Below are 288,358 nucleotides of genomic sequence, written 5' to 3' on the forward strand. Positions count from 1 at the left end.
GCACGGAGTTATGTAAGTGCTGTGAAGAAAGATCAGAGCAGGGAAGAAAAATAAGGTTGAGAAATCGCTGCAGAAGTGAAAATCAAATAGACCTACATGAAGTTTAGTGATAAAGGAGCAAGCCTATTATTAGAGAGCGGAGAATTATAGTAGCCTTGGATGGTAGGAAACTCAGTAGAAGAATTTTTTTATTGTTGTAAGAGGATTTTTTGGTTTCCTGAGACAGAGTTTCTCTGTAGCTTTGGAGGCTATCCTGGCACTCACTCTGTAGACCAGGCTGGCCTCGAACTCACAGAGATCCTCCTGCCTCTACCTCCCGAGTGCTGGGATTAAACCACCAACGCCCCACAAAGCTTTCTCCTCCTATACGTCTTTTGTTTTCTTTTTCGAGACAGGGTCTCTCTGTATTTGCTTTGGAGGTTGTCCTGGAACTTGCTCTGTAGACCAGGCTGGCCTCAAACTCACAGAGATGTAAGAGGATTTTTTTTTAATTATTATTGTTTTGTTTTGTTTTTTCGAGGCAAGGTCTCACTATGTAGACCCAGCTGATCTCTAACTCTTAGAGATCCACCTGTCTATGTCCCCTGTGTACTAGGATTAAAGGCGTCTCATCTGGTATTATTTGTGATTGTTTATGTGTTCATGTGTATGTCTATGTTTGAGGTGGTCAACCCCCCCCATAAGCTCATAGCACTATTAGGAGATATGGCTTTGTTGGAGTGATTAGAGAAAGGGTGTCACTATGGAGGTGGGCTTTGAGGTTTCCTATGCTCAGGATACCCCCCACTACCTGTCAACTTCCTGTTGCCTTCAGATCAAGGTGTAGCCAGCACCAAGTCTGCCTGTACACTACCATGTTCCCTGCCTTGAAGATAATGGACTGAATCTCTGAACTATAAGACACCACCTTAATTAAATCTTTTCCTTTTTAAGAGTTAAAGTGGTCATGGTGTCCCTTCACAGCAATAGAGACCCAAACAAAGATAGAGAGGTGTCAGATCCCCAGGAGCAAGAGTTACAAACAGTTGTGAGTAATCTGATGTGGGTGCTGGGGATCGAACTCTGGTTCTCTGCAATAACAGTAGGTGCTCTATAACCATAAGGAATCTTGTCACCATGCCTAGCCTAGTCCAGCAAGCTTTGGTTTAGCTTTGTTCGGTTGGTTAGTTAGATAGTTAATTGCTGGTTTTGTTTATTTGTGGTTTGTTTGGAAATAGAGCCTCTTGTAGCTCAGACTGACCTCAAATTTATTTTGTAGCTAGCCTATTTCTGTATGTTGACTGTGATGGCAATTGTACACATATAACAAAGTTTCAAGAAATCATAAATGAGCACAGGGAAAACTGTTGAGGGCAGAATTTTTGTGGGTAACAAGAATGACAGTTTTCTGGATTTGTTTATGTTTTGCTTTGGTTTGGTTTGGGTTTTTGTTTTCCTTGTTGTTTGGAGGCAGTTGCTCTATATAGTATTTAATGCACTATGTAGCCCAGGATAGCCCACAACTTACAGAAGTACTACCTTAGCTCCCCAAATTCTGGGATTATAAGCATGAGACACCATGTCCAGCTTAAGTCCTTGGTTTAAGTTTAAGTTTTGTTATTGTTTGTTGTTTGAGACAGTTTCTCTTATAGCCCTGGTTGGCCTCAAAGTTACTAGATAGCCAAAATGACCTTGAACCTCAATCTCACATCTTCCCAAATGCAGGGATTGCAGGTGTCTGCCACACATCCTGCTAATGTGGTGCTAGGGACAGGGCATCCTGGACTATATAAAATGGAGAAAGTGAGCTGAGCACAAGAAAGCATGCCTTCACCGGGTGTTGGTGGCATATGCCTTTAATCCCAGCACTTGGGAGGCAGAGGCAAGCAGATCTCTGTGAGTTCGAGGCCAGCCTGGTCTCCAGAGCAAGTGCTAGGATAGGCTCCAAAGCCACACAGAAACCCTGTCTCGAAAACCAAAAAAAAAAAAAAAAAAAAAAAACCACACAACAGCAGCAACAAAACAAGCACAGTCCTTTCATCCCAGCTATTGGTAGGCTGAAACAAAAGGGTCACAAGTTCAAGGCATGCCAGTGCTACCAAGTGACTTTAAGCCAATCCAGTCAATTCTGTTGAGACACTATTTCAAAATATAAAGGACAAAGACAGATAGGGACGGAAACTTAGTAGTAGAGCACTTGTGTAGCCTGACCAAGTCTCTAGGTTCAGACACCAGTACAACAAAATACTCTTAATTTTTCTTTTTCTTTTCCTTTCTTTCTTTTTTTTTTTTGTTTTTTGTTTTTTTTGTTTTGTTTTGTTTTGTTTTCAGGACAGCGTTTCTCTGTGTAACAGCCCTGGTTGTGCTGGAACTCACTCTGTAGACCAGGTTGACCTTGAACTCAGAAATCCACCTGCCTCTGCCTCCTGAATGCTGGGATTAAAGGTGAGCAACACTGTCGCCACTACCAGCAGCAGAAGCAGCCAGCTACTCTAATTTTCCTTTACAAACAAGGTTTCGTCTTGAAAACTTTTTCTGTGGTGTATGTAAATCAACATCCTGGCCAAATCTAAGCAGAGGTCTTAGAGGAGAACGGCCCAGACTGCTCAACCGATTCTGAGTCTCATCGCCCTTTGCCAGTGGCAGAATAAGGAAAGTTAGTTGAAATAAGGTAGTAATCCAAGGGACAAAAATGGTTTGTAAACAGTACTGACAGAAGAGCTGGATACAAGTAGTTTCAGAATATGTATTTACACCAAGCCCATGTCTTTGTGATAGTTAAGATGTAGAACACGGGCCAGGAAATGATGATACATGACTTTATTCCCAAAACCGGGGAGGCAGAGGAAGACAATTTTCCGAGTTCAAGGTGAGCCGTGTCTACAAAGTTAATTTCAGGACTGCCAGAGCTACACAGAAAAACCCTGTCTTGAAAAAACCAAAGCAAACAAGATGTAGAACATGAGCAAAAGAAGGAACCAATGAGGACTTCCTGGATTTTTTGGTTTTGGTTGTTTGTTTGTTTTTTTCCATTTCCATTTTTTATAAAGGGGATTTGCAGGATTGTAGTTGGTTGTTTTGTTGTTGTTTGTTTGTTTAATCTTTGGGTGCCCACCAACCAACTCCCAAATAAATACACAGAGATATATTCTTACTTATGAATGACCAAGCCTTAACTTGTCTTGTTTCTAGCCAGCTTTTTAAACTTAAATTGTCTTGATTCTCTTTAACTTTGTTTTGCCTCTGGGCTTTTAAAGTTTCTTTATTCTCTATATATTTCTTTCCTTTTTACTACATGCCTAGCCCCTGGCATTCTCCTCTCCTCCTTTTCTTGCTCCTTGGTCCTCTTCCTCCTCTCCCCAGCCTAGATTCATTCTGTCTGCCTGGCAGCCCTGTCTTTCCCTCTCCTGCCTAGCTGTCGATTGTTCCGCTCTTTATTAGACCAATGCGGTGTTTTAGGCAGGCAAAGTAACACAGTTTACAGAGTTAAGCATAAAAGAATGCAACACAGGGCTGGAGAGATGGCACAGAGGTTATGAGCACTGGCTGCTCTTCCAGAGGTCCTGAGTTCAATTCCCAGCAACCACATGGTGGCTCACAACCACCCGTTATGAGATCTGGTGCCCTCTTCTGGTGTGCAGATATACATGGAAGCAGAATGTTGTATACATAATAAATAAATAAATCTTTTTTTTAAAAAAAAGAATGGAACACATCTTTGTAACATTAAACAAATATTCCACAGCATAAACGAATGTAACACATCTTAAACTAGTATTCCATAACACATGTATAATCCCAGTACCTTAAGCAGGACAACCAAGAGTTCAAGGTCATCCTCACTATCCTAAAATAGTGAGTTCAAGGCCAGTCTGGGATCCATAAGACACTGTCTCAAAAAAATAAAACAAAACAAAAAAACAAAATAAAACCACCTTTTTATTGATTGGAATGGACTTGTGCTTTTCCAATTCTTTTGTAAAAAAAGATCAACTGGACATTTGCTAAAACTCAGGTCCCATTCTGTTGGGTTTATTTAGTTATGTATTGGGGTTGTTTGATACAGGGTTTCTCTGTGGCTTTGGAGGCTGTCCTGGAACTAGCTCTTGTAGACCAGGTGGTCTCGAACTCACGAGATCCACCTGCCTCTGCCTCCCTAGTGCTGGGATTAAAGGCATGCCCCACCACACCCAGCTGGTTAGTAGACACTTTAAGGCAGCTTCAGACCTGGGTTCTCATTTTGTTTACTTGCGGGTGATGGAACAATGAAATGGCTGTTACTTTATATTTTGGGTTTCTTTCTTCTTCTTCTTTTTTTTTTTTAAGATTTATTTATTTGAGAATCAGCTTCCGGTTCCGTTGGGCTCGCTCCTCTTCTAAGCTATGTGTCTCAAGCTTCTCAAGCGGACATCCCGCAACTGTCAACCATGGACCAGGTAATGCAGTTTGTTGAGCCCAGTCGGCAGTTTGTCAAGGACTCAATTCGGCTGGTAAAAAGATGCACCAAACCCGATAGAAAAGAATTCCAGAAGATTGCCATGACCACAGCCATAGGATTTGCTATCATGGGATTCATTGGCTTCTTTGTGAAACTCATCCATATCCCTATTAATAACATTATTGTGGGTGGCTGAGTTCTTTATCTTTGTGGGAACTAGTGAACAAATGAGGGTGTGAGAAGCTCATGAAGTAAAAAGTTGCCTGCATACTTTGTGGTTTTTTTTCCTTTCCTCCTCCCTAAGAGTTTTCTATTCTAAATTAAAATAATTTCAAAATAAACATTTTTTTCCATGAAAAAAAAAAAGATTTATTTATTTAATATACAGTATTCTGCTTGCAGGCCAGAAGAGGGCACCAGATCTCATAAGGGATGGTTGTGAGCCTCCATGTGGGTGCTGGGAATTGATCTCAAGGCCTCTGGAAGAGCAGTCAGTGCTCTTAAACTCTAAGCCATCTCTCCAACACCAGGTTGGGTTTTTTGTTGTTGTTGTTTTGTTTTGTTTTGTTTTTTCAAGACAGGGTTTCTCTGTAGCTTTCGAGCCTGTCCTGGAACTCACTCTGTAGACCAGGCTGGCCTCAAACTCACAGAGATCCACTTACCTCTGCCTCCTGAGTGCTGGGATTAAAGGTGTGTTCCCCCACAGTTCGGCTTTTATTTAAAAAAAAAAAAAAAAAAAAAAAAAAAAAAAACTTTAAATACATTTGGAGTGGAGGTGTTAGACCCCCGAAAACTCAAGTATCCGGGGTCTCAGGCCAGGTTCGCGGTCACCCCAATCACCAGGCGGATTCGAGAGCTTGCTGCAAACTGCACGAGGCTTTATTGTAATTTAACGAACTAACCCCATGTTAGCTCGGGTCTTTCACCCACCCGCCATGGCAGACGGCTAGAAAAAGACGGCTCCTTGGGTCTCCCAAAAGATCTTATAGGGCAGCGTAAGGGGAGTGTCTAGGGGTACGCACAGGCTTATGATTGGTGTGCCTCCAGGCTTGGAGGGCTTGCCCTGTGTTGATTGGTCAACTGGTTGTTATGGCTCATAGGCCCTCCCAGGGTGGTTGCTATGCTCTCTACGTCATTGCTGTGCGCTTGTCCGTAAAGCACACCCAGAGCCATAAAGCATAGCGTCACCAGCTAACTTCTGATTGGTTCCTTGTCACGAGACAGGCACCTGACTTTCTAGTGACTAACTTCTGATGGGTTCCTTGTCACGAGACAGGCATCTGACCTCTACGTGACCAAGGCAGGTTTATGGCAAGCATGTGTTCGGCTGTAATGGCTGCCAAAAGGAAGCTGGTTCCTTCATTCCCCCATTTTCTTTTTTGTAAATTCCAATCATGGAATTGCTGTCTCTCTAGCATCCCCATCAGGGAGTGATAGATACTGGCATCCCCATGCAAGGGAGTTCCCTTTGACTTAGCATTTTAACCAGGGAAAATGGACGGCGAAATTCTTTTCCAAACTGCTTCCTGCTGACTTTGGGACGAAGTTAGGGACCCCAGAAGGTTGAAATGCTAGTCAAAAGCAAAAAGGAATTTAGGCAATGGGGAATCCATCAGGGGCTTCTGGTTAGCAGACACTGTTGCAGAGACAGGGGGTGTCCATATCAGCTGAACTGGTTCACATCCATAGCAAGTCTAGGGCTCGCAGTCTATTTAGAACAGCCTGTAGTCAGCAACTGATACTCAGATGTCAGCCAGAAGCAGAAACCTGTTTAAGACATGTTTAAACTAGGAACAGAGGTTAAAACTTATTTTCTGAAGCCCACAGTGTAGAAAAAGCAGATATTTGGATATCTGTTTAAACAGCAGGAACATATTTAGCAAAAACTACAGATTTGGGCTATAAGCATGTACATTTTTCTTCTGTCCAGAGAGCCAGGTATGGATTGGACAGAGGTGCCTTTGGCCTGATGAAAAGCCCTTTAAGTTTGTACTTAGATGACAACCAAAATAAATTTAAAAATCTTGAGCTTGTGCCTGAACAGTAGTTACTATTTTATCAGCTAACATACTGACTAGTCTATAGTGGATCTGACTGCCTGATGCTGTCAAGCTGACAACCAGTAATATTTCAGAGATCTGAGAAGGGTATACTTTATCCGAATCTACTGAAAAGTGACAGAAGCCAGTCTATATACAGTTAGCCACACCCAAGTTTCTCCATTACCGCTGGAGGCAGGTGTCTCAAAGACCAGCAATCTTCGCCAGGCCTATACTGTGAGAGGTTTTTTTCTCCCTGTGGAAGAGGGACATGGAAAAGACTGACCTTGTTTTGTCTAGGCAAAGGGGTGCAATCAATTTTCCAGTGTCCAGCAGCTTTGTCCACAGTCTCGGCTAGGTTCTGGCAGGCGGCAGGTTTCACATCTGAGCATCTCGCTCACTGGTCCAGGTGCAGGAACTGGGTTGCCTCATAATCTTTGGAGACTTTGGGTCACTGTCCAGATCTGGCAGTCTGTCTGACATTATAAACTTTAAAGATAACAATTTAAATGCCATATTTTGAAGATCTCTGAAGCATTAGAGGTCTGTTTGTCTGTTTTAGTTACTTGCCTTAAGCACACATTAAGCACATAGGTGGCTAGGTAAAGTCTTATTTCTGTAATACAGCTGAACTTAAAACTGTATAGAGCTACCTTATATTTCTTAAACAGTAGCTTAACTTTTTTTCTTTTGAGGCAGGGTTTTTCTGTGACTTTGGAGCCTGTCCTGGAATTCGATCTGCCGGACCAGGCAGGCCTTGAACTCATAAAGATCCATCTGCCTCTTACTCCCGAGTGGTGGGATTAAAGGCGTGTGCCATCTACATCCTGAGCTTAAAGGTATGTGCTACCAACACCCTAAACATAACTTCTGAAAACACAAACTGTAACAGATTAGCATCTTTTATAAAACAAGAACTTTACATTGTCAGGCTTTGCTTAGAAATAATTCTAAATTGAAGCTCTTTAAGTACAAACATTAATAAAAACAAACATTTGAAAACTGGTTTTAAAAAGAAATTTAAATTCCCTTAAGGTCTTTCTGTAATGTATAGAAGCATTAACATTTTAAATCTTAATTGAAAAACTTGTTTCTAAGATGGTACCTCTAATTTCCATGCGGTCATCTTTAGTCAAGATGGCGGTTTAAGTATTCTTTTTTAACTTTAGCAAAATGGCGACTAGTCAAGTCATGTGACCAGTTGGCCATGTGCTGGCTAAACCAGGAAACAGAACATTTTAAAACAAATATATATAAATTACTTGAGAAATAAACAGGACTTTTTAAAACAGAATTAGCTTAATATGGTTAAAATTTTAACTTATATTACCATTTTTAAAATTTACTGTTTGTAGACATGAGAAACCATAGCACAGTTTACAATTTTTTTTTTTACTTGTAACAACCTTTTCTCTGACCTTTAATAACTTTCCTCTGACCTTTTACAACTTATTTTAACCCTTTATAACTTTCTGTAACAATCTTTTTCTCTGACCTCCAACAACTTGCTTTAACCCTCTATAACTTTTATCATTTGTTTTAACTCTCTATAATCTTTTATTTTATTTCTCTGACTTTCTTAGACATTCTTAGACAATTTTTTTTCTTTATTATTTAAGTCTTTTACATTTTTTTTATTTTTTAGTTAACATAAAAATTTTGTCAAAGTCCCTTTTATAGTTCTTAATAACTTTAAGGCCATTTAGATGTCCGGATCAGGCCAGATAAGTTCATACGCTCTAGCTCCATGTGGCTCAAGGCAGAGAGACCTGGGGTAGGGGTGCTGCTGGTAACCCCAGACCCTAGGCCAATACAGGGGTGGGAAAAAGACTCCTGCGGCCCCCCTGCATACCATGTGTGTAGAGCACAAAGAATGCCGGGCAGCTAGGCAAATGGCAGGGACCCATGGGACCGGCAAGTGGGGATAGGGAAAGACTCACCTACATGGGCCAGGCTCAGCTGTAAGGGCTGCAGCAGTGGTTCGAGTTCAGAAAAGCAGCCTCGGGGGACTCCAACATAACACATTCTAACCCGTGACACATGGCAGAACTCCTTTCCCGTGCCATGTGCTTAGGGCAACAAGAAAAGACCCCTGACCCATGCATGCCACGTGCATGGGCAATGTGGGACAGAAAGAGATGCTTAAGAAACACATAACACAAATGACAGCACATTAGACAGCACAAACATTAGACAGGACAAACCGCGGCAAAGAAATGGTGCCCCAAACCAAAATTACAACCAAACCTTGGACTTTCATCCAGGGTGGAACCAAGGTTCTCGCAAGTCTGCTTACCCTATGGTTCAATTACAAATTCTGCGCAGATCAAATACAAATTACAAATTCTGCGCAGATCAAATCAAGCAACCCTCGGACTTTCATCCAGGGCAGGACTTCAGGGTCTTCCCCAGAAGTCCGAATTACAAATACAAATTCTGCGCAGATCAAATACAAATCATGGCACCAAACAAAACAGCAAGAGACAAAACAAGAAACATAGAACATTGAACATATACAAGTTTCGAGCTCGAATCATCTTACCTCCAAGATCGAATCCACTCAGGTGAAGGGTGGTCGCAAATCCCGGACGAGCCCCCAAAATGTTAGACCCCCGAAAACTCAAGTATCCGGGGTCTCAGGCCAGGTTCGCGGTCACCCCAATCACCAGGCGGATTCGAGAGCTTGCTGCAAACTGCACGAGGCTTTATTGTAATTTAACGAACTAACCCCATGTTAGCTCGGGTCTTTCACCCACCCGCCATGGCAGACAGCTAGAAAAAGACGGCTCCTTGGGTCTCCCAAAAGATCTTATAGGGCAGCGTAAGGGGAGTGTCTAGGGGTACGCACAGGCTTATGATTGGTGTGCCTCCAGGCTTGGAGGGCTTGCCCTGTGTTGATTGGTCAACTGGTTGTTATGGCTCATAGGCCCTCCCAGGGTGGTTGCTATGCTCTCTACGTCATTGCTGTGCGCTTGTCCGTAAAGCACACCCAGAGCCATAAAGCATAGCGTCACCAGCTAACTTCTGATTGGTTCCTTGTCACGAGACAGGCACCTGACTTTCTAGTGACTAACTTCTGATGGGTTCCTTGTCACGAGACAGGCATCTGACCTCTACGTGACCAAGGCAGGTTTATGGCAAGCATGTGTTCGGCTGTAATGACTGCCAAAAGGGAAGCTGGTTCCTTCAGAGGGACATGTGCCTTGACAAATATATCGAGACCAGAGGGCAATATGAAGGAACCCCCTGTGACCTTTCCACCTTGTGGGTTCTAGGGTCAAACTGGGGTCATAAGGCTTGGCGACAAGAGCCTTTACCTACTGAGATATCTCACTGACTTGTTTTGTTTTCAGCCAGGTTCTTTTGAAGTGAGAATTTAAGTAAGCTTTGCTAGGAGTTGGGAGGCAGACGTTAAGGAAAGGGACATAAGAACAGGAAGTTCTCCTGTCTTCCTGGTAGCATGCTAATTATATGACTCTCCCCTCCCCTTCCTTCCTAGCCCTGCACAACCCCCAATGGCTTCTCCAGGTAAATGTTCTATGACCCAAGTCAGAAAGTGCTAAGAATTTAAAACTAAAAGAAAGGTTTTTGGCTGTAGTATTAGTGAGGGTTCTCTAAAGTGATAGAATTAACATATATAGAACATATATAGAATGTACTCGGATGATTTATTAGAGTGGCTAGTACAACAATGGCTGTCTCCTGACAGAAAGGCCAGGAATTTGGTAGTTGTTCAGTCCAAGAGGCTGGATGTCTTAGCTGGTCTTCAGTCTCTATTGGAATCTGAAGAAGTAGATTCTCAAACCAGTGAAGGAATGCCTCAGTAGCAGGATAAATGAACTAGCCAGTGAGAGCTGGCAGGCAAAAAGCAAAAACTTCCTTCTTCCGTGTCCTTGCGCATGGGCTGCCACCAGAAGGTGCTGGTATCATCAATTATCACGGTATGACACGTTATATTTAAGTGGGTCTTCCAAATGATCTAATCAAGACAATCCCTCAAAGGCATGCCCAGATGCTTTGCTTTGAGTTGATTCTGGATGTAGTCAAGCTGACAACAAAGATTCCCATCACGAGCATGTTAACCTATGCCCTGTCCAAACCCTAGCAGGGATTTCAGACTATCCTGAAACATCCAGCTTAGAGTTCACTGTCTCCTCTGGCAGCACTCACTGCCCTTCAGCCTTTCCTACATAATTTCTTGTTGTTGGTGTGTGTGCGTGTGCTTTTATGTTACTCAGAATCAAACCCAGGGCCTTATGAATGCTAGGTAAGCGCTCTCTACTGAGCTATGTCCTCAGCATATATATACATACATATACATATACATATACATATACATATACATATATATGTATATGTATATATACATATATATACATCAAGCTTGATATATATATATCAAGCTTCCTTTTTCCCTGTTCTTTATATAGGCTGCCAACAGAAAGTGTGGCCAAGATTAAATGCAGATCTTCCCACTTCAAACAGTTAAGAAAAAACCCCTCACAGGTACAGGTGTATCCAGCTACTTGGGCTTCAGTTAAATCTAGATGTAGTTGAACTGACAACAAAGAAAAGCCAACACATTTGTAGCACGAATTCTCTTTGGTCATAATAATAAAAACTCAGAGTCAGCTATTGGAGGTGAAAGATAAAAGATCAGAGAAGCAAAGTGGCCAGCCACTAGAGAGTTCTTACCTCTGCCAATGCTCAGACCAAAGGATCAATCCTCTCCTCAGACTGCCTCCTCAGACTGAACTCCTGTCTCCTCCTGCCATATATTCCTCTCTCTGCCCAGCCATATGTCTTCCTGTCTCCACCTCCTTAATGTCACTCCAAGTGCTGGGATCACCTTTGTGTGAGCTCTGTTTCTCTTTTAGACTGGATCAATTTCATGTAGCCCAGGGTGGCCTTGAACTAACAGAGATCCATCTGCCTCTGTCTCCCTAGTGCTGGGATTAAAGGTGTGTGCCAACACTGCCTGGCCTCTAAGGCTAACTAGTGTGGCTAGTTTTGCACTCTGATCTTTAGGCAAACTTTATTTGTTAGATCATAAACAAAATATCACCACACAGACTAACCAAAAATTTTTGTTTGTTTATTTTTTCAAGACAGGGTTTCTCTGTGTAGCCCTGACTATCCTGGAATTCATTTAGTAGATGGGGGAGGGGACTTGGGTGGAATTTCCACCATAATATCCCAGACTCTTTGGGTATATGGATGCCAGGGGCTGGTGTAAAACTTCCACCTTAACAGCCTCCATATGGTAGAAGGAAAGAGCTAACTCCAAAGAGTTGCCCTCTGACCGCTACATAGGTGCCTTCAGCTCCCCAATAAAGAACCATAAAAAATAAAATAAAATAGAAATAGAAAAAGAGTAGCCAAGCATAGTAGCTTATGCATGTGATCACAGCAACTTGGGAGATATCCTGGTAGGGTATCAGGAGTTCAAGGCTATCTTCCATTATGAAGCAAGTTCTAGACCTACCTAGGGTACAAGAGACACTGTTTGCCAAAATAAAAAAATTCAAAAGCTCAAATGAAACAACACAAAAAATGAGCCATTGAGGGCTATTGTTTTTGTTCGCTTGTTTTTTACTCATTAACAGAGAAAAGAACAAAAGACATGGCCCCATTAATTCATGCTCACAGTGGTACACAGGAAGAGCTGTGATTTAGATTTTAACCAACATCTGGACGGTGGATTGGACAGAAAGGATGGGAGAAATGTCTGATAGGAGACTATAGGCATCATCAATAACCAAAGAGTGGCAGGTCAGTGAAGGGACCAGCTCCCCGTTTTGGCAGCCATGACAGGCTAACACGTGCTTGCCTGACCTTGCTGGGCCTGCACTGGTCACTAGGAAGTCAGATGCCCTCCTTGTGGCAAGGAACCAATCAGAAGTTAGCTAGGGGGCTGTGCTTTACGGCTCTGGGTGTGCTTTATGTACAAGTGCACTACAGTGACATGCAGAGCATAGCAACCGCCCTGGGAGGGCCTATGGGCCATAACAACCAGTTGACCAACCAACACAGGGCAGTTCATCCAAGCCTGAAAGCACACCAATCCTGAGACTGTTTCATAGCCATGGACACTCCCCTTACGCTGCCCTATAAGATCCCTGTCTCGTGGTTTCTCAGGGTCTTTCTCTAACCATTATCTGCAGTGGGTGGATGAAAGGCCCGAGCTAATGGGGTTAGCTCGTTAAACAACTGCAATAAAAGATTCCATTTGTTCCCGAATGAATGGGGTCCTTGCTGCAGCTCGTATCCCTGAGTCAATAAAGAAACCTTTATCCTTGCATTCGGTGAGTCGTCTCCTTGGCGGTGGGTTCTTTTGGGGTTCCGAAATCTGGGCACAATATCAGATCTTGTGCGTTAATACAGTCAAGGAACATGTTTTTGATGGATTCCTGGGATACACTGACAAGGTTTGCACCTAATTAGAACAGCAAGTCTTAGATGGGCAATTAAGACAATAACAGTGCTTAAGAGCATGGCTGTGTTTCTAAAACATGCGGATGTGGCTTATGGCTCTGTTACTTTTTTAGAAACTTTTCTTTTTTCTTTTTTTTTCTTTCTTTCTTTCTTTTTTTTTTTTTTTTTTTTTTTGGTTTTTCAAGATAGGGTTTCTCTGTATTGCTTTGCAGCCTGTCCTGGCACTCACTCTGTAGAACAGGCTGGCCTCAAACTCACAGAGATCCACCTGACTCTGCCTCTCGAGTGCTGGGATTAAAGGCATGTGCCACCAATGCCCAGCTGTTATTCAATATTTTTAAAAATTAATTTCTATAGTTGCTAAATGAAGATGATAGTCGCATCATAAGATTGTTGTGAGAATTATATAAAGCAATCCAATGAAAATTTAGCAGACTATCTGATACACTATACTAAATGTCAGCCTTGGAAACTGACAATGTGACAGTAATGGAGAGAGGAAAGCAGAGTGGGCCAGCTAGAGGACCATGGTTTGTTGTAATGTTACCAGTGGAGGACTGAAATAGAAAGTGTTCAGCAACGGGGCTGGAGAAATAGCTCAGTGGGCTAGAGCATTTGCTGCCCAAGCATAAGGAACTGAGTTCAAATCCCCAAACACACATTAAAAACAACAATAGAAACTAGGCATGGTTGAGCACATGTCTGTAGTACTAAAGCTGTGGAAGGCAGAGACAGAAGAGTCAATAAGGCTTGTCGGCCACCTACCTAGCTCCAGGTTCAGTGAGAAAATGTCTCAGGTTATAAAGCAGAGAGGTATACATCAGGACACTCAGTTTTCTGCTCCGCCCACTACAGGTGTGTGTGCGCACATGTATGCACAGTTTTTAGCAATTAAAGGGAGTTTAGGAGAGATGCCAGGCTTGAGGACAAATATTTTGGAATTGTCTACCTAAGGTGGTCTATAGGACCTTAAAAGTATTTTAAAAGGGATGATAACCAGGTATTCCAGCACTCAAGAAGCAGAAGGAGGCCAAGCAGTATACCCTTAATCTCAGCCTCTATGAGGCCAGCCTGGTACCATAGTGAGCTCCAGGACATCCAGGGCTACAGAGAGAAACCCTATCTCAGAAAGCAAAAAACAGAAGAGGAGAAAGAGGAAGCAGAAGGAAGATTGCTATGCGGTCAAGGTTGTCAGGTTCCAAAGAAACCCAGGACAAGGCTCACTCAATCCTGTAGCTCCTCCCAGCGCTTCTCACCCTATCCCCTACCCTAAACCTCTCCAGCCCAGGGGAGGCTATCTGATAGAATGCTATCTGCTTCCCTTCCCCCACCTTCTGCTCTCTTTATAAGTCAGCCATTTTGGCCACCTGCTCTATTGGCTCGTGGCTCTGTCCACCCTTGGATCTCTTAACTTTTGATCTGTTTGCCTCCTCCTCTCTTCCTCTTTTAATCTCTCTCTCTCTCTCCTCTCATGGCCTGATCTATTCTGCTAGCCATGGTCAGTCTGGATCCTTCCAGATGCTTTTGGCTGAACTCCTCCTCATATCTACAATAAAATCCTTCTTCTCAACCCTAAGACCCCTGGAAGCTCAGGCCTCCAGGATCTCAGCCCAGGACCTCCGTCACCCCAATCACCATGCAGAGGCGGAAACTTGATGCAAACAGCATGAGGCTTTATGATAGTTGTTTAACGAGCTAACCCACCATGGCGGATGGCTAGGAAAGACAGCTCGAACCATCTGCATAGAGACCTTATAGGGCAGTGTAAGGGGAGTGTCTAGGGGTACGCACAGGCTCAGGATTGGTGTGGCTCCAGGCTTGGAGGGTTTGGCCTGTGTTGATTGGTCAACTGGTTGTTACGGCCCATAGGCCCTCCCAGGGTGGTTGCTATGTTCTGCACGTCATTGCTGTGCACTTGTTCGTAAAGCACACCCAGAGCTGTAAAGCGTAGCACAACCAGTTAACTTCTGATTGGTTCCTTGCCACAAGGCAGGCATCTGACTTCCTAGTGACTAAGACAAGGTCAGACAAATACATGTTCGGCTGTTATGGCTGTCGAAACGGGGAGCTGATCTCTTCACAACCATACCTTAGAATGGTGGTGTCCTCATTTTTCATTCATAGGTCAGGCTGGGCAATGAATCAGGATTAGTATACTAATTGCCATTCATTTGATTTTGGGTTTTGTTGTGAGGGAAGTGTTATTTCTGTATTTTGAGGCAGGATCTTGCTTTGTATGATAGCCCAAGCTAAGCTCAACTCACGGGGGGGGGGGGGGGGGGGGGGGGGGGGGGGGGGGGGGGGGGGGGGGGGGGGGGGGGGGGGGGGGGGGGGGGGGGGGGGGGGGGGGGGGGGGTGATCCTCCTGCTTCAGCCTTCATAGTGTTGGAATTACTGGCTTGGGCTACCATACCTGGCATAGTCTGCATTTATTAAAGTTGTACTATGCCAAACACAAAGTGTTTTGATTTTTAGTTTGTTTTTGAGACAAAGTCTCATAACCCAAGCTTGCTTTGAGCTCTTAACTGAGCTGCTGAGGCTATCCTTGAAGCCCTGATCTTCCCTATCTCCTAGATGCTGGGGTTACCTGCATGCTCCATGATGCCTATAGAGTTCACTTGTACTAACTAATCCCACACCCACATGACCTCCTTTTTTTGTTTTGTTTTGTTTTTGAGACATGTTTTCTCTAGCTTTGGAGGCTGTCCTGGAACTCGCTTGGTAGATCAGCCTGGCCTCGAACTCAGAGAGATCCACCTGCCTCTGCCTCTGCCTCTGAAGTGCTGGGATTAAAAGCATGTGCCACCACAACCTGGCCCACATGACCTTATTGAGCTGAGGTGTAGCTCATTAGCAGTACACTCTATGAGCATGTGGGATGCCTTGGGTCCCATCACCAGTGCTGCAAAAACAGGAACAATAACAACAAAAATTGATATTCTTTCTTTTCAGGCAAGGAAACCTAAAGCCTCATGTGGCTCATGAGGGGAGGATTACTGGGTCACATGCAGATACCTTGGAAGGAGTAGGACCAGAGTTTCAAGCCAATCTCCATACAGCCAGTTCCTGGCCCTTAACCACATGTGTATTACTTCATAATTACACAAGGCTTCATTCCTGGGTCTCACTTCTGGAGGAGGTCACTACAGTGTGCAAATAAATCATAATGGGATGACAAGAAGATGACATAATTGTTTTTAAATGGAATTTGAGGCAAACGAGACAGCTAGCTGTAATACTGTACTGAGAATGGAATTGATCTAGGGCACAGAAGTCTGGTTGTTAATGATTTAAAGAATCAGAGTAACTAATACATTATGCCTGTGCATGTGAAACAGAAAGGTATTCTGGGAGGCAGGGCAAAGACATTTATAATACTAATTGAGAATGAGCCCCTGGGGAACTTTCACTGCCAATAATCAAGGATGAAGTATGAACCCGCCTACCTTTGACTCCAGGGGCAAACTACTAATCAAACAGCAGGATCTTCTCCTGAAGGTGATTGCCTGAGCTTCCTCTGCTTTTGCTTCCTCAGCACTCCCTACCCCATCCCCAGTCTTTCCTGAAAGAGAGAGGCAGATGGCTTTTGGGGAATTTAGAAAGATGTGAAAGACTGGGACTGTTTATCATACAGCCTACTGCAACAATCATAGGAAGTAGGGACTCCCTTTCTTATTTATTTATTTATTTATTTATTTATTTGTTTGTTTGTTTGTTTTTCAAGATGCTATTTCTCTGTGTAGCTCTACTGTTTTGGAACTCACTCTGCAGACCAGGTTGGCCTGGAGCTCAGAGATCTGCCTGCTTCTGCCTCCCAAACGCTGGGATTAAAGGCATGTGCCACCACTGCCCATCTTGTGGGCACTACTCTCAATCCTGTCTTACAGACAGAGAAACTAAGAAATATGAAGGTTTAATAACTGCCTTGACCTCAAGGGACTGGTTGTGAGTTCATTTCTCTCTTTCTCCAGAAAGTAAGTTCATGCGTACATGGGTGCATGTATGGGTGTGAGAGAGACATTAGACGTGGGTGATTGAGGCAGGTTCTTAAGTATTCCTGGCTGGCCTTGAATTCATTATGTAGCTCAGGCTGGTCTTGAACTTTGATCCTCCTGCCTCAGTTTCCCCAGTACTGGGATTACAGGTATGCATCAATACACAAGTTTATTTCCACTTTCTTGCTTTTCTTTTTCTTTCTTTCTTTCTTTCTTTCTTTCTTTCTTTCTTTCTTCCTTTTTTCAAGACAGGGTTTCTCTGTATTAGTTTGTAGACTGTCCTGGAACTGATTCTGTTGACCAGGCTGGCCTCTAACTCACAGACATCCACCTGCTTCTGACTCCTGAATCCTGGGACTAAAGGCATCCAGCACCAACGCCAGGCTTATTTCTACTTTCTAAGCTTAGATTCAATAAAACCTTTAGCAAAACCATGAACTTTTGGTTTGTAATAGTATCTATACTTGCCCTGGATTTCAGGCTAATTCTCTCTGGGGAAAAGGATTCTAAGGCTCAACACTCAGGGCAGTGACTTGGTATTAATTTCCTTCTTGCTTTCATGTGGTTTAAGTCTCTTGGACGCCTGCTGGAGTCTCTGAAAAGTTTTGTCTTCCCCAAGGGAAATTCTAGACTGGTTTAGCTCTTCTTCCTCTTAGCTTCTGTAGTTTAGAGTCTCCATAGCATATAACCTATTATTTCTAGAAAACCACATCCCTATAGTACCTCTTGTATTTGTTATATTAGGCGAGGTTATATAGCAACAAAAAAAAAAAAAAAGAAATCCCAAGTGTCCATGACTAAGCCAAACTGTCTCACCATCTCAAGTTGACTTCAGGGCCAGCACCTTTCTCCCTGGGAGCCTGACTATTCCAATATGTGGCTATGCTATCTTAAGATAAAACCTAAGCACACTATTGCAGGGTGGAGAGAACAAGTCACATGGTAGTTCTGTTTGATTTGTCCTTGAGGTGACAGTCATCAAAAGGCATGAAAGCAGGTTGTATTACCCCTCCAGGTGTCAGGTCCTGTAGCCATTCCTAGAGTTAGATAAATACTCTGGGAAATTGACCTCATGACCTCTTGTAGAAATGGGTAAAGCTTACTGTCTTAGTTAGGTTTCCATTACTGTGAAGAGATACCATGACCACAGCAACTCTTATAAATGAAAACATTTAATTGGGGTGGCTCAATTACAGTTCAGAGGTTCAGTCTATTATCATCATGGTGGCACATGGTGTTCAGGCAGACATGGTGCTGGAGAAGTAGCTGAGAATCCTACATCTTGCAGGCAACAGGAAGTGTCTGAGACACCGGGCAGTATCTTGAGCATATATGAGACCTCAAAGCCCACTTCCACAGTGACACACTTCCTTCAACAAGGCCATACCTACTCCAAAGAGGTCACACCTCCTAGTAGTGCCACTGCCTTTGGGGGTCATTTCTTTCAAATCACCACACTCATGTGCATTCTGATCTGAAGGAACTGTAATATGTCTTTTATTGTTTTGCATTACTGGAAAAACCTGGGGCCTGTACATGCTAGGTGAGCACTCTACCACTGGCTATATCCTTAGCCCCTGGTGTTTTGTTTTTGTTTATTTTGTTTTGCTTTGTTGAGATAGGGTCTCATGTAGCCCAGGTTGTCCTCAAATTCAATGTGTATCTGAAGCTGGTCTCCTGATCCACCTGCCTCCATTTTCTAGGCATAGGATTATAGACACATAAAACCAGGGCTGGTCTTTATTACTTTTTGTTTGTTTGTTTTTGGGTTATTTGTTTTTGTAGTTTTGATTATTGTGATAGGATCTTTCTATATAGCTTTGCTATGTGGCCTAGGCTAGAATTTTAAGCAAGTACCCCTCCCACACATACACACAAACACACACACACACACACACACACACACACACACACACACACTCAATATCTACCTCAGGCTAGCCTGGAACTTGCTATGTAGAATAGGCTAGCCTGTAGTCAGACTTTCTTTGAACCACCAGCTCCCAAATAATGATGTGGAGACTTCTTATTAATTAAGAAAGCTTGGCCTTAGCTTAGACTTGTTCCCAACTAGCTCTTATATCTTAAATTAACTGTTTATATCAATTTACATTCTGCCACGTGGCTCATTACCTCTCCTCAGTACTCTATGTCCAACTTCCTCTGTGTCTAGCTGATGAAATCCCAGAGCCTGATTCTAACCCAGAGTTCCTATCTCTGCCCAGAAGTCCCACCTATTTTCTTCCTGTCTAGCTATATTGGCTGTTCAGTTCTCTATTAAACCAACCAGAAGGTGCCTAGGCAGGTGAGGTAACACAGTAACACATCTTCAGTGTGATCTTTTGCCTCTACTTCCAAAGCACTAGGATTATAAGCATGTATAACCATGGCTACTTTTAGATTAGTTATTATTATATATATATTATATATATATATATATATATTATATTTAGTAAAACAAGATTTCCTTCTGAGCATGTGTGTGCCTAAGAAGAGGACACAGAAAGCTGATAGCAAGAATTTACTTGTAGATATTGCTCTTTTCTTTAATAATTGCCTGGGGTCCATCTTAGTTAGGGTTTTCTATTGCTGTGAAAAGACACCATGACCATGGCAACTCTTATAAAGAAAACATTTAATTGAGGGGGCTCACAGTTTCAGAGGTTCAGTCCATTATCATCATGATGAGGAGCATGGCGGGCATACAGGCAGATGTGGTGATGGAGCTGAGAGTGCTACATTTTGAAGGCAACAGGAAGTAGACTGACTGTCACACTGAGGGAAGCTTGAGCAAAAGAGAACTCAAAGTCCACCCCCACAGTGACACACTTCTTCCAACAGAGCCACCCCTCCTAATAGTGCCACTCCCTTATGGGGACCATTGTAGTTGGACTTTTCTTTCCTGCCTGCTGGTTCCCAAATAACCAACATGGAGACTTAATATTAATTATAGATGTTTGGCTGATAGCTCAGGCTTGTCATGTCATTAGCTGACATTAACATTTTAAATTAACTCATATTTCTTTATTTCTAAAAGATTTGTTTGTTTATTATATATACAGTGTTCAGTCTACATGTATACTTACATGCCAGAAGAGGGCATCAGATCCCATGGCTGTGAGCCACCATGTGGTTGTTGGGAGTTAAACTTAGGTCCTCTGCAAGAATAGCCAGTGGTCTTAAACTCTAAACCATCTCTCCAGCCCCTAACCCATATTTCTTATTTCCCCTCTGCCACCAGGTGATAGCTTCTTTTAACACAGTATGTTCATCTAGCTTCTCTCTGCATCTCTGGAGACTCCTGAGACTCCTCTCTTCTTCTTCCCATCATCCTCTTAGTCTGGCTCTCCTCCCCAATCTCTTTCTGCCCAGCTACCAGCCAATTAGCTTTTTTTATTAACAACAAAAGCAACACATTTTCACAATATACAGAAGGATTATTCCACAGCAGGCCATTTTCTTCCAAACAACCATAGGGTCAATATATTAAAGGTTAGGTATACAAAGAGAAGTGGTAGGGAGATGCATGGGTCAGTGTGAAATGCTGCATAAGAGATTTGGGGTCTCTAATGGTAGGAAATAGTCACTGGGAATAAAGGGCCCATGGAAATAGAATATTAAAGTTAGGAAAGTAGGCCAGGTGACACGCCTTCCTGGCACTTGAAAGGAAGAGGCAGGCTGATCTCTGAGTTCCAGGCCAGCCTGGTCTACAAAATGAGTTCCCAGACAGTCAGAGCTACACAGAGAAACCCTGTCTCAAAAAAAAAAACAGACATAAATAAATAAAATATATAAATTAAATAAAATTAGGGAAAGTAGCAAAAGGGAAAGTGGTTAGCTTGAAGAACAAAATTTAAAATCCTTAGAATTCTAGATTTAGGAAATAAGACTTTTGTGGGGGGGGCTTTTCAAGATTTTTAGTATATCCAAATGAGGAGATCCATTTTATTTCAGCTTCTCCACTGCTAAATGAGGGGGAAGGGTCTGATTTAGTGTCTCTGCCTCCTTCTTGTCTGTGACCACCAGGGAAGAAATAAATGTATCTGTTGTAGTAAGCTTTGGACATCCCATCAAGCTTGTTTTTATTTTCTTTCTTAAAATTTATTTATTTTTATGTATATGGATGTTTTGCTTGCTTTGTATGACAGCACCATGTACATGTAGTGCCCACAGTGGAGGGAGCAGGGCATTGGATCCTCTAAGACTGGAGTTACAGATGTTTGTGAGCCACCCTGTGGGTGCTGGGAATTGAATGTAGGTCCTTTGGAAGAACAGTCAGTGCTATTAACCACTGAGCAATCCTCCCAGCCCCCATCCTTCTTTTTCTTGATCTTGATAGATTTGACATTATTTGGCCTGTCTGTGAGCAGAAAGTCCTTCAATGTTCTCAGGAACATTAATAGAGTACTCAAGGCTTGTGGATGTCACCTGGTGGAAACTCAACACTTTTTTTTTTTTTAAGATTTATTTATTTATTATGTATACAGTGTATGCCAGAAGAGGGCACCAGATCTCATTACAGATGGTGTGAGCCACCATGTGGTTGCTGGGAATTGAACTCAGGACCTCTGGAAGAATAGTCAGTGCTCTTAACCCCTGAGCCGTCTCTCCAGCCCCGAAACTCAAGACTTTTGTGTGTTTTGAGATGAGTCTTATTTTGTTGTCTTGACCGGTCTGGTACTCACTATGTAGCCCAGGCTGGCCTTGAATTCATAGAGATCTGCCTGCTTCTGCCTTCTGAGTGCTGGGATCAAAAGCGTGTGCCACCATGCCTAGAACCCAAAGCCTTAAAAAAAAAAAAATAGGATCTCTTTATGTAGTTCTGGCTGGCCTGGGACTCACTATATAGACCATGGTGGTCTGAAGCTCTGGGTGATCCTCCTGCCTCTGCCTCTCAAATTCAGGGATTATAGGCATGAGCTGCAGCTTCAATCACTCACATGACAAAAGTATAATCCTGTGCCGCCAAGGCAAGCTTGTTTTTTCCTTATACATAAAAATTCTTGTTGCATTAGAATGGATGTCTACAGGGATAAATCCTCCTTGTTCAGATCCGTAGTATTATGTTCAACAGGATATTGTTTGCTTTTGACTTAGAAACTTGAAAGCTGTGTGTGTGTGTGTGTGTCTGTGTGTGTGTGTGTGTGTGTGTGTGTGTACTCAGTCATCAAGCATGCCTGATAAGCACTTTTTTTTTTTTGAGTCAAAGTCTCAATATAGTCTTGACAGTCTGGAACTTGCTATGTAGAGCAGGCTGGCCTTAAACTCAGAGAGATCGATCTGCCTCTGCCTCCCAATTGCTGGAATTAAATGCATCTGCCACAGTGCCTGCCACTATGTCCGTTGTGGTGAACACTTTACCCTATGAGCCACGTGGCTTGGCTTTTGACTTGGGAACTTGAAGCAGTAGAAGCAGAATGGGGCACTGAGCTGAGAGTCATTGGTTCAGGACACTGGTTTCTACATGGCCATAAGCTACAGCTGGCCCCTCCATTGTGAAATGATGGGTTTGTGTGCCACTCAGCAGGCTAACAGACCTCCTAAGGCTGACTTGTCTCACTTAGCAAGGAGTGACCATCCTGCTGGGAAGGAGCTTCTGGTCTTCTGGGAGGATGGAAGCAGCAGACTCTCTGCTGTCCCTTGTTAAACTGGAAATGATAAATGAGTATTTGTTCCCTGCTTCTGATGTGCGGGGCTGGTGGTTGGCAAATGGATACTACGCTTAGGTTTTCATTTGGCCCTGTTGTCCCTACTAAAAATAAGCCACTGGTGTCAGACAAGCTGAGTCATTTTCATACATGACTATGTGGAGGAAAAGTGACAAAGGTCACCAAGGCCCTGTGTATTATTTCCCTTCTGAGCAGACACCACCCCTGTTCCAACCAGCCCCTCTTTTTTTCTGTTGTTTTCTTTTTCCTTCAGATAAGCTGTATACCTTAAATAGAAAATGTTTTCAGCAGCAAGGTATTGTGATTCAGGTTGCTCATATCCTGTTTCTGCTTATGGATTGACCTTGTCTTAGATGCCATTTACTTACTTAACTTTACTCTTCAGATGGATAGAAGTGGATACTAACCTTTGTGACTGCAATTTACAGTCTGTAGAGTGATTTCCTATTCAGTCATCCCCCTGGTGATGTGGCAACCCGAGGACAGGTTCTAGCTAGCTCACTAGTGTTCTGTATCCCCACCCCCAACACCCCCAAACAGGCTCTTTACTCTGTAGCTCTGAGCCAAGGCTGTTCTGGAACTCACGGTGTAGCATAGGCTGGCCTCTCACTTAGAATAATCTTCCACTTTGGCCTCTGGAGTGTTGCAGTTACAGGTGTGAGCAACTATGCCTGCCAAATGTTAAATTCTTAACAAGAATGGATCTGCAAGCTCATCCCTCATGATATCTGCTTAGAGGTATATAGCTCAGTGGCACTTACCTGCCACTGAGGACATGTTTGTCCCAGGCACTGAGTTGGCTCTGTAGCACTGCCAACAACAGCAACAAGCCTGGGGCACTCTGAAAAATACTCTGACAATCTTCATGAGCCCGACATTCCATAATCAAACTGCCTCTCCAAACATGCTGTGGTTCGTATGGAGTGATGAGTCACTTGGCTTTGCATATAGCCATTCCAGCAGACCCGAGTCCTGGGAGCTCTCTTTCTCTTTCAGTGACTTTCTCTTCTCCCCTAAGTGGGAACACAAGTGTGTGAAACAAGAAAAACAAAACAAAACAAAACAAAAAAAAACCGGGGTCAGATAGAAATAACTGTGGCGCTCCATAAGGCTGGCTATACAACTGGACTGATAATTCCAACCTTCCCCTGATTATAACTATTATGCTTAGGAAGAAACTCCTCCCTTCCTTCCCTCAACTCCCTGCCCTGCCCCCAACTACTTGCCATACTGTCACCACTAATTTTGCAAGTGTAAGGAATCTCTTGGAATGGAATTTCCTTCCCTTTAGGAATCAAAAGTAAACACTCCAAAGTCCACTACGAGCTGTTTTTCCTTGATAATTCTTGGTCTTTGTGATAATCTCAGTCCTTGGGGGTTAGACTCAAGATCTGGGAATAAGAGACTTATTATTGCCTACATAATTAGGAACTGACTACCAGGCTCCTGTTAGTACTACTAAAAGCAGTCAAGAATTTTACTTATCTCTCTCTCTCTCTCTCTCTCTCTCTCTCTCTCTCTCTCTCTCTCTCTCTCTGCCTGTCTGTCTGTCTGTCTGTCTGTCTATCTATCTCTGTGTGTGTGTGTGTGTGTTTATGTTGTGTATGATGTACATTGACTATGTGTGACCTTAGACATATTTGTACCACTGTAAACAAGAAGTCAAGGGACAAGTTTCTAAAGTCAATCATATACTGTGGTTACCAAGAGTCAAACTCAGGTCATTAGGCTTGTTTGGCAAGAAGTTTTTTGTGCCAAGTGTCTTAATAGCCCATTTTATTTTTATTTTAAATTTTTTAAATTTTTTGTTTGTTTTGAGACAGGGTCTCTGAAAGGTTCAGGCTTTGATGCTGATCGGCTCTACTTCTTTAAGAGACAGACCCTGCCCCCTGACAACAGCCAGGGCACGCACAAGAAAACGTACTACGTCATTACCCCCGGAAAACTCAGGTATCCGGGGTCCCAGGCAACGACTGCGGTCACCCCAATCAACAGGCTTCAAGAGCTTGATGAAAACTGCATGAGGCTAACCCCATGTTAGCTCGGGTCTTTCACCCACCCACCATGGCGGATGGCTAGCAAAAGACGGCTCCTAGGGCCTCCCAAGAGATCTTGTAGTGTGTCTAGGGGTACGCACAGGCTCACTATTGGTGTGCCTCCAGGCTTGGAGGGTTTGCCCTGTGTCGATTGGTCAATTGTTTGTTATGGCCCATAGGCCCTGCCAGGGTGGTTGCTATGCTTTGTGCGTCATTGCTGTGCGCTTGTCCATAAAGCACACCCAGGGTCGTAAAGCATAGCACCACCAGCTAGCTTCTGATTGGTTCCTTGTCACGAGGCAGGCATCTGACTTTCTAGTGTCTAGGACAAGGTCATAGAAGCACGTGTTCGGCTGTTATGGCTGCCAAAAGGGAAGCTGGTCCCTTCACCACGTCACCCGACACGCGTGAGGACTCTGGGCACGCGTGGAACCTCAGTGCGCATGCACAGTCTTTCCTTTAACAGCTCCAACTTTCCTGCTTCACTCTCTCTCTCTGCTTCCTCTCTTTATGCAGTTCTCTCTCTGCTCACTCCTTCTCTGCTCTTCTCTCCTACCACCTATGCGCTCTCTCTGCCTCTCCATGGCGACCAGCCATGGCGGTCAGCCATTACCCCTGTTCCTCTTCTCTCTTAGTCTCCCTACTCTGCCGGGCAATATAATAAACTAGTTAACATGTCTCATCTTGCAGCTTTCTCTTTTCCTCCTTTTGAATAAAAACATAACAGTCTTACTATGTAGTCCTGGCAGGCATGGCACTAAATATGTAGTCTGTCAAGTCTCAAAGAAACTGGGGATAAGTCTCAGTACCTGTGGCTCCTCCCAGCACTTTTCACCCCTCTCCATACCCTAGACCTCTTCCACTCAAGGAATGAACTTCATTTTCTTTCCCCAGCTTTTCTGATTTCTATATAACCCAGCCATTTTTGGTTTTGCACTCCCTTTTGGTCTCCTGGCTTGCTCTTGGCCTCTTGACCAATGGCTCCCTTCTTGGTCCACTTGCCCCCTCCCTCTTCTCTTCTTTTGTCACTCTCAGCCCTCTCCTCACATTGCCTGGTTCAATCTGGACCCTTCTAGATGTGTGAAACAATTAATAAAAACCCAGAGACAGATACTGGGGTTCAAGCTGGAGATCAGAGGAACAAAGCAGCCAACCACTAGCTCTTACCTCTACCTCAGGCTGAAAGGGCTATCCTGTTCCAGTTTGGTGGAGAATAATTCTCTGAGACTGACTCTGCTTGTTCCTTATATACCTTTCCTTGCCTGGCCATATCACTCCTATCTCCACCTCCCTAGTTCTGGGACTAAAGGTGTGTGATCCCAAGTGTTGAGATCACCTTTGAGTGAGCAGATTCTCTTTTAGACTGGATCAATTTCGTGAAGCTCAGTGTGGTCTTTAACAGAGATCCATCTCCTTGCCTCCTAAATCCTGGGATTAAAGCTGTGTACCACCACTGCCTGGCCTGTATGGCTTGTGGCTAGCTTTGCATTTTGATCCTCAGTGGCTTTATTAATCATAAACAATATACCACCACATAGATGTCTCTGTTTTCTCCCTCATATCTACAATAAAAACCTTCTCCTCAACCATATGTAGGAGCAATCAAGTCTTCATTTTTCATTCATCGTCCAGTCTGGCCTTGAATTCACAGAGATTCCCCCTGGCTCTGCCTCTTGAGCACTGAAACATAGGTGTGTACTACAACAACTAGCTTGTTTATCAATTTACCTATTTATAGAGAAAGTGAAAGGGTGAAGTCTATTGTTTACAGATGTTAAGTGGACGCAGGTAACGCAACACCCTGTTACAGTCCAATGGTTCCTCATCTACCCCAGCCTGCATAGTTCACATCCAGAAGGTATCAACAAATGGTGATGGATATCTTTCAGGTCTGGTGTTCTGTCATGGCAATGAAAAAAGGTTCTGTCACCTTGACCAGCTCCACCATCGCAGGGACAAAAATTACAGTCTGGAGTACTTGGCATCCAAGCACACTTATTTTCATCATGTATGGAGTAGTGGGGAGGGGGTGTCTTGATGTTCTCCTGATCCTCCTCCTCAGCATTTTCCAAATCATCTAGTCTTTCATCTTCCCATAGTAAAAGTTACATCATCAAATATTGTTCTTCTCTGACATAAACACAGACCAATTAAAACCACTCCATTCATTCATTCATTCATTCATTCATTCATTCAATTTTTGGTTCAGCCTCATGTAGCCTAAGCTGGCCTGGCACTCACTATGTAGCTGAGGCTAGCCTTGAACTTCTTTTTTTTAAAAAATAATTTTATTTATTTATTTTATGTTCATTGGTATTTTGCTTCCATGTACGTCTGTGTGAGGGTGTCAGAAGCGCTGGAACTAAAGTTACAGGCAGGTGTGAGCTGCCATGTGGGTGCTGGGAATTGAGCTCTGGTCTTCTAGAAGAGCAGACAGTGCTCTCAACCACCACACCATCTCTCCAGCCCCAGCCTTGAACTTCTGATCCTCCTGCTTCCAATTCTCAAGGGCTGAGAATGCTCATCTGTACCACTGCACCTGGCCAAAACCATATTTTTTTTCAAGATAGGGCTTCTCTGTATAAGACCTTTGGTTGTCCTAGAACTTGCTTGTAGATCAGGCTGGCCTTGAGCTCACAGAGATATGCGTGTCTTTGCTGAGATTAAAGGTGTGCATCACTGCCGCCCAGCCATAATTTTAACTTTAAAATTATACTTATTGTGTGTGTGAGTGGGAAAGTGCCACAGTGTGTGTGCAGAGGTGAAAAGACAACTTGTGAGAGTAGCCTCTCTGCTTCCATGTGGGTGCTGGGAATCGAATACACAGCATCAAGCTTGGCAACAATGTCTTTATTCACTGAGCTGTCCTGTCTTGCTGGCCCCAGAATCAGAATCAGAATCAGAATGGAAGGAAAACTTCAGTCTCTTTCTTTCTTTCTTTCTTTCTTTCTTTCTTTCTTTCTTTCTTTCTTTCTTTCTTTCTATCTTTCTTTCTTCCCCTCCCTCTCTCCCTCCCTCCCTCCTTTCTTTCTTTCATTCTTTCTTTCTGTCTTTTCGAGAAGTCTGAAAATGTAGTTATGAAGGCCTGAGGATATAAAGGCTTAAATGGTGATAAAATGAGTTGAGACATTAAAAAGAATAAAAAATGTTCCTGATTTCTCTATTTCCCATGCTACTGTTCATAGTAAAGTTCAACAATACCACTATATGATTATAACTACAAGGTCAAGATTACGATGCTTTTCATTGTCAAAAAAAAAATCTGTCTGTTTTTAAAATGGTAATACTTTCAGCCAAGTTGCTTCTAACATGAATATGCTTCTAACATGTCTAATACTTATGTTTCCACAAACTCTAAGGATTCTTGTAAGTTCCAGGGAGCCGAATCAGATCCAAACAGGTCAGGTTCACTCCAGGTAATATTCAACCTTTCCCCGGTCCCAAATTCCCTTCACTCATCTTGGGACCCCTTGGGAACCCCTCCCTCATCTTACAATCTTCCCCTCAAGTGACAGGACCTAAGAAAAATTTTTTTTTCTAAACTCAACCTTGTCTTCTGCTCTGTCAACATCTTGCCAGGTCTAAGAGGCGCCAGGGAGTTCCATACAGCCTGGACTACAATGAAACAACCAGCTTCCCCAGGACGTGGCAGCACCCCAACCTTCTCGGGTCCCCCAAAGATGGTCAACGCCCCCCACGTCAGCAGGAAGCAGTCTTAAGAATTCGACGCCCTTATTCCTTAACCTGCCATGTCTAAACACCCCACCTTTTTTAAATAATAAGTAGAGGTGGGAATGAAAGGTTCAGGCATTATGCTGGCCTGCCCGTTACCTGGTGGAATCCACTCAGGCAATACCCTGGTCAGCCCAAGGTTCCATGGGAAAGAAGTCTGCACGCAGGTGCAGAGGACCCCTTTAAAAGATAGGCCCCTGCCCCTTTACGCTCTCTCTCTCTCTCACTCTCCTCTCTCTCTCCCTCTCTCTCTCTCCCTCTCTCTCCCTCTCTCCCTCTCTCCCCCCCTGTCTCCCCGTCTCTCTCTCTCTGTGTGTGCTCTCCCGTCTCTGTTTCCCCTCTCTGTCTCTCTATGGCGACCGGCCATGGTGGTCAGCCATTACCCTGTTCCTCTTCTTAGTCTCCCCATTCTACCGGGCCTTATAATAAACTTATAGTCAATATGTCTGTCTCAGCAATTCCTCTTTTCTTCTTTTTAAACAAAACAATAACAGGGTTTCTCTATATTGTTTTGGAGCCTGTCCTGGAATTCGTCCAGTAGACCAGGCTGGCCTCGAACTCACAGAGATCTGCCTGCCTCTGCCTCCTAAGTGCTGGGATTCAAGTGCTGACACGTCCTGTAGCAGGAAAGAATAAAAGAATAAAAGACCCAGCGACTGATATTGGGGTTCAAGCTTCAAGCTGAAGGTCAGAAAAGCGAAGCAGCCAGCCACTAATTTTTACCTCAACCTCAAGCTGGAAGGGCTGATCCACAAGCTCTCCTTAGAGTGGCTGGAGACTGAATGCTGAAGACCCCGCTTTTGTCTTTTATACCCCTCTAGTGCTGGGATTAAAGACGAGTAATCTGTTACTCTTTTAGACTGATTCAAACTTGTGTATCGCTGGATGGCCTTGAACTCAGAGAGATCCATCTACCTCTTAATCCTGAGTCCTAGGATTAAAAGTGTATACCACTACCTCCTAGCTTCTGGCTACAGGATTAAAGGTGTGTGTACCTGGCTTCTATGGCTTGTGGTTGACTTTGTTTTCTGAATCCTCAGGCAAGCTTTAACAAATCAGAAGTAATATATCACCTGAACATCCAGCTGAAAACTTAAGTCTTTAACAAATCCCAATATTTAGGGCTGGAGTGATGGCTCAGCAGTTAAGAGCACTGACTATTCTTCCATAGGACATGGGTTCAATTCCCAGCACCCACATGGCAGCTCACAACTGTCTATAACTCCAGGGTTACACAGACATACATACACGCAGGCAAAATACCATTGTACATAAAATAATATTTTAAAACCCAATATTCTACAAATGAAGAGATTAAGGCTCAATAGTCTTTACTGTGGTGACTACCCCATCTAAGTTGTTCATAATGACAGTCCATATGAAACTAAAAGGTTCTCAACTTCAAAACCATTTTCTTTCAACTCTCTTACAACAGGTTATGTGGTTCCATTTGTGGATCGACCTGTCCCTGAATCCATTGTATTATTTCATTTATTTTACTACAGGCAATTGAACCTATGGTATGGTATATGCTAAGTAAGCAACATTGAACTACCTTTCCAGTTCTCTCCTCTACTTATCTATCCATCCATCCATTCATCCACCTACCTATCTCTTGTGTGTGTTTGTGTGTTTTGACACGAGGCTTTACTTTGTACCCCAAGCCTACCTGGTGCTCACTAAATACTAAATAACTTAAGTTGACTTCTAATTCACAATTCTTCTGTCTCAGCTTCCCAGTGCTGATATTACAGATGTGAGACACCACACTTGGCTTCATTTATTAGCTTTATTGAGATATAGTTCATATACCATACAACCTAAGTACAGCATGGAATGCCTTTTAGTATATCAACAGAGTTGTGCATCACTTCAATTTTAGAAAATTCCTATTACCCACAAAAATTCCACACCCATTATTGATCATTTCCATTTATCTTTATCACACCCCATGCACCCAGAATTAGGGAACCACTTACTGTGTCTCTAGATTCCACAACTAAGGACATTTCATATGAGTGGGACCATATATTTCATTTAGTATATGTTTTTAAGATCCATCCATGTGGCAGTATGTACTTTATTATTCCATTACACAATTCGTTATACTTTATCAATTTATTAGTTAATATTTTTGGATTATGTGTATGAGTGTTTTGCTGCATATATGTATATCCATTATGACTGTGCCTGGTGCCTGAAGAGGTCAGAAGGCACTAGATCCCCTGGAACTGATTGTAGGGACGGTTGTGAGCCACCATATGGGCACTGAGAACTGAATCTGGGACCTTGGAAGAATGACCAGTGCTCTTAACTGTTGAGCAATCTCTGTAGCCTCCATTCATAAGTTTTTACAAAAATATTTGTGTGTGTGCCGAATTTATGTACACCACTTCTTTGTAAGTGCCCACAGAGGCCAGAAGGAGTAAGGTCCTTTGGAGCTGGAGTTACAGGTGGTTGTGAGCTGCTGGAAACCTAACTGTAGTTCTCTGCAAGTGCAGTAGCTGGACCATCTCTCCCATCCCTTATTTTAATTTTAAGATTTATTTTAATTACTTAGGGGAGGGGGCAGATGTGGACATCACAGAAGAGCTTTTAGTAGTTCATTCTCTCCTACAATGTGGGTCTGGTGAACAAACTCAGGTTGTCAGTCTTGGTGGCATGGAGCTTACTCAAGACCTATTTTACTTTTTCAATTATGTGTGTATGTGTTTGTGGGAGTCTGTGCATGTGTGAATGCAGTGCCCCTTGGAGTTCAGAAGTGGTTATTGGATTCCCTGGAGCTGGAGTGACAGATGGTTGTGAGTTTCATGAATCCAGGTTCTCTGCAAGAGCAGTACTTGCTTGTTTTTTGCCCATCCATCAGTGCATGTATTAACCACTGAGGAATCTCCCCAGCCCATCCTTATATTAATTAAAAAATTATCTTTTTTGTTGTTGTTGTTTTGTTTTTTGAGACAGGGTTTCTCTTTGTAGCTACCTGCCATTTCACTGAGCCCTAAATTTTATTTTTTGAAGCAAGGTTTTTCTCTGTTGCTTAGAGCTTATTATTTTTCTTTCTTAAACTATTAACCTGAGTTGGATGTCTGGGATTTACATGGTCGAAGGAAAGAACTTACTCTGACTTCCATTTTTGTATCCATGGTACCCCCTCCCCAAATGTAAAAATAAAAAAAAACAACAACAGTGGCATATGCCTTTAGTCCCCAACACTTGGGAGGAAGAGGCAGGCAGATTTCTGTGAATTCAAGGCCAGTCTGGTCTACAAACCAAGTTCCAGGACAGTCGGAGCTATATAGAGAAACTGTCTCAAATAAACAAAAAACAACCAGCCAAACAAAAAAGACATTTTCCTCTAAATGTTCTTAAGTATACAATATTGTAGACAGTAAAGTCTTATTCTAAGTCTTCCAGATCTTCTGACTGGAAATAGAGGTACCTCTGAAGACTGAGTGGTGGCACTCATGAAGGCGTAGGGAGGGAAGAGAGAATATTCACAGCAAGACTTCCTACAGTTTCAAGGTGAGATTACAAAGTGATAGGCCTGCAGTGGGGTGGTGGTACAGGCCTTTAATCACAGCACTCAGGAGGCAGGGGCAGGTGGATTTGGGGTGTGAGTTGGAGGCCAGCCTGGTCTACAGAGCCAGTTCCATGAGTCAGGGCTACATGGAGAAACCCTGTCTCAAAAACAAAACAAAACAAACAAACAAAAAAAAAAAAAGAAAAAAGAAGAAGGAAAAGAAAAAGTGATAGGTGGCCTGGAGAGAAGGCTCATGGGTTAAAAACATTGGCTGGTCTTTTAGAAGAGCTGGGGTTAGGGTTAGTTCACAACCAGCTAAAACTCCAGTTCAGCTGATGTGACATCTCTTCTGGCACTGCACGCTTGTAGTATCCAGACATGCACACAGGCAAAACATTCACATGAAAGAATAAAGTTAAAAAAAAAAAAAGAAGCAATAGGCTATTTTGGACTCACACTCAACAAGCTGGGCAGCATTGCTATAACCCAGATATACCCATGAGTTAAGGATGAGAAAGGGAGACAGAAAACTAAGGGTAGTGTTGAGGAACAGACACAAAGTTAGTCCTGGTAAGTTTTCATCTTTCTTTTTGCGTTTGTAGATTGGCACTGGCTCAAACCTCCATAGTGTTTTTGATGGTTTCCAGGAAGATCAAAAAAGTAGGAGACTGGGGACAATCTGGATTCTCTAAACACTAAATTGAGGATATTTAGGACCCCAGGAAGTGGCCGATTTTCTCCCCAATAGCTTGTCTATTTAAGTCCCCCTTATTTTTAGATGAATCGGAGTGGGTGTACTCCTGAGTCACCTATGGCAAAGAGAAGGGGCTTTTAGGAGCGTCTTCCGGCCAAACTTGAGGATGGGAGATGAGAATACAAGGAAGTGATCTTTGACTCAGCCTGCCCAGGGCTTGGGTGTTGTGGCATTCCCCACAAGTGACGCACTCCCAAGCGGGGTGACCTCATGTATCACGGGACTTATTCCCACCACTGACTCCACCCCATATCCTCCTCAGCTTCTCATCCTCTCACTTACCAGATCAGCCTCCCTTTCAAGATCAGAGAGGGGGTGGGGTGGCTGCAGCCTAGAAATGCCTTTCGTGGGCGGGGAGCGGAGACAACCAGGGTTTGGAAAAATGCGAGAAGTGGCACTCACTTTCCCTTCTCCAGATGCTTTGCACTTCTGGTTAAGGCTATCCCTACTCTTCTCTAACCCCAAACAGTAGATCTTACTCGAGGCAGCCTTATCCTTTAGACAGTCCTTCTCTTAGTTACGGTTGTACCCCTCTTTCTCTTTTTGCCGTATTTCTGAGTCCGGAATTCTCAGTAGGAAGGCAGTGGTTGGAGTCTCGGCTCTCTTTCCTGCTCTAGCTGCGTGACCTTGACTAACCCACAACTTCCCCGGGCCTAGTTTCTTTGTCTGTGAGACGGGCCAAACGTCTGGCGCACCACGAAGGCGCTGTGTAAGCTGTGGAAAGGTGAAGACGCTAGCTGTCTCGTCGGGAAAGAGTTGTCACCCTCCAGAGCCCCTCCCTTTCCTCAGGGAGCGCTCAGCAAACCCAGCCTCCCTCCGGCTGTCACTTCCTCCACCTCCCGCCGCGCGCGGCGCTGGCTGTTGGCGTCACAGCCGTCGCACCGCCGCCGCAAGGCCCCGCCCCCGGCCGCGCCTGGCCTCCCGCGGGGGCCCGCCCACGGGGGCGACGCGGCGCCGGCTCCGCCCCACGGGTGACGCGTAGCGCGCGCGGCCGGGCCGCCCCGGCAGTTGGTGCAGCGGCGGTTGGGGTGAGTGCGCTTACCCCACCCTCCCCTCCTCGGCCCGGGCCCCGGCCCCCATCCCGTGGGGCCCAGCCCCGCCCAGTCTCCGCCGTGCCCGTCCCGTGCGGGCCCGTGCCGCCCCTCAGCCGGCGACGCCGGGCCGCCCGCCGCCCGCCGCGCCCCATGGAGCTGGAGGACGGTGTGGTGTACCAGGAGGAGCCCGGCGGCTCCGGGGCCGTGATGTCAGAGCGGGTGTCCGGCCTGGCCGGCTCCATCTACCGCGAGTTCGAGCGGCTCATCGGGCGCTACGACGAGGAGGTGGTCAAGGAGCTGATGCCACTGGTGGTGGCCGTGCTGGAGAACCTGGACTCGGTGTTCGCGCAGGACCAGGAGCACCAGGTGGAGCTGGAGCTGCTGCGGGACGACAACGAGCAGCTCATCACCCAGTACGAGCGGGAGAAGGCGCTGCGCAAGCACGCCGAGGAGGTGAGAGCCAACGGCGGCGGGGGCGGGGGGTCGCGGCCCGGCTGGGGACGCTGGGCGCGCCGGGGTGGCCTCCTGAAGGGCAGGCCTGTGGCCAGGGCCCCGGGAGGTGCTCCACAGCCTTGGGGACTCCGGGACCCGGACCGGCACTAGAAGCCTAGGCAGTCCAGCGAGTGTCCCGGAGAGGGGTGAAGTGGGAGGGAAGATCCCGGGAGGAAGCGACACCCTGGCATGAGGGCACCTGGGGCTGCCCGAGGGCGGAGACTTGAGGGTGTCTGGTTGCTTCTTGTTTAGGGAAGTTTCCGACCACCGTAGGATAGTCGGTGCCTGTTCAAACTTTTAGCATTGGGGAGGGGGGCAGTACTGTCCTGCCTGTGAGTTCCGCTGGCTTCGGTACCTTTCCAGGGGGCTGCTGCTGCTTTGGGAAGTTAGAGATCTCCCTCTTTCGGTCAGTTTCTTCTTGACATTTAAATCCTCTTGAGAAGGAAGTCTTATTTTTATGCCTCATTGTACCTGGCTTAACACTTTGTCAGCCACTTAGATGTCGAATAGCAGTGCCCTGTAAATACATAAACGACACTCATTTGCTTTATTAATGTTCCTCACCAAGGCATTCCCTTCGTATCAGGTGGTAACCTTGGACAGTTCCCTTACAGACTCCTCTATTTATAAAGACGACTGGGGGGCGGGGTTGAGTAGGTGTGGGTGAGTGTTGCAACACTTTTCCTGTCTGCCTTTTGCTTTGCATACTGCAGTTTCCAAGTCCACTTGGCTGGCTCTTAGCTCGAACACCTGAGCAGTGACCTTTGTACTCTCACCTGAATGTGTGAGCCTTTTGGAACACTGGACTGTAAATGATCCTCTGGCTTTTTGAGCCAGTTAAGAATTTTAGTCTTCAGGCTGAGTGCCTTGGCATTGTTTCTGAGGAACTTTTCTTTGGCAGTCAAAATGCCCTCCTTGTTTTTGCTTCCAAGACATCTAGTACACCTAGCTAAATACATGGTGATTGAAGGAAACTAATTATCAAAGGAACCACGTGTTGTTTTTCAAAAATTCATCACACCATTGGAGGATGTGAGATTTGCTTGGCAGCTCATTTCCTAACATTAAATAGGCATCACCATTTAAAAGTTTTTGTTGTATGCACCTCTCCATTCAGGTAAATGATTTTTTCTTTTTAAAATCCAGATTAGAGTGGTGCTCTCTACTCGAGATTTTGCAGTCCACCTGTCTCAAAGGAATGACACTGAATTTTCCAAACAAAATTGACTTTATTTCAAGAGTGTATCCAATATACATGAAGGGAAAGGTTGAAAAAAAGTTTGAGACCACAATTTCTATTAGTTTCTTGGTACTGTTTATAAAACAGATCAAGGCCTTTGACATGGGTTGGCACTTGTTGGTGCTGATACAGGTCTTTGCCGTGGTGTGGATGCAATTGGAAGAGAGAAGGACCACATGTACACAGAGGTCAGGAGTAGGTCCACTGTGGCCTATCACTTCTGGTAAAAAAGAAATGCTCCCACCAGCTTTAAATTCCTGTCAATCATGTAAACAGGGATGAAATGACAGCGCCACACATTCCGAGAAAACCATCTGTCACAGGCTGCAGAATCAGAAAATAAAAGTATTAGGATCCTTTCTGTATTTATTTCTTAAGTAAATGAACTTAAAAATAGGCTATTCACGGAGTTTCTTTAAAGTTTGTACTTTTTTAGTTACATCTTTCAAATTTCCATAATGAAAGCTTTGGGTATACTCCTGACCTGAGAATTGAGAACACTGATGATGTGCTAGATGAAACACTTCCCAGACCACAAACATAAAACTACTTCATCATCAGCACTCATGTAAGATGATAAGCTGTTTTGCCTGTACCTAGAAGTACGCTCTTCCAGGCCAGTGTGCAGAGTGGATTCTGTTTAGTTCTGTCCCTGAATGCTCAGTGCCTTTAACCCAGAGATTAAGAGCATGCTCTTATGGCAGAAGTGCTCCAGGGAGGGTATTTACAGCCGAAGTAATTTGAAAGCATGGTAATTGTCCATCTCTAGAGTGTACAGTAAATTCTGGGCACCTTTGTGGAAATTTAGGGATGTATGGAAATGATGAGGCTGTTAAGGAGTCTATGAGGTGCTGTAATATCTTGCTTGCAGAAATTGCCAGGAAGGAGGGTAAAAATGTAATTTCTATTATAATGGTTGTACTTACTTTAGAATATGCTTCATTTTTCTTGCTTTTATTTGAATTGTGTATGTGTGGTTAGTTTGCTGCTTTAGTGACTCCTTTTAGAGTTGTCTTAGGAATTGGAATATAGCTCAGTGATATGTGTCTGCTATTCGACTTGGGTTCAATTCCCAGCACTACAAAAAGTTACCACCAGCACCAAATAACAGCAAACAAAATACATAAAGGCAGGGTTTACATATATTTGGCCAGTTTCAAATGCTAACAAGTCCTTTCACCTGCCATTCTCCCCTTTGGGTTCCCTGCCATACATCTTTCTTTCCTTCTTTTAGTCCCGACTCAGCAGATGCTTTTGCTCATACTGTTCCCTTGCCATATGGCAAGGTATACCCCTCAGAACTTGACCTGGCTAGCTTCTTCCTCCCTTTTTCCTTTTCTCCCTCCCTTTTCTTTTTCTCTTCCTTCCCTATCCTCTTCCTTCTTCCTTTTGTCCTGGCCTGTGCTTTCTTTCTATAGAAACTTGCTGTATACCCACATTAGCCTTGAACTTGAAATCCTCTCGCCTTAGCCTTCCAAGTCTTGAGATTATAGGCTTGCACTACCATTCCTAGCTAGTTTCTGTCAACTATATGCTCAGTTTAAATTTAATTTTTCATGAGACTTTCTTGTCTGTTATGTACTGAAATACTGTATATCCTTGTGAGTCCCTTTCTTTCTCTTTCTTTCTTTCTTCCTTCCTTCCTTCCTTTCTTTCTTTCTTTCTTTCTTTCTTTCTTTCTTTTTCTTTCTTTCGCTATCTATTTATTTTTAGAGACTGGTCTATTTCCAAGGCTGGTCTAGAACTTACTGGCCTCAGATTCCTGACAACAATTGTGTCTTAGATTTCTGGGTTCTGAGATTGTAGGTGTGTGTTACCATGACTGGTTCATTTTTGAAATTCATACTATTAATTAATTAGAGCATGCTTGAAGATGGGTGGATGTTTGCTAAGGCTCATATAGAGAGGTGAGAGAACTTGAAAGAGGTCAGTTCTTTCAATCTACCGTATTGGTCTTGGGGATCAAACTCAGGTTATAAGGGACTGAAGAGATGGTTCAGCAGTTAAGGGCTGGTACTGCGCTTGTAGAGTACCCTAGTTCTGTTCCCAGAACCCATATCAGGCAGCTCTGACAGGGGGATCTAAGGCCTAAGGGCTCTGTGGACACCTATACATACATGCACATACCCACAAGCAAACATACTTGCACATAATAAAACATAGAAATAATTCTTAGGAGTTGGTAAGATGGTTCAGTGGTCAAGAGCTTATACTGTTCTTCCAGAGGACCTGAGTTCAGTTCCTAGTATCCATATAGGCAGCTGACAATTGCCTATAATTCCAGCTTCAGGATATCCATGCCTTCTACCTCCTTAAACACTACTTATGTGGACAAACCTAAACTCAGACAACACATATACACATAATGATTAAAAATTTTAGCCAGGCTTGGTGGCTCATGCCTTTAATCCTAGCACTTGGGAGGCAGAGGCAGGTGGATCTCTGTGAGTTCAAGGTCAGCCTGGTCTACAGAGTGAGTTCCAGGATAGGCTCCAAAGCTACACAGAGAAACCCTGTCTCGCAAAACAAAACAGGTCTGGAGAGATAGTTCAGTGGTTAAGAGCACTGGCTGCTTTTCTGGAGGACCCCAGTTCTATTCCCAGCACCCACATGGCAGCTAACAACAATGTTCTAGTCCCAAGGATCTGACACCTTTTTCTGGCCTCTGCAGGCACCTCATGTACATATATGCAGAAAAAAACACCATTTTACATAGAATAAAAACTCCCAAAATTATTTTAATTAAACAAATAAATACATCTAAAAAAATCCCCCAAATACTCTTAGGCCATCAGGCTTGGAGACAAGTGCCTTTACCAGCTAAGTTATCTTACCAGCCCAAGCCTGGTCTTTCCTTATTTGCTTTTTCTTTTCTCTGGAGGCAGAGAAAGACAGAGATCTCTAGAGGCCATCTTGGTCTACATATTTAGTTCTAGGGCAGTCAGAGCTACATAGTAATACCCTATCTCAAAAAACAAAACAAAAATCTTTTAAAAATGTTTTAATTTTTTTGTTTGTTTTGTTTTTGTTTTTCCAGACAGGGTCTCATTATGTAGCTCTGGCTGACCTGGAACTCAATATGTAGTCCAGGCTGGCTTCAAACTCACAGAGATCCACCTCCTTTGCCTCCCAAGTGCTGGGATTAAAGGCATGTGTCACCATCATCTGGCTATGTTTTTTTTTTTAATTATTTACTTATTTTATGTACATTTATGTTTTGCCTGCATGTATGTCTGTGTGAAGGTGTTGGGTTCCCTGAAACTGGAGTTACAGCTGGTATGAGCTGCCATGTGGGTGCTGGAAATTGAACCCAGGTCCTCTGGAAGAGCAGCCACTGCTCTTAACCACTGAGCCAACTCTCCAGCCCAATATTTTTAATTTTTAAACATGTATGTGTTTGGTTTCTATGTTTATTAGGGGGTGTGTTCACATGTGTGTGCATGTACAGAGGCCAGAGGTCGATGCTAGATGTCATCCTTAGTTGTTCTCACCTTATTTATTTATTTATTTATTTATAGATAGAGTTTCAGTAAACCTGAATGCCTGTTTCTTTCCTTGTTTCTGTGATAAACCACCCTGAGAAAAGCAACCTAGGGGGACTGGAGAGATGGCTCAGCAGGTAAGAACACTTGTTGTTCTTACATGGGACCCAGGTTTGATTTCCATCACCTACATGGTGACTCACAACTATCTGTAACTCCGGTTCCAGGGGATTTTATGCCCTCTTCTGACCTCCATGAGCACCAGGTACACACATATGGTGTACATACATACATGCAGACAAAATATTCATACACATAAAATACATCTTTAAAAGAAAAAACAACCTAAGGGAGAAAGGGCTTGTTTTAGTTCACAGTTCAAAGTAAAGTATCGTGACATGGAAGTCTAGGCAGCAGGAGCCTGCAGCAGGCTGATTCCATTGAACCTACAGTCAGAAACAGATGGATGAATGCATGCTTGTCAGTTTCAACTTGCTCTATTTTATGTAGTCCAGGAGTCTTGCTCCCAGTAAAGTGCATCTTCCCTTATCAATTAACAATTTAGTTAAAATAATCCTCCTCAGGTATGCCCGGAGGCCCTTTTCTTAGGTATTCTAAATTCTGTGAGTGAGAGATTCCCAGCACCCACATGGCAGTTCACAATAGCCTGTAACTCCAGTTCTGGAAGACATGACAATCCCTTATGACATCATCAGGCTCATGCATGCATGTGGTACACATGCCACCATTTCTCGATTGGGTTTTCTTTTTTTTTTTTTTGATTGTAAAGATTGATTTAATTATTTGTGTGTGTCAGCATGTAAGCATGCACATGGGGAGGCTAGAACAAGGTCTTGGGTGTCCTTGGTCACTTTCTGCCTAGTCTTATAAGATAGAATTTCTCTCTGAACCTGACAACCTTTTTTTTTTCAGCTAGCCTAGAGGCCAGCAAGCCCCAGTGATCTGTCTTGAATTCCTCATCTGGAATTACAGGCTGGGTATGACACCCTGCTTGTTATGTGGGTGCTGGGATTTGAACTTGGCTCCTCATGATTGTGTAGCAAACACTTTTAACTTCTGAGTCATCTTTATAGTCACCCCTTTAAAAACTTGTTTTCTTTGTGTGGCAGAGAGGGTACATGATCCACAGAGTTCACATGGAAATCTTTTTTTTTTTTTTTTTTTTTGGTTTTTCGAGACAGGGTTTCTCTGAGGCTGTCCTGGAACTAGCTCTTGTAGACCAGGCTGGTCTCGAACTCAGAGAGATCTGCCTGCCTCTTAAAGGTGTGCACCACCACTGCCCAGCCCACGTGGAATTCAGAGGATAGCTTTGGGGACTTGGCTCTACCCAATGGTTTCTGAGCTTCTGGGGATCAAACTAGGGTCATTATGCTTGGCAGCAAGCTTTTTTTGTTTTTTAGAGACGGAGTTTCTCCTGGAACTTGCTTTGTAGACCAGGCTGTCCTCGAACTCACTGAGATCTGCCTGACTCTACCTCCCAAGTGCTTTGGATCGATGGTGTGTGTAACGATAAATAAATAAATAAATAAATAAATAAATAAATAAATAAATAAATCTTTCCGCCAAACTGTCCCACCGCCACGTGGACGCCCAAAATAACACACAGAGACTTATATTAGGTACAATGCTGCTGGCCAATGATTAGGATTTTTTACTTGCTAGCTCAGTCTTAATTATCAACCATAACTACTAATCTATATATTTTATAAGAACTTATCTTATCGGACACCAGCAGCAGGCTTCTTCTCTTGCCAGGATCACATGGCGGCTCCACAGAGAAGAAAGGAGGAGGAAGAGGGCGATTTCCTGCTTGACCCTACTTATATTTTGAGTCTGCCTGCTGTCACTTCCTGCCTGGATCACAAGACTTATCTTTACATTTCCCAGAATCCTTCTTGACTCCTAGTTCTGCCTAACTTGCTTCCCTGTTGGCCAACAGTACTTTATTTATCAACCAATAAGACAAACATATATACAGAAGGACCTCCCCCATCAGGTGTGCACCACTACTACTCTATGCAGCAAGCCTTTTTTTTTTTAAACCCATTTCACTGACCTTACTTTTTTAGGACCTTATATATCCCAGAATAACTTTGGGGGCAAAGTTATTCATTGGATTGGACAGAGCTGGTCAGCTCTGTCTCTCCAGCTAGCTCCCAAATCATCACTCAGAGACATTATTAATTATAAATGCTCGACTGATAATGTAGGCTTATTTATAACTAGCTCTTACAACTTAACCCATTTATATTAATCTACGTTTTACCACATGGCATTATCTCTCTTTCATCTTGCACCTCCTTTTCTTCTCCGTGTTTAGCTGACGACCTCTCTGACTCTACCCTGCTTCTTCCCAGCATTCTCTCACCCGAAAATCCTGCCTAGCCATTGATCAATCAGCTTTTTATTAACAGTGAGGGTGACACATATTTATAGTATACAAAGATTGTTCCACAGCATTCCTCCCTTTTTGTCAAATTAAAAAGGAAGGCTTTAACTTTAACTCAGTAAAATTATATACAAAAAACCCCCCAGTTAATCAAGTAAGAATTATAGTTACAATATCCAATCCATTTGTATTTGGCAAGATTAAAGAAAATTTTATCTTTGTGAATTTAAAGTTTTATACCTAATTTACTTTTTATCATAAGTAAGGAAAACTATGACTATCTAGTCTTCAACTTCACCAAATAAGGGTGAATTGTTACCTAATGATAGGGGCATCTGGCTGCTGGACAGTCACTCAAAGTTCTTTTGTAACACTGGGGACATCTATCTTTGGCCTATAGGCTTATTATATTTGACAGACTTTTCTGAAAAGCAGGGGATTTTGAAGGATGTCACGTCTTGTCTTGGCAAAGTTTGGAAGTCACTTTTTTGTGTATCTTTCTGGTCCAGTTTGGACAGTATACTGTCAGCATTTTGAAGCAAGGGTAGTTTTTTGTCCCAATGGCTAGCTTTTGCCATAAAGTAAACTCCATATGGAGGTTCTTCAATGCCCATCATCATTTCTGAAGTAAACTGGTGTTGCTAGGAGCAAGTGTGTCTCACTGTCAAGAAAAGTCTTATGTTATTAAAACATTTTAAATGACATATTCTGTAGGTCTTTGCAGTGTTTAAGATCACATATATAAAACATATCTTTCTACCACCTAGAAAATATAACTAACATGACCATAAATTTGATAGTTATGGGTGACTATTAACCTGTATTTCTTTATTAACCCAAATAGCTTTCAAAGATTAAAACTTCACATTGCATAATTAAATGAGATGCATAGGTATCAACTGTATAGGTACAATATCTTAAACAAGAGTAGAGACAAGGCTGTGGTGGTGGTGCACACCTTTCATCTCTGGAGGCAGAGGCAGAGGCAGAAGCAGAGGCAGGTGGATCCCTGTGAGTTCAAGACCTGCCTGGTCTACCAAGTGAGTTCCAGGACAGGCATCAAAGCTACACAGAGAAACCCTATCTTGAAAAAACAAACTAAAAAAACAAAGAGTAGAAACATACATGTAGTATAAAAAATAACTTTAAATTTGTATCAATAACCCCAAATCCATACCAATCAAAATATTTTGAGATTAGTAGTTTTTTGGACTAAAGTAGTTTCAATAATCTACCCTTTTTCCTATCATTCCTATATCATAGCCTCCTTTTTCCTTTAGAAAGAGATCTTTGAATTTAAATCTTTTATTTAGCCCCCCCCTTTTGACTAGTGCTAACCACCCCCCCTTAGATCATAATAAACATCCATAACCCATCTTTTGGGAATGTGAGCATCATTCTCTAGACTACTTCCTGTCGTTTGTGGACATTAGCATCTTTGGGGAACCCTAAGAAAATTCAGGATAATGGTTAAAACTTGACTGTAGTAGTTTGTGAGGCTGGACCATCTCAATCAGCAGCCTTGAAGCTGTTCTGGATGCAGAACTCCGAAGAAACTGCAACAGAAGCATTTTGAGATACTGGATCACCTGGGCCATTTGTTTTTATTGGTGTCTGGTCCCCTTGCTCTGAAAATACATAAACTTTTAAAGATAAGATACATATTTGTATTAGTACAAGTATAGACGGTTGTACACAGTTAGCCAAAGATGATTTTTTTGTTTTATTTGAGTTGGTAAAATATTCCTACATCTTTTGTAGTTTTTCTAGGTTTATTTCTTTATGTCTGTAGCCAGGATTTTCAAGAGGATGTTCTCTGATCAAACCTGATGCGTATCAACCTGAAATGAATCCACAACCTCTCATTTCCTGTGGAAATAAAAGCATAATCTCTTCTCCAAAGTAACATATCTTTTGACTTCCTAGGATTGAAAGCAAGTTGTCAGGCTTAGTGGCTGAGTTATCTTGCAGTCCCAATTTTACCTATCAATTGATTGATTTTATTTGTTGTTCTGGGATGCAATTCTGGATTGCCTTTTAGGAATACCCAACTATGGGTTATGGTGGGTTATATCCTCCCACAGCCAAGTGTTTTGCCCTTCTCTTAGCACCTCATCTATTATATCAGACCAAACTATTGCTTTAATTCTTCTACCAAACTGGGTATTCAGTGGGCACTTATTAAGCATTTGTTAGTTAAATGGATAAACATCTAAAGGTCAAGTTGCTATGCCTAAGCATTTAAAGTTCTCTTTGTGCATTCAAATTTTTGTTCCTTACTGTTGGTGCCAAGTTATGCTAAAACTTCCAAAAAGTTCTTCCGTAAGTCTTTTGGATTTTTTGTAGTCAGAAAAACTATGACTCTGGAGTATAGTTTTTTCAGATACTGTACTTATATTATACTATGCATAGGAGTAGTTTACAAATATTTGTTTTAAAATTTGCAATATTGGGGGCTGGAGAGTTGCTTCAGAGGTTAAGAGCAATTACTGTTCTTCCAGAGGATCCAAGTTCAATTCCTACCACCTACAACCATCTGCAACTTCAGTTCCAGGGGATCGGATACCCTCTTCTGGCCTCAGACATCAGGCATGGGTGCAGTGCACTTACATACATGCAGGCAAAGCACTCATACATAAAATAAAAATAAATCTTTTTAAAAAGAATTCAGTATTGGGTTAGGTATTGTGGTTCACCCCTATCATCCCACCCACTGGGAAGTTGAGGCAGGAGGATGAGGAGCTCAAGGCTAAACTTATCTATACAACCTAGGATTAGGGCTGCCTGGGCTGTTTTGTTTTAAATCAAGAATAAAATGATGTGGCTTTGTTTTGGAGATAAGGTTTCCTGCCATAGTCTTGGATGGGCTTCAACTCCTTGGTACTCCTGCCTAAGGCTCATACTGAGGTTCCAATTCTTAGCTTCAGAAATGCTGGAATTATAGGTATGTACTACCATTCCAGCCCCTTGTTTTTTTAATTTTTTTGGGGGGGGTGTTTCGAGATATGGTTTCTCTATGTAACAGCTCTGGCTGTCATGGAACTCACTCTGTAGACCATGTTGGCCTTGAACCTTGAACCAGAGAGCCTCCTGCCTCTGCCTCCTGAGTGCTGGTATTAAAGGCATGTGCCACTACCACCTGGCAGTGTTTTTTAATTCTTTAATGTATAGTTTTATATTAGAATAGGAATTCAAGGAGTTCAGTCAGTTTACTTAGTTTTAACCATCACTGGCCTAATGGTTGGGCAGAAATTGTATGTTTGTATGTATGTATGCATGTTGGGCAGAAATTGTATGTATGTTTATATATATAAAATGTGTATATACAATTTTTTTCTTTTTGAGATTGTCTCACTGTGTAAACCTTGCTGACCTGGAACTTGATAAATGGACTATGCTGGCCTAGACTCAAAGAGATTAATCAGCATGTCTCTGCCTTCTAATTGCTATTGCTTGTACCACAGCATTTAATTGTGTTGATATTTGAACAGTTAGAATACATGTTCAAACTATGCACTAAATATTAGTTCATTGAATAGATTTTCTTTATTTAATTTTTTTATTTATTTTATATGTATGAGTATTTTGCTTGAGCATATGTAAGTGCATCACAGGTGTGCCTGGTACTCTAGGAGGTCAGAAGAGGGCATTGGGTTTCCTGGGACTAGAGTAACAGTTGTGAATCACCATCTGGGTGCTGGGAATTGAATTTGGGTTCTCTACCAGAGCAACCAAGCATTTTTTTTTTTTTCCCCTTAAGGCAGGGCTTTTTGTAGTCTTGGCTGTCCTGAAACTCATTTTGTAGACCAGACTGGCCTCTAACTCAGAGATCCACCTTGTCTGCCTCCTTCTGGGATTAAATGTGTGCACCTGGCTGCAACCAAGTACTCTTAACTGCTGAGCCCTCTCTTCAGCACTGAAGACATATTTAGATAGGATAAAGTGTTACCATTATGGGTTTATCATTTCAAAATATTACTACCCTTTTTCTGTGGGTTTTATTTTGCTATTTATTGATTATTACATTTTAATTGTGTGTTCACACAGTGCGCATACCCACAGGTGCAAAACTTTGTTGAGACAAGAGGACAGCTTGGGGGAGTCAGTTCTCTTTCCACCATGTGCGTTCCAAAGACAGAGTTCAAGTTGTCAGAATAGTGGAAAGCTCCGCTACCCACTGAGCCATCACACTGGCCTTCTCCTTTTATCTCAACACAGCCAAATCAAGTGTGTCTACTAAGTATCACTTCTCTTTCACTTGCTGGTCTGGCTGATGCTAGCAGTATGGTGCGCAGGGCACAAGAAGACACCTTGCCTTGATGGCAATGCCTTTCCCCACTGAGCCATGTCACTGGCCCCATCCCCTTTTGTTTGTTTTTGAGATTTCATTTTTATTTTAGTGTTTCGAGTATTTGCCTGCACGTTTACCTGTGCACCACAAGCATGCAGTGCCTGTGGAGGCTTGAAGAAGGCATCAGATATCCTGGGAATGGAGTTACAGACAGTTGTGAGCTGCCATGTGAATGCTGGGAATTGAATCTTGAGTCCTCAGGAAAAGCAGCCAGTACCTTAACCATCTGTCAATGCACCCCCCCCTTTTTTTTTTAAAGAATTTATTTATTTATTTATTTATTTATTTATTTATTTATTTATTTATTATGTATACAACATTCTGCTTCCATGTATATCTGCACACCAGAAGAGGGCACCAGATCTCATAACGGATGGTTGTGAGCCACCATGTGGTTGCTGGGAATTAAACTCAGGACCTCTGGAAGAGCAGTCAGTGCTCGTAACCTCTGAGCCATCTCTCCAGCTCACCACCTCCCTTTTTAAACAAGCAAAACAGTCTTTATGTAGTTCAAGTTGTCTTGTAATATGCTATGTAGACCAGACTAGACTTGAACTTGTGGTGATCGTCTGCTTCCTAAGTCTTGGGATTACTAGCATGTACTACCATGCCTGACTCCAATTTCTCTCATAATAAAAGATATTTTCTTTAAAAATTTTTTTGTTTGTTTTTGTTTTTTGAGACAGGGTTTCTCTGTAGCCTTGGCTGTCCTGGGACTTGCTGTGTAGACCAGGCTGGCCTTGAACTCAGAGATCCTTCTGCCTTTACCTCCTGAGTGCTGAGACTAAAGGTGTTCACCACCAAGCCCAGTCTGACTTTGTGTCAGAAGTGTAGGGACTGCAGAGATGGTTCAGTGGTTAAGAACACTGGCTGCTCTTCCCGAGGACTGGGGTTTATTCCCAGCATCCACATAGTGGCCCACAACCTCTATAACTCCAGTTCCAAGGGAATTTGACACTGTTTAGCATCAGACACACACGGTGTACAAACATACATATGTGCACAACATACACACACACAAAATAATATAAAAAATTTAACAATGAAGTTTATTAGAGCTCCTATTTCCCTCCATCTTTGGCAGCATTCGGCACTATCAGACTTGGTTTCTGTCACTATATTAAGCTACTTCTTGCTTTGATTTGCTTTTTCCCAAGTCTCTAGTTTAGTTCAATATGCTTTCTCACATTGCTGATAAATTTGATTTTTTTGTGAATTTCCTACTCAGTTTTATATGCTCAGTTGGTAGCAACCAATATCTGAATGTACATGGCTAGGTTTGAATTACAGAGTTTTTGGTGAGGGGAGTTGAGACAAGGTCTCTCTATATAAGCTATGCTTTTTTCGGAGTTGGCGATATAGACCAGGCTGATCTTGAACAGAGATCCACCTGCTTCTAAATGCTGAGACTAAAGGTACAGGCCTCTATTCCTGACTTTCTTTTTCTTTTTCTTCTTTTTTTTTTGTGACCACATAATCAAGGTTTATTTTATTTACCTTTACATTCTTTTATTTACTCTGTCTCTTTGTGTGTGTGTGTGTGTGCGCGCGCGCGCGCGCGCGTGCGCGCGCGCACTCTCGTCTTTGTGAACAACCAAATTATGCTTTTTTGATGGCCTTTATAATAGTCCATTAAGATGATCATTCAGGTGAAAGGGATTGGAAAGTCTGGTTTAAAAGATTGATTGTAAAAGTGTTTATGAGACCACAGCAAAGTCTGAATAGTAACCAAATATTTCCTGTTAGTTTGTTGAGGATTGGGTAATGGTGCTAGTCTAACTTCCTTTCCTTCAGCACATGACAGCTAGGCTTTCTTATAAAGGTGTATTTCTTGTTACCAACTGGTTACCCTAAGATATAGTTCTTAAGAAAGAAAAAGTGTTTGGTTCTTCTTTATACTTTAGATCCTTGAGAGCTCCTTCTTATTCTTGTTTTCTCTTCCCCTCCCTCTTTTAAAAATAGCTGTTCTGGTTCTGTGGGAGCAGTGACTTTTCTCTCTCTTTGACTGTATTAATTATAGTTTTCATTGGTCCCTGCATTGTCTGTTTTCCTAAGAATTCCCTTCCCACTCCTCCTAATAGTTTTGGTCCCTCTTGTTTTCAGGTTGTAGTTTCAAGTATCTGATAATCTTTGATTATCTATCTTCCCTCCCTCCCTCCCTCCCTCCCTCCCTCCCTCCCTCCCTCCCTCCCCTCCCCTCCCCCTCTCTCTTTCTTTCTTTCTTTCTTTCTTTCTTTCTTTCTTTCTTTCTTTCTTTCTTTCTTTTCTTTCTTTCTCTCTCCCTCTCTCTCTTTCTTTCTTTCTTTCTTTCTTTCTTTCTTTCTTTCTTTCTTTCTTTCTTTCTTTCTCAAGACCTCATCATGTAGCCTCAGCTGTCCTAGGACTCACTATGTAGACCAGGTTGTCCTTGAACTCAGAGATCTACTTGCCTCTGCCTCCAGAGTGCTGGGATTTTTTTGTTTGTTTTTCAAGACAGGGTTTCTCTGTGTAGCCCTGGCTATCCTGGAACTCTATCTGTAGACCATGGTGGCCTCGAACTCACAGAGATTGCTTACCTCTGCCTCCAGAAACTGGAATTATGTGCCACCACCAACTGGCTAGAGTGCTGGGATTAAACACACCTGGCTAATTTCAACAGTTTTTTTGTTTTGATTTGGATTAGGGTTTCTCTATGTGCCCTGGTTGTCCTAGAAGTCTAGCTGTAGATTAGGCTGGTCTGGAACTCAGAGATCCGACTGCCTTTATCTCCCAAATGCTGGAGTTAAAGGCATGCTCCATCACCTGGTAATTTCAACAATTTAACATCAAAATAATACTGCTTCATGTGGGCCTCTTCTCACTATATTTTATATCTCCACTATAATTTTTTTGATACAAGGTCTCATTATGTAACTCATGTTGGCCTTCAATTCCCTAGTGTTGGGTTTATATATGAGCCTATGAGGGCCATTTTCATTCAGACCACAACAACCACCATACCTGGATCCATATAGTTCATCAGTTTCTATGTTTTCCCAGTTGTCTTATAATTGTGATTGTATGTAGTTTTGTGTTTCAGTTCAAATCCAAAGACAGTGATCCATATAATTACACCTTTTTTTTTTTTAAGTTTCTTTAATGTGTAGTAGTTGTCTCCCCTTTTTACGTGTGTGTGTGTGTGTGGGGGGGTCAGAGGTTGGTGTCCCAGTGTCTTCCTCTTCATTCTCCACCTTTGTTTGTTTGTTGATAGCACCAGAGCTTAGGGCTTAATTTTTTTTTGTTTCATGTGCATTGGTGTTTTGCCTGTATATATGTCTGTATGAGGGTGTCTGGGTCCCTTGGAACTGGAGTTACAGACAGTGTGGGTGCTGGGAATTGAACCCATATCCTCTGGAAGAACAGCCAGTGCTCTTAACTGCTGAGCCAACTCTACAGCCCGAAGCAAAAACATTCTTTACAATTCTCCTGTATGAAAACAGACATACAAAACAAACAAACAAAAACCCAAACTAGGCACTATCTGTAGGGGGAAAGGCTTTATATATCATTTGAAGTCATAAAAATTCTGATGTGTCTTTCGAGGAGTCTCTCACTGAATCTGAAGCTCACTGGTTTGTCTAAACTGTCTGACCAGTGAGTGAGCTCTGAGTATCTGCTTGTCTTGTGAACACTGCGTTTGGTGTTCTTGTGAGTTCTGGGCATCTAAACTCAGGTCCTCAGGCTTATGCAAGGAGTACTTTGGCCCACTACCTCCCCAGACCCAACATTACCTTTTCAGTTTTCTGAGATGGGGTTTAATATCCTGAGATTGCTGGTGTGGAACCAACTAAAAATGGATAATGATTATATAATAGAAATAAATTCTTCCCCCTACCCTACAGAATAAGTAAGGATGTTTTTCTTAGAGGATGTCTGGCAGCAAGTAAGCCTGTTATTTGGTGGTGCTTGTTTTTAGACAATTGCTATAGTCAAAGTACTATTTAAAGGGCTCTCCAACCTTTGTTGGCCTCCTGTATCTTACTCCAGAGAACAGCAATCTCTGAGGATTTTTTCTTTTTAAACTTTGGGAGTTTGCCTTTTCAAAGAATTCATTTGTTTTTCTATAGAACAGCAGGCAAAACAGACTCTATAAGCCATCTGGACACGGAGGCATTTTGCTTCATCACAAAGCTGATTTTTAGATCCTGACATAAGTTGGTATTGTCCACTACTTTTTTTTTTTTTTTTTTTTTTTAAAGTCTAGTTGCTCCCAGGAGACTTCTGTCTGAAGTTACATCAATATTGTTTCTGGCCTGGTAGCTGTCAAGATGGAAAAGATTGTCAGAGAAGATGTATTTATTTTACATATTGAAAATCCCCATCCACAGGCTTTAATTGTCTGCCTGCCTTGCTTAAAAGAGTGTGTGAGAGAGGCCGAGGCAGAGAGGAATAGGTAGAGGATTTGTGCTATAGTATATTGGAGGTGTTCAACAAACTGTGTTGTCCTGGCGTAGATAGCCAGAATTCCCAGCGGTAAAGTCAGTTAGTAACTAGAAAAACTGTTTCCTTCTTACCATGACTTTATCAATTCTCTAACTTCACCATGATTGCTCTGATGCTAGTAGTTAATGTGTATTTCAGGGTGACCAATTTTATAAAATCATGCCATTGGAAAGATGATAAGTCGTACTAAATCAGTTATGAACATCCTAAAACATAAGCATCTATTTAGAGTTGTTTCTTCTTTAAAATGTCTCTTGCTGCCAGGCCTGGTGGCATAAAACAACAACAACAGCAACAAAAACCTGAATTAGGATGATGCTTCTAAAATCCTATTTATTTTGCACAAAATGCTTTTATATACAAATTTTAAGAACCACAGGGCTAGTGAGCTAGATGGCTTATCACTTGCTGCAATAAGCCTTACAACTTGAATTTGATCTCTGTAATCTAGGAAAAGGTAGAGGAAAGAATTGATTCCACAAAGTTCTCTGGCCTCTGCATTCTATAGCATGTGAGCTGACTCTTCAGTGTATAGCATGCACACACACACGCACACATAGGTACACACCAATAATTATAACATCACATGCACATACACGCACATGTCTACACACCAATAATTATAATAATGATAACAACAACAATAATAGTATTTTTTTAAGCAGGTGGTATTTTTCCTAATAATTGGCCAGTGTCACAGAAAGGACTTTGAGCAGTCTGGGTCATCTCTCCTTAGGGAAATGGAGTCAATTAGCATGAAATTAGCATGAAACAGGGAGAGAAATTTTCTCACAGGAAGACATTGTGTGTAAACAGAAAATTGTTTGTTTGTTTTTCTGTAGTGATTTGAAAAGCTTGGGTTGGGTGTGGTAGCTTGTGTTTAAAGTCCTGGCACTTGCAAGGCTGAAGCAATAGAACTGCCCCAAGTTTGAGGCCAGTAGTTCTATATCACCAAAGGCTACATAGTAAGATCTTGCCTTAAACAAACAAACAAACAAACAAACTACAAAATAAGAAAAGAAAAAAGTTTAAGAATAAATAAAGTCAGTAAAGGATTTAAAAATGACACTTTATACTGTGTGGTGGTGGTGCACACCTTTAATCCCATCACTCAGGAGGCAGAGGCAGGTGGATCTCTGAGTTTGAGGCCAGCCTGGTCTCCACAGCCAGTTCCAGGACAGCCAAGGCTACACAGTAAAATCCTGTATCAAAACAAAACAAAACAAAAAAGCATTTTAAAACTAATTAATGTTTTATTGTTGTGCTAGTTATAGTAACAAGATTTGGAACCAGTCAATAGATGAAAAGATGAAGAAAATGTGTGTGTGTGTGTGTGTGTGTGTGTGTGTGTGTGTGTGTGTGTGTGTGCACATATATATATGTAGTTTTATTCAGCCATAAAGAAAAATGAAATTATGTCATTTGCAGGAAATTGTATGAAACTAAAGATCATGTTAAGTGAAATAAGCCAGAGTGATAGAAACAAGCATCTCAAGTTTTCTCTCATTTGTGAAGTCTGGATTTGAATGTGAATGTGCATGTATGTAGCTGATCTATGAGATGAAAATATAAGGGGGACTGTGAGGGAAAAGGAAGAGATTTAGAGGGAGAGGGGATGGGGAAACCAGGGAAGGCAATGGGAGGAAGAAACGTACTTCGTTGTCTCTCCAGCAGAGTGTGGACTTGGTGGTGTAAGCACTCACATGGCCTGAGAGCAGAAGGGGTACTCAAAGGAAGGAGCTAGTGGGGGAGGAGGGTGTATTTAGTGAAACTTAATTTTTCTCTTTTCAGTTTTGTGGTTCTTTGGGTTTTTGTTTTGTTTTTGGTTGATCCTGTTGAAAGTGCTCTACCATTGAGCTATATTCCTCAGCTAGTAAATCATAAGGTTTCTCTTTGTAATTTAGAACATTATGTGTAAATTTCAGTTTCTACTCTACAACTTTTGTTATTGATTTGTTTAACAAACACTTTAGAACCTGCTGTATGCTGTTACTACCTTTCCCATCAGCATTATATCAGTATATGCAACAGTGTCTTTATTGAACCTACATTGTGGTAAGGGTGGGCACATAAGGTAAATTACTAAAATATTTCAAATGGGGCTTGGGAATACTTGCTTTGAAGAAGAGTAAGGAGGGGAGATAGGAAGATGAGGAAGGTCTCACTAAGAAGGTGATATCTGAACAAAGGCATGAAAGTGAGCAAGCCATTGGTTATCTGGGAAGAATTCCAAGTAGTGGGAAATAAGTGCAGAGGCTTACTTCCTAAGCTTCGGAATAGTATGATCACTCACAGGAGCTTGATATCAAACAAGTAGGAGGATGGTGGGAAAAGGTTGTGTGGGTTCCAAGAGGCCCATTGTAAGGGTTCTGGTAGATAATTTAAACTATCGGGTCTTGAGTAGAAGAGAGAATCTGACTTTCTTTGAAAGGACCCTCCACACTATTCTGCATTGTAGAGGATCGGGGTGAAAGTGAAGAGACCATTCAGGGGGTGCATGTTAGAGCAATAATTCATATAGTAGAGTATGGTGGCACAGATCAGGCTTGTAATGGAGATAATGAAAAGGGGTCCGATATGAGATAGATTTGCTGATAGATCTGATAAGAGCTATTAAGCAAAGAGAAGTGTCAAAGCTGATTCTAAAGTTTTAGGCATGAATATAGTCACTTAATGAACCAGAGACCAAGAGAGGATCAGGTAGGTTTCAACAGGTGTTTATTAGAATCTAAATGATGTTGCCCAGTAAATAGGTTGTAGACATATGATAGAAATTTAGAAGCTGTCAGCATACAGTTATCATTTAAAGCAATGAAAATAGATGAGCTCTGGTTGGAGAGATGGCTCAGCTTGAGAGCACACTGGCTGCTCTTCCAGAGATTCTGAGTTCAGTTCCCAGCAACCCCATGGTGGTGCATGACCATCCATGATGAGATCTGGTGCCCTATTCTGGCCTGCAGGCAACACGCAGGCAGAGCATGACACACTCATGGATGGATGGATGGATGGATGGATGGATGGATGGATGGATGGGTAGATAGGTAGATAGATAGGTAGATATATAGTAGGTGAACTCACCAAAGAAAACAGTAAACCAGGAGGGGCAGGGAGATGGCTAACTAGTAAAGAGCTTGCTGCACAAGTATAAGGAGCTTGAATCTCAGAAGCCCACATAAAACCCATATAGATAGTGCAGGTTGGTAATACTAATGCTCCTATAGTGAGATGTGTTCACACACAAGAGAATTCCTCCAGGCTTATGGGCCTGCTAGCCTGTCACCAAACAGTAGTGAACAACAACAACAAAAAACATTGTCCTGAACCAATGCCTGAAACTGTCCTCTGACTTCCATAGGTGCACCTGCCTACACACACACACACACACACACACACACACACACACACACACACACACACACACACACCACACACCCCTACAGGGTGAACCAGTAGGAAGTCAGTTGCCTGCTTAGGAGGGAGACTGAGGCAGGAGGATTGTGAGCTTTAGGCCAACGTAGCAACATAGTAAGGTCAAAAAATGATTTATAGAGCTATTAAGATAGCTCAATGAACAAAGGCATTGTTTCTCAACAATGCAAGCTGGAGACCTGCTTCCATCCCTAAAACCTATCTAAAGTGGAAGGAGAGAACAGACTCCACAATATTGTTCTCCAACATGCATGCAGTGACACAAGTGCATGAACTTATATGAGTAAGTTTTCAAAATTATAACAAAGGTGGGTGGGTGGTGGTGGCGCACGCCTTTAATCTCAACACTCAGGAGGCAGAGGCAGAAGGATCTATGTGAGTTCAAGGCCAGCCTGGTCTACAAAGTGAATTGCAGAACAGACTCCAAAAGCTACAAAGAAACCCTGTCTGAAATAATGTATGTATGTATGTATGTATGTATGTATGTATGTATGTATATGTCAAAGAAACAAAAATGGGACAGAAAAATGTGTTCAAGGATGGAGCATTTCAGTGTGAAGGAATTGAGAAGTAACCAGTAAAGAGTACCAAGAAAGAGCAACCAGAATATAGAAGGCAAACAAGGAAAGCCAAACAGAAAGAAGAAACCAGTTGTCACCTGCTGCTGATGTAACAGTTAAGATAGAGACTGAGATTTAATGATTTCATTTAACCAATCTTTTCTTAAATTATATTTGGTTGGTAGTATTTTTTCTAGTAGGGGTTCTTTTTTTAATTTAAACCTACATCATTAGATAAGCCCACAAAATTACTTATTGCTGATCTCATTTAATTGATTAACTAATTTTGCATGCTGGAAATAGAACTCCTACCTCCTATATGTTAGGCAAGCACAATACCATTGAGCTACACTCCAACCCCAATGTCTCTTGTTAAATAATCACTTAGCAAATATGAATTATTGTTATTCTTTTTTATCTTCTGTACATACTATGGATTAAAGATTTGTTTTCAAACAATGAATATGCAAGAATACTAAAAGATTTAGTTGTAGTGGGATATATGAATTTCCATTGGGATGTCTATTATATGAAATGATAATACTTTACTAAATAAATTGTTGTGTTCCCAATGTCATGATTTTGAGATCTCTTAGATACTACTACTTTATACACACACACACACACACACACACACACACACACACACACACACACACACACACACGTATAATTTTTAAAAAAATTGTTGTGTGATGGCTTACATGCACAGGTCAAAGGAAAAATTTCAGGAGTTGGTTTTCTCCTTCTACCATGTGGGTCCCAGGAATCAAATTTAAGTCATCAGGCTTGGTGATAGATGCCTTTATTGAGCCATATTGCCAGCTCTTGTTTGTTGTTGTTTTTGTGTTGGGATTTGTGCATGCATGGATGTCTGTGTACCACATGTGCACCCATTGCCTTTGGAGGACAGAATTGAGTATCAGATCTCTTGCAACTGAAGTTACCGAAGGGTGTGAGCTGCCATGTGGGTGGTAGAACTAAAGAACTGTGGTTCTCTGAAGAACAGCCAGTGCTGTTAACCTTGAACCATCTCTCTAGGTCTTGAAAAATACAAAATAGACTTCAATTCAATACTGAAAATGTATATTGTTCTTCTTTATTAGAAATTCATTGAATTTGAAGACTCTCAAGAACAGGAAAAAAAGGATTTACAGACCCGAGTGGAATCTCTAGAATCTCAAACAAGACAGCTTGAACTTAAAGCAAAAAACTATGCTGACCAGAGTAAGTAAAATGCTTTTCTCCTCATAAGTACTCATTAGAGAGTGGACTCCCATACGGTGAGTGACTCACCCTGACATTTGACAAGGGCTCCAAATATGTGCTTGGAATTGTCAGAATCAAGTGTGAGATCTGGGTGCTGGGATTAATTCATTTTTGTTTCCATTTCACATGGCACCAATATATGTAGAAAAGGCTGAGTCAGAGATACCTGCTAGACTTACTTCTTCTTCAGTTGTGCTGACTGCCTGTTTGTAGGTAGCATTCTGCTGTCTGTTATGCAGATACCATATGTGGAGCAGTTTTGCTGATGTTGATGAAGTACACATAGTTCCATTGTTTCTTTGCTTTGAAATTGAAATAATTTAAAAAGTCAAAAACAGCATGAAATTGCACTAGAAATTAATCTGAGGGATTGAAGAGATGGCTCAGCAATTAAGAGCACTTGCTGCTCTTGCCAGAGTTGGGATCCCAGCATGCACATGGTAGTTTTACAACCATTTCTAATTCCAATTCCAAAGGATCTGATGCCCTCTTCTGACCTACAAGGATACCAAGCCTGCACAGGGTACACATATATGCATGCAAACAGGCAAACTCTCATACACAAAAAAATAAATCTACAAAAATTTTAAGTGTTTTTTAAAAAAACGAGACAGTGGCAGTGGCGCACACCTTTAGTCCCAGAGCTTGGGGTAAGAAACAGGCGGGTCTCTGTGAGGTTGAGGTCAGCCTGATCTACCGAGCCACCCTGTTTCAAAAACAAACAAACAAAAAGAATCTGAAAAATGTCTGTTACCCTAAATTACTTTTACTTATGCAACAAAAAGGAATAAAAGAGCCGGGCGTTGGTGGTGCACGCCTTTAATTCCAGCACTTGGGAGGCAGAGGCAGGTGGGATCTCTGTGACTTCGAGGCCAGCCTGGTCTACAGAGTTAGTTCCAGGGCATCCAGGAACTATACAGAGAAATCCTGTCTTGAAAAACAAACAAACAAAACCCAAAAAATAAAAAAAGAATTGCTTGTCTAAAATCCTTTTAAACATCAAATGATCTGTCTCTGTTGTAAGAAATTAGAGCAAAAGTTGTTTTATACTTAAAATTGCTCTAAACTAAAAATCATTATTTTTATGTGTGTATATGAGTTCCTTGATATATGTATATGCACCACCGTCATGCCTGGTACCTGAGGGATGGTGTCAGATTAACTGCCAACCTGGGTCCTCTGCAAGGACAGCAAATGTTCTTAACTTCTGAACTGTCTTTCCAGCCTCTGAAATCAAAAGTTTTATTTGATGATTTGTCTCACACTGAGAGGTGATACTGTGGCTTTTTCACAAAAAAAAAAGAGGTGTTCATGTGGTATGTTTCCCTCTTCCTCCCCTTTAGGTACATTAGCCTTTTTATCACTAAAAACAACAACAACAACAACAAAAAACTTTTCTCCTCCCTAATGAAGATGAACAAAGTATACTTTGTCTTTTGTTTTTTTTTGAGACAGGGTTTCTCTGTGTAATGGCCTTGGCTGTCCTGGAACTTGCTTTATAGACCATGCTGGCCTCAAGATCCATCTGCCAGTCTCTACCTTAAACATACGTCCTAAATGTTCAATATAGGAGAATGTTTTGAGTATCTCAGACTTTGATCTTTAATTTGTCCTAGGTTTGTTTTCTAGCTTGGTGAATCACACTAGGCATTTTGGAATTAACATGTACTATGGAGTCCATTCTCATTTCTTTCTTCAGAAGCACTCATTATCATGTTTGCATTTTAATTCCAAGATTTTTAAGAATTAAGTGTTTTAATAAAATTACACTTTATAGAAGGAAGGAAGAATTTCTTTACAAATATTAAAAATAGGTTTGAGCTTAATCTGGATCAAAAATTTGTTTTGTTTCTTGCTTTGAGACACAGTCTCACTATTGTAGCCTTAGCTGGTCTGAACTATTCAACTATTGGGATCTATTCTCTCCTTCCATCCCCTCTCAAGTGCTGTGATTACAGGTGTATGCCATTGCCACCATACTCAACATTTGAACATTAGCTTCACTTCCTGAATGCTGGAACTATAGGTGTGTACCACTAACTACTGCTGATTTTTTGTTAGTTAGTTTGTTTGTTTGTTTGTATCTGTGCCTATTGCTGCCACCCCTGGGTTATATAACAAAAAAAGCTGATGAAGCCAGGAGAGCAAGCTAGTAAGCAGCATTTTTCCATGACTTCTGCTTGGAGGTTCTGCCCCCCAACTTCCCTTCATGATGACTTGTAATTTGGCTGAGTAATTCAAATAAATCACTTCTTTCACAAGTTGCTTTTGTCATGGTGTTTTATCATAGCAATAAAAAGCAAACTTGTACCAGAATTATGAGGTAGTGCTGTGACAGACTTGACTGTTGTTTTGGGGAGGATCCTGAAGGAGTTTGGAACATTGGGCTAGAAAACCATTGAGTGTTCAAGCTTAAAGACTTATGGGAATTTGGAAAATATGAATGCTTAGAGCAATGCAGGCAGTAGAGACTTTGTGATATTTTAGGGAAAGTTTGAGAGTACCACAAATTTTCTATTAAGAGCTGCTTGTGTGATATATTTGAATTGAGAATCTGTGGTTTTGCTGGGTGGTGGTGGCACATGTGTTTAATCCCAGCACTCGGGAGGCAGAGACAGGTGGATCTCTGTGAGTTTGAGGCCAGCTAGGTCCAGGACAGCCAGGACTACACAGAGAAACCCTGTCTTGAAAAACAAACAAAGAATCTGATTTCTGATTAGCTGGGGCTGAAGAGTCAGCAGTGACTAACAAGAGACTAGCCCACTGAACAACACCTTTGCTTCACAGGCATAATTGAAATTGTCTGCAGCAATAGAAACTGCTGTGACTAACGAGAAATCAGCATCATTGAGGAGAAGTCTTCTGGGAAGTAGTTCCTTATAATGAGCACACAGAAGCTTCGATCCATAGGGGCAAGGCTGCATGTGAAGTTGACAGCTGAACTAGTTCATGTGTAAGAGTCTCCCACATAGTACTGATTTTGAAGGCATAAAGGGATGGATCATGGGGAGAAGCTGAGGCTTGACCCCTGTGTGGTATTGTTGGAGTCTCTGAAGAAAGGCCACAAGAAGCCCTTGATGAAGGGACAGCCTCAGTTACAGTGAAAACCTCAGGATTGAAGGAGGTAATAGAGAGAGACTGAGGCTTGGCACTATGTGGCAGGGCTGGAGTCTCTGAAAGTAGTCCAGGAGAGGCCACTGGTGAAGGTGTGCAGCTGTAGTAGAGACACCAGCATATTGTAGATGCCAGGACAATGGACTGCCACTAAAGGACAATGGCAGGTGTAGGACGGAGCCAGCTTGAGCCTTCCAGACAACAAGCTGTGTACTGAGGATAGCAAAGCCAGAGTCGTGATCTTCCCGAACCTTTGGAGCCAGGAAGATTGTGAGTGAATCCCAGATGCCAGTCATGGAGTTACAGATTTTAATTTATACTGCTGAATCTTGATTTTGCTTTTATTTGATTGTGATTGTTGCCTGGTTCTTCCCTCTTGGAATAGGAAACATGTAACTTATTTTTGATTTTACAGGGGTCCACAGTTGAGAGGCTTTGAACTTAAGAGACATTGTATATTTTAGTCTGAACTTTTAAAGACTGGGACTTTGAAAGTTATACTATGTTTTATATTTGTGATATTAGTATGAGATCATAGTGATAAAAAAGGAAAAGTTATGATTTAATAGTGATATATGTGGCAAGTTGACTATGGGTCAAATGTGCTGGCCAGCTTCTAGAGTCATCTGGGAAGAGGAAACCTCAAGTGAGAAAAACACCACCATCAAACTGGCCTGTAGGCCAGTCTATAGGGCATTTTGTTGATTAATGATTGGTATGGGCAGTGCCACCCCTGGGCAGGTTGTTCTGGGTTGTATAAGAAAGAAGGCTGAGTGAATCTGGAGAGCAAGTCAGTAATCAGCATTCCTCCATGGTCTCTGCTTCAGTTCCTGATTCATGGTCCTACCCAGACTTCCCTTTGTAATAGACTGTGATTGAGATGACTAAACCAAATAAACCTTTCCAATTTGCTTTTGGTCATGGTGTTTATCGAAGCAATAAAAAGCAATCTGTCTGTCCTCCATTCCCTTTGATCTTTTTGTTCTTTTGGCACAGGGTCTTATGTATAGTCCAGGTTGACTGACTAGGAATAGGCTGAAACCAAGGGAGGACACTGAACTCTTCATTCTCCTGCTTCTCCTTCTGGAGGGCTGGAGTCACAGCCCTGTTTGCCACCACCTCAGTTTATGTGGTTCTGGGGCCTGTTGCATGATAGACTAGTGTTGTACCAACAGAGCTATTTCCAGCTCCCAGTTGTGACCCCCCTCCCCCTCACACTCCCCCATACCCGACGGAGTTTCTCTGTGTAACAGCCCTGGCAGACCTGGAACTTCTTTTAAGACCAGGCTGGCCTCAAACTCAGAGATCCTCCTGCCCTGGCTTCCTGAGTGCTGGTAGGTGTGCACTACCATGCCTGGCCAGTTTTTCCTTTTCAAAAATATTTTGAGTCTTTTTTTTTTGTGGGGGAGCTTTATTAACTTTATCTCCCCCAAATTCCTCATACTACTTTTCAAAGCACCTCTTTTTTTTTTTCTCCCTAGACAGGGTTTCTCTGTGTAACTTTTGGAGGCTCTCCTGGAACTCCAGGTTGGCCTCCAATTCAGAGATCCGCCTGCTTTCCAAGTGCTGGGATTAAAGACGTGCATCACCACCTGTTTTTTTTTTATTTCATTTTTTTTTGTTTTTGTTACACATGCCTCTGTGTTACACACACCCACTACCTTGGGTGTCATCCTTAGAAATTCTATCCTTTTCCTTTGCGGCAGGGTTATTGATTTGGAGCTCACCAATTAGACTAAACTGACTGGCCAGAGAGTCCCAAGGATCTGCCTGTCTTTGCCCCACCCAGTGCTGGAATTATAAGTATATCTTCATGCCCACCATTTTCACCTGAGTTCTGTGAGTTGAACTCGGGTATTCAAGTTTGCAAGGCAAACATTTTACAAATTGAGCTGTCTCCCCAGCTTTTACTTAGCTCCTTAAATAAAAAAAAAAAAGAATATTTGTGTGTGTCAGTGCCTGTGAGTGATATGTATATTTGTTGCACGTGTGGACATGAGGAAGACAATTTTGTGGAGTCAGTTCTCTTTCCACTAGAGTGCTGGATATCAGACTCAGGTTGTCAGGTGTGTGTGACAAGTACTTTACCAGCTGAGTCATTTTACTGACTCGGCACCTTAATTGAAAAACATTATTTTACTTAAAGTGTGTGTGTGTGTGTGTGTGTGTGTGTGTGTGTGTGTGTGTGTGTGTGTTTATGCCCATGTGCCATGGCATGCATGTGGAAGTCAGTGATAACTTTTGGGATTTGGTGCTGTCCTTCTATCATGTGGGCCCCAGGAACCGAACTCAAGTCATCAGTCTTGGCAGTGCATATCTTTATCGCTGAGCTATCTCTCTAGCTCCAAGCCCCTTATTTTAAAAGATGGGATGGCAAGAAGTAATTATCACTATCATTGGTGCCTTATACTCTTGGGAATCCAGGCCTGGGAGTAAGAGCTTTTTAAAAGATGAAAATAGATTGCTGTAGACTGTCATACTATTTTATTTATTTACACAGGTCTTGAGATATAGGTAATGCTGACATCAAACTCTCCATCCTCCAGCCTCAGTCTCCTGAATGCTGATATTAGAGGTGTGCAGTACCACATTGGCTTCAATTTCTAAGTTTTTGTCTGTACAGTGAAAAGTCTCTAATTATAAATTTCTGAGTGTGTCAGTTCTGCTTGATGTGTTCCAAGGCATGTATTCTTTTAAAGTAGTCATTAGAAGTTCAGGTTCTGCTCTGAAGGGCATTTCCTATTTTAGAAGGGGAAATTTTGGTTACAGTTCTTTTTTCAACATGAAAACAAGAAATAAGTAAAGAAACAGGAACTGAATTAAACAGTATTCACAGGTTTTTTTTTTTTTAAATCACGGTTATTTGGCTAGAAGGGGTGTGTGTGTGCCACAGTGCATATGTGGTGGTAATCAGAGGCACACTTGTGAAATTGGTTCTCCCCATCTATCTTGTGGGTCCTAGTAATTGAAATGGGGACCATCAGCTTGGCAGCAGTTGTCTCTATTAGTTGAGCCATGTCAACAGCCCCTCTTTACATCTTTTGATAGTGTGGATTTTATCAGATAGTGATATGACTGAACTACATTAAGAAGCTGAGTTTATTAAAAATTTTGTCCCAATTTTGTGGTAATGTTTGAGTTTGGAGATTTCTGGTTGTTCCCAAACTTCGAACTAACTTGAAATAGCTTTGATTTATCCAACATAAGCATTTTTTTAAAAAGATTTTATTTATTTATTTTGTATACAACATTCTGTTTCCATGTCTATCTGCACACCAGAAGAGGGCACCAGATCTCATAACAGATGGTTGTGAGCCACCATGTGGTTGCTGGGAATTGAACTCAGGACCTCTGGAAGAACAGTCAGTGCTCTTAACCTCTGAGCCATCTCTCCAGCCCCCAACATAAGCATTTTTCAAAATGCTTTTCCAAGAGTAACAGTGATACTCCTGCTAATTAACATTTCATGATTCTTCAAGAAGAATCTGAAAATATATATGGTATGTAAGAGATATGGAAATTGGAGAAGTCCAATTTGGAATTTTACAGCTAATCAACTTTGCCATTCATAGTGTGATAGTAATTTTTTTTAAAGTCAGAAAATACCTTCTACACTCATTGTTTCTGTCTTGACTATTCTAATCTTATAAGCTACATATTGAATGAGTCAAGTAAATACAGACATTTAAGCACAGTCAAGTATGAACTACAAACTACAGTATGTCTAGCATTCCATGGTGGTTATGGTCTGGTTGTGGTACAGAAGAATGAGGCTCTTGGGTTCAAAGAAATCATGCTGTTGAGGAGGTGGGGAAAGAAGTTTAGAGTTATGACCTTCTAGTTATTCTATTTGTTTTTACAACACTCAGCTTTGTACCTTAAGTATTTTTCATTGCATGGTTTTTATTTATTATATATCTACACATTATATACTTATGTATACATATACTTATCTTAATTTTAATCTGTTTTTGAACAAACAGCACACCTGGTGGTTAGAGGTCAACTTTGTTAAATGGGTTCTTTCTCCTTGTGCCTTTACATGAGTTCTGAGGATCTTAACTTAGGTTGCTCGGCTAACAAAGCAAATGTCTTTACCCCTGATATATTTTGGCAGCCCTAATCAAATTTTAAAGTGGTCTTTCTTTGTTTCTTTCTTTCTTTTTCTTTCTTTCTTTCTTTCTTTCTTTCTTTCTTTCTTTCTTTCTTCCTTTTCCTTTTCCTTTTCCTTTTCCTTTTCCTTTTTTTGAGGGGGAGTGAGGCAGGATTTCTCAGTGTTACAACAGCTCTGGCTATCCTGGAACTGCTTTGTAGACCAGGCTAACCTTGAACTCACAGAGATCCACCTGCCTCTCTCTCCCCAGTGCTGGGATCAAAGGCGAGTGCCACCAGTTTAAAAGTTTCTTTTTTAATTACATTTATTTAGCATGTGTGTGTTCATGTGCACATACATATGTGCCACATCATACTTGTGGAGGTCACAGAAAACTTGGAAGAGTTACTTGTTAACTTCTTCCTTTCACCTTGTGGGCCCCAGGGACTGAACTCAAGTTATCAGGCTGGTGAAGCAAGTGCCTTTACTCACCAAGCCATCTTACTTGGCCTCCTAGTCAGTTTTTTTAAATGTCTCAATACTTTGAACTCCTAGAAGATATGCCATCTTGGGCTCTGTGAAACCCTGTTTTAAGTAAGAAAAGGAAGGAAGGAAGGAAAGAAGGAAGGAAGGAAGAAGAGAGGAAGGGAAGGAAGGAAGGAAGGAAGGAAGGAAGGAAGGAAGGAAGGAAGGAAGGAAATACAAAAATCAAGGTAAAAGGTAAATGTGAGCCAGGTAGGAATTGTAATTCACTGGTTGGGGATCTGTCCACTGGTTGGACAGATCTTTTTTTTCCTCCCTTAATAAAATGAAGCATATTGTAGTAAATACTGTTTCACTCTATAGGTTTCCCCTCTTGTCATAATTTTCTTAGAATATTAATATATTAAATATATTAAATATATTAAATGAAGCTGGTCCAGGAATATGAGCATTTGTAGTACTTCATAGTAGTGGTATGCTGTTATAGATTCTGATTTGGGACCTTAGTTAACAACATATTGGCACTCAGGCTGCTTGCTCTGGGACTGACTGCCCGCCTCAGCTCCTGAGTTTAGATCACTTTCTCTAAGATAGTGTTAATTGCTGTTTGTGATGACGATGTAGATGGTAATGATTTTTTTTTAAGATTTTATTTATTTATTTATTATGTATACAACATTCTGCTCCCATGTATATCTGCACACCAGGAGTGGGCACCAGATCTCATAACGGATAGTTGTGAGCCACCATGTGGTTGCTGGGAATTGAACGCAGGACCTCTGGAAGAGCAGTCATTAGAGGGTGGCCTTGAACTAATAGAGATCTGTCTTTATCTCCTGAATCCTGAGATTAAAGGTGTGTGCCACCACCTCCTGACCTCTATAGCTTGTGGCTAACTTTGTTTTCTGAATCCTCAAGCAAGCTTTAATAAGTCATAAATAATATATCACCACAATATTCATTTGCCTTTTCAATTTGATGAAGATCCCAGTCTAGTAAGATGCTTCAAGCCTTCAACTTTGTTATTGGAAGGAAAATAATTATTTCTTTGTCATAACCATAGCCACTCTATTAGTTGGAGACTCTGTAAAAGTACTATGGTCGTTAACACACTGTGTGTTTTAAAAGAATACATGGCTCCAAGCAGACCTTCCAAGCAATATCTGTTAATGAGGTAATTGATAGTTGAGAATTTTCACACTTCAGAAGTTTCTAGGTCTGTTTTCATGCCTGTGTTAATATTGGAGGGAGCTAAATCTTCAGGCTGATGAAATCTTTGTCAGTTCCTTTTCTGTGCTTTGCAGTAAATTTTAATATTCTAAATAGACGGCAGGGACACTGCTGGGTAGTAGAATGCCTGCTTAATGTAAGACCCTAGCTAGCTTAAATTTCCAGCACTTCAGGAAAAAGAAATCTGAAAATGCTGAATAATACTGCAATAAGTCATCTTACCTATTCTAGTTTCATCTTGTCAATAGAAGAATCTCTTCTACATAATTTTTAGAGTGATAAAGTTAGATAACTGATGATTTGTGGTTTTGTTGAAAGAAAGCATGTGCTTTTTAAAAAGGTAACTTTAGAAGTTTCAGATTTATGTTTCCTAAGTAAAAAAAAAAAAAAAAAAAGAACTTGGAATTACTTGTGCAGAAGATTCTATTTGTTTATTATGTTTACAGTCTTCTGCCTGCATGTCAGCAGAGGGCACCAGATCTCACTCAAGGTGGCTGTGAGCCACCATGTGGTTGCTGGGAATTGAACTCAGGACCTCTGGAAGAACAGTCAGTGTTCTTTACCGCTGAGCCATCTCTCCAGACCGCAGAAGATTGTTTTTAACTCATTTTAATTTGAGTCTAGTTTTTTTTTTTTTTTTTTTTTGGTTTTTTCGAGACAGGATTTCTCTGTGTACTTTGGAGCCTATCCTGGCACTTGCTCTGGAGACCAGGCTGGCCTCAAACTCACAGAGATCTGCCTGCCTCTGCCTCCCAAGTGCTGGGATTAAAGGCGAGCGCCACCAACACCCGGCTGAGTCTAGTTCTTTTAGATTTGGAAATCTGTATTTCCTAAACTTTATTTGAGGGCTTTTTTTTTTTTTAAATGGCTGTATACAAAAGGCTAAGCAGAAAATGAAGACAATAGAATTTATGCAAATGGTAGTTGTCATGACTTCTGCATTATGGTAACGCTGTCTTCTGCTCTGGCTCGTGTTTAATTTGGGCTCTTCCACTTTTATAGCCAGTATTTTCCATTAAGAACATTAAAGATGTGATTTATAACTAATACATAGGACTAACAGTATTAAGCATTTATTTATGGATAAAGATGAAAGAATTTCTGCTTATTTAACTTAGAGAACAGGAAAATGGATTAATTGATTTATTTTTCCTCTAACATATAAAGGGATGAATGGCTAAGGCATGTACCAAGCTGTCTTTCTATAATTTCAGAAGATTAAATTTAAGGAAGTCATTTTGTTGGTTTTGGTACATTATGAGGAAGTATTCTGTGATCATGTGGACAATAACACAGGTATATGTGCTGAGGTAAAGCATGGCCCCTCTTTATTTAGAGACTAGGTTGGAGAGAAGCCAGATTTCTGTTGTGGAATGGGAGACATCTTGAAGGCAGTGACATAGATTGTTAGATGAGATGTCCTTAACATTGAAGGTTTCTGAAGTTACCACATTTCTGTTTTAAGAATCATTGATTCATGAAAATTTAAAAATATAGTTGAACATTTTGTTTTTGATTAATGACAAGTAACATCTTTCTGAAAATCTTTTGACAGAGGTGGTGAAGGCCTTGGTCAAGGACAGGTTTCTATCACTGTTTTGATGTGTTGTCTGAGATTGTTTGCTCTTGGTTCTTGTTTACTTTTTGGGCTTTTGATGCTGGTCTAGTAACAATTGGACTATCTGCCTTCGTGAACAGTAAGAACTAATGATTCCTATTGAGAAGGCAAATAATAGTCGGATGTGGCATTCTAGCGGGTCTGTTTCTCTTTCTTCCCCCCATAGGCCTATCAGCAGTCTGATGGGGCAGAAGACAACAGAGATGGAAGGTGTTCCAAACTTGGCAAAGGCCACCAATCTGAGGAGGTAAGCTCTGATTCTGAGCCGGCAGAGCAGGTGGCTCTTCCTGCCTTAATCATATGCTCATGCTCTTTGGAAAGCCGGATAGAGAGAGCATTCAAAATGAGCTGAAGTATCTCCATCCGCTTTTATTAGAGGGGAAGTTTTAGATTATTTTTTTAATGTTCTATTTCTTGTTCTTCCCCCTTTCCCTTTTAGACCCCATGATTTTATTTTGTTTTTCTTCCCAGAAAATTAGTAGTTAAAAACTGTCAGAATGCTTATCATAAATAGATTCTTGCTTATTTCCATAGAATGCTAGGTTGTACATAACTAGTCTTGATGAGTGTAATAATCGTAAGAGTTTAAGGTTTTTCCTGAGCTCTTTTTAAATTCTGGATTCAGTCACTAACAAGAAATGATCTCTTATTATATCTAAGATGTAATGCAGCATAGGTGTTGGCTAATTTTATGGTACTTGAGGCTGTGGGGGATGTGTACAGCTCTTGCCCTGGTGGGGTTTTCCTTCCTACTTTCCTTTTTCTTCTTCCCCTCTTTTCCCTTCCCTTTGCTTGTTCCTTAGTGGCACTCAGGGCTCTCAAGATGGCTTTCCCTGTATTAAAAGGTATTTTCGGAAGTGGCTATACCATTTACTGTTACTCAGGCCTTGAGTAATCTGTTTACTGGATATGTTGTTGTATGGAGTTATTGTGTGTTCAGAAAAGAGTGAGTGCTTCTGAAGTTGTATTATTAATCTTGGTACATTGTATTATCTGAGCATATGTATATGGTATATAATTAATGTATTTATATGGTTTGTAGTATATGTGCCTAAAAAGATAGCATTGGTATTTATATCATAGTACAGGTAAAGAAAACACAAAACACAGAGAATCATCTACCATTTCTGTCTAGATACTTTTTTGTAGGCATTAGGAAGGAGAAAAGAACTGCCAGAGGTTATCCCAGTAACAAAGACATAACTACTCTTCAAGCATGGCTGTATGATCTAGAATAGCTTTTATGAGGACTTTATGTTTAAAAACTAAAGCACATTTTAAACTTAACTTTGGTGCTGTAGCATGCAAGCTATGAAAATTATATAGCTACAGAAGGTATAATAATGTTTCAGTCTGATGGACTGCATTATCACAGAAGTCCTATGAAGTTTTATCACCTTGTGACTCACCAAGTTTGTGTGAGTACACTGCATGTTTGCACAGTGATGAAACTGGATAGTGAGGCATTTCTGAGAGTGTATCTCTATTGTTAAGATACATGCTATATAATGACTTGTTATTTCTTGTTCGTATACAATTTTAAAAGTTAAATGCTTCTGATAACATCTTACAAGTTGGAAGACTAGAGCAGAAATGGAGGATTGGATATGGACAGTTTATAATGGGTTAGGCACAGGGACGGAACACATAACTAAGAGTAGGGGTATGCAATAGGAAACTACTTTGGTTTATAAAGGGGGCCTTTGCCTCAGCCTAGCAGCTTTTGTTAGGTGGTGATTTTGGTCAAATGTTGAGCCTAGGGAGTGAATATATTTCAAGTTTAGCAATTATCTGTGTATTCTTCCTACTGTGGGTTACTTGGTGAAGAGAAGACAATTTTTTTCATTTGTTTTTTTGAGGCAGAATCAAACTTAACCCAGGGAGGCCTTGAACTGGATATGTAACTGAGGATAGCCTTGAACCTCCTGATTCTCCTACCTTTGTCTCCCAAGTACCATCATGTCCAACCTAGTTGAAAGTGTGTTAAAATACATTTTTAATTAAGAAAATGAACTTTTGAGCTTAACTGACCCTTGACTATTATGAAAATAACTGATAAAAATAAACTATATAGGGGCTGGAGAGATGGCTCAGTGGTTAAGAGTACTGCCTGCTCTTCCAAAGGTCCTGAGTTCAATTCCCAGCAACCACATGGTGGCTCACAACCATCTGTAATGAAATCTGGTGTCCTTCTCTGACATACATGCAGGCAGAACACTGTGCACATAATAAATAAATAAATAAATAAATAAATAAATCTTTAAAAAATAAACTGTATATTAGCAATCTGTATAATGGATATAATTCAGCCGCAAAGAAAGCAATTTGAAAATATGATATATACTGTATGGTCTTGACTACATGATATTCTGGAAAAGAAAAACCTATAAAGAGCCTGGTGGTGGCAGCGCCTTTAATCCTAGCACTTTGAGGCCAGCCTTGTCTACAGAGCAAGTTCCAGGACAGCCAGGACTGTTACGCAGAGAAACCCTATCTCAAAAAACCAAAAAACAAACAAACAAACAAACTATGAAGATAACACAAAGATCAGAGACAGTGTGCCACTCTTACCTAGGGATGATGATAGTGGGAAAGTTGTGTTGGGGCTCAATTTTATATCTGTTTTATAAAAAGTCCACTGAAACACTGGATGCAGTAGTACACTCCTATAATTTGGTCCTCAAGATACTAAGGAGAATTACTATGAATTTTGAGGCCAGCCTGGGCTATACTGTGGGTAAGACCCTGCCTCAAAAACAAAGAAACAAAAGACAACATAAAAAACAACAACAACAACAACAACAACAAAAAACCAACTAACACACATGCTGACATCCAGGCCAGCCAAGACTACAACATAGTAAGATCCTGTCTCCAAACAAAGAAAACTTAACACATAAGGGACAAGTGGTCTGTGTTCTGTAACTCCTATTTATTTATCTTGTGTGTGTTTGTCTATCTAATCTATTCATTCCATCCATCCATCCATCCATCCATCCATCCACCTACCTACCCTGTGGTCATTTGTCTCTTTGCTATGGAGACCAGACTGATTTCAAACTGTTTTGCTTCACTTTTCTTTTGTTTTTGTTTTTTAATGTGTGCTGATGTTTTGCCTACATGTATGTCTTTTTGAGACGGTCAGGTCCCCTAGTATGGAAGTTACACACAGTTCATGTTACACCCTTCATGTGGGTGCTGGGAGTTGAACCTGGATCCTCTGGAAGAGCAGTTAGTGAGTGCTCTTAACCACTGAGCTATCTCTAGCCCCTGCCTCACTTTTCTAAGAGTTGGGGTTACAGGTATCAAACCTAGCTTCATATGTTGTTTTAGGTAAAAATAAGAAAATGGTGCCATGTGGAAATAAATGAAGCAGAAAATAATTCTAATGGCTAGAAAGCTGTGAATGGGGGCTGGAGGAATTATGGGTAGAGATAATCTGAAATGTTTAAGAAAAACAAAACAATTGATCTTTAAGGAATAATTGTGGATAAACTTAAGTCAATCCTAATGATGATCAATATTAATTCATATAAATATTGGAAACATACAGAAATTAGTCCTATATTGGGGTTGTAATGTCTAGTTCCCAACACTCTTACAAAAATGGTACATTTCAGTAAAGCATGCCAGCCAAAGTTGATTAGTGAGCTAATATAAAATCAGTCAGGACCTGTTTCTGTAAGCTATAGGCTCTGTAACTTGGCTAAGTCTTAGGAAATATTATGCATATCTAAGCAATCCTAAGGTATATTTAATCATAGTTGTGTTTTAGTTTATTAAAGCTACTAAAATAAAAAACAAGTGTAAATATTATTTGTCACAATCTGGAAGCTGGGGGGGGGGTGGTCAAGATCAAGCTATAACAGGTTGCTTTTTTATTTTTTTCTTCCCTGAAGCCCTTCTCCTTGGCTTGCAGGTAGTCTTGTTTTTTTCTACATGCCCACATGACCATTGCTGTGTGTATATATAGAAAGAGCTCTAGTGTCTCTGTCTTAGAAGGTACTAGTCCTGCCTGTTAATTATGCTCCTGAAGATTATTGCCAAACACAGATGCATTAGTTAGGACCTCCATCTGTGTTTTGGAGATGAAGGTACAATTTAGTTCTTAACAAGACATCAGTGTTCCCCATAGGGTTTGGTAATGAAGGGTGGTATGACTTGACACATTAGATCCTGAAAAGTCTTGTGGACTGTTGTAAGAGTGTTTCCTCATTGAAGATTTTTGTTGTTGGATTTATTTATTTATTTATTTATTTATTTATTTATTTATTTATTTTGGTTTTGGTTGTTTATTTGTTTATTTTTGTTTTGTTTTGTGACAGGGTTTCTCTGTTTAATAGCCCTGGCTGTCCTGGAACTCACTCTGTAGCCCAGGCTGGCCTTGAACTAACAGAGGTCGGCCTGTCTCTGCCTCCCGAGTGCTGGGATTATAAAGGCATGTGCCACCACTACCTGGCTCATTGAAGAATTTTAAGCATGGTGTTCTACCCAAACTACTATTTTGAGAATATAGAACAAAAGCTGAGTAGAGACACTAATCAGGAGATAATTGTAATAGTACAAGTGTTTGATGGTATGCTAGACTAATGGCAGAGATGGAAAAAAATAGTCAGATTCTAGATTTTTGTTGGTTTTGAGACAGGATCTTACCATGTAATTCTTACTGCCCTGGAACTCACTATGTAGACCAGGCTGGCCTTTAACACACAAAGGTCCTCCCACTTCTGCCTCCCAAGTGCTGAGATTAAAGCCACCACCACCACACCTGGTTTAGATTTATTTTGAAGATGAGATACATTGAATTTACTGATAGATGATGTGCTAAGTCTTTTCACTGCTGTAACAAAATACCTTGCATGAATAACTTGAGGGAGGGAAGCTATATTTTGGCTCATGGTGTCAGATTTCAATGCTTTGGGTGGGAAGGATATGACAGGAAGCAGAGATGGAGGGAAGGAGTGGGGACTAGGTGCAACCTTCAAAGTCATGGTGGCCCAATAACCTGCCTCCTCACACTAGGCCCCCTCTTACCATCTCCACCATCTCCCAAAATAGAACCACCAGCTTGGGACCAAGTGCTCAACTTACGAGCTTGTGGGAGATGTTTCAGGTTGACGTAATAGTTGGAATTGTGGTGTGGAAGAAGGGAGGGAGGGAAGAAAGGAAGTAAAGAGCAGGTGTGGGCATGGGAGGTGGCTGCAGGACTTTTGTCTGACTAGGATTATAGGAAAGAGCTGCTTTGGGAGACAGTTGTTTTGGTTTTGTAGACATCTTGCTGTTCGTGTTGTTATTTAGCCATTGATTGATTGAGAGGGTCTTACTCTGTAGCCTTGGCTAGCCTGGAACTCCACTGCATAAACCAGTCTGGCCTCAAATGGAGATCCACCTCCCTCTGCCTCCCAAATACTGGAATTAAAGGTGTGTAACATCATGCCTGGTTATAGATTTTATTTTATTTTATTTTATCTAATTTATTTACTTATTTTGTTTTTTCAAGTCAGGGTTTGTCTGTGTAGCCCTGGCTGTCCTAGAACTATCTCCATAGACCAGGCTGGTCTTAAACTAAAGAATCTGCCTGCCTCTGCCTCCTGAATGTCAGGATCAAAGGAGTGCTCCACCATCACTCAGCTTGGCCTAGTTTTGTGTTTATTTTTTATGATACATTTCCAGCACCTGTCTATTTTCTGGTAGGCACAATCATGTATTGGTATGTCCTTTTAAGAAACACCTTTAATTACTGTTTTTTTTTTTTTGGGGGGGGAAAATATATTCATGCTAGCACTATTCTCTGTCCTTTGCAAATATTAACTCACTCTCTTTTGTTTTTTGTTTTTTGTTTTTCGAGACAGGATTTCTCTGTGGCTTTGGAGGCTGTCCTGGAACTAGCTCTTGTAGACCAGGCTGGTCTCGAACTCACAGAGATCCGCCTACCTCTGCCTCCTGAGTGCTGGGATTAAAGGCGTGCGCCACCAACGCCCGGCTAACTCACTTAATTTTAATATGAACTGTTATTACTAAACAAGGAAATAAGACCAGAAAGATTAATTTACTGAGTCATGTGACAGTAATGTAGCAAAACATTATATTCTATCATATGAATTTCATTTCATAACTTCCTAATGATGACATTGGGTAACTCCAGTTTAGTATTGTTAAACATTTTTATAGGCTATCCACTTTTATGCCTTTGGGCATTGTTGCAAGTGTATCAGGGTAAAAAAGAATATAATTCTCCACTTTGGTGCATGCTTGCATTCTCATGTAAATTCTGCAGTTGGAACAGCACAAATTGTTGTAGTGGTTCCAGATAACTGTTTAAATCTTCTGCTATATGCATAACATATAGCAATTGTTAGAGGACGTACTAAATGAATATTCAAGCTAAAGGGAGTTCCTAGGCAAATAGATGCACATTATGTTTGAACTGGAGTAGGATGGTTAATAGACAACTAAATCCACCCCAAAGGTAACTACTGTAATTTCTTTAACACTTTATGTGGAATTTTTGTATTTTTTAATTTCTGCTTCTTTTTCTTGCTATCGTATTTGTGGCATTTGTCTTTAATGAGTTTGAAAATAATTTATTCATTTTTATATAGTATTCCTGGATGTGAATATTTTCTCCTCTTGGCTATGGGTTGACAGGTGGGTTCTTTTCAGCTTTGGATGATTGAACACCATTTTTAATGCCCCTGGGTGTGTGGTAGTAAGCTTTTCATTACTGTAGCAAAAATACCTCATGAAAAGAATTCAGTGGAGGAAAGATCTGTGTTATCTCATTATTTCAGAAGTTTAAGTCCATTTTGACTGGCTTCATTGCTTTGGCTGGATCAGGGAGAGGGTTTTGTAGGTTCTATTGATGAGGTTCAGTTAGTCACTTCTCTAAAGAGCCTACAACACACGGTCCTCTAAGGTACATTTCATATCCAAATTAAAATGATGGATACAACTATGTATTTCTTAGCAATGAAGTATTTTGTCATAGGGTTGGAAAACACTCCACCTTATTAATTCTTGCCAAACTGTTTACAAATTGATTTTTTTTTTCCATGACAGGGTTTCACTAACAGGGCTGGTGAGGTGACTTAGTTGGTAACTTACCAAGTCTGAGTTGAGTTTAATACCACAAAACCCACATATTGGAAAGAGAGAACTGGTTGCAACTGGTTATCCTCTGACCTCCACACACTATTGTGGCATGCATACCACCCCTCTCACCACATGCAGAAGATAAGTAAATGTAATAAAAAATATAAAAGAAAATATATATTGACACAGAGGTGTAATTAAAAATTACTATGTGTCTAGTAGTCTTGGGATTTCCTTAACTTTTAAATAAGCTTAGTTAATAAGTAATAGGCAATGTTTTTTTCTAAAGATTTATTTATTTATTATGTATACAGCCTTTTGCCTGCATGTATTCCTGAACACCAGAAGAGGGCACCAGATCTCATCATAGTTTAAACCATCATGTGGTTGCTGGGAATTGAACTCAGGACTCTGGAAGAGCAGCCAGTACTCTTAACCTCTAAGCCATCTCTCCAGCCCCAGTAATAGGCAATGTTTAACACATTTTTTAAAAATGAATTACTTACTATGTATACAACATTCTGCCTGCATGTCAGAAGAGGGCACCAGCTCTCATTACAGATGGTTGTGAGCCACCATGTGGTTACTGGGAATTGAACTCAGGACCTCTGGAAGAGCAGTCAGTGCTCTTAACCTCTGAGCCATCTCTCCAGCCCCGTTTAAGACCTTTTTAAAGATTTATTTATTTATTTATTTATTTATTTATTTATTTTGTGTGTGTGTGTGTGTGTGTGTGTGTGTGTGTGTGTGTGTGTGTGTGTGTGTGTGTGTGTACATGTGTGTGAGCTCCTGAGTTCATCCCATGCAAGTTCCTATGAAGGCCATCACCACATCAGATCCCCTGGAGCTGGACTTAGTGCCAGGTGTGGGTGCTGGGCCCTTTCCAAGAGCAGCAGTGCTTTTCACTGCTGAGTGGTTTCCATAGAACAGATAAATGCCCTTATACTTTTTGTTCCTATTAATCCTTCAAAAATATTTACTTTGAAATTGTTACTAAATAGCCACAATTTGGGTCTTGTTTTGGCTTTTTGTTTTAAATGAGCAGTACCACAAGTCTGGTTTTAGCATTCATTGTGTTGTCCTAATGCATCTATATTATTAGTGGCTTATTATTGCTTTGGGCCACAGCATAGAATGAACAGGAGATGCTCATCACCTGCCTGGTGTAAGACAGTGCATTCCACAAGACTGTGGAATGTGGTGAAATTTAGTGAGCCAGGGACATGCAGGCTCAATTATGAAAAAATTACAAGAAGAGTTGGAGTTCTTCTAAATAATGACACATTTCTAAGACATTCCAACAAATTCTGGCAGGCAAGTGTATACAAACCTACAACTGGGAAGCACATTACTGTTTTATTTGGTGCTTCACATGTAAACACACAGCTTATAAAAATTATGTGTGCTTTTGCAGTGGCATTCACAGTTGTGCCTGCAGCACAAGCTGTGAGTACCAGAGCCTCTTGTGTTTGTAACTCATTGTTGACTCTTACACAAGAGAATGTTTCCAAATAATCATGGCTTTCCAGCAGACTTAACTGAGCCTTGACAGTGCCAGTAGCACTGTGACTGTTCTGCTGCCCTTAGCCATGGTGGGCTTCTTCAACTGCCCCAGTCTGCCTCTGCCTCATAACTCAGGGTTACTGTAGCAGCAGTGTATCTGGAGCTTGCTCATTAATGTCAGCCCAGTGTTGCTCATTTCTTCATGGGCTTCCTGGAACCCCTCTGTTCTTGATCACTCCTATTTGCTACCAGTCTCCTTTAAAATCCTGCCCTGATATTTTGTGTCTCAGAATCTAAACCTTTTCCTTTTTGTTTTGATATTTAAAGCATCTTGTGAGCCTGCTCCACATCAATGCACTTCACAAAATCCACCAGCAGAGGGAGCTAAATAAAAGAAGATGAGTCCCTGAAATCAAGAAGACTAAAAGCAGAGAATACTTAAACTGAGGTGTTGTCATCCTGCTAGTACTGCAAAAAGAGCTTGATACTCGAAAATGGTTGAAATCAACCATCTGGGATCTGACACAGGTTGAGACTTGTGCGATATTTGTTTTTTAATTCTCTAGCATATAAAAAGCTGTAGAAGGATGATCTGATAGACATGTATGTGCTAGAGAACCAATCTGTTATTTTACTCTTCTCTGAAGATTGTGTTTGAGGTTGATGAAATGAGGTCACTTTGTGCTTCACATGGAGTACCGGGCTGTAAAGTTGCTAAGACTTACGGATAACACACAACATTTTAAAGACAGACTTTTAAAAGTAAATTTCTGCACATGTTTTGATTAAGTATATGTATCTTTATTGCAGTTAGCAGACTTGAAGAAAGAGAAGCAGAGCTGAAGAAGGAATATAACGCACTGCATCAGAGACACACTGAGGTGGGTATTGGGTGTTCTTACTGTCCTAATATTGGAGCACAGAAATGGACTTCATATGTCTAAAGTTTCCTTTGAAAATTAGAATAATTCATAGGCATCATTTCCAGAAAATATTAGATGTCATGTGGCATTTACCAAAGTTGACTTTTATTCTTTTAAATCCAAAATTAAATTTTCATGTAGGAAATTTATATTTAGTTATTTAAGAGAGTTCCTTGGTTGGCCAGCAAAATCTTTGTGCATATGGTAAAAAGTTTACATGATGCTGAGAAAATTGATTTGCTACTAGTTTGAAAAAATGCTGCATTGGTAAAATATTGGTATATATTTCTACATTTATATTATCTAGTTGTAAAGGATTTATATCACAGTTATAACACATTGAAATGTGTTTAAAGGAATTCTAATTTTCAGCATTTTAGTTTTTTTGAGATTTGTTTATATATTAAATTTTAGATTTTTGTTTTTTATTTTATGTATGAGTGTTCTTCCTGTTTGTCTGTGCACCATGTAAGTGCAGTGCCTTCAAAGGCCAGAAGAGAGCATCAGATCCTCTGGAACTGAATTACAGATGGTTGTTAGTTGCCATGTGGATGCTGGTAACTGAACCTAGGTCACCTGGAAAAATAGCCAGGGGTTGTAACTGCTGAGCCATCTCTCCAGCCTCCTTTAGTTTTTTTTTGTTTGGTTTGGTTTTTGTTTTTGAGACAGGATTTCTCTATGTAACCCAGGCTATCCTGTAACTCACTTCTGTAGACCAGGCTGGCCTCAAACTCAGAGATTCACCTGCCTCTGCCTCCCAAGTGTATTATTTGTTTTTAAGAGTTTGTCATGTATTTAATACATTGTATTTATTTTGTCAGAGTGATGTTTCTGTGTATTTCAGTCTGGGATTCATGTACTAAATGAATTTTACAGCGGTTTCCTGTCGTGTGTCCTCCCCTCCCCCACCCCCTTCTTTGTATGTCTTTCTGTAACCCTGGTTTACCTGGAATACACTATGTAAACCAGGCTGGCCTAGAACTCACAGAATTGTACCTTCCCCTGCCTCCAATGCTGGGATTAAAGATGTGTACCACCAATCCTGTCCATTTTCCCTTTACTAATCCTGTTTTATGTTTTCTGATTCTAGTTTTTTTGTTTTTTGTTTTTCTTTTTTTTTTTTCAGGTTAAATCTCTTTCATTTAGAATAACGTCCAGATATGTGTAGTGGTACCTGATGTAAACATTCAGATTTGGTAACAACTTTCATAGTATATTTTTAGTTCCTTTTTTAAATTTTTTATTTTTTTATTATTTTATTTATTTATTTTTGTATATTTGAATTACAAACAAGATTGAATTACATGACGATCCCAGTTCCCTTCCCCCTCTACCACACCCCCAACTAAAATCCTACCTGTCATATGTCCTTTCTTCTAATCTACACCTGACTCAAAATTTCTGCTTCCTCATGACCTCTGCATCCTTCCTTTTCTTTCCTTCTCACTCTCGTAGCTTCCTTCCCCCTCTTCCCATGTTTGTTTGGTTTGTTTTTAATCCTGAGTGCTGGGATTAAAGTTGTGTGCCACCACCACCTGACTTGATTCTAGTTTTTACCTACCCATTTATTTCACTGATAGTGATTGAGCCCAGGGCCTTGCTGATGCTAAGCAACATTATTGAGATATTCCCACAGCCCTGTTTGTCGTCTTCAGTTTCTGTTTTTTCTTCCATTGCTTGTGTAACCTATCCTGCTCATGGTAGGGACCAATGTTGCTGCTTTTAAGCACTATAAAATTGCATTACACTCAATTTCACTTGCTTTTGAATTCTTTCCCACTTGTGGGATTGGGGATAAGTATTACTACCTGGAATGCAAAATGTCACAGAATTGATATCCATTAGTAGAAGGAAAAGATTGACCACAAAAGATCATAGAGCCCTGGGAACAGTTTTTAAAAGTATATTAACAATGCCCTGTCTTTTGGGGCTGAAGGAGGTGACTTGTCATTAAAAGCACTGCTGCTCTTCCAGAGGACCCAGGTTCAATTCCCAGCACCCACATGGCAGCTCACAACTTTCTGTAACTCCTGTTTCAGGGGATCTAGTGATATCACACAGACATACCTTCAGGGAAAACACCAATGTCCATAAAATAAAAATAAATTAATTAAAAAACCATTCTTTAAAAATACCCATGCTAGCTGGGCGTGGTGGCTCACACCTTTAATTCCAGCACTTGGGAGGCAGAAGCAGTTGGATCCTGAGTTAGAGGGCAGCCAGGGCTACACAGAGAAACTCTGTCTTGAAAAACCAGGACAACAAAACAAAAATGTGTTTTAATAAAATACCATTTACTAGAAAGTAGGGTATTTTTAAAAACTTAGTTTGTTAAAAAGCCTATAGTTGATGCTTTTACACTATTCATTTCAGTTATGGAGTAATGTCCTGTATGTGGTATTTACTTGTATTACTTATCAATGATAATAATTTAAAATATATTTGGAGAGGTATGTTTAACTGTCATAAGTAATTAATAGTAATGAATGATGTTTTTAAAAAAGGTAGTTCAGACTGGCCTCAAATTTGCTATTTAGTTAAGGATGGACCTTTAAACTACTCATTATTCTGCATCCATTTCCAAGTGCTAGCATTTCAGATATATGCTACCACACCTAACTTGTTGTATAGATCACCTAGGCTGAATGTTGCACTTGCTTTTCTGAGCCTGTATGTGTCATAGAATCGCATTGGTTTTAAGATAATAGCTTTGGGGATTGCATGTAGAAAAATGGCAGGTGACCAAAATTAAAAGAATCCATGCTCTGGAAAACTTCACCATTGCTTTGCTTTTTGGTTTTGTTAGTACTTTGTTAGAGTCCACCTTTGCTGTGAAGATGTCTCAGTGAAGGACAGTTGCTGCCTATCTCAAACAACAATTTTTCAGACAATAAGGTTGCAATTCTTCTTGATGACTCCAGCTGTTACAGAATTTACCTCTAGCTTTGCAAATTAGTTTGCATACTGAGAAAATTGGTAGTTTATCTGAGTTGGAAAAGGGCTAACTAACACTGGGAGACCCAATTGTACCTTGTCTAAAAAATGCCCTGTGCCACTCTTGAATTTCTTTTCTGTCTAAAGTACTGGCCTTCCCCCTTCCTTCACCACTCTCCCACTTTTAAAATCATAACCATATTGTGAATCATTATTAAAATTTTATGTGCAATGTAGTTTTTTTCTTCTGTTTGTTTGTGAGATATAGCATGTTTTAAATATACAGAAATGTTTTAGGGCGTGGGATTTTCTTGTGGGTGTGAGGGAGAAAGGACAATGAGCTCATTGCTTGCCTGGAGAGTTAACTAAAAGGGCAGATGCAACATGGGTCCTGCAGTGTTTAACCTCTTAAGTAGCTGCATCAAACAGATTTTAGCCCTGGCTTTAAAGCTAATGACAAAACAGTTAATTGTTAACTAGATATATGCAAGTTATTTTATCTTATACCCGGGAGTTATCTGTAAAATTGTGATGTTAGAGAATTAAATTAAAAATAGTTAAATTAAAATGGTTGGCATTCGCTATGATGGCTGTTGTTTTGTTGTTCCCCTGTCCTGGTAAGGGCTACTTTAGTTTGGTCTGTATTTTCACACTGGACCATTTCGAATGCCAGGATATCATCCCTTGAATCAATCATTTGATGCAACATTTTCTAAATCTAAGTATTTAAATACTTGAGATAATAGAGAATCAATCTAGAATAAGCTATTTGGATGTAAAATTGATTCTAGCTTTATATTTTGCTTATTATATATTATTGAATAAATTAATTACTATAAAAGCAATCTGGAGGAAGTTTCTGTTCTTTACATTCTCCCATTTGAACAGATTACCTCTATATGATTACTGTCCAGGTGTAAGAACTCAACCAAGGCTTTCTAAAACCTTTTTGACAATTTTATTTATGTATATTAGTCCCAACATTCATTTTGCTATATTAGTCTCAGTTTAATTTTTTTCTTGAAGTTTCTTCTTGATACAAGAAGAAAGCAGTTCTTTGATTTGCTGATACAACAAAAAATTTATGAAAAATTCTTCTTAAAATAATATGGAAGAGCCTTTAATCCTAGCACTCGGGAGGCAGAGGCAGGATCTCTTGTGTGTTCTAGGACAGCCTGGTCTACAGAGTGAGTTCCAGGACAGCCAGGGATACACAGAGAAACCCTGTCTCAAACACCCCCCTCAAAAAAAAAAAAAAAAAAAAAAAAAAGCATGGAAGAGAAAAGTATACATTTAAAATAAAACGTGTAAGTAGCCTTGTGATTCTGTATTCATATTTCTTTACTGTTAACATTTCTCATTTAGACTAGCCTTTTAAGTTTTTTTTTTAATTTTTTAATTTTTTTTATTTTTTGGTTTTTTCGAGACAGAGTTTCTCTGTATAGCTTTGGAGCCTATCCTGGCACTTGCCCTGGAGACCAGGCAGGCCTGTAACTCACAGAGATCCACCTGCCTCTGCCTCCCGAGTGCTGGGATTAAAGGCGTGTGCCACCAATGCCTGGCTGCCTTTTAAGTTTTATTTTATATTTTGTGTGTGTGTGTGTGTGTGTGTGTGTGTGTGTGTGTGTGTGTGTATGTATGTGTGTGTTAGTGTTATTTGTGGAAGAGGACTGGGTATCAAACTCACATCCATATTCAACTTTTTTATCATATGGCTCCTTATCTGACTCAGAATCAAAGTATTCTGGATTTTTATTTCTATTAATTTGTTATTATTATCATAGATGATTGTATTAAAAACTCATGTTAGTAAATTAGCACAGGAGAAAATACTTTAGAATTTTCTCAACTATCATTTTTTGTAATGCAAAGGAAGATGTTAGCTACTTTTACTGACTTTAGCATCTTCAATGTGAGCATTTGCATTTCCCTTTGCCATTACAATTATTTCATTCCTAGTACTCCTTTACATGAAATTGAGTAATCTTGTCAATAAGAAAGTTGTACCAAAATGTTTGTTTTGTTATGATTCTGTGTTTTATTTTGGGTGATAGCCTAAAATTTTGTATCTTTTTTTCTTTCTTAATATAGATGATCCATAATTATATGGAACACTTAGAAAGAACCAAACTTCATCAGCTCTCAGGGAGTGATCAACTAGAAGCTACAGCTCATAGTAGAATTAGGTAAGCTTTGTTACACATTTTTGCCTGAGAAAATGTGAAATCAATAATCTATCTTTTGTTCCTGTTTTCCTGTCTTTTAATCTGGAAACAATAGTTAGTCTGCTTCCAAAAAAATGTCTACTGTGGTTGGTATGCAAAGGCAAAGAATAGCATGCAAAAATAGACATAACCGTTAAAAAGGTATGAGCCTTATAAATTATAAGCAACATATTGTAGGATTTTAATTTTTTTTTGATACTTGGTGGGAAATCAGAGTAGGTTTGAAATTTTCCAGTTTGTACCCACAAAATTTTTCATTTCTCCCATATAATTGGTCCTTTTTGTTGCAGGAGAGGCATGCTTGAAAGGATTAGCCAGCCATCTGTTTGATGTAGGAGTGTGAATAAATTATGTAGATCTCTAGGTATTGTAGCCAATGAGCTAAGCCAAGACTCTTAGTGGAGAGGAACGTAGTTAATAGGCCGGCTGTCCTCTGGGTTGCTGCATAAAAGCTAGGAACAGACGCTCTGTGGTTATGAGGTGGGGAGAGCGGAATGACGTCATCACTTGGGAGCCGCTGCAGGATGGAGTGGAAAGCTGCTGCTGATGGCATTGTTTTTGTGGCAGCGGCTGAATGACAGATCCTCACTACAAAGATACCGCTTTGGCCCCCGTGTAGGCCTCCTGGTTCGGACGTTTCACCATGCCAGCACAGCGCCATGAATCCTGGATGCATGCTGCTGTTTGTGTTTGGCTTTGTTGGCGGGGCGGTGGTCATTAACTCTGCTGTATTAGTATCCCTCTCTGTTTTGCTGCTTGTGCACTTTTCTATTTCTACCGGTGTGCCAGCGCTGACGCAGAACCTACCACGGATACTCAGGTACTCCAGTCTCTCTGGGAAGCTCCTGCTTCGCCAGTGGGTTTTTTTTTTTTTTTTTCCTTTTTTTTTAATAGCGCCATGGGTCTGCTTTGTAACCATTTCGGTTGCAGGTTCAGACAATGGAAAAAAGGCCTCAAGCTAGGATGTCTATTATTTTATAGGTTCCTAAATGGAACTCTGCTTTGTGTTTGGAAATTATAGACCAAAGAAAGGGATTTTCTGTTGCACTTGTACACAAATACAAGGTCAGTGTGGTCTGAATGTTGAAGAGTAGAGGAAGAGCAAGAGCAGAGTGCCAGGGCCAAGTTTGTATAGCTCTGGATTTAGCTTCTGAGTACTGAGGGACAGATTGCTTTTATTGTGGGTGTTGCAAAAAATGGTTGGCCACAGAATATAGGCTTATTTTGTTTGAGTTGCCCTTTGCCTGAGGAAAGGTTTGTTATGAGTTTTATAATTTTTAGTAACAGCTGATGGAAACTAATATTTTTCTGCTACCATTGAATATGTTTTAAACTAAAAACAAATCTAAATTTTTAAGACAAAAATAGAATGCCTTTGCCTCTCCCTCATTATTTGGACATCAAAGTTGTGAGAGCAAGAGCTTTACAAAGCCTATTCACTATTGTTTGGTCAGATGTCGCCCTTTCTTTTCTTTGTACTCCTGGGCGACAAATGCCCATGCCTGCTTGTGGGGGTGGTCAGCAGCCTGTGTAGCTTTGCTCCTGTTCACTGTGCTTGCAGCTTGAGCGAACCACCTGCCACATCTTAAATGTTGATGGTTTTGCTTTCTTGTTTGCTAACTCATAAGCTCAAAGTATCTGATTTGTTGAGGTTTCTATTGTGTACATGATTTTAAGTTCATAGAATTTAGCTCCTTACTGTTTAAGCGATTCCAGAAACACTTAAATCCTAATTCCGATTTAGGCAGGAAGAATGGAAGTAGTTCCCTTACCCTGTGGTTCTTTTTATTCATAGGCCAGCTTACATTTGGTTTTCAGAAATTAGATCTCTCATAAGGTCTAAAAGTACTTGGTCATTTATTTTCTTTCCTTTTTATTTGTTTTGAGACAGATCATGTAGCCTTAGCTGGCCTTGAACCCTACAGGAACAGTGTCCCCTCAAGTGCTGGGATTGTGTTTCCTGCTGGGCTCTTTCTTGGTGTATAAAAGTGAGGAACAATCTGACTGTTCTGTATATATTAGTACTCGAAAGAGTTGTGTTCAAGTCTGTGTATACTTAGGAAGTAAGGAAATTAAAACTCAAAAATATGTGACTAATTAATATTAAGGGACTGTCTTAGGCTTAAGTTCTGTTGGAGAAGGCATTGCTATGAAGTGGCTAAACTTGGAGCTGCACTGTCCCATGTATGCAGCCCTTGGGCTTTTAGAAATTTGTTTCATCTCTTAGTTTCCTCCTCTTAAAGTATTTACCTCGGTGATTTGATTTAAAAAAAATCAAGTGAGCTGTTATTTTTCACTTCATTACAGCTACAAGATGCATGGTCCATTATATAAGTAAATCAACTTCACAGTCATTTGTGTATCTCACATTTTTAATAGAACTGGTTTTTAATCTCAGTCCTGCCATTACTATTACATAAAGTCTTGGATCATCATTTTTCCTATTCTGAAATTTGAGAAAGCAGTGCCTATTTCCTGGTTGGTTAGATCAAGTATTGTAAATCAATTATCTGGCTCAGTACCTGCCACGTAGTGAGTTGTTCAATGCATGTAATCTTTTGTCTTGTCCTTTTTCTGTAAGGTAGATCTTACTATTCAATTGCTTTTGTTGTGAATATAGCCAAGAGGCTATTTGAAATAAATATTTTTAAAATCAGATCTACATATAAGCTGATATTTAAGTAACCAACTTAAAAATCAGTATATGGAACTAAAGCTATTAGCTAAATAACATATCAAAGATTCTGATACTTGACAGCTTTACTTCCGTTAGGGAGTAAAATAGCTGACAGTGATTGCAGGTGTTTCGGTTTAGGGATTTAAATCTGCCATTTGGTATTTTTCTACAAGCGCTCCCTTCTTTGGTTAGCTCTTGACTTTTACTGAAGGGTTTAATCCATACAGTACCACACATGCACACCAACAAACTTCAAGACTAGTGTTTGCCTTGAAAGAGTTGTGTTTTGAGAGTAGTATACTATCAAACCTATGTAACTACATGTCTTTTCCCATCAGTTATCTAATTGATCAATACAGAGAGGAGCATATGGTGATAACACTTTTCTGAGCCAGAGCAGAGAAACCCATGGCATCTTTGACACATTTGACAGATAGCTGAAAGTCCCCTTCCTAGAGATCTATTTCTCTGAAAAACTGATAAAAGCAAAAGAGAGATTTGGGAATTTTACTTGTATTTTAGATTATATAGGTGGAATATGAAAGTAAAACTTGGGTTCAAAGAAGATTCTTTCCTTCAACAGCTTTAAAATGTGTTCAGTATTCCATATGTGTGAAAAGGAATCCCTATGGGAAGATGATTCTAATTAATGACTGGCCAGTATTTTGAATTTTGTTAGAATCCATGTGATGGATTCTCAAGAAATCTGTGCTATCTTCTAGCTTTATATTAGACACACTCTGATTCAATCAATTCAATTCTTACTTCAGGCATGAAGGTTCATTAGAAAATAAAATCAGCCAGGCAGTGGTGGTGCATGCCTTTAGTTCCAGCACTCGGGAGGCAGAGGCAGGTGGATCTCTGTGAGTTTGAGGCCAGCCTGGTCTACAGAGCGAGTTCCAGGACAGGTTCCAAAGCTACACAGAGAACCCATGTCTCAAACTAACCTAACCCTGCCACTACCTCACAAGTGTTGGGACTGCAGGTATGCACCACCACTCCAGTGAAGAAAGTGTTGTAATTTAAGAAAAGTGGCACTGGAGAGAAAGATGCCATGTGACAGGGTTCAAGCAGAGGTTTTTTTTTTTTTTTTTTGGAGAAAAGGGATCATAAAGACGGGAAAGGAAAGTGGGGAGACTGGCCTCTAGAGACAGGAGCATCAGGAGAGAGGAGAGAAGAAAGGGGGGAGAAGAGAGAGGAAAAAGGCGGGAGGGAAGAGGGAGGGGGAGAGGCAGTAGGGAGAGGGGAGGGGAGAGGTGGGGAGAGGGGAGGTGGGGGGAGAGAGGGACAGAGGGACAGAGGGACAGAGGGACAGAGAGACAGAGAGAGAGAGAGAGAGAGGAGAGAGAGAGAGAGAGAGAGAGAGGGGTGGGCAGGGCCCTTTTAAAAGGGAACATAGTGAATATGCACAGGTGGTACTCTTAGTGGCTGCAGCTGAGTATGTACCCTGTCAGAACCCCAAGGACAGGCCAGTACAGATGCCTGAATACTGACAGAAAGACTTTTAGAAAAGAGCTGCTCTTTTTTCCAGGCAGTGGTTTTCTTCTCTGTACTCTGCCTTAAAGGAACTACTATAGCATGGTTTGTAGAAAACTAGAACTTTCACAAAAAAAAAAAAAAAAAAAAAAAAACTTTTGAATTTTTACTATTGATTAGTATCCCTGTTTCAAAGAGTATATTCATTTTCCTCTAGGCGGGAAAACCCTAATCCAAAACACCCAGCAACTGTAGCTTGAGGAAACAGGGAGAGTAGGAACAGGGATTGGAGAGTTGCCTTTGCTTGCATCCCATGACTACTAACCTACACAATTAAAACTCAGCAGCTCTTCACCATGATCACCAGACCAGATCATCACCTTCCTGGCAGAGGCAGGTGTTCTGATATGTGCCTGTAATCCCGACACAGAGGCTGAGGCAGGAGCATCTCCAGTACTGGGTTAAAGTAAACTAACTACTGAAACTTTGTCTCAAAGCAACCCCAAACCAGTCAACCAAAAAACATTGTCCAATTTCTCGACACTTTTCTTAATTTCTGGGGCTAATGTAAACTTTTTAGGCTGTCCTTTCTCATTAGTATATATTTATTTAGGAGTGCATACAGTATTATTTAGGAGAGTTGATTGCAAACTAATGAGACTAAGCTTTCTATGACCCAGGTAGAGACCTGGACTTTGTGATCCTCCTGCCTCATCTCCAAGTAGCTGGGATTACAGGTCTGTTCATAGCCTAGGCTTCCAATTTACAGTCATGACAAAAAATTAAAATGAATATTTAATTTCTTTCCCTCTTGAAATAGAAAAGAACGTCCTATATCATTAGGAATTTTCCCACTACCTGCTGGAGATGGATTGCTTACACCTGAGACTCAGAAAGGAGGCGAGACTCCAGGATCAGAGCAGTGGAAATTTCAGGAATTAAGTCAACCACATTCTCATACCAGCCTGAAGGTGAGCTTTATTTTATCAGTTTACATTTTATAAGCTTTCTTATCCAAATAGAAGTAGCAAGAAACCAAAGTATATTAAAATATAATAGTTTAGGGCTAGCCATATAGCTTACTGGATGAAAGTGCTTGCCCCTAGCCCTGACAGTCTGAGTTCAATCTTCAGGATTCACATGATGGAAGGAGAGAGCCAACTTCTGATTATTCTCTGGCCTCTACACAACCACCATGGTTCATGTTCACACCTTATCCCATCCCACACAGACATATACATAAAGTCTAAGTTTAGAAAATGTAATAGTTTATATACATTTTCATTTGAAAGTTATCTTTAAAAGAACAAAACTTGAGATGAGCTCTTCCCAAGGGATGTATGTTTTTGCTAGTTAATTTTAAGTTATATAGGAAAACAAAACCAAATACTGTTTATTAACTAAATCTTTATTTTAGTTAGGGTTACTATTGCTGTGTTGAAATACCATGACCAAAGCAGCTTGGGGAGGAAAGGGTTTATTTGGTTTATGGATCACAGTTCATTTTCAAAGAAAGTCTGGGCAGGAACCCGGAGTCAGGAGCTGATGCAGAGACCATGGAAGAGTGCTGCTTACTGGCTTACTCCTCATGGCTTGCTCAGCCTGCTTTCTTATAGAACCCAGGACCACCAGCCCATTGGTGGCACCACTCATAATGGGCTGGGCCCTCCAGCATCAATCACTAATTAAGAAAATGCCCTACAGGCTTGCTTACAGCCCAATTTTAATAGAGGCATTTACTCATTTAGGCTCCCTCCTTTCTGATGACTCTAACTTGTGTCAGATTGACATAAAACTAGCCAACACTATCGTGGTTAGTATACCATGACAAGAATTTCTTTATTTTTTTCTTTTTCTTTTTCTTTTTTTTTTTTTGGTTTTTCAAGACAGGGTTTCTCTGTGTAGCTTTGGAGCCTATCCTGGCACTTGCTCTGGAGACCAGGCTGGCCTCGAACTCACAGAGATCTGCCTGCCTCTGCCTTCCGAGTGCTGGGATTAAAGATGTGTGCCACCAATGCCCGGCTAAGAATTTCTTAATACAAATCTAGAATTTAGGGTGCAGTGACTTGTGGGCCTAATTAGGATTTTGTTTGTGTTTGGTTTTTACATTTTTGTTTTTGTGGTGCTGGGGATGGAACTTAAGGGTCTGTTGGTGTTTGTTACTTCTTTTGAGACTCTATACCCAGATATTCTAACTATTTTTGGTATTTTTTTCCCAACTTTTTTTATTTGAATTAGAAACAGGATTGTTTTACATGACAACCCCAGTTCCCTTCTCCCACCTGTCCTCCCCTCCCCCCCCTCCCCCAACTAAAACCTTATCTGTCACATATCTTTTCTGCTCCCCCTGGATGGTGAGGCCTTCCACAGGGTGTCATCAGAGTCTATCGTATCCTTTGGGATAGGGCCTAGGCCCATCCCCATGTGTCTTGGCTCAGGGAGTATTCCTCTATATGGAATGGGCTCCCAAAGTCCACAACTATGCTAGGGATAAATACTGGGCTTCTACAGGAGGTCCCATAGATTTCTGAGGTTTCCTCACAGAAACCCATGTTCCTGGGGTCTGGATCAGTCCCATGCTGGTATTCCAGCTATCAGACTGGGGAGCAGGAGTTCCCAGATGTTCAGGTCAACTGTTTCTGTGGGTTTCACCAGCCTGGTCTGGACCTCTGTGCTCTTCACTGGTCCTTCTCTGCATCTGGGTTCCAGTTCGGTGATTAGTTATGGGTGTCTGCTTCTACTTCCACCAGCTGCTGGATGAAGGATATAAGTCAGTCATCAATCCCATAATCAGGGAGGGCATTTAAGGTAGCCTCTCCTCCGTTGCTGAGATAGTTAGCTGGTGTCATCTTTGTAGATCTCCAGACAGTTTTCTAGTGCCTGATTTCTCTGTAAACCAAAAATGTCTCCCTCTATTATGATATCTCCATTTCTTGTTATCCTGTATTCTTCCCCTGACTCATACTTTCTGCTTCCCTCATGTCCTTGGCATCCCTCTTCTTCTCCCCTTCTCATTCTCCTAGCTCCCTCCCTATTTTTGGTATTATTGTTAGTGGTGGGGCACCCTCATGTCAAGCAAGGAACATTTGTGGAAGTCAGAGGACAACTTTTGAGAATTTTTCTTTCTTCTACCATAGGTTCTAGGAATAGAATTCAAGTAGTTAAGCTTGTGCTGCAAGCACTTCTGCCTACTGAGCCATCTCACCAGTCATCAACTGTGGGTTGTGAGCATGATAAGCAAGCCCTCTTTTACTAATATACATTCCTTTTTCTTTTGAAAGTTATCTCACTAAATTGCTCAGGTAAGCTTTAAATTCATGCAGCTGATCTTGAACTTGTGATGATCTTCTTGCCTTAGCCTCAGAGTAGCTGAGATTTTAAGTGTATACCATCAGGCTTGGTTTGTTTCTCTTTAATCCCAGCATTCAGGAGGCAGAGGCAGGCAGATTTCTTAAGTTCAAGGCCAGTCTGGTCTACAGAGAGTGTTCCAGGACAGCAGGACTACACAGAGGAAATCCTGTCTTTAAAAAAACTATATACATGTTTTGTGTGTGTGTGTGTGTGTGTGTGTGTGTGTGTGTGTGTGTGTGTGTTTTCATGCACTGGATGTACTTACTGGTGTGCACCACTCACTGTTCCCAACTTTTTACATGGTTGTTGCAACTCCCATTCATTTCTCCTGAGAACTTTGATAAAGACCTAGCTATGTTTAGGGAGGTCATGCTTTGACTTCATTGTAAAAAGAGAAATTGAGGTCACAATTATTTAGTCTTTAATTTTGCTAGAACAACTTTTTTTGAAGTAAGATGAATATATGAGAATGTTCTGTGAGAAAAATTGCATGATGAGTTTTAAACAGTGTAACAGGAGGCAATAGAAAATTGTTGGAGGAATACTACAAAGGAGATTTGCCAATGATGCTAAAGTTATGAGCTTATTTGATTTGTTGAAAATTTCCTAGTGTGAGAGATCTGTCAACAGTGAACAAGAATTATGAGGGTTTCTGAGAGTGATGTACCTAAAAACTGTTCAAGCCTATTTTTTACATATTTCCTAATACGTTTTAGTGGAGATAGACAAGTCAGTAAATGATAGAATTTCAAGTATTGTTATGTGCCATTAAGAAAGCAAAAGTAAAACTAGATGTGGTGTTTGCTTTAATCCCAGCACTTTGGAGGCAGAGGCAGAGGCAGAGGCAGAGGCAGAGGCAGACAGATCTCTGTAAGCTTAAGGCTAGGCTGATCATAGAGACTCTAAGACCAGCAGGCCTATCCAGTAAGAACCTTGACTTTAAAAGAAAAAGAAAAAGTAGCCAGCATTGTGGTTCATGAATTTGATCCCAACACTCAGGAGGTAGAGGCAGGTGGACCTCTGAATTTGAGGCTGCTAGAATACCTAGTAAATTCTAGGACAGTCAGGACTTGACTCATAGAGAGACCTGTCTCAAAAAACCAAACAACAACAGCAAAAACAAAGCAAAACAAAACAAAACAAAAAACACTCGAAACAAACAAAAAGCAAAAATAAGGGTCAGCAAGATAGGTCATCAAATAAAGGCACCTTCCACCAAGCCTGACATTGTATGAGATACCTGAGATCCATATAATGCAAGGAGAGAATGGAATCCTCCTGCCAGTTGTCTCTTGACTGCTATGTGTGTACACATGCACACACACACACACACACACACACACACACACACACACACACACACGCAGATTTAATAGAAAAGACAAAGAAAGCAAAGAAGAGATGTTGAGCATGATGCATGCAAAATACATACAAGTATGAAAATGTTACAGATCTTTAATATTATTAATATGCGATAATCATAATAACAAGGAGGAAGCAAGGTAAACCAGAAAATAATTTGTAGTGAAAGATGCTTACTTTTGGATAACTAGAGGTGGGCAAGTAAGAGGAACTATGGTACAGAAATAGTTGTATGAGGAAGATATGATAACAATTCCAAGGCTCTATATTGGAACCACACTAGGGAATGTTCAAGGAGCAATTTCTCTTCATCTTGTTCCTCTCATATCTTTGTAGTTGAACCTTTTCATTTGGACCATCATCTGCCCAGTAATGACATGGGCCTTATTATTAATTATAAAAGCTCAGTCATAGCTTAGGCTTGTTACTAACTAGCTTTTACAATTTAAATTAACCCATTTCTAGTAATCCACATATTGCCATGTGACTCATGGCTTTACCTGTCCTCCAGCATGTCTTGCTCCCTCTGCGTCTCCTGGCGACTCCTCCGAATCTACCCTTCTTCCCAGCATTCTCTCTGCCCTTAAAATCCTGCCTAGCTATCAGCCAGTCAGCTTTTTATTACAATGACAGCAACACATTTTCACAGAGTACAGAAGAATTATTTCGCAGCATATCTTCTTATAGCACCAACATAACTGGCCCCAAATAGCCTTCTTTGCTAACCTAGTACAAAGTTCTCAGTCCTCATCTTGCCTTTTTTCAGCATTTCCCAGTTTGAGTGCATTCAGGTTCTTGAAAGGTTTCCTTCATGCAGGATGGCCTCACCTCCTACTTGCTCTTCTCTGTTGGTTTCACTTCCTTTTAGTCCTCCAAACAGTAGAGAGCCAATACTGCGCTTCTCCTAATAGTTGGTTCAGGTTCCGTATCTATACATTTTGACTGAACATTGCTGCTCACAAGTTTATCTCCAGCCATGATTCCTTTCCTGAACTCTAGGTTTCTGCATCCAGTTGCATTTCTTCCAGATTTTTCCACATTCATGTTTTACCTTGCTTTAGTTACTACCACAAGCATACCCTTTCAAGACCTGTTCCAAGTACTACAGTTTTTAGGAAGCCTTACTCCTGACTCTGTCTCTCCCTCATCCCCTTACCCTCAAGGGCTGGTCTTGAGTTCTCAGGCATTCTATTTCAGAACCACTTACACTGTTGCAGACACTGAATTGATAAATCAAAAATTTGAGACTGGTACAAGGAGGAAAATAGGAGTTTTATATTTTACCATTAACTGAAATCTCTTACTGTAGTGAATTGGTAAAAATAAACCAAACAGGCAAAGCTGTTGCGGGGGGGGGGGGGGGGTCGCTCGCACACGCATGCACGCCCATGCGTGTGTTAGAAGTGTTAAGTTTTCCAGGCGGTGGTGGTGCACACCTTTAATCCCAGCACTGGGGAGGCAGAGGCCGATAGATCTCTGAATTCCTGCACAGGCTCCAAAACTACAGAAAAACCCTGTCTCGAAAAAATAAAACAGAAGAAGTGCTTAGCATAGGAATGAGTGAAAATGTTCAAGTGAGGATTTTTTTTCCTACCCTCCCCCCAAGTGGTTCTGGGGTATCATGAGAACCTACGGTAAGCCTTTTCATCTAACTGAATAACATTTGAAGAAATGAAGAATTTGCAAAAAAAGACAGTCCCTCAGATGGTAATCATAATTTCAGCACTATAGTATAGCACTGCTTTCTCTTGCCTCCCTTTCTCTGCACAGGTCAGGCCTACAGTAACAAGAGAGGACAGACCAAGCAGATCTTCCAGAGTCAGAGCTCCAGCAGAGCAGCCTGACTTGCATTGTCAATTCCTGAAACAATAGCAAAGGCAGATCCAAGTAGAGATGGCAGGCATCAGGTGTCTGAGCCTTACTTAGCCAGTAAGGAGAACATGAAGAAGGGTCAAATTTGGAAATTTATGGGTTGATGGGTGTAGGTTCAAGTAGTTTGAGGTGCAGAGATAATAATAGGAGTACTTGTGACTCATAAAAGGAAAATTGCCTGTTCAGGAAAGGTAGAGTGATAGGAGGAGAAGAAAAAAGGATGGAGGTGGGGATGGCAGGGTAGAAGGAAAAGCAAATCGGAGAGACTAGTTTTTTGGGTGCCTAGAAGAATCCAGTAGGAGAACTGACCACAAAAGAGTAGAGAAAAATGGATACATCAGAATCCTAGCAGATGGGCAGGGGAAGGGAATCAGTCACATTGGCGACAGCAATCCCAGTCTTCTGAATGGGATGCCTTCGTCTTTGCTAGGTTTTGTTGTTAATAAGCAATGCTATAGTGAGTAACCAGGCAAGGTCTAAAAAAAGAGCGTGAATAAGATAATATATTTGCTTCTAACTGCCCCTCCAATATGTGTGTATGCATTCCCAAGACATGTTCCCTTGAATAGTATTCTGGAATATTGATTGTTAGCAGGATACAACTTTTTAAGAACTGGAAAAAAAAAAAACAATTTTAAGTAATTGGAAGGACTGGACCTCCTTAGGAAATTTTTGATGAGTCCTTTTACAGAATTATGGTGTGAAATACTTCTATAGAAGCACTGTGGGAGGCTGATGCTGGCAGGAGCTGGTATGTAAAGGCCGAGGTCAGTGTGTGCTGGGTTCTTCAGGGGATGTGCTTAGCATACAGAGCAGGAAACTAAACAGAGCCAGCATTCTTGCTGAGAGTGTTCCTGTCCTCTGTGTGTGGTAAAGTTCAGGGATTGTTCCTGTTGCCTTGGTCCTCACAAGTTTGAATCTCAATAGTAGCTGTACCATAGTCCTGCTGCTTTATTCCTCCTCCTAAGGAAATGTATTATCTTAAATTTCAACAAAGTTTTTTTAAAATTTTTGAGATAATTTTATAGCAGAAGTTAAAAACAAAAATGGAGTTTTAGCAGAAAATAGATTATGCATTATAATTCCATACTCTTCTTGCTTGTGACAAAATATAAGGAATTTGTCCTATAGTTACAGTTTTGTCTGTATATTTTCTCCCATACAGGTATCCCCATTTGATAGCTTCAGGAAAAAAAAACCCATATCTCATGATGGTGTGAAATCATAAAAGGATAGACTTGGTCTTATCACTCATTTAAACTTTTGTTTGGGGAAAAGAAGATAGAATTATTTCTTTGTGGACATTTTTTTCTTTTCTTTTCTTTTCTTTTCTTTTCTTTTCTTTCCTTTCCTTTCCTTTCCTTTTCTTTTCTTTTCTTTTCTTTTTTTTGAGACAGGTCTTACTCTAGTCCAGTCTGGTCTAGAACTCACTGTGTCCAAGCTGGCCCTGAATTTAAAGTTTTCCCCCATCTCAGCTTCCCAAGTGTCAGGATTGTGGGCATACGGTACCAGGCCTGGCTTTTGTTACACATTTATTATATTGTATGTTACCAAGATGCTTATATAAGTTGAGAATTAAAATTAATAAAAACCTAAATAAACAACACTATTTGAAAGTGGTAGTGTTTTATATGTGTCTTCTATGCCATAGACACATATGTACTTATTCAATACTCATTGATATTTAAATGTTCAAACAAGCTTTCAGAATAAGAAAAAAAAATGAGGGCCTTGCCTCAGCCTCCTGAGTAGCTGCAATTTCAAGTTTGTGCCGCCATGCCCAGGCGTAGCATATTGATAGCACATACTTAAAGTTCTTAAATTTTTTTTATATGTTTGAATGCTTTGCCTACTTGTATGTATACCTTCCTACTTGTATGTACATACAAGTAGGTGGTACCTGTAGAAGTCAGAAGAGGAAGTTGGATCCCACAAATCTAGAGTTACCCACTATTTTGAGTTGCCATGTGGGTGTTGGGAACCAAACCCTGGTCATCTGGAAGAGCAACCAGGGCTATTAATCTCTTCAGCCGGTCATAACACTATTTCTTGATAGTATTTATTTGTTTATCTTTAGACAGGGGTTTCACTGTGTTGCTCTGGCCAGTCTGAGATTTACTATGTAAATCTTGAACTCAGATCTGCTCACTTTTTGCCTTCTTAGTGCAGAGATTAAAGGTGTGTGCCACTATACCTAACTGTCTTTATACTTAATGTTGAGAGACCACCTCCTATTTTTTAACCCTTTTTTAAATGGGTATGTGAGATGTGTATGCTTGTGTGTGTGAGAGTGCAAGAGTGTGTGTGCTTCAGCATGAGAGTCTCTGTTGTATCTTTGTTCACTGCTGGTCTTGAAGCTCCCCGGTACTCTGCTTCTGCTAGGAGCACTGGCCGGGATTAGACACTGCTACCTCGCCTGGCTTTCTTTCCATGGGTTCTTGGATTCACGTTCAGATCTTCACTCTAGCTTGTCAAGCACTTTATCTACTGAGCTGTATTCCAATCCCTGTTACCTTTTTTCCCTTTGAATATGCTCCACATTTCCCTTATCCCTCTATTGTTGAACACCTCTGTTGGCTCCACAGCTATTGTGCAGAGTGCTGCAATAGACATTGCTGTGCACATGTCTCTGTGGGGTGTCATCTTGGAGTGTTTAAGTGAATACCCCTGAGTGGTATAGTAGGGTTATATGGTGGAAGATTTTTAGTTTTTTTTCTTTTTTTTTTTTTTTTTTTTTTTTTTTTGGTTTTTCGAGACAGGGTTTCTCTGTGTAGCTTTGGAGCCTATCCTGGCACTCGCTCTGGAGACCAGCCTGGCCTCGAACTCACAGAGATCTGCCTGCCTAAAGGTTTGTGCCACCAACGTGGGCCAGATTTTTAGTTTTTTGAGGAGTCTCTATACTCATTTCCACAGTGGCTAGGCTACTTTGCATTCCTACCAGTAGGAAGTTTCCCTTTTGTTCACATTCTCCCCAGCATTTGTTATTTGTTTTCTTAATGATTGCCATTCGAACTGGAGTAAGATGGAATCTCATGAGTTTTTGTTGTTCTATTTCTAAGTTAATTTTTTTTTTCTTTTTAATTTGAGGCAGAATGTTACCATGTGCTCCTGACTGGCCTGGAATTTAGTGGGTAGATCAGAATGGTCCTCTGCCTCCAACTAGGACTAGGGGCCTGCACCACCATGCATGGCCTCAGTGAGTTTTATTTTTCATTTCTCTGATAGCTAATTTGCTAATTTCCTACAAAGGTTAATTTTTTAATATAACTTTCCCAACTTTTATAATGTTCAGTATGGATATACATGTTATTTTATATAATCATTCAGTTTCTAATGTAAAAAAATTAGATGTAGGGGCTAACAATTATGGATAAATAATATAAATAATGTAAATAAGAGTTAAATCTTCTCTACCAGCTTTTTTTTTTTTTTTTTTTTTTTTTTTTTTTTTTTTTTTTTTTTTTTTTTAGGCCTGTCCCATGTAGCCCAGACTGGTCTCAAACTCCCTGTGGAGCATAGATTGCCCTTGAACTCTTGATCCTTCTGTATCTACCTTCTAAATGTTAGGGTTATAGAAGTGTATCCCATACCTAAGAATTAAATCAGGTGGGAGGGGGAATTTGAGAAATTTCCAAACCAAGAATATTTTAAATTTAAGGTTGCTCTAGGTTGAAGACAGTCCCTGTTTGCTTGCTTGCTCATCTATTTATTTATTTAGTCTGAGAGGGAAAATTATAGCTAGAAATAAATTTTAAAATGCCATTCTTTGATTCTTGGTGTTATTTAATTCTTATTTGTTTGTTTGTTTGTTTGTTTGTTTGTTGTTGTTGTTATTTTTGTTTGAGACAGGGTTTCTCTGTGTAGCTTTGGAGCCTGTCCTGAAACTCTGTACGCCAGGCTAGCCTGGAATTCACAGAGATCTGCCTGTCTTTGCCTCCTGAGTGCTGGGAGTAACGGCATGTACCACCACTACCCTGCTCCTCGGTGTTATTTAACAGTTTCAGTAATGAGGAGAAGAGAAAGGGCATAGTAAACATTTTCAAGTGTGTCACATTAGAATAGTTGCTATGTTGGATCTTCATGGTGACTGGCATAGGTGTCAGGAAGATTTTCCTGCTGTTAAAGAAATAGTAAAGAAACTGTCACCAGTGACTCATTAAAAAGTGTAAGGTAAAAGCAATGAGATGGCTCAGCAAGTAAAGTTACTATGCAAGCCTGATAACTCTCAGTTCAGTCCCCAGAACCCATGTAATACACCTGCAATCCTACAATGGAGATAGGAGATAACTGTTCAGAAGCTTGGGGTCTAGTTAGGCCAGAGTATACAGGGAAACATTAGAAATACCAGAGACCCTGCCTCAAAAAGGTGAGAGGAAAGAACTAAAAAGTTATCCTCAGACTTCTATACATGTGTGCTCTTACACCACACACACAACAACAACAACAACAACAAGAATAGTAAAGAAAATATGGGTTAAGATATGAAACTAGAGTCTTAGTGGTAGTGGTTCAGAACCAAAGAAACACTAAACTTTCTCTTTTGTAATTTTTTTTTTCAAGACAGGATTTCTCTGTGTAGCCCTGGCTATTCTGGAACTCGCTGTGTAGACCAGGCTGTCCTTGGACTCAGAGATCTGCCTTCCTCTGCCTCCCAGTGCTGGAATTAAGGGTGAGCGCCACCACCATTGCCTGACTATATAATTTTTGTTTCTTGAGATAAGTTCTTAGTGTCTTTTATATTTAAAAAAAAATGTGTGTGCATGTAGGAGTCAGAGGACAACTTTCAGGAGTTGGTTCTGTCCTTCTGCCATGTGGTTCTAAGGATTGAACTCAGGTTGTCAGACTTAGCAGCAAGTACTTTTTCTTGGTAAACCGTCCCACCACTGTGTTCCAAGGCTGGCCCAGAAGTGGCCATGAAGCCCAAGTTAGCATTCAGCCTTCAGTCTTCTGCCTTAGCTTTCCAGAGCTGGGACTGCAGGCAAGTGTTGTTGTATCTGACTTTCAAAACCCTCATTTTAAACACAGAAGGTAATAGTTGGTTATAGCCTAAGAAATAGTATAAACCAAAAATACAGATTTGTTAACACCTAGTAAATACATGTATTTTTTTCTTTTATAATCTTTCCCTCTACCCAGGTCAGCAATAGTCCTGAACCTCTGAAGGCTGTAGAACAGGAGGTGAGAATGGTGATTCAGAACATTTTGCAGAAAGTAAACAGAAGAGATTAACTATTGGTTACTTTCTCAAACTGCTATCCTCCAGATATCACATGCTCAGTTTGGAAGACTATTGATGTTACTCTCTGAAATACAGAAGAAAATAATTTACAGTGGTTGCCAGGGCTTTTCTGTGACTATAATTTGCTCCTCCTTCAGAGTAAACATTTTGAAATGTAAAAAATGTAAGTGCATTCTGTGAAAAATTCAGTCTGCTTCCATTTATCCAACTCTGGGTAAGAAACTTTGAACACCATTATTTAGGGCAGGGGTATACATAGCTTGTATAGCCTTGGGAACAGCCCAGGTGCCATTTTTACCAAGGGCTACTTCCCCAGCTTAATCATTTTCTTGAGCTCTACTCAGGGCCCCATTCAACTTTGTTCCCAGAACAACTATAAAACAGTGTGCTATGTGTCCATGGTCTAGAGCACAGCTAACCCAGGTCCGTGGAGGCCCCCCAGTGAATCAGGTCTTCCTCTTGCAGAAATATCCTCAAGGTTATAGCATTCCTGCCTTTCCTTTAATTACCTGTGTCTGAAGTTTTGAATGTTCATGTTCCTTTGAGTCACAGACTTTTGTAGGAGTCTCATTGCACAGAACTTTTTTTTTTTTTTAATGCATATATACTCTCAGAGCCTTTTGTGCTGTAGAGTTGCGAACTAAAAGAGTATATCAGTTGTTTTCAAGGATAAGTTTTATTTGGTAAGAAAATAACATCAGCATAAAATTACAAGAAGATTTCATATGGACTAGTTCCTTGTTTACTTTCATCCATTTTGAAAGCTTTAAATCTGAAAAGCAGGCAGGCTGGGGAGATAGTGTGTGGGTATTTGTAATGACAGTGCTGGGAAGTAATAGGCGGACAGATCCATCCCTTGGGCTCTCTCACTGACCAGCTAGTCTAGTTTATTTGATGTGTGCCAGACCAGTGAGCCAAGCTGTCATCCTCACACATACACAAACACATGCTGCACACATACTTATACAGAGAATAAAAGGCTGGTAAAAGCTGTTTCCCCTCCCTCCGTCCCTCCCTTCTTCCCTCTCTCCTCCTCCTCCTCCTGTTTGTTTGTTCTTGTTTTTTGAGACAGGGTCTCTCTATGTAGCCCTGGCTATCCTAGAACTTGCTGTGTAGACCAGGCTGGATTGTCATTGCCGGTGCTGGGATTAAAGGTGTACACTACTATTCCCAGTTTAAGATTTATTTATTTATTTATTTATTTATTTATTTATTTATTTATTTATTTGGTTTTTCGAGACAGGGTTTCTCTGAGGACCAGACTGGCCTCGAACTCACACAGATCCATCTGCCTCTGCCTCCCAAGTGCTGGGATTAAGTCGTGCACCACCAACACCCGGCAAGATTTATTTATTTTTATTTTATATGATTTTGCCTATATGTATATCTGTTTAGTACATGTTGTGCCCATGGAGGCCATGGTACGTGTATTGGATCCCCTGGAACTAGAATTAGAGATAGCTATTGGCTGCCATGTGTGCTGGGAAGAATAGCTACTACTCTTAACTACTAGTCCATCTCTCTAGTTTCTAGACTTATTAGCATGATAAGAAAAACATCCAGTAGGAAATGTTACAGATATCAGATTGCTTTTTACCCCATTCTCCAAATGAAAACAAAAGTATTGACACAATTTTTTTTAACTTCATAATAAAAACAACATAACATTTACTTTTTTTTGGTTTTTTGTTTTGTTTTGGTTTGGTTTTGGGTTTTTTGGGTTTTTTGTTTGTTGGTTTGTTTTTTGTTTTTTTAAGACAGTTTCTCTGTATTGTTTTAGAGCCTGTCCTGGAACTAGCTCTGTAGACCAGGCTGGCCTCGAACTCACAGAGATCTGCCTGCCTCTGCCTCCGAAGTGCTGGGATTAAAGGCGTGCGCCGCCAATGCCCAGCAACATTTACTTTATATATGTGTGTATTTATTTATTTTGGGGATAAAGTCTCATTGTGTAGCCTTTGCTGGTCTGGAACTTGCTATGTAGATCAAGTTGGCCTCAAAATCAAGGATATCTGCCTGCTTTGTTTTTTGTTTTGTTTTGTTTTTCCTTTTTTTTTTCTTTTTGATTTTCAAGACAGGTTTCTCTGTTAGCCTTACTGTTCTTGGCTGTTCTGGAACTTGATCTTAGACCAGACTGGCCTTGAATTCACAGAGATCAATCTGCCTCTGCCTCCTGAGTGCTGGGGTTAAAGATGTGTGCCACTCCTGCCCGGCTTTTGTTTTGTTTTGTTTTGTTTTGTTGTTGTTTTTTGTTTGTTTTAAGGCAAGATTTCTTTATAGCTCAAACTGATCTTAAGATCATTATCCTTCTGCTCTAGCTTTCTAGTACTGGGATTAGAAGTATAAGACACCATCCCAACTCCCATATTTAAGTTTGTGATTTTGTGTGTATTGTTAAGTATGTTCATATTAATATAAAACAACTCAGAACTTTGTCTTGCCAATCTAAAACTCTAGGCTTGGACAAGGTAGTTTCTACCTGTAATCCCAGTACTCTGTGAAGCAGAGGCAGAGTCAGGAGGCTCTCCATTGCATCAAACCATTGTATTATTGGCTTCTTGTCAAAGTGCTTTTTTGCTTTTCTTAGGAACTTTGTCATCACTGTCTGGAAGGCCAAGGAAAATGGCCTCCTTTGAAAATGTTCCCCCTCAGATTTAAAGCAAAGGTCTCCTCGGTGCTCATAATGTATCCCTGAGATCCAGCTGACAGAAGTAGAGCCCACACAGTGAGCTATTTTAGAGTGTAAGATATTTTTATGTGGCGAAAGTATGCAGTGGAAGTTACAGCTAGCTCTCAGGTTATTGGGTAGCCCAGGGCAACTCTGACGTGTTCCATGTTCTTCTTCGGAGGGTTTAACTCACCACTCTCCTGGATCCTGAAAAGTCTTGCTTATTTCTCAGGTTTGGCTCTTATCTGTTTTTTTGATTTTATGCTTTCAGGTGCACAAATGTATTCAGGAGCTGGATTTTTGCCAAACTGTTTATATTGTGAATTTTTTAATTACTAGATAGAAATATCTTAAGGTAAAAATAACCAGACATTGGGAGTCAAGGAATTGTAGCTAGAATGATAAGAGGGAAAAAAACAAATAGCCACTGTTTTTAACCTTGATTTCGGTGTTGCTGGGAATTGATTTGAAAACATTATGCACCTTAGATAATCACTCTACCACCAAACTACACCCCAGCTCTACAACACAGGGGTCTCCCTCTCCTTTCCCCTATTCTCTCTGTCTACCCTCTCTTAAAGGTATGTGGCTCAGGCTAGTCTTGAACTTAAAACAATCCTTTTACCTCTGTCTCCTGGATGCCATGATTATAGGCATGAGTCACTATGCTTGGATGCTACAACACAGGTTTTTGTTTTTTGTTTCTCTGTGTAACAGCCCTGACTGTCATGCAATTCCCTTTGTAGACCAGGCTGGCCTTAAACTCACAGAGATCCACCTGCCTCTGCCTCCCAAGTGCTGATATTAAAGGCATTCACCACCACTACCCAGCCTTACGATGCAGTTTTCACGTGCAACATAGTGCACAGTATTTTGTTGTATAGATTTACTAAAAATAGATGAATTTCTCTTATTTTGGTGCTCTCAAACAATGTGTGTGGTGCTAGGGATTAAACCTAGGGTCCCATGTGTTAGGTAAGCACTGGTATACACACCCCACAATTTCAATCTTTTATTTTCAAATTGTCTATCTATAAAAATCTCATGTTTGTCTTTTAAAAAAAAACTTTTTTCTTTTTAAAAAGATCAGTTGTATAGCCAGGCAGTTGTAGCACATGCCTTTAATTCCAGAACTAAGGAGGCAGAGGCAAGTGGATCTCTGAGTTCGAGGCCAGCTGGTCTACAAGGTGAGTTCCAGGATAGCTAGAACTATTACACAGAGAAGCCCTGTCTCAGAAAAAAAGGAAGGAAGGAAGGAAGGAAGGAAGGAAGGAAGGAAGGAAGGAAGGAAGGAAGGAAGAGCAACAACAAAAAACCCAGTTATTTCTAGATAGTCTAGTATCACTGATGCTTTCTTTGTTTTTTGATTTTTGTTTTTTTAAATACAACTTTGGGCAAATTTATTTCTTAATGTATATTTGAGGTATTTTAGAATAAATTAATTGCTTTAAAATTTTCTTCTTAATTGGTTTTATTTATAGGATGAACTTTCTGATATTAGTCAAGGTGGATCTAAAGCTACTACTCCAGCTTCAACAGCAAATTCAGATGTGTCAGCAATTCCTCCTGATACTCCCTCAAAGGAAGATAATGAAGGACTTGTAAAAGGCACAGATACACCAAATAAACCAGAGATAAGCAAACACATAGAAGTACAGGTTGGCCAAGAGACTAGGAATGTATCTACAGGTAAGTGACTCTAAGTTCTTAATAGCAAAATACTCAGTCAGCTTTCATAATACAAGTATGAGAAAATACATCTTAGAGGTATTACCTGCTCTAAATATATAAAATAAATAATTTCTTATGTTCAGTTGTAAATAAGTTTAAAAGAAGTAATGCTTACACCAAGTTTTGGAGAGAAAAATGTTAGTGCTAAGAAGAGAGCTTAAAAATAGTAAGGTGGGCTGGAGAGATGGCTCAGAGGTTAAGAGCACTGGCTGCTCTTCCAGAGGTCCTGAGTTCAATTCCCAGCAACCACATGGTGACTCACAACCATTTGTAATGAGATCTGGTGCCCTCTTCCGGCCTGCAGGCATACATGCAGGCAGAACATTGTATGCATAATAAATAAAATCTTTAAAAAAATAGTAAGGTACCATTTCCTGTCCTCTACCTTAATATGATAGTCTATTGTGTTTCATCCCCTTAAATAGGTTTGTTTGCTTATGATAGAGTCTCACTATGTTGTAGCTTTGAACTAAGTGTTCCTCATGCCTTAGCTTCTGAATATCTGGGACTACAGGCATGTGTAAATCATGCCAATACCACCACCCCATTTATTTATTGTTTGTTTGTCTGTTTTGCTTTTTTGAGATAGTATAATGTAGCCTAGGCTGGCCTCAAGCTCACTGTATGGCCAGGCGTGACCTTCATTCAGCTCCTGAACTTCCTGTCTCTACTTCCCTTGTGCTGAGATTACAGTCATGAACCACTATCTTGGGCAGTTGGCATCCCCCTCAAATAAGAATGGTATCAGTCCCTATGATATGTTGTACTGTGTGTCTCAGAACTACAGATGAAAACACTAGTTTTGGTTATTACTAGCTCTGCAGATATACTGTTAACTCAGTATATTGTCTAACCTCATGATTCCTAGAGTACAGTTTTCAAAAATGGCCATTCACTAGTTATATTTAAAACCATAAAGGCAAGAGAATATATGCATTTATTTCATTATATTCTACCTTTAGACTCTGTTGAAAATGAAGAGAAATCAGAAGTTCAAGCAATCATTGAATCCACTCCTGAATTGGATATGGACAAAGACCTCAGTGGATATAAAGGTTCAAGGTACTAAAATGTCACATTCCATGATTGTCTTTCTTTCTTCTTTCTTTTTTTTTTTTTTTTTTCATTTTGATTAGCATTCTGTTTTTTTGCTTGTTTGGTTATTTGTTTGTTTGGTTTTGTTTTATTTTGGTTTGATTCTTTTGAGACACAGTTTCTCTTCGTAGCTTTGGAGCCTGTCCTGGAATTCACTCTGTAGACCAGTCTGGACTCGAACTCACAGAGATCTGCCTGCCTCTGCCTCCCAAGTGCTGGTATTAAATAAAGGCAAGTGCCACCACTGCCCAGCCTGATTAGCATTCTGATCTTGTTTCTGACTAAACAAGATCAGTTCATATTGTGCTAAAGAAATATTGGTACTGTAAAATTGTTTCTGCCTTTGAAGCTGCATATTATTTGTGTTTTTTATTTTGGGGGACATCCATCTGGCAGAATTAGGAATTAAGACACAATTAGGATGATGTATTTGTCTGTGTTGCTGCAAAAATAAATAATACTGATTCATATATGAAGAACATTTATCTTCTCATAATTCTCAAGCTAGGAAGTTCAAGGAACCAGCCCTGCTGGTTCAGTTGTCCAGTGTGGGCTACTGTCTGTTTTCAGGATGATGTCTTCTTGCTGGATCCCTTGGAGGAGAGGATGTGTGGTATTCTTTCATGGTACAAGGCAGAAGAACAGACTAAATGTTGTATGTGAAGTGTCTCTTCCAAGGGACCTTACGTCAGTCTCACTAGAGAGAAGCCCTGTGGCCTAATTACCCCCTTAAAGCCCCTCTCTTAATAGCACTGGTGTTACCTAGTTCTGGAGGAGACATATCACACAATAGCAGATGAAGGAGGAAAGAGCCAAGAAGTAATTCCTGTGGCCTGTGGAAACAAAGAAAAGTGGAGTTAGTAAAAAATTTGAACAAACTTTGTTTTTTTCTCACAAATATAGTACACGTTCTGTTTAGAACTGCAATTACTTCATTATTAGGGAATTACATGGGAATCAGGCCAGGTATTGTTATAATCAAGGTTATCCAAAATATTTTGATTAGAACTTAGCTTTGAGTTTCCTTAACAGATTTACCTTTAATGAATAGTGGCCATTGTCTTAGAGTTTCTGTTGCTGTGAAGAGATAACATGACCACAGTAACTCTTATAAAGAAAACATTTAATTGTGATGGCTAACAGTTTCAGAGGTTAGTCCATTACCATCATGGTGGGAAGCATGGAGGCTTGCAGGCAGACATTGAAAGGTTCAGGCATTATGCTGGCCTGCCCCTGTTACCTGGCGAAACAGGCAGTACCCTGGTCAGCCCAGGGTTCTTTGGGAACTAAGTCTGCACGCAGGTGCAAAGGACCCCTTTAGAAGACAGACCCCTACCCATTTACTCTCTCTCTACTCTCTCTACTGTCCCTGTCTCTGCTCTCTGCTCTGCTCTTCTCCCACCTATGCATTCTCTCTCTCTCTATGGCGACCGGCCATGGCGGTCAGCCATTAACCATGTTGCTCTTCTTAGTCTCCCTACTCTGCCGGGCATTATAATAAACTGCTTAATATGTCTGATAGTCACATGTCTCATCTTGCGCCTCCTTTTTCTTTTATTTCTAATTTAAACAAAAATCTAACATTTGGCACCCAAAGCACCCTAACCTTCCCAGGTCCCCCAGAGATGGTCAACGCCCCCCATGTCAGCAGGAAGCAATCTTGAGAATTTAATGCCCTTATTCCTTAATCTGCCATGTCTAACACCCCATCTTCTTTTAATAATAAGTAAAGGTGGAATTGAAAGGTTCAGGCATTATGCTTGCCTGCCCCTGTTACCTAGCAGAACAGGTAGTACCCTGGTCAGCCCAGGGTTCCATGGGAACTAAGTCTTCATGCAGGTGCAAAGGACCCCTTTAAAAGACAGACCACTGCCCATTTACACTATGGCAACCAGCCATGGTGGTCAGCTATTAACCCTATTTCTCTTCTCCTTTAGTCTCCCTACTCTGCCGGGCCTATATTAAACTGGTTAACATGTCTAATATGTCTCTTAGTCTTGCGTCCCATCTTGTGCCTCCTCTTCTTTATTTCTAATTTAAGCAAAAGAATAACAGACATGATGCTGGAACTGAGAGTTCTACATTCTGCAGACAACAGGAAATGAAGTATCTCACTGGGCATGGTTTGAGCATACATATGACCTCAAAGCTAGCCTCCACAGTGACACATTTCTCCAACAAGTCCACACCTCCTAATAGTGCCTCTCTCCTAGGGGCCATTTTCTTTCAAACCACCATAGCCACAAACATGCATTATTTATAAATTCCTACTAAACATTGAGTACTATGACATAATGATTAAATGCTTGGGCCCCAGGATAAGAATAACCCTAGACAGAGAAAGACTTCTATTATAACAGGGCTAGGGATTGCACTTAGCACCATCCATCTTTTCATTTTCTAAATTTTATTATATCTTAATTTTAGTTAAATTAGAATTTATTATTGATATTAGTATGACTATACAAGTATTACAACTTAGCCATAAAATAAATTTCTTTTGATGCTTTGTGTTTTCCTGGAACTGGTGCAATGTTGAGAGGTTAAATTTGTTTCCTTTTTACAGTGTTCCATGAACTTATCACTAACATTTACAGACAATGCATTTCCTAAGTATAAGATCCTCATGACCAAACTCCAAATCTACTTGTTTTTCAAAACTCTGCCGCACCTCAGCCTTCTAGTTCCTTTCTCATATGGTATTTACCTAGTTCTGCTGTTTCAGTCCTTCTCTACAAAGAAACAGGACACAAGGCTCTTTGTTATGTACTAGCACAAGCTCTGCAGGAGTTTCCCAAAAACAAAGTCCTATGTATAATGGGTTTGAGTCTTCCATGCATTTTTTTTTCTTCTTTATTCCCTATAACCTGACTATTATTTCAAACTACCAGGCAGAAATACTAAAACTCACTGTAATGCAAAGGGAGGGATGGATGGGGCTTGCATGAAAGACCTGGCAAAGTACCACATACACTAAAGGACACTGATTGGCCCACATTGGTTGTTACTTTATTTTCCTCTCCTTGGCATATGGAGACCTCTACCATATTGCCTTATGCCCACAATACCTGGGAATATCTTCACCTTTATTTCCTGTGTCCCATGCCATCTGCTTTTTGATATATGCTTTTATTTCTACAGAGTTCCTAGCTTTCTGGATCTTTGAAGGGTGCATGAGCAGTAATTTTTGAGGACTGAAATTAAATATGACAGATATCATTTGTAGACATGCTTCATTGTTTGGTAGTTTGGTTAGATACTCAACTGCAGGTTAGAAAACACTTTGAGAATTGTGACAGTACTGCTTCCTTGTCACAGAGTTCAGTTGGTTTGGTTTGGTTTTATGACACAGATCGTGCAATAAAACCCTGGCCAGCCTTGCATTGATGATTCTCCTACCTTAGCCTCTTAAATTCTGGTTATACCAAGTTCAGTTTCACTTGGCATCTTTTCTTCTCTGTTAAGTACTGAGAATTGAACCTGAGTTCTCATACATGCTAGGCAGGTAATCTATCACTGAACTCATCCTCACATTGTAGTGGCATCTTGTTCCACCAGTGGATTTGCAGTGGTGGTTGCATCCTAAGGGGTCAATGTCTGCACACAGAAGGGTGTTTAAAGGAGTCCACAAAACCAAGATGAATGATTAACAGTATTTATTAGGGGGGCACTCACACAATGATGGTAAATAATCGCCTTAGTGTTCCTGCTCCTGAAGATTCAGTCTTTGCCCTTCTGGTTGCTTTGACCACAACCCAAGAGATCAAGCCAGACCGTCCTCTTCCGTATAAGAGATCATTTCCTCACACCTAAAGCCACACCCCTAGGATGTGGCCACCACCACAAATCCACTGGCAGAACAAGATGCCACTACGTCACACCTCTTTTAAAACTTTTTAATTTTCCTTTTTAAATAGAGGTCTTCCTTTCCTTTCCTTTTTTCCTTTCCTTCCTTCTTCCTTTCTTCCCAATGTCTTACTATGTATTTCTGGCTGGCCACTCAATCCGTAGACCAAGATGACCTGGAGCTCACGGTGATCATAGACATGTGTCCACATGCCTGGCTTCTTGTGTTATTTTTAGAAAAACAAGAAACTATGCTAATTTGTACCAGATAGTTCACAGCATAATAGTTAAAATTATTGATTCTGTTGAGGTTGTAGCTCAGTTGGCAGAGTGCTTGTCTAGCAGGCATGAAACCCTGGGGTTGATCCCCAGCACTGTATCAACCAGGAATGGTAGTGCAAATGTTATCTAACTTGGGGGTCACAATCTGTGCCCCAAGTTTGGTTCAACCATCTATCCTCAGTAAGCCAGATAAAAGCTAACCTAAAAGTAGAAAGCAGAAAGGGGTGATTGATTTATTTAATATGGCCACATTGGGAGAGGAACCCCTAATACCTTCTTTGTGGACCTGAAGTGAGATCACAGACCCTCTAGACTTCAGTCTCATCCTGGAAGGTGGTCTGACAAGTTGTTAAAACTGTGTGAAGTCTCTTTCAGGGACACAAGTTACCCCTCTGGCTGATATTTTTTCCTTCTCCTGGCATGAAATTCCTGGGAAAATTCACATTTTGTGAGGTCTGTTGTCTCAATAGTCTGACAGTCAGAATGGGAGACACAGAATCTCTTTAGAGTGTCTTCATTTTTGTCAGGCTGCTTACACAAGCCTGTCACTAGAGAATCAGAAGTTCATGGTCATTCTCAGCTACATAGCAAGATTGGGAACAACCTGGATGACATGAGACCCTCTCTCAAATGAAATAAATCAACATTGCCTTAGTTTGAATTCTTTTTCAACCTAATTGCTGAATGATTTTATCAAGTTCCTTAATAGTTTCCTTATTAATAAAATTGGGGTAATAATAGAATATGCTTTATGGCGTATCTGTAACTAAAATAGAGAATGTGTGTGATACAGAGCCAAGTAGCTGCCATTATTTTGTATTTGCTGGGACTTTAGAGTAGGAGTATAACTCTCGGTACACTCTTGGAAGTTCCTTGGAAAACCACTGAGAAATCTTTTTATGTTGATACTTCATAGTAAGTGCAAGTTGTAAGTAAGAAATTGCTATGCTGGTGAATCATTATATTTAAAATATAGTATCAGAAAGTCTTTATAATTTGTTGATTTGGCTTCATTGTTTTTGTTATATAGCACTCCTACCAAAGGCATAGAGAACAAAGCTTTTGATCGAAATACAGAATCTCTCTTTGAAGAACTGTCTTCAGCTGGCTCAGGCCTCATTGGAGATGTGGATGAAGGAGCAGATCTACTAGGTATGACAGCTCCTCTGGAGAAGTACCATACTGTTTAAAAACAGATCTCATTAATGACTTGATTGAAAATTCATCTAAAATGTCTGGATTGCCTGATGGTACAAGGTTATTGTACTTTAGAAATTACTTAGAACCCATTATTTGATATCATAGAAGTTTTAATGAAAAGCATCTTTATATTTAGAAATGACAAAAATTAAATTTGCATTTAAATTTACATTTTTAATTCACATTACAAGTTTATTGAATTGCTATATTGTAAGAATAGATATTACACATCAGGAACAGTGTGATGTGTATTTGTATGTACATGTATGATTGGTGGAGCAAATAGTTCTTGGCTTATGTAAATCTTAAATCTTACTGCATTTTGTTGACCTTAATTAAATGGGCACTATAACACTTGAAATATTTTTATATTCCCAGAGCATTATAATCTGTCTCTGTGGGAAATAGTCATTTTAAAGTTTGTGTTGAGCTAGGGTCATAGCTCAGTTCCTAGCACTGCTGCTATGTTGTCTCCCTCCCCAAACTAACAACAACAAAAAATTGTGTTGTTGGCACATAACTGGGAGTTGGGGAAGTACTGTATTCAAACTCTTCCACTATACATTTTCTGGGTTATCTTTGCCCTTTTTATTAAAAAAAGGGTTATTGTTAACCCTTTTTTCTGTCTTGACATTTCATTGTATGTAAATGTAGGAGTTAAACTCTGTTTAATTATCTGGTAGATGGGTTTGTGGGATAAAGCCAGTTAACCTCTACTGTATATCAGTTAAGTTTGATTGAAACAGCCCTCCTCAGCTGGGAGTGGTAGTGCATGCATTTAATCCTCTGCCTAGGTAGGCAGAGCCTGGTGGATCTCTGTGAGTTCTAGGATGGTCAGAGCTACACAGAGAATCCATATCTTGATAAACCAAAAAAAGAAATGAAGAGCCTTCCTACATTTTGTTTGTTTGTTTGTTTATTTACTGTCTCTAATGGCCTTTACTCAACGATACTAGAGTTGAATGGTTTGCAGAAGATATATAGAATGCAAAAACATAAAATAATTGCCATTGGTCCCGTTAAAGTAAGTTTATCAGCCTATCCTCTACAGAATCTCTTAAGGTTCCTTTCAGCAAGAATTCTTTGGTTCTGATTCATGTTTAAATTTAAATGCAAATTGAATTAGTTTTAACATACCTTCCTTGTAGTTTAATACTGTGTAGAAATTGAAAGTCATAGAATTTCCAACCTTTTGATTTAGGTAGATAGTAGGTTTCAATAACAATAAAGGTTTCTCTTTCTGTCATTATACTAATGACTACACTATTCTTAGAAAGCTTTGCTTGTCTGATCTAATAAATATAGAATGGAGTGAATTGCTTACATTAATTTATGTTAAATTTATTGATTGTCAGTTATGTGCTTGACACGGTGAAGGCTTCAGCCATGCATAGTGGCACAGTCCTCAGGATGTAGAAGGAGGTGAACTGTGAAAGACTAGCCTAGACAACACAGGAAGACTCAACTTCAATAAATTAGAACGAGTGTGGTGATGTACGCCTTTAATTCTGGTACTCTGGAAGCAGAGGCAGATGGATCTCTGAGTTGAAATCAGTCTGAGATATACAGTGAGACCCAATCTCAAAACAAACAAACAATAACAACAATAAAAACACAGGGCTGGAGAAATAACTCAGTTGTTAAGAGCAATGTCTGCTCTTCCAGTACAGCTCACAGTCATCTGTAACTATAGTTCCACAGGATCCAATGTGCATGCACAGAGCACACTGACATGCATGCAGGCAGAACACCTGTCCATGTAGTAGTAATAGTAATACCCTAAGCCCTACCTCCCCATATAAAAGTCCTATGTAATCATGTAGGTAGTAACCGAGATTTAAAAGTCTGCCACTTAAACTGTTTGTAATTAAACATACATTCCCACCATTAAAATGTTAAGTAAAACTTTGGGGAAATTAAATGAATTGCTTTTCTCAAGGAAGGCTCAGAAGGAATAGTTCTTGAGGAAACTTCACATTTAAATTTATACCTTCGTTTTCAGTTTCACATGAAAAAGTGCTTTGAATGTTTGATCGATCGAGATGGCAAGATGGCTCAGTGAGTAATGGCACTTAGCACCAAGCTTGACAGCCTAGTTTAGTTCCAGGAGCCTTCTGATAGAAGGAGAAAATGGACTCCTGCATGGTGTCCAAGGCTTCACTGGCACACCATGGCATGCACTTTTGCACACATGTATATTCATGTACACGGATGTGCACACACACAATAAAAATATAAGGACAAATTCAAGAAATTGCTAGGAATTTAAAATTTATTTATAAAAATACATATTGAGATTTGCACATAGTAAAATTCACTATATTTTGAGTACAACCCTTTTTTTTTGTTTTTTGAAATCTCCTAAAACTTTTATTCTTGGATGGTTTCTTAGGTGTATATAATGTATTTTGACCACTTGAACTCCATTGTCTTCCCTCTCTGCAGCTGAACTCTTCTTCCTAAGAGCTCCCCTTCTGCTTTCCTGCCCTGTGAGCTACTTGCATGAGCATGTATGAGAGGCTGTTGACTGGAGCATAGGCTACTTTTCATGGGTGTACCACTGATGGAAATGACTCCCTACACCCAGCAGCCCTTAACTGCCAGTAATCCTTCAGAGAGAGGAGTGGAGTCTCATATGCCCATGCTCCCTCATGATGAAATATTGGCCCAGCGTTATGAAGGTCTTATGCAGGGAACCATAGCAACCATGGCTGCAGTGAGTTCATGAGTACGATGGCTGTGTCATGTCCAGGAGACATCCCTTTGCAGCACATCACCTTACATTCAGCCCTTATATTCTTGTCACCCTATTCCTTCTTGTCCCCTGAGCCTTAGAGGAGGTGATACAGATTTTTCACTTAGACCTGAACACTCCACCATTACTTATCATTGTAACTTCGACAAGTTAGGATCCTTCCCTGCTGCAGCCATTAGAAGCTTCTCTTTTATCTTATTTATTTATTGGGGTGGGGGGGTTGTTGTTCTTTTTTTTTTCTTTTTCTTTTTCTTTTTCTTTTTCTTTTTTTTCTTTTCTTTTCTTGAGACAGGTTTTCTCTGTAGCCCTGGCTGTGCTGGACTCGATTTTTTGATCATGCTGGCCTCAATCTCACAATCTCAGTCTCTCCTGCCACTGCCAATGGAGGGAGTGCTGGGATTAAAGGCTTGCACCACCACATCCTGCAGAAGCCACTCTTTTAAGATCTGGGAGCAATAATTTAGAGCCAGAATAAATTCTTCCTTCTTGAAGTTGCCTTTATCCAGTATTAGTTTGATGTTCTAATGCATCGTTGCAAGGTTACAGGGGCAAGAGCTTGAGGCAGCTGGCTATATTGCACCCACACTCAGTAAACAGAGGCAGATGAATATATTCATGCTTGCTGAGTATATTCTTAAGTTTTTGACAAATGCTTAGAATTGTGTAACCACCACTAGAATCACTTATCACTGTGCCTTCCTGCTGCCCTTTGAATGAAGTACTCAGGAGGATTATTTGTGTACATCTCTTTATAAAGCCCAGTAGTGAATAATGCAAAATTTGAATCTAATGACCCCATAATTTTCTTTTCCTATAAAGAATTAGGTCACATAGTAGCTTGAAATAATGGTGGCCAGAAAATTAATTACAGATTAAAAGCAAAATTCTTTGGTTTCCCTTTCCATATTAAAAATAACAGACTATCTTAAGCTACTCTGCTTTGCAGATATTGCCATATATAGCTCTGGAACATTTCAGATTATAATATTTTAATATTGTAAACTGAGTGATTTATATCTACATAAATACTTTAGTCAAAGATGGTAAATGAGGGCCGGAGATGGAGCTCAGTTAACAGAGGGCTTGCCTAGAATGCAGGAAGCCCTGGGTTCCATTCTCACACTACTAAGCATGCTGTTGTAGCACACACCTGTGATCTCAGCACTTGGGAGGTAAAGATAGGATACATGAGACCCCCACCTTTAAAAAGATGGTAAATGGTTTCTGTGCAATTCAGGGACCAACAATAAAGCTCATACAATAGGGTATACTTGTGTCAGCCACAGTTCTCCCTAATTAGACTTGAGTTGATGAGTAAGTGCATAGTCCATTTCTTTATCTTTCATTTGTTTTGCTTGATTTTGTTATCAAACTTTTGTTCTAGAATTGTTTCCTTTAATCACAGTACATATATCTGACACACAGATTACTTTGTTTTAATAATTGAAAGAGAATCCCAATTGTTTTTCTTTCCTGTTTTTTTTTTTTTTTTTTCTTCCTTCTTCTTTTGGTTTTTCAGGACAGGATTTCTCTGTGTATCCCCGGCTGTCCTGGAACTCACTCTGTAGACCAGGCTAGTCTCAAACTTGGAGGTCTGCCTGCCTCTGCTTTCCTAGTGCCAGGGTTAAAGGTGTATGCCACCACTGCCCGCCTTCATTTTCCTTTCTTTTCATTAATGTCTCATTCCTTAACTTTCTTAGTTTGGATGGCCCTTTTCTCAATTTCTTTCTCTATGACTGCTCCCTGTAATTTGGAAATCATACACTTGATTATCCTACTTTCAAGATGTTTGTTTATTCTTGTGGATTTTCAACTTTACTCTTTTACTTAGAGTCCAGCCCTCTCACCCCCACCCCAAACCCTGGCTGTCTTTGGAATATTGACAGTCCTTTTGTTTCAGCTTTGTACTTCTGCGATTGCAAGTATACACCACCATGCCTGGCTTTTGGTCCCTTCGTTTTTCAAAGTAAAAACTCTATACTTTCTGTGAATCCCAAAGCTACCTGTTACTCACCATCCTCCCATTTCGTGTCCTGCTTTTCTGTTGTTGTATGATGATGACGTGCTACTGCTACAGACCATTCTAGACACTGGGACTTAGCAGAGTAGAAAACAGACTCAACGGGCAGTTTTCCAGCATTGATATCTCAGTGAGTGAGCCTCTTTGCCATCATTGAACTGTCCATCTTAGACCTCTCACTTTCCCTCACAGCCAACCTTCAGGCCCTATTTGTTTGGTCTCTAAATATTTGCATGTATTTATCTTTCTTGTTTCTACTTAAGTGGTATGTCTTCTAGGAATTCTGCTTTGATCCCCTAAGCCTGGTCATCCTTGAAGTGTATACCCGTGGCAGTGAATTTCGTTATGTCATTCTTCATACTTTTTTTTTCCTGTACCAGTCTCCCTGGACGGACTATGAATTCACTGTGTCAGGCACAACTGTGTTTTGTGTTTTGTTTGTTTGTTTGTTTTTTTGTTTTTTGATTTTTTGAGACAGGATTTCTCTGTGTAGCTTTGGAGTCTGTCCTGAAACTTTCTCTGTAGACCAGGCTGGCCTCTAACTCACAGAGATCCACTTGCCTCTGCCTCCCAAATGCTGGGATTAGAGGTGTGTGCCACAGCTGCCCAGCAACTGTGTTTTGTTTTGATCGCTGTTGCATATTTAGCACAGCACAACATTCAAGTAAATGGGAATATGAAATAGTCCTAACAGTTTTGTTTCATTCAAAGTCTGTGGTTTTACCTTTTGAGATAAAGAGTCCTTTAATATGAAGATTTTTTTTAAAAGAGAGTGTATAAGAATGTATACAACTAGGTAAAATGATACATGCATTCTCAAGAAATTGCAAATCATCCAGAAGCTATGTGCCCTTGTCTGGACATAGCTTGACAGTTCTAAATAAAATAACTGCAGGGTGTTTTTCTTTGTTTTTGTTTTGTTGTTGTTTTTGCTTATTTTTATAGGCAAAGTTTATGTGAATATTATATTATACTTCAAATCTTGAATAGAGATAAAGGTTACTTCAGGTTGTATTTTTCTTATTAGTTTTGGATAATCCTGCTTATACGCTACATTTTAAGATAATTCTTCATTGAGTGTGTGTAAGTTTAATTGAAACATTTGAAATTATAAGGTATGCTCCTCAGGAGTACCCAGTATTTTCCCTTTATAATACTTACATTTTATTGTATATAGTTGATGGTTTTGTTATATTCAATTTCCTTGTCAGATCTTTCTTGTTTTAAAATAAATGGGTTTAGTTCTTGCTTTCTGGAAACAATCTAATTGAGTTTCTTGTTCATTTTTCTCTTGGGATGCTTACCCAGGGGAATATTCTGGTGTGTATGTTTTTAAATACTTTCCTATTGCTGCTTTTTAAGCTAGGTATTCTTGGCTGCTGTTCTCATTTGATGCTTTTTCATTTTTTTCTGCCTGACTATTTTCCTCTGCATATATTTTTAGCTTTTATGCCACTCTAAATGTTTCAGAATTTGTCACAGTTACTATATAAGCTTTTCCATGGAGTCTGAGCTGTTTATTCTGTCTCAGAAACTTTACTAAAACCTTAGTATTTAAGGAAAATATCTTGGCATCATTTTGGAGATGGAATTTAGAAGCTTTCAACTTCACCACCCCAGTTCGTGATGAATGCAATGATTGAATGTTCTATTTCTGATGTTTGAGAATATTTGAAAAATTGTAACACAAATTAGGAATCCATGTCACCATTAAATTTTTAACATTCCCAGGCATATTTTGTTTTAAATCACTTAAAAATCATTAGGAATATTAACTTGTTTTGTTTTTGAGACGGTTTTTCTATGTAGCCCTGGCTGTCCTGCAACACACTTTATAGAACAGAGATCCTCCTGCCTCTGCCTCCTAAGCACTATGATTAAAGGTGAGCGCTACCAGTGCCCAACCATATTATTAACTTTTTTTTTTTAAAACGCTAACTCCTTGGCCTTAAATAATATTCTTTAGAAATATTTCCTTTTTGTTTTCTTGAATTATAAATATTGATTCTCCTATTGTGTCATTCTCTAACATCTCATGAATGTTGGGGTGAGTGAGCAAGGTTTTTTTTTGCTTTGTTTTGCTTGGAGTGTTTTTGTTCTTTTTTTCTTCCTCCAACTTTCTCCAAGTATTTTATTTCTTCAACTCTTACAAGAAGCAAATAGCTTTATTTTTCTGAAAGATAATTGTATTGGAATCTTACATTAAATACCTTATATATCCTATAGTTATCAATAAAATATTAAGGACAATTCTATAAGGTCACAACTGAATTATTTCACGTGTGGCACTTTGTAGGATACTTTGTAGTGCTGACTTGGAATTATATTCAAATTATTGTGAGGAAGAATAGGTGGAACATTTTTAAGTCTATCAGAGACCATCCTGTGAATGACGGAATCATCTTTATTTCTGCCTTTTGCACATCATTATGCACTGAGTCATAACATTGTGAGTCCAGATGTTTTTCATATCATGCATAGAAATTTATAGATTAATGATATGTTTTCATGCTGTTTTTTTACATAAAACATTTCTTGTTCTTTGTTTTTGCTTTACATGGAATGCATGGGCTTTAAGACCATAATTTCTTTGGTAAGGTTTTCTGTTTTGGGGTTCTATCTTTGGCCTTACTTCTGCTTCTCCTCTATTAGTGAAATATAATTTCTTAGACGCCTACAACATCAGCTGTGATTTAGAAATATTTTCTAATTCCTATCAATGCTCATTTTCCCCCTAAATAATAATACTTTTTAAGGATATCTGGGGCAGTGGTGGCACACACCTTCAATCCCAGCACTTGGAACAGAGGCAGGCAGATCTCTGTTGAGTTTGAGGCCAGCCTGGTCTACAAAGTGAGTTCCAGAACAAACAGGGCTGTCTCAAAACAAAGCAAAGCAAAATAAAACAAAGCAAAAAAATCTGGCAAAAAACAGTCTTATCTTCCTGAAATACTGTCTATGCAAAACAAAATGTAACTGACAGATGTAAAGAACTGTCCAAGAAGAGCCCAGGCATGGTGTCTTGCATCTGCAGCACCAGCTGTTGGGAAGTCTAGGAAAGAAGATCACTTGAGCCAAGGAAATTAAGACAGTCTGAACAACATAACATAGCAAGACCCATCTCAAAAAACAAAATCGACAGTAGCAAAGAGACTTAGCCAATAAATTCCTTAGCTTTGCTCTGTAATGACTATTTATAATTTCATAATCCTTACAATAAATATATAAATGAAATGGACAAAATATGATTAAAGGTTAAAAATAGTAAAACCAGGACCATAGTTTATATGTAATTTTTGCTAAATTTGTTTTCATTGTTTTTACCATTTTTCTTTTGATAGGAATGGGTCGTGAAGTGGAGAATCTCATACTAGAGAACACACAGCTGCTGGAAACCAAGTAAGTATGAAAGTTTAACATGGAATAAAAGAAATGTGTTTTCTTCTATCCAAGCCAGCGATTTTCTATTAGTTTAACCCAGCATTGTGCTTTCTCCCTACCCAACTTCGACCTCTTCTCAACACCTGTGCATACGTAGAGAAATGGGTCATAAGCCTTCATTGCCCTGACTGATTTTATTGATCTGGTGTTTGTGTAGAAATGTCATTTTTATTTCTTTTTCACAATACAGTATCAATAGTCTAGATGTGTTGTGCGCCTCTTCTTCCCTCTAAGAGGTGCCATTTTCTTACTCTCTTTTCGAGTCTTACATTTCTGCATGAATGATTTAGCTTCTACACTCACACTTTGGAGATCTCTCCTTTATAAGTGTATATTCTTGGGTAGTTTGTGGAGTCATAAGGCCCTCAAGCATCCTATTGGAGTACTGTTTAATAGGACAGGTCCTTTGTCATATGCAGAAGCAAATAGGGACAACTTGTCAATTTGCTGTGCCAGCAATTTTGGAGCAACTGTGTCTGTCCACACAAAATGCCACTAACTATAAATGAGGTCACACTCAAAATGTCTGAATGTATTATATCTTTACTTTTTTCTTTCAGTTTATTTCTAATTTAAACTATTTTCTCAGTAGTTACTAAAGGCGACTTAAAGGAGAATTTGTATCGTTGAACAGTTTCCTTGCAGAAACTTCAGTATTAATAGCCTTAGAAATTTGGGGGGTTTGTTTGTTTTGCTTTTTTTTTTTTTTTTTTTTTTTTTGAGACAGGGTTTCTCTGTGTTGTCCTGTCTGTCCTAGAATTCACTCTGTAGACCAGCCTGGCCTCAAACTCCACCTACATCTGCCTTCAGAGTACTGGGATTGATGGCATGTGCGGCCACCACTGACTAGAAAGCTGGATTTTTGTTGTTGTTTTTAAGTTTAAATCTATTTTCAAGACAGGGTTTCTCTGTGAAACAGTCCTGGAACTCACAGAGATCCGCCTGTCTTTCTCAAGTGCTGTGACTAAAGGTGTGCATCATCACCACCTGGCAGTTTAATCTTTCTTAATGCTGATTTATTTATTGGTGGTATGTCTTGCTTTATCTACTATTAGCTTGGCAAGTATGAAGAGCAAACATTGAGCTATTGTTTATGGCCTTTGTCTATAAAAAAAAAATCAGGAAGAATGTTTAAGTTGTCAGTTGTTCAGCTTTATGATTTGACAGTTACTTTAGTCTAAAAAGAGGGAAGTTATTTGTAATGATGCATTTGAAATATGTGTTTTTTAGAAATGCTTTGAATGTAGTGAAGAATGATTTAATAGCAAAAGTGGACGAGCTGACCTGTGAGAAAGATGTGCTGCAGGGAGAATTGGAGGCTGTGAAACAGGCCAAGCTGAAGCTAGAGGAGAAGAACAAAGAACTGGAGGAGGAGCTCAAGAAGTAAGTTTCAACAGTTGTTGGAATCCAGGGCCTTCTAGCCTTTGACACTGGGGCTGTCATCCACGTGTGGGAGACTGTGATTATAGCTACCCTGGGACACACTCCTGCTCTGAACCAAGCATCTTGCCAGGATGTCACAAAGGATTGTAGGTAGAACCCTGAGACTGAGGCCTTCAGCTCACTCAAACCAGGAAGGGCCAAGAGCTACCTGGAAAAAGTAAAGTGTCTCAGCCATTTGCCTCTGCTATGGGGTAGCCTGTCTATTTTCCAGTCTCTTGACCAAAAAGTCCTGTTTTTTGCGTTTGTTTTGTTTTTCTTTTTCCTATTCATCTTGGTATCAAAATCTGTAACTGTGGCCTGGAGAGATGACTCAGCAGTTAAGAGTACTTGTACCTTGCTTTTCTAGAAGACCAGAGACTACCCACACCAGGTAGCTCTCAATTGCCTGTAACCCCAGCATCAGGGAAATCTAATAAACTTTTCTGACCTCAGCAGATGCCTGCAAACATACATACATACATACATACATACATACATACATACATACATACACACACACATACACACACAAAAAAAATAATGGATAGGATAAATTAAAAAAAAAAAACAAACAAAACTTAGGGATTGGAGAGACTGCTCAACGTTTAAGAGCACTTGCTGATTTTCCAGAGGACCTGAGTTCAGTCCCCAGCATCCACATTAGTTGTCTCACAATGTCTGGTACACTCATATGAACTCATGTTCACACGCAAATAAAAATAAATCTTTAAAAAACAAACAACCTTAAATCTTCAATTTAAAAAAGTTCAAAGTCATTATTTTCCCTCACTTAACTTACTTTTGTTGTTTCCTGTTCTTGAGATAGTCTTCTGTAACTCAGACTGCCTCTAATTCACTGTGTATAGCAGAGAATAGCCTTGAACACCTGTCCTCTGACTTCAAGAAGCTAAGGTTATAGGCATATTGCTGCTGTGGCTAATCTGTTTTTGTTTTGTTTTGGTTTGGTTTTTTAAGTTTATTTTTTGAGACAGGGTCATATGTAGCCCAGGCTAGCCTTAAACTTATTGTGTAACTAAGAACGACCTTGAACTCCTAATCCTCCTGTCTCAACCTCCCAAATGCTCAGATCATAGGTGTACACCACCATGCTGGCTCAACCTGATTTTATTTTGTTTTAAGAAGTGCTGTGATAACATTTTCCAAATTAAACACAGCAATCTGCTAACCTTTGGGCAAAAGAAAAATAATCCTTTAGTGGTAATTAAAACTACCTTTTCTCTTACTAATTTTGAAAATTAATTCAATTCTAATCACATGTTTTGTTTTGCTTTCCCCCCACTAGAGCTCGTGCAGAAGCCGAAGATGCAAGGCAAAAAGCAAAAGATGATGATGATGTAAGTTTATGACTTGGGGCTTTTTTTTCTTACAGCTTTTTGATATTTGGGAGTTCCTTACTACTGTTTAGTATTATGGGTCATGAATAAGCTGGTTCATGTTTTTACATGGTATCTACATGCTGTGTTTCTAGTGCTGTGTGCTCACTCTTTGGTGGTTCAGTGCTCTGACCTGTGTTAACAGGCTGTTGTTTCTGATTTTTATAAGGTAAGGTTTTGTTAAGTAGCCCAGAAAGATCTCAGACTTACACATTGCACATACTGTGGCGCACGTGTACACACACACACACACACACACACACACACACACACACACACACACACACACACACACACACACGTAATTTTATGTGTTTTGTCTGCCTGTATGTCTGTACACCACATGTGTTCCTGGTCCCTAGAATTCAAAAGAAGGCATTAATTAATTTTATTAATTTAATTTAATAAATTTTTTTGATGTGCTCCCAAGATACCTCAGCATGTAAAGGTACTTGTTACCAAGCTTGGTGACCTGAGTTCAATCCCCAGGTTCACATAGTAGAAAGAGAAAACTGACTCCCACAAGTTGTCCACATGCATGTTGTAGAATGCTTGCATCCGCATACATACATAGATTCACATTATTCATAAAACACATAGGCATACCGTTAGCATTTAGGCATTATGCTGGCCTACCCTTGGGGACCTAGCAGGAGATATCATCAACCACAACCACTCCCTACCTGCATGTTCTTGCTAGCATTTCAGGCATCACGCTAGCCTGCCTCCAGGTCCCTTAGCTGTAGCCACTAAGAGTACCCCTTGCACACATGTGCTGTCAGCATTTAGGTAGATACCTGGCCAGCCCAGCATCCTACAATGATGATGTTTTGTAGTCTGCACATGAGCTACGTTGGGCAACCCTGCCCTAACCTCTTCTCTTCTGTTCTCCATCTCCAGAGGCCCGTCTCTCTCCCTCCACTTTTTCCATTCTCCTCCCCCAATAAAACCCTCTACATGAGCTCTGTCAAATGACATCTCTCTCCCACTGTTTTCTAAATTATTAATGCACTAAATTATAAATATAATATTTTAAAAGCCTAGAATATTGACAAAAATGTCCCTCACCCCAGAGAAAACCAAGATCCTTTCTCATTTATTTACCTAACATCATACAAATATGTACACATTATCCTAGTTTTCATGAACTGTCAACTTGCCACTGACTAAAATCAATAATCTGAAAAAAAAAAAAAAAAAAGAGTCTCACTTGAATGGTTGTCTTCATTGGACTGGTTTGTGGGCTTTTCAATGAGGGATTGTCTTGATTGCTAATTGATATAGGAGAGCCAAGACTGTTATGGGTGGAACCATTCCTGGGCAGATGATTCTGGGCTCTATAGGAAAGGTAGCCAAGCATGGGCCAGAAAACAAGCCAGCAAGTAACATTCCTCCATGGTTTCTGCTTCAAGATCTGCTTATGTTTCTCCTTTGATTTCCCTTGATGGGCTGTGAACTGGAAGTATAAATCCAATAAATGCTTTCCTCCCCTAAGTTACTTTTGGTCAGTTTTATCAGTGCACAGGAAGGGAACTAGGAGACACACACATAGTTGACATTTCCATGATGATCTTAGAATAGCATATCAAGTCTATATAAATGGCAGCTAAGTTTTTTATCCCCTTCCCAAAATATGTACTGATTTTCCTTTCCTTGTTTGGCTTGAGACTCATTATGTAGATCAGGCTAGCTTCAAACTCAGAGATCTGCCTTTTTTGCCTCCTGAGTACTGGGATTAAAGGCCTGCACCAACATACCCAACATCATAATTCCTTAATAAAATATTAAAATAATATGTTTGTGTTTGAAAATTAAATTGCCTACTTCTGTATATTTCTACAAAGTATAGTGTTGGTTTTGTTTCATATTACATTTAGAGACAGAGGGTTAAGCTCAGTGGTAGAACACGTGGCTAGCATGCTTGAAGCCCTGGTTCATCCCTACTACCACAGAAACACTATATTCCATCTTGGAAACATGCATGCAGGCAAAATAACAATAAACCTAAAGTAAAAATAAATTATTTTTAAGAAGCATTATAATAAACGAGGTGTGGCACTTACTTGTTGTCTTAGGGTTTTCTATTGCTGTGAATAGACATCATGATCTTGGCAACTCTTTTTTGTTTGTTTTTTGTTTGTTTTGGTCTCAAATTCACAGAGATCCCCCGTCTCTGCCTCCCGAGTGCTGGAATTTAAAGTCGTGCGCCACCACTGCCCAGCCAACCACAGCAACTCTTATTAAGGGAATATTTAATCAGGGTGGCTGGCTTACAGTTTCAGAGGTTCAGTCCATTATCATCATGATGGGAGCATGGCAGCGTGCAGACAGAGGTAGTGCTGGAGCTGAGAGTGCTACATCTTGCAGGCAACAAGAGGTATCCTGAGCATAAGAAACCTCAAAGCCTGTCCCCACAATGACACTTCCTTCAAAAAGGCTGTATCCACTCCAACAAAGCCATGTCTCCTAATAGTGCCACCCACTATGAGATTATGAGAACCAGTTACATTCAAACTACCAAACTTGTGATCCCAGCATGTAAAACAACTGAGATAGGAGGGTTGCAGGTTTTGGCTGTGTGTATGGAGGGTCAGTTGTATTAGCCTGGATTACATAGTGAGATCTTGTCTAAAACAAAGAACAGCCAGGTTTAATGGTGCACCCCTCTAATCACTCAAGGCAGGAGGGGTTTTTGTGACTTTGAGTCCAGTCTGTTTTACATAGGGAGTTGCAGGACATACATAGTGAGAACTTGTCTCAACATCTACACCCTCCAATAAAACAAAACAAAACAAAAAAATAGAACATTATAGTACAGTACAAGTCTTTGGCATGGAGACTTCTGGGTCTCCCCACCCCCAAGAGTATATATACTATTGCTGAATTCGCTTCCTTCCTTCCTTCCTTCCTTCCTTCCTTCCTTCCTTCCTTCCTTCCTTCCTCCCTCTCTCCCTCCCTCCCTCCCTCCCTCCCTTCCTTCCTTTCCTTTCCTTTCCCTTCCTTCCTTCCTTTCCCTTCTTTCCTTCCTTCCTCTCTTCTCCTTCCTTCCTTCCTTCCTTCCTTCCTTCCTGTTTTGTTTTTAGAAACAGGGTTTCTCTGTGTAGTCCTGACTGTCCTGGAACCAGGCTGGCCTCGAATTCAGAGATCCACCTTTTGTAATTTGTGCATGGCTTTTGTTTGAAAATGTAGGCTAAGTTCTGGAACAGGAAGGCAGAAGACTGCTGAGAGCAGAGCTCACCTTCTGTCTCACTGTTCCAAGATTTTCAGTCTTGATCTAAAATATACATGATCCTCTCAACAAAACCCTATCATGGAAACCTACCTGCTTCCCCAGAAGAAGGTTGAGAAATAAGCAGCAGAAGGAAGTTAACTTGGACATGCTCTTTGGAGCCTTAGCTTCTGTATGTCATCCATATTCATATCCTATTCCCTGTAGCAAATAATTCTGACTTAATATTGTGTTTCCACTGGTGGTTTGTTGTTATTGTTTTGTTTGCTTTTACTGTTATAGTCAGATTCCTTAGCAACTAGATAATAGGTTCACTATGAATGTTGACTTCTGGATATGTATATGGATTGATAGTTTGAGATAAATGAGCCTCTTTTAGAACTAATTGTTTTCTGAATGTCACAGACCATGAATTTAAAATGTTAGAATAATGTTTCCTAGTAAAATGTATGAGGGCATATTAAAAATCTTATTTGATATTGGCTGAAAATTTGTAATTTTAATAATTCTTTTACATGTTCAATATTAATGTTTATACTCAGAAATTAAATTGCCTATTTTCTTTCAGTCCTACATAAAAATTTGAGTGTCTGATTTTATTTTATTAGGACATTTAAAGTCATTAGATTAAAACACTTCTTTATTAAGCTTAAAGAAATGTTTAAAAACCTAAGATTTGGTTTCAGTGTGAGGTTAATACCAAAACATGTGTGATTTGCCCTCCTCGTTTCATTATAGAGTGACATTCCCACAGCCCAGAGGAAGCGGTTCACTCGAGTGGAAATGGCCCGAGTTCTCATGGAGAGAAACCAGTACAAAGAGAGACTGATGGAGCTTCAAGAAGCTGTTCGATGGACAGAGATGATTCGGTCTGTATGATGAGTGCCCTGATGTTCCCATGTTTTCATTAGATGCATAGGCTCCTTCACTGCCAACTAAAGTCCTGCTTAAGGGTTCATGCCATTTTGTTTATTCACTAGGAGAAACTTTCTCAGCTAACATTTAGATTAGTAATAGAACAAGATCAGAGATGGATAGTATAGCACCTTGGAGGATGCTACCATAATCTGTAAATGTTAATAATTGTTGCTACTTAGGAAAAATGGCCCTTTTTTTGGTTTTTTGTTTTGTTTTGTTTTGTTTTTGTTGTTGTTGTTTTTTCGAGACATGGTTTCTCTGTGTAGCTTTGGAGCCTATCCTGGCACTCGCTCTGGAGACCAGGCTGGCCTCGAACTCACAAGAGATCCGCTTGCCTCATTTTTTTTCAAGATTCACCCCTAGGCGTGCGCCACCAACGCCCGGCCACAATTAAATATTTCTAAATAAGAATTATCTTGATCTTGGTCGCTCTTCACAGCAATAGAACAGTGACTGAGACCGACATGCCTCCCGAGTGCTGGGATTAAAGCGTGCGCCACCAACGCCGGCTAAATGGCCTTTTTTTTTTTTTTTTTAAATGTGAAAATTGATATTATTCTGTCTCTGTAAATTTCACATAGGAGAATTATATTTAGTATCTTCCTGTAAAATATACTTGACTCCCCCTTTTCTCTTCATGCAAAATGTACCTTCTATTGGCATTTTTCAGTCAATTAGATCATTGTTTTTTATCATTAATATGTTTTAATGGTTCATATTAATAGAGTTAAGTGTCAGTATGTTCAGGTGTAATACAGTCATCAAATCCGGCCTCTCTATTCATTCTCCCCACCTGCTGTCCTCTGGTAATTACTGTTTTGCATTCAAGCTGACTTCCTTTTTACACTCTCACCTGTGAGAAGACACAGTCGTCCTTTACTGGGTCTTAACGCTCACATAGTGCTGTCATCTAGTGGTCAGTCTGGGTAACACCGTTCCTTCTTTAATTCAGAAATAGCTCTTGAAAAGTTTGCCCATTAACTGATATTCTTGAGGTTAGATTATATCACATCAAATTTATACATTAGTTTGTAAATCTAAACTCCAACCTTTACTTCCTTATAATATTACATAATTTTTAGCACCACTGAACTTATTAAGTGGCCTACCAGAGCAGTATACTTGTAAATCTGTTTTGTTAGTTAAGAGTGCAGGCAAAAAATAAAACTTCAGGTAAGGACAGAAATTTATAAAGCAGAATTTTAAAAAGGGAGCTAGAACGTATCTTTTCAATATTTTTTTCTTGCTTTGCCTTTTTTACACCCCACCCCCATCCCCTCCCCCAGGTAAGGTCTTGCTCCAAACTGGTCTGAAACTTGTGATCCTTCTACGCTCAGTTCCCTGAGTGCTGGGATTAGAGTTATGTACCATTATACCCAGCTTAAATACTTTAATATTGTTAGTCATAGTGGTCTACTCCTATAGTCTAGCCTCTATGAGGCTGCTTGTGAGCAAGAGTTCAGAGCTAGTCTGGACAGCATAGTGATACCTTGTTTCTTAACAACAGTTGTATCAACATTGAGGCTTGTTGGCTATTTGTCTAAAACAGGAACAATCTGACAAGAGTCTGAGCTCCTTAAGGAGGTCTAGGAATCTTATCTAAGCAGTGTTAGGTTTAGCAGGCTGTTTCATGAAACACCAGAGCAACTGTTTGCTAAATTTAATTGTTGACTCTGTGTATCCCATGAACTTCCTGGGTCTCTGGCTCTTTGGAGAAAAGAGTACAACACCTATCTAATAATACGTTTTTTGTTAACACAGGGCATCACGAGAAAATCCAGCCATGCAAGAAAAAAAAAGGTCAAGCATCTGGCAGTTGTGAGTATACATACTGAGGACCATAAGCATAGGAGATGTGTCAAGATGAGAACATTATACTGACTTTTCCTAGTTAAGAGGAAACAGCTAAACTGAAATTCTTCTCTTTAATATACAGCATGCCAACTCGGTAAGCTATGCTTGAGGACCCAAAGTGGGCTATCGTAAGCTGCATTGTGTTGGTTATGCATTTGGTGGAATCTTCTGCCAGTTTACATAAAACAGTGGGGAATTATTTGTAAAATTGACAATTACATGAATCCCCATCAAAGAAAAGACGATAAATTTAGTATTTGTACTGCTTGCTTTGTCTCTGTGTGTTAAACTTTTATTATTTTTATACCAGAAGTATTGTGTGTTTACCGAAGTTAAAACTTACCCTTTTAGGATTAGTCTGTTTACTGGAAGCATAAATATTTTTAAACTGTGGACATGAAAATAGTTGCTTAAATTTAGCTTGGAAAATTCATGATATGAGTTAACTTGGTGATGTGACTGTTCTAAGTGCTGCACACTAAGCTTCTGCTGTCATCACACAGTTGTTCCCTTGCTGCCTAACAACCACTGTGATATTATCCCCAATAGGAACTAGCTAAGGAACCTGTGTATTGTGTTAATTCCGTAGAAGCTTTCTATATGCAGGCGCATCACTTTCATTATGGAACTTGTGTATTAAAGAACAGGCATCTGGCATTCTAAGCAATGGTTTCTTTACCCTGAATGTCCAAGTTTGGCTGTGACTGACTGCTCAGGCTGTGGTATAACTATAAAAACTGGTTTTGCTAATGTCTAACTCACTGCCTGGAGCATAAAAAATTATGGAAAATCGGGGATTGGTTTTCACAGTGCATGTAATAAATATACTTGTGGATTTTGTTTGTTTGCTTGTTTTATTTTATTAGTTTCAGCCGACTTTTTAGCTCTTCAAGTAATACAACAAAGAAGCCTGAACCCCCCGTGAATCTGAAGTACAATGCACCCACTTCTCACGTGACTCCCTCCGTAAAGAAAAGGAGCAGCACCTTATCTCAGCTCCCTGGTGATAAGTCCAAGGCATTTGATTTCCTTAGTGAGGAGTAAGTATTGCCAGAAATGGTCATGCCAAGAGTAAGTTCATAGTTAGAATCTCTCCCCCTTACAACACAGGAGTTCATATAACACTAAAGAACTATTTCTAGCCAGACGTAATAGCTTAGCCTGTTAATCCCAGGGTGCTGATGCAGAAGGATCATCACTAGTTCATGTCCAGCCCAATCTGTATAGACAATTCAGGCTAGCATTAGCTATACACTTAGCCTCATCTTAAAGAACAAAGGAAATTATTTTGTGGGGGTGGGGTTGTGGAGAGAAGAAGAAAAAAGAACATGGGTTTTTGTATCATGGATGGATGCCTTTAAGTAAATTACCTGTAGGACTAAGTAATGTAATCCTAAATCTGTGGAAACTGAGTCAGGCAGATTGCAATTTTGAGGACATCCTGGGCCACAGGGTAAGACTTTACACCCAAAATGCATGAATGACTTGTAGCCAGTACTTACGAAAGTTGCACTTCAGGACTAGTGCAGGCTTAGCAGGTAAGGGGGCTTGCACCAAGCTTGGTAAACTAAGATTGGTTCCTGGGTCCCATGTTTGGAAGGAGAGAATTCTACAAGTTGTTCCCTGAGCACCTCAGGCACACCATGGCACACATTCAAACATGCACACACACTGGATAAATAAAATGTAATACACATTTTTGAACAAAGAAAATTGCACTTCATAGTTTTCATAAGGAAAATGAATTTTTGTTGACACAACAGTATTGATAAATATCAATAGAAATACTGGATACTTAATTTAATCCTTAGTGTTTTAACATTTGCTTTGGTTGTCAAAAGGACTTGGTTTTCCCTTCTGACTCTACATGTGGACAGATTCATCTCTCAGAGCCCATCTTTTTTTCCTCTCTGAAAAATTATTTCAAAGGTGTTAGGTTAATATTGTACATTATGTGTAGTACTGACATACCAGTAGATTTTGTAAACTATGATTTATACAGAAAGTCACCTCACAAAAATTTAAATGACCAAAAGAAAGAGAAATTATTTTTAGAATCATTTTTGTATTTTACTCACGCTTACTAAGTCAGTTTGCCTTTTTGTCTTCTAAAATGAATGAATAGGAGCTAAAGAGATGGCTCAGAGGTTAAAAACACTGCTGTTCTTCCAAAGGACCTGTGTTTGGTTCCCAGCACCCACATGGTGGCTCGCAATGATCTGAAACTTCAGTCCCAGGGAATCCAATGCTGTCTTCTGGCTTCTGAGGACACCAGGCATTCAAATGGTGCATAGGCATCCATGTAGGCAAAACACATAAAATAATTAAATATTTTTTTAAAAAAGAGTGAAATAGTGAGTAGAATCTAAAAGTTTAATTTATATCACCCTCCTAAGAATACTATGGCACAATATCGGGCATTAGAAAATTCTCGGTATTTGTTAAAAAAGAAAAGGAAGATCCTAAATTACTTCAGAACTTTTTCCTTTCATATATAGCATCTGAAACCCCATAGTTTGATGACTAATAACTAACTCAGTTTCATACAACGTGCTGCTCCCACCAGCAGAAGGCTGTTTTTACAAACGTGGAAAGATCAGCTTTGGTATAATCCTTGTGTTCCAGTGTGTATGTGTGTGGGCGTCATATACCCCAGGGTGGTCTTGAATTCTCTGTGAAGTTAAGGTCGACTCAAATGCTGGGATTAGAGGTTTTATTGGATTCACTTAATTAAAATTGCAAATGTCTTTTTTTTTCTTTTTGTTTTTTAGAACTGAGGCTAGTTTAGCTTCCCGAAGAGAGCAGAAGAGAGAGCAGTACCGGCAGGTGAAGGCGCATGTTCAGAAGGAAGACGGCCGAGTACAAGCTTTCGGCTGGAGTCTGCCCCAAAAGTACAAACAGGTGACTTGGGAATGTGATGCAAGTGTCTAGCAGGAAATGCAGGTGAACTGAAAATAATATCATGATTTTCTCATTTCAGCCTTCTTGGACTTGGCACATTTAGAGAAATTTAGAGACTAGGTGTTTTCAGGCAATTTTTAGAGCCCTATCATGTAAACAAAACATTTTAGGCCTACACTCCTAAAAGACCAAGCATTTTTTTTATACAAACATGTACTCATGTGCACATGTGTGATTGTGAACTTCTACTTCCTGTTGAACTTGTCTGTAATTGCTACTTGAGGTTTTGCTTATTTTTCAAGTAAGAATGACAGAATCAAGCTGAACATGATTTTAGGAGCAAATATGCAACAACCATGCTTGCCCCTGTCTCAGTGGTTCTGTAAGTTCAGTGTTAATGGGGCTTACTAATATGTGTCCCCCTCCATTAGGTGGCCAATGGTCAAGGGGAAAATAAGATGAAAAATCTTCCCGTCCCTGTCTATCTCAGACCACTAGATGAAAAAGACTCGTCTATGAAGGTAAGCTGATAGTGACACCTTTGACTTCCCAAACTCTAGGTAGAACCCCCACAAACAATATTCAAATTGTGTTTTTTATAGCAAAATGATTGCTCATTTTAAAATGTGATAATTTTTTATATTTTGAGACAGAATCTCTATATAATCTGGGATGGTCTTGAACTCCTTTTTTTCTTCCATGTTTTGGCCTCAAACCCTTTATCTCTGCCTTATTCTCCTAAGTGCTGTTATTTTAGGCATGTGCCACCACAGCCAATGTGTAGCATTAGAGTATATTAACGTACCCATGGTTCTACCTTTAGTTATTTTAAGAAAAAGTGAAATTTTCTTAGTATTTATAGAGAAAAAAAAAAAACAAACAAACCATAATACCTTTCTCTCCTGCCCCTACCCCCGAAAAGCTGTGGTGTGCCGTAGGTGTCAATTTATCTGGTGGCAAGACCAGAGACGGTGGTTCTGTTGTTGGAGCAAGTGTATTTTACAAGGATGTTGCTGGTCTGGACACTGAAGGCAGTAAACAGCGAAGTGCGTCTCAGAGTAGCTTAGATAAGTTGGATCAAGAACTCAAGGTAAGTGCGCAGCTTATTTGACCTCGTTTATGAGAGTAGGAGGTCAGCTCTTAAATGCAAAACTTATTTGAGGCAACTTGTAGTGAGGATTACTGTGAATTTGCTGTTTTTCCCCATATATCCCTTTAATATTCATTTTATTGAGGTATTATTTACATATATTCAAGTGACTACAGTTCCATTTTGCCAAATGTATGAGACCACTACTACAATGAAGATACTGACTTTTTTTATCACCAATCTGCTTAACTACTTAGTTTTAGTCTAGTTATACTGATAAACAATTGTAGTTTGACCCTTCCAAGTAATCTGGAAATAATTTGAAATAATACTGCATTTTAGTGTAAGAACACAGTCTTAGGGATATTTTCATATTCATATAATTTTAAATATTTTCCTCTGCCTACTCAGGAACAGCAGAAAGAATTAAAAAATCAAGAGGAGTTGTCCAGTCAAGTCTGGATCTGTACCAGCACTCATGCAGCTACAAAGGTTATCATCATTGATGCTATTCAGCCTGGCAACATCCTAGATAGTTTCACCGTTTGTAATTCTCATGTTCTGTGCATTGCAAGTGTCCCAGGTAAAGCCAGTTTCTGCCTCCTCCCTCTCTATATCTACACTTCCTTCCCAGTGGGAATGGGTGTGACTGATAGAATTGTGCTTCTGTGCTTCCTGTTACAGGTCCTATGTGCTAGTAAGAGGTTTAAAGTAAACTGAAAGTCATTGAACAACAGTGTGTTCTTTAACTATTGAAGGATAGTGTGAAGAATATTAAAAAATGGCAATATGAGAAGATAGCTGGTTGATAGAGGATGGTGAGCTCCCTAGACTAATTACTACAGGAAGGCCACCTGAACTTCTGGAATCCATGTGTAAAATGAAAACAATAATTCAGAAATATTAGTCAGCCATAAAAGAAATGACATTCTTTTTCCCCCTGTTATTTAATATGTTTTTTTAATTGAGACAGCCTAAACTACATAGTGAGATTCTGTTTCCAAAAGAAAAACAAAAAGGCTAAACTGACAACTTTTATATCATTTGAAAAAATAAACTTTTGAGGTCTATCCCAATACACCTTCCCTAGTAGCCACACATCATTGGAAATGCCTCATATAATAGCTTGTGGTTTTGCCCGACTCACAGGACTGCTTGTTAAGTCTATGAAAAGGAGGAACTACTACAAGACATCTCAAACAACAACAACAAAACCTACTTTAAAATAAATTTTAAAGCATGTGGCGGTGGCACATGTCTTTAAGCCTTTAATCTAGTACTTGGGAGGCAAGGCAGATGGATCTCAGAGGCCAGACTGGTCTACAGATCTTACAGGACAGCAGGGGCTATATAGAGAAACTCTGTTTTGAAAAGAAAAAAAAAAAAGTAATAAAATAAAACAGTATCTTCTGATGTGTTAGAAATGAAAATGATTTTTCATTGTAAGTGCTTGATTTTTTTTGTTTTGTTTTATTTTTCAAGACAGGATTTCCCTGTAGCTTTGGAGCCTGTCCTAGAACTGGCTCTGTAGACTAGGCTGGTCTCAAACTCACAGTTATCCATCTGTCTGACTCTGCCTACCAAGTATGCCACCCACCACCTGGCTAAAAAATGATTTTTTTTAAATGTATTTTCTTTGTATGAGTTTTTCCTTTATGTACATTGTATACATGTCTGTTGTCTGCGAAGGCCAAAAGAAGGCATTAGATTCCCCATGGTAAGGGAGTTACAGATAGTTGTGAGCTTCCATACGACTGCTGGGAATCTAACCCTAGTCCTCTGCTAGTGCTCTTAACCATTAATCCATCTCCAGCACCCCCCCCCAGGGTTTTTTGTTTGTTTTTTTAAGGAAAATTTTTATCATATTTTACTTATTTGTGTGGTAATGGAGAGGTCATGATACTACAATGCTCATTTTGAAGATCAGAAAATAACTCTGAAGAGTTGGTTCTCTCCTTCCATGTGGGCATTGGGAATCAAACTCCAGATCATCAGGCTCAACAGCAGGCCCCTTTATCTGCTAAACCAGCTCACTCCCTTCCCCTTTTCCTGACTTGATGTTACTACTTGTTTTAACCTCCTGTAGCTGCTGAGGAGCTCATTAGAGCAAAGGTGGCTCAATCTGTTTCTCAAGTTGTACTTTGCCCAATTTCTAGTTAGTATAAAAAAAATTCTTGGGAATTTTATGTAGGTAGGATCCAAGATAGTATTTCCAGATCTTTGTTGAATACAATGACCTGAGAACTTGCTCTTGTCAAATGGTAATGCCAAGACTCAAATTGGCTCTCCTTATTTTCTTGATTTTATTTGTATGAGTAAATACTGCTGAAACTTGAGCTGTTGATACTTACTCTAAAATTAGATCCTTTTTGATTTAACCTATTTCTACTTTGAAAAAAAATGTTCAAAATTGATATCCTGATGTTCAAAATTGATAAGATATTGCTCTCTACAATTTTAACCTTTGCCCAAATATGAGAACTGCTCAGTAAAGTTGGAAGTGTCAGAAAAAAAAAAAAAAAAAAAAAAACAAGTAGAAATGTAGGAGGCAGTGATGTGTCCCGGTGAGGCGGAAGGTCAGCTTCAGTGTGGCTAGCATGTAATGCCAGCCCTCAGGGAGCCAAGGCAAACTGATAACCAGTGAAGGCCAGCCCCACCCTATGTAGCAAAATGCTGTCTCAATCTCTTCCCCAAAAGGGGGAAATTTTTCAGATGAAAGTATAAATTAATAGATACAGTTAACAGAGTTAACTTGAATTAATGTGTTTTTGTGTTTGTGGGGAGTGAAGCCAGGATATTAAGTTGAATATGATGCATGATTTACATGAATTTTTGGTCCCATGTTAACTGATTATATTGTATATTGGCTATTTGACCACTAATTAGTTTTCTTTTTTACTTACTGTGTAAATAGTTACTAATTCCTGAAATATGGGGCCCTTTTCAGTCTTGAAAATTTTTGTTTTTACTGTATATGGTGTGGTATGTAGAGAGACTGCCTATGCCATGGCATGGTTATAGAGGTCAGAGGACTCTATGGAGTTGGTTCTCTCCTTCCATCTTAAAATGGTTCCAGGGATCAGACTTGGGGCACCAGGCTTGTGCAGCAGGTGCTTTGCCAACTGAGCATCTTGCTATCATCTTTTCTGTTTTGTATTATTTGTGGTGGTGTCTGCCTATAATCCCAGCTTTTGAGAGGTGGAGACAGGAGGATCAGGACTCTTAAGGTCAGCCTTGACTACAAAAAGTTCAAGGCCAATGTGGATCAAGTGAAACCTTGTCTCCAAAAATCACACCCTCATATTTTTGTCTAAGGTTAATAAATCCATATTATAAAAACTTTTTAATTTATTACTGTGTGTGAGTGTGACCCATGCCACGGTGCATGTATAGAAACCAGAGGACATCTTTGGGGAGTTGGTTTTATCTTCCCACTGGTGGGTTATAGTGACCAAACTCAGGTCATCAGGTCTGTGCAGCAGATGCTTTTTTACCTTCTGTCCATATTGCCTACCCTATCTAATACAAAATAAAAAAAATAAAAAAACAGGTATTTCATTAGAATATGAACGAATACAAATGGTATTTTACCTCTAAATTAATTTTTCATTTTATCAAGATTACTTTAAATAAATTTAACACTGCCTCTTGGTGTATTCTAGTAGCTGTATGTTTCACCTGTGTACTCTCATTTCAGGCCTCAGGTTGCTTTACTAGAAAAAAGGTGCTACTTGGTTTAGTGGGTATTAAGAGAAAGTTGCTTGTTTTAGGAGCTCGGGAAACAGACTACCCTGCCGGAGAAGAACTTTCTGAGTCTGGTCAGGTGGACAAAGCATCGTTGTGTGGAAGCATGACCAGCAACAGCTCTGCAGAGATGGACAGCCTGCTGGGAGGCATCACGGTGGTTGGGTGCTCCACAGAAGGAGTGACAGGAACTGCCACTTCCCCCAGTACCAACGGTGCTTCTCCAGTGATAGAAAAGCCACCAGGTACACCTGTGGAGACTCTGAGCCTATCCTGAGAATGCCACATTACAGACTTGCCAACCTTAAAGTAGCCAGGGTGAAAGAGCTGAAAAGAAGGTGCTGTAGTGACTGTGAGAAGGAGTTCTCCATGTCACTGCAGTGCCAAGGAGGGAGTCATGGAGTAGAGTATTGGAAAGTATTGGAGTAGAAAAACTCATTCAGCATAGAATGTTTGTTTTTTTAGAAATGGAAGCTGAAAATAGTGAGGTTGATGAAAATGTTCCAACAGCAGAAGAAGCAACTGAAGCCACAGAGGGCAATGCAGGGTCCAGTGAAGACACTGTGGATATCTCCCAACCTGGTGTGTACACAGAACACGTGTTTACAGATCCTCTGGGAGTTCAGATCCCAGAAGACCTCTCCCCGGTGTTTCAGTCAAGGTATGCATCCTAAATCAGTATTGGGACAATCTGCACAAATAAAAAGAATCAAAATAGTGTCAAATAGTCAGAATGCCCACTTAATTGTCATTCTTATAGGAAACTGAAAGATGCTTTATTCTCTTATTCATTCTCTTTGGAGATTTTTCCATCCATTTCTTAACTATATTTTCTAACATTTAAAAAAAGAAACGAAAACCGTACCCTTGTCCATATGGTATATTGGTCCAAGTCTTCCTGGTGTTGTTACTGTCTTCATTGTGGTGTTCTGACTTCCATTCTACCAATGACTCTAGTTGTTGGTTTGTTTGTTTGTTTTTCCTCCATATTTACTCCCACTCCATTTATCATCAAAATTAGCCATTGTTTAAATTTGTCATTGTTTGGTTTTTCCCAAAATAAGACTTGAAGTAGCCCTTTTGAATTTACTTCTCATGCAGATTTTGTTGTTGAACCCTCTGCTTTAAAGGACTGTTTAATTCAGAGCCATTTAGTACATATTTCCATCCCCTAAGATACAGTTCTTTGTAAACTGGTCTTTTCTGCGATTTATTTTTCTTAGTATATAGAGCAACCAAGAGTCTATTAGCATTTATAATTAACTTCAGAATAAAGCCATGTTTTGAATTTGATAGCCCAGTTTTATATTGTCTACTTACTATGCCTTGACAACTCCAAAAAAGGGGTTTAAATGGAATATAAACATGTTTTACTATAATTGATTTTATAAATTAATTATACGTTAAAAAATTATACATCAGCTTCCTCTGGGGGTGAGTGGTTTTAAAACAAACTATCTCTCCCTTTTCTGTTCCACCCACCCCAGAAAAAACTGTCAAAAAATGTCAGAATAATTAATAAGAAAACCATAACTTTTTCTATTATGTTTTGTTTTGGTTGGTTTTTGGCTTTTTTTCTTTTTGAAAACCGTGATTAAAGTCTTAGATATTAACTTATGTGTATTATACCCTTTATCCACTTTGAACTTTAGTTAGTATTTTTGGTACAGTAGTTTAACTACTTCATGTGTAAGCATTTAACATTGGCTTTTCTGGAATCTCAGTGTTTGTTCATTGGGGTAAGCTTAAATATAGAACTCTTTATTCCTGAAAACTGAAGCTAATATGTATACTCAGTGTGGGTTTTTTTTCCCCTTGTGCTTCATTTTCCCAGTAATGAGTCAGATGTGTACAAAGATCAAATATCAGTATTGCCAAATGAGCAAGACCTGGTGAGAGAAGAAGCTCAGAAAATGAGCAGTCTTTTACCAACCATGTGGCTTGGAGCTCAAAATGGCTGGTAAGTACCAGCATCCTAATATGACAATATCCTGATTCTTCTGCTTCTGCATTTGAAATTCAAAAATGAGCCAGACATGGTAGTTCAGGCCTGTAATCTCAGCACTTGTGAGGTTGGGGATGAGAATTGCAAGGGCCACAGAACCTTCCGTGTTAACCTTGGCTATGTCGAAAAGTGGGACCCCTTCATGAAAACAAAAACCCTAAGCAAAGTATAAGTGAAATATAGTAAGCATAAATAGAAACAAAAAGTGTAGATTAGTACAAAAACTTTATACATACACATAAAATTTGAAGTTTTTTTTGCAACTTTTGTAAACTGGACTTCCATTAGTTTTAAATGATAGCTTTTTTCTTTGTCACAGAATGTTCAAAGGTAAGAAGGTATTTTTAAAACGGAGTCAGATATGGTGGTACATGCCTATAACCTCAGCACACAGAATGCTGAGACAGGAGGATTATAAATTTTAGGATAGCTTGGCCTAAAACAAGATCCTATCCCCCAAAAAATACTTAAATCTGGTATAGAATTAAGAACAAATCAGGCAGGAGAGATGTCTCAGAGGTTAAGAGCGCTGGCTACTCTTCCAGAGGTCCTGAGTTCATTTCCCAGCAGCCACATGGTGGCTCACAACCATCCCTTATGAGATCTGGTGCCCTCTTCTGGCCTGCAGACATACATGCAGACAGAACACTGTATACATAATAAATAGATCTAAAAAAAAAAAAAAAAACCATTCGCCAGGTGGGGTTGACAGTGGCAGTGGTGGTACATGCCTTTAATCACAGCACTCGGGAGGCAGAGGCAGGTGGATCTCTGTGAATACGAACCAAGTCTACAGAGTGAATTCCAGGACAAGCTCCAAAGCTACACAGAGAAACCCTGTCTCAAAAAACGAAAAAGTTTTTGTTTTGTTTTGTTTTGTTTTTGAGTAAATTATGCTGGGCAGCGGTGGTGCACGCCTTTAATCCCAGCACTCAAGAGGCAGGTGGATCTCTGTGAGTTCGAGGCCAGCCTGGTCACCAGAGCGAGTGCCAGGATAGGCTCCAAAGCTACACAGAGAAACCCTGTCTTGAAACACCCCCCCCCCAAAAAAAAGAGGCAGAGGCAGGCAGATCTCTGAGTTCCAGGACAGTCAGGACTACACAGATGATAAACCTTGTCTCTCTCACAGAGAGGGGGGTGGGAGAGAAGGAAGGAGAGGGAGGGAGGAAGGAAGGAGAGAGGGATAGAGAGAGACAGAGAGAGAGAGAGAGAGAGAGAGAGAGAGAGAGAGAGAGAGAGAGAGAGAGAGAGAGAATAAAAATATGAGTCTTCGGAGATGGCTCATTGGTTAAGAGTACTTGCTGCTCTTGTAGAAGATTCAGTTCAGTTCCCAGCACATGACACATGACAACTCACAAATGCCTATAACTCTGGTCCCAGGCCTCCACAGTTTCCAAGGAGGCACATGGTACACAGACATACATGTGGGCAAACACACACATATTATTTTAAAAATCTTTTTTAGAAAGGAATAAATCATAATTTGAAAGTTCAGAGGATGATAATTTATATTACATAGTTTGTTCACTTTTTTTCCTCTTTGACACAGGTTTTCGTGTGTAGCATATGTAACATGGCTGTCCTGGAGCTTGCTCTATAAGACCAGGCTGATCTTGAACTCAGATCTGCCTGCCTCAGTCTCCTGAGTTAGGATTAAAGGTGTAGGCCACTATACCTGGCACAGTTTATTCATTTATTAATACTGTGGGCCCTCTTATAGAACAGGGTATTTCCAAAGGTTAAGCAGGGTCACTATGTATCTTTTCCATAGGAATCTGACTTAGCCTGCAGACTATAGTCAGCTACTGTCTGAGCTGAATCACGCTATCATTCAAAGTTCAGTGTAATAGAAATGTAGGATTATTCATGGAAAGGGTTTATGCAGAAATGTTAAGGCATGGGGCAACCTAAAGTTAGCTGGTGTCATTGGTTAATACTGTGGTATCAATACTAATTCTAGCTTTTTGTTTTTCATATGTTTCTGTTTGTGTAAATAGCCTGTTTCTCAGTCTTAGGCACTCGTTCTCTCTCCTCCCTTCCTCCTTCCCCCCTCTTCCTCTCCCCCCTCCTCTCTTGCTATCCCTTCTTCTTTCTCTTTTCATACAAAAGTATCAAGCCCTTTTCCTAAACATTGAATGGTACCCTGCTTTCCTCTTGGGAGTGCCTGTAGTCACTGTTAGACAAAAACATTGATGATAGCCTATGCCTTAACAGTCTTGACTTTATTCCTGCAGTTTGTATGTCCATTCATCTGTAGCCCAGTGGAGGAAATGTCTCCATTCCATTAAGCTTAAAGACTCAATTCTCAGTATTGTGTAAGTAGAATTTTTTAAATTGTTCTTTTTAAAAGTTTTGATTTTGGTATAAAATAGATTATAAGACTATTACAGTTAACATGTATCTCATGATAAATCAATATACAAGCTTGATTTATTTGCTTGTTGGTTTTAACCATTATCTTAGTGACTTTCCTATTGCTGTGATGAAACACCATGGCCAAGGCAACTTACAGAAGGAAGGGTTTATTTGGGCCTATAGTTCCAGAGGAATAAGAGTCCATCATGGCGGGGCTGGAGAGATGGCTCAGAGGTTAAGAGCACTCTTCCAGAGGTCCTGAGTTCAATTCCCAGCAACCATATGGTGGCTCACAACCATCAGTTATGAGATCTAGTGCCCTCTTCTGGTGTGCAGATAGACATGGAAGCAGAATGTTGCATAATAAATAAATAAATAAATAAATAAATAAATAAATAAATAAAGGAGTCCACAGGGGTCCAGACCAGGCTGGTGAAACCCACAGAAACAACTGAACTGAACATCAGAGAACTCTTGCTCCCCAGACTGATAGCTGGAATACCAGCATGGGACTGATCCAGATCCCAGGAACATGGGTTTCTGTGAGGAAACCTTGGAAATCTGCAGGACCTCCTGTAGAAGTTCAGTACTTATCCCTAGCATAGGTGTGGACTTTGGGAGCCCATTCCACATACAGGGATACTCCCTGAGCCAAGACACACGGGGGTGGGCCTAGGCCCTATCCCAAAGGACATGATAGACTCTGATGACACCCTATGGAAGGCCTCATCATCCAGAGGGGGCAGAAAGGATATGTGATAGATAGGGTTTTAGATGGGGTGGGGGTAGTGGTAGGGGAGGATGGGAGGGAGAAGGGAACTGGGATTGTCAAGTAAATCAATCCTGTTTCTAATTCAAATTTTAAAAAAGTTGAAAAAAAAGAGTCCATCATGGCAGTAAGCAGGCTGGAGCAGGATGCTGAGGGCTCACAGCTTGGCTGCTAGTAGGAAGCAGAGAGAGCAAACTAACAATGATGCAAGTCTTTTGAACTCTGAAAGCCAGCCTCCAGTGATACACTTCCTCCACAAGGCCTCACTTCCCAAACACCACCACCAACTAGGGACCAAGTATTCAAATACCCGTGACTATGGGAGATAGCTCATTCAACCCACCACAACCATTTAAATGGAACTAGACAAACTGAATGAAAATGAGATTCTATAGTGGGAAGAAGATAGAAAGACTACTAGTCATTCAAGTAGAAGAGAAAACTTTCCACATTGAATTGTCACTTCAGAAGTTCTGTTTTTGTTTCAGACTATTCTTCATAGCTTGGAAATCGATTGGGTCATTGGTTTGCTAATCCTGTTTCATATGTTGACTGGCAAAGTTCCAACAGTTTGTTCCTAAATCTACAGGACTGACTATGTTAGTTCCAGTCAAGATGTGTGTTTAGTCTGTTGAGGTGTAGTAGGATGAGGAGCCTTGAGCTAGAAAGCAAAACACCTAAGATAATCTCACATGCTGTGCATTAGTCTCTGTGACACATTTCCGTAACAAGATGCTCATAGTGAAGACAGGAGCATGTCAAGTGCTGTGTCAGTCCCTCATCACAAACTGGCTCTTTAAGAGGCTCCACACCAGCTCAATAACACATGGTCCATTCTGTGCTCTTAAGTGGAGGTTCTGAAATTCTTTTTCCTGTTTGCAGACACGTGAAAGGGATTGTGCTAGTGGCCCTGGCTGATGGCACCCTTGCAATCTTCCACAGAGGAGTTGGTGAGTTTTTATAATGTTGTACACCGTGTTGCTTTGCAGAGCATTTTCAAGTAGATTGGCTTACTTTATTTGAAAGAAATGATACCTAACAAGAGAATGAAGTTTTAAGTGGAATGTTGGTGATATGTATCGGTGAATATATGGATGCTTTTGTGGGGGTATGCACTAGGTGTTCCTGATAGGCAAGTATATGTTACACAATGAGTATAGAATTCAATATTTTCTGTTCATATAATAAATCTGTATATATACAGATTTGTGTATATGTTTATGTTGTGTGTGCATGAGCGTTCCTGTGTGTGAATATGGGCCTGCATGTGCCATTGTATGTGGTGTGTATGTGTAGGTCACAGAACAACCTTGTGTTGGTTATTACCTCCTTACCTTGCTTTAGATAGGGTCTTTTGTTATTTACTGATGTGTATGCCAGGCTAGCTGACCTCCAAGTTTCTAGAAATTCTCCTGTTTCCAGCTCCTAGGAGAGCTGAGATAAGAGAGACATGCTACTGTTCTGTTTTACAGAGATTTTGGGAATCTAAGCCCAACTCCTCACACTTACCCAACAAGCACTTTATCTGCTGAGCCATCTTCCCTGCTTTCTTGATGCCCTTATATAGTGTGATACAGCAAATTTCTTATATATACTTAATTAGAAAATGTTTGGCAAGGATAATTTTCTTTTATCCCTTTTTTGTTTGATTTTTAAAGACAGGGTTTCACTATGTAGCCGTGGCTAGCCTGGAACTTGCCATATAGATCAGGCTGGCCTTGAGTTTACCTGTTTTTGCTTCCTGAGTGCTGGGATTAAAAGGCCATCACACCCAGCCTTATCCTATTTTTTAAAAATAGTTTCCATCTACTTCATTTAAGACAAATTTGTTGTGTTTTGTTTAAGAAATGGTTTTGTTTAAGAAATGTTAAGAACTAAGACAGTCTTCTTGTCTTAGTTTCCCAAGTATTGGAACTACAAATATGTGCCTAGCTTTAAAACTTTTTTTTTTTTTTTTTAGATTTATTAACTTTGGGTGGGCTCGGTTAAAGACTGGGTTTCTCTGTAGCTTTAGAGCCTGGCCACAAACTCAAAGAGATCCACCTGTCTCTGCCTCCTCAGTGCTGGGATGGTGTGTACACCACCATCTCCCGGCTATTTACTTCTTTTTAAATCTATTTGTGTATATGTATTTATGAGCACTACAAGTATACGTGTGCCCACAGAGGCCAGAGGACATCAGTTGCATTGGAACTGTAATTACAAGTAATTGTGAATCATCTATTGTGGGGGCTAGCAACCAAGCATGGGTCCTCTGCAAGAGCAGTAAATGCTCTTAACATTTCCAGCCCCTTAGTCCTCCAAATATCTTTCAGCTGAATAAAGTTTAGTCATCTTTCATGTCACATTACTTCTCTGACCACAGACAGAGATGTAGTGACTTGAGAAAATCTGCCTTGAACAGATTGAATTAAGGAAAATATGTATCATCATAACTCCTTGCTATGTATGTCATCCAAAATAATTATTCACTTGGTTGTTAGATAAAGGAAATGTGAAAATATAGACTAATTTGGGTTTTAATGAACGTCTTCTCCTTGTTTGCATACATATGTGTTAGGTAGATGATACTTGGACTCCACGAACTGATTCATATGTAGAGATTGCTTGCTAATGACTAAGTCAGCAGAGAAAGAAGGGGCTGTATTTTGCTTTGTTCTGGTCTTCTTCAGCATCACAAGGTCATATGAGGAAGGTTCTGCTGTCATCTTCATTACTTAAATGTGGAAAGATAGGTTAGGCCAGCATCTTAATCACTTATTCATAGACCCTTAGTAAGTCAGTGAAAGAGACTAGAAAAAAATGGGATAGTAGAAGTTTTGATAAAGAGAATAAAAATCATACTGGCAGAATAAAACAAAATTGCATGTAAAAAGATCAGTATAAAGTCCTCCTATTGGGTTCAAGAGATTTCTAAGGCCTCAGCATTATCAAAAACTTTAGAAGTCCAGCTTCTAAAATTTTTCACTCAAGGTTCAAAAATAGGAACTACAAATAAGTGAAGGAACTAAAATCTGAGGGGAAAGGGAATTGACTCACACACAATTGCTCCTCTGCATGTTCTTTTAATCTTCTACTGCTCTTTTTCTCTCTTGCTGTTCTTTCTCTGTTTTCTGTCTCTGTTTCTTTCTTCCCAGTTCTTGTGAGTAGAGGCATATACAGTAATTCTTTTTACAATACAATGTGAGGCTTGAGTTTCTCAGGGTCAGCAAGGCAGATAAGATTTACACACAGAGCAATAAACTAAAACTGCTAGGAGAAACTTTTAGCATCAATTGCTTAGGGATGTAGATCAAAGAGAGGGTCTAAGTTTAATTTGTACAGGAAACAAAACCTGGCACCTTCCAGTGTCCTAGCCTCAGTGGTGGCACAGGCCTATTGGAAAGTTTACTTTTCCCTGAGGATGAACAAATGGGCTGATTACCTTTGTCTTATCTTCTCAGGGGAAACAGGAGGGAGTAGTAAATCTCTGAGCTAAAATCTTGAGTTAATAAAACAAGAAGTTTGAGAATCTTTTAGTGCAAGGTTAGTTTAGGTTATCGCTTCTCTGCCAGTGAGGTAGAACCAGGGCATGCTTATTTTTTTCTATCCATCTAAGTAGCTATGAATCAACAACTTTAGATATGTAGTAATTCTATATCTTGGATTATCTGGGAATGTCTTAGATGGGATGCTTTTTGCCTGGGCCCTAAACACTGACTAAATATCTGTCATAAAGATAATTGCAGGAAGAGAGATCTCTGCAATTACAATGGAGAGGGGAACAAGGACCTGATAGTGGGAAACAGGCCTCACTCATAGCTAAGGAATGTAATCAGTAAACTAGGATCTGTTAATGGAGAACAGGTTTTACACATAGCTAGAGAGTGTAATTAGTAAATGGGAGAAATTTGTTCCCAGGAAATGGATCAGATAGTGCTAAACTGTGGAAAGTAAATCCCAAGTTTGTTACAGAAAGGAATAAGCTTCAGGAAGAATCTATAGCAAGAAACAGCCAATTCATTTACAAAATTATAATGCCAAATACAGCTTTTGTACTGGTTTCATCCATCAAGAGAACCCTTAGTTCTCCTGAGTTATCTCATGATACATTGGCTATATAATTACTGTGTGATCTTGCAGCTTGTAGCACAGAATTACCTAATGGTTGACTATCAGCTCATTAAGAGGTGGTTAACACTTAAAGCCTGCAGAAATACAGTGTCTATCACAGGCTGGTGGTGATCCTTCCTACTAAAGCATATGCAGTGGGGTCAACAAAGTGGGCTATCGTGAAGGGTTTGTAAAGGACGATAGGTTAACGTGGTAGAAAGTTGGGCAGTGGTAGCACACGCCTTTAACCCCAGCACTCAGGGTTGTAATTCATTTAAAAGCTCTGGGAAGAAAAGTCACGCCATGCAACAAGGCTCACACAGGTTTATTTGAAGAAGAGAGAGAAGGGGACAGAGACTGGTCCATGGGAACAAAAGTGGTAGAAGAGAAAGGGTGGAGGAGGGAAAGAGAAAGAGTGGGGAGGTGGGCAAGGCCGACCTTTTAACAAAGGAACTAAGCGAATGTGCACAGGTGGTGCTCTTAGTGGCTGCAGCTGAGGAGTATCCTGTCAGGACCCTAAGGGCAGGCCAGTACAGATGCCTGAATACTAACACTCAGGAAGCAGAGGCAGATGGCTCTCTGTGAGTTCAAGGCCAATTTGGCCTACAGAGCTACTTCCAGGACAGCCAGATCTATACAAAGAAACCCTGTCTCCAAAAAAAAAAAAAAAAAAAAACAAGACATAGAAGTGTAACAAAGTCAAGGTTATGTGCAATAGAATGTTCCCTGTCCCAGTAGCAACTACCAAATAAACACACTGAGACTTAATATTACTTATAAATGTTTGGCCAATAGCTCATGCTTATTACTAGATAACTCTTATTTTTAAATTAAGCTGTATTTCTGTTTATGCTTTGCCACAAGGTTGGTGCCTTCTCTCAGTATGGTGTGCCATTTTGCTCTCTGTATTTGCCAGCAACTCTCTGACTCTGCCCTTCCTTCCTCTTCCCAGAATTCTAGTCTGGCTATGGCACTCACTCTCCTCCTGCCCAGCTTTTTATTAGTAAATAAGAGTAATACATATTCATAGTGTAGAAAAATATTGTTCCACAGCAGTTATATTTATTCATTGTCTTGCCATTAGGAAAAACTATAAACTACCAGGTGATTGCATACATATGCTGTGTCAGCCCACAATGTTTTTGATTTCTCAGCATTTGGATTTCAGATTATAAATTAGAAACGTTCAGATTATATGCATAGTTCCTAACATGTTGAGTTGCCTTCAATTTCTACCTAAGAGATTCCATGGAAGTGCAAGGAAGAGAGCTATAATCCCCCAAATCACTCTGTCTGTTCTTGTTTGTATATTGTGTGTGTACACACATGCTGGTAGAGTTTGGACCCAGAGTCTTGGATGTGGGGAACAACTACTATACTTCTAAGTTATGTTCCAAGCCCTAAGTCCATTCTCATTCTAAAAAGACTGTCATTTTCAGATAACCTCCAATTGATTTGTCACATTACCACTCTTTTTTTTTTTTTTCTAAGCTAGGTCTCACTAAGTATTCTTGGTTAGCCTGGATCAATATATAAACCACACTGACCTTGAACTCTAAAAAAAAAAAATCTATGACTTCCCAGTTTGGGGATTAAAGGTGTGCACCACCACACCAAACTATGTTACCACTTTAAAGCATGCTTTAAAGGGAATCCAGTTAGTGGGTGGCAGGTTGGAGTAGGTGTTCCTTGTGATCTCGTCTAGCTTTATAGCTTATACAGATAAAGGTGCACTTACCACATGGTCCTGGAGTGCCTCATCAATGATAAGTGGTATGATTAACTATAATCTACTTCTTGTTTTAAAGATGGACAGTGGGACCTGTCAAACTATCACCTTTTAGACCTTGGACGTCCTCACCATTCCATACGATGCATGACTGTGGTGCATGACAAAGTCTGGTGTGGCTATAGGAACAAAATCTATGTGGTTCAGCCAAAAGCTATGAAGATAGAGGCAAGTTTATCTACATTCTATGTACATACGGAATTGGTATTCCCAAAGACTGCAAGACTAAGTAATATTTCCAGCTTCATTAGAGACTGCTTTCCAGATCAATGTTTAAAAGGCCTTCAGATACAATTTTGGATGTCTTAGTTTTCTCTATTACTTTACCTCCCTTATCATTTTGGACTATGAGAGTAGGAAATGGTGGGGTTTGTTTGTTTTCTCTTTTGGTTGTTGGTTTTAGTTTGTTTTGTTTTTAAGGACAGAGGATTCATATATAAAGGTTTGTATGTGTATGTATCCACATATGGGTATGTGCTTTATTTGAAAATGTGTTTTTTGTTGCTGTTTTGTTTCTTTTTGTTGTTTGTTTGTTTGTTTTGTATTGGTTTTTGGTTTTTTCAAGACAGGGTTTTTCTGTGTAGCTTTGGAGCCTATCCTGGCACACACTCTGGAGACCAGGCTGGCCTCTAACTCATAGAGATCTGCCTGCCTCTACCTCCTGAGTGCTGGGATTAAAGGCATGCACCACCAACATCTGGCAGTTTTTTGTTTTCTTTTCTTTTCTTTTTTTTTTTTTTTTAAGTGTTTCTCTACGTATCCCTGGCTATGCTGGGACTTACTATGTCCTCCAGGCTGGCCTCTGACTCAGAGATCCTCTTGCCTCTGCCTCCTGAGTGCTGGAATTAAAGATGTGCAATACCATACCAGCCTGAATATGTAGTTCTTGTTCCATCTACTCATATAAGGATTGGCTGAGAGGGTTCCTAAGTTCCCTTTGCATCTACCCTATGTACATTCTGAATCATTTGCTTATGTATCACAAACTGAGAAATAACATTACACTACACATTTTTTTTTTGTTTTGTTTTTGGCTTTTGGTTTTCGAGACAGGGTTTCTCTATAGCTTTGGAGCCTGTCCTGGAGCTCGCTCTGTAGACCAGGCTACCCTCAAACTCACAGAGATCCGCCTGTTCTGCCTCCCCAAATGCTGGGATTAAAGGCATGCACCACCATCACCTGGCTTTACAATGCAAATTTTTGTGAAAACAAAATCTTAAATTTTGGTCATCATGCATCCATTCTGGTTGTTTAAAAAGATTACAATAGGAAAGTTTTAAGTGAAATTTCTATTTCTCTCTACCCCATATCTTATTTTTTTTTCTCCTTAGCAATCTCACAGTTAAAGTTAGACATTATAGCACATCTCTGTAATCCTAACACTTGGAAGGCTAAGGTAGAAGCATTGCCCCAAATCTGAGACTAACCTAGGCTACATATAGCAAACTACATATTGTCTCAATAGCTACCCCTGCCAACTACATCCCACAAATAAACGTTTGGTATTTGTTTTTCACGGCCATTCCTTATATAATAGTGTGGATTTCTTTTTAGTTTAATTACTAATAGGATTTTACTTCTCATTGTACTGTAGCAATGCCAAATCCTAGAATCACCATTTCTGAACACTGGTACGTAGTCTGGCTGGCCAGCATTGTTAAATAAGGAAATATCCTGTATAGTGCTGAAGCTCAACACCACTTGGTTCAGTTGTTGTTGTCTCATGATTGAGAGAGAATCTCACTCTGGCCTTGATCTCACAACAGCTCTCCTGTCTCATACTTCTCAGTGCTTAGATTACAGGTGTCAGCCACCATTCCCAAGTACCATTTGGTCTTTTGTTCTTATTTACAAATGTGTGTGTTTGTTGCATTCTGTGGTGAAAGAACTTAAGAGAAGGACAGTCATGGAGGATAAGCAAATTTAGGCCTGTTAATAAACAGTCTTCTTGGGACTAGAGAGATGGCTCAGTGGTTAAGAACACTAGCTAGTCTTCCAGAGGTCCTGACTTAAATTCCCAGCAACCTCATGATGGCTCACAACTATCTGTAATGAGATCTGGTGCCTTCCTCTGGCCTGCAGGGATACATGCAGACAGAACACTATATACATAATAAATAAATCTTTTAAAAAAATTTTTTAAGCAGTCTTCAGATTGTTGGGCAGATTAGCTGTTTTTAAATAACTTCCTGTGTGAGAAAAGTAATTACATTAGCTGGGCAGTGGTGGGGCACACCTTTAGTCCCAGCACTGGGGAAGCAGAGGCAGATGGATCTTTGTGAGTTCGAGGCTACTACAAAGTGAGTCCAGAACAGCCAGGGCTACACAGAGAAACCTTGTCTTGAAAAACAACAAAAATAATTTTATTATTAAACTTCTCTTCTAGAAATCATTTGATGCACACCCCAGGAAGGAGAGCCAAGTACGGCAGCTTGCATGGGTGGGTGATGGTGTGTGGGTCTCCATTCGTTTGGATTCCACGCTCCGTCTCTATCATGCACACACATATCAACATCTCCAGGATGTGGACATTGAACCTTATGTAAGCAAAATGTTAGGTAAGCTTCCAAAGTGTTTTCTTTTTGAAAAACAATGAGAATGCTTTATTTTTGTTTCATGTAATGTTGTGGTACTAACTCAGGGTCTTGTGTATACTGAGCAGAGGGGCTACCAGTAAGCTACACCTCCATCCTCTTCTAATGCTCTAAGAATCCACTGAGTAAGTTACCACATGAATAGTTAACTTTCATCACTGCAAGTAACAGACAGATGCTCCAGTGTACAGTATGGTTCTTGACTGGAATCTTTTTGTTTTTTCGTTTTTATTTGTTTTGTTGGTTCCTTGTTCCTTAACTCTTTTGATGACCTGGAACTCTGTCAATTTCTTTATCTTAATCACTCTCATCTTAGGCCAGGTCACTGTCCTTTTCCCCTTGGATAACCTTACGTTTCCTAACTTGTCTCCCTGTTTCTATTCTACTCTGTTCTCTCCATAGTGAACATTGTGTAAAAATGTTGATGCACTTTTGCTCTAGTTTCTAGGCTGGGTGACATCTGGATCATCACCAGGAGACTTCACATGGTCTAGACTAGTTTGCTCATATTCTTCTAGCCTCATTGACAGATTCCTGCCCATTTTAGTGCCTTAACATGTACTATGTATTCTTGGCCTAGCTAGTTCTTCATGGTTTTTGTTTACTTAATCTCAGGTACTCATGTCATATTGAAGAGGGATCTTTATTCAGGTCCTGTTTTTTAAAAAACAACAAAGGAGGGAGATAGGATCTCACTATATAGACCAGGTTGACCTGGAACTCACAGAGATCTCCCTGCCTCTGCCTCTCAAGAGCTGGGATGAAAAGTGTGCACCACCACAGCCAGCCTGTCATCTTCATAGGTTTAGCATTAGTGTGATTGCACCCATAGTATATGGTTTTGTTTATTATTTGTACCCCAGAGATGAAACCTCAGGAAAGGCAGGTTCCGTCTCTGGTCTTGCTCTCCTGTATTTCTAACACCTAATGTGGTGCTGTGTGACAACTAGGGATGTCATAAAGGATTCCCTTCCTGAGGAAAGAGTGACTCCTGCCAATGATTTGTAACCTTTTAGGGTCATTGACCACAAAGAAGCTAACTAGCTGTGTAGTCTCTCCCTGCACAATTTAAAGTTGTACTTTGACTATTGGTTAAAGATTCCTAGCTTAGGGCTGGAGAGATGGATCAGTGGGTACAGACACTTGCTGTTCTTGCACAGGACCTGAGTTTGGTTCCCAAAATCACCACATAGCAGTCAGCAAAAATCTGTAACTCCAATTGTAGGGTATCTGACACCCTCTTCTGGCCTCAGCAGGTATCAGGCATGTAAGTGATGCACATATATATACATTCAGGCAAAACACTCACACATAAAATAATCTTTAAAAAATATTTTTAAAAGGGCTGCAGAGATGGCTTAGCAGTTGAGAGCACTGACTGTTCTTCCAGAGGTCCTGAGTTCAATTCCCAGCAACCACATGGTGGCTCACAACCACCTTGAATGAAATCTGGTGTCCTCTGCTGGCATGCAGGCAGGAGACCGTATACATATTAAATAAATAAAATTTTAAAAAAATATTGTAAAAAGATTTTTTAAAGATTTCTAGCATAGGCTGAATGGGAGTTAAAATTGCTTCCTACATTGTATGATCAGGGTCTTAGTTCTTTGAATGACTGATGTTTGTCTCAAACGTTTTATTTAATCATTATACTTCTCAAATCCCTGAAAATGAGATGAATTACAAAAATTCTCTTAAAATATAAAAACTTGTTTATTCTTCATAAGTTTTATATGATATCCTAATACTGCTAAACTGATTAGAGCCTAAGTATGAAACAAGAGAAAAGATATGTTTTGTTAGAAAAGATTGATTTTTTTATACATGTAAAGAAATTTAAAGCAAATTAGGAACTTTTTCAGTTAATAAAATGACATTTGATTTCCCAATCTAGCAAACTCCAACTTTTGGTTTGTTGTTGCTTCCCTTTGTCTAATGTTGTGTTTGATTTGGGTCTGTAGCTCCCATGTTGAATTTTGGACTGTATTTTCTGATATACTTTATTTCCTTTGTACTTTCTTTCTGGTTGATAAAGTAATGCCAACCACATATAGAATTGTCTTTTTCCTTTATCCTTGACATGTCAAATAATAAAGCCAAATAAGAGTTTGCTTTGAGCTGAGCATGGTGGGCCCCACCCACAACCCCAGCACTTGCTTATAATAGAACCATTTGTGATGTAGAGGCAGAAGGATCGAAAGTTCAGGATTATCCTTTTTTTATATAATTTATTTAACTTTATTTTATAAGTTAATTTATTTAACTTTATTTTATATTTAACTTTTATTTTATATAAGTATTTTTGTTTTATTTTATATGGTGTAAAGGTGTCAGATATGGAGTTACAGACAATTGTGAGCTGCCATGTGGGTACTGGGAATTGAATCTAGGTCCTCTGGAAGAGCAGCCAGTGCTCTTAACCTCTGGGCCATCTCTCCAGTCCCCCAGGATTATCCTTTGCTACATAGTTAATTCAGAGCCTTCCTATGAACATGAGACTACACGCACGCACGCACGCACGCACGCACACTTGAGTTTGCTTAATTTAATGTACACTTTTCCACTTTCCAGCAAATTTTTTCCTTTGTTGTTTTAAAGCCAGAGACTCCTGGGGATTTGGTCTGAAATGTTCTAGTTTCTCAATAAGCTGTTCTTCCTCTCCTTCCCCTATAGGTACTGGAAAACTGGGCTTCTCTTTTGTGAGGATAACAGCTCTTATGGTGTCTTGCAATCGTTTGTGGGTGGGGACAGGAAACGGTGTCATTATCTCCATCCCATTGACAGAAAGTAAGTATATTTTAAAATAACTGTCACAAGTCAAAGAATTGCAAGAAGTAGTGGTACCCAGAAGTCAGACTGAAGGAATTGTTTAGATTTTGGCAAGTCTGTGACAACACAGAAATCAGTTTACAAACTACAGAATCAGCTTGTAAGTATGTGGACCAGTGTCCATATTTCAGTGTTCCTACTCTAGGAAGCTCTTTTTCTCAATTCAGGAGTCACAGTCATATTTCATCTTTGAAATAAAATGTCCATTTCTCTTCAGATTTATTACACCAGTATTCAGAAATACCACATTTCATTCATCATAGTTTACACTCTAATAGTTATGGCTATTCCATTTGTGTATTTGAGGGTTTTTTTGGTTTTTTTTTTTTTTTTTTTTTTTTTTTTTTTTTTTTTTTTAACTTGTAGGGAGAAGTCTCAGGAGGTCACTGAGCCTTTTCCTGTACTGAAGACAAGCTGTCTGTTTGAAAGGAATGTGCTTTATTATTTTGGGAAAAAAAAAATGTACCTTGTGCGTTCCTCATATTCTATTACATTGAACATCCATTAAGTGTTTTGGTTTTGTAAAATGCACAGGCAAAGAATTATTTGGGGGAAGAAAATGACTGAAGTCCATCAAATAGGTTATTAAATTCCTTTGTTTGGTGGAAGGGTAGCAAGAACACCAGAAGGTGGATTTGGAGCCCTTAAAGAATCTATATTCTCAATCTCCTTGCTTTTGCGCAGTTACTTACAGGTCTACATGTTCAGAGCACTTTTTTTTTTTTTTTTTTTTTTGATATTTCGAGACAGGGTTTCTCTGTGTCCTTGGAGCCTGTCCTGGAACTCTCACTGTGTAGCCCAGACTGGCCTCGAACTCACAGAGATCCTCATGCCTCTGCTGGGATTAAAGGCCTGCACCACCGCTGCCCGGCCAGAGCACTTCTTAAAACCTAAGACATTTCAAGAGGTCTGGATTACCTTCTGTCCTTAAAAGAGAGTTGCATTTTAGCCTAATTATTTAAAGGTGGTTTCTTTGGGGGTAGACTGAGAGAGAATTTTAGTGTGCATTCCACATCAATTTTCCATTTCACTGGAATGGCTTCATGAAATAATAAATAATCATTGTTGAGCAAAGGCATTTGTAGAGGCTGAATTTGGTAGGACCCCGTAGAGGAGGCTGAGTGGAGGCTCACAGTAACGCTTCTCCTTCCTTCCTGTCGTGCACCTCCCCGTGTCCCCTTTCCTCCTCTCTCACTGTAGCCGTAATCCTCCACCAGGGACGTTTACTGGGGCTGAGGGGTAAGTGCAGATCCGGAACCAAACTTCTTCCTGGCTTCTTGAGGCCACTGTGAGGCTGTCTCCTCCTCTCTAGAACACCTTCTTGAATGTTGTTCAGTGTCACCTACTTGCAGTCACTGCATTGCAGCAGGTTTTTTGTTTTGTTTTGTTTACTTTAAACATTTATTACATAGTCACCAACTGCTCAGCAGCTTAGTCTATTGATCATCTTTTGTTGCAGCTAAACTTTCTTTCAGACTTGGTTTTCCTTCCAATAAAAACATGAAACATCTCTTAAAACTGTCATTAATCTACATTATTTACTCTTGTTACCGATCATGTTTCTTTCACTCACTTACCCATGGAAGCAGGGGTATTTTGTAAGTCTGGCCATTCTGTAGGAATCCAGCAAACCTTCAGCCTGGCATAAATGCAAGCTGCTTTATGATTATGCCTGGGATCCTTTAAGCAAAGCTTTCCTACCCCCTACCATGAGGAAAATAGCAGAAGATGAACTATAAAGATCTTATTTAAGAATGTACCCATTTACTTTAATCTATAATGCTTAACTTCCTTTAATAAGGACTAAAAAGCAAAACTAAATAGATTTAACTATGATTCAGTTTTGCTTTGTTTACTGTGATGGTTTCCCTCACATTAATAGAAGCTTAGTTATTGCTAGACTGGCAAAATCCCCTACTCCATTACTGAGGTACTTAAAAATAACTAGCATGCTATATCTCTTTTCAGCTTTGCCTTGAGCTGGCGTTGCTGCACTTATGTTATCTCAACTGGCTGTAGCTCTTAGATAATACCATACGGATTAACCAGTAACCTCTTGCATCAGTACTGTTTTCTAGAGGAAAATACTTGCTATTTGGTTTTTCTTTTGCAGCAAATAAAACCTCAGGGGCTCCAGGTAATCGTCCTGGAAGTGTAATCCGTGTATATGGTGATGAAAACAGTGATAAAGTGACTCCAGGGACATTTATACCCTACTGTTCAATGGCACATGCACAGCTTTGTTTCCATGGGCACCGGGATGCTGTGAAATTCTTTGTGGCAGTCCCAGGTGAGTTAGATTATTCTGTTGAGGTATCAATTTAATTATGTCAATCTTCCTTGTGTTTCACCACCCTTCCAAGCACTAAGTTACTAGGATTACCCACAATTTCAATACAATACATAGGAAGTTTTTTAATGGAGATGTGATTAGAGTAAAATAGATTACTTGCATGGAGTTACTTTTCCATCTCTCCCGTAGTCCCTAAAGCAGATATTTTGGGGGTATTGCTTACTTTTGAAAATCAGTGGTACTATTTGTCACAGTATGTTACTCAAAGTCATCCTTGACTACTACATAGTGAGTTTGAGGCCACCCTTAAACACCACAGTTTCCCTACATAACAGAGACTGGCTTGGAACTCACTGTATAGCTCAGGTTGCCTTTGAGCTCTCAATTCTCCTAATGCAGCCTCCTAGGTGCTGGATCCTATGTGCATCTGCCATACCTGGCCCACAGCAGACTCTGTGTGTGTGTGTGTGTGTGTGTGTGTGTGTGTGTGTGTGTGTGTGTGTTGTATATGCACATGTGTATACATGCCTGTGTGTGAAGGCTGAGGTCAGTGTCAGGTGCCTTCCTCAACTGTTCTCCACCATGTTTTTTGAGAGTCCTTCATTGAATCCAGAACTCACTGATTAGCTAGACTAGCTGGTCAGTGAGTTCCAGGCATCACCTGTCTACACACCCACTATCTATCTACACATCTGCACCTGCACACCCAGCACCAGGAAGTATTAACATGCCCACCTTGCCCAACTTTTTATGTACATCCTGGAGATCTATGCTCAAATCTTCAGTTGTGCATCGGGCACTTTACCTACTGAGCCACCTCATCCTCGATGTTGAACATTCTTATTGCTTATATGGAAGACTTTTCTTTTGGAGTATAAATCTAAAAGTGGAATTAGTAATACTGTTACTAATATGCCAATTAACTGTAAGGATGAATGCTTTGCCTTCTATTGCAGACTCTACGGTAGAATTGTTTCTAGCAGGCGTTATGGCTTCCAGAGTGAGTTTGAGTAATGCAGTAATTAAGTCCAAAGGGATCCATCATAATACTCTACCCCCACCTGGCACCCCATCCACTTTCAATTAAAATTTAAATTCATAGTGTATCACATCTTGCTAGTTCCTAGAGGCATGTGGTCTGTGAGATTTGGCCAAAGGACAGCAGATTCTGAAAAAAATATCCTATAGTCAAAGCTTTCTTTATCCCTTTCTCACACACATACACACACCACCCACAATTCTTGGGGTCAGACATTGGTCTCACACATGCTAGGCAAGCACTCAGCTTCTGAGCTATGTCCCCAGCCCACAGTCAAAGCTCTCTAAGAGGAATGTCTTGGGGACTGTTCAATTGTTCATAGTGTGAATAGTATGTGAAGGTTTCTCTCTTCTCTGCCATTTCATACTCAAAGATTCTACCTTAGAATTTGAACTTTAGAACAAATAGCACATTTAGCAGCAATTTTATTTACATGGTCTATAATAAAAATGACATTTTTCTTAATTATGAAAGAAAAGGGCATAGATTTGAAATACATTTAAATATTATGACTTATTACTTTTCTGTTGCTGTAATAAAATACCATGACCAAGACAACTTGTAGAAGAAAGAGTTCTAGAGGGTTGGAGACCATAACAGTAGGGACAATATGACAGCAGGAAGCTGAGAAATCACAGCCTGCCTTCCTTCCTTCCTTCCTTCCTTCCTTCCTTCCTTCCTTCCTTCCTTCCTTCCTTCCTTTTCTGGTTTTGTTGTTTGTTTGTTTGTTTGTTTTTGTTTTTTGTTTTTTTGAGACAGGGTTTCTCTTTGTAGCCCTAGCTATCCTAAAGCTATGTAGACCAGGCTGGCCTTAAACTCACAGAGATCTTGCTGTCTCTGCTTCATGAGTACTGGGATTAAAGGCATGTGTCACCATGCTGGACCTCAGATTACATCTTTAACTGCAGCCATGTATCAGAGAGAGTAAATGGAAAGTAGAGCAAAGCTATGAACTTTCCTACCCCTAATGAGGTACTTTCTCTAACAAGGCTACACCACCTTCCTAAATAGTGCCACCAAAAATATGCCAATTCCTAGGCTTATGTGAAGATTATTCTGTCTTAAATACAAATGTTTACCTTTAAGAGGGAAACTTTCTATTGTCCCTCAGATCAAAAAGCAGAATAATATAGTTTGGAGGAGGTAACTAACATCCATCTTACCATAACGTGTCTCACACTGGACTTTGAAGATCATCTTTGCCTATTTACTATGAAATTGGTTTACTCAAGAGTTTTAAATTAGGCTCTTAACAACTTCATGTATTGGTTTTCTGATCATGTAAAGCCTCAGTGTTCTTAATACCTTGGTACTATATACTGAGGAGAGAGGAGTAGTAAATAAATATTAACCTTTCATTGTTTAACTTCTTTGAGGCTGAGTTTTACTGCATCCTTGGCAGGCCTCAAACTCACTACATTGTGCAGGCTGGCATTCAACTCACAGAGATACTCCTACCTCTGCCTCCTGAGGCCTTAGATCAAAGGCTATCAGGACATTGTCCAGCTTAATTTTACTGAATCAAGATTTCTTTAGCCTTTGCTGGCCTTTGCTCTGCTGCAATTACAGTTATGAGTCAACTATTTATTTAACTTTGAAAAGGTAAAAAAAAAAAAAAAAAAAAAAATTTCATAACCTGCACCTGTGATGAGAAATATTCACTGTTCCATTTCTGTATAAAATAGGTCAGGTCATTAGCCCACAAAGTGGTAGTGGTGGAGCAGATCTAACAGCTGACAAAGCAGGGTCATCTACACAGGAGCCCAGCACCCAGACACCTTTGAAGTCCATGCTTGTCATCAGTGGGGGAGAAGGCTACATTGACTTCCGGATGGGTAAGTCTTTGCTTCTTCGAGGTCAGTTTCCACTGTGGTCTGTGAGTTGAGTTTTCACCCACAGTGAATAAGAAATCACTCTGATAATGACTTCTGAGTTAAGACGGATTTTTGCATGTTTTTCTGCCTGTACATATAGTGTGAGTATTTCTTTCCTACCAAAAAGTATTCATTTGAAAGAGCATTATAAATTGCAAATGGTTATGTTAAATAAGGTTTGTGTGAAGAGCTGAAGAATTGTAATCATAAGACCTTGAACAAACTATCTATACTCTCTCAGAACCTGTTTTCTCACTCACAAAATGAAGAAATAAAAATGCTTCACAAAACATTATATATATATATATATATAATGTTTTGTGAAGTATTTATATATATATAATTATATATATATATATATATATATATATATATATATATGGTTTTTCGAGACAGGGTTTCTCTGTGGCTTTGGAGGCTGTCCTGGAACTATCTCTTGTAGACCAGGCTGGTCTCGAACTCACAGAGATCCGCCTGCCTCTGCCTCTGGAAGAGGAGCTAAGAGGCAGAGAGAATAAGCCACTGGGCCTGGCTTAAGCATCTGAAATCTCAATGCCCCCCTGGTGAGACACTTCCTCCAACAAAGCCACATCTCCAGTACTCTTCTATGAGTCAGTGGGGGTCATTCTCATTCAGACCACCACACCAAGTAGAATTTGTGCTTATCTTTCAAGCAGAGGAGAATTTCGGGACTTCAAATGGAGGAGCAATGTGGTTAGATTTGGGTAGAAGGTATTTAGATTCAAGGCGAGATACAGAAATGAGTTAGAGAAAGTGGACATCTGAGTCAGCTGGTGACAGTGGGGACAGAAGCAGCATCAGCTAGTCATGTGCTCACTCACAGCACTATCTAATTGGAAGCAGCCTGAAGACAGAGAAGGAAAAAGAAGTGCTGTGCAATTAGATGTTGGCTCACTACAAAGAAACACACTAGTCGAATAAGAGTCTTAGTAATTTAATGGTTTCTCAAACATAAGCTCTTAAATGCTTGGAGAAAATGTAATGAAGATGTCTATCAGAATAGAAAATGTACTGTCTTATCAGTGAGAGTGTGCCACATATGGTCAGTATAAGCCAGAACAGGTAATGCCAAGGGCTCTTGGTATACTTCTGTGGGGCAAAGGTATCAATGTAAAGTTTAGAGATAGTGCCAGCAAGAACAGCAAAGTTTCAAAGCATTTCACGTAACTGACTACTGGCACAGGAATGTTCTATGGAAAGGAATTGTCAGGATTCTCCTTAGCTAAGGTGATTTTTGTAGCTTTTTCTTGGAGTGTAGCATGGCAGTTGGAATCTTACAAAAGAATATTCTAGTCAGGTCTCTGGAGTTTTCCACTAAGTGCTTTCCATTGCAGATTCTGAAAATGGCATAAAAATTGCTTAACCAGGTTTGGCCATAGCTCATCTAATCCAGGCCTGAAAATACACTTGTTTTTTAAGTGAATGCTAATTTTAATAGTGAATATGTTGGTTTTAGGAACAAAACATGGTAGCACACACCTTTATTATCAGTACCCTGGGAGGCAGAGACAAGAAGAGCCTGGGCTGCATAGTGAGTTCTAGGACATCAGGGGTACAAAGTGAACCACTGTCGGAAAAAATGAAAACAATAACAACAGAAATACCTTGAATTTAATCTTGTTGCCGTTCTTATTCACTTTTTATAATGTTTTAACAGTAAGGGATTTATCAAAGCAGTAAGAGCTAAACTTAAAGGATATAGGACCCTGGGGAACAAGATATTAAGTCTTCAAAACAGCTCAGAAAGCAAGAAACCAAGAAACTCAGCCACTTAGTCTTCACCATTGTAGTTTGCTTTTGTTGTGTTGTTTTTTGAAATAAATTATGCGCTGCAATTGACTGTCCGATCAGGCTGGCCTGGAACTCACTCGGGTTTTGCCCACCTTTGCCTCCAGAGTGCCAGGATTAAAGGCATACTCCACAACACTTGGCTCATTGTAAATTTTTTATTTTTTTAATTTTTTTTTTTTTATTTTATGTGCATTGGTGTTTTGTGATGGGTGTTGTGTTCCCTGGAACTAGAATTACAGACAGTTGTGAGCTGCCGTGTGGGTGCTGGGAATTGAACCCAGGTCCTCTGGAAGAGCAGTCAGTGCTCTTAATCACTGAGCCATCTCTCCAGGCCCGGTAAATTTTTTAAATTTAAGAGCCAAACTTGAAACTAGAGAGATGTCTCGGTGGTTAAGAGCTCTGGCTGCTCCTCCAGAGGCCCCGTGTTTATTCCCAACACCCACATGGGGGTTTTCTCCAGTTCCATAGGATCTGATAACCTCGTCTGGCCTTCGTAGGTACCGCATGCACATGGTGTGCAGACATGTAGGCAAACACCCATACACATAAAATGAAAATAAATAAAACTTTTAGAAACAAAATCAAACCATCCAAACTTATTTTTCTTAAATATATGGTTATATTTTAGTTAGAGAAACTGACTTTTGACCTGAGTGTGCACTCTGTATTTTGACATTGCTGTGAAAAAGTTGGGGAGGGGGAGTGCTAAGGGAAAATGGCTTGCATAGAGAAGTGCATACATTCAGTTACTTCTCTCCCTCTATTTCTAGTCAGTGGTGCCATTTTCTTCTGCTAAACTCAAATGGGAGCATTACAAAATCCCAGTATATCAGTGAAATATCTTTGTTTCTTAGTGTGCACATTTTTAGGATTCCACTGAAGAATTCATCCCACTAAACAAGTTGTCAGCTAGATTGTACCAGAATAACCTTGCTCTGAACAGCAGAGCTGACTACTGCAAGCTTGTGGACAGGAGCAGCGGTACCTATTCAATGCTCAGTGTCTCAGCTGGGGAACTTTACCCTGGTCCCCAAGAATCAGCATGACATCCTGGGCCTTAGTTAGTATGTTCCATATTTGTGCTTTCTCAGTTTGAAATAAACAAGAGTAGAATATCCATTTTGAACAAATAGAACTGGATATGTTTGCTTTTTCCCATCTCCCATTTCTATTATCATTAGTGAACAGACATAATTATGAACTAGCTCTCGTGAATGAAAGGAAAAAGGGATTCCAGAAATCAGTCAGTGGTTTGAATGAAGATTCAGACTGGTACTTTTTTTGTCATTATTACATTTAGTGTGTGTGTGTGTGTGTGTGTGTGTGTGTGTGTGTGTGTGTGTGTGTGCGCGCGCGCGCGTGCGCAGCATGTACACTATGCTATATTATATGGTGATCCCAGGACAATTCACATGAATATGTTCTCTCCTTTCACCATGTGGTGGCAAAGGCTTTTACCCACTAAGCCATTTCACTGGCCCCTGACTCTTCCTTTACTTTTTATTTTTTCATTTTTGTGTGCACGAATACATGTGTGTGAACCCTTAGAAGTCAGAAGAGGAAATAAGATCCCCTAGAACTGTAGTTATAGATGGTTTTGAGCTGCCCAGCATGGGTACTGGGAACCAAGCTGAGGTCCTCCGGAAGAGTAGCAAGTGCTCTTACTCTTTGAGCCATCTCTCCAGCCCCCTGGTATTCTTTCCTGTGCTCTATGCACCAGAAGTCAAACAAGCTTTGAGCATCATATTCATGGGCTAATTTAGTCCAGTTCACATCATTCTTTGTTTTCTGCACTTAAGCTAACTTCAGTTTCCTTATGATCCATTAGGTGATGAAGGTGGAGAATCTGAACTTCTTGGAGAGGATCTTCCACTGGAACCTTCGGTCACCAAAGCAGAAAGGAGTCACCTGATAGTGTGGCAAGTGATGTGCGGCAATGAATGAGTCCATAAGAGACAGGTGGAGATGAGGAAGCTGCCTCTTCTGCATGATTTATTTTCCCCCTTATTTAAGGCGCTCTCTTTTTTTTTTTTTTTCTTTTTTTGAGAAAGACATTTCACCACATAATATGTGAGCATTTTTTTTCCGGGTTACCTTTATATTACAAAATCTGTCCTATGGTAACAATACAGAGGAAGAGCAAGCTAGTTTACTGCACAGTGTTAATAGGCAATTTCAGTATATCATGAACAAATCAAAGGATGTTTACTTTCTGCAAACTAGTGAATTACAGAAAGCAATCCACATGTGGTTTGCTCTGCCACAGTCTAATGTCACTCACGTAATTGATAAGGTCACTTTTTAGCTATCACTAATAATGGAACTAATGGAAAAGACTTAATAAATGAAACTGTACCATGAAGTACAATAGAGTTTTCCCCAATGTATTATAGAATTGACACACTAATAACAGGTGGATTATCAAGATTTATCTAAATGTCCCAAGAGGGCTAAAAGCTAACTGTAAATTCCTTTAACTTTCACTTTCAATTCTGACAAATCTTGTTTATATGGTATATAAAACTTTGTTTTCATCAGATTTGGGGGTTTTTATATTAAAGAAATTAAGGCTCCACTATTTAAATAAAATTTCTTGTTCCTATCTCATTAGAACTTTAAAGTTTATGAAGCCTGCTTCTCTGCATAGTCTCATTTTTTAGACTAGTTTCACCGATTTTCATACTAGCATTTAAGAAATGTATTATTTGAAGTTTAGGAAATATTCTGGGAAGCGTAGAGGACACTTCAATACTGGAAGGATGTTCTAAGAAGAAACTGTGTTTTGTACTCCTTGTCCTAGAGGATGGTGGTAGTTGATTGAGTTTTTTCCATGGAAAAAAGTACCTATTAGCCAGATGTTCCTAGCTGCTCCTAACCTGTTAAGGAGGGGACACTGTGGTGGCTGTGGATTCAACCTAATTAGCTGAATACAGAATAATTAAGAAGATTGATTTATTTTGTTCTGTATAAACTAACAAACAACTAGTGTTTGATTGGTATAAATAACACTTCAGCATTTGTACCCTTGTCAGCTTAAAATGCCATCTTCGAAGGGAAATGCTGCAAAGTCAGCATTAGTCTTTTCATTCCCGGTATGCATTTGAAAAGGTGGGTTTAAATCTAATTTTAACTGATAACCTTATGAGTTTTCAAAAACCATGATATGATATGTTTTTTTCTTCTCTCAAGCTTCCTGAAAATATATGATTTACCATTTCTTACCCACTGCTACAAGCAAAATTGAACATGATTTTTATGTGCTATTTTAAAAATAAGAACATACAAGAAACAGGTCCTCTGGTCATTGAGAAGACCAGACCACTTCACAGATGAGAAACCAAACACAGGTCTCTAATTGTCTAAGCATTCTTAGGTACCAAGGGACTTTTTCTCCAGACAGTGACACAAAGATATCTGTAAAAAGTATACCAGTGAATTTTTTGCATATATGTGATTAGGCTAGATCCTAAAACACATGGGACTTCATGAGCATGGGAGGCTTTTGTATCAATAAGCACATTGGGCACACTCTAAAATTGTGGCCCCTGTATGTTTTAAAAGAAAAACACCTGTTTTGATAAAGCTGTATAAAGGATAATATTTTGTTTGATCTACATATTCATTTTTCTTCGGAGCTGACCACTTTTCCAAAGCTTGTTTGCTATATCTTTATTTTAAATATGAGTCATTTGAGGCAAATACTTAAAAGCGTTATTAACATTTATTGGAAATGTTGTATAAATTCATAAGGAGACACCAAAGTTTCTGGGAGTTTTAATCCCAAGAAGTAAGTGTCCCAGAGTCAGACACCCTCATCGTTGTCCAGAAGCTCTTTACATGTGTGTGTGGTCCAGTGTAGCTCAGGAAACCAGAAGCTAAAGAAGAAACGTGCAAATGTGTTGTTACCCTAGTTATAATTGTTTCTTTGAAACTTAATGGCATTGACTTCACACAGACTGTAGGTGTATGGTGATTTTAGCTAAAGATCCCAAATTACTGTGGCCCTGTGGACTAATTTCAAGGACAGGAGAGAGCAGGTGCACCTGTACAGCTTGTTTTAAGAGCTGTGCTTATATTTATAATTTTGCTTCTCTTCCTCTTTCCCCCCATAACACATATATTCTTGTGATGTTTATTTTGGTCAAGGGGGTAATCTTTGGAAGAAATACCAGGAAGTAAGCTGCTCACAAACTGTAAAGGGTATAAACTGCCATAGCCTCCACAGGGCAGAGGAGGCTTGCATACCTCTGGGAGGAGGGCAGAATACTGAGCGTTCTTGTTCTGTTACATCTGGGTTATCATAGGCTGAACCATATGAAATTACCAATATATGGCCATTGCTGGTCTATTTAAAAGAGCAGCAGTGTATTCTCAACCTCATACTTACTAGGAATGCAGGTTAAAATCTCTAGGAGGCAAAAAGAGACTATTTTCTAGAAACTCAGTGTTGAGAGTATTTTTCTCTTACTCATGTAGATCCAAACTGGTCAAATAATAAAAATATATTCCTTACAAGTTGCAGCTTTCTGGGAGTGTAAGATGCTTGAGCACAAGGATACTGAGCACCACTATTCAGGTGGAATGTGTTTGCAGTAGAAAGGTTGAAGTATACTCTCAGTTAGAGCACTGTTCATCTCCTGAATTTGAGAAGAGACCACTTAACATGCAGCCTTTGTAACAAAACAAAATGCCTCATATTAACCTCAAAAGAATGTGTCTTGCAAATGCCATGGAAATGGAGATTTATTTCCTAGTATTACAACTATTACCAAAGGACTGGACCAGATTTAGGGTTCTTCTTAATTGATCATGTTAGGAAAGGGGCTGATGGTGTCCCACTTGGACACACGAGAAGAGAAGGAAATAAATGTTGAAATCATAAATGCTTTTCTAACAGGGATGTGCTATTCTGTAACACTAATTGTCTTTTTCTTTCTCTTAAAAATGAAGTTTTATTAATAATTTTGTCATATTTCTAAATATTTGAATATGTTTTAACTGTATGTCCTAAATTTCTTTTTGTCCTAGACATCAGAACTTTACTTTGCCTCATAAGATTGGGTTCTAGAGTGCCCCATTTGCTGTCTCTTAGAGGCCGAGACTTCTATGAGTAAAAAGCTCATTAGCAATGTAGTTATTTCAGTATTTATTTCTATTATGGAATCCCTGGGGTTCAGAATGTAACTTTGTACATGAAATATATATAAATATGTATATGAAACATGTGTGAGGTCCATCGTGCTTTGTTTTCATCTTTCTTGGAGCTCTAGACTTGGTTTTTATAAGAAAGTCTAATAATTTGTCCCATAAAACATCATTTATGAGAGCCAAGTTTGTTCTTTGGCAATGACTAAAAGTGAGCAGTGGGGACATGTCTGTGACTTATGGTCAGATGACACATGGCAATGGTCAGGAGGGCATTCTGCTGACAGGTGAGGTAGGACTGCTGAGTAAACCTGCACTCAGCCTCCTGTGATGGATCACACTCAGTGGTAAGACACAAGTTGCAGTATGGGTTTTTTTTTTTTCCTTTTGTTTGGTTTTGGGGGGGTGGATTTTGTTTTTGTTTTTTGAGACAAGGTTTCTTTATATAGCCTTGGCTGTCCTGGAACTTGCTCTGTAGACCAGGCTGGCCTAAAATTCACAGAGATCCACCTGCCTTTGACTCTGAAGTGCTGGGATAAAAGGTGTGCATCACCACCGCCCAGCACAGTGTGGATTTTAATGACAGGTGTGATAGACTTGTTCAGGGATGTGAGAGCATGAGATTATAAAGGGGAATCAAAGCAGCACAGTGTGAGTACACATTTAGTGTATGGCATTTAGTGTGATCCCAATGTGTTTTATGTTTTCAAAAATGATGAGATTTGGTGTCAGTGAGTTGGCATAGTGGATAAAAGTGCTTAAGTCAGTCCCTATAATCAATCTATCCATATACTAGAAGGAGAAAGACAACTCCTACAGGTTGTCTTCTGGCCTTGGCATGTATGTATACAATGGTGGGGTTCTTCTTCCCTTTCCCTCTTTCTCCCTCCTTGCCTCAAGCTCAGCGATCTACAATCTCCACTTCGTGCCAGAGGCTGCTGCTACTTCCCCTTCCTCATAACAGTAGCAACCTTTATGTTTTACTTTATTATTGTGAAACAGGCTCTCACTTCTGTGGCGTAGGCTTGCTTGGAACTTGCTGTGTAGACTAGGTTGGCTTTGAGCTCACAGAGCAAGAGACTTAACTATTGGCAGGTTCTGGGCCATCCAGTAGGGTTGGGTTAGGGAGGGTTGGAATACTTAGAATTAACAGTTTATCAAAAAGGCACTAAATCCAAGTAATTTAGATCTTTGCCTGTTTTGGCTATCTAGAAGCAACATAATATCTTCTACCCACGGAGATAAAAGAGTTATGATTTGAGTTTAGGCCCCAAAATACAATAGGACAAAAATACACCCTGACTCTGGGAACAGCAATCTCAGCTATAAGTTGTAGTTCTCAGACTGTCCAGAAGAGGGAGTGATGGCCAATGATTTGCTCTGGGAGCTACTGCACAGTAAGGTTTTTCCCTTCTTTGTTGCCTCTCAAGTTAACTAGGTGATTTTGATCTTCAAGTTAGTAACATTTGCCTACAAGAAGAGAGCAGCCCAGCTGGAGTCCCAAACATCTTGTTTCCCTGGAGACAAAGCTTCATTCATTTTTGGCCAGTTGTGGTCTTTGTGTGGTAACTTTGTGAGGCTTACCCCCACTTCAGCTTCATAGTTCTTTTCTGATTCAAAGGCAGTTGAAAATTAGGATACTGTCACCTTGATCTTAAAGGGGTAAGTGATATTTCCTCTCATGAGCCTGTATTTGCTTGGCAAGACAATTTCTCATAGTTTTCATAAGAAGGGGCCATTAGCTTGTTTGTTTGTTTGTTTGTTTGTCTGGTGTTTTCTGATTTTTGTTTTTCTGAGGTAGAGTTTCTCTGTGTAGCCCTGAGTGTCCTGAAATTTGATTTGTGGATGAGGCTGACCTCGAACTCATAGAGATCCACCTGCCTCTGCCTCCTGAGTGCTAGGATTAAAGGCCCACGCCACCACCATCACCTGGCCTATTAGCTTTTCTTGGTCATTTTCATTACATCCGGTTTTTCCAAGTATGTGCCCATAAATTCATAGGTGATCTGCAGAGAAGCCCATGTGGAGAGCATTACTGACCTCATGTGATCCAGAGTCCTGCCATAGAAAATACCTTGCCTTGCCTTTTGACAGATAGGTCTGACAGATGAGAAGGCACCTCAGCCGTTGGTGAAACCAGATTAACTGGACGTGGAGGTTGCTGCACATGTAGGTAAGGCCTGCGTTGGCGTCCTGGTCCACCGGTTGCTAATTTGTGACCCTCTAATAGTTACATAACTACCCATACACCCCATAATTCTTCACTTGACCAAATGAGGTAATGAATGTGTACAGTGCAACATACCTCAACCCTGCGGGGCAATCAGAAGTTGGCTTTCGGGGGTCTCAGACGTCAGCTGTGAGTAAGACACCTTCAAGGAACATAGGTTGACGGGGAAAGCTGACTCAGAAACGTGATATGTAATCAACTGTTGTGACTGTACATTCAAAGCAGGTGCTAAACACGTGACACTGGAATGTTGTCCACTTGAAATAACATTTGGTGGAGGAATTCCCATCTGTTTATCAGCTTTGTGTGGTCCTAAGAGTTAGGTGATTCCCAAAGAAGCAGAGGTACTTTGACCGTGACGGAGACCTTTTCTTGTTGCCTTACCATCCCCAATTTAAGGTAAAGGAAATTTATCCTGAAAATGAAACACAGGAAGACTACGTTTTTCATCTTAGAGCTAATTTCATTTCTATACAAACAGAGAGGAACATGGAAATAGTGGTAAAGTGACAACTTTCAAGCATACTCGATACCTGTTACTTATTATGCTTTGTAACAAAGCCAAGCTCAGCACATGTACATGAGTGGAGAACAGAAGCAGAACTAAATAAGTAAAATAGTAACATCAGATACACAACAGAGCGGGAAATGGTGTCCAGGAGGCATCTGTGCTTGTGATATAAAAGCTTAGCATTACTCTTCCCAAACAAGAAGGTAAAATTGTATCTTTGGAGATACTAGCAGGGCATCTGAGGTGCAGACAACCCAAAGTGGGCTAACTGTTCAGAAACTCGGTTTTCCTCATCAACACCACATCGGTGGTCTCCAGATTCTTTGTTGCAGTTATCTTATGAGACTGTATATTACTCAACAGTTAGCAAGAGGCCTGTATCCTTCCATGCAGTTGCCTAGTTTCTTGTCCTACTGTCCTTTCTCAACAAGCCTGTCTTCTCTTAACTTTGGCTCATCCCAGACAAAGATTTGTGGTTTGAGTTCCAAATTTGGGAGTGAATTTTCAGCTACTGGCTGGCCTTCCATGCTCCCTGGTTTAGTCTGCATCTTGTGGAGGCAGGGTGTGTGTGTGTGTGTGTGTGTGTGTGTGTGTGTGTGTGTGTGTAAGCCATCTGTGCTTCTTCCTTGGAGAAGCTACCCAGGACTCTTCACAAAGAACTAGGAGCAGCAATGTAAGGCATTCTTCACTAGAGGCATGCTTGTCTGGCTCTCGGGCATTTGGCAGTTGTTTCTTGGGGGATCCTGGAAACCAGCAAATATCAACACCCTTAGACCCCTTATTCCTAGGACCCCTTCAGGTGAGATGAAGGATGAGAGCTGAAGGCTAGTAAAGGAGAGCCCTTGGATACAAGTCCCCATCTCACCTCTCCTAGGGCAGGAAAGGAGTGGGTGAAGACAGAAGACCCACTGGGCTACGAAGAGATCAGGCTCTTCTTCCTTTTCAGCACAAGGTGCCCCCATGTTGGTATTAATCTTTCCTGTGCTAGCAAGTCAGAAGCCAAGAACAGCCACAACAGAGATGAGCCTGGAACTCTTAACTCTTAGTTTGGTGCCTTTCCCACCAGGCTGCTGTGCTTGCTTTCTCACTTTCCTGGCTCTCCTCCTAACCCCTTCACTAAGGGCAGGAAAACACCTTTGCTCAACTCCAAGGCAGCCTATAGCCTAGGCATCCAGGAGACCCAAGCATGGGGCTGGTGCTGAAGTTGGCAGGTTTTGAGATGGGTAAAAGAAACATCAGCCTAAGGGGTTTTGAAAGCATCCACACCATAATTTATGGTCTTTGAAGTTGCAGAGGAATTTCTGTTGCTGCCTCTGGGCAAGCTAAAGGAAATGTCATGGAATCAGCTTAGTGAGTTGCTTCAATGGAAACTTCATCCAAGCCGATAATAAATAGGAGTTACATAACTCAGCAGGTCACAGCACTAACTAAGTCCATTATAGGCCATCAATCCACATCTATTTCCTGCTTTTATAGCTGCTGCTGGAAAAGAAAGGAGGGGGTAGGGATTAGAGGGAGAACATCTGTGTGCCCAGAATAAACCTCCAAGGCTGCACTCCCCTTTCCTCTCTTCACTCCCTTGGCTTACTCTCAGGGACCTGCTAGTCCTCTGCACTTGCCAACAGGAAGCTTACAACCCCCTCCCAAGCTGTTTTGTGTGGCCACTACCTGGTCATTTTCTCTCTTAACCTTGATTTTTTAGTTCTGAAACACAACAATACTGGGCCAAATGGGTTGTAGGATAGCTTTCTGCCCCAGGATTCTCATCAGCAGAATCCTGTGTGTTTGGGGTGGGGGTGGCCTTCACCATCTGTGTCCTGTGTTAGTTACATGCTAGTGGATATTCCTAAAGAGAAAGACAGAACAGACATCACCAGAAGGCTGGGACAGGTGAGGTTCTGACTGTCAGCCCCATGGAGGAAGACAAATTTGACCAACGCTCCACATTCAGTGTGCTGACACAGGAGGGTCAGAGGGTGGGGACTGTGGAGTAAGCAGGAAGCTGCAGAGCCCATAATGAAGCATTTGTAGCCTCCCTGAGGTCTCACAGTCCAGCCAAATGAGAGCTTGTCCGGGCTACACATCTACTTAACGCAGGCACAGACCTGAAACGTGGGGCACCTTAACAGCAGGTGACTGCCAGCCTCAAGTTCGGGGAGTTTGATGTTTCAGAGGATCCACACCTATCCCAGAAGGATGGCTATGAATGCCCCAAACTCAGCCAAAGTGCCCCTAGGGAAGTAACACCCCCACACTGATGTGCAGCACTGCAGTGCAGATCCCACCAGCTGACATGGCTAGAGACCACTGGTCCAGAAAGGGAAGAACCAGGCAAAGTACTGGGGCAAAGGCTTTCACAGCAGGACATGACAGAAGCTGAGGAGGGGCCAGATTAGCCAGAGCTGAGGGTTCACCAAAAAGACCCCTTCAAGCGGCAGTCAAATTCCCTGCCCTTCTTTAGGACCCTGGCCCACTACAGGGATGCCAAGAACAACACTGCCCTTCCCTAACTCTGGGGCATATAGATAGAAGGTAGAGTGACCTGCTGGGGTAGTGGCACTGGAGCAGGCTGGCAGACAGAAGGTGAGCATGTTTGTGAGTTCCTTGTCCCACAAGGTAAGCAGTGCCAGAATGGGGTCTCCGGTCACTCGCTGTCACTTTCCCTGAGCAGTTACCTGTGAGAGTAATGTGAGAAGCTCTGATACCAGAGCTGTATAAGCCAGCCTGGTGGAGCTCTAAGGGCCAGGTGGGGTTCCATCTGGGGACACTAGCCAGTCCCAGGGAGAAAGCAGTGGTTATATAGGAACAGTGTTGTGGGGCTGAAGGAGAGCATCTGACCACTAGGCCAAGTGGCAGAAGCTTCCTGGCCCTGCCAAGGCATTCCTGCCTGTGCTCAACAAGCCCATCTTGCCCTGGGGTTAAAGGTTGGTTTTGAAGGAAGCTGAGCTATTTTGCTCCTTACTGCCTTCAGCTTTCACCTCATGAATTCAGCATCAAGGACTACATGCAGATTGGACAGGTGCAAGGCTCAAGAAGCGAGATTGTAAGTACCCAGGCTTGGGGTCCTTCCAGGGTCTATTTGTCCTCGTTGAAAGAGTTGAGAAGTCAGTATGGGCTATTCTAGAAACTTCCCCAGGCTGGGCAGGGGGGATAAGAATGCCAAGATCATTGCAGTCAGCTGGTTGTCCTGTGTCCTGGTCTGACCTGAACACTAACAGGCTGTATAACCAGGTCTTTTTCCTGACCCACTGGAAAACATCTAGCAGTACCCACTCCCCAGTGTGACAACAGAAACTGTCTATAGATGATGCTAGATGTTCCCTGGGAACAAAAGCATCCATCCTTTTGAGAACTATGGTCTTAGAAGACAGGTAACCAAGGACTCTAGGATGGTCCATCCTCCTCATTCTAAAAGCCTTTCTGCCCGGTGTTCTTGCTGTGGCCTCTTCAGGGGTAAAAGTTCCCTTTGGGAATCTGGTAATGCTTATGACCCTCTTCCCAGGACATGGCTCTTTCCATTCACTTGAGGGGAGCGTGTGGAATCCAGGTCATTATCCACAGGGTGAATGAAAGGAACATGTGCAGACCCCACGGGGAAACATGGGTACCGAGGTAGGAGGAGGATGGCAGCAGGATTGCAGGAGGCAACCCCTACCCTTTTGTACATCGGACATGAGGCCATGCCCCTCAGACAAGTGGCTGTGTGCTCAGCCTCATTTAGAACCTTGCAAATGGGCTGCTCTGACTCAGACTATTGTGTGTGACCTGTGCTTGTCACATCTCAGAGTTATTTCCTATAACTAAATGACCTCAACACCTGCCAGGTGTGCCTGCCCCTGAAGGGGAGGAGGCCTAATGAACCCAGAGGCAGCTTTAGTTTGGAGCTCTTGGATGGAATGATGGGGAGGGAAAAACACTAAAACTAGCAGAGATTTCCAAGGTCTTGTGGATAGCTCTGCAGTGTATTGTAAAGACACTTAGTATTCAACTCCCTGTTAGTTCTCACCGTGGCTCTCTGGGCCTCAGTTTCCTTATTTGTAAAATGTAGGCTTTGGAGAACATAATGTGTAAAATTCTCCTTTGTATAGGAACTTCTAATGTGATAGGGTTTGGGGGCACTTTCTGTCACTTAAGTCACACATTATCCTGTGAAATGATAATTCTTACTCGGTTATAGCCCAGAAAGCTGAGACTTGCCCCCAAGACCCTGTCAGCAGGTGTTGGGTCATGTGATCAGGCCTGGCCCCTGGGTGGCACTGTTGAGCACACCAGCTGCTCTACAAAAGGCCAACTAACTGGAGGATGGAAGGGTGGCCTTTGGAGTGGGGAGGGCAGGGCAGGTGCCCAGTCCAGAGAGGAGGGGTTGAAGATGACAAGGTTTGCAGCTTGAGGGACAGGGCGGAGGCAGAGCTATTAATGGAAACAGGGAAGTCTGGAGGAGGAGCAGGATTGGGGCCAGGAGATGATGAGCACATCTTTAGACATGCTGACCCTGATCTGCTAATAGTGGGATATTTCAGTTGAGGTCTAGCCACAATTCAATGAGGAAAAATTAAAACCTGGTGAATATCCCTGACCAAAGCCAAATCCCCAAGCTGCTCTTGGCTATATCCAAGGTCCCCTGGCCTGGGGCTGAAGCTGCAGTGTTTGAATGGTAGCGGCCCAGGCTCAAGTTCAAGTCCTGCACTGACCGCTGGGGGTCAGCACTGTGCACACCCTGGTGGAGCTGCCAAGGTGTGCCCACAGGAGGGAGGGCCAACCTAGAAGAGAGTTTGGAGCCAGGATCCTGCTCACAGGAGACAGAGGTCTTTTCCCAAGAGTCTGATTAACCTCCCTCCTGGTTCCAAGGTCACCAGAACTGCAGAGCCCCCTCACCTCAAGTGCTTTAAGAACAGCTCTCCCAGCTGCCCTAGGGGGACGCAGTGTTCAGGGCTCTAGTGACCTCGCTGGGAGCAGGATCCCAGCTGTTTCAAGCCTCTGCATGTCTCCCCTGACATTTGCGTCAGCAACTCTGCCCTTTGACTTTTCACTCCCCAGAGAGGAGGGTGGAGACAATTGGGACTAATTATTTGCAGTTCGATTCGGCCAGCACTTTATTGGGGTTTGGCCTGGCTTTCTGGTCTCCCCCACCCCAGCTTTATGGTCTTGATCTCCTGGGGAAGCTAAAGAACAGAGGACAGGAGTGGTTCCTCTTGGTCTCTTGGTGTTGAGTGCCCTGTGGGAAGGTACGCTTGTAAAAGGGCTTGGAGAGGTGTCCTCACGCTCACGCCCAGCTCAAACTCTACCCCCACCCCCTTGAGCCAGCCTCCTGCTGTTCTTGGACTTGTTGGGACATGTCCCCAAGTGGGCTGGGGCCAGGAAAGGGGATGCCAGTCTCCTGGCTGCTTGCCCAGGCTGGGGGGGGGGGTGAGGGTTGTGTGTGTGCAGGGCTTAGAGCTGGGGGTGGGGCAGGCACTGTGGAGTCCTTGGGGCTCCCCGGGCCCTGGGCCCATGAGGTGTCTGGTTCCCTCTATATTTGGCCTCGACATTACTGACATGCCCTTGCAGAGGGGCAGCCAGCCAGCCATACCCATGATGTCTCCTTGCAGGGTCTGGATTAGTGGAGGGCTCTGGGGCAGCAGCCACAGCCCAGGAGGGCCGGGAGGTTTAAGGGAACATTTCCTCCCAGGTCCCAGTCAGAAAGGAGTCAAGGGTAGATGGCATAAAGATTTGGCCCTGAAACTCTTCTCAGAATTCCCAGTACACTTACTGGAATGTTCCTTTTACTCAGGTTTCCCAAGGAAACCTAGGCTCTGCAGTGGCAAGGGTAAGGCAGGCTATGATCCCAACCCCTTCCCTTAGAGTCTAAGAGAAGTTTTCTAGCTATTCAAGTACCATCCCTCAATTAAAAACCAAACCTCTTTATGTAGTAGGCTCCTATAATCCCAAAACTGGGGAGTCTGAGATGGGCCGGGTGCTGGGGGTGGGGTGGGGGAGACAAGGTCCAGGCCAGCCAGTGCCACCCAATGAGACTGTCTCAGAAAAATAAATGAAAATGGGGACCCCACATACATAAAACAACTTCATTAAAGAAGTCCCAAGAGCCTCTGGAGGGAAGGTGGCTCCTTGGTCGTCAATGTTTGCAGTTTCTCTAATCACTATTATTTCCAAAATGGCTCTGCCACCAGCACCAGCCTTTCATTTTGCTGAGCACACTCATGCCCCAAGGAGGGGCAGACAATGTTCCACTCTGAGGAAAGCAGCTTTCAGATCCTATCTCCATCTGAGAAAACCTCACACCTCGTTCTACTGTCCTTTCTCCTCCAGCTGCAAAGCCACACATGGCAGCAGCTGGCCTTAGGCACTGTTGTTAGACTCTTGTTCCAGGAAATGCTGGTCCTTCCATTCCTTGGGCAGAGCCCAGCGCCAACAACAGCCAGCCCTGTTCTGGGAGCCCCTCCTGAGCACTCCATGGCCAGCTCTCTGCACTGGTCACCTTTGTAACTTCTCCCTGCGCCATTATCCCCACTCCACCCCGCACAGGACAAGCAGGTAGTGAGTAGGCTTCACAGATTCCCAGCTGGAGATGAAGAGAGCTGCTGCATTGCTCATGGCCGGCTGCAGGACCCAGTCTGTCCTCTCAGTCACATGACTGCCACGCTACCTGAGAAGGCGGCTGCTGTGGCAGGTGTCTGGGTCAGAGAGGCCTGAGTGCCAGCTACTTCCTGACCTTGTGATCATCCGGAACCTCCCTCTTTGACTTCGGTTTCTTATTCTATAAAATGGGCGTATGAGTTGCTTGTCAGAGGGCTGGGATAAGCACTAAACCAGACCATGTCTGTGAAAGCCCTTTATGAACTACAAAGGTTATGTAGGGTAGTTATTAGTCTTATGGGAAACTAGTAAATGGTGGAAGAAAGAACACCCCCAAAGCTGATCTCAGCTTGTGGGTACAAAGGCCAGCCAGCCACCCACCCACCCACCAGGTCTGTGATCTGGGGTCCCACCAGCCCTGCTGAGGAGCCAGTCTGAGCCAGCAGTCAATGAAGCCTTGGCTGGAAATCAGCATTCTACTGTAGAAGGCAGCCTCTGGCCTGTGGTAGGGATGGGCCCAAGAGTCTATTTACAGGAGAGGGGGCACACTACTGTTGATGGTGATTGCCTGCCCCCAAATAGTAGAAAAGTATGTGGAGGCACGCCCCAAGAAGTTCCTTTGGGTGGATTTGAGAGCCTTATGCCTAGGGGTTCAGAGAAGGCCCAGTGCTCACACAACACTCATTCAGCGCCCCTGTGTATGGCATGGTAGGGAACATGCTATACCCCATCTCAAGTCTCACCATTTCAGTGAGCCTCAGTTTCCTTATCTGTAAGGTGGGGACAGGTGTCCCTACCCAGGATGGCTGGTGTGCAGTGGGGGAGGCTCCCTGCTCTGCCCCCAGGAGGCCCCAGGAAGGGAACTGAGGCCAGGCTGCCTCTCCCTGTCTGGATAGGAACAGCAGTCTTGGCCTTGACCAATGGCCAAGGGGCAGGTTTCCTGGCCCAGTCAGGCTCCAGCACCCCACCCCCCACCCCCAGCCAGCTGCTCAGCAGCCAGCTGTCATGAAGTCATTGCCACCTTCCCTGCCTGGTCTGCCTGACTGCCTGCCTGCCGGCATCCCCCTTCCCTCTCTTCCCTGCCCCGCCCGGGTGCTGACATCCCATTTGGCAAAAAAGTTGGAAAAGCCGCTGACTCTTCCAGACCCCGAGTTCATTGACTGGTCAGGGCCCACTTGCTACAGACTGATCACGAGGGAGAGGCCCTTGCAGGGCCTGAAGCCCCCAACCCCACCTGCCAAAACATTGTTGTAACTCTCACCCACACCCTACACGGCTAACACTGTTGCCCATACTCTCTTTCTTGCACCCCCACAAAGATCCTACACACAGCCCTTCGTGTACAGCACCTCCCACAAAGGACACACCCCAACAGACGTCCCATTTCTTTATACTGTGGAATGAGTTCTTGGCCACCGATGCCCACTACAGTCACAGCCACAGCCACAGCCACTAACGCTGCTATCCCTGATGGGTCCCCTTGAACTTCAATAGATCAAAAGGCACATCAGGCTGAGCCAAGAGGACTGGGAGTGGTGGAAGTCGGGTAGGGATGTGGGGAGGTGGGTGGTGGTAGCGCTCTGGTCTAGAAGGTGACTAGGTCACAGGAACGAGCCACAAGAGCAGAGGCTGCTCTTCACAATCAGTTTCTGCCTTCCGTGTTTGCTTACTGGTGGAAACAGGCCTCAGAGGGTAAGCAGGGAAGAAGGTTGTCACACAGCCAAAGTGTCAGTCTTTCAGGGCCTGCAAGACTATAGCAGAGGCTGGATGTGGCGGTCTACTCTGTTAACCACTCAGGCAGACCAAGTGAGTTTGAGGCTATTCTGCTCCACATAAGAGTTCAAAGCCAGCCAAGGCAGTGGTGTGGGATACAGTCTCACAAAACAGGGTGCCCAAGCCTCTCCACAGGTGGAACCAGCTTCAGCTGGCCTGTCCACAGCCTTCTCCGGGTCCACCACCCAGATGGGCACTGGGTGAGACTTTCGCTCTCTATGCTGGGGGCAAGGTCATTGGAAGCAAGCTGCCCTAGGGGAGGCCCTGCTACTGAGCCACAGCCTTCGCTGGCTTAGAATGTGATGCTGAGCTTGGCCTTGTCTGTCCTTGGCAAATACTCAGCCTTGGCTCCAGAGACTCAAATCCACCTCCCTCCTGCCCCTCCTCCCTGTCTGGTGTCCATCTCAGGGTCTCACACATGAAACCTGCCACTGCCCTGCCTTAGGCTTCTCTGTGGACTCCCAGCTGACAGTCCCACAGGCAATAACTTCTCCTGGGAGGTGCGTAGTAGAGACTCAACAAAACTGCTGAATGACTAAATTGGGTGATGTCCTCTGCCCTGCCCTGCCCTCCCCCAGACCACTGGTGGGGGTTCTGGAGTCCAATGGGAAAAGTCAACAACCAGGGGAGTTCTGTGTGATGGTAGTGACCTGTTTCCAACGTGCAGTGTGGTGCCAGGGGTCGCATCTGCACAGTTACTCCAAACACCAGGACTGCTCGCTTCATTCTCTCTGGCTCAGAGCGGGCACCCCTTGGAGCAGACCCACGCTGGGGAGTCCTATGTTGTAAATAAAACTGCTGCCCAGAATAGTCCAGAACATTTGCAACCTGGGAAGCAAGGCAGCAGGAGTAACGGCAGCAGCACCGCCCCGCAGTCGTGCACCCGCACCCCCCCACACACACAACACACACGGACTGACGAACTGGATCCACCCTGAGGAGCCACAGGTCAACATCCTGCTTCCGGCAGGCCCTACCGGAGACCTCACAGAGGGGTGTTTGTTCGCAGTGGGCGGCGGGAGAGATGCTAATCGCAGCGGATCGCAGCTCCAGGCTGAAGGTCAGGAGGTAAGGCGACCCACGGTTATAAATAACCGTGCCAGGCTGCTGAGGGCAGCTCGCTGGATCTGCGCCCCTCCCTGGCCGACCAGCCGGATTGATTTCTGGCCACTCGGCCACCACAGGAACTTGAACCCCAGAGAGCCGACCTTTGGGGGTGGTGCGCAAGGTCAGACCAAGGCTTCCTGGGCTTCCCTGTCTCCTAAATTAAGGTAGTTGTACCTTTGCCACTTGGAATAGGCCAAAAGGAAGAGGTCGTTGAGCATGTGACCCCTAAATGCTGGTACCTGTACCCTGCACTCCACCCCACCAAGTCAGTCCTCAGGCTGCTCCAGTTGAGACAGGGAGGCCCGGAGTGTCCTGGCCAGGGAGAGAGAGCCCAGCCTTCAGAGGCCTGATCTGATATGGAGTTGACTCCAGAGGCATGTGTTCTCGGCTGGATGGAAACAAGAATGCCCAGTCTCCCTTTGGAAGGCTAAGTGGACAGACTCTTGAGGCAACAATCTGGCAGCTGGCTGTGTACCAGGGAGACAGGCACGGCTCCCTACCTCCTTAGGGACAGAAAGGGGAGGAGGATTTAACCTGCAGGGTGGGGAAGGTATGCCTTCTATTTTTAAAAACAACTTTCTCTGGGGTTGGGGGGTGGGATTAAGCACACAGGCCAACCCTTAGACAAAAGTGTACAGCGGAGGGACATAGCACAAGGTGAACATAGCCACATGGTCAGTACCCAGACCAACAGAGCCAGGCAGGGGATGCAGGGATGGGGATCTAACTCAGTTGGTAGAGCCCTTGCCTAGCTTGTGAAGCCCTCCCTGGGTTCCATCTCTGGCACCATTGATGGAGCTTGCCTTTAATCCTAGCACTCGGGAAATAGAGCAAGTAGGGGATTGGAGTTCAAGGTCATCTACATCTGGAATTTGAGGCTACCTGGACTACATGAATCCCTGGCTCAAAAACAAAAAGCCACCCCTCAAATCAGTACCCACCAACACCAAAAGCTCATCAAAACCCTCCCAGTGACAACTCTAAGGGTGTTCTCCATGCAGCCAGCCCTGTAGGCTGCTGTAGCCAGTTTTTACAAGCCCACATGTGGCATGGAGTTACACAGTACCTACTGTGTATAGTATGGTGTTTCTTTTGCTCAGTGTCCTGTCTGTGAGGTCCAGCCATGCTGCCTTGGGCAGTCCCAGGCCACTCATAGGTCACTTGTCTTGCTGGGAACTTGTCGCTGTGTAGCTCTCATAATTTAGCCACCTATTTTACTGTTGATGAACATTGGGGTGGGTTCCAATTCCTGACAGCAGAGCAGAGCTCACTCCAGCCTCTGCTCTCAAATCCATAGGACAGGCAGTCTCTGCAGCTTAGATGGTTCAGAAAGTGCTAACTTCTCACCAACACGGTAGCAGAACAGCCCAGTGTTAGTTTTTGGTTTTCATTCTAAAAAGAGAGCTTGCCTCCCTTTTTTTTCTTTTTTTTCTTTTTTAGTGGAAAGAACAGAAATGTAAAAGAGAAAGGAAAATCGCTGGGCAGTGGTGGTGTACCCCTTTAATCCCCTGCACTGGGGAGGCAGAGGTGGGTGGATCTCAGTGAGTTCAAGGCCAACCTGGTCTACAAAGTAAGCTCCAGGGCAGCCAGGACTATTACACAGAGAAACCCTGTCTCAAGTAAATAAATAAATAAATAAATATAAATAAATAGGAAAATTACCATTACTACTATTTAGTGGTATCTAACTAGTCCAGCCAGTCAGTGACTGTTTTGTGAATCTCTTGTAGGTCAAACTCAGGAAGAGAAAGCTTGTCTCCTGTCAGGCAGCCTGGAGGCTGGGCAGAGTCTGGCCAGCAGTGGCATCTTCCAGGGAGTGACCAGGCACCCTCAGTATTTTCCATAATCTCCATTGCTTCTCCTTGCCCCCTGAAGCCTCCATCTGGCATCCAGGCCCAGATAGCAAGGCTCACCATGCACCTGTAACTCAAGGCAGAGCCAGGCCTTGGGGCAGCCAGCACCCCAGGATTCAACACTGGTTATCCAAATGGCCTGAACAGTATTTTGCTGTTGGGAGAAGGGCAAGTATAGAGGAGCACATTGGAGGCAATAAGTAGGGGTCAGGGGCTGCTGCAGTGGGTGGGATGAGAATTAGCCCTCTGGAGGAAAAAGCCTAGATGGGAGGCCTCAGAGGCCTGGCCCTTTCCCTCCTTCCCAAGGGTTAAGCAGAACTGGGCTTCTTACTTATTTTCTTATTGTAGTGCTAGACATTGAACCTGGAGCCTCACATACCAGGTAGGCACTACTCTGCCTATGAGGTCTATGGTCTCAGCTAAGTTACCCAGGCTGGCTTTGAACTTGCTATGCAGACTGGACAGGCCTTGAATTTTTGATTCTTTTGCATCAGCTTCTGGGATGCTGGTCTTGCTGGCCTGTGCCCCCACACCCAGTCATCAGTGTGTTTTTCTAGCAAGAATACTGTCTGGTTGCTTTGGGGCACAGGTGACAAGAAGAGCAAAGGTCCAGGTTATAAGCAAGTGGCACCATGGTGGAGACACATGCCTTACAGAGGGCTGGAAAGGAGAGGAGAATTGCACATCTGGGAGGAGGTGTAATTGGCTGAGGTCTCAACTTTTGTTGTTGTTTGTTGTTGTTGTTGTTGTTGTTATGTTGTTTCTGGTTTTTCAAGACTGGGTTTATCTCTGTCCTGGAACTCGATCTGGAGACCAGGCTGGCCTCAAACTCAGAAAGCCCACCTGCCTCTGCCTCCAGAGTGCTGGAATTAAAGGCGTGTGCCACCACCACCTGGCTTCTTTCCCGTCTTTCATGCACATGAGTCCACTTTGGTCTGAGAACTGAGCCGGGCCTGGGAGCTCTAGGAGGGGAAAGATGTTCATTCATTCATTCATTCATTCATTCACCCTTTCGTCTTTTCATTCAACAAGTGTAGGTGGAACTGCACTGACACATTTCCCTTGGAAAGATCTAGTACAGCACATTTCCATGCCTGAGCACCCAGTGTTCGTAGGAAACCCTGTTAGAATATGACAAAGGTCAAGGACTGGATGTCCTCCAGACTACCTTCCTGCCCTAATGGCCGAGATGGGCTCCTTGAGTTGGACTCAGACTGAGCAGCTTCTACAGCCCTAAAGCATCAGGGGATACCCAGGCCAGCGGTACAGAGCTGGAGCCCCCAGCCTGTACTCCTCCTCAGGCTGGGCCAGCTTCCTTCTCCTCTCTCTGCTAACTCACCACCTCCACTTGGGTTAGTGAGGGGCCTCTCAAGTGGTATGCTCCAGCCAGCCCCCAGCCTACCACTCCTGTAGTCTCCTCCCTGCTTGGCTAACCACAATCACCTCCTTCCACACAGTCAGGCAAAACCCTTAGTGTCATCCATTCATGGCTCCCCAGTGTCTATGCCAGTAAAGGCCCCCAGCTCTACCTTTAGCTTGTATTCAGCTAAAGGTGTGGGCTCAGAATGGTGGCTCACACCTGTTCTCCCTGCACTTGGAAGGCTGAAGGAGAATAGTCATCAAATTCAAAGCCAGCCTGAACTATGCAACTCATTCAAGGCTAGCTAAGGTTACATGGCAACAGCCTGTTTCAAAAAAGAAAATAAATAAATTAATGATAACAAAAAGCATGTATTTTCATGGAAGCCCCTCTTTAAAGAAAAAAATCTTGATTAATTTCAATTATGTATAGGTGCCCAGTGGCCAGAGGAATTGGATCCACCAGGAGCTGGAGTTTCAGGCAGTTGTGAGCCACCAAATGTGGCTGCTGAGAACCGAATTCAAGTCTGAAAGAGTAGTACATGCTTTCTCTCTCTCTCTTTTTTTTTTTTTTTAGTTATTTTCATCTTATGTGCATTGATGTTTTGCCTGTGTGAGGGTGTCAGATCTTGTAGTTGCAGGCAGTTGTGAACTGCCATGTAGGTGCTGGGATTGAACCTGGGTCCTCTGGAAGAGCAGTCAGTGCTCTCAAACGCTGAGCCATCCCTCCAGCCCCACAGGAGCCCCGCTTCAGGCCTGGTCCCAGCCAGTGTTGGCGGTCACTGAATGCTTACAATAGCATCTGCCCTCCTCTTTTCTTTCTGTTCCAGGCATCATAGTCAGAGGGATTTTATTAAGAAGTGAGTCAGATCATGCATGTGCCTGGCCCCTGTCCTGAGGAAAAGCTGAAATCTTTTGTGAAGGCCTTTTACCATCTCTACCTGCCCCGCCCCATCTCACCACCGATACTGCTCATTTGGTTCAGCTCGTGGCTTTGTTCTGTGATCACCCAACCCATATACCTGCCTCAGGGCCTTTGCCCAGACTGCTCTCTCTTGCAGCCTCCCTTCTGCATGCTATGTTCCTCGCCTTCCTCGGTTCTTCCTTAGGGTTCTTGTCCAGACAGCCTTCCTTCACGACCTTCTTGTTGAAAACTAAGGTTCACTCTCAGTGCCCGGATCTTGCTTTCTAATACCACTCTGTAATGAGAGGGTGCACGGCTTCTTGGAGAAATGGCTGCGTCTTAGCAAGGGTGGGAAATAAGCAGGATGAGCCTGGAGTGCCTCGGAGCATGGGCAAGGAAAGATTGAAGACAGAGCCACCTGAATGTAGGTGTGTCCAACGGTGCTGGAACAGCTGCACGGCACAGCAGGTAGAGCTGGATTGGATAACTGGAGCTAAAACACGCTCACCAGCTCCTGACAATGTGACAGTAAACCAATCAGTGGGAGAGGAGAGTCCAGGTGTCATGTGAATGTCAGGGGTCCCTCAGCAGAGGCCTTACAGTGTGTACCAGCCAGGGCTGAGGCCAACAGCAGCATGGTCACGTTAGTACTGTGGACCCAAGCCATGAAGAAAATAACATTGCCCAACCCCAATTCACTCATGTGAAGAAACAACAGACACAATTTTTTTAAATGTAATTTTTTGATATTTTGAGGCAGGGTTTTGTGTAGCCCTGCCTGACTTTGAACTCACTGTATAACTGAGGATAGCCTTGAACGTCTGACTCTCCTGCCTCCACCTCTGACATACTGTGATTATGGGAGTGTTCTACCATACCTAGCTCCCAGCAGGCAAATTTTGATTTAAGGGCATCTACAAAATACCTGACCAGGACCCCTCAAAACCACAAGAGTCATCAAAAGCGCCGGGTGTGTGAGAACATCTTTGGCCAAGAGAAGCCTCTAGAGGGAAGACAAAGAGATGGAATGTGATATGTGGAGGGGTCCGGGACACAAAGGGATTAGATGAACAAAGGAAGTCTGGTGAAGTGAAAGGACTAGAGAAGTTTCTATGGATAATAATTACCACTGGGTGTGGTGACAATCACCGTAACCCTAACACTTGGGAGGCTGAGGCAAGAGGATGGTGAGTTTGAGACCAGCTTGGGCTACATAGACTCTGGTGTGTGTGTGTGTGTGTGTGTGTGTGTGTGTGTGTGTGTGTGTGTGTGTGTGTGTATGCCCAATAAATGAGAGATGTCATTAATGGAGAAACTGTGGGTGGGGGAGGGGCATGGGGAAGTCTTGTACTGTGTTCTTAAATTTTCTATGAATCTACAATTACCCTAAAAGTACATTCTGTCTTTGTCTGTTTTTAAATCACATTCTCTAAGATGAGCATAGTGGAGCATACCAGTCATCCAGCACTCAAGAGGCAGAGGTCAGAAGATCCTGAGTTTGAGGCCTGCTTGGGCTGTGTAGTAAAAGCCTGTCTCAAGAAGTAAATAAGAGCCAGCTAGATGACTCAGAGGGCGAAGTGTTGAGACACCCTGACAGCCTGAGTTCCTTCCCAGGAGCCCGTGTGAAGCTGGAAGGAGAGAATGAACTGGACAGTCGCCCTCTGACCTTCACCAAGGAATGGGCATGCTCCCCATCCATCACACACACATACAATAATGATAAAGAAAACAAATACTAAAAAGTCACGTCACCCCGGGTGCCATGCCATGCCCATTCCTGCCTTTTTCCATCTGTGCCTTTCACCATCTAAACTGCTGTACAGCGACCTTTCATATCCTATGACCTGTACCTTCTCAGGGATTTTAAACTCCCTAAGGGTTTCTGTCTGTCCACTGCTGTGTGCCCAGAACTTCAGTCAGTCTGACAATAAATATTTGTTGAATGATAAATTTCCACAGATAGTCTGTTAGCTTTTCCAAGTGCCCCCTGTGCCGAAATACATTTTCTATTGTTGTAAAATAAACACGAGATTATGTCTCAGAGCTCGGCTCCTTTTGTTAGTTCCTGATGGCTTTTCCATGTTGCTGTTTTCCACTGTCATTTTCTAGCCTGTGCTGATGTTTGCAGGCCAGCAAATGGTTGAGATTCAAAGGCTTTGGGGCGTCTCTTCCTCTCTGTCGGCTCTGCCAGGCTGCCACATGGGCAGGAGGGCTGGAGTGATGCCAGGTCCAGTAGAGGCCACTCCCTCCCTCTGACGTCAGATCTGTGGGCACTCGATCCTGCTTGGTGGTGAACTGGGTGCGTCAGAACCCAGGGATTAAATAGATTTGGAAATCCACTGGGTTGTCTTCCACCAGCCAGAAGGCACTTGCCTGGACCTTCTGACAGCTCAGGCATTGTGGAAAACCCTGTGTGCCACATGCAGAGTAGCTAGGGAGTGCCACCCACAATGGGCCACAACCAGGCACAGAAAGACAGCCTTGGACTGACTACAGTGCTCTGAGATGCTGAGCCCCAAGAAAGGGTAGGCAGATTGTGGGCTGGGAGCAGTCAGCCTCTCTCTCCAGGTGCCTGTCAGCTGTTTTTCAGCTGCTCTTGTCTGGTTTGTAGTGTGGAGGAAACAACACAGCGTCCCACAGATGCCAGGCAGGTGCTCTACCCCACATGTTTTGCTGGTGGCCTGGGCAGGCCTCTAGGAGACCTGATATGTTGGAGGAGGAAACTCTGGGCTGTATGCAATACAGGAAAACAGGGACACTCTTAATCCAGCCACCCAACCCCCTCTGTGGTAGCAATACTAAAGCTACCCAGTGACTGTGTGAAATTCCAGGGCTGAGGATAAAAATACTCAAAGGATAAATGCTCCTGGAAAGTGTTCCACGTGCTCCTGAGTTCCCCATATCCCCTAGAAACCAAGATTCCACCCCCACCCCAGGGTCCCATTCCGTAGCTTTGGACATGCTGGGAGAATGCAGCCGTGCTATCTGAATGTCCACACGTGTTCCCTTGCTCCAGCATCTGGAAGGAGCCCCGGTGTGCACAGTGGGTGTTGTGTGCTTGCTTGGGATCCAAACTATAACCATGTATGTGTCCGTTTGCACTGCTTTGTCATTTGCTTCCTTGCCGTTCTCAGTGTGAGCTTGAATGGTGCATGGGTTTGTGTGGGTGTGGTGCATGTGCCATGGCTGCTCTTCTGTTTTTGTGGGGGGAGAGGCTTCCACGAGATATGCGCATGCTCCTGCAGATACACCATTCGGGCATCTGCTTGCATGTGACCTTGAGTGTGTGGCTCCTTGGGTATGTGCCTAGGCATGTGCACATATGTGCCTATGGCCACAGTCAAGGTGGCCCCACACACCTGCAAGCCTGCTGCCCCACCCCCCATCCAAATCCTTTTGGCAGGATGGCCAGGTCCTTCGTATCTCACAGGTGAGCTGGCCTCTGCTTTTCTCATACCTTTAATTACTCATGCTCGCCTGAAGTTTTCCAGAATTCACACCCGAGTGCCTGTGCCCCCCATACCCCTAGCTCAGTGTTTTGAAGCTCCAGAGAAGAGCCAGCCTCCTGGCTCAAAGCACTTTTGCGAAAAGCTGAATCTAACACACCTTCGTGGAAAGGTGATTACCAAAGGTCCTGAGAAGGTCTGAAGTGAAGAGACGGGAGTTAATTAGCTCTGCAAGGGACTTCCAGGGATTATTTGATGTTGGAACCAGATCTGAAGTGATAACACCTTGGTGGAACAGGGAAGACTGCAGTGTCATGGGAGACGGATGGCCCAGAGACCCATACACACCCCCCAGCCCCATGCCCACCCCCCTGCTTGAGGTTGGGTCCTGCTGTGTGGTTGTCAGTGCTGTGTAGACAGGCTCAGCTCAGCCATGGGAACCTGTAGCTGAAACTCCTCCTGGATCGCCGCATCTGGTACAGCAGGGACCCCTGGCCATATCTTGGGGAACCACACCACAGGCACCATTCCCTTCCAACCACAAGCCTCGACGCAGCAGAGAAATGACATGGCAACCTTCTCCCACTGGCCCTGGCCAAGCTGTCAGGGCAAATGAAATCCTGGGCTCAAAGAGGAAGTGCCGCTGGCTTTTTGCTTCAAGACCCAGAGCTGCATGTCAGACTGAAGCGTCTTCCCCCAGGACTAGAAGCTCTGCCCCTCAGCATTGTATTTGCCAGGTCCAGACTCTAGCCTACCTCAGTCCCGGGACCCAGGCAGTCTTATGGTGGTTAGGAGACCTCAGAACATCCCTTGAGTAGGGGTGGGGTAGGAAGAGCTCATGCCTTCCTGCCAATCCATCTTTTTTTTTTTTTTTGAGATGTGGGGGGGGGTTTCTCTGTGCAGCACCTGGCCATCCCCAAACTGGATCTGTAGACCAGGCTGGCCTAGAACTCTCAGAGATCCACCTGCCTCTGCCTCCCAAGTGCTGGGACTAAAGGCAGTCCCCACCATGCCCAGCATAGGCCAGTCCACTCTTAATCTAACCTGCTTCCAGAGAATAAGTTGGTTAGGATGGCTCCATGCTCCCTCTTCTCCCTTAATAGTAAAAATGAATCCTTAAAATTATTCAAACACAGGCTCTTTGATCCAAATCATACAAAGATTAAAAATGATTTCTTTCATCCTGCCCACCCCCCACTTATTTCCCACAGCATAATTTACCATGTTAATAATTCATCCTGTCTTCTTGGGCATGGTGGCACACACCCTTTAATCCCAGCACTCAGGAGGTGGCGACAGATGGATCTGTGTAGGTTTAAGGCCAGCTTGGTCTACAAAGAGAGCCTCAGGACAGCTAGGACTGTGTAGAGAGACTCTGTCTTAAAAAAAGAAAGAAAGAAAGAAAGAAAGAAAGAAAGAAAGAAAGAAAGAAAGAAAGAAAAGAAAAGAAAACAATTTCACTCTATCTTCTCTTGAAGGGGACACTGGAAATTGAATCCAAGGTCTTGGGAATGCTAGACAGTGTTCTGCCACTGAACTGTCTGCCCAGAATTTTATTTTTTTTTAAGATTTGTTTGTTTTAAGACAAGGTGTTGCCCTTGAGCTTGCTGTGTAGCTCAGGCAGGCCTCCAACTTTCAAATCTCTTGCCTCAGCTGCTCTCCTCAGTAGCAGGGACAATAGGCACATTCCACTTTGTTTACAGATTTTGTTTTTAATTTTTTTAAAGCCTGAGTGGGGAGATGGCTCAGCTGGTAAAGATGCTTGGGGACAGTCGTTAGAGAACTGAATTCTGAATGCTGTCCTTTGACCACCACATGAATGCTCTGGCACATGGGCGCATGTGCACATACGCGGGCGCGCGCGCGCGCGCACACACACACACACACACACACACACACACACACACACACACACACACACACGCTGAAATAAAATACACTTTAAAAAACCACTTGTTTTACACTTATTGGAGGTGTTGGGCATTTGCATGCCACAGGAACTGTGTGGAGGGCAGAGGACAAGTTTTGGCAGCAAGTCCCGTTACTAGGTGAGCCATCTTACTAGACAACCCCACGCACACACATCCTTTTTTTTTTTTTTTTTTCTTTTGAGACAAGATCTTATGGACACCAGGCTGGCCTCGAACTCACTCTGTAGCTGAAGGCCACTCCGAATGCCTGATGCTTTTGTCTCCTCCTCCTCATCCTCCTCCTCCTCCTCCTCCAGCGTCTGGGCCACATCCCCAGATTCATTTGCATATTTAAATAAAAGCTCATAGATATCATCATAGTCTCTATATTTTTTCTGCTTGCTTAAAAAAATTAACAATCGGAACCACTTCAACGCATCCCAGTCTACCCTACTTTCTTTTAAATCGGCGATTCAGTAGTCCTTGTCTATTCCATCTCCCCTGTTGAGAGACGTGCTATTTCCTTTCCTTTCTTCTTTTTTCCTATTTCCGAACGCACAATGTTGCAACCGCATCTTCCAGCAGGTGTTCGGGGTGGGGCAGGCGGGTGAAAGATGTGTCACCCGCGCACAGAACGCAGGGGTCAGCGGGCAGTGAGTGAGGAGGAGGCTGGGGACCACTGAGCACCGCGGGTCCCGCGTCTGCAGGCGCCCGGCTCCGCCCGCGTCGCCCCCGCCTCGAGCAGCTCAGCGCTGCCGTTTTTAGTGCGCCTGAAGCGGGGAGTACAGACTCCATCACCCCCGGGAAACGCGGCCATCATATTTTTGGTTGCATAAGCAAACGAAATTAGAAATCTGGAACGCGCTCAAGACCTTTGTAGGCGAGCGGGGGGCCCAGGGCAGAGACGGATAGGGATTAGACGAATTGAGCCGCAGGAGGATGGTTTCCTCTTTTAATTTCAGTTCCATGGGCTCAGTTACATAATCGGTAACTGCGAGCCCAGGTCCTCACCCACTCACAGAGGACTGGGTGGGCGGGGGAAGGCCCCCCCCCCCGCACAGCACTGCGGGGGGGCGGGGAGGCGGCCACACACAGCAGGAGTGTAGCCGGGGGGGGGGGGGGGGCTATAGGACTCTCCATCTCCACTCTTATTGCCCTGCCGGTTTCCCTTGCAAGACTACGGGGAATAACAAGCCATTGGAAGCCACTAAAGTGTGTGGCACTGTATAGAGAACTGTCTAGTAAACCATAAGACAGTCATTGTAAGGCATATTATGGTGCAGAAAAAAAGGAATGGGGGAAGGAACGAGGACCCAAGGGTGCGTTAGACTAGAACGGACACAAAAGCCAGTGTGAGAACAGCACAAACGCATTGCTGTCATAGGTTTTAAAAAACAACACAAAGATGCCTGTTCAGCAAAGCCTGCCAGGAGAGACACAGAAAAGCACGACCAGGGCAGTCCCTGAACAGGTCCCTCGCAGCACTTTTGGAGCCTCAGGCAAGGCCTGAAAGGGAGGTCAGGGGGACTTCAGGTTGTGCTCGTGTGTGTGTGTGTGTGTGTGTGTGTGTGTGTGTGTGTGTGTGTGTGTCTGTGTCTCTGTGTCTGTGTGTGTGTGTCTGTGTGTGTGTGTGTGTGTGTGTGTCTCTGTGTGTGTGTGTCTCTGTGTGTGTGTCTGTGTGTGTGTGTGTGTCTGTGTGTGTGTCTGTGTGTGTGTCTGTGTGTGTGTGTGTCTGTGTGTGTGTCTGTGTGTGTGTGTCTGTGTGTCTCTGTGTGTGTGTCTCTGTGTGTGTGTGTGTGTGTGTGTCTGTGTGTGTGTGTGTGTCTGTGTGTGTGTCTGTGTGTGTGTGTGTGTCTGTGTGTGTGTGTGTGTCTCTCTGTGTGTGTGTGTGTGTGTGTGTGTGTCTCTCTCTCTGTGTGTGTCTGTGTGTGTCTCTGTGTGTGTCTCTGTGTGTGTGTGTGTGTGTGTGTGTGTGTGTGTGTGTGTGTTGCCAGGTCAAACACAGCATTATCATGAATGCTAGGCAAACACAATCACTCCCATCCATGACCAGCTCCCATCCACCATCCTTCCTACTTCTGGATAACATACGTGAGTTTCTCACATTGTACACTGTGCATGCCTGTCCATAAGAAGCAAAGGCCAAAGGAAAGCTTGAGAGGCAGCCTGGGGCTAGACAGTGCTTCTAGCATCTCTGCTAAAGCAGGAAGGAGTTATGGAGGGACTAGCTGGAGGTGGGAGGGTGGTGGAGAGTAGGGGACCCTAGAGGAGAGGGGTTTAGGCAAAAGGACACAGAAGCTGAGATTGGTTGCCCAGGATTCTTCTGCCACCAGGTCACTCTGTCCTGCCAGTCCTCAAAAAGCTGGGGTCACAGTGATGCTGGAGAGGCAGGAGGGGGAAATTAGGACTGCATGGATGAATGGGGAGAGCAACTTGGGAATCTATCAACTGTCCATACCAAACCTATGTTGGGAACTCTGGATGAGGTCAATGAGTGTCTCCAAGGTGGCATCTCTGTCCCTCTCTGTAGATTTTTTTGGGCCACCAGCTCACAAATAATAACATGGAGACTTTTTATTAATTATGAAAGGTCAGCCTATAGCTTAGACTTGTTACTAACTAGCTCTTATAACAAATTAACCCATTTCTAGTAGTGTTCGTTTTACCATTTGGCTTTTTCCCTTTCATTCTGCATGTCCGGCTCCCTCCATATCATGTCTCCTCTGCTCCTTGATTATCTCCTCTGCCCAGAAGTCCCGCCTGTACCTCCTGCCTAGCTATTGGCCGTTGGGCCCTTTACTAAGCCAATCACAGCAGTATATCTTCGCACAGGGTCAAATATCCCACAACACCTCTCCCTTTGAATATGGACTGACCTTAGGAACTCATTTGTCTCCCTTTGAATACAGAGGACATGATATTTCCATGGAATCTGGGGCTAGATGGAACCATGTCGAGCAGGGTGGTGGTGATACATGCCTTTAATCCCAGCACTCAGGAGGCAAAGGTTAACCTTTCTACCCAGTGAGTTTCAGGACTGCCAGGGCTACACAGAAAAAAAAAACCCGAAAATTAGACCATGTCCCAAAGCTTCCTTCTAGCTATTGATGAAGGTCCACTGAGGTTGGGGACAGGCTTTGTAAGAAGTCCAAGTGCTCTGAGATTGCAGGGACAGGGGACACTCACAGCACTTAAGTGACAAGCCCAGCTGACTCCAGCTGCATTACAGCAGCCCATAGTAGACCCCAAGTAAGAAGTGCCTGGCTTTCCAAATTCCAGATCTACAAGACCACCACCACCAAAATTCGATAGTACACTTAAGGCACTAAATGGGGGTGATTTTACAAAGCCAAAGTATTTGTGCAGGGGATACAGGAATGAGTAAGCATGGTCTCAGAGACCCCAATAAACTAATAATTTAATGGAGAAGCCAGACACAGAGCACATAATTATAAAATAATGTGGCAAGCTCAACAAGGGAGTCACACCCAGGTAATAGGGGAACAGGCTGAAGAGTCTGTAATCTAGGCTGGGTGGGTAGTGCTCTCCTGGAGCAGGTGACCTTGAACTGGCTTTAAAAAGTAAAGGGATGAGGGAAATGTCTCTGGATGGAAGGAGTAGGCTAGAGGGGTGAGACACAGATGACAGCAGTAAGAGGGCATGGGGGATGGCCTTTATGGAAGCTGGAGAAGAGGCCGGGTAGATGGCAGGACCCCAAATCATGGGAACCTTGAGTTCTGGCTTAGATTGACAGCACCCAGGAGGCATCAGTACAGACAGGAGATAGAAGCTCCTGGGAGCAGCAGGAAAATGTGTGTGTGTGTGTGTGTGTGGTGTGTGTGTGTGTGTGTCTGTGTGTGTGTGTGTGTGTGTGTCTGTGTCTGTGTCTGTGTCTGTGTGTCTGTGTGTGTCTGTGTGTGTCTGTGTGTGGCAGGGGTGGGGGAATGTTGGTATGTGGGTGTGGCAAGACAGTGGACCAGTGCAGAGTGGAAACCGGAGGGAGCTATGTGTCCCCGAACAGGGGTTGGGAGGGACAAGGTGAGAAGACCATTTAGGGAATTATCAAGTGTGGGTGTCTAGCTGGGGTGTTATGGGCAGTTTTCAGCCTGTGGTTTCTTCCTCAAATGAGTAGGCTAGCCGGGGCACCAGCCCCTTAGAAAGCCTTGAAGGAGAAGGCAGTGTGAGTCCAGGAGGGACAAGCTGGAAGCTGCAACATTAAGGTGGACCAGTAGGAAGCATCCCCTCGGCATGATGAGAGAGAGGTGCTGGGACCTTGGGCAGGCACGTGGGGAAGAGAGGCACTCCTTAAAGTGCGCCAATGAATGGACAGTGGGGTGACTGCCTGAGTGTAGGTGGCTGTTGAGATCATCTGGATAGACGAAGCAGCTGGGATGTGGCACAGGCCCTGGGGCGGACCCTGGTACCGCAACAGTCCAGGGAGGTCAGGGTGGGAGCCAAGCGTGATGACAAAAGTCCTGGTGACTCCTGGTCTCAGTGTCCTGGGGTGTGTCCCAACAGGTAAGCCACAAGAAAGCACAGGTGCAAAACAGAGACATCCAGAGAGTCAGATCTAAAAGTCACCATGTGCCAACACAGTGTCACTGGTGAGTCCTCATCACTGACTCTGCACCAGGCTTTGTACTTGATGTCAGGTATATCCTGGTGGGTAAAGTGAACAGTATCTGTGTGGCACTTGGGTTATAGCCCTGTGGAGTTATTCCCATTTTACCACAACTCAGATCAGCTTAGCCAAGGTTATTCAGCAGGGGATCCAGCAAGGGAGGGTTTTCTGTCTGGCTCAGAGTAGATGGCACTGCCAGGGGCACAGGGCTACCTGATCTGGGAGCACACACGTTTGTGTGGACCCTGAAAAGCATTCAGTAAACTCAGGTTAGGCCAGACTTCCACTTCAAGGAACTTGGGCTCCACTAGGACTTCAGAGGGCAATGGGGTCCTTTTATCAAGATGTGTATGTCACCAGTTGGTGGTGGTGCATGTCTTTAATCCCAGCACTTGGGAGGCAGAGGCAGGTAGATCTCTGTGAGTTTGAGGCCAGCCTGGTCTACAGAGTGAGTTCCAGGACAGCTAGGACTGTTTCACAGAGAAATCCTGTTTTAAAAAACAAAACAACAACAACAAAAAAGAGGACGTGTATGTCAGGGCTAGGCTGAGATTTGGCAAGATGAACAACTTAATATCTCTTCTTTATTGTGACTGTTGGGTACTCCCCCACCACAGCTTCAAGTCATGCGGCTCTATGTGAAATGCCTTCCAGGTTATAGCTCAGCTGTATGCTGTGGCAACCTGCCATTACCAGCCCATTGTACACATGGGAACACTGAGACCAGGTGGGTTGGTTATCTGCCTGAAGTATACTGCCAAAGAAGATGCAAAGCTGCAGGACTGGTCCCATTGAACTCCAGAACTTGAGGGCATTGTCACGACTCACAATGCTGCCACCAGACTGGGTATAGGAACAATGTGAGTCTAAACTGTGGGTGAGGGCTCAGAGCCCGGCTCTGGGAAACTGGGAAGTGTCACAGGCCTAAGCCACAGTTCTTCCTCAGTATGCCCCTGAGCCCAGATGTCTCCTGCCTAGGACTTGGGACCCTTCTTCTAACCCTCGGCATTTCCCTCTAAAACAGGAGATACATAAGCTCAACCCTTTTACCTTGCACACTAGGAAACTGAGGCGTACAGAGAACTTAGCTATCCAACTCCTCCCTTTAAGTCAGTGACAGACTCTAGTTTAGATGAGAGATGATGGAGGGCCACTTCCCTTCTGTAAGCTAAAGACAGGGCATGGCCTCATTATTCTTCCTAACACACACACACACACACACACACACACACACACACACACACAGACATACCTCACATGCACACACACACACACCTCACATGCACATACCATACACAAACACATATAAATACCATATGTGCATGCAGTATACACACACTATACTTGCACATATTACACACAAACTATACACATACACACCGCACAAAGCAGCTAAAACCGATAAGCATTCTGGCCATTGCAAGGGAGAGGTGTCGGTGTACTAGGCAGTGTTAGGGACCATGACAAGGTGATAGTGAGTGGCTACCTGAGGAAGTGGCCATGCCTGGCTGCAGCTTACAGAGGCCTCTAGAGCACTGGTTCGCAACCTTCCTAATGCTGTGACCCTTTAATACAGTCAGGTCCTCGTGTTGTGGTGACCCCCACCACCACAATATTTCGTTGCTACATCCTAACTGTAATTTTGCTACAGTTATGAATGGTAATGTAAATATCTGATATGTGACACCCCACCCCACCCCCGTGGGGGTCACAGCCCACAGAATAGGAACCACTGCTCTACAGGGAAAGTGTGTCTCAAGATACCAGCTGTACAGTATGATGCTTAATTGGAACAGTGGCAGGTCCACACATTTACTCCTCAAAAGCAGGCCAACTGGCTTACAACTGTAATCCCAGCACTTGAGAGGTAGAGGCAGGGAGACCAGGAGTTCAAAGTCATCTCTAGCTGTGTAGACAGTTCTAGGCCAGCCTAGGCTACACAAAACCATTTCTAGATAGATAAATAAATAAAATCAAGTCACAGTGTGGGAAGATGGCTGAGCAAGGCATCCCTCCATTCTGAGATGCCCTGTCTGGCAGGCCCCTGTAGAAGAGACTAAGGAGGTTGTCCGTGAATTCCTGTGAACCTTAAAGTTCTCAAACTGACCAGCACATTCAGAAATCACAATGCTCGCTGGGCGATGCTGACACAGCCTTTAATCCCAACATTGAGAGGCAGAGGCAGGCAGATCTCTGTGAGTTCCAGGCCAGCCAGCCTGGTCTTCAGAGTGAGTTCCAGGACAGCCAGAGCTGATACACAGAGAACCCTGTCAAAAATAAATAAATAAATAAATAAATAAATAAATAAATAAATAAAGGAAATAAATCCTGATGATCGGGCCACACCATGCTCATTAAGTCTGGGCAGGAACTAAGCACCAACCTTCTTAACAGAGCTACAAAGGTAATTCCAAGGCATGTAAGAGCAACGTCACATCTCTCCACCCACCAGAAACTGACTGAATCAGAAGCCCCAGGGTGGGGCCCAACTGGGGTTATGACAGCCCTCTGGTAGGTTGTGAGGCTGGTACCATTTGAGCAACCGTCTCCGACCTAGGAGGTGTGATGTCAGGAACTCCAGACATCTGACCAGAGGTGTGTAATAAGAGACATTCAACTTAGACACTTCTTGAAATAAAAATTAAAAATCTTACTCTGGCCTATTCATTACAAAGAGTCCAGAAGCAAAAAATACAAGACGGGCCATTTTCACTTCTTCAGTTGAAAAACCTCATCTCTTGAATTCCAAGTTGTGAAACATAACCCCACCCCACCCCCTTCTCTCTCCTTTTCCCTGGGACAAGGTCACAGTGTTCTCCCCGCTCCTGCAGGCACAGACACCTCTGAGTGCTCCGTGGTGGAGGTGAAGGAAACCCACCCAGCTTGTGTCGCCCCGGCTGGTCTTGTCTCCTGGTCCCTGATCTGAGAATGCCATTGTGTACCCCCTTCCCCCCACATCTCCACCTTCCCCTTCATTTTCTTTCTCCTCCTCCTCTCTGTCTCTCTCCTCTCCTTGGTCTTTTGAGACAGGGTCTTGCTATATAGGCCTGACTAGCCTCGAACTCACTGTGTAGCTCAGGCTGGCATGAAGCTCATGGCAATCCTCCTGTCTCAGTGCTGGGATTACAGCTACCCACCTCCACACCCAGTTTTAGGCTCTCCTTTCAATCTGGGGCCTCAAATGCAAGTCTAGCACTCAGCAGGTGCTCATTAAGAGTCTACTTTCCTTCCCTTTCCTCTTAGACTGTCTAGAGTAATGGCTACTACTATTTTGATTTGTATTAAACCTGACCTCATTGGCCAGCCACCCTGTATGGGAGTGGCTAGCTGTCGGTGATTATGAATTATTGTGGCTCATCCTAGGGCAGCCTATTGTCCTTACTGAAAAGCTTATCCCATAGCCAGAGATATAAAGGGCGGTGCATGAAGTCGGGGCAAACATGCTAATGATTTAGTACATTTTGGTGATGTGGCCTGTTCTGTTTCCTTGGTTCTAGGATTCATCATTTACTTATCAGCAGATTTTTTTTTATGTGAGTGGGAAAATAATAGCAGTTCTCATATGTGTATATGTCAATTAAAAGATGTCTCTGAAATATGGATAGGAATGCTAATTTTGTTTTGTTTTGTTTTTTTGTTTTTGTTTTTCGAGACAGGGTTTCTCTGCGTAGCTTTGGAGCCTATCCTGGCACTCGCTCTGGAGACCAGGCTGGCCTCGAACTCACAGAGATCTGCCTGCCTCTGCCTCTGCCTCTCGAGTGCTGGGACTAAAGGTGAGCACTACCAACGCCCGGCTGGAATGCTAAATTTTTAGATCAAGAAATATATTTATGCATATCTATAAATCCCAATAAAAACATAATCTTGCAAAAAAAGTCTCTGTCTTATAGAAATGTGAAAGCTAGGGGTTGGCTAGATGGCTCAGTTGGTAAAGGTGATCACTAACCAAACTCAGCAACCTGAGTTCGATCCGTAAAGTGGGAAGGAGGGAAGCTGCTTGGTTTCCTTCTGCAAGGGTTATGGAAAGGACAAGTGAGAGGAGACCCTAACCACCGTAGACTTTTCCCTGGAGGGAGTGTTTTGGAGACACCGCCCTCCAACACACACACACACACATTCCTTAATCCCAAACACAGAGCCTCAAGCAGATATTTGCCTTGCTAGTCCAGGGCCCAGTGGACACCCTCTGCCTCCTACAGGCTCTGTCCTATTGCTGGCCAGACCTCATGCCTCAGATGGTGGCCAAATCTCCAGTTGATCCACCGGGACCTGAGAAGGCCTCTGTGGGCAGATCTGGCAATCAGAACACATAAACCTGGTACCACCTGCCTGGTGCCACCTAGGGTCACGGAAAGGGCCCCAGGTTCCCACCACTGAACCCTTTGAAGAAATCAGTCCACACAAAGGTTCCCAATAGAAATGCAAAGGTGTTATTTCAGCAAGGTCAATGCTAACATTTAGAAGGGACACTGCAACCCACGTGGGTCTCTTTTGACCTTCACGGGCTTTTTAGCCATCTGATTCCCCACAAGGCCATAATCCATCTTGTTCCAGCAGGATGCTGCTTAGCTGTGGCAGGAAGGGCTGTGGCAGTTTCCATAGCCTGGGCCCCTGAGGGTCCTCACCGGCCAGAATCCAGAAAGCCTCAACCTTGCAATCCCAGAGCTCCCAGCCACATCCTGGATCAGAGAGAGCTCCTTGCTCAGATTGTCGACACAGGGAGATTTTACAACTCCTGTTGGTGTGGACAGGATTCCCCTGTCAGCAAGAGCCGTAGCTCTGCAGACATCTGGCTTCCCACAGCATTTTCTGCAGCTCCTGTCTGTGCGGGGCATGATCCGCTAAGGGCTTAAGGGCACTTGTGTCATTTAATTCCCTTAACAGAGCCAGATGCGGTGGTGGATGTCTATAATCCTGGCATTCAGGAGGCTGAGGCAGGAGGATTGAAAATTTAATGCCATTGAGTTCCAGGCCAATCCGGGTTATGTAATGATACCCTTTTCTGAAAAATACAAAACAATAAATAGACAGCCTCCCAACTGTCTGTGTAAGGGGTATCCTGTCCCCATTTATGGATGACTAAACTGAGGTCTGGCTAAACCAGCTCACAGGGCTACCACATCCTTGTGGACAATCTGTACCTTCATTTCTTCCTCTCGGCTTTCCAGGCTTGCTGGGCCAGAGGAGGTTTGAAAGCCTGTATGAGGCTCTCCGTTTGTTGTCCTGGGCCTTATTGGTCATCCTGGACTTTCTCACTGGGTCTGAGTCTCCAGGGTTTCCTGGGCCAGGATTCTGAGCTCTGGCAGTCTTATTGGGGCACTTTTCACTGGTCTTTGTGGTCCCCTGTCGGGAGGGGAAAAGGAGGAAGCTGACCTCCATACCAACCTCCCTTCCTGTAGGCTGGAAGCCTCGCGCTCATAAGAGGAGGGCTAACATTCCTTGGGATTCTCTGTTACCAAAACACAGTCTTAAAGTACAGGAAGCTTGAAAAATGGAACAAAGGTGTCTGTCATAGTGCCAAGGGCTGGATTGGTGCTGACCACTGTTGTCAGTAGCACAGAAGGTATTTTTCCCTCCCAGCTGTATGGGCAGATGTCTTGGTGAGTTGTCTCGTCTTCATACATTCCCAGTCATCCTTTTTGGCTCATTTGGGACCTTTTCAAGAAAAAAAAAAAAAAAAAAAAAAAAAAAAAGCCTTCATAGGTCGAGCACAAATGGCAGGAAATCCTTGCTTCACAAAAGATTGACAGGCAGAGGTGGGTCATGGTTGGGCCAGATGCCGTCTGGTTGTGGGTGCACCCAGTACAGCCTGACAGCCACATAGCCAATCACCCCACAACCATTCTTGGCATCCCTGGTGTGAGTTCAGCCCTCAGCCCACGTCACTTGACTTTGTTGACCTTCAACAGAGACACCAGGTGGAGAAGGAGGAGCCCAGGCCCAGCGGGTCATCCAGGGTCTCAGTCTCCTTCCAGGTAGCCTACCCCCCCCCCACCACCACCACAAGACTGAAGAGCTGGAGTCCTCCCATTCAGCCCTATGGGAAGTTAAGAGGAAGGTAGCCTTGAAGCCTGAAGGTGACAGAGAAAGCAGGAAACCCTGGGGGGGCAGGGCCAGACCCAGGAAGGCCACAGTCTTTAACTGTAAGCACGTGACTTTGCCATTTGCCAGCAAAGGTCATGAAGTTTCTTCCTGGAGACTTCTAAGAACCAGGGGCATAGGGGGAGGGGAGACTTTATATACTGTCAAGGGCCACCTAGCCACAGGCAGAGGGCAAGGAACAAAGAGGCCCCTTCTACTTGAAGGACAAAAGAGGGTGTGGCTTGAAGGCTATGATGGAGATGGCCCGGTAGACTTTGGCCAGGACACTGGCTCTTCTTACTGGCCAGTAGCTTTTGGAGCCTCTGGAAGCAGTCAGGAGGGAGGGGTAGACTCTGTGATTGTCCCCTTGGTTGAAGCCCCACTTAGAACCCATAGTTGGGAGCCAGTTAGACAGCAGGATTACTCTACAAAGGTACTGTAGTACCCATTCTTTAAAGCCAATAGATTCCAGGCTGTGGAGCCAATCCAGTATGAGAAAGCCACAGGGCTCCATTTACCATCTGCCCCTCATTCTGAGTCTAGACTGTGTTAGGCTCAAACTGGTGACCATGGACAAGCTGGAGGGTTAGGGTGCATTTCAGTGTCTTTCACTGAAAAACGAGGTTTAGCAACAACCATAAGAAATACAAATAAATAAACAAGCCGGGGATAGCAGCAGCACACCTGCAAACCCAGCATCTGGAGGCTGACAGGGAGGTTTCAAGTTCGAGGTCAACTTGAGCTATATTAGAGAAACCCTAGTCTCAAGCCACCACCAAAAACAAAACTCAAAGCACAAAGGTGACCCCATCTCCTCTGGTCCCTTCCCCAGAGCTGCTGTGAGGATTGTGGGAGCCCAGAGGGCCGATCACAGCTAATGTGCTCCACCAGGGAGTTCTTTCTTCAGCAGTGATGCTCATGACTTGCACACTTAAACTGCCAAACCACCAAGTCCTCTCACCCATTGCCAATCAGGTCTGCCCCTTTCACAAGATCCAGGCCCAGCAGATGCTGGTGATAGGATCCTACTAACCATACCCATACTCAAAGGGGTTCTGAACAGGTCTCCATCCACTGCCCCACCCCCCAGACCAGGGAGTGCCGACTGTAGCCCCTCTCTAATGTTGTGAGTGGTGGTTGCTGGGATGCAGTGTGGGGTTTTGTCTGCCTTCCCTGCCCTATGCCAACTCACCCAGCAGGCCTCACTGCCTTGGCAACGCATTGCAAAGTCCACACAAAGGAAAACTGCACAGGGGAGGTTGGTCCTGCCTGACGCCTGGGGAGGGTTTCTATGGCAACGATGACATCACTAGACTCGTTTGGCTACAGAGTCAGGGCCCTGAATGGAGGCGCCTGGGTGTTCACACTGCAGAAATGTGGAGAAAGGCAATGAGGGACTCTGCCATGATGCTGGAGTAGGTGGGCCTGCCCAGAATTACGAACCCAACCCTGCCCTTGACTTGCCATGAGAGCTTGTCAGTCTCCCCACCTACAAAGGGAGCTTAGAGTCCATTTAAGTGAGGGTGGATTAAAACCATGCAAACTATGCAGGCACACGTGGGGGAGGGGGGCATATTGTGACGTTTATCCTGTGCTGGCAACTTTAAAGGATTTCCAGGGAAATGTGCAAGCAGCCTGGGCTCTTGACTACTGAGCTCCTTGGTGGCCTATCCCCTGCTGAGCTTGGGTTTGGGCTTGGGCGGGGAGAAGTCACAATTATCTGTGGACTACTCCCTGCCTCTACTTTACCAGGGAAGAAGGGGTGGACTATGGTGTGGAGAGTCAAAGGCAGAAGATGTTAGGGGCTGGAGGGTGGCTCAGAGCTTTTCTGGTTTTTCACCTTTGGTTTCCAAATGGTGATTCCAGACCCAGAAGCAAGGTGTGCCAGGCCCAAGTGCATCCATAACACTACAAAGGGACTGGAATGAGGACAAGGGTATCCCGTGGCCTCTGGGTGAGCCCCTGGGTGGAGCTGCCTCTGCTCTCTACACAGTGGGCGAAACCCTGAATCTTCTGCAGGAAATAAATAGTCAGAAGCACAAGGCTAGAGGGGTGGGGCTTTCTGAGGTCAGTGAGTCTGGAGTCTGCCCGAGGTGTGTGCCAGGCAAAGGGAGCAGAAAGGCCAAGTAGGCTTCCTCTTTACAAGTATATCTAGAAGGTTCCCTAGGCCATATGCCATCCCAAATTCTGTCTAGGGTCCCACCGCTCCTTACCCCAATATTCATGGTTGTGAGGGCCTTAAGTTTTTAGTCACACTGCTGGGGTCAATTCAAGATGGATTCAAACTCCCACTGAGCTATCTGCTGACCAGCTCACTCCTGCCACTAGATTTTGTCCCTTAGGGCTGCGCTCATAGGGGCTGGGATCTCCTCAAATTGTCCATTGCAAGAAGATGGGTTCCTGCCTTTATTTTATTTTAGGTAGAGCTCAGGATGGTCTTGAACTCACTATGTAGCCAAGGGTAGTGACCGACCTTGAACTCCTGATCTCCCTCTCTACCTCCAGAGTACAGTTGGGAGTCACAATGGGAAATTCATGCAGTGCTGGGAATCGAGCCCAGGGCTTCATGCATGCTAGGCAAGCACTCTACTCACTGAGCTCTCGATCAGGCCTGGGCTTGGCCCCTTTCTACTTAATTTCCACCCAGAGCTACACCCTCCAGATGCTCACCTTCCCCTCCTCAGTTCCCTCTGGGGGAGAGGATACCTAGGGTTGAAGGCAGCCAGCCATTTTGCTCTAAACACCCCACCCCAACACGAATTCAGAAGGTTGTAGACCATTGTCCTGTTTCGCCGCCACCCCAACCCACACAGGAGCCTCTTATTTTACCTCCAGGGTAAGGAAAGACACCTGATCCCTAGGTCCTCACAGCTCCATCGGTCACCTTCTAGCCCCCTGTTAGGCAAGGATGAACTCCCTAGATATGTACCATGGTCTACCCTGGTCCCTCAGCCTTTGCCCTTCTTGGCCCATGGACACCTCTGGCTCAGCTGGCATTGTTTGGTTTCAAACCGGTTCCGTAAAGGTGGCTCCAGTCCAGTGTCCTGGAGGTGGCAGAGTCACCCATTGGGTGCCCTGGAGGAAACAGGAATCAGAGGATAGTAAAACTAGAAGCCTCATGGGAAGGAATGTCCCTTCTGAGACAAAGGCCCCAGGACCCCAGAGGCAAACTTAGCACACCTGAGACACACTCTCTTTCTCTCAGCAGAAGGAAGTGTTAGCTGCAGCCTGGAACTGTCTGGACCCACGAGAAGATGGTGGTCATCCTTGGGCCCTGGAAGCCAGCCACACTCTTTCCCTTTGCCTCAGAGAGAGAGGAATTGGGCCAAAGGGCACAGGAGGTTCCCCACTCATTAGTGTAATGGACCTTATGTCTCCACCCACAGACACTTGGCTCCAGGTGTATGGGGCCTGGTATCCCTCCTCATGAACACATCTGAGGAAAACCCCAGCATAGCTCACTCAGGCCACCTGCTCCAGCCTTAACCTGCACCTGGAGCTGGTTAAAAGCCATGGGTGGGGGCAGGATGGAGCCCAATTCTTATTTCTTAGGCTTGAGTGAGCTTACCCCATGCTGATTTACATAACAAAGTTTCACATGGCAACCAAATCAGCTTGCAGGGCCAGGCTGTGACCTGCTGTGGGCAGCTGTCCTTGGCTCAACCTCCCTATGTCCCTGGAGCCACCTCCCATTGGCCTTTGAAAATTCTTCAGTAAAGACACCAGCAGCCAGCATGGCATCAAGGGGCCCCACAGTGAAAGATGAGCATGCCCCATCTCTCATGGGGAATCCTGGGTCACCTGCTCCTCTGAGGCTGACAGAGAATCACAGAGAGCCACAGGGTGGGGGAATGAGGAGGGTCGGCTACGGAGGGCCCATTGCGTGCCAGGCCCCACCCAAGGCTCTTTCACACACATTAAGTCATTGCTCCTTCACAAGGCCCGCTGAGGAAGGTAGTACTGTTGTCAGGGAACCAAGAAGGAAAGCAAGTCACAGCTAGGTCTCTGAGGGAACACAGGTGACCCATGCCTATCGGGTGAGCATACCAAGCATTGCGTTCCCAGGTGCCTCAGGACTCATAGTCTGGGTAGTGGCACCTTCATCTCTTAAATCTCAAGGTGCCAGGGATAATGTCCTCTGCTCACCTGGCATGGCAAGCCTTTCTCCGTTTCGTCTCACTACGAATCAGCACCAACTGAGGCTGGGCAGGTGGGTACACTAGGTACCCGGTGACAGGACACATCTACCAGAGAAATGGCTGTTTGACAACAGCCAGCAAGACAAAATAAAGAAAGAGAAGAGAACGAATTATCACCTGTGCTCATAGTGTGAGCTGGTGCCACTGAACTCCTGCGTCCAAACTGATGCCACATTCCTTGTCACAAAGACAAGTTACCATTTAACCTTGTCACAAAGACAAGTTACCATTTAACCAGCCTATGGGAATTGGTGCCAAAATCTCCAAATGACAAACCGACAGGACCTGTTTGCTGGGGTAAAATGGCCCAGTGGAGCCTGGTGCATGAGTGTTCTCCCTCAACCTCTCAACCCCTTCCCACCCTGCCCCGGCCCTGCACAGTGGGTGGGTGACCTTGGCCTCCAGGGTAGTAAGGAGCAGAACTAGGGTTTAGGGGAAACACACATTTAAAAGGGGTGAGCTGGGCTAAATGTGGCTCAGCTGGTGATTGCCTGGTATGCAAAAAGCCCTGGGTTCGATCCCCAGCTCCTTAAATCTACAAGGAATCGCTCCAGTGGTACATTGCCTTTAATCCCAGCACTCCAGAGGTGGAGGCATCAGAATCAGAAGTTGAAGGCCATCCTTGGCTACATAGGAAGTTTTAGGACAGTCTACATTACAGAAGCTCCTGTCTAAAATAAAAAGAGAGAAGGGAATCCCTCCACCTGGGGTCTACAGCTGTGGGGCTGGAAACCAGGGACAGAACTGATCAGTCAGTACCTGGCCAGGTGAGCTATGGATCATTCCCCCCACTCACTCAGGCTCCCCTTGCACCATAGTAGAGTGTTTATCCCACAGGGCCCCCTCATCTCTGATTCCCTAAGGCACAGTGTTTACTATTGAGTTCTGGTTCTTCTATCCAGGACCCTCAAAAGGGTGGAGAGACTCGAGGTTTATTAAGTGTGTGTGTGTGGGGGGGGGGAGGATTACATTTTGCCACATTTAAAGAAAAACTTCATGCCTGAAGTGAGATCACATAATACGCTTAAATGGTAAAATATCTCCAATCTAGAGCAACGCACAGAGGAATCTATTAGATAACCACATCCCTGCTACTAAGCTTAAACAAATGGCAATGTTTTGCTGTATCATTTTAGGATTCTTTCGGCCAAAATTTTAAATATTAACAGCAGAACAGAAGCCATCTCCTAGTCCTTGCCTTCCCTCCCTCTTCAGAGGGAATCATGACCTTGGAATAGGTTCCTAAATTCTCATACCCATGGTTCAAATGGCTCTGGGCTCTACTGTTGTACTTCTGCAAGTTTAGAATGATGGGTGAACATGTGAGCTGCAGGACTGGTAAGTGCCTCAGTGGGTAGAGTGCTTGCTTAGTGTGTATGAAGCCCTGGGTTCGATCCCCAGCACTGCATTAACTGGGCATGATGACATACAGTTGTAGTCCCAGCACTGAGGAGGCAAAACAATGAGGATCAGGAGTTCAAGGTCATTATCAGTTACCGAGAGAGTTTGAGATCAGCCTGGGTTACTTTGAGACCATGTTAAGGGGAAGGAAGGCAGGTAGGAAGGCAGACTGGGTAGCTAGTGCAGTTGAGGGTGTGTGGATTGGTTCTCCTGCTTACCCTCCATACTGCAGGCCTGCCAGGTGATTTGTCTATAGAATGGGAGCTGGGACAGGTCTGGGCCCCCTTCCTTCAACACTGCAGCATCTCTCTCTGTGGTTTAGACACTGGGGTTCAGCATGTGATTTCCTTTGGAATCTGAGACTCACTGCTTGAAGACAGTGGTCTAGTGGAACCCTCACCTGACAGACAATGAGACTAGCCCCCAGAGAGAAGTGGCTTCCTCCAGGTCACACGACCAGCAGAATGGCAGGGCCTTCCAAGGCTCTGAGACTCTGACCTTTCTTACAGGCCAACAAGGAAAGATTATGGTCACCCAGACCCAAAGGGATGACTTGCTCCTTCTTCTGGCAAAGACAAATAGATCAGAGGAGGCCAAATAATCTCATCCATGAGGAGTGGCAGGCTACAAGGAAAGTTCTAGTTTGGTGCTATCCAGTGTGACAGCCCTGAGCCATATGTAAGGGGAACCAAAATTCTAGATATGTTAAGTAAAATACATCCCTAAAATGAATTTTACCTGTTTTTATTTTTACTTAAAAAATAACAGCTATTAACAAACTCTCCATTATATATGTAGTTTATATTATGCAAACAGAATTGTCCTAGACCTTACATATAGTGGCTGGAAGACTGGGAGAAGAAGTGGTCTCTCCTCCTTCTTTACCTCCTGGCCCTTGGCCTGCACAGACCAGATCATGTGAGGGCCTTCCCCAGAGCATCCCAAGCTTGCTTTTCTGGCACATGAGAGGGGTGTCTGTTGTTCCACATTTCTTCATCCCAAATTAAATGTTGACGCTGGCTTCCTCCTGGGCCTCCACAACACTTAGCCTTGAGTAGATCCTCTGTGGGTGCAGGGCTCGCTCCCAGGGAAGTCATATATGGATGGATGCTCCTGCAGAGATGGAGCTGCTGGAGGGCCTGGGCCTCTGGGTACAGTGACGCTGCATTGATGTCATAGGAGATGCCAACCCTGGAGGCCCACTCCCTCCTCTTTGCCTTGCACCAGTGCCCAGGCTTTGCTGTTCCAGCCAATTATTTTCTTCCCCTGAGCTGGCAAGGCATGACATTTCCCTATTGGAAATGTTCATCTGCCATCTCCCTAACAGCTGGAAGCTATTGGCTGGCCACATCTCCCACTTAAGACCGGGGTTGGGGGGGAAGGGGAGGGAAGGCACCTAGGATCAGGAGAAAAATGCCCTGTCTTAGTGTGTGCAGCAGGCAGCAACTGTTTCTCCCTCTACAGGGAAACAGAATCTAGGTTGTAACGGGGGGTGGGGGGGCCTCGAGAGTTTCAGTGTATTGGGGGCAAAAATAAAAAACAACACAACAGGTACCACTCATTAGCAGACATGTGTGCACTCATGTGTCACAAAAATAATACAGATGTACATAGGTAGACACTCAAGAGATACTAAAGCCCTGAGTCGAGCAGCGGTGGCACACGCCTTTAATTCCAGTACTGGGGAGGCAGAGGCAGGAGCATCTCTTTGAGTTCAAGGCAGGCCTGGTCTATAGGGCTCCAAGCTACAAAGAGAAACTGTCTCATAAAACAAAAACAAAAAAAAAAAGAAAGAAAAAAAGAAAAAAGAAAGACAAAAGTCCCAGGTTGTTTCATTGTTGTTCTTTTTTTTTTTTTTTTTTTAAGATAGACAAGTGATCCACCTTCCCCCTTTGCTTTGTGTATCCGAAGCAGTGAGCTGAGAAGAAGCCCTGGAGCCCTCCCTGCAACCTGGCCAATCTCAAGGTAACTGAATTTCACAAAAACACTTGCCTGGAAATATGCTTTCTAACTGCAGAAAAGTTGTGAGCAGACAACTGTGCTCCAGAAAGCACACACAGGAAGAATGAGCATCGGTGTGGAGAGTTCACTGTGTTCGTCATGTAAAACACCTAACAGTTCATCCAACGCACAGCTGAGGAGATACTCATGGCTGTGCCTTATGGGAATTAGGTGGTAACTGGAAGCAATTTTTCTAAATGATGGTAATTATATTGTTGCCTTTACTCAGCCAAAATTGAGAAGTTTTTCTCTTCTCATCGTGTTACTTCCGTGGGTCTCTGATTAAGTTTCCTGTGGGTTTCTGTGTCATTTCTTCATTGTCACCACCCCGCCCTCCCCAACCATCCCCGCCCAGACCACAGGCCAACAACAAGCTCTTATTGTCCGTCAGCCCTGCACAACTCAGCAAAATCCAGTGATCTGATGAGTGGCTGGATCTCATCAGCAACCCCAGGAATGGAGGGGGAACCCCAAATCAAACCAACCAAACAAACAATGACTCCAAGAGGTGGTGACACATGCCTGTGATGGTGGTACCTGGGAGGGGGAGAAAGGATGGTTAAGGAGTCTGAGGCCAGCCTCGGTTACAAAGAGTCCAAGCCCAGCCCAGCCCAGCCCAGCCCAGGCTATGTAAGATCCTGGCTAGAACCCACAAAACGGATGAGTTTCGGATGGCTGTGCTGCCCCCAATGACAGATCAGGATGAAGCCACAGCTGCGAAGCCTGCCTCTTGCCATGTTCCCAGATGGCTCCTGGCCAGTGTATGTTCCCCACACTCTGGGGACAACCCCAGTGCCAAGCAGTTGAGGACAACAGGGTGTTGGGCTGTGTGCTTGCCTGAAGGGATGTGGGATGTAGAGGGTGTCGAGAGGGATCCCAAAGGAAGAGGTTTTGCAGCAACCAGAACCAAAGTTTGAATGCCAGCTGCTCAGACTCTGGGCACCTGTGTGATCTCTCTGAGCCAGGGTGTCTTCATCTGTGAAATGGGGAGAAGTGTTCAGATCCTCCCAAGAATCAAGCAAGCTGATGTCAGTGACAGTCTGATGCACAGGGGTGAGCCCCTGTTTCCTTCTCAGGAGGGAGCAGGAGGGGAAGCAGAGAGGACACCTTTGGTAGCCCAAGCATCTGGGTCAAGGACTTGGCTCACAGAAGAAAAGGCACAAGGGAGTCTAGCTTTCCAATGAGTCCTTTTGTCTCATTTGTTTTCGAGATGGAGTCCCACTATGCAATCCTGACTCTGATGAGGTCTTCAGCTGACATCTAGATACACATCTGAAACTCACAGCAAAATCCTTCTGCCTCTGCCTCCTGAATGCTGAGATTACAGCAAGCCAGTGAGCTTTTTTTTTTTTTTTTTTTTTTTTTTTTTTTGAGATAGGGTCTCACTGTGTCACTGGCTGGCCCAGAATACACTATGTAGATAGATCAGACTGTCCTTCAACTCACAGAGATCCACCTGTCTCTGCTTTCAAAGCACTGGGATCAAAGGTGTGTGCCACCACAAATGGCTTCAATGAGACTTGATTAAGGGAAACCTGAGAGCAAAATCCCTCAGATTCTCCCAGAGACTAGCTGTAGGGAACCCCAGGGTTGTCCCAAATTTCTTCACAAAGCTCTTAGGCCCCTTCCATGTTCTTCTGGGTTAGAAGAGAGTTACACACCCTGTCTGGTCTGTACCCCCCTGTCTGGCCTGCAGCCTCAGGGTGGGGTGCCAGCAGAAAGCCTCAAGTGAAAGAGAGCAGGACACACAGACAAGGGTACCTACTGCTACCTTAGCTAGCACCTTGCCCTTGGCTGGCCCTCTCTGCAGTCGCCAGCAGGGGACAAAGAGAGGTTCTGTGTGAAGGTACTTTGTGTTCCTGTGGCAGGCAGCCAGCTGAGAATGCTTGTCACCTAGCCATGCTGGGACTGCAAACCAGCAGGGCAGCCTTTGGATGAGGCCGGGGGCTTGGAGGGGACTCATCCTCAGGCTCTGGGACACAGGGTCATTTAGGAGCACCCATGTGCTCCTCAGCTGGCTTGCAGACACACAGAAGTCACTCAGCTTTGGCTCTGGGTCCTCCCAGACACCAGGGGCCAGCTGCTCATTTCCCTTAAGCCCCAGTTTCCTTGTCTGCGAAATGGGGCCAGCGTTCAGCTTGCTATGCTATGCAGCCACAGGAGTCAGCAAAGCCTGCTGAGCATGGTGGCTGACTCAATCCTGTCAACCCCGGACATTCATAATGACAGTATACACACATGATAACTCCTTCCAGAAATACCTGCTAAACATCCAAGACTGGCCAGGCATGGACCAGGCTGCTCTTGGAGAGCTGAGCTCCACCTTCCTGAAGGAGGTACACAGGAGTAATTCTAACCCAGCCTGCAACCTGAAGGGCGGTGCAAAGGGGAGTGTTCGGAGAGGGTTTACTTGAAGGAGGTGGCATTTGAGCTGGGTCTGGGCAGCACCAGGGACTGTGGGGGCAGGTGAGGTAAAGATGGTTGTGGCTTCACAGAGAAAAGATGCAGAAGTGTGACAGCCGTGTGTGTGTGTGTGTGTGTGTGTGTGTGTGTGTGTGTGTAAGTTTAGCACAAGGACAGCCGTGTGTGTGTGTGTGTGTGTGTGTGTGTGTAAGTTTAGCACAAGGACAGCCGTGTGTGTGTGTGTGTGTGTGTGTGTGTAAGTTTAGCACAAGAAGCTCCATGTGGTCCCAGTATGATGACCAGGAGAGGGAGAGAGAAAGAGAGAGAGTGAGAGAGAGAGAGAGAGAGAGAGAGAGAGAGAGAGAGAGAGAGAGAATTACTGTCCCCAAAACATGCCACTTGCTTCTGCCTGCTGGGTGACCTTGAGAAAGGTACTTTGTGGGGTTTTTTTGGTTTTTTTTTTTTTTTTTTTTTTTTTGGTTTTTCGAGACAGGGTTTCTCTGTGTAGCTTTGGAGCCTATCCTGGAACTAGCTCTTGTAGACCAGGCTGGTCTCGAACTCACAGAGATCCGCCTGCCTCTGCCTCCCGAGTGCTGGGATTAAAGGCGTGTGCCACCAATGCCTGGCTGAGAAAGGTACTTTCTATTACTGGGTCTGGATTTTTTTCATCAGTGAAATGAAGGGTTGGCCTGATGAAAGACTCCCATCTTTTTCCCCCTAGAACTTTGGGGATCCCCTGTTTCTTCACTACTCTGCCTCTGCCTCCCACACACTGAAGGTTTCCAGGAGGCTGTGATTGAGCCCCCTCTGGCTTCAACTTGTGAATGAGAGAGGTGAATTCAAGGGCTGACCTGGGATCTAGGAGACTGTGTGTTCCATGGTTGAGGGGCTGAAGATGAAGTGGCACTAGCTATGTGGAGGTGACAAAAATCACTTTGAGGACTTGGAACCCCACCTTTGACGGGCTGTGTGTATGTGTGCTTGTATTTGAGTCCTGGGTAAGACACAGAACCTGAGTGATTGATGGCCAAGATTCAAGGCTGGGGACTTCACCCAGAGAGGAAAGATACTTTGGTTTGAGAGGGCTGCCCCAGGCCATCCAGTGTGAGATGGACACAAAACACAGATCTGGCAGTGTCTAGGCAAAGCAGAGACTAGAAACCCAACTTTACCCTGTCCTACCTAGGGCATTTGCTCGGTTCCAATGAGACCCCGGGTTGTCAAGGAACAAAGGGAGAGAAAGAATGGCAGGGAATTAACACACCAGGGCCTCGGTTTACCCACCTGTGGAGTGAAACCATGTCTTGAGGAGTGGACTAAGGGACTTTTGCTTTGCACTCGTTACACGGGTGGTGGAGCAGTCTGTTTCCCTGCTGACTTCCTTGCCAAGGTACCTACTGCCTGCTTCGGTCCCAGCAGCCAGAATGTGACCCTTCCTGCTCCTTCCTTCCAGTCATTAGCTCTTGATTTTTTGTTAACTGTGGCTGAGCTGGCAGGTGAGGATGTGACGGGGACAGGATCATCTGAGGAGGGCAGCTTCTGCTACAGCAGCAGAGATGGGAGGCCAGAGCTTAACACTGATGTGTTAGCCAGGGAGGTTGCTGACCCCACTCAATGTAGGAGATCATTTTGATTTTCCAGTTTAGCTTTCCGGTTCTGCCCATGAGGGATCTTAAAGACCACCCATTCCTAAATCCCCACTTCCCACCCCAGACCTGCAGTGAGGAGGAAGAGCCTGGAGCTGCCGTTATCTTTGTAACAGCCTAGCAGAAACCGAACATTTCTCCATGTGAAGGCTTTGCAGGCTTAACTAAAATGTCAAGTTCTTTGCTGGAATTTTAACACAGAATGTGGTAAATATACACTTTAGCAATTGTTAATTCAGGATGCTGTTTCATGTGAGATCAGACCATGAGAGCTGGCGTAGACCTTCTGGCTAGATTGCTTTCCTACCAAACCAGCTTACGAATTCATAATTATTGGATGAGTGTTATCTGATGGCCCTGAAATGTTCAGACACGGAGTCTCTGTGTGTGTGTGTGTGTGTGTGTGTGTGTGTGTGTGTGTGTGTGTGTGTGTGCGCGCGCGCGTGTGTGTGTGCATGTTGGAGAAGGAGAGGGGATAGAGAGCTGGGATAATCTAAAGGGAGAGTGTAACTAGGCCTGATGATGACGTAGTCCTGTAATCCAGCTACTCAGGAAGCTGAGGCAGGAGGATTCCATGTTCAAAGCCTGAGTAGGCAACTTAGTGAGATCCTGTCTGAAAACAAAAAACAAGAGCTGAAAGTGTGTGTGTGTGCGTGTGTGTGTGTGTGTGTGTGTGTGTGTGTGTGTGTGTGTGTGTGTATGTTGGAGGCGGGAGGATCAGGAGTTCATAGTGATCCTCCAGTAAATAACCAGTTTGAGGTTAGCCTAGGCTACCCAAGACCCTGTCTGTCTCCAAAGCTAGCAAGCAAACAAAGAAAACAACAACAACAGTAGCAAAGGAGAGAGCTGAAGATACAGCTCTTGGGTAGAGCTCTTGGCTAGCAAGTTTGAGACCCTCAGGTCAATACCCAATACTGAAAAAGAAAATTGTTCTCTTTTTACAAATGAGATGTAAGGCAGGTGACAAAATTAGGCAAGGGTCCTGTAGCAAAAGTGGACTAGACCCCAGAGGTCTTAAGCCCTGGCTCTGGGCTGTGGAGAAGATTGAGGAAAAGGAAGAGTTAACTAATGTATTTTCAGGCTGTGGCCAACAGCAGCCTGGAAGATAAGAGAGAGGGACCCCTGGGAACACACAGCCTGTGAATGGGGAGGTAGAGCAAGGCCGGAAAACAGGTGCAGGTGACAACAGTGAATGGGGGAGTGCTGACACATATCGATAACCAGAGCCAGACAGAAGGGGCTCCTGGGAACCCTGGGGACTCCATGTGGCCAAACACCTGCTGGGGCAGACTCTTTAGGGCCCTCTTCAGGTCCCTCTGCAGTCAGGAGGGTCTGAAGGGAGGAGCTTCGCTTCAGCTGGCTCTGGCCTACACCTGGGCTCAGAGCTGCCTCCTTCCAAGCCTTTTGGTTTTTCTTCACATTGCCCTCCCATTGCCCCTCCTTGTGGGCTTTTCCTCCATTTCTTCAGAACCAGCTCTGCTAACAGTCCTGCCCAATTTCTGGGATCCTGTTTGTGTGGAGGAAAGAGCACTGGGCCAAGAGTTCAAAGTCCAGGGCTCAGCCCTGGCCCGACTCTGCCTTCCTGGCCCTCTCTGGGGGCTGCAAAGCCAGCCCCACACAGAGTAAAGGTCTCAGTGACTAGACAGGCTGGAGTCTCACTTCTGTCCACTGCAGACTGCTTTGTCAGCTAGGGATACCAGCTAAGGACAGGATGGCTCAGGGCTGCCTCTCTCTGTCACCTCCCTCTGCTGTCCCAGTCAAATTATGGGTACCTTTCCCCAGGCTTAGTCCTGCTTAGGCAGCATGAGCCTCGGCCACCTGTGTGAGGGGTGGCTGGGCATGCTGCCCAGAGCTGAGGAGAACCTGCCCCTGGGGACTGGCCCAGGCCTTCTTGTTCAGCCAGAAATTCTAGCCTTTGAAGGATCCGGGTGGAGAGGGATCTTTTCCAGTTTGCCTTTCCAGAGTTGTTTTTCCAGCCTGGCTTTATCGCCCAGCCTGGAGGGAGACTTCCTTGGTCTTTGGGTTTTCTGGAAAGGTGTTGGCCTGAGCCACCCTGGTGTGGGGAGGCTCTGTTCCCCTCACCCAGGTTTTTGGGTGATTGGAATTCACTACGTACTCCAGGATAGTATTGAACTTGTGGCAATCCTCCAGGCTCAGCCTCTAAAGTTCTGGTGTGTGCTACCACCACTTGTTTGGGAATCCTTTTTGTTTGTTTGTTTGTTTGTTTTGTTTTGTTTGTTTTTCGAGACAGGGTTTCTCTGTGTAGCTTTGGAGTCTATCCTGGCACTCGTTCTGGAGACCAGGCTGGCCTCGAACTCACAGAGATCTGCCTGCCTCTGCCTCTTGAGTGCTGGGATTAAAGGCTTTCGCCACAAACACTCAGCAGGAATCCTTTTTTTGAATCAGCTTTGTTGAGGTCTAATTTACATCTATTCATCCCTTTGAGGCTTACTGACCAATGACAGATACACGAGTTTGTGCACTTGCCATGTGAATCAAGGTTCAGAGCATTTTCAACACAAGCTTGTGTCCCCTCCTCAGTCAGTAACACCTCCTGCCCCCCCCCCCAGGCATCCAGGCTGACTCCAGATCAGCTCCTATGTTTCAAGTTTCTTACAGTGCACCTGACATTGCATATGTCAGTAGTTCTTTCCACTTTATGGTTCTATCATGTTTCTTTCTCCATTCACCTGTGTTTAGATATTCTGGTTGTTTTCAGTTTGCAGTAAATAAAATGCCTATGAACTTGTTATGTTAGTAACAGAAGTAGGGTAGCTAAATCCTAGGGTATGTTTGTGGTTCTGAGCTCTCTCTCTCTTTATCTCTGTCTGTCTCTGTCTTTCTGTTTTTCTGTGTCTCTCTCAGGATCAAACAGAATCTCACACCCACCCACAGTCCTTGGCACCTTTTGTTTTGTTTTTGTGAGACAGGGTTTCTTTGTGTAGCCCTAACTGTCCTTGAACTCACTTTGTAGACCAGGCTGCCACCAAACTCACAGAGATCCACTTGCCTCTGCCTCCCCAAGTGCTAGGATTAAAAGTGTGCACCACCATCGCACAGCTATTAAAATGTTTACATACAGTACATTTTGGTAGTGTTTTCCCTTCCCTCAACTCCTCTCAGATTCCCCCCCTGCCAACTTTATGTTCTTTCCCCATCTCTCTTTCAGCAAGAAAGTAAAAAGCATAAAAATAAAAAGCAAAACTAACAGGCAAAAGACCAATAGAATAAAAAATGCAAAAATAAAGCAAAATGAACCAAAAAGTCCATATAAATACTGTTGACTTTGTTTTGTTTTGGCCACCTACTCTTGAGCATGAGGCTTGCCCTAGAGTGTGGTTGATAAACCCAGTGAGACTCCTTTGGAAAAAAATGGTGTCCCCTTTGCTGGCAGGTATCTCCTTGGTTAGCAATGGGAGGGACCCTGTGTCTACCTCCCTGACTCAGTGCTATGACCCTTCTGTCTTGAACCTGTGCAGGTCTTGGGAGTGCTGCTACGGTCTCTGTGAATCCATATGTGCATCCATTCCTTCTGTTGTGTTTGGAAGACAGTTTCCTTGGAGTTATCCATCACCACTCAGCCCTTGTTTTTTTTTTTTTTTTTTTTTTTTTTTCCTTTTTGTTGTTGTTGTTTTTGTTTGTTTTTGAGACAAGGTCTTGCTGTGTCTCTCCAGCTGGCCTGGAACTATCCATTCTCCTGCCTCCACCTCCTGACTGCTGGAACGTACGTTTCATTTCCTAAGAAACTAGGCAACTGTTTCCCAAAGTGACTGTACCATTTACAATGCACAAGTGGGAAGGGACTGTGATTGTAGTGTCCCTGCCCAAGTCCTGACCTTTTCTCTGACTGAGACCAAGCAGGGGGGTTTGGTAAGGTGGTGTGGTACTTCCAGTTGTGGGGGTGGAGTGGGAGAGCATTCCTTCACCAGAAAACATCTCTCTGCCTCCTCCTCCTCAAAGTCCCTGAATGAGGTTAGCATGGCCTGGCTCAGCAGAAGACAACATAAGCATCTATTTATACCAGAGTTTAAGCAGATACAGTGTCGGCTGGAGCTGTCATTATTTCCCCTTTGCTCACTCTCACCACCCCGGGAGTGTTCTTAAACAGAGCCACTGCTGAGACAGCAACATTCACCCTGTTCCTGCCTGCTGTGCCCCCCAAGACCTCACCCCCAAAGAAAACCAGGACACCCAATGCCTCCATTGCTACCCTTTCTGGTGTATGTGCGACAGGATCTAATTATGTAGCCCAGGCTAACCTCTAGCTTACTTTGATCCTCCTGCCTCAGCCTCCTAAGGACTGGGATTACAGAGCACAGTCATGTTTTAAACAGCTGATGTTATCCAAGGTTAGACTGGGACAGTGAGCCTGGGACACCAGACATGTCACCCTGTGAGCTGTCCAAACATTTACTACTATTTGTTATTTTCAAAGATTGGTGCCAGTCATGGTACACACACCTTTAATCCCAGCACTCAGGAGGCAGTATAGGTGGATCTCTGTGAGTTCCAGGTCAGCAAGGGATATATAGTGACACTATGTCGGGAAAAACAAAAACAAAACAAACCCCTTAATATCAGCTATCTCACTAGCTAACCCTTCCTCACATTAGCAACGTAAACCTAAGCAGTTCACAGTAGCACACGTGGGTATTTTCATTTAAGTATGTACATTAGCTGGGTGTGGTGTTCATGCTTGTAATCCCAGCACTGGGACAGAAGCAGGAGCATCAGGACTTCTAAGTCATCCTTCACTACATAGAATTTGAGGCAGTCTGGGTTACAGGAAACCCTGATTCTTTTTCTTTCTTTCTTTTGTTTTGTTTTTTTGAGATAGGGTTTCTCAGTAGAGCTTTGGCTGTCCTGGAACTCCCTCTGTGGACCCTGCTGGCCTTGAACTCACAGAGTTCACCTGTTTACCTACCGAGTGCTGGGATTAAAAGTGTGTTCTGTTGGAAAGGGCAGGTTAGCTTATATGCAGCTCCAGCTTTATCATTTAGAACACTCTGTACACCGTCTTATACATAGGCTTTATCTTGGCTGGGCCTCAAAGAACAAAATACCTCAGAGATACGGATCTCTGCCCCTAGAGATCTGCAAACCCAGATCCACACATTGACACGCAGGATTAAAGAGAATAGGAACAGAGATTAGACTGTGTACCGAGTGGCCCAGGAGGGCAAGAGAGAGATGAGCAGAGTGGGAGGAGGGGTGCAGATTCCCTTGGGAGGTCTAAGAAAGAGGAGTGGGTCTTAAAAAGTCACAGAGGATCACTAAGGACTCATTTAACTGGGCCCCGAAAGGTGGATAAAAGTTTTTCATGTGAAAACTAAAGGATTGTCAAAAGAAAAACTGTCCCAGTAGTTGCCCTAAGACGAGAGGGACTGGCTGAGTTGGGGAACATTTTGGGGTCCAATATCAGGACCATGGGGCGTGAGACAAAGGTTTTATTTGTTTTTGCAATCAAGGCCACCTCAAACTCGATATGTGATGGAGGATGACTCCTGATATTCCTGCCTCAACCTCTGAAGGGCTGGAATTACAGGCACACAGTGCTAAAACAGCCTTGGTGGGAGGGGCATTGGTAAGGGACACCTGATTGGTCCTGGAGGGGCCTGGCCGTCTTATAAGCAGGGGCAGCATTTGCACCTTGGAAAGCCACTCTAGAGACAGTAAGATGAGCAACCAGGGGGTGGGGTGCAGCTGGAAGGACTGCATAAGAATCCAGAAGGAAACTGCGTCATGTGGAACAGACTCCTGGGCAATGAGGGTAGAGAGAACCCGCAAAGTGAAGAGGTCCTCATGGTCCAGCCTGGGCTAGTTGGATAGTAAAGAGCATGTGCTATGCCTGAGACTTGTAGACACCAATTCACAATCCCCCATTGCTCTCAAAGCTCCCTGGAATGTTTACACTGGTTGTTGTCTAGATCAAGGCCGCCTGCACCGAGTCCATCCAAACTGTGAAGTGCCCTTTCCAGAGACATTAGCTTCCCTTGAATCCATGAGACCTCAAGCCTACTGGTAAAGAACAGTATCTTCAAGGAAGGTTCTGGGGCCTGGGGCCTGGGGCCTGGGGCTCACTTCTCATGGAAAGCTCCGTTGTGGATCTCTGAACCTGCAAATGTCTTTATTATAGTCTTCCTTTGCCCTTCAGGAAGAACAATCCACTACAAATTAAAGTTAATGAAACGAAAAGACAGCCGCCGATGAATGATGCAAATGCCACCAGATGCAAAGATCTACAGAGAGATGAGCCTGCCACTGATCACAGCTCCTCCGGCTGTCTGTCATCTTTAAGATGCTTGCAGTGCCCCACCCCCTGCCAGCCCATGGCACCTGTCTTCCTTCAGTGGCTCAGCAGCCTATTGTAATCCTCCCCCCCCCTGCCCCCATCACAACTCAAGTTCCTCAGGTTCAGAAAGCATGCCACAGCCAGGCATCGTACACCCCCAGCCTCCTCCTGGCTACCTCTGCCTTTTGGTGGGGTCAACTCCACTGTCTGTGCCATTGGGTCAACCACCCCAAGCAGTGCTGTTAAAATCCAGGTACCAAGCCGGGTGTTGGTGGCGCACGCCTTTAATCCCAGCACTCGGGAGGCAGAGGCAGGCAGATCTCTGTGAGTTCGAGGCCAGCCTGGTCTCCTTATTGAGTGCCGGGATAGGCTCCAAAGCTACACAAAGAAACCCTGTCTCGGAAAAAAAAAAAAAAAAAAAGAATCCAGGCACTAGAAGCAGGGCCACCCTTCCACACTCCTTCCTGACTTCCTCTTCCTCTGGGCCACTCCCTTCTTGCTTAGGGTCCCTCTTCTCTGTGGTCTTCACTCCACTCCATTGCCCTGTGGCTGGCCTTGTCTGTATGACCCAAATATTCTAGAAGGGGCTTTGCTGGGCATCTAGGCATTGGGGCTGAGACTCCCATCATGCTAGGAAGCTTCCAGTCTTCCGATTTTGTTTTCCCTGGTCATTCTATTTTCTTTCTAAAGATGAGAAAGTAGATAGGGAGAGCAAGACAAGCCTGCCCTTACAGGCCCTATTGTCTGCCCTTGGCTCCTCTGCCCCACCCCAACCTCCAACAACATGCCTCCTGATAGAACGATTAAAGTCAGGCAATCCACCCACGGGGATAAAGTGATGTGGGTCCCTGGTGGGCGGGAAGGCATCCTGTGGTGTGGAAGGAAGGTGCTTACTCTGGCTATGGTCCCACCTCTGACCTTTAGCTGCCCCCCCCCCACATCTCTACATGACAGCCCCAGAAAATGGTGAGCTCCCCTGGGGGCCGAGGTAATCCTCACTGTGTGTTCTGGCTTGCTCTTTCTCAGATATTCCCAGCAGTAAACTCTAGGCTTGTCCTTCCTTTTGCCCAAGGGTTTCCATTTAGTTCTGGTGGCATTCAGCCCTCTGATTTCCCAAATGGGCACCACTATGGCTCATCCACTGGGGTGCTCCTGTCCCACCAACAAGTGTCCTCATAAGGCTCTTGGCCTGTTCCCCAGGAAAACCAGGCTGCACAAACCCAGTGAGAGACTAGAAGAAACCAGCCACCCCATGGCTGGTCATGCCAAGGAGGGTGGATGTCAAGATGTTACCATCAGACTCCAGGGACCTGGTTCCGTAGGTGGTCCACCTACCCACGCAGTGTTACACGACTGTCTCACCCACTAGATTTCCAGTCCTGGGTGGACAGACCTGCCTAGTCACTGCTAGATCCTCTGTACATTTTCTCCCCAAAGAATGGATACAGAATAAAGAAATAGAGGGACAAATGAGCCCCTTCCTTTATTCCTTGCCCTGCTTTATGTTGTCCTCATTCACACAGGCCCAAGTGGGAAGCCTTAGAGTTCTTGGGCCTAGATGAGTCCTTTTGTTCTGTTTTTGAGGTGCGAGGGGGCTAGAACCTTGATCCTGGTGCATGCCAGGCAAGTGATTTAACAGCAGGCTATACCTCTCGACACCACAATGCCCTTTTGAAAACCACACTGAGTTACCCAGGCTGTCACCGAACTGTTTCTGCAGCCCAGGCCTTTGCCATGCAATCCTCCTGCATTGGCATCCAGAGCAGCTAGGATTATAGTTTGCCTCACTAGCCCTGGCTAAGTATAACTGATTCTTCTTTTTTAAAAATTATTTTGGGGTTGGAGATTTAGCTCAACGATAGAGCGCTTGCCTAGCAAGTGCAAGGCCCTGGGTTCGGTCCTCAGCTCTGGAAAAAAAAAAATTATCTTGTGTGTGTTGGGGTAGCAGGGTGTGCCACGGTGTGTGTGAGGAGGTTGGAGACAACTTGCAGGACTCAGTACTGTGAGTTCTGGGGATTGAACTCAGGTTGTCAGGCTTCGGGACAAATACCTATCTCCTAGAACTGATCCCACTTCCTCAGTGCTTCTGCAAGAGACTGTGTTTCCCTCCTAGTCAATTCTAACTACCTTTTGGTTGATTTTGTGGCATTGTGATTGGTTTTGGTTTTGTCTATTTTATTTAGACAGGATCTTGCTATGTAGCTCTTGTTGGCCTGATTTCTGTAGGCAGGGTAGCCTTGAACTCACAACCCTCTTCTCTCAGTCTCCAGCATGCTGGAATTACAAGCATACACTACTATGCCTGGCCAAGGATGTGTGTTTTAATTCTCTCCTCTTCTCTTCTCTTCTCTTCTCTTCTCTTCTCTTCTCTTCTCTTCTCTTCTCTTCTCTTCTCTTCTCCCTGCCCATCATCCCTACTGCTCACAGCAATAATGCAATTCTAATGAAGTCATCTTTTATGTCAGTGGTTCTCAACCTGCCAGTCTCCCTCCATCCCTTTGGGTTTGAACGACCCTTTCACAGGGGTCACCTAAGACCATCGGAGAACACAGATATTTACATTACAATTCATAGCAGTAGCAAAATTACAGTTATGAAGTAGCAACGAAAACAATGTTATGTTTGGGGTCAGCACAACATAAGGAACTGTATTAAAGGGTCACAGCGCCGGTTGTGGTGGCGCACGCCGGTAGGATTTGCTGAAGGAGGCAGAGGCAGGAGGATCACGAATTCGAGGCCAGCCTGGGCTACACATTTGCCGGGCGTTGGTGACGCACGCCTTTAATCCCAGCACTTGGGAGGCAGAGGCAGGAGGATCTCTGTGAGTTCGAGGCCAGCCTGGTCTCCAGAGTGAGTGCCAGGATAGGCTCCAAAGCTACACAGAGAAACCCTGTCTCGAAAAACAAACAAACAAACAAACAAACAAAAAAACCAAAAAAAAAAAAAAAAGAAAAGAAAAAGAAAAAAAAAAGGGTCACAGCATTAGGAAGGTTGAGAAGCACCGTTCTCCATAAACATCTCCAGTTACTCTCCACTTCTCACAAATGAAGTGTAGTCTTTCAGATCTTCTGGGGACTGTCCCAGCCAGCCCAGCCTAGTGCTTGCTGCTTCACCTGGTGGGCCCTGTGAGCCACTCAGAATTTCTCCCCGTGCCTCAGGTAATTATTCATTTCCCCCTCCATCATGTCTATTCTACACTCTCCGAAAAGATTGCTTCCCCCGACGAGCCCGCTCCTACCCATCTACCAAACTCCTACTTGTTATTCAGGATCTAGTCAGTGGTCACCTCTCCTAAGACTCCAGAAAAGCCACAGCTAGTCATCAAACATCTGCCTTAATTGATTGTTTGCCAATATAGCAAAAATATCCCAAAATGGGTCATTTATTTAGGAAAGATATTTATTCATGATCATGATTCTGGGGTCTGGGAAGTCCAAGGTTGCGCATAGGGGTCTAATGAGGGTTTCATTCTGCTTCACCACACGGCAGGAAGCTGAAGGACATGAAGGTGTGAGTGAAAGAGAGAAAATCACGCCAAACCCCCTGGAAAGTGAATCCACTCCTATAAGATAAGCACTCACACATTAATAAACAACCTACAACCCCAAGACTTCCCACTCAGGCCCACACCAACACTGCCTTATTGAGGAATCCAGAATGTACTCTGGGGCTATGGTGGCTCCTTGTCACCTTGCACACATCCCTGGAGCATGGGAGATTTGTCACAAGGGCTTGCCGCTCTTTGCTCCATCATGAGCACCAGAGCTTCCTAAGGTCAGTGTCTTTATCATATGCACTGTCATGCACTCACCTGGCCAAGACCTTTGTTTATGCTGGTGAAAGAGGCAGTACACTATACTGCAAGCTGTGTGGCCTTGGAAAAGTGACAACCTTCTCTGTCTCCATTTGCCCAACTCTAACACTGAGGCAATAGTCACTCCACTGACTGGTGGAGATTAAATTAACTCTCTTTCTAAAATAGAAAAAGCTGCACCTCTCTCAGCTTAAGCCCTCGGCAGATGTCACCAACCCTCATTAGTGCGATCAGCAGGGCCTGTGTGAATGTTCTCTGAATGGAGAGGGGGGTGAGAGCCTGCAGAGGTGAGCCCGGCATCTTCCACTCAGAAGAGACAGACATTCAGCATTTGACTTCCTGTGTTGGGGTCTTAAGACAGGCCCTTGCACCCATCACCAGGACTGCAAGGATGTTGTCTTGTTTGTGGGTAACAAGCAACTGATTTCTCAGGTTGAGCAGAAAGTGTCTGTTAAGGAAAGACGACTGGGGTGGGCTCTCATACTCAGGGAAAGGAGGGAGGGGAATTTACCCCATGAGATGTTAGCGAACCCAAGATTGTTCATCTGCTAAATCATAGAGAACCCAACAAGGAAGGGAGCAAGTTTGAGGGCACCCCTGAAGTACAAACAAGTTTCTGTATCCAAAAAGCTAATTTCAAGACACTGGAATGCTGGGGCCAGGAAGATGGCTCAACAGGTGAAGGTACTTGCTGTGCAAGCCTGACACCCCCGGGACCTGTGGAAAAGACAGATACAATGGCATGCATATCTGTAACCTGCACTGGAACACAGCATAGTGGCAGAAACAAGAGAGACCCTGCCTAGGACAGAAAATTTGTTCTTTGGCCTGCATGTGTGTGCCATGGCAGTAGGGCCCTCCTCCTCTGTCTTTCTCTGTGTCTCTGTCTCTGTCTCTCTGTCTCTCTCTGTCTCTGTCTGTCTGTCTCTCTCTCTCACACACACACAGAGAAAGAGAGAGAGAGAGATTTAAAATTAAAAAGACATTTGAGCCAAGCATGGCAATGCATGCCTTTAATCCCAGCACTCTGGAGGCAGAGGCAGGCAGATCTCCAAGTAGAGACCAGCCTGGTCTACAGAGCAAGTTCTAGGACAGCCAGGGCTACACAGAGAAATCCTGTCTCAAAAGAACAGCAACATCTTTTAAATTAAAAAATAAAAAGACTAAAACAGCAATCTCTTCTGTAGAGCAACCATGACTTTGACCTTCACTCCAGTTCTGGTCCTGTTATTTCCAATATGGGAGATCCTGATATATTCCCTAGTCCTGCTGATCTAAAAGATGGCAGCAACTCTGGCCTCACGTGGCTGTGGTCAGGTTCAAATGAGGTGACATCATCTATACTATGAAGCACTGGGTTGACGGCTAACCTGGCAGAGGAAGCAGCAAGCAAGCTGACATCCTGTCTGGAAACGTGATGGAGTTGACAAGATAGTCAGCAGGTAAAGGTGTCACCAAGCCTGATGACCTGAGTTTAGTCCCAGCCACCCACACGGTAGAAGGGGAACTGATTCCCGCCTCACGAATGCTGTGGCAAGCACATGCCCCGCCCTCCCCTTCATACACCTACAAAGCTTAGAGGAAAAAAGTCAGCGGCATCTGCAAACCCCCAGTGTACCAGGTTGGGGGCATCTATCAGGGATGTCAGAGCCACGAAGAACATAGAATATGGGGCTAAAATAATAAACTCCCAAAACACTAGCTGGGATTATTTCTGGGTGGTAAAATTATAGGTAATTTATATTTTTAAGAGCAATAATGAACACAAGTTAGTTATTAAATAAGGGTGTGTGTGGATGGCTCTCTTGGTATGGTGTTTCCCCAGCGTGCATGAAGCCCTGGATTAGAAACCCCACACCCATGGGATCAGTCTAGTTGCTCATGCCTGCAACCCCATAACTCAGAAAGCAGAGACAGCAGCAGTTCAAGGTCATCCTCAGCTACATACTGAGTTTGAGGCCAGCCTGGGCAGGAGACCCTGTCTTAAGAGAGGGAAAAAAATAAACTAAACAAACAACAACAACAGAAAATGTAAAAGAATTCACCTAGGAATTTTAGATTAGAAGGCAATGGGAAGAACCAGACCAGAAACTAGGAGGGTAATTCAGACTTCTAGATCCAGTATGAAGGTGAGAAACTGAAGCAAGGAGAACCAACTCTGACCTCTGAGGGCCCAGGCAGGGGAGGAAGCACCTCATGACAGGGGATCCATACCTGTCACAGCTGGTGATGACATGCCAGCCAGGCATTCAGTAGAGGGACACAGACAGTGCCCAGTGCAGAAGCCTGTGCAGTGAGTGGCTGAAAGACATTGTGTAACCAAGTATAGGGAAGGAGAATGGTGGCCAATTGACAGAGACCTGATAAACACTGAGAGTGTTCAGATTGGGGGTGTAAGACTGAAAGAGGTTCCAAGACAGCTTAATGACCCATCACAGCCTTCTCCTGGGAGTGAGTCACCAGTATTGTATTACCCCAATCAGCCTTCACTGACCTGGCGCCCACGACAAAGCCACTGAGATACCACATGGCTGGGCTGCTTCCTGATAAAGCCGTGGGCCTGTACCAGGGGGAAGATAACACTAGCCAGCCTCATCAATCATTCCCAGGCAAGCCACAGTCTCCCTTCATTTCTCCTGTTCACTGTTTGCATAATTAGGCACCGTGTAGAGGTGAATGTCTCTGAAGTTCTGCAAGGCTCTGGGGCAGGGTGGGAGCAGACAGCTGCTGAAGCTGCCTGACTCGGCTCCTACCCACAGTAATACCTCCAGACCTGAAATGAGTGACCTGCTGCTCAATCCAACTGCAATCCTCTTAGAAATGGAAATAAGAAAACAGGCCTGGAGGGGTGGGCCTGTGATTCCAGCTACTCTGGAGTCTAAAGTAGGAGGACTGTAAATTCAGGGTCAGCCTGATCTGAAAACCAAGTTCCAGGACAGGCAGGGTTACATAATGGGACGCCATCTCAAAATAAAAACAAAACAAACAAAAGCAAAAAAGAAGCCCGCCAAACAAAGGGCCAGGAGAGCTGGCCCGAACACAGGCTCCGGATTACCATTCTGGGCCCACTGTGCAAAAGCTGTGTGAAATGGATTGGTTCCTCAGCCTTTTGGAGACTGTCCTTCACTACTAATTAGTGTGACATAGCAGTTGCTGCTCCTCTAGAGTCTAGTTGACATTTTAAGAGTTCAGGGTGTGCTCTGTTCAAAGGCCATTGCATACCTGTGTCACCTCCACCATCAGCAATAAGATGGTACTGTTATCGTGAATACCCCCAACCCCAGATCAGAGGACAGAGACATGGGGAAGCTAAGGGGCTTGCCTGAAGTCACACACAGCTGCAAGCCGGGACTTGGGCCTGGGAGGCTGACCTTTGGAGTCCTTGCTTCAATTTGTTTGCTTGCTTGCTGCAGCATGAGGTTGGACCCAGCTCCTTGCAGCTGGAGGATAGCAAACTCGGGGCTAGCTTGGGCTACACCTTGTCTTAAAAAGAAAAAAGGTTAGCTAGGCAGTGGTGGCACACACCTTTAATCCCAGTACTCTGGAGGCAGGTGAACCTCTGTGAGTTTAAGGACAGCCTGGTCTATAGAGTGAATTCCAGGACAGGCAGCACTACCCAGAGAAATCATGTCTTGAAAAAACAAACAAACAAACAAACAAACAAAAAATTCAAGTTTGTGGTCCTCAGCATATTTAGGAAAACATGATACCCAGATAGAACAGAAAGATTTCCACATGAGGTATTTATTCAAGAAAGATCGGAGTAGGAAGCCTGCAGAGGAAGAACACACAGACCAGGGAGCCAGTGTTGGGCTCAGAGCCTGGCAGCAGGCTCGCCTTCCAGGAGTCACATGGAAAATTCAAAGCCTGAATTTGAATTCTGGGAAGAGCCCAGCTGGGCAGTTGGTGAAATTCTCCTTAAGGAATGGGCAATGGGAAATGCAGACACAGCCACTAGCCTGCATCTGAGGCAGGACTCTGTTTCCTAGCAGATGAGATCAGGGAAGAAGACAATTGACTAAGGCTGACATTCGCAAGCTGCTCTAAGAGCCAACCACATGAGAAGGCATTAGAGCTCGGTACTGGGAAATCTCATTATATCTTTGTAGACATAATCAGACCACAGTGGGAGAGTTAGATTCTGCCCAATTTCAATATTTAAAGGAGAGCCCCAAACTCAAAAATCAAGAAAAATAATATTTATTTATTGGTTTTTTGGAGACAGGGTTTCTCTGTGTAGCCCTGGCTGTCCTTGCTCTGTAGACCAGGCTAGCCTTGAACAAAGATCCACCTGCCTCTGCCTCCTGAGTGCTGGGTTTAAAGATGTGTGCTACCACCACCCAGCAAGAAAAATATTATTTTTAAAGATTTATTTATTTTATGTGTATGCGTGTTTTGCCTGCATGTATGTGTATGAACCATATACATATCTGGTACCTGTAGCAGTCAGAGAAGGCATCAGAGTTTCTGAAACTGGAGTTATATAGATGGTTACAAACTACCATATGGGCACTGGGATCTGAACTCAGGTCCTCTGCAAAAGCAGCAAGCACTCTTAACTGCTGAACCATCTCTCTAGCCCCTAAAAAAAATTGATTTTGAGACAAGATCTTGCTAACTCTTCTAGGCTGACCTTAAACTTACACTGTAGCCCGGACTGGTCTTGAACTCCTGCTGCAGCCTCCTGAGTAACTGGAATCACAGGTGTGGAGCATGGCTTGCTTCAGATTTCTAGTAACAGGCTCGGTTGGACACCGAAGACAATACTGGGGACACACATGTATCCTGTGGTTGTTTTAGACATTGAGACCCAAGCATACCTTAACATTTCTCAGATCTCACATTAAGACCTAGAGGAGCCTACCCTCAGCTACAAGCAGCCTGGCTGCTTCAATGGGGCCAGGAAAGAATGCAATAAGCAATTGTTTTGTTGTTGTTGTTGCTGCTGCTGCTGCTGTTTGCTTTGGTTTGGTTTGGCTTGGTTTTTCTAGACAGGGCTTCTCTGTTGTAACAGTCATAGCTGTCCTGGAACTAGCTGGCCTTGAAACTACAGAGATGTTCCTGACTCTACCTCCTGAGCACTGGGATTAAAGGTGTTGTCACCACTGCCCTGCGCAATAAGCAATTGTTATTGGTAGGAATAAGATTGTGGTCATTTAAAAATCGATGCTCGAGAGAAAAGCACCATGCAACAGAGCTCACATGGAGGGGTTTTTATTAGGGGAAAGGGAATGGAAGGAGGAGGGAGTCAAGGGGGAAAACTGACCTCTGGGGATAGGAGCAACAGAAGAGAAAAGGCAGGGGAGAGGCGGGCAGAGAGATAAGCAGAAAAGGAGGGAGCGGCAGAAGGGAAGGATAGAGGGAGGAACAGAGAGAGAGAGGAGATGGGCAGGGCCCTTTTAAAAGAAAAGTAAAGGTAGTGAATGTGCACAGGAGGTGCTCTTAGTGGCTGCAGCTGAGGACAAATCCTGTCAGAAACCCAAGGACAGGTCAGTACAGATGCCTGCCATGTTAATACTAACAAAAATGTTCCAGGTGAAATCAGGTTTCAGCTAGTTAGCTGGATCCTGAAGGTAGGAAAGGGGGGGGGGAGGGAGAGAGAGCTTCCCCTCACAACAGTTAACAGGAGCAGTGGATCAGGCTGGCAACAACTGGTGGAAATGGGACTTTAGCAGCATCAACAGAGAGTCTGAAACCAAGACCCCTTCAACTGTGGACAAGAAGTCCTGTCCTGAGCCACCATGTGTGACAGGGACTAATCTCATGATATGGTATTATCACAGGCAAATGGCTTGGGGCAGGTCAGACAGGGAGGGGCACCTGGGCTGAAAGTAAGATACATACAGCAGGGAGTTAAAGAGGGAGGAGGTGCTTATTGGCAGAGATGGAGGGCAGGGTTCTGCTCAAAGGGCATGCCACCCAGCACTGCTGTTAATGGCGAAGAGGGCATTATTTTGGCAGCTAGGATCTGGACTTCAGGGGCCAGGTTTTGACTTCTCACAAAAGAAGTAAACAGAGTGGGATCTGATATTTTATTAATACTTTCCCCCTCTAAATCTGTGGCCCGCCATCTTTCTAATGTCTCAAATCTATTTATAATTTAATTATTCTGTGTGCATGTGTGTATGTGTGCCTGTTCATGCCTGGAAAGCATAGAGATCAGGGGACAATTTGTAGGGATTGCTTCTCTCCATCTACCACGTGGATTCCAGGGATTGAACTCACGACATCACTGGGGCAGCAAGTGCCTTTACCCGCTGAACCATCTCACCGACCCCAAGCAACATTTTAATTTACTCACATAGAATGAGTCAATCAACCGATGCCCCCATCACCTGCCACCAAACATCACCCAAAGTAAACGCTGTGACTTCAGAATAGGAACCATTCAAGATGGAAACAAAATGAACTTTGGGAACTGCCCCCTTTATGCTCTTTTTATTTTTAAAAATAGTTTGCAGATAGTGAACAGAAATGCTGTCCTCTTGCAGGGATGATGGAAGGGCAGACACAGGGTGCATTCATGCTCAGGGGCTCTAACTACTTTTTGCATGGTTGGGAGGAGCATGACAAGGACCCCCCTGGAGCTGGGTGCAGGGTGTCTGCCTGGCCCTCAGCATTTAGGCTGATCAAGGCCACCTGCCCTTATCTTGCCTTCTGGCACCTCTGAAATCTGGCTGCAGATACCTCACCCATGGGGCAATGACTTTCTTCTGTCTTAACCCATATGCACACTAGTTCAGGCCATTGGTTCTCCCTCACTGACAGCCTTCCTCTTGCCCTTTGAGCCTGATTGACACCTGCATTTTGTTGTTTTGTTTTTCGAGACGGGGGGGGGGGTGTGTGTAGTCCTGGTAGTCCTAGAATTCACTGTGTAGACCAAGCTGGCCTTGAACTCAGAGAGCCACCTGCCTCTGCCTTCTAAGTACTGGGATTGAAGGCATGAGCTACCACCCACTGCCTGGCAACACCTGAACTCTCTATCTCCAGTTTGACTTTTGGCTACATCTTGTCTTCTCTCCTGCCTTTCAAAACATTCTGTGTTCCTGCAGTCCCTGAAGTCTTTGCCTTGGCTTCAGTTTCCAAGCACCTGTACAGAACATTAGAGCTAGTAGTCACAGTCATGGGGACCTAGTACTTCTTCTCTGGCCCTGTGGAAGACAGAGGAAGGGGCAGGCTGAGTTTCAAGTTGAAATACCACCTATAGATAATAATGGGCCCCTGGCAGCTTGCTAAATGGGTAAAGGCCTGTCTCTGGGAATAAGTTCTCTAAGGCAGGGCTGTTTCCTGACCATCTTAGAATTTTTTATTTCCTATGAACCCCTAACTCTCCACACCCACCCCAGGTCCTTTTACAACTTACAGGCATCGTTGCACATGGTGAACTGCTGAGGTAGATGCTCAGAGAAACACTAAGACAAAAGAGTTGGGGTGCCACATTCCTAGGAACACGCGAGCGCGCGCACACACACACACACACACACACACACACACACACACAGAACTAGAAAAAAGTAGGCTCTGACAGTGAGGGCACTGTGTGGCAGGGCTGGGCCGCTTTCTCCAGGTGGCTAGTCACTTTGGTCCCTCAGGGGTTGGAAAGGGATGCTTCCCACTGAGGATCCAGGGTGAATCGCAAATCATTCAGTCTTGGACACTATCAGATGAGGTTGGATCAGCATCTTAGTTGCTTTGTTTGGATTTTTAAAACCATATGGAGCCAGAGGGCACAGAGGCTAAAAGCAAAGGCTACTCTTGCAGAGGACCTGGGTTCAGTTCCCAGCACCCACAGGACAGCTCACAACTGTCTGCAGCTCCAGCTGCAGGAGATTCCTCTTCTGGCCCCAGTGGTCTCTGCATGCACATGGCACACATACAGGCAAGCAGGCACACACACATACACATTAAAAACTGACACAAGGCACTGATCTGCTTTCCTCCTACACTCCTCTTGGGCACATACCCAAGAAAGGGACAAACAAATCAAAGAAACACTTCATGCTCTAAAACTATTAAAAATTATTTTATGTGTATGTGATTTTATTTGCATGGGGGTCTCAAGACAGAGTCTTCCCATGTAACTCTGGGTGGCCTGGAACTCTCCATGTAAACCAAGCTGGCCTTGAACTCAGAGAGATCCACCTGCCTCTGCCTCCTGAGTGCTTGGATTAAAGGTGTGTGTCACCATGTCTGATATTTGAAATTATTATTTTTTCTTTGTTTTTTGTTTTATTTTTACATGCAGGGTTGCTCTGTGTAGCTTTGCAGCCTGTCCTGGCACTTGCTCTGTAGACCAGGCTGGCCTCGAACTCACAGAGATCCTCCCACCTCAGTCTCTGGAGTGCTAGTATTAAAGGCGTGCATCACCACCACCCCGAGCTAAATTGGATTTTTGAGAAACTGCCTGGAGCTAGTGGAAGTCCAAGGAGGATATTAGATCCCCTAGGACTGAAGTGACAGATGTTTTTGAGCCACTATGTGGGTACTGGGAACCGAACCTGGTTCCTCTGGAAGAACAGTCAGCGCTCTTAACCACTAAGCCATCTCTCCAGCCAATTGCTATTTACTTATTTTGGAGAGGAGCAGATGTAACAATAAGACAACCTTTTTATTATTATTATGGATTCGTTTTTTAAAGATTTTATTTATTCATTTATTTATTTATTCCCACTGAGGATCCAGGGTGAATCGCAAATCACACAAATTTATACACAAATTTATTGTGTATACAACACTCTGCTTCCATGTATACATGTATTATGTATACAACTTCTGCACACCAGAAGGCACCAGATCTCAGAACGGATGGTTGTGAGCCACCATGTGGTTGCTGGGAACTGAACTCAGGACCTCTGGAAGAGCAGTCGGCGCTCTTAACCTCTGAGCCATCTCTCCAGCCCATAAGACATCTTTTGAAGAATTGACTCTCTCCTCCCATTTCAGGGGTCCTCAGGGACTGACTCAGGTCATTAGACTTGTGACAGGTACCTTTGCTTAGTGAACTATCTCACCTAACTCTCCTCCAAATAATTTTTAATGACTTGGTTTAGAGCCAGTGATGGAGTTTCCCAAGCAGCGAGACCGATGGCTGCTAAGAACAGAGATTTTAAAATCATGCTCTATTTTACTGCCAAGTGTCACTAACAATGGCAAAGCTGCTCATGGAGACAGGAGATGTCCCTGGGAGGTCTGGTGTGTTGTCCTTGGTGACTAGCCAACCTTGCATTCCTATGAGGGTTTGCCCTCTGCTCCATGCCTGATCTCCAGGGTGTGTTTCCTTAACCTCCCACATGCATTTATGGAGAGAGCCATCACTTTTTTCCCCCATAGAAAGCTGGGAGGAGGCAGGGCAGTCTGGTAGCTAAGGGAGTAGGGTAGGGTGGGGAGTAGGGGGATCCTGAATTCAAAGTCCACTGACCTACATCCTAGACCTGGCTGTGCCCATGAACAGTGCCAACTCCCTGGTGTATCTGAGATTATGTTTTCTTGAGTCAGGCAATCTGTCATGATCAATGAGTCTATGTGCGCTTATTAGTTAATTATAAGTCTACATGTAGGATCTGTAATTCACTGTACAGAGATGAAGAGTGTGGAGAAACATGCCAAGAAAACTTCCTCTTCCCCCAGCTCGACACGCTGGGCGAGTACCCTTCCACCCACTGTCTGATCACACACACGCCCATGACTGTGTGTGTGCCCAGCTCCCACGCCTGTGGACTAGCCATGCGATTCCCTGGTTCCCAGATTCCCAAGACAAAGCTGGGGATTCTTATCACATTTTATTCATTTGTCACCAATAAAGGTTTCCTTAAGTATTTATTATTGAACCCAGAGTCTCATCGAGCTAAACATCCCAGCTGTAGAAAGGGTCTTCCTATGTTTCCCAGGGTGACCTTGAATTTGTGACCCTCTTGCCTCAGCCTCCCAAGCAGATGGGATAATGGGATTGAATAGGATTGTACTACCATGGCCAGGCCGGGTTTATTCAGTTCTAAATAATTCACTTTCCTCTCACTAGAGATAAGGAAAAGATGTGGAGGCCTGAAAGACAATTTCGGATGGCAATTCTGAGCTCCTTGTTCATGGCTAGTGTATCCTCTTATTTACACCACAGACACTGGCAAATGCTGCAAAACAGGGCTTCCCCTTCCATTCCGCCTCCATGTAGTCTTCCAGCACACTGCTGTGTCTTGTGAGGGTAGGTAGTAGGCCTCCAGCACTTGAGAAGGGGAGACAGGAGGATGCTGAGTTGGAGGCCAGCCTGAGATGCATAGTAAGACCCTATTTCCAAGTGGAGTAGGCAGCTAGACAGCATCTAGACTGTTTGACTCTTTTTGTTGTTGTTGTTTTTGTTTTTCAAAATAGGGTTTCTCTGTGAGCTTTGGAGCTTGTCCTGGAACTAGCTCTTGTAGACCAGGCTGGCTTCTACCTCACAGAGATCCTCCTGCCTCTGCCTCCTGAGTGCTGCTGGGATTAAAGGTATGTGCCACCACCACCCAGCTCTCCAGCTCTCTAAAAACCCATAGAATATGGAAGAAATTGTATTGAGCACACCTTGGAGCCTAAAAGCGTCTTCTGGCTTCTACCATGGCCCTTTTGCAACCTGAACACCTTGCACTTTTATGAAGCTCAATCAGCCACATGAGAAGCCACCAGCACTAAGTGTATTAGACACATGAATGACATCAAGTTGGACCCTCCAGCCCAGGGGAGATCAACAAAATTTCCCAAGTGGCCAACACACAGCATAAGGGCAGGACTGCTCGTGATGGCAGTGTACTCTCAATGGCATCTCTATAAAGATAAACATCCCACAAACTCTATAAAGAATTGAAGCACTTTGTCCTCTACTCTAAAAGTTCCCATTTGTTCCCATTCCCCTGTCTAGGCTGTCAGTGCCCTGAGAGCTGGGATCACGAATGACCTATCCTCACAAGCCAGGAGCTGAGCGCAGAGCTTTGCCCTATAGTCAGGCTGCATGAAATGCAGCCAATGAAGAACCCAAGATTTGAACCCTCAGAGCAGGATGTGAAGCACCAGAGCTGATAAGTCTCTGAAGTTCTGAAGTTGAGAAAGCTTGAAGCATGCTCAGCAGAGCCAGGAAGGCAGGGGTCTAAGTCTAGGAACCCTACTGGGCTGGCCAGACAAGCACTGGCCTTCCACAGCCCTACCTTGGGCCAGTAGTGAGAGCCCAGCTCTTACCCATGGCCCTGGCAATGTCACGGTGAGGTTGGACTCTTGGTGCCACCTTGAGCTGTCATTGCTCAGCTTTTGTCGGAAGCAGGTGTTTTATGGGGCTGAGAGACAGCTCAGCAGGGAGAGGACTTGCCTAGCATGCATGGAGCCCTACCGCTATCTTCAGTACAACAGAAAAGTAGGTGTGATGGTACAAGACTGTGAGCTCGGCACTTGGCACTCGGGAGCAGAAGTTCAAGGTCATCCTCATTTACCTAGGAAGGTCAGGGCCAGCCTGGGCTAGAGACCCTGCTGAGAAACAGAGAAAGGCGGGGCGGGGAGGAAAGAGAAGGAGAAAGGGGAGTAGGGAGGAGAGAGAATGAGAGAGAGAACACACCTGTCATCCAGTACCGGGGAAGTAGAGCCTGGAGGATCCTGAGTTCTGACTTAAGCTACTTAGACAGACAATATCTCAAGACCAAATAACAGAAACCAGAGATAGGGTTCTCCCTCTTACTATGACTGGTTCTTTGGCCTCCTGGAACTGGAGCTGGGAAAAGGGTCCACTGGGTCACCTTTGCCCCCTTTGGCTCCAGGAAAAAGGAAATCAGGAAGGGAGGGAGGAGACAGGTGAGGAGTGGTGCCGGGATGCCCGATGCCTCACCCAGATTCCCCCCTGACTTACAGATTAAAGTTCAACCCCTTTTCGGTATGCAGAGCCCGTCCTAGGCTGGGCTCATCTATTGCCACAGCCTTATCTCCCTGTCCCTGCTCTGCCTTGACAACCTTAGAGTTGTGGGAGCCAAAGGCTGGAGGCTGGCTTGTGATGATGGCTCTGAATCTGTAATGACCCTTTCCACTCCCACCCCATGAGGGATTCTCTCCCTGAAAGCCTAGTTCTTGGCCAGGCCTTCTCCAGTGACTGCTGCCCCAACTGCAGTCAGGCTGGTAATACAGAGGGACCACTCATTCATTCATTTGTTTACACATGCATTCATTCATCCCTTACTTATTCAGTGAGCACGTGTAGGAGTCCACGCCAATGTTTAGTTCCAAAGACTCTACAAGTGGGGTTTATTTTATTAATAGGCCCATCCTTCCAGCTGTGGGATGAAGAATGGGTTAGTGTCAGGGGCAGGAATGCAGAGGGAGGCCAGGAGAAGCCTGGGGCCTCCCAATGGCTCAAGGAAAAGGCACACCTGGCCGGATCCACAGGTGAGAGATCTAACAGATTCAGCCCATGGCAGGCTACAAATAGAGACAAAGAGAGCAAAAGAGAGTGTCCTAACTTGTTCCTCACATTTTGGCTTGAGGATTGTGTCTTTCCTATTAGCACCAGGCTGGTATCTTCATACCCAGAGGGTGGATCAGAAAGAGGAGGCTTGTGGACAAGGCCTGTAGGAGAGAGACCCATAGCAGAAGTGGGAACCTCTGAGAGCGAACCAGACAGGAGGGGAACTTTAGAGGGGATGCCTGGCAGGAGGAGGACCTCATAGAAAGGTGTGTTTGCTCTCTGCCAGGAGGTATAAATGTTGAATGAAGCCATTGTAGCCATCTGCTCACAGAATTCTTGAAACAAGCAGAAACATTATTTCAAAATAACACCCAAATCAGGTTTCATCCAAAGTGATAAGTTGACTGCTGGGTGGGTGTGGTAGTGGGGTGGTGGTGGTGAAGCAAAGAGGTGGGTGTGACATTCTGTTTTCATTTATGTAAAAGAGAATAGTTTAAATTAAAGGCAGCTTTGGAGGGCTGGAGAGATGGCTCAGAGGTTAAGAGCACTGACTGCTCTTCCAGAGGTCCTGAGTTTAATTCCCAGCAACCACATGGTGGCTCACAACCATCCATAATGAGATCTGGTGCCCTCTTCTGGTGTGCAGACATACATGGAAGCAGAATGTTGTATACATAATAAGTAAAATCTTTAAAAAAAAAAAAAAAAAAAAAAAAAGGCAGCTTTGGAACCAGACAGTGATGGCACATGCCTTTAGTACTAGTGCTCGGGAGGCAGAGGCAGGTGGATCTCTGAGTTCGAGGCCAGCCTGATCTACAGAGCGAGTTCCAGGACACCCAGAGCTGTTACATAGAGAAACCCAGTCTTGAAAAACAAAACAAAAAAAGGAAGCTTTTGTAACAAACATTTATGGAAATGAAGTCCCAAATATAAAGATTATGTACATTATGTAGATTATATGAAATAAGTAATCATAGGGAGCACAATGTCCTACTTATTTATTTTACTATATTTATGGTGTGTGTGTGCGTGTGTGTGTGTGTGTGTGTGTGTGTGTGTGTGTGTGTGTGTGTTCGTGTGTGTAACAGCACACCTGTGGAGGTCAGAGGAAAACTGTGCCCATCACTTCTCTTACTCTGCCATTTGAAGCCTAAGGACCAAACAGGTCATCAGGCTTGGCAGCAAGTTCCTTTCCTACTGAGCCATCTCTCCAGGCGCTTAATATTCTAGTTTTAATTGAAAAGGAAACTGCTCATTGTGAAACACTTAAGTAATACACAAACAATGGAAGCTGGGTGTGATGGTGCAGACAGGCCCTTAAGCACAGCCACAGTGTTTGAGACGTGAGGAGGAAGCAGAAATTCGAGGTCTTTTCCAGCCAATATGAAGTTGGAGGCCAGCCTGGTCTATTTTCTGCAGCTTTCTTGTCTCCCCAGGACAAGAATGTCTTGTGAAAGAATGAGTTGGGTCTCGATTAAGCCAGAGGTTCCCACGTTAAATGGTTGAGGTTCAAAACCCAGGGATGCCGCAGCCAGCAGCTGTGTGATCTTTTGTTGTACCCCGTGGTGCCTCAGTTCTCTGGTTTGTCAAATCATATATACAGTGGAGGTCTTCCTTTTCTGTTTTCTTTTCTTTCTTTTTGAGAGAAAATCTTGCAGCGTACCCTGATGGGCCTAGAACAAGGTCTGTAGTTCAGGGTGGCCTCAAACTTGCCCTGGCAGATGTGGAAAACTCGGGAGGGAGGAAAGAGGTGGAGGAGAGCTCTGATACAAAGTAACTTCTCCAATCAGTAAGGCTCCCACTCACCAACAGCTACAAAGTATAAGTTGTGTCAAAATCCTCCGTCTGGGCCAACCGCTCAGCAGTAAAGATATTTGCCGAGCAAATCTGAGGAAGACCGAGCCCAGGATACAAAGAGACCCAACTCTCAAAAGTTGTCCAGTGACCATACACATACATGCCATGGCACATGGCTGCCTATGCGATCACACACACACACACACACACACACACACACACACACACACACACACACACACACACACACACACACACACACTTTAAAAATCATATCTGCTGGTGACAGTGATCCTTTATTGGTGGATGTTTAAACTGCCCCATTTCCATCACAATTCAATGTAGTTCTGAAGTAAGCACCTTGGAAAATATGTTTTTTCTACACTTGGTGTGCAATTTTCATTCTCTTACAAAACAGTATCAGTTTCTGTCCACACCCTACTTGAGTGCTATATGAATTCCTGTGGATGAACCCTTCCCCAATTCCTTTGGCCAACACCACCAATTAGCAATTCGGTCTCTTTATCTTTATTTGCATTTCCTGGTTTTTTTGTGAAGTTGAATATTATTTCGCATGTTTATTAACATGGTTTTTTTCTTCAAAAATGTATTTAGTTTTTGCATTTATTTGTGAGAGGGTACATGTCACAAGCATGCCACAGCCTGCACATGGAGGTCAGAGGGCAGTTTTCAGGGATTTCTTTTGTTCTCCATGTGGGTTCCAGGAATTGATTTCAGCTCATCAGGCTCGACTCACGTGTCTTTACCCTCTGAGCCATCTCTCCTGCCCTTTATTTTTTGTTTTTGAGAACAGCCCTGACTGACCTAGAATTCAATGTGTAGACCAGGCTGGCCTTGAACTTTCAGAGACTCTATCTTCCTAGTGTTAGTGGCATATACCACCATGTGCCATTTCTTAAGTCAGTTGAGACACAGTTTGTGTTTTCTATGAACTTGTAAAGTTTAATTGGACTTTGATTGTATGTAACCGTTTTTTTGTTTGTTGGTTGGTTGGTTGGTTGGTTGGTTTTTGGTTTTTGGTTTTGGTTTTGGTTTTTCAAGAGACAGGGTTTCTCTGTGTAGCCCAGGCAGGCTGACCTTGAACTCACAGAGATCTACCTGTCTCTGCCTCCTGAGTGTTGGGATTAAAGGTGTGTGCCACCTTTAATAAAATGATATTCTTCATGGCTGTAATGATGCTCTTATTTCTAAATTAGTTTGTTTGAACCCATTTTCCTCAAAACTAAAAAAAGAATGGCTAAGGATGGGATGGCCTGGAACTTCGAGTCAGCCTGCCTCATCTGTAGAGTGCTGGGACTGGAGTCATATGTCACTACCCCTGGTTTATGCCATACTTGGGATCAAGTCCAGGGTTTTGTGCATTCTAGACAAGTACTCTACCAACCTAGCTATATCCCCAACACTCACAACTAGCTTTTGGTTTAGACATCTGAACTTTATTGTTGTTTTATATTTATTTGGGGTAGAGAGGACATGCTTGCCTGTAGAGGTCAGAGGACACACTATAAGGAGGCTGGGTGTGATGGTCCACACCTTTGATCCCAGAGAGTTCCAGGACAGTCAGAGCCACACAGAGAAACCCTGTCTTGAAAAACCAAACCAAATGAAACAAAAACCTATAAGGATACATTTATCCACTAAATCTATTAAATCTTTTATTATTATGTTAGCAAATCTTTACTTTTTATCTAATATGTCAAGCCCCCACCCCCATCCTTCAGTTTTTTTTTTTTCCAATTGCTCTCTCCAGTCTTTGTCACCTGGTCTAGCCTCGAACTTGACTCTTCCTCAGTCTCCTGAGTACTGAAGCAGAGAGGAGCATTGCCATGTTGCGGGCTCTGTTCATTCTATTCTTAACTCCTGGGTTCCCAGGCCAGTGCATATTGAATTTCTTGGAGTTATTCTGTGATCATGTGACTTTTTTGTACTAGACACATTGAAAACTCTCTCACTCACTCCTGCCCCCTGTGATGACTGGCGGGGGGGCGGGGGGAGAGGGGGGGCTGAGCTCTTTGTCTCAGGCTCTGCTTCTTTAGGTACTTAAGCTCTGGTGAAAGCCCAAGAACTATTGACTTGGGAGGTGGGGCTTGAAGGCTTTTCCAGCTTGGGTCTTCCTCCCAGGCTCTCTCCTCGGAGTGCTGACATAGCCCAGGGAACCTCAGAAATGTCTTGTGTGTTCCCCCGCCAGCCCCCCCCCCCCAGAAAGGTCTTATCCCTCTCCTTCAAAGGAAGCTCCAGAATTGAGTTACTCCCCACTCCGTACCATTGATCTAAACAGACTATCACAGTAGCCAGAAGAATGTCTGGTCTAGTTGTCTTTGTTTGTTTGCTTGCTTGCTTTGGGTTGGTTTATGTTTGTTTTCGTTTTGTTTGTTTGTTTTGTTTTGTTTTGTCTTTTTTTTTGAAACAGAATCCCAAGTAGTCTAGGCTAGCCTCCAATTCATTTGTAGCCAAGGCTGACCTTGAATTCCCGATCCTCCTGCCTCTGCCACCCAAGTGCTGGGATTATAGGTGTGCATTGTAATTTCTAGTTGGTAGTTTTGCCTTTTACCTAGGTATATGGGCCGAGCAGAAACACATGGGTGGAGACTCAGGTCAGCTGCTCTGGGGAGGTGATGACTATTGCCTGAGCCAACAACCAGTACTTACTGTGACAGGAAAGGTAGTTAGGAAAAACCAACCCTTTGGAACTTTGGTAACATCAAAGCCAGAGGCAAAGCTTTTGTCTGATACCCTGGTGTAGAATTGTCTCTTTTTCTGCTGGTCCAAGGTGTGAAGAACTGGTCTCCAAGCAGGGTCAGTTGCTTCCCTAAATATAATAAATGTGACTGCCACCTCCACTTGGGAGGAAAGAGAAACACACACACACACACACACACACACACACACACACACAGAGAGAGAGAGAGAGAGAGAGAGAGAGAGAGAGAGAGAGAGAGAGATTAAGAGGTCAGAGGGGCTGGTGACTTGAGTTCCATCCCATAACCTATGTGACAGAAGAAAACTAGTCCCTGAAAGTGTCCTCTGATGGTCACACAAGTGCTGTAACATGTGAACCACATGTGGGCATACATAGTAATAATAAATAAAACAGTGAAAATGGAAGATATAAGAAATAGTTCATTTTTTGATAAGCCAAATAATCAAAGATTTTTCTTTTTGTTTGTTTTGTTTTTCGAGAATGGGTTTTCTCTATATAGATAGCCCTGACTGTCCTGGAATTCACTCTGTAGAACAGATGGCCTCGAACTCACAGAGATCCACCTGCCTCTGCCTCCAGAGTGCTGGGATTAAAGGCCACCACCACCCAGCTCAGCCTACCCAAATGACTCTAGCCTGTGTCAAGTTGACATAAAATTTGCTAGTATGCCTATTAAACAAATAACAAAACCCCCATGAGTTTCCCATCTATATAGAAGCCAAATTCTCAATGTCCTAATATAAGCCCCTCACTAATCTGGCTTCAAGCACTGGCCAGAATCTTCTCTAGATTCTTATCTCCGAACCCTGCACCCCCAGCCACTCTGGGCCACTTACATTATCCAAATATTGTGCTCTTTCATTGGATTAGGCAGTGACACAGCAAAGCCACCAACTAGTCAATATTGATTGATGGCAAGACTCTAGAAAGATCATGAGCAAAGGTCAAGAAAAGCAAAAGATACACTCAAAAAAAAAAAAAAAGGTTTGAGATACAACACAGGAGATAGGACAGCTAAACTTAGAATTAAAGAACAATCTAAGGTGCAGAGGTCTGAAACAGAGAAGCAACTTAAAGATGGAAATGGCATGGGTCACTGCGTGTGACTGAAGACAGTGTCAATACTTGTTTGAAGTTTAAAAGAAATTTTACTTATCTTGTTCCCTATGCTGACTCGAATGGAACTTGAGTGTCTGCCAGATCTACGAAGCAAAGAAGGAAGATGGGACGAGAAGGGATCAGGGAGAGAAGGAAAAGGAAGAAAACATGGCTTACAGATCCTTTTCCTGGGTACCTCCCCATTTACCTCTCACGCAGCTCCAAAGGTAGCAATCTCTTTATTCCAGAAGGGCTGAGGCTCAGGGTAGCCTCACCCAGCTAATACCTGGAAGAGCAATGGCTCTAACACAAACCCTTTACCTCAAATTTGTATTTTTCTGTGCTTCAGAGCAAGGAAGTGGGAGCCACTTGGGTATGTCCTATATTGATACAGGAACAGGTGCAAACTCCTGAAAGTCACCTCAAGTTATCACCAGGGCGTGGCATGAAAGGTGGCAGAAAGGTCAGAGAGAAAATGGCCTGACTAAATATCATTAGAACTTCAAAAATGCCAGGCAGTGGGCGGTGGTGGCACACTCTAGAGGCAGAGGCAGGTAGATCTCTGTGAGTTTGAGGCTATCCTGGTCTAGTGAGTTCCAGGACAGCCAGGGCTGTTACAAAGAGAAATCCTGTCTCAAACAAACAAACAAACAAACAAACAAACAAACAAACAAAGAACTTCAAAATCAAAGATCCACAGTGTGTACCTGTGTGTGTCCATACATGTAGAGGTCAAAGGGCAGTTTGTAGGAGTGAGTTTTCTCCTTTCACCCTCTGGGTCCCAGCCATTGAACTCAGGTCATCAGACTTGGCAGCATACATTTGCACCAGTTGAGCTACCTTACCGACCTAGAATGTTTTTTGTTTGTCATTAGTTAAAAACTACATTTCTTGGGCTGGAGAGATGACTCAGTGCTTAAGAGCTCTGACTGCTTGCTCTTCAGGAGGATCCGGGTTCAATTCCCAGCACCCATGTGGCAGTTCACAAGTGTCTAACTCCAGTTCCAGGGGATCCAACACCCAGGGCAAAACACCAATGCACATAAAATTTAATTAATTAATTAACTAATTAATTAATGCCGGGCGTTGGAGACACACGCCTTTAATCCCAGCACTCGGGAGGCAGAGGCAGAGGCAGGTGGATCTCTGTGAGTTCGAGGCTAGCCTGGTCTCCAGAGTGAGTGCCAGGACAGGCTCCAAAGTTATACAGAGAAACTCTGTCTCGAAAAAAAAATTAATTAAAAACTAAAAAAGAAATAAAAACCAAAACCTACATTTCTTGCCTTGTTGAGGCAGTGAACATTTTTTTTCCAGACAGGGTTTCTCTGTATTGCTTTGGAGCCTGTCCTGGCACTCACTCTGTAGACCAGGCTGGCCTCCAACTCACAGAGATCTGCCTGCCTCTGCCTCCCGATTGCTGGAATTAAAGGTGTGCTCTACTAAAGTCTGACTGGCAGTGAACATTTTAATCATATCACTCAGGATTTACAGGCAGGAAGATCTTGGTGATCTCAAGGTCAGCCTCGTGCACATAGGGAATTTTAGGCCAGCAAGGACATCATAGTGAGACCTTGTCTCAAAACACCAAACCAACCAACAAACAAATAAACCCTCATTACTTGATAATCTTTGAATCAGTCAGAATGTTATAAACAGATCAGAGATGGAGCTTTGAGGCACCCAAATCACAGGTTTAAAGTGTTTGGGCAAATTTTAGAGCAATGTTTATGATTGGGGTCATGTTTGGTCATGCATTTTAATTTGCAATATTCAATATCTTCACCAAATTGAAAAGCACTTAGATCCCTAGCAGAAACTCAGAGAAGAGGCACAGATACAAAATGTATACAAATAAGGCTGTTGAGATGACTCAGTGGGTCAAGTGCTTGCTGGGAAAGCCTGATCACTGAGTTTAGTCTCTAGAACTCAGGAAAGAAGAGTCTGATTCTATCCACAAAGTTATCCTTTGACCATCACACACACATACACACATCCCCTAGACATATACACAGACACATACACACACACATGCACACATACACAACACTCACACAGACACATATACACACTTACCACATGCTAATAATAATACATAGAAATAAATACCTGGAACATTAAAATATGACTACCCTGCATAAACAAAGAAACATAAATTAAAGCAACAAAAAATACAATCATTGTAGCCAAAAATGTGGAAGAACACTAGTGGGAAACATTGGTTAGAATGTATTGAGACTGAAAGGGCCTCCACTGGGAGTGCAGGATGGTATTTCTGGAGGTGTTTGCCCTCTTGTACTAAGAGCCTTTTCATGTCCTCTTGAGTAGAGACTGGCTCACTAGTAGAGTGCTTTTCTAATGTGCACTAAGCTCTGAGTTTACTCATCAGTCCTGGGAAGGGGGGCCGTAGGGTATAGTGAGAAGAAAGTGGGTCTCCTTTTTGACCGGGTAAATTTACTGTATAATTTCCCCAAGGAAATAGTCAGAGATGTAGCTAAAGATTTCTACATAAAAATGTTGAGTATAGGGGCCTGGAGAGATGGCTCACTGGTTTTGAGTCCTGACTGCTCTTTCAGAGGACCCGGGTTGGATTCTCAGCACCCACATGGCAGCTCAGTGGATCAAGGTTGGTAGCCAGCAAGTTCCAGTGTTCCTGCAGTGTTCCGGCCTCCTACAGTGCTGTGGTTTCAGGTGTATAAACAGCCTCTCCTGAGTTTTTACTTAGGTACTGGGATCCCCTGAACACAGGTCCTGGACCTCACACAGAGCTCTTTCCCACTGAGTCATCTTTGAACCACTCTTATTCCTGAGATTCACTCAACATTACATCCTTCTTTTTTTCCCTGACTCTGATCTTTTTTAATGGCTGCATAATACATGGATTTGCAAGAATTCATTTAACCACCGTTGAACATTTGTGGGCATTCTTTTATTTTGGAGGCAGCTATGTAGCCCTGGCTGCCCTGGACTCACTCTGTAGACCAGGCTGGCCTCAGACTCACAGAGATCCGCCTGCCTTTGCCTCCCGGATGCTGGGATTACATGTGCTCAACCACTGCCTGGCATTGGTTGACATTCTATACTAAACATTTTCTTTTAATTCTGTTCCTTAAATTTTATTCATTTCTATTTTATGTGCATTGGTGTTTTGCCATGGGTGTTAGGTCCCCTGGAACTGGCTACCAACCTTGATCCAGGTTCAGTGAGAGAGACATTCTCTAAAGGATGAGGCAGAGCACAATCGAGTGGGACACTTGATGTGCGCTTGTATGGGGTTCTCTCCTGTCTGTCTGTCTGTCTGTCTGTCTGTCTGTCTGTCTGTCTCCGTCTCTCTAACCCAAAAAAAGAAATGGAACAGGATCATGGCTATCACTGAACTATGAAAGATGATTTTCCTCTTTTTTTGTTTGTTTGTTGGTTGGTCTGGGGTTTTTGTTGTGTTTTGTTCTGTTTCTTGATATGGGGTTTCTCTGTGTAATGCCCTGGCTGTCCTGGGACTAGCTCTGTAGATCAGGTTGGCCTTGAACTCAGAGAGATCTGCCTACCTCTGCCTCCCAAGAGCTGAGATTAAAGGCCTGCACCACCACTGCCCTGTTTCTTCTCACTTTTTTTTTTCTTCTCACTTTCTTGTTTGTGATTTTTGACAGCCTTTCCCCCCTATTTTATAATTTATTTAATTTTGTTTTATGTGCATTGATGAGAAGTTGTCAGTTCCCCTGGAACTGGAGTTACAGACAGTTGTGAGATGCCATGTGGTTGCTGGGAATTGAACCCAGGTCCTCTGAAAGAGCAGCCAGTGTTCCTAACTGCTGGGCCGTCTCTCCAGCCCCAACAGAGTCTTATTTGTATAGTTCAGGCTGTCCTTGAGTTTGTTATGTGACCCAAACTTAACTTGAATGTGTGATCCTCCAGCCTCAGCCTCCCATAACACACCACTCTACCTAGCTTTTTATCTTCTTTATCCCACATGTGTGAGGGTGTGATCCAAATTTCCTACAACAGGTTTGTAGGAAACAGATTTCCAGGTTTGAGGCCTGAATTTTTTTTTTTTTTTTTTACAAATTTATTTTTCAGAGCAGGAGGCAATGCAAATGTTCATGTCGTGACTTATGGGGAGGTCAAAGGACAATGTTGTGGAATTGGTTCTCTCTTTCACCTGTGTGTGAATTCCAGGGATCCAACTCAGGTCATCAGGCTTGCATGACAAGTGCCTTCACCCACTGAAGCGTCTCACCCCTCCCCCCCCAGATGTTTTATACTGGATCTTCTAAGAATTGAGTTTAGGTTCCCTCAACAACAACAACAAAAAAGTTACTATTGGGGATAATTTTGTGTTTTGGTTTGTTTGTTCATTTGTTTTTTGTCATTTTTTGTTTTGTTTTGTTTTTTGGTTGAGGATAGTTTCACTGTGAGTTGCAGAACACTTAAAATGGTTTAAAAAGTAAACCAGACCTAGACAGTAACTAGCATTGGCCAGAGGTCCTTTTTTTTGGTTTTTCGAGACAGGGTTTTTCTGTGGCTTTGAAGGCTGTCCTGGAATTAGCTCTTGTAGACCAGGCTGATCTCGAACTCACAGAGATCTGCTTGCCTCTGCCTCCCGAGTGCTGGGATTAAAGGCATGCACCACCACTGCCCAGTGAGAGGTCCTATTTCTGTGGCTAACTTGCATTTTCTTTTTTTTTTTAAAGATTTTATTTATTTATTTGTTTATTTATTTATATATTTATTATGTATATAATTATCTGCATGCATGCTTGCACACCAGAAGAAGGCACCAGATCTCATTATAGATGGTTTTGAGCCACCACGTGGTTGCTGGCAATTGAACTAGGGTCCTGTGGAGGAGCAGCCAGTGCTCTTAACCTCTGAGCCATCTCTCCATCCCCTGCATTTTCTTTTTCATGTTTATACGAAAAGCTGTTGAGGTTTGCCATCAGATCCATATTCAAAGGCAGGAAGCAGATAACAGTGCTATAGTGGTTTATTTATTAGTTTTTTTTATTATGTATTAGTGCTAGGGATTCAGCCCAAGTCCTTGTATATAGCAAGGAAGTACTGAGGTATGTGCCCCCACCCCTGGGGTTTTGAGACAAAGTTTTATTATGAAGTCTAGGCTACTCTTGAATTCTCTTTTCTCCTACCAAGATCACAGCCATACAGCCATACACCATCATGCCTGGCTATGGCTCCCTAGAGAGGTGAGAGGTAGCTCCTCCCCCAGGGACTCTAGCCTGTGTTTACTTCAATCTACTGTGTGGTGGTAGTGGTGTCATAGGAGGCCACGTGGCTTCCACATGGCTCTCTCTGTGTGTACACTCTTCAGAGACACCCTCTTGGAATGATTCTTCTAGAACCAGCAGCCATGCCACGAGATGCCCAGGCCCTGCAGGGAGTGTAGAGGCCACGCAGCAACGATGCCAGCTGAGACTAGTGATAGATTCATCTCAGCCCAGGGGTTAGCATGGGAGTCTCCAGCCTTGTGCTGCCCAACTCAGGAATCTCTGACAGCATGTGGTTATTCACAATTCAATCTAATTAAAATTAAAAAAAAAACAACATTAAAATCCAGTTCTTCAGCTACCCTGGCCAGTTCATGGGCTTTGGTAGCTAGTTTGATAGCACAAACTCATCCTCTTTCAGTCCTTGGAGAAACTTCACCAGCACTGTGCAGATCTGCTCCAGACGCTCTCGGGAGCGCCCGAGCCTTCCCAGCAGAGAGATTCTCGTCATTGCAGAGCAGAGACAAGCCGTGCATGCCCACGTGCCTTCTGAATTCCTGACCGGCGAGGTCCAAAGGCGAAACACAATGGGTGCTTTCTACCATGACAGATGGGGTTTTGGGATAGCTTGTTATGTGGTACTAGTGACTGGAGTAAACCCTTTTGAAAAGAAATGCTTCCCCCCAGTCTATCCCAGCTGACTTTTGCATGACATTGGGGAAACAGTGTCTCAGTGCTGTCCCTACTACAGTGAAGCCTGGGAGAGAATACACTCAGCTCCTCTATGGCCTCTTCAGTAAGGAAGACTAGGAGGGGGAGGGGCTGAGGGAATCCATTGAGCTTACACCAGTGTCTGCCACAATTGGTTGCTGGTTGCATATAATTTTAGTAAGCCAGGCTACATAATAACATATGCAACCCATGCTTTAAAATGTATTTAAAGCACTCTAATAACATTCACTTTTGGAGAACTTTAAATAAATGTTCCTTGTACTCAGAATGTCTTCAACACAGCACTGCTCCTAGAATCCATGCTATAATCTCTTGCCAAAAAAAAAAAAAAAAAAAAAAAAAAAAAAAACCAAAAAAACAAAATCCTATTTTGGGCTAATGGAAACTCACTTCAAGAATTGGTTTGGAGCCTGGGACTCGGGAGGCAGAGGCAGACAGATCTCTGTGTGTTCGAGGCCAGTCTGGTCTACAGATTGAGTTCCAGGACAGGCTCCAAAGCTATACAGAGAAACCCTGTCTCGGGGAAAAAAAAAAAGAAGAAGAATTGGTTTGGACTTTTACTCATTAGAATAATAAGGATGGGGCAGGTTAGATGGAGACATTCTCCTTTTGGTTTAAATTGCCTCCATGGAATTCCTTGTTCCAGAGATAACTAGGTTTCTTCAGAGTTACCTAGTTATCTGTTTGGTTACACTAAAAGTTACACGTGAGGGCCAGTCGGTTCTGGAGAATGCAGGGCCCTCTTTTACAAACTTGGGTAGACACCACAGAAAACCACACTGAAGTTTCCTCAGACACTAACTACAGAATTGCCATCTTTAAGAAATAATTAGGAAAGAACTGGTTTCATTGGTAATAACTCAATTACTCTGTTAATTTGGGTTTGTTGAGATAGGTTCTCAATATGTATTTCAAGCTGACTTTCAGCCGGAGGTTTTCAGGCCTCACCTCCCTCTGAACTGGAATTACAGGTATCTGTCACCTTGCCTAACATTACACACGCACACACGCGAGCGCGCGCGCACACACACACACACACACACACACACACACACACACACACACTTGAGATGAAGTTTCATGAGGCCTAGGCTGGCTTCTAACTTACTATATTGTTTAGGGTTACCTCAAACTCCTGCTCCTCCTGCCCCCACTTCCCAAGTGCTAGCATGATAGGCACCAGCCACCAGATCTGGCTCCTAGCATTTGATCTTTTTTTGTGGCAGGATCTCACTGTTTATCCAAGATAGACCTAGAACTCAAAATTCTTCTACCTCAGTTTCTGCTAGGATTAGAGTTGTGCACCACCACACCCAGCATATAATTTTTTTATTAATTAAAAACATATACCTGTGGTTTGTGTCTCACAATTTTTTTTTTTTTTTGGCTTTTTGGCTTTTTGAGACAGGGGTTCTCTGTGTAAAAGTCCTTGCTCCAAAGCTACACAGAGAAACCCTGTCTCAAAAAAACAAAAAAGTAAAAGAAACAAGAAACAGTAATAACATATTTGTATGTTACCTTTTCTTTTTCTTTTCCTTTTTTTTTTTTTTTTTTTCAAGGTTTCCCTGTGTAACAGCTCTGGCTGTCCTGGAACTCACTCTGTAGACTAAGCTGGCCTCAAACTCAGAGATCCACCTGCTTCTGCAGCCCCAGTGCTGAGATTACAGGTGTGCACTACCACCCCCTGGTTGCCTTATTTTCTAATAAGGGTAACAGGTCAATTCTCAAATACTGTAGCCCTTAGTAAACAATCTGGGTAATGGCTGTTCTCTAGTAATCTTGTTTCTGTTTACAGGGAAGCAGAATGAGAGAAAATTTAGGATGGTTTCCTCTCAGAGATAAAGATGAGGTGTGTGTGTGTGTATGTGTGTGTGTGTGTGTGTGTGTGTGTGTGTGTGTGTGTGTGTACAGTTCAGGACACTATTATTGTGTGCGCTCAAAGATGATCCGTAGGCCCTAATGCTAAGATTTCTTTATTCAGATAAACACCAGCCCAAACGCAAGCCAGAGCGTGCCCAGAGGCCGCAAGCTAGTGTGGCCAGAGAGAAGGGGCATCCACGTGTTCATGGCCTCTTAAGAATTCTCTCGGTGTCATTTTCGATCTACCCTGACCATGCCCTCACGGGCATGGCCAGGCACACCTGTAGGGGCTACTAGGAGGCAGGGCTACAGTGTCTCCCTACACATTATTATTTTTATTTATTTGTTTATTTATTTTTCAAGACAGGGTTTCTCTGTGTAGCTTTGGAGCCTGTCCTGGAACTCCCTCTGTAAACCAGGCTAGCCTCGAATTCAAAGAGATCTGCCTGCCTCTGCCTCGCCAGTGCTGGGATTAAAGGCAAGCGCCACAACTGTCAGACTAGTTCAGGACACTTTAAATTACTATACTTTATATTGGATATTTACCAAACAAGTGTTATCTTTATTATAACACACCCCTCCTGGATCCCTTAGAGAAGTGAGGATGTGAAAGGGAGGACTGTGGCTTCTGGTGAACACATTTCTTTCCTCTCTTGACTTTGGAATACAAGGGATTGGATCTAGTAGGTCTTTGCACATGGTAGGCAAGGGGAAAGCAGACCCTTGCCAGTCACAAGGTATGCAATTAGTTTTCTTTTAGTTTTCTTTTACTTATTTATTGTAGAGATAGGTTACATAGGTCACTATGTAACCCAGACTGGTTGAAAACTTGCTATCCTTCTGACTCAGCCTCTCGGCTTATACCACTGAGCTACAGTCCCAGCTCCTTTTTACTTCTTGAGACCTGGTCTCACTGTGTTGCCCAAGTTGACCTTGAACTCACTTTGTAACCCAGACAAGCCTTGAACTTCAATCCTCCTGCTTCATCCTCCTGATTACCTGTCATTATAGGCCTGAGTCATCAGGTCCGAAGAGTCTATTGATTACAACACTACCTGGAGCCTGGGGTCAATTTTTTATCTTTATAAATCTATATAAGGTTAAGTGATGATTTAGCAGTCTACACTGCTGTAGACTTCTTAACTAAATATTAAGTAGTAATTAGCTATGAGGATTCATTTATAGTGCAAGACTTGAATAAAATATATTTTAAGCTGGGTGATGGTGGTGCACGCCTTTAATCCCAGCACTTGGGAGGTAGAGGCAGGTGATTCTCTCTGAGTTCGAGGCCAGCCTGGTCTACATAGTGAGTTCCAGGACAGGCTCCAAAGCTCCGAAGAGAAACCCTGTTTGGAAAAAAACAAAAATTTAAACTGAGTATGGTAGCATAAGCACTATAGTTGGGCTTTTGGGTTGAGACCCTCTCATACTCTCTACCCTCAAGAGTTCTGTAATTAACCCATAACAATTTTTACTGTTTTTATTTTATTTTTTAAATACCTGCAGCTAAGGCTGGTCTGGAACTTGCCTTGTAGCCCAGGCTGCCTTTGAACTAGTGATCCTTCTGTCTCAACCTGAATGCTGGGATTTACAGGTATGTATCACTATGTTCAACTAACTCATGCGTTTTTAAAACTGCTGTTACTAATATTTAACTAGTCTGTAACAGATAAGTGCTTTAGTTCTTCATACATCTGGGATTGTAGATTGAAGAAATTCAGAAGAGTGTGTGTGTGGTGATATATTATTTATGATTTATAAAAGTTTGCCTGAAGATTCAGAAAGCAAAGTCAGCCACAAACTATGGAAGCCAGGCACACACTTTTAATCCCAGGACTCAGGATTAAGAGGTAGATGGATCTCTATTAGTTCAAGGCCACACTGACTACATAAAATTGATCCAAATGCTAAGAGAAACAGCTCACACAAAGATGATCTCAGCACTTGGTATCGCGTGCCTTTAATCCTAGTGCTAGAGAGGTATAAAAGATAGGAGCAGGGTCTTCAGTAGGTTCATTCTCCAGCCACATGGAGGTCAGGAAGACACTGAAGTCTCAGGATTCTCCAGCCACTCTGAGGAGAGGTTACAGTCTGAGGTTTGGTGGAGCCAGGATCACCTTTCATTCAGAGGTACAGTAAGAGCTGTACCTGCTGCTTTGCTTTTCTGATCTTCAGCTTGAAGTTTGAACCCCAATGTCAGTCTCTGGGTCATTTATTTTTTCGTGCAACAAGGGAGGGGGAAGAAAAAGGGGGGTAAAGAGAGAACAGTTTTTTTTTCCTCTAGAGAATTCTTGAAAAGTGTAGATAAGCTTAAAAGTTATGATTCATCTATTTTTAGTTAGACATTTCAATCTCAGCCAAGCCTAATATGCTCCCTAATTATAGTGATGTATTTTCCAAATTACAAATCAAGACACATGGCCCAGCACATGTGTCTGTAATTCTGAACGTTTGGTACAGTAACACTATTTGCCTAATGGTAATAAATTATGCTTCTAGGGCACATGAAAGAAAGTGTTTCTCTTGGTAATCGAGTCCCAAAATATTTTACCTAGATTCTTGCAATTTCTGTGCCCAGCTAACTATAGAATTTAAAACGCCCGATTTCTGTGACAAATTAACGTTTACTTTAGAAAAGCAAAGACACACAACTGAGGAAAACAATGGACAAAAAATTGTATTAAAAATATTTTGCTGCAGGACGCTTTAATTTTAAATGCTTGCCATGATTTCAAAATCTAATCTCATACTGTTTTCAACTGGAAAGCCCAAACACTAAATATAAAACAGAACTGAAAGCGTTTCTGAGTAAAACTATGTTCTTAAAACGCTGCCCAAGTTTTAGGTACCTGTGCAATAAACAAGAAATGGGTCATCTGACAGGTCCCTACCCCACCCCTTTGCCCATTCCATAAACCCTCCCCTTCTCACACGCTTTCAGACTTTAGAAATATCTTTTCTCAAAGCTGTTCCTTCTAAAAGAGAAGGTGGACACCCACGCAAGCAGGTCCTAGTGCAAAAAAAAAAAAAAAAAAAAAAAAAAAAAAGACTACATCCAGACTTTTGCATCCAAGAAAAGAGAAGTCTCTTGGCAAGCCGCGTAGACGCGGGTTTATGCCCTGGGTGGTACAGATGGTCGGCACAGTTGCGGTTTAACCTCTAGACAGAGGTTTAGAAATGCCCGCCCTGCAGTGTTAAGGGCAAGGCAGCAACACCGGGATCGGTTTTTCTTTTCTTTTTCCAGGAAGTATCATGCCCCGAGTGCCCGACAGGGAAGGGGAAGGCCAGGCCTTGGGCGTTTCATTCACCGCTTCGCTTTCTCCCCACTCCTCTCCTAGGCTCCCCCACGACTTTCTCTCCTCTTCACCCAGTCCTAGTTTGACGTCCGTCTCCTGGATACCAGACAGCCAATCGTCTGGCCTCTAACGTCCGGCGCGACCAATCAGGCATCGTTGCTACCTGTGAGTAATTATTTTTAGCCGAGGGGAACGCCCCGTTCTACTCCCGAGGTAACTCGGTTTTCTGGGCTGCAGGTTGTGGAAACGGCGCCTGCCCGTGCCCCTGGAGTCCCTTGCTTGCGTCCCCACTCCCTAGACACCCGCACACAGTTCAGAAAACTCGCGCAAGGCTCCCCAGCAAGGCACAGAGTTTATTTTGTGCGCCTGGGCGAGAGCCCTCAAAATGCACGCGAAGGCGCACACGCAGTCACACGGGCTGTTGGGCATCGTGTCGCTAGCTGGGACGTTTGATATGAGACGATTTTTTTCTTACGGTCTCAAGCCACCCCCAAGTCCAAGCTGCTGCTAGGTGACCCGGGGAGGCCTGCCCGGGGGGGGCTGCAGAGGCAGTTAAACTGCCACCTGGGCGGGAGGTGCAGCGAGGGGGCCTTCCTTCCCCGCCCCCAGGTTCTGCAGTTGTCACTCTCGGGGTGGCCGTTGGCCTAGGCCTTGCGGGGATTAATTCTCCATGAATCGGGCGCACGAGTCCGGGCCACCCGAGAGTGGGCTGGAGACCCGCAGGACAGCACGCCTAAGAGTGGGGTTTTTCTCGGCCACAGGCTGACTCGGAAGCAGCCTTTTCCGTGTTCGCTGCCCTCCCTCCTCCAGCCCCGGCCCGTCCTCGTGGTCCGGCCCCGCTGCGCCGCCACCTGCTCCGCTCCCCTCCCCTCCCCCTCAGGCCCGTCGCCCAGCCGCCCCACCCCTACAGCCCTCCTCCAATCCCGTTCCAAGGTCTCCATTGACCCCGCCCCCAGCCCCTCGAGATGGCCGGCTCATTGGTCGTAGCGGAGCAAAGGGGGTGTGGTCATCCGTCGGCGGCCGTCGGGACGTGGGCAGGCGGGACTTGGCCAATGGCGTCGGGGGGCAGGGCAGGGGCGGAGTCGGCGCGGCCCCGGGGTGAGGGGTGGGGAGGGCGGGACTGTGACGCGAGCGGCGCGCACCCCCGCGGAGACTGGGGGCGGGGAGGAGGCTATAAAACGAGAGGCGGGGCGCGCGCCGCAGCAGAAGGAGCGAAGCTCTGGCCCGGCGCGCAGAGGGCGCAGTACGGGGACGCAGGGCCGGGCCGCCGGGCTGTGTGGAGAAGCGAGCGCGCTCGTCTGAGCCTGTCGTCCCCTCCACCCCAGAGCCAGAGCAGCGAGCTCCCGGGCCCGCCCGAAGCGTCCGTCGCGCATCCGGCGGTGGACGTCTTGCACCCGGCCGCCTCGCCGCTCCGACCCACCCGCGCCCCCCGCCCCCCTTCTCCCCCGCCCAGCCGCGGCTCGGCGGCGGCCGCAGCCCCGAGCAGCCTGTAAGTACGGTGGGGCGGTGGCTAGGGGCCCGAGGAGGGGCTGCAGCGCCCTGCGAGCCCGGGTGGCCGAGGGACGACCGCGGGGACCGAGGGAATGAGTGGCTCCGGGACCGGCCCCGGCTCGGCGGCCGGCGGGCGGCCGGCCGGGAGGGGGAAACACGGGGGTGGGGAGCGGCGCCCCGGCGGGGAGGGGAGGGGTGCCGGAGTACTGGGATCGGGCCGGACCGGTGCTCCGGGATGCTGGCCGGGTCCCGGAGCCTCGAGCGGGGAGCGGAGGGGGGGACGGCAGGGTCAGGTTACGGCGGGGGAGGGGAGGGGAGGGGAGGGCAGGGCGGCCCGCGCCGCGACCTGCCGGTGCCGGGGGCCGCGTCCCCGGGGCGGCCGGAGAGCCTGCTCTCCATTTCCCCGGCCGAGCTCCTCCTCCCCGAGCAAGGCTAGTAGTCTTCCTCCTCCTCCACCTCTTCTGGCTGTTTCTGCTGCCTTAGCGCTCGGGCTCCCGGCGCTGTGAGCAGAAATCTAATGAGACCCAACTGGCTGTTTATGTAATTCTTCACAATCCTGTCTTAAGGCGTTGCTTTAAAAACTACCTTCCACCCAGCCAGGCTGGGCTCGGCTGCACCTTTAAGTAATCCAGCTGAATCTGCTCTCCCTGCCGGCGCTTGGCTTTCGGTTTGGAAAGTGTAGTTTTGGGGGCAACACGAAAGGTTCTTTGCCCTTTGTCACCAAGAATATGGAAAATGGAACAGACGGATTAACACCAGCTTGATTGTTTTAAATGCCCTTTCTGATCAACCTCGGTGTACAACTAGCTCTCCCTTGGAAATACCTCTGTTTGCCCTTGATCTTTTCTTATCCCCACCCAGTGCTGATCCAGCAAACGTTTAAAGGTCGACCTTATCGTACAAGCCTCTCTAGAGGCTGTTCGTTTTATCCGGTGAGGGAAAGAGGTGGTTTTCTTAAAAATTAGAATAAAACTGAGAAACCCTGCACTTTAAGCGGAGTAATCAATAACAGTTTTAAGCTGCTTGTTTTTCCTGTACTTGCATCTGAGAGAAAATTTCAGAATTGGGGGGGTGGGGTGGAGGGACAGTAAACAACAAAAAGAAAAAGGCTCTGAGAAGTTTTTGTGAGTGCCCTTGGCATCGTTAAAACTAAAAGGGATAATTTGGTTTCTATCATTTACCAAGGTTCATTTAATACATTTAATTTTAGCATTTTGTACTTTGAAGGTTAAAAATAATTTTGTAACTTTTGTAACATTCCCAAGTATTTAACATAGAACAGATTTAAATGTGATACTTCCAAAATGAACTGAGATGCAAGAGTCACTTCTAAAATGGTGAATAGCAAGAAAACTAATGACCAACTTCTAAAAGTAGAGTGTGTATGTGGGTGGGTGAGCGCAGTGCACAGCTCCTAGTAAACACTGTTGACAGTGGGGTAAAGAAAGACATTCTGAAGGTGCTAGGAAACTGTATGTAAATAGCTTAAAATGCTGTTTTACTGTAAATCTGTCTTGAACTTTAGTGATTTTTTTTTGTCTGTTCTTTTATTTTGTAGTGGTATTTTCCAGGCTTTCTAGCCTAGTAAACATTTTCAAAAGTAAAATTACTTTGGGTAAAAAGCTTTGGAGCTACTCTATGGATCTTATTTGGACGTGTTTGCTTTCATTTTGTTTTCTTAAAGGAAGAAGACCACGGAAGGTTGAAGGATAATCTACTAATACCAGCACTTTGAATGAGAATTTGTTTCTCTGCCACAAACTGATTTTTTAAAAATTTTATTTTTCTGGTGGAGGAGTTGAAAGAAACCTAACTTTTGTGGTAGCGCAGCTATGCAGCTTGAAATCCAAGTAGCACTAAATTTTATTATTTCATACTTGTACAATAAGCTTCCCAGGAGACGTGTCAACATTTTTGGTGAAGAGCTTGAAAGACTTCTTAAGAAGAAGTATGAAGGGCACTGGTACCCTGAAAAGCCATACAAAGGATCAGGGTTTAGATGCATACATGTCGGGGAGAAAGTGGACCCAGTGATTGAACAAGCATCCAAAGAGAGTGGTTTGGACATTGATGATGTTCGAGGCAATCTGCCACAGGATCTTAGCGTTTGGATCGACCCGTTTGAGGTTTCCTACCAAATTGGTGAAAAAGGACCAGTGAAGGTGCTCTATGTGGATGACAATAATGAGAATGGATGCGAGTTGGACAAGGAGATCAAAAACAGCTTTAACCCAGAGGCCCAGGTTTTCATGCCCATAAGTGACCCGGCCTCCTCAGTGTCCAGCTCCCCATCACCTCCCTTCGGTCACTCTGCTGCTGTCAGCCCTACCTTCATGCCCCGGTCCACTCAGCCTTTAACCTTTACCACTGCCACTTTTGCTGCCACCAAGTTTGGCTCTACCAAAATGAAGAATAGCGGGCGTAGCAGCAAGGTAGCGCGTACTTCTCCAATCAACCTCGGCCTGAATGTGAACGACCTCCTGAAGCAGAAAGCCATCTCTTCCTCCATGCACTCTCTGTATGGGCTGGGCCTGGGCAGCCAGCAGCAGCCACAGCAGCCACAGCAGCAGCAGCCGCCATCCCAGCCGCCGCCTCCACCACCTCCACAGCAGCAGCAGCAGCAGCAGCAGCAGCAAACCTCTGCTCTTTCTCCCAATGCCAAGGAGTTTATTTTTCCTAATATGCAGGGTCAAGGTAGTAGTACCAATGGAATGTTCCCAGGTGACAGCCCCCTTAACCTCAATCCTCTCCAGTACAGTAATGCCTTTGATGTGTTTGCGGCCTACGGAGGCCTCAACGAGAAGTCTTTCGTAGATGGCTTGAATTTTAGCTTAAATAACATGCAGTATTCTAACCAGCAATTCCAGCCTGTTATGGCTAACTAAAAACAAAAAACAAAAGAGAACATGTATCGTACAAGTTAAAATGCATCGGCCCAAGGGGGAATTTTTTTTTTTTTTTTGCCTCCTTGAGATTTTTTTTTTTAAAGCTTATAGTAAGGATACATTCAAGCTTGGTTACAAAATAAAAACATGCATCATTTTTCATTTGCCAACCAAGCACAAAGTTATTTTATACTGACTGTATATTTTAAAGTATACTCTCAGATATGGCCTCTTACAGTATTTAAGATATAGCAAGGACATGGCTGATTTTTTTTTTTTTTATAAAAAATTGGCACTAATAAGTGGGTTTATTGGTCTTTTCTAATTGTATAATTTAATTTAGTACAAAGTTTGTAAAATATCAGAGGATATATATATTGTTTCTACGACATGGTATTGCATTTCTATCTTTTTACTACAGTGATCTGTGACAGCAGCTTCATGTTGTATTTTTTTTACTGAAATTGTAAAATATCCATCTTAAAGACATCAACTATTCTGAAATTGTGTACAGGATATTCCTTTAGTGGTGGAATTAAAATGTACGAATATTTGCTTTTTCAAAAAAATGTATTTTCTGTTAAAGGTTTAAAGATTTTTGCTATATATTATGGAAGAAAATGTAATCGTAAATATTAATTTTGTACCTATATTGTGCAATACTTGAAAAAAAACGGTATAAAAGTATTTTGAGTCAGTGTCTTACATGTTAAGAGGGACTGAAATAGTTTATATTAAGTTTGTATTAAAATTCTTTAAAATTAAAAATGCCTCTCGTGTTTTTGTTTTAAGCCTTTGCTAGAAGTCTGTGGCTGGAGTTAGGTAGAGTCTCAGGAATAGTGGAAGGCTGGGGCTCTGATTTGGTCAAACAAGTTAGGTAGAGTGTTTGCCTAGTGTGTAAGAAGCCATGGGTTTGCACCCTATAAATATAAGTGGTACATGCATGCCTCTTGTCCCAGCATTCAGGGTAGAGGTGGGAGGTTCAAAAGTTCTAGGTCATCCTTGGATGCATAGTTTAAGGCTACGCTGGACTACATGAGACATTTATTTATTTATTTATTTATTTTGGTGTTTTCAAGACAGGGTTTCTCTGTAGCTTTGGAGCCTGTCCTGGAACTCACTCTTGTAGATCAGAGATCTCCTGCCTCTGCCTCCCAAGTGCTGGGACTAAAGACATGGGCCACCCTTTCTATTAAAAAAAAAAAAAAAAAAAAAAAAACTATTCAAATTAGCACAGACTAACCAATGATCGGCCTCTGTTTTGTAACAACCTTCCTCAAACTGTTTCATCCAGGAGAGAGGTGATGAGATGAAGTCATGATCTGACAGCATTTATATGAAGTGTATACGGAGAGGGAACTCAAAATGCTAGAGAAAGCATCTGACCTGTTCTTAAAAGGTTTCTGTGTGTTTACTAATCCCTCGATCTTTAGCCATTGTCTGTGGCTAGAGAGAAATTAGGATTAAAACCATCCACAGTTGGAAAAGCTGCTAAATGTTAGTTTCTTTTCCCAGTAAAATGTTTACATACTGTTTTTTGAATTTTTTTTTGTTTTTCAGATTGCATCCAATCTAGTTAGAGGGATTTTACAAATTAGTTATTTATTAATGCCTGAAGTTGTACAATCTTGAATTTTTTGTAGTATGTTTCATCTTTTTTGGCTGATGAATCAAACAAAGCATCTTTAAGATGGCAGGTTGTGGTGGCAAATGCCTTTAATCCCAGCCCTTGAAGCGGACCCAGAACTCGGAGTTCCAGGCCAGCTGGAGTTACATAGGCCCTGTCTTACACAAAACCTTTAAGATGGATCATTTCACTGTTTAAATGTTTGCTGATAACATGTTGGTAGAATATTGGTGAGAAAATTGTCTTGAACTGGGAAGAACAGGCCTGCTTTTATAATAAGGCACCAGTGCTGTCTGGGTTACCAGTGAAATGAGGGTTTTAGACACAAGCCTACAAAAGCCTTTTGTCACCCAAGCTGTCTAGAGCAATAAAAGTTTTAAGGCAACAAGCACTGAAATAACAGAACTAAACTGCTCCTTGTGCTCCATGGTGAGGCCTTTGTCCCATGGTGGATGGAATGAGGCTATGAAGAAATATTGGAGTAGCGAGTGGAGCCTCACAGTGACCAGGCTGCCAATTCCTGGCTTTGGGGAATCACAGTTTGAACAGCAACAGTAAAGGTTTTAAACACCAGTTGACAGAAACTTCAGTGAAGTTATCCGTAGCTTTAACTTGGAAGAAAAAAGCTAGAGCTAACACAACTTTTCAAAACATCAGAGTAAGGCAGCCTGAAAACATAGTCAAAAGATTTGTAGATATTGACACAAATGGTTCAGCTCTTAGGGAAAAGTCATCTTGGAACCTTCTTATTAATCTATATTTGAGGAAGATTAACTCAAATTTTTATCTTGATTGGTTTTAGGAAAACTTGAGCTTAGATCTGAGTAGTTTTTTTTTTTTTTTCCTTTTTTAAGAGAATGAACAAAGGCCCTGTTTTCATGCATTTTTTTCCTCATTAGGAATGCAAATTGTCTTAAAGGAACTTATGTCTGGCACATTTAGAAAACCTTAATCCCAGATCGTTCTTCTCACTGTGTCATCAGTCCTAGAGCTTCTGTGTGAAGACTATTTTGGTTTACAGTTTGAGAAGTTATTTCCATAAATCTGCCCCATCTTCTTGGCTCCAGTAACTATAGATCCTGTTGCAGCCACTGAACGCCCAGCCCTGGTGTGTGACAAGCTTTCCAGGTTGCATTCAAGTGAGGAAGGAGGAAATGATAGCTCCAGGGTTTAGTGTATCCTACTGCCTGTGCTTCCTCTTCTCAGAAATCTTATTCTCTGAAGGAAGGTCTTACATAGCCCGGGCTGACCTCCAATTCATTGTATAGCTGATGATCATCTTGAACCCCTGATCTCCTGCCTCTATCTCCCAAGAGCTGGGATTACAGGTGTGAACCACCACATAAAGTGCAGACCTGCAGTCAAAACACTTCCTGACAGATCACAGCAATATTCATTTATTGTGATAAGTGAATTTCCTTTTTGAAGGGAAAGCTAAAGTTACCCTGAAGTTGAAGATGTTTTTCTAAATGTAGATTGGTATTAATTTTATTCGCAGAGATGCTTAGGTACCTCCATCTTAACTGAGAGGTTTAATGTAACTTTCAGGGCTTACATTATTTAACAATAAGTCACCGAGAGCCAGGTGTGGTGGAGCACATCTTTAATCTAAGGACTCAGGAGACAGGCAGGTAAATCTCAAAGACCAGCCTGGTCTACAGAGCCAGCTCCAGGACAACCAGTGCTACACAGAGAAACTGTCTTGTAAAAACAAATAATAAAAAAAAAAGCATGGAATATAAATGATACAGTTGTTTCTTGGCATCCCTGGAGGGATTGGCTCCAGATTCTCACCAGATTCCAAAATCTGGAAATGCTTAAAGCCCTAATATAGAGTGTATGATTCTTGCATATGCCCCTAGATTATTTATAATACCTACTATAATGCAAATACTACATAAATATCTGTTATGATATATTGTTTAGGGACAATGACTAAAGTATACATACTGAATAAAGGCAAAAGTTTTCAAGCATTTTCTACTTGGACGTGGTAAATCCCTGGCTGCAAAACCCACAGATGAAGAAGGCTTTCTCTCTGCCCTTGGCTGAGTTAGGTTTTTTCAGTGTAAGAGATGAAGAAAACGACCTCATTAGAAGGCTACATGAAATTGTCACTGCTGAGTAAGAGCCATGACATTGTTCAGTGTGCTGGGAGGTCACCTGAGATCAGATTTCTTTAGTTTCTGTGGTGTACTTGGAAAATCTTTTCCTCTTTTGGAATCGATATCTGTGCATGGAGACAAAAAAGCCATGCACTTGTGTCTGTTGAAGGCAGTTTTCAAAAACCTGAATGATCCAGTTAAATACTTGTATAGCATTCTCTGAGTGCCAGGCACAGTTTTTACCTAGTTTACAAACAATGTGGGGTAGGAGTAGGGAAGAGACCGAGGCTCAAAAAAGCTTAGTTTAGGATTGCTTGGCCAGTAAGTGACATCCTTGGGATTCATACTCAGGTGGTTGTGGCAGGGTTCGTGCCCTTAAACACTAATCTGTGTTCCCTCAGATTAGTTTCTATTGTGATTTGGAAGTCAAGAGAAATAAGCTGATTTTTTATATACCAGACACATGACTTGTAAAAGTTCTTACAAAGTGTTTCTGTGAAGGGTCTAGTGGAAGGTGTTTGACCTTGTGTCCATCAGTTTTTCATTATTGGGGCTATTAACCTGGAAATGGTTTAACTGGGCATGATGGCACATGCCTGTAATCCCAGCATTTGAGAGGAGGGAACCGGGGAAGATCAGGAGATCAGAAGAAAGATGATGGATCAAGTCCAATGAGCCCCTTTTGGGGTCCAGCTCCAGGATCTCCTAATGAATGCCACCTTTTTTTTGTTTGGTTGGTTTTTTTTTTTTTTGAGACAGGGTTTCTCTGTGTAGCCTTTGTTGTCCTGGAACTCAATTTGTAGACCAGGAGGACCTTGAATTCATAGAGATCTGCCTGTCTTTGCCTCCTGAGTACTGGGACTAAAAGTATGCACCACCACCAACCCACTGAATGCCACCTCTTAAAGGTCCACAGAAGCTCCCAATTGGGTCACGCTGAGGGACAAGACTTTTAACATGGACTTTGGGGGGTACTACATTCAGACAATAACTCCATGCTCAGAGGCCATGGTGACACTGCAAAAGACAGAGTATTTCACAGTACTGCAAGAGCAGACTAGACTCTCAGCCACTGCTCCATCTTGCCAGCCTCACTTCTCTCGTTGGAGAAGCACTGTGATTTCTCTGTGCTAAAGGCTGTAGATTTAGTTTGGCGCTACTTCTAACTATAACTCTCTGACCTCTGAGGCTATTCTCATTCCTTAGTTGTGCTTTTTGATAAGTACTCTAAGGAAAGGCAGAGTAACGTCCTAAAGCAATCTTCAGTAATACCTTTGTAGCACCTGTGATCTGTTTGTAAATTACTATTACTATGGGCAAGCCTTCCTGAAGGCAAAGACCTTTGTAAGACATGATTTTGTGTGTGTGTGTGTGTGTGTGTGTGTGTGTGTGTGTGTGTGTGTGTGAATGTGATAAATAATCTTTGGCTTTTGAAGCATAAGGAAACAAAAAGTTCTCATTTTGTTTTGGGGGAAAAATCCTTCAAGAACATTTTAATTAAAATGGAAACTGGCTACATTTTAGAAGCATGAATGATAATGAATAAACTTCTTCTATATCCTCTAGTGTTGATATTAGTTCTGAACATGTTTACATGTAGGGTCATGCTTGAGTGTATACACACACACACACACACACACACACACACACACACACACACACCAGAAAAGCCCACTTTGAAAACAGGTGGATTAAATCCTGTTACATGAAGATTCATATTATATAAATTTTAGGGTTAGTTAGCATTTGATTGGACTCTTACACTGCTTTCTTGGGGGTGGGTTAGGTTTGACCACCAATTTTGCTACTGATGGGATTTGACCTGTAAGCAAAAAGCTTCTCCTAGTCATTTCCCAATATTTTATATACTTAATTTAAAAATTAATGTGTTTAGGTAATCACGGGGCAGTTGGAGGGCAACTTACAAGAGTCATTTCTCTCTATCATGTGGGTCCGAAGAAGATTCAGACCACCAGGTGCTTTTACCTACTGGGCCATCATGCAGGTCCTCTACTTTGTTTTGGGGGCAGAGTCTCCCTCAATTTCTGTTGCTTTGCTGAGTGTGCTTGCTGTGGCAGTCCCTGTTGGCTGTTCTGTGAGCTTCTAACCAACTATCCATCTCCCATCCCATCAGAGATGCCTGTCTCCTTGTTTAGCTCTTGATTTTTTAGTGTGGTGTGTGTGTGTGTGTGTGTGTGTGTGTGTGTAGTGGAATCAGATCTCCGCTTCTACCTTTATGTGGCTCCACGGATCAAAAACATATCATTATTTTACTTGTTAAGCCATCTCACCAGCTGAGATTTGGGATCTGGCTATGTAGCATAGTCTGGGCTCAATCACACTCCTTCTTGGGTGCAGAAGACTTTATATTTTAGAAGAACTCGATGTCGGAACTGTAAGATGATCTCATGGTTAAACTTTCAAAGAAAACAATCAGAAAGCAGCTCATGTCTAGAAGCTACTTGAAGTTATAGATCTAATTCTTTTTTATTTTTATTTATTATTTTTTCTAATTCTTTGTTTAATCACATCGACTTACTTAGCACATGTGGCTGTACAAAAGGGCACACAGTGACTCCAGTATAGTTGGGGGTGTGGGAACTCATCACTTTACCATGAAGAGCTGTCAATGAAAAATCTAGTAGGAGTGCTGGTGCATACCAGCAATCCAAGCACTTTGGAGAGGTGGTGGTAGGATCAGGAGTTCAAGATCATCCTTGGCTACCTAGCAAGGTTAAGGTCATTTTGTATTACATGATACACTATTGTAAAGAAAAGAAAAGTCACTGAATCGATTGCAGATGACATGCCCTTGTAATTCAGCACTCCAGAACCTAGGCCACTGAAGCTGGAGGATCTTGAATTCAAAGGCTACATACTGAGTTGCAGGCCAGCCTGAGATGCCAAGAGACTGGACAGACAGACAGAGCTGTCAGTGAACTAATAGAACATGTGTACTTAAAAGCTTGCATGTTTTTAGAAGCCACGAAGTCCTTAAGTTTAGCTGTGTTTGCTGCCCTTTGAAATCAGAAAACCAAATGCAAACCTCTCTTGTTTGCTTGTTGGTTGGCTGGTTTGGTTTGGGGGTCAAAGACAGGTGTCACTTCATAGCCCTGACTGACCTGGAGCTCACTATGTGGACTGGGTTGGCTTTGAACTTCTGGTGAGCCTTCACCTACACCTACCTCCCAAATGCTGGGATTATGTAGGCACGAGGCCACCATGCCTGTCTCCTTAACAACTTATGGTATAGTCAACCATTTGCAGAGAATTGAGAACTTTACAGTGAAACCCTAAGTGCTATTCTGTTCCTACTTTAGTAATCAATGCCACAGAGTCTGTGTTTCTAGTTTTGAGACACTTCGGGAAACCAATGTTCAAACCTCTTTCGTTGGTAAGATGATTTAAAACCAGGACACTAGACTATGTGCCTTGGTGGAGCAGCCAAATATGTTTGCTAAATCAAAGTGTCTATGCTATCGTGAAAATAAAATATTATGGTAGCTGTCCCTATTTAAACAATACTGGGCTAAGGATAGGAGTGGTTACAAATGGCTCCAGTGATGGCTATGCCAGGTGGATAATGGCTTTAGCTATATTTTATGCAGGTAGAAAAGAGAAGGAGGTTTGCTTTACAGAAGGAAAAACATTGAGGACTTGGAAGGAAAAAAAACATTCCCCCAGGCATTATGAGTACTTACTTCACTGACAAAATGTGACCAGTGTGCAGAACACAGAACAGGTGTACAATATTTTTAGACAAACCTTGGCATATACCGTGGGCCACATCCCTTCTGTCTGTACACTCAAGTGTTGCAAAAATAATTGTGGAAAAGTCACTTAGATAAAAAGAGATAGACATTGCTTTTATGCTTTTTTTTAATTAAACATTGAATCTTAAAGTCAAACATAAGCTGCCTTTCCAGCCATAAGATTGCAGCTGTCTTTATACACTGGTTCTCCACATGTCCTTCCATAGTTCTTGAGGGTTTTCTTCCTTGGTACTGTTGTGAGAGCTGGAAATTGGAGTGTGAAGGATGGATTGTACGGACTTCAAACAATTTCATGTGGCTGGAGAAACTTCATGATGGATAAGAGCCTTGTTGCATAAGCATAAAAACTCTAGTTTGGATCCCAGAACCCACATAAAAAGCCTGACATGGTCACATACACCTTATATGCTCAGCCCTGTAAGGTCAGGGATGGAGGTGGGGTCACTGGGACTTGCTGGCCAACATTCTAGCTCCAGGTTTAGTGAGAGAGTCTGTCTCAAAGGTTAAGATGAAGAGCAATCGAGGACACCTGATGTCTTTTTTAGCCTCTGCACACACAGGTGTGTACATACACACAGGGGCACACACACTGCACACACGTGCTACATTCACACACATACACACACACACACACACACACACACACACACACACATCTTACATGAATGCATAACACACACACACATTCATAATTCCTTTAGACCACAGAGTGTGACAATCATGGACGGGCACTAGTCTAACTTGGTCTCTGTGTTGATGACAGAAGGGAATACTATCATCATTGTACCAATATGCCAATAAGGCTTTAGAAATGGAATCATATGAGCTGGCAAGTGTTTGGGAAATAGAAGCAGAAGGATCGGGTCTTCAAGAACAGCCTCAGATGTAACACACACACACACACACACACACACACACACACACACACACATACAAACACACACACAATTATAAGCACATACATATTACCCATGTTAGCCCAGGGTCCAGATTCCTGGTGACGCAGGTTCAGCCTGCTAGGAATAAACAGCCTTTTACTTTTGGGCTTTAGATAGAAGTGCTCTTCAGGTGGATTTTCCCTGGCACCCTTCCACCACCCATCACTTCATCCCTAGTAAGGATTTGCCTTATTTTGGAGTGAGCAGGCTGTTCTTCCTCGCCCCGATTTTCCACATATGTCTCACCATTTGCCTACTTCTTCCCCAGAGCACCCTCATCCCTTTGTAAGCTACCCACCATTCTGAGGTTCTGTTGAGCCCCAGTGACTTACTTTCTGCTAATTCCTTCCTGTTTCCAGGAACTGCCGTGGGGATGCTGAACCATTTCCAGACAGCTTAAGATAGCTACAACCCCCACAGCCTCTCTAGAAACTAAGGTGGCACCAGGGGCTCCTTAACTAAAGGCTGAGAATGGCATAGAAACACTGTGTCTTTCTGCATCTTCCACAAAATCAGGAGAAGAGAAGAAAGCGTTTGTGTGTGTCCTGGAAAGGGAGTTGGGCATAATTCGAAGAAATGGGTGGCTTTTTTTTTTTTCTAGGAGATTTTTGTTTGGTTTCTTTTTTTTTCTTCCTTTCTTGTTTTTGTTTGTTTTGTTTTGTTTTTGTTTTTTTTTTTTTTTTTTTTTTTGTTTTTCAAGACAGATTTCTCTGGAACCTGTCCTGGACTTGCTTTGTAGACCAGGCTGGCTTCGAACTCACAGAGATCCACCTGCCTCTGCCACCTGAGCACTGGGATCAAAGGCGTATGCCACAATTGCCTAGCTTGTTTGGTTTCTTTTTCTTTATTTCTCTCTTCCCCTCTCTCTCTCTCTCCCCCCCCCTTCTCTTTTTGAGGCAAATTGGCCTCAAATTTGCTATGTGGTCAAAGCTGGCCTTGAACTCCTGATTTTCTGGCCTCTACCTCCGAAGTGCTGAAAGCGCTCGTTTCTGCTGCCACACCCAGCCTTTAGGGTTCTCTATAAGAGGTGTGGAGCATCTTCTATGCCAAGTGGTAGGTGTGTATTCTGTCTCTGCTCTCTGGGTCTGGGAGCAATGGGAGGGCACCTGAAGAGTGTGTCCACACTCCCCTGGGACTGCCTAGAGATCAGCATCCCTTAGTGGAGGCTTTATGGAAGATCTGAGAAACACAGACATACAGTTGTCAATGGCAATGTGTGTGTCTCCCTTCCTTTCTCTCCCAGTTTGAAGGAAGGTAGGAAGTCTTGTCAATGCTGATTTTGACAGTCACAAAGTCTTCAGGATTGCAGAGGGAACGAGCAACTCAGAAGCTAGGTTCGTAACAGTCGATGCTTACACCATCCTGACCGTGTTAGAGGTTGCCCTTGTGCATTCTAACTCATTTCAATCTCTAGAACATACTCTGGAAGTTGTATCACTCCTCCCTTTCAGATGAAGAAATGGAGACAAAGAGCTTGTGACAGAGTCACAGGAGTTGGCTTTGAGCTGTGGGATTCTATTGTTCAACTCTTTCCTCCAGTGGTTGCCTTCAATAGGTCAACTCCCTTCCTTCCTCCCTCCCCCATCCATCCATCCATCCATTCATCCATCCATCTATCTATTTATTGATTTTTCAAGACAGGGTTTCTCTGTGCAGCCCTGACTGATCTGGAACTCACTCTGTAGACCAGGCTGGCCTTGAACTCTAAGAGCAGCCTGCCTCTGCCCCTCAGAGCTGGGATCAAATTCACTCACCACCAAGCCTGGCTAATTAGACCAACTTTTATAATGAACCACCCTTTGCAGAAGGATGCTTCATAACCTCTGTCTTCTGTGGGAGGATACAGATGTATACACACATATACACGATACACATATGCGTATACCCACATGCCCAAATAAAATAAATAAAAAGACACATCTAAGTAGAGGTAGAATGTTTGCCTAACATGTGAAGCCTGAGATTAAAGTGCCACATAAAGTAGGCATGCTGGTACATGCCTGTAATCCTAACACTCGGGAGGAGGAGGCAGAAGTATAGAAGTTCAAGATTATCCTTGGCTACATGGAGAGTTTGAGGCCTCCCCTGAGCTACATGAGTCCTTGTCTCAAAAAAACAAGAAAAAAGGAAAAAGAACAAAGCCCACAAACAACAACAAAACTCCAATCTTGCTTAAGTAGAAGGTCATCTAAGATGGTCTTTACTCCATATTTCCCTCTCCTGTAGGTGCCCAGAAACTCCAAACTGGTTTTAATACCAGCCTCTGCCAGGCATACTCTGCCTACAAGCCAGGTGCAGGTAGGTCATGCTTGCTGATGTCATTACTGAGCTCTGGCTCATCAGATTGAGAAGGAGCTACAAACACTTCTCAGTCTGAAGTCTTTGGTCCTGGACTTCTTCACCAGGACATGTTATAGCAGAAGAGACTTTTCAAGTCACATGGCTCCTGTGGGCTCAGAATTTCATTCTGGTTCCTAATTTTTTTTGTTTGTTTTTTTGTTTGTTTTGAGACAGGGTTTCTCTGTGTCTTTGGAGGCTGTCCTGGAACTAGCTCTTGTTGACCAGGCTGGCCTCAAACTCACAGAGATCCACTTGCCTCTGCCTCCCGAGTGCTGAGATTCAAGATGTGTACCACCACTGCCCAGCCTAGTTCCTAAATTCTTGCATAGGAGAGATGTGCTTCCACTCTAGAAATTTGTTCACAGAGTCACCCCCTGGGTCAGGACCTCCTGGTGCTATACATACAGACCATTTGAAACCTTCCATGGATCTGCAGCCTAGCAGAAGTTAGTGCACAAGTCCAGCCATTATCCCAGGCCACAATGAAAGTATGAGCCACACACAGAGAGACCGTGCAACTTTGAGACGCTCTAGGCTAGGCTCTGTGAAGTCATACAGAAGGGGTCAAGTGTCCACTCAAGTCCCCAGGGAAGCCTGGGCCCCCTCCATTGCTCAGCTCCAGTGGAGGGATAAGAGAAACTGAAAAAGACTTGGATACGGCTCCTGGTCACCTGGTGTGTGGGCAGTTGGAGGAATACATGCTGCTGACCCTTGGGGGAAAGGCGGAGGGAATCAAAACAAAATTCTGTTGCTCCTTAAAGATCCTGCCTTTGAACTTGGAAATTTCAACACCCCGCCCACCCACCCACCCCCCACACCACGGTTTCATGCTTTGTATGGAATCACTGTGAGAGATGATTTAGAATCTTTTTCAACAAACCCAGGGGTGGGATGGGGGCAGGTTGGAAGTTCAAGGGCAAGAGCAGCAGGAATCAGGTTGTGTGAGAGCTGAGGCTCTGATTCCAGCCTTTCAAGACAGATTCTCAGTTTATGAGGAGCCTGGAAACCTCCTCAGGCAAGAGGCTCCCTCTAGGGGTTGCTTGCTTTCCTACCTTTTGCTTGAGTTTGCGATGTTCATGTTTATACAAGGTTCTACTCTTCCAGAAGTCCGCCTTAGTGGAAAGAGTGTCCATTGCACAACTCAGTTCCCCTGCCCCCACTACCCACCGAGGTTGCTCTCACGTGCCACCCTCATCACCACACCCTGCCCCTGGTGAAGGAAGCAAATCTTTATGAACCTCAATTGTTTTGTCCTGTCGAGCTCGGCTGTTTGGATGCCTGAAATAGTTTCCAGTTGGGACATAAATCAAAAACTAGAGACTTTGAGGGCCAATGGGAGATGAGAGTCAGAGTGCTGGCCTCGAATGTGTGAAGCTCTGAGTTTGATCCCTGCCACCACAATTAGCCAGTCCTGGTAACGCAGGCCTGTAAATCGGGCACTGCTTAGGAGATCAGAAGTTCGAGGTCATCCTCAGCCACCTGAAGATTTTTTGAGGCCAGCCTGGGTTATATGAGACACTGTCAAAAAGAAAGAGAAAAAGAAGAGAGGAAGAGCAAAAGAAGAAGGGTGAGGTTCAGGGCTGGGCCTGGGGAGCGTGTTTACAATCTTAGCATTGGAAAGATGAGAGTAAGGCCTGGGCTACACAGTGAGGCTCTGTCTCAAAACAAGAAGCAAACCAAGACCACACAAACATAAAATGTGTGCAGAATTTGCCCCATGTAACTCCCCCCCTCGGATAACTTCTGCAAGTATCTTTCATGGCTGAGCACTCTGTGGTCTGCTGAAGATACCTTCACAGGCTAGCCATGCTCTCCCACAGATCTGACTGTTCAGGGAGCATCGCTGCTCTGTGCACACCGAGCCTGCTTTGGCATAGAAATCACAAGAGTCTGGTCCAGGTCTCAGGCCAAACTCAGCAGCAGGGATGAGTGCTCAGGCCTCCTAGTGACACTAAAGCTCATGTTAGAGTGTTCTGTAGGAGTGCAAGGATATAGAGAAAGCCCCGGGATCACATTACTCCCAGTGTTCTCATAAAGCCCCGGCACCCCAAACTAATCCATAGTAGCTGTGCCCTGTCAGTCACATCTACTAGACCTATATTTTCTCCCTAGAGAAGCATTTAAAATGTTACTGTCAGGGCTGGTGAGATGAGCATGTTTGATACATAAATATCAGGCATCTTCTCTTTCTCTACACAGCATAATTTAAATCCATAGGGGCAGTCAAGCTGGCCTTGAACTTGTCCTCTCGTGAGAAACCCAGGAAGAAAGGCTTATGATCAGAGAGGAAGCCAATGCAAGAGGGGTCATCCATCTGCAGTCCTGACCCGTGGCTGAATATATGGCCTTCAGAGTCAGGGGGCCCACCCAGGCTTGGTCCCTGCTTGCTTGGGGACCTGGGCGACTCATTCCACCTCCCTGAGCATGCTTAATCATCTCTGAAATGAACAGACTATTATGTGGAGGTGAATGACATCCACCTCACAGGTTACAAACACTTAATGACATAGTGCACGTGGAGCACACATTAAGTGCTGTTAGCGCTCAGTAATGGAAACAAGCCTGTCACCGAGGTATTTAATTGGTCAAAGGGATCCACCTCATAGTTGGCCCAGGACAGAGCTGGGTCACCCTTGGTGTGTCACTGGAGCTGGGTTCTGTTCATCCACAAACACTGGCTTCTCTTATTAGTACGGCATCGGGTCCAAATAAGAATGGAATGGTTGGTTGTGATGATCGGGAAAGACCGCTTTGAGTCTGTGATTGATCATACCGGGGCTAACAGGCTGTTGCCGCGTTTATTCTGTTGCTTCTTGTGCTCTGAGATAAGGTCCTGGAAACGAGTCAGTGAGAGTCGGGACCTCTGCTCACATTGGCACCTCATCTCTGCTTATTGGGCTATCAGCTGCCCAACCCAGTGTACATGGCAGGACAGGGTGGGGTTTTCTCTATTTCCTCTTTTTCTCCACCCTTCCTCCTCTCCCCTTCTTTTCTCCACTCACCCTCCTCCTGTACACTTCCCTGACAACCAACAAGATGACATTTGCTCTCCAAAGTAGCTGTGGACAGAGGGCCATTCTCCTTCTCTGGTTTTTGTTCCAGCCACCGGCAGAAGCACACAGAAGCAATTATTCCCAACCAACCGGAGCAACCGGCCCCAGGACAGTCAGCCTTTGGAGGGTACCTCGGCTACTATTATTATACCATTTACAGATGAAGGTGCCAAGGCATAGCGAGGCCACTTATCCACAGCCGCATAGCCTAGGCAGTCTGTCCCAGGAACTCATGCTCTCTCATAACTTTGACCTTTCCTCATTGGTAGCCACTGTGGGCAGCTCTAGAGGAAGCTTGAGGACCCTAAAGCTAAACTATCTTGTCCCTTTATTTTTTTAATGATGGATACACGGCAGGTGCTGAGGATTGAGCCTGGAGCTTCATGAGTGTTAGTCTTTTTTCCATGTTTTATTTATTTTTAATTGCATTTATTATGGAAGGGACACGAGTGTCATAGCACGTACATGGAAGTCAGAGGACAACTTTGAGGAATCATTTCTCTCCATATGGAGCCCGGGAACCAGGCTTGGCAGCAAGCACCTTTACCCACAGAGCCATCTTATGGCCCCTTTTCTACTTTTTATATTGAGTCAAGGTCTTGGTAAGCTGTCCCAGTGGGCTTTAAACTCACTCTATCCCAGGCAGGCTTTGAACTTGTAATCCTCTAGCCTTGGCCTCAGAGTAGCTGTGATTCCAGGCCTGTGTCTCCAAGCCTGACCTGGACCCTCTTAAAAGATTCACATAGTCCATTTACGATAGCATGACCACAAACAAAACAATTCTTAGACCTTTAGTCAGGATGTCCCCACGAGAAACAAGATGACAGTGTGACATGGGCATCTCTGAATGTATGCCAAGGAACCAGCCTGCTGTCAGCCTGCTTGGGAAGTGGCAGCTGTCACATGTCACAAGCACTGGGTCAGGCCATGGGAGGGCTGAGTTTCTAGTTTCTACCAACCAGCAGCTTCTCTCTGGTACAATTAGCTCACACTTTGGTAGACTCACTTTCATCTGACAGTGGTGTGTGTGTGTGTGTGTGTGTGTGTGTGTGTGTGTTTACTGACTTTCCCACCTTTTCAAGAACCTCATTGGCATGGAGGTCTGTAAGCCTTCTGGGAGAAAAGATAAGAGGAATATGAGGATGTCAAGGCTGAAGTCAGGCCCTACCTACAGAGTGAGTGCTGCTGGCTGTAAGACCATGAGACCACATACAAGCAGCTGGCTAAAAATGGAAACCCCAGTGTCCTTGGCAGGACAAACACATAGCATTAAAGAGCACTAGAGGTGCCTCACACCCCCTGGTGAGTCCTCTGTCAGAGAGAATGATTCTGATTTTTAGCCCATGACAGGGCTGTGCTGGGTAGACCACCCTGGAGAATTCTGTCTGTATCACCCAAAACACAAGAGTTGTGGTACTAGAGACATGCTCGATGCAACGGAAGAACTGCATTTTTTTCTAGTTCATTTATGTGTACCCGGTACTGTGTGTACCACAGAACATGGCTTCACAATCCTTATGTAAGGGTCTGTCCCCTCAGAGGCCAGGACCAAATGGAAATATTGGGCAAGGAGAGTCAAGAGAGGAGCCACCATTGAAGGCCTCTAGGCAAAATGACTCAAATATGTGTAGCATGCTAGAAAGAGCATAACTAAAGCCAGGCCAAGCCAGGTCTGAGTGTCAGCGCTTCCATTCCTTAACCCTGTGACCTGAGAGAAGTTGCCTTTAACATTTAGTGTTTTAAATTCAGCCTGTGTAAAGCAAGGGAACTTGGGGACCTGTGAGGCATCTCTCCCTCCACAAGGCATGGAAGACTTACTTCATTCACTAAATAACTACTTATTGATATCCTGAATGTCCTGGCCTTGGGATGCTGAATCCAAGAAACATTTTATCTTTTTCCCTTCTGGTGACTCTAAGTTAGGGTGGGGTCTGCAAACGACAAAGTACTGTGAAGAAATACCCCACTAAAGCAACTTGAGGAAGAGGGGGCTCAGTCTGCCTCAGGATTTGAAGGAACACAGTTCATCGTGGCATGGTGGCAGGAGTGCCATATAGCGGTCACATTGACCTACAGTGAGGGAGCATAAAGGAATGAATGCAGGTGTTGAGCTGGCTTTCTCCGCCTCACCGTGCCCGTGTGTGTGTGTGTGTGTGTGTGTGTGTGTGTGTGTGTGTGTGTGTGTGTGTGTGTGGTGTGGGTGTGGGTGTGGGTATGGGTGTGTGGGTGTGTGGGTTACATGATGTGGATGCCATGTACATGTGAAATCCAGATGTCAACCTCTAGTGTTAGTCTTTGGAAGGCAGCCCCCACCCACACACCTTTTTGTTGAGACAGAATCTCTCACTGTCTTAGAGTTGTCATGTAGGCTGGACTGGATGGTCAGAAAGCCCCAAGAATCCAGCCTTCTCTACCTCCTTAGTGCTGGGATTGCAAGCTTACATCATCATGCCTGGATTTGTGTTGGGGGCCGGGGGGTCAGGGTCTAGACATTGAACTAAAGTCCTCATACTTACAAGATGAGCCCTGTGCCAACTGGCCTGTCTGTCCAGCTCTTTTTTCCTTTTTTGTTTAGTCTGGGATTCCAGTTCACGGGATGCTGCCAACCACATTCTGGATGAGTCTCCTTCCTCAGTTAAATCTCTCTGGAAACACTGTCTCAGACAGGCCCAGAGATATGTCTCCTGGGTGCTTCCAAATCTAATCAAGCTGACAGTGAAGATGTCAAAGGCTGTGAGGGTTGAGTCGCACACCGTATTTTGAAGGACATAAGTCAGCATTATGGGGACTCAAGTGTCTGCCCCTGTCTGTGGTAGCCACTTCTCTCAGGAAGATCCTGCTTCCTGGCTGTCACCCACAAAGGTCACAAGTCGGCCGCCATCCACCACCCTCTGCTGTTTGCTAGACAGAGTTACATGGGTCCCTCCCCATAAACAAACAAAAAAAAAAATGAAACAAAGAATCAAAATGGTTACTACTTCATCCTGCCAGGACTCCGGCAATTTCCTCAAGATTTGGAAGGGGCAGATAGCATAGGTGTGTTGGGGTACCTTGCACCTTCCCAGGGATATTCTGGGAAGAGGCCCCTCTGGACTGGTACACGCAGGGACAGAGTCCTGTATTTCTGTCATGGGAATGAGCTTGAAGGAAACCATTGTTGTTTGACATCTGGATGCCAGGGTTCCCAGTCCTAAGTTAACTTGGGATATGAACACAGAGACTCCAACATGACCTTGAAATAGAAGGGTTGAGGGGCTTGGGAGCCTAACATGTGGGGGGGGAGGACTGGCCAGCATGCCCACCTGCCTGCCCACACTCTTCCTTGGGAGGTGCCCCTGGAAGCTTCTCCTTCCTTCCTCCTGACACAGCCTGAGAGAGCAGTGTCACTTGACCTCAGGGCACATTCCAGAATGAGGGCACAGCCAAGAATAGGACCCAGGAGCCCTGCCACCATCCTGCCTGCATTACTCACACACTCCCTAGAGAGGAGGAGAAGGGAGCCCTGGGATCTTGGGGGAGGTGGCATAAGAAAAGGTACCGGAGTGAGGCTGAGAAGAAGCAAACACCCCAGAGGGACCCTTCTGGTCCCATGGTGGTCACAAAATGCAGTGGCCCCACATTGCCCTCCTCCCAGATCCTGTGTTCATCCAGTGACACCCCCCCACCCCACCCCCACCCTCGCTTGTGAGCTCTGAGCAGGGCCGCAGTGTTCCTGGAGCCCTGGGCTGTTACTCTGATTTGGGTCAGCATCAGCCTAGAGGCAAGCCAGGCTTGGAGAAGAGGCTGAGGCAGCCTAGGGACAGCAGAGGCTGCCCCCAAGGAGCTGCCTGCTGAACGATGAGGCAGTATAAGGCTAATGTCTGGCCCGGGAATCTAGGCCATGACTGCAGTTCTGTGTGATGGAAACTCGTCACGTGTCCAGGATGTAAACAGCTCTGGGGGGGATGCGCCTGCAAATAACTGGCTTGAGCCTTGGTCTGCAGAGGCAGCTGGGTTCAAGACTGGACTCCTCACTGCTCATCCAGGCAGAACAGGGTACATGTGTGCATGCCTCTGGGTGTGTGTGTGTGTGTGTGCATGCCTGTATGTATTTCATACAGTAATAGAAACAGCATAACACAAGAATTCAGAGTTCTCAATAGCAATATGTAACCCTTGGCTTTGCCATTTGGCAGCTGAGTGATCCTGAGAAAGTTTCTGGTGTGTGCACATGTGCCTTTGTGTGTACGCAAGTATGCTTGCCAGTGCCTGCCTGCATGCATGGAAGCCAGAGGTTGGTGTCAGGTGTCCTCCTCTGTCACTCCCCACCTTATTTTATTATTACTTATTTATGTACTTATTTTTCACATATTTATTTATTATGTGTATGTGGGGTGAGCGTTGCCACAACGTGTGTGTGTGTGTGTGTGTGTGTGTGTGTGTGTGTTTACACAACTTGTGGCAATAGGTTCTTTCTACTGTGTGGTACCTAAGGATTGAACTCAGGCATGGCAGCAAATCCTTTTCCTCACTGAACCATCACCCTTCCTCCATATTTTTGGAACAGGGCTTCTAACTGAACTTGCACTCGTACATTCAGCTAGACTGGCTGGCTGGGCAAGCCCCCAGTATCCTCCTGAATTCACATCCCCCAGCTTTTTTACATGGATTCTAGGGATCTAGGGTCTTCGTGCTTATACTCAGCTATCTCCCTAGTCCATTTTTGTTTGTTTGTTTGTTGTTTTACCTTTGCCTTTGAGATGGAACCTTGCTACGAAGCCAAGTCTGTCCTTGAACCTGAAATTCTCCTTCCTCTGACTCCCAAGTGCTAGAATTATAGCCCTGTGTTTTGGTACACGGCTAGGTAAATCTGTCATTATTCTTGCCTTATTTTTCCCACCTACAAAACGGCATTGTGACTCCTGCAATCTCAGTGTAGACCTCAGAGGAAAGTGCTTGGTGCTGCCTCAAAGTGAACTCTGTTGGTCCAATGTTATCATCATGGGGCTTTTGGAGATCATAGCCGAAAGAAACAGCCACGAGGCTATGTGTTACTACAGTCCCCTTTTCTAGTTGAATTTTTGTCCTAGCACTTGGGTGGATTTCTGGCCCCACTATTCAGAGGGTGACATCAGACTAGGGAGCATCTGGCCAGACAATGGAGCAGAGTGTCCCAGGAGGCTGGGGACCAGGAAGAGGGAGGGAGAAGGGTAAACAAAGCCACAGTGCCTTGCTTAGGGGTGATGGGAACAGTTCTGGTCTAGTGTCAGCCAAGCCTGAATAGATTAGAAGGGAAGAAAAGGCCTGGAGACCAGGCTAGTGGTAAGAAGAGCCGTACAGTCTTGCAGGAAAACATGACTGGCCTTGCTGTAGGTGGCCCCACATTACTTGTGTTCTGGAGCAGGATTGAGGCCATGTCTCCCAGACTGAGCCAGGTGACCTTCACAGGTACCCCTGCCTCGGAAACTCAGGTCAGCCTGAGAACCCACACCCCTGTCGGCCGTTGCAAAAGGCCGGGCCAGCAAAGATGAAAAGACAAGGCAGCATTTCCAGAGAAAAATCAATCCCACACAGCAGGTCAGAAATTGCCATAGCTTCTCAGTCACCCACCCCCTCAGCACTCATAGCTTCTAAGCCCCAAATCAGCCTATGTGAGGGGCTCATTACAGCTGGCTTCTGTGAGAAACAGGATCTGGCCAAGGCCCAAGGGCCAGAATGATGAGGGGAGGTGTTCGGTAGTGTGGCCCATCCTTGGCCAGGGAGCTTTACAGGGTGAAAGGGCTACTCTGTGCCAGGCTGCAGTCTTACAAAGGTAATTGGTTGATTCCCAAGTCTCCCTAAGACTAGCCAGGCAACACAGTCTGACATGCCTGTGATCTCGGCACTTGAGAAACGAGACAGGAGAATCATGAGTTTGAGACCATTCTGGACTACAGAGTGACCTGAGGTGAGTTTGCCATCTGAGGTGAGTTTGTGCAATACTGAGAGAGTGTCTAAAACAAAACCAAACAAATCCAGGGCAGAGGAGATGGTTCAGTGCTAATGCTCTTGCCTCATAAGCGTGAGGGCCCAAGTTTGCATCTCCTGAGCTCCCAGAGAGCCAACACACACAATAACAGCAACAACAAACCAGAAACATGATGTTTTCCCTAGGTGTTCTCACTAGTCTTTGCGTGGCTAAGCATGAGGAGGTTCAGAGGGGGCAGGTTGGTGGATTCAGTACAGGCTGGATTCAGATCTTGGTGAAGCTGGTCTCGTGGGCTGGGTGGTTTCTGCACCGTCGGCCTGGCATTGTGGGTGATCCCCTGAACTTCCCTCTTTACTGGGGGAGAAGAACTGTAAGCTGGGCCTAACCATAAGGGTTAGACTCCTGTTTGCATAAGTGAACTAGAGTGTCAGGTAACAGGTGTGACTGCTGACTGAGCATCTGCCTCTTGGGCTCTGAGGCTTCTGTTGGACGTTGTGGCCTAGAAGCAGGTTCAGCCAATGTCCTTAGGACAGAGCAGGGTGACAGTCCTGTCCAGCCACTCCTGGACACTTGACCAGGTTGGGAAACGACCATGACTCATGCCATCCTGATGGCAAAGTTTTTTGCTGAGTGTCCTTCAGGGATGGTGCAGAGTCCCCACCCCCTGCCCTCTCTTCTCTGCAGAAACAGAAGCTCTTTGTCCCCTCTTCAAGCCTTTACTATAGGTGAAAATGGCTGCTCTAGGTTGGGCTGGACCTGGCCTGGATTCCTCTTTTTTGGAGATGGCCCTGGGAACCCCAGGGAACTGCAAGAAAGAGGTCCCTCTTTTGAGGGTCAGAGAAGCTGTGGGTTCCAGACCCTTGACTGGATCTGAGGAGCAGCAGTAAGTCTCCCTGGGGCCAAATGCACTTCAGCCAGCAGTGTTCGAACTCGGCAGGCTCCCTGAGTACACTGGAGACCGGGCCTCATCCTGGAGTCTAGAAGTCACAGCTGAGCAGCAGCTTCCCCTCCTCGTGTCTCTCCTACCTTCTCACTCAGACTCCACATTACCAGAGTCAGGATCTCGTCTATGGCCCTGACCCCCCACTCTCACCCACAGAACACTTAGACCACATATGGGGGGGCAGGGGCTAGGCCTCTCAGCCTCTGACTATGGACAAGTCACTCTGCCTTGTTGATTTCGTTTTCTCCTGTTTATTTCATAGAACTGTGCTCACCACAGTTAAGGTGCCCTCATATCTCATAGGGAACCTGAAAATCTACTGGGTTCTTCTCCACTGACCAAATATGGTCCCGTTGACCAGACTTCCCCCCTAAGAGGTCACCCAGTACCAATGATGTGATTACAGACCCTTCCTTGCCTTTCCAAAAGAGCCACGCAGGTAGAACAGTAGACACTATGGATTTTTATTTAGTATGGTCCTCCTTATATTTGAGGAAGACATTAGGGCATCCCACAATGCCTCCTTTGGAGGGAGGTGAACAGAATGAAGGGCGGCAGAGGGAACAGGACAGATGCAGAGAGAGATGGCAGAGGGGTTCCAAATCCTCTGCCCAGTGCCCATGTGGCTGGGACCAGAAGAAACAAGTGATCTCAGAGCTGCCATCTCCAAAAGGCCCCTCCCAGGCCCCACCTAGATAGTTCCTCCCTCCTGATCCCCGCAGACACACCTTCTCACCACCAGATGGCAACATGGAGCAATATTCCTGCTCCCTGGGCCCGCCTCTGCTCTGATTCCTGGGATGTGGTCCCCTGCCCCTCCTGCCTTTTGTCTTTATTTCTCTTGCTGCCAAAACAGACCCTGAGGCTTCTGCAAGGAAGTTCATGACCTATGAAAGCACACCGTCTATCCAATGGAAGTGGCTGACTGTTGCCAATCACCCACTGGCTCCTGGGGGAGCCTAGGATCAGGACTTTGTGTTTCTGTTCTATGGTCCTAGCACCTGGCACCCAAGAAGTGTCCACTGCGCTGAAATGAACAGAAACCAACCAAACAACCAATGCAGCTAAGGAGAGAAAACATGATTTTGCTGGTGTGGTAGCCTCAGGGACACAAACTGACCCCACCAAAGGCCACAGTCCCTGAAGCCTCCATAAGATAGGTTATATCCTGGGTTGGACAGTGCTCTGGTTTCCCATGGCTCACAACCCTTGATATGAGGCAGTCTCTGTTTACAGTGATGCAGAAGGCAGTGGGGAAGTTGTCTTAAGCAATCTTTGGACTCTCTTATCTCTCCCCACATAACCTCTATGCAAGCTAAACCATTTAACAGTGTAGATGCCATCTCCTGGCTAGGAGACTGGGCAGAGGGACATGAGTCAGCAAAGGGGATGAGACTACCTGAGGGGACCACTCGTGGGAAATAACTTAGATGTGTCTTTTCTTCTCCTTTTGCCAACTTCCCTCCCAGTTTAAAAAGAAATGGGCCTTCTATTGAACCCCAAGACTAGAGGTCATTTTCAGACGTATGGTGACTTTCTTCCCACATGTTAGCTGATGTTTCTCCTGTGGCCACGGCTGCCTAATCTGATCTTGCCCGTTTGGCTGACTGAGGGCAGGGGGTGGGTGGGTGGAGGAGGGTCAGGGTAGGTTGGCCAGCTTCAGCGCAAGCCCAGGAAGTCCTTGAGGACATCGCAGGTTTTCTTGTGCATGACCTCACGAAGCTTCCTTACCCGCCGGGTGCTCGAGGTGCCCACAAAACTGTCAGGTCTCAGCATGGCCATGCCCCCTGCTACCTCCCCCATGATGATGAGCTGTGTCTCGCCCACGGTCACGTTGGGGCAAGGGCAGGCCCAGTCTACGTGAAGCAGAGTGACCTCCAGTGGCTCCCGGCCCAGAAACTTGAGGCCCATCTTCTCATCTTTTAGGACCTCATCCACGGTCACCAGGGCACGGCCTGAATCCGGCTCCTCAGTCAGTTCCGAGACCCTGCCCAGGATGACAAAATCACTTCGGCAGAAGCTAGTGACAAGCTTTTGCCGTGGCTTGCAGGCCCGACAGTGCTGGTTGCCCCGTGGGAAGGGACATGACTCCTCGCAGGCCTCTCGGCTTTCAAAGTTGTTGCCATTGCCCTCACAGCCTCCGTAGACGAAGGACTGGCATAGGCCTGTCTGGCTGTTGTAGGCCCAGCGTGGTACGTAAGCTTTGCAGGGCCCCTGAAGGGCAGGCAGGCTGCATGTGGCCAGTGGCTCACTCATACAAGCCAGCATGCAGGCCTCATAGGTCTCAAAGTGGTTGAGATTGCGATGGCAGTGGCCAAAGGTAAAAGTGAGGCAATTGTTAGCCTGGGCATCGAAGTGCCAGCGTGTCTGCTCCTCTCCACAGTCCTCGCTGTCTGGGGGCTTCAGGCACTCAGTTGCTGGGAAGGCCGTGCCATTGAGATTGCTCTCCGAGGTGGCCCTTGCCTGACCTCCCCTGACCACTGACAATGGGAAGTCAGCCCTTAGGACTCCAGCAGCATTCTGGGCTGTACAAGTGTATATGCCAGCATCCTGGAGCTGGGCATTGTAGATGACCAGCTGGGCAATGTTGGTGACCACCACGTTACCACGGACATGATTGGGCCTCATGACCACATTCTCTCGATCCTCTAGTTGTTTCTCCCAAGTGAGCTCCGGCCGGGGCCGGCCTACCACATCACAGAGGAAACTCACAGTCTCACCCACGGTGACTGACTGATGGACAGGATGGTTGAGCAGGGCCGGGGCTGCCATGTCCAACCCCAGAGTCTCCGGAGAGGCCGTGGTAGGATGTACAGTGGTCTCGGGCGGTGGAGGGCTAGTGTTGGGCCAGGTAAAATGATAGCGGCAGGTGACCACGGCCAGGGAGATGCCCTTGGAGCAGGCCTCGGCATCCATGTAGCAGCGGTTGTAGTAGGTGAGGCCGTCAGAGGCACAGGTGAAGCTGGGCTCCTTTTCACAGCGGTCTTTGCACTTGCACACGGGCTGTCCATCCCAGATGTCACACTCGGAGCCCTGCTGCAGACACGTGAAGTGATCACAAGTGGCCTCTTTGGGCATGCCCACAGGGCCCTTCTTCCCTTTCACATCCATGTAGCGGGCTGCCACACAGCTCTTGGTCCCACACACATTGGGGCAGCACTTCTCGTAGGTCTCGCATTCCTGAAAGAGCCAGAGAGAGACAGAGGGGCTTCTGAGCAGAGATGAAGCAAGAACAGATTCCCATGCCGTCACCACCACCCCCCAAAGGCTGAGACATGAAAACTTACACATGTGTATACGCAGAGCACTAATGTAGACAAGAACTCACATAGACCCAACACCTCCTGTCTGTCAGGCTCCTGCCCATCCCTCTCTTCCAAGCCCAAGGGGGTACAACCACCATTCCCACCTTGTACCGAATCTAAAGCACAGAGAGGTTAAACAACTTGCCCAAGATCACAGAGCTGGTAGTGTGGGAAGAGATGGGCCACAGACCTCTAAAAGGGGGTATGTGCTCACTGCTATTTTCAAAATGAGAACATAGAGAGGCAGAGAGACGGCCCTCAAGCCACAGAGATGAGAGGTGGCAGAAAAGGGCCCCAGGCGCTCCTAAGTGGGATCCTGAAAAGGAACACCATATGGTTACCCAGAAGAAGCATAGGCTTAGAGCATGAGGCTGACTTTTTCTCTTTCTCCCACTGAGGGAAGGATGTGTTGGATACCTTGAAGAGGTCGAATCTTGGACTCATGTTCAAGGCTAGCCACACCTATTCTTCCCCCTGGGAAGCCCCCAACACACACTGAACCCAGGATGTCAGAGAACCCTGGTGACCAGAAAAAAAAAGTCCCCCTGTGTGGTATGAGCAAAGCCTCGATACTCAGTAATCCCCCTCTGACTTCTGTGGAGTCATGTAAGGCTTTACTTTAATTCTTTAAAATTAGCACATGCCACTAGAGCCGAAACAAACACGGAGTGCATGTGGTGTTTTGCACAATGTCACACCGTGTGGCTGGGCGGCTTGGCTGGGCTGCTAATCCTCCACCAGGTAGTGGCTGTGTGAAGTAGTCCCCACCACACTGGCCTCTTGTCCTCCCCACTTTGATTCCAGCCTTTTTGACATTCCACATGAGCTAAGAGGAGGAAAACACCCCCCACCCGGCTGCGTGGAGCCGCCGCTCGACTTGTCTACTGTTTCTCCCCCTTTCGGCTTAGAATAAGGACTTTGTTTTGCAGCTCTTGTTTGGCATAGGCTTCTGGGCCACAACAGGGGAAGCTTGGGAACAGAGATGGGTCACATCCAGAGCTGAGGTTCAAGGGAGAGAGATCTTGAGGATGGAAGGCAGATGGGGACAGAGTGACCTGTGAACAGGAAAGCCTGCTCCTTGGCCTGAGGGCTACTCCATTCCAATGTGGGTAGGCAGTTCTCTCAGGATCCAGAGGTCCAGGAGTGGCTAGACACTCAGGATCCAGAACCCTTGGCGACCTGGTGAAGGAACCCTGGAGGGGATATTTAGAATACTTTCACTTAAGGACTTACAATGTCCCCATGGGCTACCTGGATCCTTAGCGGCACTCAGGTGCCTTCTCCGGACAGCATGCAAAGCCAACCAGAGCTCCACTGTCCCTAAGTGCCATTTGACTTCAGGCTAACTAGCATCAGTGAAAAACATTCTCCAGAGGTAGCCATCTGATGGCATGAGCTCTGTGGATGGGAGAATTGTCATCTTCCCCTGTTCCTTTTTCCTCAGCAACACCACCATGTACTGGAGCACCTGTCTTGAGAAGCCTGAGAATGGTCCCCAGGTCACATGAGGCAGAAGGCACTCTCTTCATGGTAGCCACATACTTTCCCACTGTGATCAGCTACTTCCAGTAGCACTGGGGCCTCCCATGTTCTTTAATGGTGCTTAACCCAGACCCTGGGCGGCCCTCAGAGATGGCCAGGCAGAAAGTTGCCACACCGAGAGCAGGCACAGGTACTGTGGTAAACCTATAGACATTTCTCCCAACAGCAGTGGACAAAGATAGCCCTTGGAAGAACCCCCCTGGCAGCCAGGGAGTAACCATCTGGAAGTGGCCCTTGCTTACTGCAGGATCCACGAGGGAGGAGCACAGGGGAGCACTGAGAGCCCGACAGGTGGGAACTCAGCTCATTTTCCTCCCAGGACACTTAGAGTGTTTGCACAGATTAGCTCCCGCTCCTCATTGCTGTGTGGCCAAGTCCAAACCTGGGAAGGGGCCTAGAAATCTGGCATAACTAGCTGCAACCATGGTGCCAGGTAGGCAGGCTTCCGAGCCAACCTGGCCCTCCCTGGCTATGGCGTGACTCCTTGTGAGTATCCATTCTCTCACCTTCGAGTGGGCTACTGAACATCTACCATGCTGTTATGTTAAAATCCCAGTGCATGCTATGTGCCCACCGCGGTGCTGTTCCACGGCAGCCCCCAGCGAACACAAAGAGGAGTGCTCCAAGACGGATTTGGCTATCACTCCCTCTTCCAGGCCTCAGCAGTATATAGGTAGGCATCGAGCCCTGTTTGTCTCCAGGTGGGCGGGGTCTGTGTTCCTTCATGTTCCCGGAGGCATTTCTGTGTCGTCCCATCCCAAGCTCCCACATCACAGCCCCACTCACGTGGTCCATCTTAGGCTCTAGGAGTCCCACTCACCTGGTCAGTTTCACACTCTCGCTTGCAGGTGCTCTGGGCATCCACCCAAAGGTTGGGGTTCATGTCGTTGGGGCAGATGCCCGCATGGGAATATCGGATGGGTGGCAGTGTTAGGCCTCGAAGGGGTGCCCCCAGGAGCAGCAGCAGCAGCCCCCAGTGGGACCAGAACCGATGACACCCTGGGGCCCACATGGTGCCGTCTGCAGTGGCCAGAGGGCTTCCCTGTGATGACACCAAGGGCTGAGGCCCACCAGGGCCCTTCTTCTCTGGGGCTGGAACACCTGCCCTCTTCACCTCAGCAAGTCTCCTTGCTGAGGCTGCTGGCTGGCTTCGGCTGCTGTGACTGCCTCCACCAAGTGCAGCCTGCTGGGCTGCGAGGCTTCACATAAAAGAAAGGTCTTTGGAAGGAAACTCCGTCCCACCCCACCCCCCCAACCCACCCCGGGTGCGCAGGGAGAGGAACACAGCAGGGGCTCGAGCCTGGATTTATATCCTGGGCGCAGCACCCGAGTGGGAGCGAGCTAACCTGATGTCGGTCAGAGGCAGGCTGCTGGCGCCTCTATCCCGTGGCTGATCACAGACGTATTGCAGAAAGGGGGGGAAGCTGGAAGCAGTTTAGGCAGCGGTCTCTGGCACGGTGGGACACCTGCTTGTTCTTGACTCCAGGAGGCCTTTAACCCTTTCCAGGGACAGAAATGGCATGTGCTTTGGGGGGAGCTGGCCCCAGGACACGCACGCTCACTGTGAGGCAGGTTTGTTTCCCTTTCCCCACCTCCTTGGGGCCAGGCCCCCTCCTCCCCTCAGCCACCTCTAAAGAACACACAATCGCTTGTTACGAGGAGGGACCTGAGCCGCTGTGTTAGCATCGCCCGGCTCGATAGTACATTTGAGAGCAAATGACGTGGAAAAACAAGTTCACGGCCATTCAAGGGCGGGCTCAAGCAGCCAGCGCTGTGCTGTGTAAGCCGACTCCCACCCCGGGCACCAGGTCCCCTTGTGGGGGGTATGCACTCAGGCAACACCACATCCCTGTGTTACGGGTTACCGGCAGTCCACGTCTTAAGTTCCAACTTTGGTGAATTCCCCCCAAATCATTCCAGAGAGACATACCAGATATGGTCTGGCTCCCCCGGGCTGCTGGGACGGATCACATTCCTTGCTCCTCTCTCTACACACTTGTGGAGTCCAAGAAACTGGTGCAAGCAACGGTGTCCCAGGACTTCACTACACCACCACCGAGCTGCCTTCACCGGTGGCCACGGTGGTCCTGCTTGGTGAGCCCTTGGGTGACAGGCACTATGGACATGTGGTTCTACTCCCTTCACCACACAGAGTGAAAGGCTTCTGGTGGGTCCAGGGTCCTTGGAAGCACCAATTATGCCAGTTACTTCTTATACATTCCAGACTCCACAATACATTATTTTATTTAATCCTTGCTGCAAACTGTACATCTAGTTTGGACTTAAGCAAAGGATGCACAGTGAAGCTAAGCCGCTCACCCTGGGTCCCACAGCTCCATTAATATAGAAGGCAAGGGCAGCAGCTTGCTGGGTGTGGGCAGGCCCATTTAAGGCCACCCCTCCCCCATCCATCTGCCAGAACCGCTGTCAAGGTACAGCCTAAAGTCTGTCTGGTCTTTACAGAATGGTCAAGACAGTTTTGAAAATGAAGGGTTGTATTTGTGGAAGGCTTGGGAAGAGAGATGCTAAGTGGTCAGGCAGTTAGAAGCCATTTCTGTCCCAGGAGCATGAGGGTATCTTGGTCATTACATGCTTGGAGTGATGAGGAAAATAAAACATGAGAAAAAGAGGTGCCTTTGTAAGGATTAGCCAACAAGGGTTGGGGGTGGGGGAGGTAGACTGAGCTGCAGTGGTTTAGAGCAGGGAAGTGGCCGGAAGGAGGACCCAAGGCCCTCAGCAGCTCTCTTGACATACTTGAACAACCATGGCTTCCCATTTTACAGTGGACTGTAAAAACCACCTGCAAGATCACCTCCTATATATTCTCTCACTTCCTAGCTTAGTGAAGTCCTGCCCCCCCACACACACACACACATACCAATTCCTTAACATTGCATGGGTCTCAGATCTGTCTACTCTGCCTAAGTGCTAGTGAAAGGTGTCAGGTCTTGATCTGCTAAGTTATCAGAACAAACCTCCCTCGGAGGAGGCCCATTCCAGTAATGAAGCCAGACAGCAGGCGATGCCAGCTGCTTTGAATTCCCTGTAACTTCATAAGCCGTGTTCCTGCTGCTTGAAGCAGGAGCCTGCACACAGCCCTGCCCTGGCTGTGGCTAGCTTAGCTTCCTGGGATACCACGAAAGGAAACAGACAATGACATGTTTCTAAGCAGCACTCAAAGGAGGAAAGTGTCACAAGCCATTACACCAGGACAGGCATCTGAAGGGAGGATGCTGGGTGTCTGAGGGGGTCTGCTGAGGCCATGAGAGGGTCCTAGGGAAGATGAGGGAAATGGGAGAGATGCAGGGGCGTGTGTGTGTGTGTGTGTGTGTGTGTGTGTGTGTGTGTGTTCGCGCGCACGTGCGCGTGTGCACGCACGTCCATTTTCAGGGTTGGTGGGAAAAGCCTCTCACCCATTTTTCACCGGTGACCCTCCTTGCAGCCCCAGGACACACCTGCACAAGAGAGGAAGCGGAACAGGAAAGTCAGGCTGGGCCTGCCAAGTAGTCAGTCCCACAGCCAGGGAAACCATGGCCCAAGCCCTCCCTCTCTATGTGACCCACACCTGTAGCCAGCAAACTTTCCAGGCCTGCTGAGGCCTCCCCGCTCTGCCTCTGCCCTGAAGCTATTCCTAAGCTATTCTGAAGTTCCACCTTAGAGTGCCCCACCACCCCAGGCCTCCCCGTGACTCCCTCAGACCCAAGGAAGAAGGTTCCTGACACCAAGTTCTACTAGGCACCAAGTTCCTCAATGGGAATAGATGTTGAGCTGAACTGCTAGGCAGAGGCCTGGCCTCTGGGTGTCTCCTCAATGTCACTCTCTCCCAAAGATACAGGATGCAGCTTAGTTTCTCAGCCTCTGAGTGTGAGAGGCCAGAGCGCATGCTGGACTCTGGTCTGTCTTAAAGAGCCCCCTCCACTGCTATGCCCTGCACACTCTTCAGGGTGAGCTCAGGACCTGCTCCAGGGTACTGCTGGCAGGAGGCCACCCTCACTCTGTCAGTGAACTCTGGGTGACCCTTGACCTCAGGTTCACCCTGAGCTTCCTGAGCAAGTGGGGTCTTGACAGGACAACACAGCTGACACTATTACCCAATTTGGCCAGTCTTACTTTACCCCTTAGGCGACCAAAGACCTCTAGGAATCTCACAGACACAATACACAAGCAGAGCCCCTTATCTCTCAGGTCTGCTCTCTCTTTCCCTTTCCCATCTCTCTCCTCAAATGGTTCTTTTTTTTTTAAGTCTTTTTTTATTATTATTATGTATACAACATACAACTTCTATGTATATCTGCACACCAGAAGAGGGCACCAGATCTCATAACCGATGGTTGTGAGGCACCATGTGGTTGCTGGGAATTGAACTCAGGGCCTCTGGAAGAACAGTCAGTGCTCTTAACCTCTGAGCCATCTCTCCAGCCCTCAAATGGTTCTTTTTGTTTGTTTGTTTTTATTTTTGACACAGGGATTCTCTGTACTTTGGAGCCAGTCCTGGAACTTGCTCCGAACACCAGGCTGGCCTCAAATTCACAGAGATCCTCCTGCCTCTGCCTCCCAAGTACTGGGATTAAAGACGTGTGCCACCCGCCTCCAGGCCTCAAATGGTTCTTTTTTTTTTAAGAATTTATTTATTTTTGCTTTATGCACACTGGTGTTTTTCCTGCATATATGTCTGTGTGAGATTGTCAGATTTCTTGAAACTGGAGTTATAGACAGTTGTGAGCTGCCATGTGGGTGCTGGGAATTGAACCTGGGTCCTCTGGAAGAGCAGTCAGAGCTCTTAACTACTGAGCCACCTCTCCAACCCCCTACCCCCACCCTGTGGTTCTTAAAGTACCTACTATGTGCTGGGTTCTTCACACACAGAAATCTACAACGGTATGTTTAGTCTGCACCAGAAAACAATCATGTCAAAATGATGATAGTAAGCCCAGGGAATATGAGGTTTGTGGGGGGTCCTTACCCTGCTGAGGAGTAGGGCAGAAGCGGCTGGGTTTGGGGTTTATGCAACGAGATGACTTTGGGTTGGGCTTGAGCAGCAGTCTACAAGAGAAAAGAAGGTAGTTTCCTACAACTCTTAGAGGCCTAGCCCACAGCTCTGGCCTCCTCGGCCAAGGCCCTCCCTTTGTGGGGCCCCGGCTCCAGGAAGGGGAGATGAGGGCAACTCAGCAGGTTTAAAAGGAGTGGGGGTGGGAGCTGCCCCACTCCTTTCAAAAGACAACCCTAGCAAAGACAGACCAGAAGCTCGCTCTGCTCTACCCTGTGTTCTCTAGGTAGGTCATTTACACTGTCCCACACAAGAAGCCAGTCCCAGGGAACCCACGGGCCCTGTGTTTGGAAGGATTTGGGGAGCAGGAACAGGAATGCAGAAAAGGCACTGTCCTCCACGAGGTCCTCAGATGGACAGCCCAGGCCACCTCAGGGAAAGGCTCATTACCCAGCTGGGGACCCCCTGCCCGAGCGGCCTCAGGCCTGGCTTACATTACAAGGCTACATGAGCTCTTCCCTCCAAGAGAGGCTGCACAGAGCCTTGGAATAATTATGGGGCCTCAGCAGATGGTGGAGGCGGATGGGGGAGGCCTTCAGCTGTGGGACACGTGACCCACCAGCATCTGTGTGGAACAGGACCTGGGAGTGTCCAGGCTGAGCTGATGGTGGTAGGGGGTTGGCACTGAATCAAGATCAGGAATTATGGCCTTGGGAGGGGTGGGGCACAGTTCTGGGAGGCCTCATGTTGTTGCCAGAGCCCCTGGACACCGGAAGGATCAGTGTGTGTCCTGAAGCACAGGCACACCCCAGGCACACAGGGCTGGGTGACTTTGAGAACTTGCATGTCCTGGAGAGGTTTAGCTCTGGTCCTGCCCCTCTGTGGTTCTTGGGCCGAGAAATGTGCACAGAGTGGCAATCAGGCTTTGCATTCACGTCACTCAAGGGAGGACCACCTCTAGTTCCCCATCTGAGGCCCCTCAGCTCCTGCCTCTGTGATCCAGGTCCTGATTTCTCCAGATTTGCACTGATAGAATCAGCTTCAAAAAGCTCCATGAAGCCCTCAGCCAAGACAAACACGGGTGGGCAGTCCTGAAGGTGTCTGCTCCTGACTCTTCTCTGCCTGGGGAAATCAAGTTCCAGCATTCCCACGCCTCGGGGGTCAGGAGGGACACTGCAAGAGGAGCCTGGCCTCTCTCCCATTTAGAACCCTGCCCCCATCCACTTTAAAACTCCCCTGGACTGTCATGGCCTATGATCCCCACTTCTGCCTTGTTCCTACTTCTTGTTTATTGAGGTGATTCCCTGACACTCCATGCTGTCCAGCAAAGGGGCTCATGTTCTCTAAAGCCATCTGTACCCCTGAAAGTCATCTCATTACCCGTGCACCCTGGTTGGTGTTCACCTGCATGTGTACATGGTGTAGAGGGGGCCAAGCCAGGATGAGATAATGGTTATTTTCCCCACTGACTTCTGTTGCAAGATTCTAGATTAACAATAGTCCCTGCATGTTGAGGATGGGGACAAAAGCATTCGGTATGGGCCACAGGAGCTATGCCTCAGTTTACCTCAGCATAACCATTCTCTCCCTCACCCCCCCCCAGCAGCATCCACTCTCCTCTCTCAGATCTTTCAAAGAACCAGACAGTTCTTCGCCTGCGACCTTACACAGTCCTCTGGCAGGGACTGTTATCCCCTAGACAGCCCTTTCTGACCCATCTCAGAATCCATACCAGAAAGGAAGCTCTCCTAGTCCCTGAGGACCGGGAAAGCAATGTCCTGACTGCAGTTTCTAGTATAGTTTGTAAATTATAAAGCCAAGCCAAACAGAAGGACAGCTTACAAAGTTATGTGTTCGGTGGAGTTGGGTTGAAGGGTGACCCTCAAAAGGTCCCTCTCAGCCCCAGAACCTGGGAGTGTAACCATATTTGGGGAAAAGGTCTTTGCGGACATTAAGGACCCTGAAATGAGATCATTCTGGATTGCCTGGGAGGAACCTACACCCAATGGCAAGTGTCTGCACAAGGCACAGAAACACAGGAAACAGGAGTGATAGAGCCACAAACTTGGGGAAACCAGGGCCAAATGGAGAGGTAAAGAGTTGTCACCCTGAGCTTCAAGGGGAGCGAGAGGACCTGCATTTTGGCTTTGGCTCTGCAGTCGTTAGAGCTGGGATGAGGCAGGCACTGTGTCCTAAACCACCAAGTATGTGTGTAGTGCATTGTTACAGCAGCCGCACTAAACAAACACACCTGTCTGGAACTCTTCAAGGGCTTTTCCGGTGATGGTTAAATGGCACAGCAGGGCCCGCCCTGCTAGGTCCCTCCAGCTTTGCTCAGCAAATTGCTTCTCTGGAGTACGTTCTCTTTTTTAACAGGTTTATATCCCTCTCCACTTTGATTTTCATTCAGCCAGGAGCCGTGACTTATTAATAACGGAAGGAACACAAACTTAGAACTTCAGCTACCCTTTTGAAACACCATTAAATAATTAGGCCCTCATTTTCAGATGGCTGAATTGCTAACATCAGACCAACACGCGCAAGTTGATACTCCGCACACTTCTGCTTGTGACACGGCCAGTTCTATGTCTGTAACTCACACTTCTGTCCCCTCAACCCCTCCCTCCCCTCTCTCCTCCCATGCAGCTGGAGTCTGTTTTCTTGAATGTCTGAAACGGATTCACCTTGAACTTGGAATTTCTCAGCAGGGACAAACTGTGCCTGAGAACAGGAGTCCTCAATCTCGAGTCCCCCACAGATGGTGTCAGTTGAGCCTTTGCCGACATTTGGTTTGAAGACAAGGAAGATATTGCTAGATGGTGGCCCTAGTTCCTCCTGTGACAGTCAAAGACCCAGTTTGGACACAGTCTTCCCACGTTCCTCTCCATTCCAACTCTGCTTTGCTTTTCTGATGGCTCTTTTTCATTTACCAACACAGGGTCTCTCTATGCAGTCTAGACTGGTCTGGAACTTGTGACCTTTCTACCTCAGCTTTTGAGTACTGGGTGTGCCTCACCATACCCAGCTAGGTTTGGCTCATTCTTGCTCTTGCATTCTCTCCCTCCCCCTTTCTTCCTCTTCCTCCCTTCCCTTCTCTCTCTTTTATACAAAGTCTCTGTAGAAAGCCCAGGCTGGACTAGAACCCTCTATTTAGCCCAGAATTACAGGTGTGAACAACCTTGCCTGGCTTAGGGCTCTTTTTTTAAAATGTTATGATGGTATTGTTTTATTCTTTAATGAAAACTGATATCAGGATGTGCTTTTAAATTTTAAATTATTGTTGTGTGCATGTGTGTATATGGTGTGTGTGTGTGTGTGTGAGAGAGAGAGAGAGCATGCATGCCACGGCACATATATGGAAGTCTTTGGGAGTCAATTCTCTCTCCTTCTATTATAGTTAAGGGGTTGAACTCAGATCACCTGGTTTGCCCATCAAACACTTCCACCCACTGAGCCATCTTACCCAGTCAGGATGGTTCTAGAAACTTTTAAGGAAATAAGCACAGAAGGGAAAGCAAACTAAACAAAGTCCATCTTTAGTCTGTGATCCTCAGAGGGAAGAAACTGCAGTGCATCATAAGAAATACATTTCAGCAAAACAGTCCAGTGAGTAAAGCACTTGCCATGTATGCCTGAAGACCTGAGTTCGATTCCTGGAACCTACTTAAAGGTAGAAGGAGAAAACCATCTCCAGAGGGTTGTCCGTGACCTCACACATGTGCTGTAGCAATGCCCCACATAACTAAGCATTTACACACTAATGTAGAAACAAATAATCAAATAAATATTTAAAAAAGAAATATAACTGGGCTGTAGTGGTACACACCTTTAATCCCAGCACTCAGGAGGCAGAGGCGGAGGCAGGCAGATCTCTAAGAGTTTGAGGCCAGCCTGTTCTACAGAGTAAGTTCCAGGACAGCCAGGACTACACAGAGAAGCCCTGTCTTGAAAAACCAAAATAAATAATACATTTTTCAGGCTGGGCGTTGTGGCTCACACCTATAATCCTGGAGCCTGAGGCAGGAGAATTGTCATGAGTTTGAGGCCCTTCTGGCTTACATTGTGAGTTCTAGGCCAACCTGAACTATATAGAGTGAGATCCTATCTCAAATCACTCTCCAAACTCTAAAAAGGAGGGAGGGATAGAAACATGGGTCAGCAACGTGGCTGGCTCGCTGGAGGCCAAAGCACTTGCCACACGAGCTTGATGACCTGAGTTCAGTCCCCAGAAACCACATAAAGATGGAAAGAGACAACTGACTCCTGCAAGCTTTCTTTGACCTCCATACACACACGGTGGTATGTGCTTCACCACTCACACACCATGACATAGGAAATAAAAAAAAAGAAATTAAACAGCAAACCCAGTTACATTAACATTAAACAATGAAATACTAAGGTGAGCATGGCGGTGCATCCCTGAATCCCAACACTTGGGAAGTAATGACAGGAGACTCAGAAGCTCAAAGTCACCCTCAGCTACACAGTAATTCAAGAGACCAGCTGGGACTCCATGAGATCCTGTCTCTAAAAGTCGAGATTAGGAAGGAAAGAAAGAAAGGCGGAGGGGGAGAAGGTGAGAAGATGAAGGAAGGAAATAAAAGAGGAAGGGAAAGAGAGAGCCCATTAGCTGCTATGATTTGGGGGCGGTTTGTCCCCCAAAGTCCTGGGCAGGAGAGCTGGGCCTGGTGAGGTAGTGGGATCTTTAGCTGGGTCCTGTGGAGGGTGCTTGGGCCATTAGGGGTGTCCCTCTCGGAAAGGGTTGATGCTCATCTCATGGAGTGAATTGCTACATTAGAACAAGCCTGGCCTTCAGATGTTTTTCTGTCTTCATGTATGTCTTACTTAGGGCTTCTTTTGCAGTGAAGAGACACCTGACCACCGCAATGCTTATAAAGGAAAGCATTTAATTGGGATGTCTGGCTTACAATTCAGAGGTTTAGTTCATTATCATTATGGCAGGAAGCAAGGCAGCATGCAGGCAGACATGGTGCTAGAGGGGCTGAGGATTCTTACATCTTGATCGCACCGGCAAAAGGAAGTGATCTGTCTCACTGGGTGTGACTTGAGCATATGCGAGACCTCAAAGTCTACCCCCACGGTGACACACTTCCTCCAGCAAGACCACACCTACTCCAACAAGTTCACACCTCCTAATAGTACCACTCACTTTGGGAACCATTTTGTTTTTCAAAAACACAATATATCTTCCTGTACTTTCTCTCTCTTGCACCTGTTCCCACCATGACGCTACCCGCCTGCCATGTGTGTAGTCAAGGGGGCCCTCACTGGAGGCAGAACAAACAGGACAGCCCTATTTTAGAGTTCCAGCCCCTAAAACTATGAAATAAATAATCTATTTACATCACATCCACAGCCAAGAGGAGAAAAATAAAGAAATGTATATGTGTTCACTTGCTCGCTCATTCTCACCCATTCAGGACCCCCTGCCTTGTCAATGGTACTGTTTTAGGAGCCAAGCAATACACAGGCTTTATCTCACACCTTCTGGGAGTCTATGGACCTTCTCATAGTCACAAATGTCAGTCACAAAAGTACCAGACTTCGGGTATTTTGTTAGAGCAACAAAAATGAACTATTATTTCAATAATAAATATCAAAAGTATGTTCAGGATTCACACACAAGAAACTATAAATTGGGGACTGAAAAGATGGCTCTGTGGTTAACATTACTGTCTGCTGTCCTAGAAGACCCAGGTTCAATTCCAGCACCCACATGGTGGCTCACAACCATCTGTAACTCCAGTTTCAGAGGATCTAGTGCTCTCTCCTGGCCTCCTTGGGCACCAGACAAGTACATGGTATGCAAACATATGTGCAGCCAAAACACTCACAACACAGAAAATAAAATAAAGACAGAAGCATTTATCAAAAGAAGCTACAAACTCTAAGGTGTGGTAGAGGCTAACAGTATATAGCCTTCCTTGAAGTTAGGGTGAAGCAATGTAACTAGTTTGGGCCTGGGAATGATGAGTAGAAGCGTGAGTGCTCCAAGCAAGTGTTCACCATCCTCATGACCTTTTATTTTTCTTCGTGACAGGGCATCTTTGTGTAGCCTTGGCTGCCCTGGAACTCACTCTGTAGACCAGGCTGGCCTGGAACTCACAGAGATCCACCTGCCTCTACCTCCCGAGTACTGGGATTAAAGGCGTGCGCCACCACTCCCTGACTCTCATGACCTTCTAAAGCAAGTTGTTCCATGGGTACTTGCAAGTGACTCCAAACTTGTCACTTCTCAAATGGTCACCAGCGTGTGGCAGGATGAGTAGGATGAAGGTCATGATAAGCGTTGCTTTACCCAGAATTCCACCAACCACGAGATTTGAAGTCAAGTTAGAATTTCTAGCCTGTAAAGTGAGAAGTTAGACACGTGCTGGCAATGTTCCCAAGAGAAAGGCCTTCGAGATGTGGCCCAAGGTTCTCACTTTCCGTTCAGCCAGGCTGAGTTCAAGATCATGATGGCAAATTCTTTGCTGTCTTTTCCACAGAAAGATGAGCTGTATTTTCCTTTCCATGGAGTCTGGCTGTGGTTGACTTTTGACAATAGACTGTGCCAGAAGTGCAACTTCCAAGTCAGGCCTTAAAGATCACAGTGTCTCTGTCCCTTTGTTTGTGATGGCTCCTTTGAGGAGACAGCCATTGTTGGAATAGTTATACCACACACTATAAGCCACTCCAATAAATCATTTATCATTTGATCATATTCATCTGAGCAATTCTATTCCTCTAGGGTATTGAACACTAATACAGAGTCCAAGCTGTGGGGCAAACACTAGCTAATTTCCCAGACACCACTAGAGAACATGATCCAGGAGTGAGGGTGGCTAGGTCCTCATCAGGCTGGTGGCTCCAGGGCTGCCACCATGTGGAAGAAGAGAGGAGAAAGAAAAGGGAACCAAGGGTGTGGGCTGGGGTCCCAAGCACTTGAAGACGTACAGAGACCCCTGCATGTGAAGGAATGCTCTTGGCACCCACCCAGCCAGCCAGTCCAGGCACCCTTAAACTCTGCTTCATCCTCTCCTCCCACCCCGTTACACTGTCCTTCCTGCGTAAGGTCAACACTGTGCAGAATGGGTGGCCCCAGTCCCCGCCTTCCCCACTCCTTAGAACTCCACGCCATCAGTCATGCATTCTAGCCCCTCACCACCTCCTCTTAGCTGGATCAGTTCAGTTAGCATTTGGATGCACTCTAGTCTCTCCCACCACAAACAAATCCCTAAATCACTCCCTACAGCCCCTCCTTGCCTTCCAAGCCCATCTGTGTTCCGTTTCTCCTCTCCCGAGTCTCAAGAACACATCTCACTCTCCCCAACTCTGACCAGCCTCCTACACCACTCCACCTCTGTGTATAAACCTTCTGCTAACGTCACACGAGACCATTACAGCCACAGCACCTACCATCCTCAGAGGTGTGTGCGTATTCTGCTGTCTGCTAAAGTCACAGGAGACCATTACAGCCCCAGCCATCTACCATCCTCAGAGGTTCAGAGGTGTGTGTGTGTGTGTGTGTGTGTGTGTGTGTGCGCGCGCGCGCGCGCGTGTGTGTAGTCTGCTATCTGCTAAAGTCACAGGAGACCATTATAGCCCTACCCACCTACCTCAGAGAGGTGTGTGTGTGTGTGTACTTATGTCTGTGTGTGTCCTTCCATCCAGACCTTGTCCATGGGGAACATAAAGGCTGAGCCCTTGCCCTCTTCTTGCTCCCCTGACCTTCTGCCTCAACCAGAGGCTCCAGTAGCATTTGCTGTATGTTTGCTGCATTTTAGAGTCAACAGGAAAAAACCTTTAGGAAAATAAAAAATACAGCACCTGAATACCCTAACCCCACTAACTCCAACAGGGCCTGGAAGTGTTGGTCACATGTGGTAAACCTAAAAGTCCCCTAGATGAGTCTTACATGCGGCCCACATTTTGAACTACTACCTTTAAAGTCACGTGTACAGATCTTGAGAAAGCCAAAGATAATGTTGCCATCCTGGTTTTCTTCTCAGTTTTCATTTGAGCCATTCCACAGCTCAACATTCAAGTCACGTGGCTCCCCTCTTATCTGAATATAATCTCCATACACATTTACATAACTGATTAAGGACGAGCAGTTTTGAGACTTTGATGGGATTCTGGAGTACGCTCATTGTTTTTGAGACAGGGTCTGGCTATGCATCCTAGGCTGACTTGGAACCTGTCATCCTCCTGTCTCAGGCTCCCAAGTATTAAGGATTACAGGTGTGGGGCTCCACACTCAGCAAGTTTGCTATTTTTATCTTTTTAACCTCTTGAATGCTGAACCACCTTGGCACCAGCCGAATTCTGGGTAAGTCTTCTTCACCTCCCCCGCTCCCAAAAATGTATATAAGCCAAACAAACTGAGGCAGGAAGTGTTACAGCAAGGTGGAGATTCACAAAGCAACTCAGTAGAAGATAAGCATCTGCCAGGTCTCCTGGCTGGGCAGTAGGAATGCTCCCTATGACCCACACAGGCATTGAGCTACAGGTGAAGGTTCCAGATTCCTCAGTTCACCTTGCTGGGTGAGGCCTCCTATCTCCCCTGGGAGGTTTTAAAGAAGCCACCCAACTGGTACCCAATATGCAGATCTTGGATAATGTCACTCATAATGAGCAGTGGCTGTGAGCCCTGCCCAGTGCCCTGCCAGTATCCCTCATGGCTGCAGCATCTGGAAGCGTCACTATGGGTTTGGGGAAACACAAGGGGGACAACAGGGTGTTTTCAGATCTGCATTCTCATCGCTGTTTGTACTAGACGCCCAAGCGTACAGCTGTCTGCCTTCTAGCTCATTCAAAAGCAAACACGGAAATGTGGCAAGGCCACACAATGAAAGGTTGTTGAACTACAAAAAAAAAAAAAAAAAAAAAAAAAAGGATAAAAATCATGACCCAAAGATGTAAAGTGAATGAACCTTGAGATGCGGAGTGGAAGTAGCCATGTATCGTGTGCTTGCTGTGGTTGAAATTCCTGGAAGAGACAAATCCACAAAGAACATGCAACACGTGCATGGATGTTAGGCCTTATGAGGAGGGACTTGGGATGACCGCTAACGGGGGACAGGTTTCCTTTTGAGACTCCCATGTGGCCACCAGCCGCATAACCTTACCCACGGGACCAACCACAGGTCCTGCCAGACCCTTCCTCTTGCTCTTCTCCGTAGGGGTTTGCCCCAGGAGGATGGAAGTGGCCAGGCAGCTGTGTCATGTCGTCTCTCAATGCACTGAACATATCCACCTCCATCAGAGACCCCACCCATGAAGAGGGGAGTCCAGGTTTGCCTCAGCAGCCCTTTCTGAAAGAAGAGGAAGACTTTCTTAAGGGCCCCCTCTATAGGTTCCCTTCAAACCCTCTTCCTTCCCAGAGAGGCCCCTCAGCCTGGAGGAGCCCCAAAGCTTGGGTCTGCTGGTCCCAAGTTTAATCAACAAGAAGCAAACAACAGATTTA

General features: G+C 43.7%; 4 protein-coding genes and 1 non-coding gene across 9 annotated transcripts; 4 read left to right on the forward strand and 1 right to left on the reverse strand.

Moving 5' to 3' along the window:
- The first annotated feature begins 4,337 nt into the window (after window positions 1–4,337).
- Window positions 4,338–4,683, forward strand: LOC103159882 (protein transport protein Sec61 subunit gamma-like). Its single transcript, XM_035447661.1, has one exon. The coding sequence runs from the start codon at window positions 4,407–4,409 to the stop codon at window positions 4,611–4,613; it is 207 nt and encodes a 68-aa protein (XP_035303552.1). The 5' UTR covers window positions 4,338–4,406; the 3' UTR covers window positions 4,614–4,683.
- Window positions 4,684–33,597: 28,914 nt separating this feature from the next.
- Window positions 33,598–160,779, forward strand: Spag9 (sperm associated antigen 9). 5 transcript variants are annotated; one of them, XM_027424322.2, is made up of 31 exons: window positions 33,598–34,083; window positions 55,162–55,282; window positions 75,268–75,338; window positions 80,406–80,500; window positions 85,513–85,663; window positions 96,414–96,455; window positions 100,663–100,870; window positions 101,875–101,974; window positions 107,166–107,287; window positions 115,452–115,509; window positions 116,782–116,934; window positions 118,277–118,328; window positions 122,335–122,465; window positions 124,276–124,332; window positions 125,235–125,408; window positions 127,140–127,269; window positions 127,701–127,790; window positions 128,192–128,359; window positions 128,771–128,942; window positions 132,130–132,348; window positions 132,569–132,764; window positions 133,938–134,063; window positions 136,343–136,423; window positions 138,115–138,182; window positions 143,133–143,281; window positions 145,500–145,671; window positions 148,381–148,494; window positions 149,737–149,775; window positions 150,650–150,826; window positions 153,554–153,703; window positions 157,383–160,779. In XM_027424322.2, the coding sequence occupies exons 1-31, from the start codon at window positions 33,781–33,783 to the stop codon at window positions 157,496–157,498; spliced, it is 4,005 nt and encodes a 1,334-aa protein (XP_027280123.1). In that variant the 5' UTR covers window positions 33,598–33,780; the 3' UTR covers window positions 157,499–160,779. The 5 variants fall into 5 exon arrangements, with proteins under 5 accessions (XP_027280123.1, XP_027280124.1, XP_027280125.1 ...); XM_027424323.1 differs by lacking the exon at window positions 149,737–149,775 and having other exon boundaries at window positions 33,781–34,083; XM_027424324.1 differs by lacking the exon at window positions 96,414–96,455 and having other exon boundaries at window positions 33,781–34,083.
- Window positions 129,419–129,555, forward strand: LOC113836583. Its single transcript, XR_003486929.1, has one exon. It is a non-coding gene; the product is annotated as a small nucleolar RNA SNORA18 (small nucleolar RNA).
- Window positions 160,780–245,150: 84,371 nt separating the features above from the next.
- Window positions 245,151–249,097, forward strand: Tob1 (transducer of ERBB2, 1). The gene is made up of 2 exons (XM_027424329.2): window positions 245,151–245,442; window positions 247,129–249,097. The coding sequence occupies exon 2, from the start codon at window positions 247,277–247,279 to the stop codon at window positions 248,327–248,329; it is 1,053 nt and encodes a 350-aa protein (XP_027280130.1). The 5' UTR covers window positions 245,151–245,442; window positions 247,129–247,276; the 3' UTR covers window positions 248,330–249,097.
- Window positions 249,098–269,505: 20,408 nt separating this feature from the next.
- On the reverse strand, window positions 269,506–274,914 carry Wfikkn2 (WAP, follistatin/kazal, immunoglobulin, kunitz and netrin domain containing 2). Its single transcript, XM_027424331.2, has 2 exons — window positions 274,723–274,914; window positions 269,506–272,235 (listed from the first exon to the last, which is right to left on the reverse strand). The coding sequence occupies exons 1-2, from the start codon at window positions 274,912–274,914 to the stop codon at window positions 270,715–270,717; spliced, it is 1,713 nt and encodes a 570-aa protein (XP_027280132.1). The 3' UTR covers window positions 269,506–270,714.
- Window positions 274,915–288,358: the final 13,444 nt, after the last annotated feature.

This window comes from Cricetulus griseus, chromosome 7, assembly GCF_003668045.3.
Source record: "Cricetulus griseus strain 17A/GY chromosome 7, alternate assembly CriGri-PICRH-1.0, whole genome shotgun sequence".
Taxonomy (NCBI): domain Eukaryota; kingdom Metazoa; phylum Chordata; class Mammalia; order Rodentia; family Cricetidae; genus Cricetulus; species Cricetulus griseus.

Coding starts and splice junctions, on each gene's coding strand:
- Tob1 (XM_027424329.2), top strand. CDS start 247,277: ATGCAGCTTGAAATCCAAGTAGCACTAAATTTTATTATTTCATACTTG.
- Wfikkn2 (XM_027424331.2), bottom strand. CDS start 274,914: ATGTGGGCCCCAGGGTGTCATCGGTTCTGGTCCCACTGGGGGCTGCTG. Junction 272,236..274,722: donor GAGAGTGTGAAACTGACCAG/GTGAGTGGGACT, acceptor TGGCTCTTTCAG/GAATGCGAGACCTACGAGAA.
- Spag9 (XM_027424322.2), top strand. CDS start 33,781: ATGGAGCTGGAGGACGGTGTGGTGTACCAGGAGGAGCCCGGCGGCTCC. Junction 75,339..80,405: donor TGCATCAGAGACACACTGAG/GTGGGTATTGGG, acceptor TTCTTAATATAG/ATGATCCATAATTATATGGA. Junction 149,776..150,649: donor ACGTTTACTGGGGCTGAGGG/GTAAGTGCAGAT, acceptor TTTCTTTTGCAG/CAAATAAAACCTCAGGGGCT.
- LOC103159882 (XM_035447661.1), top strand. CDS start 4,407: ATGGACCAGGTAATGCAGTTTGTTGAGCCCAGTCGGCAGTTTGTCAAG.